We start from the raw sequence: 248181 nt of genomic DNA on the forward strand, positions 1-248181 counted from the left end.
TTTGTTTTACTTTGTTTATTGATGTTTCAGTCATTCCAAACCCGATATTCATCAAATAAACTTTGAATTCCTCTTAAAATGGTATGCTCTGTACTATTTCATAAGTGTTTTCTTGGTATCTCGCAAAAACTTAAAAGCCCAATTTTCATCTCCACCAATACTGTACCATCGCTTTAAAGGGACCATAATGTATATGCACAGGATAATGAGGGTCAATTTGTTACACTTGTTCACATAATATCTCTGCACTGGAAGTTACTGAAATATGGCCACATCAACATTCTTTTTTTCTTGGTTATAAAATAAGTTTATTGCGTCCATACTATTACATTTTGTATTCGTTATGTTGTGTCATTAGACAAACAAAACACAGCACAGAAACACGCTACTGGGCATTCATAAAAATAAGTTAGTCATGTTACGTAAATATGTCTAGTTCATATCTCAATTTTTGCAAAGTACCGTAATTTACACAATGCCAACACTAAACATGAAAGCAACAGGAATACACCCTCAGGAATGTTCCACCTTTCTCTGTTATTTGCAACATATGAGTATGCATAGTACTTAAAAATGTAAGCTATAATATTTGCAGAGAAAACATGAAAGGTATATCACATCAGAATGATAGCGATATATTATTTGTCTCTGCTCCTCGTAAAACTCTAAAATAATTTATACGTGTACACTCTATCCCTTTATCTCCATCTAACGAATCTAGAGAAGAGTTTATAACTAATATCAGTTGAAGACTATGCACACAAAATATATCATGATATTGTTAAAAAAAAAGAGAGTAGATTTAATGCAGCTGTCTTAGATATCAAAAGGGAACAGGATTGGGTTTTCACAATTTTGGCACAAAAATACATGTACAATGTTTTGGAATTATTTTTTTTCATATACGTATCTTGCAAGAGACCTCCAGAAACAAATAAAGTAAAATCAATAATCATCATCTTGTAACACAATAAGATATCCAGATAGAAACAAGCGACCAATTCCGGTGCATTTGTGAAAACTCCCCCACCCCCAATACCAACAGCAATTTTAAACCAGAAATGATGTAGGTAGCCCTCATTTCAACCCTTCCATCTTGTTGCAAAAGTTTGCCATAAACATAGAATTTGACGTGAAAATAGTGTTAATCGAACTTGGACCCAAACATGCTAGCAGGACCTGACGAGAGCAATGTTTAGAAACATCAGTTTTAGATATACGTGTATTTAAAATGCAATGCTATGCCATGACAAGTAGGGTAAAATCATTTTTTTTTAAACAGTGGTACCGGTTTCATGAAAATAAGATCTGAAATAACAAAATATGGGTTGCCGAAGTTTTTGCTTTCACAAAGCTGTGCTACAACTCATATCAGTAACTGTAACAATATATGCAAATTAGATGATGTGATTATGTAATGACCTCACACAAGACTCCAGTTAAAGGGATGGTATAGTTTTGGTTGAGATGGAAATTCTGGTTTCAACTTTTTTTGTGAGATGATTAGAAAGCTCTTAAATTGCATGAACACGATTCCAAAATGAATTAAAAGTTTATTTGATGAAATTCGGGTTTGAAATGGCTGAGATATCCAAACATTAGCAAAACAAAGTGGTCCTAATAAAAGGTGGGCCTCACCTATTAGTAGGACGGCTTTGTTGTAGATTTAGTCAAATAAACATTACATTTTTAGAATCGTATGTGCATTAATATTTCATATAAGTTGTTTCTAATTATCTCGCAAAAAGTGAAAACCTGAATTTTCATCTCAGCCAAAGCCATACTATCCCTCTAACATTTACACAAATCTTCAATGCCTTTCCTCTTTTTAAAATGAAATAAGAAAAATGACAATAAATGGCATTTATATAGTACTCAATATGGGTTATAATAAGCACATTGATGCAAAACAGAAAAGTTGAATTAAACATAAAAAAGAGGAAGTATTTTACATATTCTTTGCATAGCATTCTTGTGTTATAACTTTTCAACACCCAGCAATGTTGTCAAGGGAAAGGATTGTAGTTATTGAAAAATGAAACACATTTTGATGAATTTATATATCTAACTGTCTTTGTGCACAAACCAATGGGAGAGTTATTTGATGATGACATCATCAACTCCACTAATTTGCATATGGTGTGGTTCTGACCTTATGGGTAAAACTTTAACATTTTATGTCTATCACTTTTTGTGCGATTCCGAAGAAACTTTTACCTTCCTACTTGCATTGTTTTTCTCAACTTTGCACCTCCATGCATGCAATGCAAGATAGAATGGTCTACTGTTCATTTTACAAACTTCGATTATGTTTTGTTTATCACCTGCATTAGAATTCTTGGCTGCCCTGAGCAGAGCCTAATGTTGTTATACAAGCATGCGTTAATGCCTTACAAATGGTTGTGATACCTCCATAGACAACACACAGAATAATATGCAGCATATCAATACAACAGGAAATGTGAATATAGTTAGCATATAAATAGGATATCGTATATGCTCAATAACGCAACTCTCAAAGCAATACTTACAATTCCATCTTCTTTCATTTTTTATTCTATCTTCCTTGGAAAACTCAACGATTTCTTTTTTATATTTGTTGAAAACGTTCTGTTATTTTCCTCACACACACACACACACACACACACACACACACTTACACACATGCTCTTTCTATCACGATTGGTTGATCAAATCTACGTCCTCATGTTTTCAGTCACATTTTCCTCTGTTTCTTGTACTCGTTCGATTTTTCATGTTCCTGTTCTATTTCTTCTCGTATTAATTGTACTGCTTATTGATACATTAACACAACATACAGTAAGAAGCACACGATTCTCCACACTCTTCAGATGGTCTAAGGGGTAAGCATGTCTTTCCTCTTAGCCTCGTCACTCGGTATACCGCCATCAACGTCTCGTGGTGAGTACACGTCGAAGGAACTTTCGTCGTCAAGGCAACACGCGCCGAGGTTCACCGTGCCGAGATCGACTTTCGCCTCTCCCATGTCACCAGGCGTGCATCTGATTGTTGGGGGAAAGAAGGGAAAATGGTGATAAATAGAGAGAATAGCCGAATTCATCCATGCCCATATCAAATATGAATATCATCAAGCACAACGTGCAAGATTAAGTACTACCATTTCGAACGGTTATATACTTTCTACACTTTTGACGAGTACAAGTATCAAATAAAGGTCCTTGCTACAATATTAATCACATTTTGTGTCATGTCAACATTTCATGTTTTGATACTGGATGATTTCTTTTTTGTATTACATCGCATTAAAATGAAAGAAATTCAGATACAATTTCGGTCGAATTGCAATATCACTACAAAAGCATTCATAACATGGAAATTTCATTGACTGTAATAGAAGACGTTTTGGGTTCATAAATCCCCCGTGATCCGTAGTAAGTGCTTAATAAATTACCAAAAACTAAAAACTGTCCATTCAAAACGAACATGTTTAGGAACCTACTTGAAATTGTGTGTACATGAAGTATCGTCACATATTAACAACGGGAACTAAGCAGATGTCAGTTTGAAGAAAAAAAAAACACACACACACAAACAGATGAACAAACATACCTTTCAGTGGGCGGCTGAAGAGAGACAGCGCCGACCGAAGACTGGGCGGGTTGGTGGGGCGGCATCTCTGACCAGGTTACGATTGGTGCGGTGTGAACCACCGGATGCGACGGGGCTTGTATCACCATCAGCTTTCTATAGATACATTTCGGAAAGAATCCAGTTATCAAATAACTGTGAGATACGGACTGACATGTTATGTCTTTGAATCAACCATAATCATCTACCAATCCATCTACCACACAAGTAATGATGCAGACAATGTAAAGGATAAAGAGTGAAATATGTATACATTTATTTTATTTTTTACCCACGCTTCATGCAAATTCGCTTCAAATTCTTTTTGTGCTGTGGTCTTACCACACTAAAGAAAGACAACAAACAAACAAACAAACAAACAAACAAACAAACAAAAACACAAACACAAACACACAAAAAACGTAAATCGCGTTTGCACGCCAGTGTATGAAAAAAGTAAATAATGTCATCGCAATTTTAATTCGTGAGGAGCTAACATCGATACAACCGACTAAATTTGTAATCATGCTACTTTCAAGCTATTGGCAGTAGGAGTGGGTTTCAGAAGAAAGGGATAGTACTGCGATGGGACCACTATAGACTTACACTTTTTGCCGAACTTTGGTTAGAACCAGCACCAGAATGATGACTGACGTCACAGTCATGAAACAAACCACGATGACTATGATGATAATGGCCGTGTTCTGGGCGTGGCTGGCTCCGGAGTCTAGCGGATCTTGAAAGGATCAGGATAGATATGATTATGTTGTTTGATGATGATGATGATGATAAAAATAATGAAAATAATGGAGATTGTATTTATAAGTCGCTATTGCCATCACTATGATTATTGACTTTTTTTTCATTGTCACGGCCAGTTGTTTTGATTAATGACATTATCATTGTCACCGTAGTTCTCATTAATTATCATCATTCTTAACATTATCATCAATGTAGGCCTACTAGTACTGTAATGATACGAGCAATATTCTTATCGTCATCTCCAGCGTCCTCGTCATTTCTACTTCTACTGCTGCTACCATTGCTATCGAATCTGCATGCTTTGTGGAAGTATCATGGGAAACCGCGTATCTTTATAGATCTTGCATTTCTTCTCTTCTCTTTATGAAATATCTTCGTCATTTTCTGAAATCTGGACACCCATTCTTAAATCCCTTATGACATACTTATACAACGACAACAAAATCATTTAGGTATCGTTTCGTTTCGTTGGCACCGCAAAGAAATACAACTAACGTGTTCATTATAAGAAAAAAAGAAAAAACACCACAGGAATTCCCAGACATTTATATACAAATGCTCAAGAAATAAAGGGCTTTAACATACACAACCATATACCTACAATTTCAACATGTTTAAATCGATAGTTAGAATACTTTTCTTTTTCTTTTTTTCATGCGTCCAGCTGTAATCTTCAGCAAACTTACCGGCAGTAGGGGTGACGCCTAGCAACCCGTTGGCATCTTTACACTTGGTCGTCCCTGTATCCAGGCAACGATCTCCTTTACACTGGGACTCCTCGCAGGGCTGCTCCTCTGAAAGAAATTTGTTTGACACGTCATTAATGTTTTGTTGCTGTCTGTGACTAGGGACATATAACTATGTTCAAAAGATGTCCTGTAAAAAATACTTTATGTGTTTTGTTTTTCAGTTTCATTCTTTTGAAATGGTTGAACTTCTGTTTTCACTGAGCAAGCTTTGCTAATAATCATCTTCTTCGTTGCCATCGTTACGAGTTACAAAGAGGAGATCTGGGTGGAACGATAGAATGGCTAAATGGCTTGTGGACCGATTAAAGTCTCACCTTGACACGTGAAATCAGTCGTACAGCCAGTAAGCCCCTCTGAAGATTGGGATCCCCGGAACATGAAGTCAGTTGATGATGGCGATGACGATGTCGATGATGATGGCATTGAAATGTTACTAGGATGAACAGTCACACAAAAATATTCCATGTCTGCGCATGTCAAGTCGGTCAACTTCATGTCCTTGACATTGACATTTCTCAAGGTTATTTGATGGCTTGCTGACACGACCTCCGACCACGCATTCGTCACGTGAATAGTAGTTTCGGCCGCTCGCCGCCCGGCCCTGCCCTCATCCCCACTGAAGAACGTAGTCATTGTCCACGTGACCTGGCTGAATGGATGGGACCGGAGGACTTGACGGAGGTCGGTCGACGACGGAGCCGTAGTAAGCTTGAGGTCAAAGGTTACATTCTGTTGTCGTTGCGAACTTAGAGAGATGAGGTTCCTTTGGAGACGAGGCGTTGTGGTGGAGACTGAAATAATTCCTGTTGGATGATCAAGATGTGAATATGATGACGGCATTTTCCCTTTATTAATGGACGTCGATATTCAGATATCAAGTTAAACAGCAAAAACGAGGAAGGCTACTTCAAGCCAAGACGTACGAATGTGTACTAGGGTTTTTATAAGATCATATCATCTGGGCCCAAGCTGTTTCACTAACATGGAGCCAAACAATAAACCCGAAACACATTCAGATTTGATCTTGTTGGGGAGGATACATATAGATGTTCAAAAGTATTCTAGAACGCGGCAAGTGGGTGCAAAATATAGTTCTCAAATGGTTTAGTGAAATAGTCCCTCTCTTCTTAGGACTGACTGATCCCAAAATTGTCCCTAAGATCAGTTCCATTGAACTTGGGATTGATTCAAGAGACTATAGTGAACCAGCCCACTAGAAATGGTTATTCGTCAATATATGAGTGCAACAGTGAGAGTGGGAGATAGATATTGAGATATATATATTTGGTACAGCTAGATCACCAGCGAGAGAGGGAGGGAAGGGAAAGAGTGGCAGAGAGATCCAGAGAGATATAGAAAGAGACACCCACCTATTTCACATCTACTCCCCGTAGCAGACGTCGGACAGGTGCAAGAGAAGGAGCGCCATTCATCCTGACAGAAGCCTCCATTAAAACAGGGGGAAGACGAGCAGTCGTCGAAGTCTGGGCAGTGTGTGTGCGAACAAAATGAGAGTCAGCGTGCTTGACTCCTCCAAACAGTTTGACGAAGAACAGTGTATCATATCTACAAGTCTTTGTCAATGAATTCATAGAAATAGATACTTAGATCGCCTAGAAGCATTTTAAATTTAAACATCATAAACAGAAGGAAAACATGACACAAAAAGTACAACTGATGCAGAATCCATTAGCTGGAAAAATACTTTCTTATATTTGTTTTTATACAAATCAGAATGATTAATTTTAACCGAAAGCAGAGGAACGTCTAGAGTGCGCAAATTCAGTGTTATAACACTTCTTCAAGAGGCCGTGCAAAAGGACGTCGAGTGAAAAAAAGAATATAGGCTTCCGCGTTAAGGTTTTTTTAAATCTTGTTGAAACTACATGTCGATGATTAATATTACTACTTTTATCTCTCGGCTCATAAAAGCACCACGAGTTAATGAAGACTTTGATCGGAACAACGAGTTAATTCCATTTCCGTTTTAAAAGAGAATGAATTAAGTCCATCATCAGATAGAACAAAATAAACCCTTTCTAATGATACCTAACTTGCAACCTGAGCAGCTGCTGAAGAGAAATAATCTTGGAGGAATAATCTAAACTCGCATATATCTCTATCTCTGTTTATCTGAGATATATGCGAGTTTAAATTGAACCTTCAAGATCATTTCTCTTTGGGTTACAAGTTCTGTATCATTAGCAAGGGTTTATTTAGTTCTATCTGATGATGAACTTAATTTAGATTGTTTTTAGAAATGGCTATAAACCAGTTTTAAGATCAAAACCTGTCATGATAATGCAAATCTCCCCCTATAGGAATAAAGTATAGATCACGTGGAGAATTCTTTCCCGCTATTCCAATCGCAGCAAGTTTGAAGTCTTGTGGCACACTCATAACACTTGGTGTATAACTCACCCGCAGTGATGGTTGCATTGAAGCCATGCGACACGATGTTGCGATCGGTAAGGTAGATCATGAAGGCGGAGGAGCCGTTGAAGGTGATACTGGGAGGTACACCGGGGGAGACACGTGGACGAACCCCCAAACCGAGGACGTGAGTGCTCCGGGCGTAGCTGGCGTTGTCTCCCGGGCCGAGGTCGAGGGTGTCTACAAGTAGCAAGGATCCTTTGAGTTAGACTTACCAAGAAGCTCTTCGGGTTTACATTGGTTGGCATGTCATTAGAATATCGGCATTTATATACCTCATGGAGGTTTTATACTGGCGTCATCTGTTTGAATCAACATCATCATCTTCCTACACCCTCTTCTCTCTTCGATTTATCTGGCTCGCTTAAAGGTATGGTATACTTTGGTTGAGATGGGGCTTCAGGTTTCCAACTTTTTTTGTGAGATAATCAAAAACTTGTTATGAAATATAAAAAAGCATAAAATCCTAAGAGGAGCTCAAAGTTTGATAAAAGCTGCAGTTTTGAAATGGCCGAGATATCAAAAAACGAGGAGGTCTTAATGAACGGTATTACCCAAATATTATAGAACCACTTTGCTTACTTGTTTTTTGATATATCAGCCATTTCAACACCGATTTTCATCAAATGAAGTGTTCAGTCCTATTAAAATTGTATGCTCTTTACTATTTTATAAGTGCTTTGTAGTTATCTTAACATTTGAATCCCCCATCTCAACCAAAACTATATCATCCCTTTAAACAAAATCGATTTTGTTTCCTATGTCCCCTTGTCACTGACCAATTCCTTTCTCTACAATAAGCTGTGTTTACTTTGGACCATGTGAATGATATCAACATATTTTCTATGATTTTGACATCAAGGACTTGAAGAACAAAGTTCACGCTCCTGGAGATCTCGTTCTGTTTATTTCATAAAATCCACTATAATAGTATATCTGTTCATTAATAACTCAAGCATTGGTAATTCATTCACCTGGCCCCTACGCTTTATGATCAAGTATACCATAATGACACCAAAGCATGTATATACCATATTGATTTTTATGATTGTTCTGGATAGAATTGTTATTGATATATTCTTTACTCGAATTCTGATAGGCATATTGTTTCAATGTAAAGGTCCCGTTGTTATTTATGATATGTATTTTCTGGTCAGGATTCGAACGGAATGTGATATGGGCGTTGTCAAGGTTACCTTTCATCCATTCAGTGCTGAAGGCGTTAAACGACACACCAATTTGGCGCGCTCCGTGCACCCGTATGATGTAGTAGCAGACGATGTTGTGATCCGACTGGTTCGGATAGCCGGGACTGGTTACCACGGTAACGGGATCATATACTTGAACGCTGCAAATGTCTGCTACCGCTGTCGACGATATACAGGAGAAAAGATGAGAAAAAGTAGTGATGTGTAATGTAAACGCTGAAGAATAACGTCAGCAATTTGTGTGAAATAACCATGGTGTCGAAGATTCTAAATCTAAACAAAGTTTTTGAGGACATGTGATATGACATAATGTTGCCGTCACAACACATTCACTCCAACTTGCTGTACATTATAGACGTATCTTCAGAAAGAGCTGGAGCGGTGTCTTGCGCAACCATCTTTGCACCGACTAAGTGAATAGATTGGTCCTATAGTCCTGATTGTAAACAGAATGTAAAAAGGCACAGCTCAAGACGACATATTCTACTTCTTTGGGCTTGATGGGTTAAAGTTCTACAAGGAAGTTACAGCAACAAAGGCGGTGTATTTTGAATAGAATAAGAAAAACGTACTGGGGTACTGTAAATGACCTAGAAGGAGAAAACAATCGTTGTGATCGATTCATCTTGTCAAGCAAACCACCTCTCCCAATGCCGAGTGGAAATTCTTTTCCATTTAGTAGCGATGGGTCAAGGAAAGAGCACCCTTTATTGTAACCTTTTCGATATTGACGTCTGGGTGTTAACGTGACACATGCAGCCAACAAAATGTATCAACAAACACTAGTGTGTGGGGCCAAGAGAAGAAAGTCAAAGCTAAGGAAAAGGTGTACTCTTTGGCTTATTCTCCCTCTGAGCAAACTCTATCTTTAATTTAGAGAACACACGACCCTAAACCTGGAGGTGTGAGGAACAAACGCCCCGCCAAACGAGAGGTGAATTTGCTTAAAAACCGCAGAAACACGTTTCGCTCGTGTTCCGTCTTGTGACAACGCCACGTCAATAATGGAGAATTGAGTAGGGGTGTAAGTGCCTCAATACCCTCGCTGGTTCTCCTTTTGTTTCGTCATTGTTCCAACCTGCCCATTGTGTTCTCAGTCAGTTTGTTCCCCCTACCTCGATTCAAGGTAACTCAATTGACTGATCGGACTTCTACACCAGTACCCAAGACTACAGTAAGTAAGCAGAGCTCTAAGATAATGCACTTTCAGATCATGCCATCTGCTTAGCGGGCAGCACTGTGCATCAAACTGTATTGCCGAAAGAGAGCTAACTCTGATTGACTTAAGTCCTCATTAAGTTCATCATTAGCCCCAAGTGACACGTTCAAAGCGAATTACTGGACATTCTTTGATTAACATATCATAATATTCTGTGTATCTATACAAGATCGACCCCCTTCCAAAACGGGACGATAACAACGAGCGTTGTGCTTGCGTTATCTGGTAATCTTTTTTTTGCTACCACACTTGAGATGAGAAAAGGAAATCACGTTCTAGAAAGAGGAAATTTTGAAGAAAGAGGATCAAACTATTCTTGAACTTCATTTCCTTTTGACTGATGAGCTTGTATTAGTAGGATAGCAGGTGTGACTTTGATCAATGCATTGTTAAGAAAACCTCACGTAAATAAGCTGATATTTTCATCCATGTCTGATTCAAACAACAATTATGGTTACTATAAAGATAGAAATGCTTTGGTAAACATCAATCAACTTTCTTGTAGGAAATGCTTTTTATAACAGACCACTCACAAAAGTCCATCAATCAAAAACTATGTAACGCGAAAGGGGAAGAAATTATTAATATTGGGAAGAATGCAGACGACATACCGACATCTGTCACAAGAGAAGCTTCACAGTTGGTGCCATGGTAACCCGGTGAACACTCGCAGGTGTAGTAACCATAGCCATCATCCCTACACGGGGAGTCGTTCTGACAGGGGTTACTCGAACACTCTACACGGGGGAAGGAACAACAATGGCATAATTATGATTAGTCATCCTGTGAGCGAGTGTTTGATGTAGTGATTTTATTTGTGGTCGTGTTTGTGTTTGTGTTTACTTAATGACACGTTCACATAAACATTGACTGAGATAGCTCGAAAGGTCCATGATACACAGATAGCTGGAACGAAAGCTGAAAGCCTGGATGTGACATAGAATACAGAAGATACGTACACACACAATCGTATACATACAAAAATACATACACATTACATAAATGTGACGCACATACATATATACATTCATACATCATTACATACACGCAAAAACACACACACACGTAAATGCATGCATGCATACGCATAATACCTATATTCACATACACGCATACATACACACATTTACCCACATAAAGTGTAGTCACATACATATAATTATATCTATCCAAACTTAGGGCTCTACACGCAAACATTCATTATGCATACATAAATCCAACAAAAGACTATACAGTCATTGTTCGTTAGCCTGGAAAGTTGTGACTCATGCAAAGATGTGTTGCGATAGATCATTCAATATCAGGAACAACAAAAAGAGAAAATACATAAAATCGAGATAAAGTAGATCTACTAACAGAGCAGCTGTCTAGCGATAGGCTCCGTATAAGATGCATCTCACCAGTTTTCCACAAAACACAATCTGATCAGATTCTGACGCTGTTGGCTGTTTGAGGACCTACACAGGGATTAGCAGATACGAAATGATACCAACACGAACTATTGAACGTGAATGGGAGAGCCGGGTCTTTAGATTAGGAGCAATGCAAATGATTTGATCTGATGGATGTGATCTGACTTGATCTGATATCATCTTTTGATCTGAAGGTTAGATATTGTCCACTCTAAACTCCCTTCCAAGACGGATAGAAAAAGAGGAGAGGAGAGAAGAAAAGGGAGCAAATTAATATTCGGACCAAAATCACAAAATTCCTCCCCTTGGATTCCTGGACATGGGAAAACTGAGATACTTTCCTTCGACCGTTTTTATCAGTTCGCCAGCTACATATTGCTCTGTTACTCGCTGAATGTTCGCCCTACGTCGAACACCTGATGCAACCATACAACAACAACAGCAGCAGCACCAGCAGCAGCAACAACAACAACAACAACATCAACAACAACATCAACAACAGCAACATCAACATCAACATCAACATCAACAACAACAACATCATCATCATCAACAACAACAACAACAACATCATCATCAACAACAACAACAACATCATCATCAAAATCAACAACAAAAACAACATCAACATCAACATCAACAACAACATCATCAACAACAACAACAACATAATCATCATTAACATCAAAAACAACAACATCAACATCAACATCAACATCAACAACAACAACAACATCATCAACAACAACAACAACAACAACAGTATCGTTTACAATCAGACTTCCCCACTCGACAATAAACGTAATACCTACACGGCGCCGCGAAGACACTGATACCAAAGAGGTATCACGGTGATACCTCATTGTCTCTACATAGCTTGCTTGCTACCTTACATCTTTTTTCTTTTGATTGGGGACCCTTACAATTTTCAGCACAAAGACTTAAGGAGAATCACCGCTTGAAACCGAGGTCATGCCTTCCTTTGTTGATCTATTTCCAAGGATCTTTCTCAGGAAAGAGAAGACCCAGACTCAGCTTCGCAATCATGTTTCATTGGCTAGTTATCTACCTGTTACTCAGGTGACGGTAAGAGAGAAGGGGGGGGGGGGGCAGATATTGACACCAGAGCCGGGCGCCATATTCCAGTGTATAATAAAAGGTATGGTGAGAGACTATTAGTCTAATTTTTACGCACTGATTGTGACCGCAGTGAGATTGCGTGAGAAACAGACAGACAGGTACATGTAGATAGATGGATAGATAAATGATCGATAGATAGATAGATGAATAGATAGAAAGAAAGATAGATAGATAGATAGATAGATAGATAGATAGATATTAGTAGATGGAAGGTTACATACATAGTGATAGACATCATTAACAGCATATTTAGCGAAAAGGTAGAAACAGTAATTATACAGTGAAATAATAATCATTTTATATAACGATGATGATGATGATAATGATGATGATGATGATTATGGTGATGATGGTGATGATGATAATGATGATGATAATGATGATGATGGTGATGATGATGATGATGATGGTGGTGGTAATAATGATGGTGATAGTGATGATGATGATGATGATGATGATGATGATGATGATGTTGGTGGTGATGAAGATAATAGTGATAATGGTGATGATGGTGATAGTGGTGATGGTGATGATGATGATGATGATGGTGGTGGTGGTGGTGAAGATGATGATGATGATGATGATGATGGTGATGATGGTGATGATGATAGTGACGATGGTGATGATGATAATGATGATGAAGGTGATGATGATGATGATGATGGTGATGATGAAGATGGTAATGATGGTGATGATGTTGATGATGATGATGATGATGGTGGTGGTGGTGGTGGTGAAGATGATGATGATGGTGATGATGGTGATGATGATGGTGACGATGGTGATGATGATAATGATGATGATGTCCCTCGGATAGGACATAAAATGGAGGTCCCGTGTGAGAGAGTCACAGCTCATGCACGTAAAAGATCCCGCTTCATTCATTCATCGCAAAGAGCAGGGTGTCTAACCCGGTGAAGTGGTCCCACCCCACATCCAACTGGACCCCATGGAAGACCAGCTTAATGTAGCTGAATATGGGCTATCCAGCCATCTTCACGGAAAATGAACAACAACAACAACAACAACAACAACATGAAGGTGATGATGATGATGATGATGATGATGATGATGATGATGATGGTGATGGTGATGAAGATGGTGATGATGGTGATGATTGTGATGATGATGATAACAAACAGCATCTACATCGCGTCATTCATCTGTAGAACATTGAAAGGCGCCCGGCTCCCACAATGTGTCACACATCATTCACAAATTTGCTGGAAAAAAATATATCTTCAGTTCAGATTTGAAGTTATCAGGGTTGCTACAATCCCGAAGTGTGAATATAGATGCACAGACAGCATGGACCCACGAGAAAATGAAAGACGGAGAGAGAGTGTGTGTGTGTGCATGCGTGTATTTCAGATGTAAGAGAATACAGATATGTCATCTTAAGCTAAAATGAAGTGAATAAAAGATAAGAAGTTGCCCGTCACGCTTTCGTTGCTGAAATCCCTTTCTTTTCTCCGAATCTGGGACGAAGTAGGTAAGCACCTGCAAAAACGCCTACGCCGACACAACAAGTCTGGGGCCCTGCATGCTTAGTTATTATTCGCAGACGCATGAAGTCGGGCATTTAAATCTTTTGTACAACTCTTAATCCTTATCCGCAGTTGATTGACAGACCTCGTCTTTAAAGGCCAGCGAAACAGAAGATGGCATCGATATTTTCGGCGGAGAAATCTTCGAGGTCACTGTCTCTTTAAGTTGCATAATAACGCTCCGGGTAAGAGTTCCCAGTGCACGTGAAGGAAAGAAAAGGAGATCAATCAGCGGAGCAAAAATAAATCGCAACTATACTAGAGGCCATATATCGATGTAGATTTTAGATTTTATACTAGAGGCCCCCCTTCTCAAACTTGTATGTATGTTTGTGTTTGTAGGAGTGCAAGAAAGCTGTTGATAATGAAGCTTTAGAGGGTGCGTGCGAGTGACAGACAGACAGACACACAGAAAGACAGACATAAATAAGGAGAACTTCTTCGAGAAAGTACTTCTGCTTGAACTGACTCGAGATAAATCGGGCTTAAAATGTTTTCCAGTGAAATCGTTTCATTTCTCCCACAGACTGACCCAAAACATTTGCCAAAGAAAGCTAAGAATTTTATGCTGGTGTCATGTGAACGTCAGTATTTGTTTGCCCGTTGAGGAATTTTTTTCAAAATAGCTTCTACTTGAACGAAGCAAAGATGAGACACCGGTATCGAAAAGAATTCTCTATAACACAGCAGATGACGATCAACCTCAGTATTCCAAAAGACACACTTGTATAGGGCAAGCAATACTTCTATTCAAATCAAGTACTAGTAATTTTCCTTGGAGGAAGAATAGTTTCGCGAACATGGCGTGACCTACTCCCAAGCAGACCCATAATCCACATGACATCATAGTTACATTATGTTGGGTGCACTCTGCAAAGTGTTGTTTTCACACTGTGGCACACTGTTGACCACAGTGTGATCACCGAGGATCACAGTGTGATCACCGAGGGCCACAGTGTAATCACTAAGGACCACACTGTGATCACCGAAGAAATTCGAAGCATTATTTATGTATCTCGTTCTTCAAGATAAAATCGGCGCATTTACAAATGTTACAATATCCGTCAGTTCTATACAGGGGCTCGAGACATTGAGGTTAGCTGTGGCTTTTGACAGAGCAATTTAAACTCCATATAGCGCATGACAGAATAATGATAGTTTTGAAGGTATGCGCAGCTTAATCCATGATCACTGGCCTGTTTACACCGATTAAACATCGTATTGAAACTACACATCAATGTGTTATTTACAAATGGATTTTAAACGTACTCTCTTTTTTATGATTCTTCATTCTTAATTCGTTTTCATGCACTGTTTGCTGCGACATCCCGTGACTAGGTGAAACCAAAGACACTTACACTTGTTTCTCCTCGCTAGCACGAAATTATCTGTAACTAATGGATGCAAAGAAGATTAACATACTCTGACCAACACTATAGAGCGGAAATGACGTCCTTCGGTAAACTTTCCTCCAACGTTTGATGGACAGGCACTACGCTCTATGCACACAGCCGGAATCAAAGTTTTCCTCCTTCATTCGCTTCGCAATGTTTATATGATAACAAGTTATCAAACGGAACGAAAAATGTCGTTATCACTTATCCCGGTTATAGAGTTGTTCACTTCAGTTGTGTTTTATTTCAATCCAACAGAAAGGTGATACAAATACATAAATAATAATAAATAATAAATAATAAAAGTAAGTAATAAATCATATATGGGGTATATGAGTTTTCTTTAATCTATCTCCCTCTGTTCAACTGAAACTTCAAAGATCGCAACTACTGATTGTACAAAGAGAGATAAATTGAAGAAAACTCATACCCGATATCTTCACCCCTCATGCTTAACGACATTTTGCTATCAAATCATACTGTTAAAATGTGTAAGCAATGCAGATCTTGGCGACACTCAAAGACAATTTAGAAGCAACTAGGAGCTGAAGACGGGTATCAGATGAAAGCGGAATAAAGAAGAGAAGCGGAAGGATAAGAAAAAGAAGAGCAGACGAAGAAAAAAGGAGCTAGGAGGAGGAGGAGGAAGAAGAGGGAGGGAAGAGGATAAGAAGGATCAAAGGAGGGATGGAGTGGAGACAGAGATGGAAAGAGAGGATATGACGGAGGAGAAGAAGATGAAGAGAGGAAGAAGACAAAACAAAAGATAATGAGAAGAAGAGGAAGATAGAATGAAAGGGAGAAGGAGGATGTAAAGAGGAAAAGGAGAGGAATGAGGAGCGAAAATGATCGTTAATGTAGCGGAAAAAAATTAAGGGAGGAGGCTGAGAGGGGGATGTAGGGAGGAGATGGGGTAGGAGGAGAAGGTAAAGAAGGAGGAAGAGGAGGAGAAAAAGAAGATGAAGATGATGATGAAGAGAGAAGAAGAGGAAGAAGAAGATGATGAAAAGAAGAAAAAGAAGAACAAAAAAGAAGAAGGAGAAGAAAAGAAGATGAAGAAGGAGACATTTGGACAATTAAGAATGAGGTTGAGAAAGGAAAGAAGAAGAGGCAGAGAAGAATTGCTGGAAGGAAGAGGAGAAGAAAATGAATAAAAAAGAAGAGAAAGAAAAGCAACGAAAAGAGGAAGGGGCGATGAGTGAACAGGGAAAGGTGGATGAGACGATTATACTTGAAGAGAATTCGCATTAATAGAAGTCTCCATTGCTCTTAACTGGAGTAAATCAAAACATAAGAACGAGCTGGTGGCTGGGAACGAGGTATTTTACTTTGCAGTCGGCATATACGACGATTCAATCAGAAACGGCCTCAGTGGGATAGTGAAGAAATAATGATCAAAACGACAAATGAGCATTTACGAAGCAGAATAGGATAACGATACGAAAGTCGAAGCCGCGACAACAAAGAACTTCAGAATGTCCTAACAGCGATCATTGACCTGCTAACTGCTTACCACTGGCGCTATATTTCCAACTATCTTAGTGAGATTGTTACTTAGTCTGCGACAGCACACATGGATTGTTAAATAGCCCCAAGCATAATGTTAAGCTAGGCCCTAGTTTTGCCATGGTAAAACGATTTCTGTCTGCATTCGTACAACTGTACAACTTTAAAGTATGACGGACACTTCACTAAACAAATCAATGAATTAGTCACGTTGTCTTCAATGCGTCATATACGACAATATATATGCGATAAAAACAAGATATAATAACTCTGTGAATATACTCATACATGTACAAATCTAATAAGTGTGATCCAATTGCCGGTATAAACATATCAGAAAAGCTAAACATACCGTTTAGAGCAAAGATGCAAGTCATCTGGTAAAATCCGAGAACAACCAAAACAAACTGCTTCAGATTATGTGCATCCATGATGAAAAGCAACAAACCCTTTGTCCGCTCTCCGCTATACACAGAAGAAGATCGTGTCGTCTGCTTCCCTCGGCGCGACGAAGCGAAAATGAGCGCAAGATCTAAACATCGGCCTGCTGGCATCTTGCCCAGGTCCACCCCCCCCCCCTTCTCTCTCTCCCTCCCTTTTCTTTCCTCGCTTTTTCATGGTCGAGCAAATGCAGCTCGAGTGGCCAAGTTTTAAAAGCCCCAAATCATTCGGACAAACACGTTTATAACTCACGTCCTTAGCGCGCTATTGTCCTCTCGTGAAAAAGACAACATCGATCACACGGTGTACGTAATACCTTTGTTGTCCTTACGATGATAAGGTTGATGTGTGTTTGTGTTTGATGTCTTACTCTCTTAACATTTTGTACTAATTTTGCGCCTTAGATACGAAGACCTGGCGAATACGACATGATTTACACGGTGCGATGCTCATTAGCGGCCTCCACGTATTCTTGAATAGACGAATAATTAACTTATCAGTGCGTTTAAACATAGGCGAAGAACATTAAGAATCCAGTTTAACTAGAATGTCTATATCATCAGGTGAATAGATAATTTCTTACAGCGAACAAAAACAAAGGCTGCCGAGTTTATCCGTTACTTTATGCCATATAAAAGACGGTGGTTGATAAAGGAAGAACAGATCCTAGTACGCATTATCACGTTCTTTGACGGTTTAAAAACTGTTTATTTGGAATAATTGGATGAATTCAACATAGCTTCTGAATTGCCATACATTGCACGGTTCTGCTGTCTTGTTACATTATCAGGAGAATTTTTTAGTAATGTAGAGAACGTGCATTCGACATTAACTCTATGCATTTACTGAAGAATGAATTCTGGTTTGAAAAAGAAAGCTAACGGGTCAAGATATGAGAAGGGGGTCAAGTGTATACTGAGGATGAATGAGGGGAACTTAAAATGAAGATTCTGAGAAACACAATCTATGGGGGAAAATGCTGAAAATTGCTTACCCAACCTTGTCCAATAGTGGGGTAAAGTGGAGTCAAAGAGGGCCCGAGCTTTTGATCCAAGACTACAAAGTTCATCAGGGGCAAACAAACAAACAAACTAAATCTCGCTGAGTTTATTAGTTACTTTTTCTGAAGAACATTCTGCTGTGTATAGGACATAGAAAGCTCATGTCTGTTTGTTATATCCTCACGAATTTATGTGCCATGGATTTTAAAATCCAAAGAGCATAGATTTTTAAGACAACATCACTATCGGTTCAATTACTTTGATAAGTTTATCAGCGCCTAAATGTCAAAAAAAAATCGTCTTATGTTGGTTGCAGTGTAAATGCGTTGATTATAAATAAACGTTTCTACCTTTTTTTTTTTGTTGAAATAGGAAACAGCAAACAGAATGATTCGTGGATTTAGGTTGATCTAAAAAGGAAAGAATAACATGTCAAGATCATAAGCAAAGAAAGAAAGTATGGATTGCAGATTTCTCTTGATACAAGATCTCATGATTTCGAGTTGGCATTTCTCCATTTTCTTTAATAGGGTTCTAATGGAAGTAGAGGATGAAGAAGCGCATTTCTCATACAATATTGATTAATGCACTTTGCACGGTAAAATTGATTGTTTATCATAGAAGTGGTTCTAATACCTGCTCCAATATTTACAGATCTTGAAGCAATCATGACGTCATCAAACACCGCTATTTAATTCTTAATGATTTCACCAATGGATATTCATGACAAAATAACAATTTCATTGCGTTTAATTCAGTGAATGATGTCTTCAGTAAGTATAGCGCCGTGTATATTGGATTCCAGAGAAGCAAAGAGGACAATGTCGATTTACCATCATTTTAAAAGTCATGCATGAATAATTGTAAACACACAGTAGTTTTTACACCGTGTTGTTTTCGAAATATGTATATTTCTCCGGTAATGACATAGTTGAGAATCCCGGCGATTGTACACAAGAATAGCTGTTAGTGACTATGTGTGTTCGTGTTGAAGTTGAAGCGGAAGTTTATTGACTCAACGATCCTCATGGGGTATGGGAGTTCAATACCAATTGCAAATTATTATGTACAAAATATAATGATATCAAATAAAATTTAACATATATACATGTATAACACAAATATGTACAAGATATCAGCATATATCAAATAAAATTTGTATCAAAGCATGTTATGAATAATCCTAATATACCAAATGTAAATCTATACATACATGTATAGATTTACATGTGTGTGTGTGTGTGTGTGCGCGCGCGCTCGCTTTTGACGTTAGTGTAATTGAAGTTGGCTGCAGTCGTTACAAAAGATTCTTGACCACGAGAGTCGCTTAAAAAGACTAATAACCATAATTATCGTAAAATTCAGTCTTCCGTAAAACAAACCGTTTAGTACGCCAGAAAATAACAACTCGTGTCCCCAGCCAAAGGTCCCAAAAGTATGAGACAGTGTTCTGGGGAATTTAAACGATGCAGAAAGACACAATTCTAAAGATGTAATCGGTGACCATTTAGGATATAATATTGCCTGTATCATACAACACAATTAAGTTAAATTGCTCCCAGTTTACATTAAAGAATGGGTAATGGTACTGTACAAGTATTAAAAAAAGCAATAGGACACGAGAAATACAAATTGGATCTTTGCTTTCACCATGCTTTAACAGACTCTTGGGTTTCGGAAAATTACTTCAGAGACCTTTACCGCCTCCAATAATTTTGGAAACATTGCAACCTAGGGTTTCACAATGACAATTACGCCTTTCTGTGAGTATAATATGACGTCATACACGCGACCTATATGTAAGTATTTGGACTTAAAGTAATTGGAATGCACAGAAAAGGTGGAACAGGAAGACGACTTTTGCATGAGAATATTGAATATCTGTAAATCTGTAAACAAATATATAAATATGTATCACCACATATATATTTTCTAATTATTAATTCGTTTACTAATTCATTCATACATATATTTCTGTATTAATTCGTTGTAAGGGTGGTTAACAAATCCATACCTTGTGCTGAACCCATCGAGCAGACACGATTCCATTTCTGGTCAAGTCTGGACGCCGATAATTGTCATTCATATTTTTTCTTTCTTTTTATTATTGTTACTTTCTTTTGCCATGTTGTGTTTAAAGATACAAAAGATTGAAATTCTGACATTATTTCATTTGATTCTGACTGAATATTGCACGTGAAAGATTTCTGTTTATATAGATATTATCCCCGGTTACGCGTGACAGATTATACTAGGAATGCACGTTTGCTTTGCCTCTGGTCTCAACGTTTTGGTGCCATCTTGTCTATAGTCTCTTTTCACCCATTCTCATAGTTCGAATTCGTTACGAACGTGACGTTTTGCATATTAATTGTGTTAGCTTTTCTTCTTCACCTATAGTTCTCATTCTCTTTCTTCTTTTATCTCTTTTTGCCTTTTGTTCTTTGCTATTTTACCTTCTAGACAATTTACGTCCTTACAGTATTAATGTGTGTCCCGTCGCCATTGCAAGACTATTCGTAACATTATTTTTTAACCTTGAACCCGCAGTTACAAGCTGTGCTTTTTCTATTTTCTTCATATTTCACATCTTGTTGATATCAGTCTCTTAGATCTCAGATGCGGACACACTTTCTAATTATAATCCACTGTATATGTTTGTCAATTGTACAATGTAGATTGTTTTCTTCATTATCATCATCCCAACGTCAAGTGAAATATCAAAATCAAAATAATGTAGGGCTCTACTGGAACTGAGTCTCGAGTGTAAGATCGGTGCAGTTTCAGTAATCAAATCAAAAGTTTGCATTATCGGGTTAAGAAGTTCTGTGACAAACTTTGAACTTCCCTTGATTTTGCGGTTTGATAGGTGATAGGTAAAACTGGTTCAACCGTGAAAGCAACAATGGGTCCGTTCGCCCACGTGGTGTCCTCGTAAAGAACACAAGTTCATTTCTCCTAGCATGTAGGCACCTACTTCCTTCTTCTTACCACACCAGCATTCCCACACCCGTCCCACGCTCCGCCATTGTTGCTATATACCTTTCATATTAATCTGCTAGTATTAAATGCAGGATGCAGGCACTATTGCCCAACAGATTTTTCATTGCTTTCAAGAGCAGCCTTTGTCTCAACCGTTGAGTTTCCACAAAATTCATCTTGTTTTTATACCGCCATCCCGATCAGAGAATAAAACGGCGCAATAAAAATCTACAGACCGGAAGAAGTTTTTGCGTTTGACAACGCCAATGCTCATAAAAGTGTCCCCGTCGTTTAAAAAACAAGATAAATTCCACATGGAAGACCCCACGGCATTCACCAGAACAATAATGATCGCAATATCTCGTACCCACAGAATCTGACAACCAGAAAGTCTTTGCTAACACTCTAATATTAACTGATATCAACAGCATGATATAATCATGCTCACATCACAAATATTCAGTCATGCATCGGATGTGGCTTCTACTCTCCTATAGTCTGTCAAACAATGATCTTGGAAATATTGACCTATAACAGTTCCAACCTCTTTTTTTTTTCTGTGGTGTCCCGTTCGAGCCACTACAATCATTTCTGAAATGCCGGTTGCCCGAAAAACAAACAAACATAGTGGTACTAACACCTTAATAAAAAGAAACAGAACAATCTACATGACGTTCTATATTGAATCTTAGTTACCCGATTGGGTAATTAAAAGAAATTTTTTTTTTTGAAAGTTTGGTGGTCCGGCACCAATTTTTAGTGGCCTCGGGCCACCGCCAATGTTGAGCCCTGCATATAGGGAAGTTCTAGATTTCAGCAACAATGGCTAATATCTTCGTGTGTTGTCCACTGCATTACTGAGCTTCCGCACAACAACCAGTATTGGTTCTTATCTCGTGGGTACTGCGTATCTGTTCAGCTTGATGAATTCTTGCGTAGACTTGATTATCGGTGCTTAATTGTTCACGTCAATTAAGTGCGATTCGTCAATCAGTTGCAAAAATGACTTTGTTCCAATTTCACCATTTCAATGCCGACTTGAAGACAGCTTGGGATTGCACATTGACACTGTCGTTTAGTCCCATGACATTTGATGTGCTCCTGCGACAAAATTGCTCCTATGAAATATCTGCACGCTAAGCTAAACATAAATTCTACACATAGACATAACTCTAAACACTAATCCTACAGACTTCACAATAATGAAACTAAACCTAAAACCCTATCACAACCCTAACCCTAAGTCCTTGGAGAAAATAAGACGAGAGCAATTGTTGCAGTGTGAGCAGGAGTTTGCTTAAAGAATTTGAGGTATTCATAAATATCATATGAGCTCCCTCGTGGAGACCTAATTAGCTCCTTTGTGGAGACAATATGAGCTCCCCCGTGGAGACTTAATGAGCTCCTTTGTGGAGACAATATGAGCTCCCTCGTGGAGACGATATGTGCTCCATCGTGGAGACTTGGTACATACATATATATTTAATAATCTTGTTTATATTTTCCTAAGATTTATAATGTCTGTTTTATGTTGAGTGCTGTCTGGGGCAAATTATTTGTATAGGGCCCCATTTTTCTCTCTCTTTTTTCTTTCTATAAAACAACAAACAAACAAACAGTGTGAGCAAATGCCGTTTCATCGCCGGCCATACCTGTTGACCTGGAATAAACTGTATGATATGATTTCTGTTTGTAAATTCAGTAATTGTTGCAGTTTAATTCTATATATTTTTGCAAAGATGTTATTGTTCTTTTGTGATGATAAACTAAAAATAAACCCCCAAAATACATACACTGTATTCTTAAAAGTGACAATATTCTAAAAATTCCGTGTCTTGGACAATGGCGAAAATACGTTGTACAACACAAGAGGGCGGTATTTCACATTCTAGCCATTGATTTCCCGGCAGTTTCCATCTGAAGGTCTCGCACCCGTGACTATTTCTCCACAGATGTGTTCCACAAAATATCAATGGTACATGAAAGATTAAATATCATAATATGATATTATTGTAAACACATATTATGTGTTTCATGGCCAGATTATTTTTCAGTCTCTTTGTTTCTCTACAGTCCTGTAATCTGTAAGGTGTCTTTCTGTTCGCTTTTTTTTTTCTGCTTGTATTCTGCTGAAAAGTCCCTATGGGGAGGTTATGCTTTCACTATTCTACAATTGTACATGCTTTGTGAATCTACACCAGAACATAATTAATAATGTAGTATCTCGAGATTAAAAAGCAATCATGTTCAGCATTCTGTCAAAGAATTCATCTTTAAAGGGATCATTATAGTTTTGGTTGAGACCTAACTTCAGGTTTCTAACATTTTTGGGTGAGATAATGAGAAACTTCTTAGGACATATATTATGAAAGAACATATAATTCCAAAGGGAATTCAACATTTGTTTGACAGAAATTGGTTTTGAAATGGCTCAGATACCCAAAATAGAGCAACCCTATTTAAAAAGGTGGGACCTACCTTTTATTACTATCATTTTGTTTTACCTTGTTTTTTGATGACTTAGCCATTCTAAAACCGATTTTCATCAAGAAAACTTTGAATTCCTCTTAGAATGGTATGCTCTGTACTATTTCACAAGTGGTTTCTTGATATTTCGCAAAAAGTTAAAAGTCCAATCCTCATCTCTACCAATATCATACCATCCCTTTAACTAATTACAAACTTACTTATCAAGCTAGTATTGCTAATGTATACAAAACTTTTCTGGGCCTGAATCTCCTTATCAACATCAGTCAAATGGATCCATGTAAAATAAGGACAGTATGAAGGACAGGGCACACTATGTATGTTGTAATTGTTATGTTGTATATTTCATCATCATGCAGAGAAAATCCTGCACAAAACTTCAACATTGGCAAATTCATTGACATTGACATTAAAATAAAAAGGAAGTTTACAGAGGTCATAGTGATAATGGTAGTACACATAGTCTAAGGAACTGTTGACATCGAGAAGGAGAAATCACAGATTTAAAAGCATTGGAATAAAATGGTGAATCAGAAAATACCTTTAAAAAGAATAAATACCCAGCAATATTCAATTCTCATCTTCAATTTGACAGACCCTTTGAGTGGATTTCAATGTCATAACTTGGGTTAAATTAGCTTTTGTGTCTACACCTTTTGATCTTCTCAATTAATTATCAATCTTAATCATTACAAAATTAATGGCAAATACACTTGAGTTGTTAGGTGTTATAGAATTCATTAGAAATTCATAAAAAAATCATCTTTTCAAAAAGATAAAATCCCCCCTCAAGAAATATGACTATTTCTCAAGTATAATTTTGCCCTTTACAGTAACTTTACAAGAAGGAATCTTGAAAGATCTATAATTGTTCACATTAATTTGGGCCTTGATTTATTTCATTGCAAGAAAGTGTATGGAATTCTCCCCTTACGAAACATAAATGCATGATGTACAGATATCTACAGTACCATGCTCTGCTCACATTTCATTCATTTATTCTTTTAAATGATACAAATAATCTGATACTGGAGACTAATTACCTAAAGAGACTTTAAAAATTGTGAATACTGGTTTTAGAATCTTGACCCGTCTGAGAAAACGTAATACGACCAATAACATGCCTGCCCAACTAAGGGTCAATGCAGGACCACTGTGCAGCAATTAAGAGTAATTTCAAGTTATTAACGGGTGTACATCACAAGACGGACATGAGTCCATGAGTCACACAGCCCATGAGTTCAACACTAAGCAAACAAGGTCCAAGGGACCGATCCGTGTTGTAATGTCAAAGTAGTGGGCTGTTTTTACCTAATGTCGAACTCACGGGCTGTATGACTCTGAACATGTTTTTCAATGTCAAACTCGTGGGCTGTATGACTCCTGGCTGTCAGTCTCGTGGGATGACCCCATTCTCAACACCCCATTCAATCCATACATTTGACCAGTTAGTGTGAACAGTAAAAAATTTGCACTTTTACTTGTTTCATACCGGCTAGTATCATTACAATTTGATTATTCATTACTTTGGGGATGAGAGAATTTTATGTATGAATTCTAATATCTTCATAAATTATTAGCATGTTGTTACTTTTGCATCAGTTCAGAGGTGCATGAAATCTATGAAAATATCCACGCCATGAAATATTCCACATTCATAGCAGAACTAATCCCGTATACTCATTACAATCTTACTCCATATCTCTGCTGTAGTCTTGACACAATGATAAAATCCTGAAAAGATTGCTTACACATACATACATACATACATACAAAACAAAAATATAAGTTAAGAGTTTCACAATAAAAAGCATGAAAACAGATGAGAAAAAGCACACAAAATTGTTCTTGTATAGTACACACATGAAATAGGTAAACTCAATTTAAATTTTCCTATGATAGATTTCATACTTTATAATGTTCATAATCCATAAATGATAAGAAGAATTCAAAAGATATGTAATGAAAGAATTGGAAGAGGCTATATACAGTATACATCATTTGGCAATAAGTCTCATATAATCATACAATAAAAATCACTACAATTTGCAAAATAAAGTTGAAATAATGCAAGTAACTTTAAGTGTCATTTCAGATGAAACTGCAATGTACGAATACTTTAATTTCACATCTACAATACCTGACAAAAGTGAAAAAAAAAATCACATTACTTCAATGTAACATTAAAACACCTGCACACAGCATCAAACATTTCACACCTAAGTGAATATAAACCCAAGAAATATATTTTCAAAGGTACACATGATGGTCATATGTGAGAACGTAAGAGAGAGACAGATAGAGGATGGATAGATGGATCAATAGACAAATAGATATATAAATAGAAAGATGGATAGAAAGATAGATAGATAGATAGACAGATAGAGAGATAGATAGATAGACAGAAAGAGATATAGATAGGATAGATAGATAGATAGACAGATACATAGACAGATAAAGAGATAGATAGCCAGATAGAGAGATAGAAAGACATTGTATATATAGATAGATAGACAGATAGATATATAGATATATATATAGATAGAGAGATAGATAGATAGAGAGATAGATAGACAGACAGATTGATAGAGGAGAGAGAGTGTGTGTGCACCATAATATGAGGTACAGTCTGCTTCCACAGAAACAAATTTCTAAAAATACATTACTTGTACATAAACAAATGAAGGGAGTCTCTTAGGCAATACCAATTAAACCATACCAAAGTAAAAGAAAAAGAAAATGTCAGAGGTTGCTAGAAAAATCTTGCATTCTGTCAGGCTGACAGACTTGCCGATCCCTCCCCCTTCCCTTCCAGCATTTCTACCCCCCCCCCAACAAAAAGAGAAAATATATATATATGTATGTTTCAAGCTGCGTAGTGGACTTATGTTGCTCAATATTTTTACGCAAAAACATGACTAGATCTTTTCCTAGCCAAGATGCAAATGCCCTTAGAATATTGGTAATATAGTGTGATGATACAGTATCATAATTTGTATTCTAAAATGAATATTGTAAAAGCAGTGACAACCCTGCTTCCTCCGTTTCAACCTCAGTTACCATTCCTCCGCTGACAAAAACCAAGAAACAAAACCACCCCCTAAACCATGTAGGGAGTTAATTTCTATCCAAATTTGATTTGTAAGGTTTTGCAGTAAATTTCCAGCTCTGGGTTACTGGGTGTTTTATGGCAAGACTTCATAGCATGATGACAAATCTGATACCCCACCCCCACCTGGGGGTAGGGTGGGGTGTGGATGGGTGGGGCAGGGTGGGGAGCCTGAATGATGGGGAGAAAAAAAGAACCCCGGATAAACGTCACTGCAGACCAATCACGAGAAATACCCTTAATGCTGTGATAAACGTCTAAGATTCGAGATGTAATAATTGAATGTATTTTTATGTGTGTGTGCCTCAAAAATTATCCCCTCATCTCCGGAGATGAAAATCTCACTGGATTCAATTTGATGACTGCGTGGGTGAAGCAAATATTACAATTTTGACATTTTGACATATCTCTTTTACATTTTGTTCAAATCAATAATCACCATGTCTACAACCAAATGATGGGCTAATAGTGAAGATTCTAGATGTAAGAAATAAAATTCTCTGGGCTCATTTTTCATTACAAATATCTTGCATCTTCAACTTAATGAACGGAGAATGGCGTCAGCATGTTTTGAGCTTCAGAGGTTTTCTAGGATAGCTCTATTTCTGTGGAGCTCTGTCACCAAAAGAGTGAACCCACCAAAATGCAGCGTAATGTAACTGAAACTAGACTTGCAGTGTGCATTTTCAGTCCAATTGCATAAAACCATCAGGTGAAAGAATAAGACACAACGGTACAGCAGAAAGACGGCACACCAACGGAAGTCAAAAAATAAAACAGCAAACCAGCGACAGAATGTATGACAAGGTAAACCCGGAAAGAAAAAAAGACAGTTGGATAGAAGGACCAGCCACATAATCATTTGCTTGTCACAATGCAAACAAATAAGAGCACAAAAATAAGAAGTCATTCTGGATGAATGCTGAAATCAAACTGCACTTTGTCAAATTCATGCACCCACTCTTCAAATTTCTGTCAACTCTATAAATTAATGAAACATGAAATGCGATGAAATAGCCAGAAAATGAAATGAAGCTCCGCATATGTATATCTCTGTAATACTGAATAAAAGGGAACAAGTTTACAAAACAAGAGACCCGGGGGTCACGCGCTCACCTGAGTATCGCAATTTTACCCTCCATGCATTCTTGCACACTCTTGGAAACTTAGGTCTGCATATGGATCCCCCCCCCTCAACTCCAGGGTGGGGGGGGGGGGGGGGGGGGGCAGGCAGCCCTGGATCTGCAATGAACAAACTTGGAACTAAAGTCATCAATGTACAAACTCATGGAACATGGTGCCAATTTGAAGGAATTGAGATTCTATCCCCTATGGATGCTATGTGCTAAGTTTGGTGAAAATCGGACATGGGGTTCTCAAGAAGAAGATGAAAATGTAAAAAGTTTACGCACGACGGACGCCGGACGCCGGATGAAGAGCGATCGCAATAGCTCACTTGAGCCTTCGCCTCAGGTGAGCTAAAAAAAAAGAGAAAAAATACAAACTTTGAGAATGTCTGAATTTGCATATGTGGGAAATACAAGAGAGTAATAATGATAATAATAGTCAGTTCTTAGAGCGCATAATTAACTAGGATTTGCTAATGGAGGGCGTCAAACTGATACAGCTAATAAATATTGATCAAATACGACTGAGATAAAATCTATGAAATAGACCAATGTTATCAACAGATACTAGAATTTACATTTCTAATTTTGGTATGGATATCACTGTATTTCATAAATAATGCTTTAATCATCAGTTTGGATATATCAATTAAAAAAAAAAAAAGTGAGATTCGATGTGACTACGCAGATTGGGACCATGAATTTGACAAAGTGCATGATTCAACCATTCTTCAACACAAAAGTTTACTTATAAGCCTCTAAACAAAACAAAACAAACAAAAATATGACCCTGAGTTAAATAAATAAAGATCTGTTTGACATCGTAAACATGACTAAAGACAAGTCCTACACACACACACACACATCAACATCACACGCTATGTGTATATCAAAACCAGCAGACGTAACTAGTACGAGTACAAATACATTGTGGTATCATAATGCTAGGTTCTTATAATACTGTTTGTTCCATGCCGCTACTAGACAAACGTGTAATTACCAATCTACATGCTACTTGGACATACCAAAGATCCACACTTCACCCGGTATTTGGGTTAGTGCAAAAGGTTTGACAACTCACACATGAACAGTAATACTTGAGTCGTATGAGCGATATCATTCAAAAATATATCTACAAACGAGTGACAATCTCATCGGTTGCAATTGTGCTCAAGATCTGAATTCATAGACTAATACCTTCGTCTGAGTGGTCACATAGAAATAAAATAATTTTGTCATTCACCGGATGCAGTAATCCACAGGTATTGTCATGATTACAAGAGACCAGCAAGGCTGTATAACAGCATTAAACATGTATCTTTAACAGAAAGTGTGCCTCGTTCAACACACAGCTCTTTGATAATATATTCAAATAAATTCTTTGTACTCACAGTCACCGTTTGTATCGTGATTTGTGACTGATTTCTACGACAAAATAAAATGCAGCAAAGTTTAGCTTGGAGTCCGTTGATTGGTGATCTGGGTCCTGTTGTTTGAAATGATGGTCACTGTACAATTAATGGTAACTCTGAAAATCAATGGCAATTACCATAGCAACACTATCCACAGCCAATCAAAGCCAAGAAATCACTAATGGTTACCACTGATTGCAGAGTTACCAGTGATGGTAAAGTTACCATAGTTCTATGTAACGGGGCCGAGCTTCGATCTCAGTTTTGCTCTTCCAATCCATAAGCTGTATGACATCATCTGACATATATTTGTAATGCTTTTAACTATCACTGTTTACAAGGACAGTTTACAATATTTGTCCATTTCACCCATTATATCCTAACCCAGTTATTTTATGTGGGGGAAAAAAAAATTAATCACAGTCTGCTAACTGAAGTGAAAGTGGTCACAAATAAAGGTAGCAAAAGTTTAATAAACACCTCTTGCAGACTCGGGGGGTGGGGGCGTTGGTTATGACCTTAACACTAGTTTAGGCAAAGCATTGTTTTGGTTGTTATCAGCTATCTGCAGTTTCATACGCATTGGGACAAAAGAAAATATAGATAAATATATCGGAACGTAGTTCGGTTGTTTTTTTTTCTATGAAAATACAAGAAACAAATTTCTTTCATGTGGAAATCATTTCTCATGAGCTATTTATCAAAGGAGAAATGAGGACCAATATATTCTTTTCCACTGAAGGGGGTAAAGGTCTGAAAATCAGAGTAGCATACCAAACAAGACCTTAACCCGTTGAAGACTAGTCCCAAGTATAATTGGGCTGGTGTCTATGGGAAATGTGTGCTATAGCAAAATCAGCCCATCCTCAATGGGTTAAAGGGTCCAACAGATTTTGTTTGATGGCAAGTCCTCTGACTTTGCAGCTGCCAAAACAAGAGGAGAAAAAAAAAATCAATGTCACATTATCAACAATCTCGTTCTACTCTGACGACAAGACAACATCGCTCTGTAGTGGAAAATCTTAGTTTGAATTTTGACAAGAAGAACGAGTGGCAATCCCTTGACTCCCTAAACTCTAGATAGTTATGCTTGAAATTGAAGGAATATCCAACGTTTTATACTCGAGTGCCCATTTTGAATGCTTTCTAGTCAAAATCGTGTGTCAAGTTTTCATTTTTGCTGACAAAAACTAAGTCACAGCACCTCATTTGTTGTAGTTGCTATTGCTGAAAACAGCAAAAATAAAAACAAAAACAGGACACTCTAGATGCGATGAAAATGTGACTCATCAGCCTCTGAATTATATTTAGATTTGAAACAGGAGGGTTCTTGAATAAGAGTGTAATAACCAGAACACCACTAAATGTAGAGTTGAGTATATCTAGGTCTTACAAGAGCCCAGACATGTTCTAATGTTGGATACTGGTAGTAAACTGCATTCACTCGTCCCCTTTTCAACCATGATCACAACGAAGAAGTCCAAGGAACAAGTTTCACTGTGATGTCAGCCCATCTGATTGAGCACTTGAGCATTTGTGGCATCGTAAAAATTGGGTATTAATAAAATACAATGACCAAGCCTCATGTACTGACCACACTGGCCATGATAAACATATTGTATCATCGCCTGTCAGAAAGCAATTAAATCTTTGCATCCAAGCTGGAATCTTGTAGATGGATGTCTAAGTCTGATTTAGAAGGTATTTTATAAGAGAAATAAAAAAAAAAAAAACAGAGGAGGAAAAACATCAGCTGACGCAGCGGGCTTTTCGTAGAGACCCACTTTCACCGGGGACTTGATGCGACTGGAATGGTGGAAGTACTGAAGAAAGGTACCCTGTAAATATTCGTGTCGTTATCGCAGAGCCAGCTGTCCCAGCGTGGGGTGGTCCCATCGACACCTGAGTAGTGGACCGACGGCACGGCTCATGATGATAGCTGAGTGAGGCGGAGGAGAGGGGGCAACGGGCGGGGTCATACGATCTCCTCCATGGCCTTACGCGTCCCGCTGGTAGAGGTCCCCTGCATTGGTACCGTGATGACGGTCCCTGCAGAAGAAGAGGTGTCAGAAAGAGGAGAAGAAAATGGAAAGAGAAGATAAAAAAAAGATCGAAGACAGAACATGTGATGACAAGAGCACACATTCAACTTCATGAAATTCTTTCGTCGAGAGGTTTTTATGCAACTGATTGACAAATTGCCCTATTTACGTCGATGTACGGCAATTTGTCAATCAGTTGCATAAGAGCACACGTTTGTATGCATACTCCAACCCACCCACCCACATACACTCATGCACACACAGTCAAACCTGCTATACTGAGAATGTGGACATAGAGAGACAGGTTTTTAACTGGATATGGGCTGAGATTAAATTTCATCTACAAAGACTTATATCCAGTGAACCAACAATGAAATCTATAAAAGAAATCAGCAGTACAAAAGTTACTGTGCCACTATATACTCTGTAATTAGATTTTGAGTAGCATACCATGGACTCCCATTATAACGAAGTCCTCGGGACTGGCAGTTTTCTTTCATTACATCGAAATTTTGTTATAACCAAACAAATAAACACTAAATATACATAGAGTGGATAATGTTGGCACCTGGAATTTTACTTCGTTGTAACTGGAATTTCATTATAACTGTGTTTGTTACAATGGAAGTGCACTGTACTACACATAACATTAATTTTCAAATTGCCATAAATTTTGTTTCATCATTCATTCCATCTGCCTCAAACTTGTATTTATCTGAATCTTTTGTGTTCAATGATCAAGGTTTTCACCATGAGGTGTTTTTCACACTTCAAATTCTCATCATTCCTCCTCAGCTCCCCCCTCCCATCGCCTCACCTTGTGTGTTTTTGAGAGTTGCTACGGATTGCACTGGTAGGGTCAGGTGTCCCCTGGGTTTCCTGGTAGGTGTTCCTCTGCTGGATCGCCGGTGTGTCCTCCCCGCCGAGGAGCTCCTTTCTGGTCTGTCGCTGGGTGTGGGTCTGTTGCTAGGCGTCGGCCTGTCGCTAGACGTCGGTCTCTCGCTGGGTGTTGGTTTTTCTTTGGCTGTCGGCCTGTCAGTGGGCGTCGGCTTTTCCTCCTGGGGTGATGAGGGGCTCTTGTGGTCGGCGTTGTAGCTTTCCCACACAGGGTGGTCCCCACAGCAGGCACACGGGGTCTGCTGTCGGCTGGAGTCGGACTTGTGGTGCATGGATGGCTCCTCGGCCTGGGGGGTGATGGTGTTACTGCTTGGGGTCAAAGGTTTTGAATCACTGGGCGTGGTTTTCAGAGTGGGAGAGCACACATGGTTAGTTCTGACCTGGGATGCCACGGAATCTGGCGTGGTGACTGTTGAGATGCTGCTCTGGGGCTTGTACGGCTGGATGCTGTCCTTCCGCGATGTATTGACGCGAGTTGAGAAGTTGCTGCCGCTGCTGGCATTGGCGTCACTGCCGGATCGCTTGGCGTCGTCGCTGTCCGACGCATTGATGCGTTTGCGATGAACGCCCTGCAGCTTGATTTTGTGCAGACAGGTCGGAGTCAGCTGGGTGGGTGGAGACATACTCCAGTACTGCTGCACCACCCCCGGTCGGGCGTAGGCACAGGGATCGCAGCCTGTGACCTCGCTGTGACAGGTGGTGGAGCTCCCGTAGACACTCTGCGTGCTGTCAAAGTTCTCGGGGCTACTGGTGGAATCGCTGCACTCGTAGTCGGCATTGAAAGCAGACAGGCTGAGGCTGCTTCCAGACTCCGAGTCTCTGAGGCGGCCGGACGACTCCTGTTGGCAGGCAGACTGGATGGCTTCTAGGTGAACCTGGACTGGCACATGGCACTGGTCCTTGTACGAGTGTCTGCCTCCCTGAGAAACCATACGCCTGCTGCTACCAGCACCTCGGGAACATCCAGCCCCACTCCAGGGCGCATAGGATGAGTTCACTACATAGTGGCTCTCAAATGACGCCAGGCCCAGCTGGCGCGGCGTCACGCAGCCGGAGCTATACTGTCCTCCACAGTTGATGTGCCTGTGGCAGTGGGAACACACGTATTCGCAGTTTGATTGCCACGTGAGCGGCCCGCGGCCGAACCAGCGCTCCAGCTGGTTGTGGGAGGTGGATGGAAGACGGGGCACTGCCTCCCGCATGCTGGAGCCGCTCACCGCCACCGAGCGGTGCTCCCGCTTGGATGCACCCTGCGAGCAACGGCTCCTGGAATGTTTATGGTGGTGATGGTGGTGATGTGATGAGATGCGGTGGTGGTGATGGTGGTGGGACGAGGGCGCTGCTGCATACACTCCTTCCCATGGTGCATCTCTTGTGGGAGAGTTTGGCAAGCTGACTCTTAATTGTTGCTCTACGGGACTAGCGGGTCCAGTCGGGGAAGCTTCAGAACTTTTACCCTCTAGGCCGCAATCTAGATCACAGATTGGAAATCATCAGTTATAAAATTTGAAGTACATCATAAAGAAGTCCAGTCTAATGATAGATGATTACAAAAAAGACTAAAACAAAAGTTTCAAACACCTATGAATTTTCTTGCTGGCATATTTTCAAAATATGCATTTATACCATGGCAATTAAAACATGGAATCACATATCATCTTAATGTCTTCTCAGTACATGGGGCTTACACATTTCAATCTCACTGTGAATAACAAAGAGCTATTATTTCAAGCTTGATGACTCTATTTCTTGCTTAAAAGAACACTGAGATTGTTGACAACATCTCTTTTGTAATAACTCTCTTTCCTGTATCATCCACACTCATAGGTTGCTCAAAGAAGACATCACACTGTTAAAGATATAAGTGTCCTCTCTGTTACAGGAGAAGTACATCCTGGCAACATGTTGCTTTGTATGAAAACACAAGAATCAGAGAAGTAACAAAAATGACAATTTGGGGGGAAAAAATCAGAAACACAAACAAAAAAAGTTAAGAACTGTTAAAATATAGAGGGTAAGATGAATTGGCAACTCTTTCAATTCTTCACTCAAAATAAAATTGTCTTCAGATTTATTCTTGGTTTGTATATAATAAGAGTTTTTGCATATCCACCTCAGCCAATTAATTCTGGCTGTGCCCAAATACTAAAAGGAAAAAAATAGATTTAGTGATATTTTTGTGCACAAAATGAAAGGAGAACAGCTCAACTCCTGCATCACATGCAGTTGCCAATACATTACACTCTCCAAACTTTAATAGTGCTATTTTTCTTTTTTTTTTTTTTTGGGGGGGGGGGGCAGAGTCTGATTTTTTCCCTCAATATTCACTGAACTTCATCAGATTCTTCTGTTTTCATACAAAGCAACATATCAGGATGGAATTTCCCTTTAAAGAGGAGAGAAAACCAAAAATATGCAGAGATTGAGTGAATGCAGCAGTGTTAGTAGAGAACCTACGAGGAGTTTGAGAAAATTCTGACAATCTGTTAAAAAAATTATGACTTTTTATAAAGTTTTAGTGCTGCAAACGCTGGATGAGAAATCTGCAACAATTTGTAATGTCACACCTGGAAAACCGATGTAATGAAAAAAAAAAATAGAGAACTCCACAAAATTCAGGTCTTTTTTTATGAGAAGTAAACATTCCCTCCTACTGTTTCTAACATGTGTTAAGGGTAATATCAGTCTCCTTTTTTTTCTGAAAGAGGCAAGTCAGGCGCTTTTTCATTATGCTAGAAAAGGAAATACTGTTGAATTGTCTTTATATTTTACATTCCTGTCCATGCAAAGAAATGTTACAAAAATTTGTGGTCTTCCCATCCAGCAATGGCATCACCAAAACTTTAAACACTGAGAAATTTTGAACAGATTGTCCAATTTTCCTGAAACTATCACTGATGTGTTCTACTAAAATTGCTGCATTCACTCAATCTACATATATATTTGGGTTTCATCCTTCTTGAAACTTGTTGAAGGCAAACATACTTCAGCAACTCTCTTTTGTCTGGACTCACCTAAAATGTTAAACATACAAAGAGGACAGGTTCTGTTGGATAACAGCCAAGGATCGACGCAGTGCTTGTGAAATTCATGAGCACACGGAACAATTCTCAACTCCTGCAAGAAAAAGGGGGAAAAAAGAAAGGACTCTGAGTCATATGACTACAACAATATTTCGTCGATTGAGAATGAGAAGGGCGTTGTCTCCAAACTACGGGTTTAGTGGCAACTTACCGCCCTTCTCATTCTCACAAGACAATTTGAAGATACATGTATCAACCGCATGATTTCAAAACTTCTATGCGCTGTTTTTGTTTTATCATCCATATCATAATATACAGTGCAGTAAGCAAATTTCAACCATTTCTACACATGTGTATGTGTGTGCGTTTGTTGTTGTTGTTTTTGTTTTTGTTTTTGTTTTTGTTTTGTTTTGTTTTGTTTTTTGATGAGCTACCACAATGTCAAACAGTATCTTTGACTAGCAAACAACATTCATGTTGGCATCTAAAAAGCAAATCTCAGCAACTGCTGTCTCCATCAATTTGAAAGAGCGCATCTTAAGCTAAACTAATCTACCCTATTCACAAGAAATCGGCCAGTACATCTACATCACGTCATGGCCCGCATAACAAACAACTCCGGCTGTGAATTATGGCTTGCCATTAGCCTCCTATCAAATCTGACTATGATAATCTTCGACAGTCCTAAAACTGAGATGTATTATTTCGCAGTCTCTGCCCCACTACTCATCTCGCGAGCTCCGGCTAAGCTGCATTCGGGAGGATGCATCTCAATCACAGGGGAGGACGAAATGGTGGCAGGAAAATCTTTGCAGAGTAAAAGTGATCTCTGATGTCGCTATGAATTAAACAGTTCGTCCTTTTTTGTTAAGTAATCCTACAGCCTGCCATTACCTAAAGCCCATCTGATCTCCCCCCCTGTCCCTCTTACATATCACTAGATTTAGAAGCTGACTTACATATACGAGACAAATAAATGGTACCCCCTGGGCACAAGTTAATGCAGTTTTTCTACAGTTTCAAAACATCTTCCTTCCCCCCCCCCCCCCTGAACTCCATTAAAATTTCAGATGTGTCGATCATATTTACTGTCTTTTGCGGGCACTATGGATGCTGGTGAATGTATGTCATTATTGATTTATTTCAGCCACCACGCCACAACAGATCTTTGGCCCGAGTATAGTGAGATTGGGTACCCTCTTTTTATGTTATCAAGAAATCTACAGTTACATGGATCCCCACCTTAAGCATCCCTTTAAACTGGAAATTCTCCCACCTAGACCCAGCAAAAAGCTGGGGACCTTGATCATGCAAACATGCGCACAATATCATGAGAGCATAGCGCATATCACATGCACGAATACAATCCCCCTATTCAGACGCATGCCATTTTATATCTAAACTCGATAACGAAACGACATATAAAGAATCATCATATAGCCGACAGACTATTCAAACACTAATTTCGACCGTTCTGGGAAACGTCGTGAAGATGTGCAGTTTCCCACTGCGCATACTGTTACTGTCATGAGTGACAGCTGTAGGGTCACCTTTCGTGCGCGCTCCCATTAAGCCCCGCCCAGTTATACCGTTCTATGGTCGCCATACGTTCAGATGCACACGAAATGCTGATTCGTTATCGAGTTCTAGTTCGAAACGATGCTCTGACCGTTGTTTCGCTATACGTCGTTTCGTTATACGTCATTTCATTAGTCAGCGTTCAGACGTATAAATTCATCATATAGCTATACCGTTCTAGTATCAATTTTTTGCATCTGAATGCCCTGAATGTCCCTCTCGGTAAGGGCCCAGCTCTGGGGTTACCATGCTATTTTGTGCTTTCTTATCTTTATTTGTAAACATCTACGATAAAGCTAAAGTTGGGTGGGAGAAATGCTAAATTTTAGGAGGTAGAAAATACATCTTCATCGGGAGACACTCAGCTAGAGCGGGAGAAATTCAAACTCAAGGGGGAGAGTGGGAGATTTTGCTAAAACGGCCTCAAAGCGGGAGATTCTCCCATCAAAAGCCGGAGCGTTGGAGTCACTGCAGATAAACATCTGTTGCACTGCACACTGGCATTCATTGGAATGTCTAAATGGGGCTATCTCAAAGTGCATTAGTATTTGGCTGCTCATTAACCAGAAGCTTCTACAAAATGCATTCTCCTTAAAACAAAAGAATAAAACAAATGCAGCAAGCGAGATACATCCATGCTATGGGAGGACCAGTTTTCTCCTGAGGGAAAAAAAATAAGAGTTAATCTGTCTGGTAAATGTCACATCATCTTCACTACTCAAACACCAGAATTTGTTTACTGGGCGAGTCGTCACATTGATGCTGGCAGCTCAGTCAAGTGGATTTCAAAGTGAATTACGTTCCTTACGACAGCAAATTGATGACTCACTGTGCTCAGATTCACAGTCAGTGTGGCATTCTAATGAACAATCTTCAAAAAGCACAGCAAAGCTTTGTTTGATTTAAAGTAAAATTCCATTTGTGGTTAAGGTCAAACTTAACAAATAAAGTCATACCAAAATAACAGACTAGTATTCATTAATGTGGGATAAAATCGATTGAAAGGTATTGAACTTGAACATTTCACCTTTTCATGGAACAGAGTTGCTGATGATGATAATGTTTGTGAAATCACCTCACAGGGTATTATGGCATGTGGCATTATGAGTTGAGACGTTGAGGAGCATGACATAGAGGAATGTGGCAGTGAGGGGTGTGACACACAAAGGTGTGGCATTTAGGGGTGTGACATTGTGAAGCATGGTATTGAGGAGAGTGGTATCAAGGGCGTGGCATCGAGGGGTGTGGCATTGAGGGGGTGTGGCATTGACAGGTGTCATATTAACCCGTTGAGGACGGTTTGGCTTTGCTACAACACGCATTTCTCAAAGATGCTTGCCCGAGTACACTCGGGACTCGTCTTCAACGGGTTAATGAGTGTCACATTGAAAGATGATAGACAGCAATCAGTATGGAGGTGATGACATGGACTGGTATAGCACGGCAGTGTGTTGCACCTAAGGGCATGGCATAAAAGGGCGTGGCAGGGAGTGGTGGGTACTTACCTCCCCCTCCCGGAACTCCTCAAGACATATAGCACAGATAGTCCCGTCTGAGGCTATGCTCAGAGTCGTCGCCCACCTCTCATCGGAGAGAATCTTCTGAGAGTGGCGCTCGCTGCGACAGTACTTGCGGACTTCCATCTTGGACAAAGCGTTGAGGGCCTGCCTCGCCTGGGAAGTCTGCCAGACGAGATGAAAGCAACCAAAGTACACACAAGTTTAGAGACACAACGAGAATAAATTCTTCAAAAAGTAGAAAATCAACAGGTGCAAAAAACAAACTTCTACTAAAAACATTCATGAGCAACAGACAGCTAGACAGACAAAAAAGATGGACACCATTATGCAACAGGTATGTAGTGAACACAGATAGATATCAAATAATGAAGATATGTGAAACTGATACAAGGTGAACACAGCAGACGAGAGGATAGAAATTTGAATGAAGAGGACAGAAATATCATGAACCATCGTATAACAAACAAAACTTAACAAGAGAAAACATCAAAAAGTAACCGAGACATATCAGACAAATATAATACACTCCACATATGGAAGAACTACTGTATATACATTGTATATAAAAGACCTAGATGTATATATATTTATTCATATTCATATTCTTTAAAAAAAAATGATTGCCTAAACTTGGCAAATGCCTTCATAGGAATGCAAAGGTTACCGAACACAAGCAAACCATTATGATATACTGGTACAACAACCTGGGATTAAATCAGACATTTTGTGTGTTCAATAACTCGAGGTAAAATATTGAAGAGGGTTCTACTTGGATATCTGTTTGACTGAACGCCATTTCCCGTCAGTGCTTAAATGTATGGCAAACAATGACACTGTGGACAATGAAATACAAATATATCAGACTCACACTGGACATTTCTGAATCCTAAACAGAGCCTATATCAAAATAGGTAAAACTAGAAATGTCGCTACAGCGACTGGTTATACCCCCGCCAAACAACATTTCATAAGCTTTGGTCAAAACAACATTTCATAAGCTTTGGTCAAAAAACTGAGGAAGTAGTTAAATCCGCAAGATCTTTCCTTGATCTTCTGCCATTAATATGCCGTTACCATGGCAACGTACTTTCGGGTACTGTCGAAAAATGCGTCTTGCACATCTACAACCAAAGGCACACATCTGTACCAAGTTTCATGGAAATTGGGCAAAAACTGAGGAAGTAGTTTGCAACACAAAATTTTCCATCATTTTGGCTCATAATATGTGAGCTGTTACCATGGCAACATACTTTTTGTCACTGTCAAGAAATGTGTCATGCTGACCTATATCCTAAGACAAACATTCAATATGAATTCCATGAGAATTGGAAGAACACTGATGAAGCAGTTTTGCCATGAAGCATTTTGCCCTATATTTTACCAATAACATGCTGTTACCATGGCAACGCACTTTTTGCCACTGCGGAAATATGTGTCTTGCACATTAACATATTCAGATGAACATCTGTACCTAATTTCATAAAAATTGATCAAAAACTGTGGGAGGAGTTCGCGACGCAAGATTTGTACCCATTTTTGCCCATAATATGCCGTTACCATGGCAACGTACTTTTGGGTACTGTCAAAAAATACGTCTTGCACATCTACAACCCAAGGCACACATCTGTGCCAAGTTTTATGGGAATCGGTTGAAAACTGAGGAAGTAGTTCGCGACGCAAGATTTGCAACGGACCGACTGCCCGACCGCCCGACCGCCCGACCGCCGACCGACCGCCCGACCGTCCGCTGATTCCTATATACCTCCTTCAAACTTCGTTTCGCGGGGGTATAACAAAAGGGATTCAGCTTTGTAGACAGGTATGATCCTGTAAAACCATGAATATATGCCAGACATATGCAACTTTCATGAATCGCCACTGACATTCAATGCTTTGTGGAGACAAATCACTTTCGGGTACATTTTACTTTCATGAATCTTGGCTCCTTGTGAAATATGCAAAAGTTTCATGCATGCAAAAAATTTCTGGTGCAACAGTAATCACCCCTGCAGCTATTGTCTAGATATAGAGGTACAGTTTCCATCTGACAAGAAACGAAGCGATATGTGAGAAATAAAGAGTCCAGGCAATAAGAGGAGAACAAAAAAGGATCTGCTGATATTGAACTGGGGAGTGTTTGGATGCAGAATCAGGGTTAGGGTGGGCGCAAAAGTGGATGCCAAACAGCAGGGTCATTCATTTCCAGAGGTCAGAGGTTGCGGAAGTTCTGGTTTAGCCATTTTGGGAAGGGCACGGAGGGCCCCCAGTGCTGCTGATCAAGTATTCCAGTGGGTATTTGCCACTAGTTGCAGGGTGGCTCTTGGCGCGACTGACCCCTTAGGATGCCGAAAAAGCCATTACCAATTGCAAAGATCATCAGCGGCAAGCGTCATTCTCCTAAAGCCGCGACTAATTCAATTTAAACGAGTGTCCTGAATGGGGTCTAAGAGAATTGATGGAGTGTATCTGCATCAAGAAATAAAGAGAGAAAGTTTGGGGGGGGGGGGCTACATTTGTAAGTGGAATTTCAGAGCTTGAGACTTGACTCATAGCGAAGAGACGCCCTCTGTGCGAAGCGCATCTGCGATTTCCACGATTCGTCTGGCAGCTTTGATCTACAAAGCACGTACGAGATCACCGTCATTGGGGCTATTTTTGTTAGAACTCCTTCCCTTTTTCGGGTCCTTAAAACTTTGGCCTTTGTGCTGGGGTAAGGCTCATACGTCAATGATACAGACTCGTTTAGCAGATGTTTCGTTCCTTGATGTGGCTGGAAGATGATTACGTTGATGCGGAGGTGGGCAGGCAAGGATAGGGTGGTGCAAAGTATGGCAGTCTCACAAAGAATGGAATTGACAGGGGATTAAAGGGTTAGTATAGTATTGGTGGAGATGAGAATTGGGTTTTCAACTTTTTGTGAGATACCACGAAACCACTTATGTAATAGTAGAGGCCATACCATTCTAAGAGGAATTCAAAATTTATTTGATGAAAATCGGTTTTGGAAAAGCTGAGATATCAAAAAAAAAAAAAAGAAAGAGTAAAACAAAGCGATCATGATAAAAGGAGGGTCCCACCTTTTATTGGGATCGCTTTGTTTTGGACATCTCGGCCATTTCAAAACCAATTTTCCTCAAACAAATGTTGAATTCCTCTTGGAATCACATGTTCTTTCATATTTCATAAAAGGTTTCTCATTATCTCACCAAAAAAAAATGTTAGACACCTGAAGATAGATCTCAACCAAAACTATACGAGTGAGAGAAGAAAAATAGAGAGAAGGAGTGGAAAAACAGAGGAAGACTCAAGAGAGAATGGGAAAACATGTAGGAGAGGAAGAACAAAACGACGTAGGGTCAAAGAAAAGTTTACAAGATGAAAAGAAGAGACAGATCTATACAGGGGAGTGAGCTGTAAGCTGAGAGCAGAGAAGGAGAAAGAGGAGGAGAGAGAGGAGGAGATGGAGGAGGAGATGGAGGAGAGAGGGAGAGAAAAATACACACACACACACACACACACTTTTCTATGGAGAAAGTATGTAAAGCAGGTGTGTGAGAGAGAGACACACACACATGCACAAACACACATACACACACAAACACTCACTTATAGGGAAGGGAAAGATTAAAGACATTATGAGGTAGGGCAGGAAAGGGAGTCTATCAAAATAGTCAGTAAGACAGACAGACAGACAAAGATTTATAATAGGAGACTCTAAGGGTGCATTTATGCTTAACATTTTGGGGCCATGATCAGCATTGTGAAACATGATTAATGCAAAGCATGGTAGAGTCCAAACTTACTTTGTCGTATAGACTTTATTTCAAAACTCTGATTCACAACAAACACAAGAAAGTAAGTTTACAGTCGGCGATCTTTCACATTCTCACGACATTTACTGGAGAAGCATAAATGCAAATCACAACACAATCACGCTTACAATCGGCGATTCTCTCTTATAGTGTTAACTGGGGAAGCATAAATGCAAAATCACATATCGCTACAATTGGGGTTTATAGTTTCTCAACAATGTGCGGTGCATGTTCGTGATATGAACTCTTTCTCGAGCTCCCAAAATTGAGTATAATGGCGTTTTGGATCAGCGATTTGGATCAGTGTTTGGATGAGTGATCAGAGATAGCTAGGGACGTCAATGAAAAGCCTGCGTCTCATGAAGAGACGCTGAAGCAAATACAGCCAGCTGTATTCTTAAAGGGATCGTATAGTTTTGGTTGAGACCTAATTTCAGGTTTCTTACATTTTTTTTGTGAGATAATGAAAAACCTCTTATGAAATATGAAAGAGCATGTAATCTCATGAGGAATTCAACGTTTATATGATGAAAATTGGTTTTGAAATGGCTGAGATATCCAAAACAGAGCCTTTCTGATGAAGCGTGGGACCCACATTTTATTATGATCGCTTTGTTTTATTTTGTTTTTGGATGTTTCAGTCATTCCAAACCGATTTTCAACAAACAAACTTTGAATTCCTCTAAGATGGTATGCTCTGTACTATTTCATAAGTGTTTTCTTGGTATCTCGTAAAAAGTCAAAAGCCCAATTCTCATCTCCACCAACACTGTACCATCCCTTTAAGTTTCTTCTTTCTTGAAATAGCATGTTTGGAAGAATTGTTAAGCATGAAGGATAGCTCTATGACCCAAATTCTGACAACAGAATTACTGAAAAATATATTTTTAAAAGTAAACACATAAAAATGTGCTTTTCAGGCCAAGAACAGCATGTATAATGATAATATGTAGTATTTTTTTTTCCATAACCCTCAATTTACTGAAAAGATTCTGAATTCCTTTAGCTGACAATAAAATGGTGACAAAGAAGTTGATGTGCATGTACGTTTACGACAGAATTTGGCCTGTTTTTCCTGCTGGGCATTACTTATGTCCTCGTTTCTTTCTGACATTTAGATTAGCCTCAAAGATGAAGAAGCATGGACGCTCCACAAGTTGGCAGAGACAAAGAATTTGGCCTAAGGTTTCCTTCCGAAACTTTGGATGGAGAGTGGAATAAAACAGATGTAGGGGGAATGAGGTGGGATGGGGGGTGGGGAGTGGGGGTGGGGGTGGGGGTGGGGGAGGAAGGTCATAATGACTGGGGAAAAGTTGTTTCTCACCTGTTTTCGTTTCTGCCGCCATCTGAGTTTGAGGACGAGCAGTAAACAGATGATGGAGATGAGGATGAAGAAGGCGACGAAGATTCCCATGTCAAAGAACTCGTTAGTGCTCTGTGGGGACGGGAGAGGGCGAGACAGACAAGAGACAAACATGTTTGTTACTCTGGGAAGCACTGATCATTACCACCATCGTGCCTTGTAGTTTGGTCCATTTATGGTGTCAATGCCCAGGATAAAAACCCTCCCTACTCCCCATCCCCCCCATGACGGCAGCAATGACGTCCGATGCGGTCAAGTGATTAACAATACCATTTTTCTTATTTACAGATACCAAAAATAAATGAAAACCCAGAGTAGAATCCCAGGGATCCAATTCTCTGGAGAAATCTTAAAATCTCACAAATTCTAGGACTCATGGCATTATCTTTCCTCTACAAGCTTCATATAAAAATTGAAATAAAAGGAAAACATGCGCACATATGTAAAGTCATGACAATAGAAATGTGTCGATCACAAAAGCATGGACACAGGACTGAATAAAACCAATAAATGACATTTGGACTAATGACAATAATTTGAAAACAAACATGGACCGAAAATGAAGATTGTATCATCAGTTTTGCGGGGGATAACCGGAAAAACACTACTACAATGTCGGCTTGACAGAAAAAAAAAACAGCTGCAAAAAAAAAAAAAAATAGGGAACGAGACTGACGTATAGAAAAAGGTGTGTTTAGAAATGAAACATCCTAATCCTGGCAAAGAAAATTTATAAATCATCCATCACATATTTGGCAAGGCACTCAAAATATATTTCTACACCTGTGTGTTAAAATTCTGCAACCAAATCAAAAATTATGTAATGAACATGAAAGGATTCAAATAAGCTCTAATACCTTACTTTATATGATAAACCGATAACAATAATCATGGATATCAAAAAAGAAAAAAAAAATATGATGGATATTCAGCATCAAAACACTTAAATGTGGATTCTGGGCTGCGGTGGGAGGAATAGAACATGTTGTAAAGATATCAATAGACAAGCTATCAAATGAGCCTATGTGTGTGCGCACATACACACACATACACACACTTAAATATAAATGCACATGGTGGTTGAGCAATGAATGAATGAGTGACCGCTATAGTCGACAACAAGTACTGTGACCAGCAGCCACCCTCAAAGATTTGCCACAAATAGTCCTGTGAAAAATTTGCACATCCTCTGACGTCTGACTCCTTCCTCTACTGTACACGATGAATTATTCTGCAGCGGAGCTCTTGTAACCGGTTTTCATCAATCAATGAACATTTGACCCAACAACAGGAGAAGTCACCGCCTCTCCGCTTCAGCGAGTAATCCAACTGTCCAGAAGCCATCAATGAATAATTCAGAACTTCGTCGGTATCTTCTAGGACTGCCAGCTGGATAACATTCTCCATTTCTCTTCTCAGTGAACGATTCCTAGATCTAATTACACCTGATCTTTTACACCAGCGTGAAATAGTTTTCCACAATCTTGGATCTCAGTAGTCTCAAAAAAGATAGTAGCCACATCTTTGAGTACTAGAGAGGCACTCTGAGAGCGCGCAGACCTCCACCAAGCAGCTTGTTTCCACCACTTATCTTGTTCTTCCATAGAGATCTGTGATTTCCACCCATATGTTGCATGCTGAAAGTCGCCCGATTTCCCAATATAGAAGCCTTTTGTTACGTCATCAACTTCCAGCTGCGCGGCGCACCTCGCCTTAGCAGAAACTAGAGCACGCACTTCAGTGCGTGTATGAAAACCTAAAAAATGCGCAGCTGGAACTCCCAAGTTCATTGACCTTACCTGCCAAAATATCGAAAATCCTTCATAAAATCCACAAAAATTGCCGGATCACTACCAAAATTTAATCATCTGTTACTTGTGTCATTCTCAACCTTTCCTGTAAGTTTCATCCACATCTGTTCACAACTTTTTGAGTTATTTTGCACATGGACAAACCAACAAACAAACACCAAAGAAAACATAACCTCCTCCCTTGGTGGAGGTAATAAACTTTTTGTCTTCACTAGCATTTACAGGTGTATGCACTTCAAGAATGTGCCATTTCCTTCTTCACTACAAAAGAAGCTTCAAGCTCCTTAATAGTATGTATTCAGTCATTTAGACACGCTTTGTTCTTGTCGTGGCTAAATGGAATCTTGAGTAATTGCCTTACAAATCTTTTAAGTCCAGTTATGACTGTTATAAAAAAAAACACAAATCTTCAAACATTTTCTTGGCCTTCCTGTATGCCATAATACTTAAAGAAAATTGCATATTGATATATGTTTTGGGAGGCATCATGGGAGAAGCATGAAGGTACATGTCGATGCATTAAGTGAGAGAAGAAGATAGAAGAGGGAGAAAGGTAGAAGACGAAAAGGATCATCATTTTAATTCTTCCCTTGCTTGACTGGTTCACATGGCTGCAGGCTATCGGGTGATGTATCTCTCTGATGGTGTATTGATGGGCCCTCATCAATCAAGAGGAAAAGCTTTTTCCATCGATGAGCAGTCTCCCCTCCTCCCCCCCCCCCAAGCCCCAAGTAGAGGCTTCTTTCCACTCTCAGAGAGTATCTCCCTGGCTTGATGTTGGATCCTGTAATGATGCACGCTCCGACACGACTCGTAACATTTGATCTAATAGTCTCCCCGCCCAACTCCCTCTCTCTCCTGCTTTCAATGGCGGCAAACAAGAGTTACGGAGAGTAGGGGGGAGCTGTTTTCACTTAAACAGCGGCGGTGAACAGATGAGGGGCAGATAAAATCAATATCCCGGTCCCCACCTCCCCATCATACCAAAGGAATGAGACGGCTCAATTACGGGCCAATTATCGGCGGTGAAAAGAGCAGAGGCTTGTGTGGGCAATCTGAGGACCATCAGAGGGCGGCGGTATCGCATGAAGTCCGGCGATGCCTTTGCGTGGCGTTCACCTCCCGATGTCGGCTGGGTCTGCCTCGAATATTGATCGGCTTAAAACGACACATCCTCTCGCAAGGTTGCGAGGATGGGGGGGGGGGGGAGGGAGGTGGATGGGTAGTCTTTACATGCTACTCCCTCTAAGGGATGGAAGTGGCAGCAGTCAGCATGAGCAGACAGTCATGATGGAAAAAGAACACAGTCAAAGTATCGAGGGCATTCATGATGTCTGAAATTGTTATTCTCTTCTTTCATCACATGTACTAGGGTCAGGGGAATGAGATATATTCATGAGGTATCAATATATCTCTCAATTACGATAGTACTGCATAACAGAGCACTTTTAACTCTGTGAGTGGCAACTGGATTATCCCTTAAATTTGTCATTATTGTATAAGTATTTCTCAGACCATTATCCTCGTCAAGCATTTGCTTGTGTTAATGATTGTCCCCTACATTTTATTATAATACTGAAGAGTTGCTTAATTTGTCTTCTGAACGGCAAGTGCAGTGTACATGCGATTCTTAAGTTTGCATGCGCATAAAATAACACCTGCTAGTCTTCATTTCGTATTATCATGGAATTATGTCGTATAGTTTTAATCATTTATAGATTCAAACATCACTCAATAACTGTCTTCAATTGTCTTTGCATTACATTTGTGAAAAAAGAAAAAAAAAGGAATGAAAAAGAAAAACAAAATCAATCTATTATGACAGAACACTTCCAGACTGGTAACAGGAACTGAAACTGCCAACTTCTCTTGATCTCTTTTTGTTTTTTGGGGGGGATCTGTGTGAATTTCTTTACTAGTGTCTTTTCAACGACCAAATTTTGCCACCAGGATTTGGTAGCAAAAATCTACCAAGTGTCGTATGAAGGAGCTCATGTAGGCATGTTTCACACTGAAGGCTGTTGGGCAAATTGAACATTTTCATTGGTCAAAGCGACAAACGTTAATCATCTAGTAGGAGTGGTACGTTGACAACGCTTTCTCCCTTCCATGAATGATAATCACAATCGCTGATCTCAAAAAGATCCTCATGCTGCCATGCTCAGCTTTCGCCCTCGAGCTTGTCGTTCGTTCATGACAGTCTGTGCTGACAACAGCTTGTGGGACTTTGCAGAAAAGACAAATGGCGATGTTGCCACAAGTATTCTGTGTTTTCAGAGTTGGTGGGGGGGGGGGGGGGCGAGGGGGCGAGGGGGGGGAAATCGGGGGGACACTCTCCATACAATCTTGTGACTCCCGTTCTACAGAAAGCGCCCTCGCTCTTCAGGTACTGAACACTGACTTAAGTTTCACTCATTACGTTTCCCACCTGACCTCTGTGTGTGACTAAGTGTTGGTTTGAGCCAGAATAACATTATTGAAAGGGTGTTTGGTGCTCCTACTTGATTTAATGAATGCTCTTGGGGTTGAATGGATACCCCTCAATCCAAAAGAAAAAAAAAAGGGGGTGGGAGTGAAGTTTGATCTATTTTGGGAAGCAAAGTGGGACAGGAGGGAAGGGACACTGTAGAAGAGGGGCAAAGAGAGAGAATGAACCCTTTCCGTGTCAGGGAATTTGGACAGAATGTGCAATGTTAAAGGACAAGTTCACCTTCATAGACATGTGGGTTGAGTGAATGCAGCAATATTAGTAGAACACATCAATGAGAGTTTGAGGAAAATCGGACAATCCGTTAAAAAGTTATGAATTTTTGAAGTTAGTTGCTCAGTCACGGCTGGATGAAAAGACTACTATAGCTTGTGATGTCACATGAGTACAACGATATAAAGAAAGAATAAAGAAAATTCAACATATTTCCATTTTTCTCCCATAACAAAAGAACACTCAACTTCTCTCTTTCAGAAGGCAGGGGGAATAATTATTTCCCTTAACATACATCAGTAGCAAGTCGAAGAAATGTGCACTTTATTCAAAAAGTAAAGTTTTGTGAAATTCTCTTTTTATTTTCCTTATATAGTTGTACGCATGTGACATCATACACTGTAGCAGTCTTCTCTTCCAGCAGTGACTGCGCAGATACTTAAAATATTCTTAACTTTTGAACGGATTGTCCAATTTTCCTCAAACTTTCACTGATGTATGAAATAGAATATGGTACATGACTTAATTCACGGCAGAACTCTTTTTTCAATAAAATCTTTGCATTCATATTAGAGATTTATGTCAGAATGACAGGGGCTTGAAAGTAAATTAAATTGAGTTATCTGTGTGATATAGCACAACATTTATCCCTATGTCTGCTTTGAGTTCTAAGTAGTTGACACAGAAAATCCCATAGCATTGTACACACTGTCCAAAATCACGGGCACAGAAAGCCATGAAATAACATCGGTGAAACTTGTAGATATTCATTCCTCAGGAAAAAAAGTTGAGTATTTCTGAATTGTTACGAGATGGGAAAAAGCGAGAGTTAGGAATGTCCTGATGATAATCTCACTGAGTCGATCAAACATGTTATATACTCAGAGACTCCAACCCCACGCACCTTCTGATCTGGAGATTCTCCCGCCTGAAACCCCTAGCAAACGGGAGACTCCAACTTGATGTGCGCGAAGCGCGAGGTTCCTCGTGGCCGGGGTCCAGCTCTAGGGTTCTGCACCATAGATGTTATCTCATGCTATCTAAGGCTTATTTTTCAACATACGATGACACTAAGTAAGAAATCATTTCAAGCAGGAGAAATTAAATCTCAAGCGGGAGAACAGGAGATTTTGTCAAAATGGGCTTTTGGCGGGAGATCTCCCGTCGAAAGTAGGAGAGTTAGAGTCTCTGTATACTAATCATCTTTTCTATCGAAGAAGTTCTAACAAATATTTAGAGTTAATGCTGTTTGTGCAGTTATGGGGCTTTGGGGGGAACACAGTCAAATTGCTAGGAACATGTTATGGACCTGCAGAATATGTATGTGGAAAAATGTCACATGATTTCACATCAACTTGAAATGGAAGCTTTTTATAGTAAATTGTGTCTACTGGTACAGCTGCACGTGTGTGTCTGTGTGTACGTGGGGGTGTGTGTGTATGTATGTATGTATGTATGTATGGGTGTATGTGTGTGTATATTGTGTATATGTGTGCGCATGTGTGTGAGTAACTGTGTGTACAATATGCATACCAGGACAAAAAAACAAACACAAGCGACGCATCTGAGCATCTGGCAAATAAATAGGGATGATTGATGTACGTCATTACTCATTAGCCCAAAATGAAATGAGCTAACCAGTACCAAGGCACAGAGTGGAGTGAAAATTTAGCTGCGCGATTCTGAGGCATCTCATTCGAGACATGCTGCCTTCATACCGCATGATGACGTAAAAACTGCTTGGGGTAGAGCCATGCGTACCTCTCTCCTCTCTCCTCTCGCCTTCTCCCCGTTTCTCCTTCTCCCAAAATCCGCCTCCTCCGCCTCCCCCTAGAGGACTGCAATTGAACGGAGAGCCAAAAAAGTGGCCAATATCCACTGAGATTGATCTAATTTGGCCAAAAATCAGCAAACATAATGGGAGATGCAATACCAGCTGATAGGAAAATCAACACACAGGACTAGCGTCGCCTGAATTTGGAGATAAAAAGTCAGTAGGGGTGCCCCTCCGAGCTCAGAATTTGGGTTTCCATTGAGCATTAAAGGTTTAGTCACCTTTACAGATCTCCCACCCCCCCCCCCACCTCACTTTAAAAAGAGGTCTGAGAATATGGCATTATATTCCAATCATGTCTGGACCAGATGCATATTTTATTACATTTGATCTAAAAACCACATGCCTTGATGAATACTAAAGTGCTGTGACAATTCACCTATAACATCAGCAGTAAAGTCTATGACAGCGTCATTCATTACAGTGAAATGCAACATCATTTTTTCCTCATTACCACAAAGTGATCTTTGCCTATTTTTTTTTTTTTTTGCTTTTCCTTGCAATTCCTTGCCTCTCCAAGTTTCCAAACAGTAATTTTTTTCTCTCTGATCCACCCATCTGAAGTATTGCTACCATCATCAACTAGACAAGCTTTGCCTCACCAGTCCATCTCCACGGCCACCATCATCATCACTCTCATCGTCATTACTACCACCATCATTATCATCATCACTATCAATGTTACGACCACCATCATCACCACCATTATCACGGGAGCCATTCTGTAAAAGCGTTTAATGAGAATATTTTTATTATCATCATTATTATTATTATTACTATTATTATTATTATCATTAATAATATTACTATTGTTGTTGTTATTATTATTACTATTATTATCATATCATTATTATTATCATTATTATTATTATTATTATTATTATTATTATTATCATCATCATCATCATCATCATTATCCCACGAGACTGACACTAATGAGTCATACGGCCCATAAGTTCAACATTTAAAAAAAGGTACATGTACATGAGTCATACAGCCAGAGTCATACAGTCCATGAGCTCAACACTAGGCAAATATTACAAGGCCAATGAGTCTGACAGTAGGCAAACAAGGCCCATGTGTCAGACACTACGCAAAAAAAGGCCCATGAGTCTGACAGTATGCAAACAAGGCCCACAAGTTTGACATTAGGCACACAAAAAAAAGGCCCAAGTGACCAACATTACAAAAAATACATCACAGGGCTTACTATGTCAGTTTCAAGAGTCTTTTTAGCTTAGGGTTGAACTCATGGGCCTTGTTTGCCTACTGTTGGACTCATGGGCCTTTTTTGACTAGTGTCAAGCTCATGGGCAGTATGACTCGTGGGTTTCACACTCATGACATGCACTCATCATCTTTATTTTTTTATCAGCAATCTCCTCCTCCTCATTTAAATTCTGTCAGCATCCTACTGATGAGTGTTTAGTAAACAAACATCCTCTCTTTTTATATATCACATCATGTTTGATTGTGTTTCATTGTGTCTCATCGTGGTTTAAGGGTTAAGAGCATCAAAAATGTCATCTTCATGGCTGTTCATGCTTTTAACCCGTTGAGGACGAGTCCAGAGTATACTCGGGCAAGCGTCTATGGGAAATGTGTGTTGTAGCAAAATCAAACCATCCTCAACGGGTTAATAGAATTTCTGCTTACATACCCAGTAATCTTTTACCAGCTTTGCAAAGAGGCTATTCATCTCATTTAATTCATTGCATTACAAAATCATTACAGTTATCCATCTAATTTTCCCAATTATGTGTTATGAAATTTGTTCGAGCTTGCATTTTGTATACTGTATTCATAGTATCTTTCACAAATTTTTCTAGTCAATTCTCGCTAAATTGCATATAACTGCAAAAACTCAGACGACAGCAGAGGTATGTAATCTCCATAACAAAAAGTCCACAACACTATGCCAGCACACAGCATGAGCTCTGATTTGATCATACAAGACAGGCATAGGGCACTGTCTCTCGATCTTGAAACTATACAAGTTTTCTGGATTTTCTTAGCAGCTGTTAATGTGTTAAGAAAAGAAATATTAATTGTAAGCTCTAAAAGGGCATTAGTATAGTGAAGTGACAATGTTTTAGTCATGATAAAAAGGGAAAAATGAAATATCATTACCAACATATTTGCTCTGCCCATGCCTGCTGCACAGTAACTATATAAATATACAAATTTGTATACAAATTCAAGGTTGCATTGAATCAGGGACGAGTACTATTCAATTTTACTTCTGCCAGATGCTATATTGACGAACACGGAACTCAAATAATTTCTGCTTCTGTTTGTCCTTGTTCATTTATTGATTGCTAGCTTCACAAACAGTATCTATTATGTCTGTCCTTGAGAAATATAGAAAAAAAAAACATCTGGAGGAATCTGAGCTGTATATCGACTGTCAGTGTTGAATCTGCAACCTTGGTCATATTCTTCAAGCTAAGTCAAATACCCCAAAAAACGTATAACTGCAGCTGCATCGGAAAAACAAACAAACTGGATCTCACATGTACAACGTACGATACAAAAAAAATTTTCCTCATCCTCAACTATGTATATTCTGCACCTATAACTGGTTTCAGACATCACTAGCAATGTAAATAAAAGGTGTCATACCATAATACCTGGAAGTAGGCTCCAATAATAGCATGATATTCAGTAAAATTTGTATCTGATTAAGAAAATCCAGATTGGATAAAGGTTACAGAAAACAATTCCTTTCAGAGAAGATTGGAAAAGTTGGGATTTATGATATTCTAATAAAGACATCTATCTGGCATCGGGAAAAACTTCACAACTTCTTTTCAAGTTTACATTGAGGCCAATAACATTCTCGCTGTCGTACCCCTTTCAAGATTGGAGCACATCAATTCTTAACAAAACAAAGAGCAGTACCCATACACTGCATATATCTCAGTGGTTTAGTGACATTCCGAAAAAAAAAGCCCATCACTTTCTAAACATTTGCTAAATTTGTTATTGTTGTTGTTGCAATCTTGGTACTTGGACATGATTGGATAGCACACACGAGCCATCGCAAAATATGCATTGTGTTTCTATTCATTCGTTCATGTTTCGTAGGGTAAACTGGACCTTTAAACTTTATGATCTGTATTTCCTACAAATTGTTAATGATGTGATTATTGAAAATGTACTACCTATCTGTTGTGTGGAAAAAAAGCACAGTTGAACTGAAATTGAATTGAATTGTATTGAAAAAGCACCTTCCCTCAATCAGAAGCTGAAGTTACTGTATGCAGTGCCATAACTGCTTGCAACACTGGTGTTTGGCCATCTAAGCTCCTCCCTCAGGGTGCTTGACCCCTAGTGACCGGTCCAATCCACACACCTGTGAGGTCATAATCTCCCCTCCACGGGTGGCTATCTTGCTATTTGGGTTATCCCACGGTGAGTACATTAACAAAGTGGGCCGTTCCGTTCCGTTCGTCACAGTCACCTGATGTGAGAACTAAGCGCACACAAGATTGCAGGTGCAAAATCTTCTCTTTCCACTATCAGACATTGCTACAATGCCTCCCATTATAAAAAATAAAGATAGAAAGTTTGAGCTCTAGTAACCATGGCAACCATGCAAAATATGTGCTCCCTTGAAAACAATTTACCTCAATTATTGTTTACCAACCAAATAAATCACACACTTATGTTTTGGTTTTGTTTTACTTCCAGGCTGTAGCCTTATCTTTATAAAAGACTGCAAATCTAAAATATTCTGATTATAAGCTTTCCAGTGGTTTACAAATTGCCTTAATTAATTTTAGATATCCCAGGGAATAATTTTCCTGGTTTTGCATTGCAATTTGTTTATGTATTTTTCGTACCACTGCCACACAAACAATCTTTACTGTAGCAGTTTTCTTCGATAGAAGAGGACAGAATACCTTTTGAAATATTGTTCATCAGCTGAAATTGCTCATCAAATTTGAGTTGGTAAATTATTAGCTGTATCCTACACTGGCACAGCATGAAAGCAGGTCTCAAAATAAATACAGCTTTAAAAAATCAGTACAGCAGTTTAGAGCACAGTAATGGTTGCTGGAGAATTGGCATTTACATCAACACAATCTGCAAATAAAAAATAATAATAACAGACTTCCTAAAGACTCTAAAAAAGTAGAATTCAAGGACCAGAAGAAGTAAAATTGTAATGCTTCCCTAGTTTCTTACTTTACTTTGCAAATTTGTTATTTTCAGGCCAATGAGATGATTACGCAGTCTATCCGGCTTCAATGTATGCAACTTGGTCACAGTAACATGGTAAAAGGTCACATACAATCACATACATGCATAATTACATAAATTCATACACACATACAAACAAATTATACACACATATATCCAGGGGTCGCACTTAACTTTTTTTTTAACTAGCTAGGCGGACTACTTAGAATCAATTTTGACACTGAAGCAATATTTTGGCTAGCCAGACGGACTAGTTACTTCCGAATTTTATGATTTTTAGCTAGTCCGACATGATTTTGGGTGGCCAATGGCCATCGGACCATCGCCAATTTCGAACCCTGATATCGTGAATCCACATTTAGAGTGGTAATGTGTTCCCCATTTTTCTGGATCTGCATAATACAAGGTTGTATGCAGTCATCCCTTTGAGGTGTGTAACTCCAGCCCTGCACTTTCATTATCTTCTACCGTTTCACTATCTCTTCCTCCATATATTCATCTCTCTCTGTCTATCTTCCCCCCTCCCACACTCTTTCCCTCTCTCTCTCTCTCTCTCTCTCTCTCTATATATATATATATATATATATATATATCTTTCCCTCTCTATCTCTCACAGAAGCCAACGAGCAAGAGAAACATATAAAACAAGAGACTCTTGTACAGAATGCCCTGGGCCTCAGCTCAAGCCTCCAGATACAGTTTTCCTACGAGACATATCCCCCAAAGTCTGAAAATGAATGACTCACAATGTGCGATTTCCATCAACAATTTCTTCTCCTTCCGCGCCGTTCCTCACCCGGCAATCGAATTAATGCCCCTAGATGTGTATTGTTATTGTAGGATTTGCGAGCGGCAGGCATATCCTGGTAGAATTTTGAATTCATCAACTTTGTTCACATTCGCACTCTCGCAGAGAGACACACATACTCGTGTACAATTGCACAAAGACAAATACATATGTATCACACATCTTCTTTGCCAATGCATGCATTTTTCATCATTAATTTAAGCAAAAAGGCATCCAAGAAATATCTGTATTAATGATTTTATCTTGATCAATATCTTTCATGATTATTTGATAATGCAGCATACTACTTCCTTTTGCCAATGTTGGAAAAGAAACTCCTTGATTACCCACTAATGATGTCCCTGCATAAGAAGCCATAAAATATGACAGTAAAATTCATGCCAAGAGATTAAATTTCTACAAATTTCTTTATTTAAAGGAAACCAAAACCCAAAGAGCAATGTGGATTGAGTGAAAGCAGCAACTCTAGTAGAACACATCAGTGAAAGTTTGAAGAAAATCAGACAATCGATGCAAAAGTTATTAATTTTTAAGGTTTTGGCGTTGTAATGACTGGATAAGGAGACTACTAGAGTTTATGATGTCATGTGTGGACAACAATATAAAGAAAATATAAAGAGAATTCCACAAAAATTCATTATTCATGAAAATCACACATTCCATCAACTTGATACTGACATATGTTAAGGGTAGCAAATTATTCCGCCTGCTTTCTGAAAGCGGTTAGTCAAGCGCTCTTTCATTATGCTAGAAAAGTGAAAGCATGTTGAATTTTCTTTATATTTTCTTTATTATGTTGTCCACACCACAACGGTAGGCAGGCCTGCTAGAAGAAAATTGTTTGTCTGCGAAAATATGAACCAAAGCCTCCGCCCATCGATACGATTCTTCGGCTGCGTGTGTACTGCATTGTGGGTATTATGAGCCAAGCATGATACAGACGATTTGAGATGTACAGACAATGCTCAGGATCCAGCCAAGCAAACTTCACACCAGGTTCGGGCCATCGGAAACTGACGGCAAATCTTTCCTTGTTCACTGCAAGCTTTACACAGATACAAAATCCAATCATCCCACAAAAGTCACGTTCACAGAAATGGTACCAAGCACAAATCCTGTTCCACTCTGCATTTTCCCGCTCTCTTTCACACAAATTTACAAATACTTGTGTAACCACTCATGCACACACACACACTTTCACACATTATACCCCAGCTGGTTAAAATCCTCACACACAAACGGACCCCCAAGCTGATCCCACCTTCGCTGCGATCGATTCCCTACATCTTCGCCGTCTAATCTTACAATGTTAAATGAGCCGCGAACAGAGCGCAAGACAGAAAGAGACAAACAGATGGCTCGAGGATGTCTCTCTCTTTTTTTTTTCCCCGGGAGAAAAAAACCCAAAGCATTCGTTCCTTCAAAAAGGCGGCTTTAAAGCAAAATTCCACTCCATGCTCAAACGCAAACACAAAAGAGTAAAACATTCAGAAAAGCTTGAAAAATATAACCAAGGTCATGAAAGTCAGCATTTTCACCTTTTAAAAAAAAATGAAATAGTGAAATTAGTCATGTGCATGCACGCTAATCAAAAGTGATGATGTCACTGGTACCAGGTCCTCCATTGGCCTGCACATGTTGTAGTTACTACAAATAGTCTTAGTCAAAGAGCTCCAGAGTAGTCATATCTTCAGTAAATTTCCTCCTTTGACATATTGGAAACTGCTATGAAGATATTTTGTCAGTGGTATGACGGTATTCTACAGCTGTCATAATTCAACACTGATGCCCCTTTTTAAAGGGGAAAGTGGAGTTGCTGAAATATTGATGTAATCTGATTTTGAATATATTTTTGAAGTAAGATCCAATTAGAGAGTTATGAAATGATAGTATCATCTTTCCTCATCCGATCTGCATACTGACTTGCGACTAAAATATAAATTTCCTCAAAACCATTAGATTTAAAGGGGAAGTCCATCATAAAGATAAGTTTCTTTGCATATAACAAAAAAAAAATGAGATAAACAGAAGAGTGCAAGTTTGACCAAATTATGATCAAACTACAAAAAAAAAATGCATGCTGAAAATCACCCGATTCCCCAATATAGAAGCCTTTTGTTACGTCATCAACTTCCAGCTGCGCAGTGCACCTCGCCTTAGCAGAAACTAGAGCACGCACTGTAGTGCGCGTATGCAAACCTCAAAAAAATGCACAGCTTGAACTCCCAAGTTCATTGACCCTACCTGCCAAACTATTGAAAATTCTTCATAAAATCCACAAAAATTCCCAGATCACTAACAAAATTTAATCATCTGTTCCTTGTGTCATTCTTAAACTTTCCTGTAAGTTTCATCCAGACCCGTTCTCATCTTTTTGAGTTATTTTGCACACAGACAAACAAACAAACACCGTTGAAAACATAACCTCCTCCCTTGGCGGAAGTAATAAAGTATGTTAGCACTTGCCAAGTCTAAGACACAAAATTGGAAATTGGCATACCTCACACTTCACACAGGAAAAGTGCTATGTCGTGGGAGATTATAAATTCATACTTTCTCCAGATGGGAAAATAATCAGTAGCAATGAGAGACTGATAATTGAGGTCTTGAAATTTGAGAAGTCTGCGGTGCAAATTTTTGCATTAGGATCCTAATGAATCTCATTAGCCTTGGATTAATTGTAAGACATACTAATAAAAAAGGTTAGAAAACCGCACAGATGTATTTTAAAGGGTAGGCAATGAGACAGGGTGGGGAGTTACAAGAATGCATAAAAAAGCAATAAAAAGCAAAAAGATGCAAAGAAAGCTCTTAAAAATAGTTGAAGCTCAACATTATACCATGGGCACACACACACACACACACACACACACACGTATGTATATATATATATATATATATATATATATAGATAGATAGATATATATATATATATTTAAAATGCATCAAAATAAATTATTCTCATTAATTACCTCTATTTCTATAATGAATGAATACTGACGACAATTTTCCAACAACTAAAATATGTCTTTAAAAATGCACGGAAGATCAAAGAGGTGCATTTTGCATTATACTTTTAGGGTGATTATCTACAGAAATGCTATAAGCAGGTAAACACATGCCCAAATTTTTATTGTTTCTATCTTAACATTGTCCAGAAAAACCTGAATTAGGGGCTGCAGGCATTCTTCTTTATCACATTTTGACACTTGACCTTCTTCAGTGAATTTCATCGAAGAAATAATGTTCTGGGTTAGAGTCACATCTCAGTCTACATCCACACTAGAGTTCACTTTGGATCACAATCCTCTCAGATTGAGACTGAAAGTTTTATCTGAATATTGCAATGATGTATGTCAAAACATGTTCAGAATCAAACATGGATTTAATCACCTTTTGCACAAAGTAAGCCATGCTGCCAATACAGCCAATGGCAATGTAAGTTTTCTTAAACATTTACAAAAGTTTACTTGCTTTTCTGAAAGAACACATTTCTAGTAAGCTAATATGACAGCCTATAACATGTACTTTAGCATCAGTTCTGGCACTGCCAATTGAAATACCCTGAGTCTCTTGAGAAGGAAAGGGCTATTCAAACTGAGAGTAAATAAATAAATAAATAAATAAATAAATAAATAAATAAATATATATATATATATATATATATATACATATGGGCCGTGACGCGAGAAAAGGGCTCTTAGCGCTGTGCGCGCAAACGCCAGAAAACGGCGCGGAAGTTTAACAAAGCAATATGCGCAAAAAAGATCAACTAGCTACAAATGTAACTATGCGGAAATGCATAGACGCATCAAAAAGTGACAGGATTTGGACAAAACATGCTGTTTGGAATGTCGTAACTGGAGCATTTAGGAGTGGAATTTCAGACATAGGTTTGCATATCCAAATATGTCAGAGTTTCTTCTACAATTTGGAGGTGAAAACTCATTTTCGGTATATAATGCCCTAAGGGCCCTTTTCTCGCGTCACGGCCCATATATATGTATATATATATATATATATATATATATATATATATATATATATATATGTGTGTGTGTGTGTGTGTGTGTGTATGTGTGTGTGTGTGTGTGTGCAGAAAACTTGTAACTTCGTATACTGCATTGTTGCATCCTAACTTTCAATCACAACACACACACACACACACACACAACAAAAAAAAGAATGGTCAAATGTGGCAAAATTGCAAAGTTTTGCTTAAACGAGAAAGGGCAAACACTACAAATGTAAATGTTGCAATCTTTCTTAAGTTAGAAAAGGCTCTGCGCAGAACATTAACTGATGCCCTGTACAAGCCATTTAAACCTCTTTTGAGCCGAACCGGAAGTGGGATCATGAGGATATAAGAACTATCGATTTTCATGTTGCACGGAAACTGAGCGATTCATATGAAACAGATAGATAGATAGAGAGAGAGGGGGCGGGGAGAGAGAGAGAGCATGCATTATGATTCACAGACAAAAGATAGTTACACCACAACTCTTCACAAATCATATAACCTTTTCATTTTTTTTTAAAATTCATTTAATTGATGTACACAGTTTTGAAATGTCCCCCCCCCTCCCTTGGTGGTGCCATATACATATGAGGAGCTAATGCCCTACTTGGTCTCCACGGGGATGGCGAATGAAAACATCATGATATATCACTTGAGGGTGGCTTTGCTGCTATCCCTCCATCATACAAAATGCCAAACTTTACATATCGCATCATGCATGTGACCATAGCTCAGGCGAAACAGGGTAAAAACAATCCAGTGGATGGATAAAACAGGGTGGAAGGGGGAGGGGCAGAGAAGACGGAGAGAGAATGAAAAGAAAGAAAGACGGAGACAGAGACAGAAAAGAGAGAAGAGAGGGAAAGGTTGGTCAATCGATCTATCCTTGCTTTCACATGTACCAAGAATGCTTAGTTTGAATGCCTTATTACAAACACTATGGCAATTACAATTTGAATTATCGTTTGTTCACACGTTAAAGGAAAGCTTCGCAGACTTTTAAGCCACAAGTTGCATGCTCTTTGACTGCAGTGTGAGCATTTGAGGAGCGCAGTCTTTCTGCGGAAGTGGTTGAAAGGTCACTGTAAGCTCCGCCCCCAAAAACACAATTGGAGGTCAATCACATTCACATGACTTTTTCACTCCATTATTCTGGCGAAACGTGACTGGAAAACATCTATGGACCATCATTTGAAACACAATTAGAATTATGATTAAAATCACCCTCCGCGATTCCAGTTTGCATTCACATGGCAAGAATGCTAAAACTTTCAAACAAGATTCTCATGATGCATCATTACAATCATGTTTAAGTTAAGCATTATCTGTACATGTGAAAGCAAGACATGAGTGGCTGGTTTTGTGATAATTCATACTGCCCTCAAGAGCCAGTTGTATCCAATTCATGATTGCCATCCCAATTCCCAATGGCAGCCACATTTAGCAGGGAATTCATCTCTGTAAGAGGCTCTAATGGTAAGAGATTACAACAATGTTCCCGGACAATCACCCCAATTTCTAGGTCCACATCGGAAAAAAAAAATAACAATGTCCAGGAGAAAGAAAGAAGAGAAGAGAAGGAAATACAGAAAAAAGGGCAGAAAAAAAAAAACCCACAGCAGTGAAACGCTGTGGAGCTGAATTCCCTTTTGTGGTGAAGTCGCAACACATGGCCACAACACTGTGATGTGGTTAGGACACATGCTGGCTGGCTTCCCGAGAGAACGATGCCGCGGCTCCAGGCAAATTGGCAACAGTTACATTTCCTTCACTCCACTGCCTTCTGAAGTTTTTTTCCCTCAGTTATGATCACACGTCGAAGCAATTTTTTCTTATCCCCCCTTCAAAAAAAAAAGAATAAAAATCTGTCACGCTCAGGTTTTTTACACTGGCAGTTTCATGGAGATCACTTTCTCTTGATATATCCTTTTATTTGGTTTAGATATCACATCACATGCATGGCATCAATGCATGCATACAGGTGATGTGTGGCATCAGGTAGTGTATCTCTGAAGTGAACATTTCTGTCGCCTAGCATGATTTTTGTGCTACCTAATGGATCCCAGCATCCTATCAATTGTAGTGATAGCATTCACGTAACTATACACCACCCAGTCGCTGTAAAAATGTGACAGGGTCGTACCAGAATGGTGCACAACAACAAAGCAAAAATAAACCGAACATGCCAGTCATGTTGAGTTTTGATACTTGACATCATTTTTGTCACCTAAAACTCATGAAAGACAATCTTCATTAATCGGACTTCATGTCTATGTTATCGATATTGACATGCACAATTTACAACTTAGCGAAAACGAAGATTATATGCAGAGTGTGTGAACAGTACATTGTCTTTCACTGATGGCCATTTTGAATAATCGGGAGTTCACGTGATCGGAGCTGTACTAAAGTGCAGCTCCGATAGCGTGAACTCCTGATGTACCAATCGCACACGCTGCATACAATCTTCATTTTCGCTATTTAAAGTTGTAAATTGTGTATGTCAATATCGATAACATAGACATGAAGTCTAATTAATGAAGATTGTCTTTAATGAGTCTGAGGTGACAAAAATGATGTCAAGTATCAAAACTCAACGCGACCGGCATATTCGCTTTGTGTTCACTTTGTCGTTCTGCACCATCCTGGTACAGCCCTGTCGCGTTTTGACAGCGACTGGGCTGTGTATAGTTGGCATTCACAGAGCATCATCATACAGACTGTCTCCTCCCCTAAACATCGGGGGAATGGACTGAGAGACAGAATCATGCATAAATTTGCATAAATGAATGACAAACTACAAAACAGCAGAGTAAAGGCAATCACAGATGATTTCAAATGCATCGAGAAACCAACTGATTGATGCCGGGGCAGTGTCCCGACTCGTCGTCGTCGTCTTACCGGTGATGGACTGAGCGTGGGAGGAAGCTGGATGCTGGCCCAGGCCTCATCCACCTGGTTGACAATCTGCATCAGTTTGTGTGCATCCTGGCCCATCAGGGTCACAATGGGACGGTCCAGGGGAGGGGAGCTCTCTGCCTCCAGCTGTGAGGGGCAAAATGAGAGGAAAATTTGCATGTGAAAGAAAAGGGCTATGTCTGGAAACATTTAGCAAAAACTTCACTCGTCTCAACCAGTCATATACATATACAGTTTGGTTTTTACCATGCTGCTAAGCTCACTATGATATTAACCCAGTCACCGGAATGAGATTATAATATTACCCCAGTCACCAGAATCAGACCTGCACCTACAATGCACTGACTCCAAGACAAGAAAAAAACATACAGCATGAAAAACATGAAATCAAGTTTAGTTTTTGGGGAAAAAAAACTGCACGGATGCCAAAATCTTCATCTTGAGAGAACATATCCCGACAGCTTGCCAAGATGCCCCTCTAAAGATATTCCTTCGGTATGTTAACCTTTTGTGTCTATTTTCTGCTGCAAAACAATGCCTCTTTACGCCGATGTGATTTTTCTTGCTCAGCAGACGGTGGTCGGAGCGGTGTTTGGGCATTTCTTCAAAGGGCGAGGGGGGGACAATTGATTCACTGGGGTGGAAAGTCGGCACCCATCGGTCTGCAAAGTGGCTTTTGTGAGCTGGGGTTGAGATCAAAGTTTGGGACATTTGTGTCATGGGTGCTGATTACTAATACTGTCACAGAACATGCAACAGACTTCTCTGTCATATCTCCCTATAACACAATCCCCACTCGGCTAAATGTTCACTATTTGCATCATTAATTTTCTTTCCCATTTAATCCATCAAGCATTCATTCCAAAAACTGAAAGGAATAAGAAAAATAGCACATTCATTCTCCATTTTGATTTCTAAATGTCCCCCTATTTAATCAGTAAATTGCATATTAGCAAAGACATCAAATCATCAGGATGGGTACAAACAAACATGTCTAATTGTTAGAGATTAATCATCATTACACAGAATGAATAACCCTTCACTTGGCAGCCATGATGAACTCTTTTTCATCTAACCCTTTAAATGGTATCTTTGAATATATCCTTATTCATCTAAGCAAAAGTAATCACAACTGCATTACTGGTGAATTTTATGAAAAACATTCATTCGCCTGTGCTGACAAATTATGAGCTTGAAAGTTAACTAAGACTGCCAGGAAATCATTGAAGCTTCATCTCTGAGTTGGGTAACCATGGCAACAGGAGCATAAATGTTACAGAGGGGTAAAAGAATGGAGGTAGAATGTATGACATCATGGTGCACCTGTGATTCAGTCTGGTCTTTACTCCTGCACTCAATCCCCCCCCCCCCCCCCACCCCAGCACCAAATTATTAATTTCAGTACAACTCTCCACCTAAGTAGTAACCCATCTGGTTGGTGGGTGGGGCATAGCACTGGACAGACTTTTGGAATTAAAAAAAAAAAACAAACAAACAAACAAACAATTGTCGTGATGAAGAACAGTTCATGTGCAGCCCTCTTTGGGAGATGTGAGAAAAGTACTCTTGAAGAGACAACCACAGAAGCAGCCCTTTGTGGTGAACACTCACAGGTGATAGTCTCAAAGAAGTACTCATTCTCTCATAGCAGTCACATAAATGCATCTCAATGTTTGGCTATGATAGTGTCACATCTCTGCAGGGAAAATTATCTTGGATTCAACAGGATAAAGATTCCAAAATCACTCTGTCAGCTCACAATGAAATTTCCTACTCAAAACTACTTTACACTACTTCCCATCAACAAACTGGTAGATACCTTTATCTTGTATATGATCCAAAACTGTCTTAGGCAGGTGCAATTTTTACTACAGGTTACCACCTCTACAACATCACAATACAGCTTAGTGCACAGTGACATAAAACAGACACTAAACTGAATTTCACGCATCATAGTTTGGGATGATTCCTTTGTACCTGCTCATATTGTTTTTCCCCACAAAGAAGTAACACATGCTGACAATTATCATAATTTCCTTGACCATTCCTAGATCTTTTTTTTTTCATCAACTTCATCATGAATTTCTTTCTTGTAATCAGCACAGGAAGACCATCTCCAGAAAATCTGCAGATAGAACTCTAAAGAAACAGAACACTTGATAAACATCATCACCCCTTTATCAATCCTGGTTACAAGTTATCCAATGTTAAAGCTGATAAAAGAAAAAAAAAAGAAAAAAAATCCTTTGTAGGCTTGACAGCAGATACTGTCAATCGTTCGAAGCCCCTAATGTTTATCTCTCCATGTACTCGGAACCTCCAAAGAGGCGCACATCCTATTGTGTCGGTATCGGGAGGGGATCAAACGGGGGATTGCTCCACTGCACACTTGCTCCCGACGCCGTCACAAAAATGAGAAGAAAAATCGGAGGGGGGGGGGGACAAAAAATGTAGCCCAGAAACCTGCCTCTTCAACAGGTTTCCCCCATAATGGAACGACTCCGTGCTACCTGCGAATTAATCACGCCCGTCTTCGGGACGCCCTGCGAAACCCGAGTCACATGTTTTGCCTCGGAATCAGGTCAATCAATATTTGTCCCAGGTAGCAAGCATCGCACCCGAGCCCCCTAAATGGGATGCTATCAGCGCCACAGTCACAGATATTAGAGTCACACGTTAAAGGCAAAATTTCATTTTTGCTATTTGCGCACCTACTAGCAGCCAGGCCGATTTTTTTGTTCGGACTAATCGGTGTAAAATTTGTCTGGGACTATCAAATATCCCTGGAGCTACTTAATGCTCGCAATCTGATATTTTGACTCCAGAGTGCACATTAAAGGAACACTGCAACACTTTTAACATTTCTCCTGTGATTCACAGAATGGCATTTCAAGTGTAACATGTCAATCAAGGTTTATTGAGACCAATATAGGATGTTTAGCATGAAAAATATATCCAGATTTGGCATACTAGTTGCAGAAATATGCTTGGAGATTTTAAAAAAAAATAGAGCTGTAGGTTTTCATTTAAATGACTGCATAGGAAGGGAGGCAACACTGCAAATTAATTTCTGTGTGAAAAACAAGTGTACAAAGATGAAAGGATGAACTGCACTATCTCTTATCATTCCTCATTAAAGTTGTGACTGACACTTATTTCCCTAGATACATGTGACAAACAAATGTCTGGTTTGAGTCTCTTGGCTTCAGCAATTGTGCCCCTATAGGCAAGGCATTCGCCTAGTCCTTCCTAGTCCTGGGACTCATAGACGTGGATCCCATACTTGCTTACTTACAAACATTCAATGCTTCTTTTAAAAGGGTAACACAAAAACATTTTGAATCCAAAATTCAATTCAAGTGGACATCAGAACCCTAAAGCATACATGTCCGATCACAATGGGGAATAACAAATGCCAGCACAGAAATAGTGAACTGACGAAATATATGGGACCCGAAAAACATGTGAACCCTACTGGCATCATCAAAACACGCACAGAATTACGGCACACTATATTTCCTCAAGCTCTACATCCCAAATATAACCTGCAAATATGTCAACATCAACATCATCATTGGGATCACAGTGTTTTTAGATCATAGACCAATCTTGGGGCTACCAACATTCACACATCGTCGGCCTACAACCAAAAGGACATTATCAGTTTTGGGGGGTATTGAATTATTGGTACATGTATCATGTTGTAGAGCTCAATATCCTCTACATTATGGTGTCAATTTTGAATAATTTTCATTTTCAGTAAAATTATAAAAATCAAAACCACAAGGGTGCTCTTTTATCCAATATTTGGAATGAACAATATGATGCTTATAAATCTATCCACTTTTGATTAAAATAAGCTTTATATTTCATGAAAGTTGATTTAGTTTTTCTTTAGACTCATATCTTAGAACATGATAGCACTCTTCTGGTTTTTAGCTGACGATGTCAAACTTAAAGGGATAGTACAGTTTTGGTTGAGATGAGAAATAGGCTTTCGAATTTTTGCAAGATACCAAGAAAACACTTACGATATAGCACAGAGCATACCATTTTAAGAGGAATTCAAAGTTTATTTGATGAAAATCGGGTTTGGAATAACTGAAACATCCAAAAACAAAGTAAAACAAAGCGATCGTTACAAAGTGTGGGTCCCACACTTTATTAGAATGATTCTTTTTTGGATATCTCAGCCATTTCAAAACCAATTTTTATCAAATAAACATTGAATTCCTCATAAAATTGCATGCTCTTTCATATTTCATATGAGATTTCTCATTATCTCACCTAAAAATGTTAGAAACCTGAAATTAGGTCTCAACCAGAACTGTACGATCCCTTTAAGAAGAGTCAAAAAAATCAATCAGGAAGAGATATAGATGTAGATATCTGTGTTATGCATCTGAGTTGGCTTTGCTAATTCCAACTATCAAGGAGGCTTACACAGCCGTAGATTTTTTTTGTTTTGTTTTTGTCATTAACACTCTAGCAGTGATCACACTGGTGAAACTTCCTGAAGTTTAAAGGGGAAGTCCGGACGATTATCAGCCGTTTCGTGTGTAAAGAACAATATTTCATGAACCTATTACCCTTTTCCCGACGAGAAAAGACCATCAGATACATTTACTATGATTTTTTTTTTTAAATAAGGTAATTCTTCATGTTCGAATCCGTCGCGAGCTGCCCTTCGTACTATCTGTCCCAGGATGCATTGCGCGTGACGTATCGGGCGCAGTTTCCTCAGCTGAGAGCACCGCGAGCGAAGCCCAGCTACGCATCGATCTCCCATTGCACTGCTGACTGCGGGCGGTATCTGCATGCCTGCATAGGTGTGCCTTGTCGGTGCTACTGCAGGAGACCGTACACCGATTTAGGAGTGCTGTTGCCAAACGCTGTATTCCTTTATTCAAATAATCTTCGTTATATATCTATATAAAATCTTCAAAGATTAATGTAAAATAGTTGCAATGCTATAACATTTTCGTTTAAATTGAAATATGTATGTATTATAATACTGCCGTACTTATTAGTGTCCACCCCATCACTTACAATTCATTAGCTATTGTCGGGCTGTGCAGGCATACATTTACGTCTGCTGCTGCCAAGTGCTATCACAATCCGCGATCGTTTTTTCGACTTCTGAGTGTGAACAATCTGAAATCAGTCTGTCAATGTCAGAATTATTGCCTCTTTTGTTGTCCGAGACTGTTGAAAAGTGTGTCTGACGGTGATAAAATACGACAGTATACATGTAACTTGAACCGAGGAAGAAACGCCAGCGCCAGCTTGGTACCGCCGCCGCGCCACGCCGGTAACTACGACCAGCAGCCCAATACACACAGCGTAATCGGGCTGCGTGTTGTAGCATTCAGGATCATGTAAAGGTAGTATCGTGGATAGATATCAATTTAAAATCGAAATATTTCTTCAATTTGAAGACTTACTGGTAAAGTTGAAGTATTGACAACACCCTAACACTTGACACATCGGCATTTTTTTAATGAAGCAATAGATCATGCCGTGTGCATCCGCTGTGTGGTCAGAGACTGTTGAGCGGTACGCTACTACCGCTTGCTTGGCCCGTATCACCGTTGCTCAAGCAGGGCTCCCCCGAGCCAGCTGACGCTCCAAGCAAAAAGCAATGTGAGGATGAAACGTCACGCTGTCACGTGATCTTTCTCGCCGGCGTACAGAAATCGAACGGTTACGATTCAAAATTAGTGATGCTAAAAAATCGATTGTGGCGAGTTGGGAGGGTCTTTTTCAATGAAACTTAGTCATTATGGTCCTTTATTTATGTAGATTTTGGTTAATTTTTTTCAAAATCGTCCGGACTTCTCCTTTAAAGGGATGATACAGTATTGGTGGAGATGAGAATTGGGCTTTTAACTTTTTGTGAGGTACCAAGAAAACACTTATGATATAGTACAGAGCATACCATTTTAAGAGGAATCCAAAGTTTATTTGATGAAAATCAGGTTTGGAATGACTGAAACATCCAAAAACAAAGTAAAACAAAGCGATCGTTACAAAGTGTGGGTCCCACACTTTATTAGAATGATTCTTTTTTGGATATCTCAGCCATTTCAAAACCAATTTTTATCAAATAAACATTGAATTCCTCATAAAATTGCATGCTCTTTCATTTTTCATATGAGATTTCTCATTATCTCACCTAAAAATGTTAGAAACCTGAAATTAGGTCTCAACCACAACTGTACGATCCCTTTAAGAAGAGTAAAAAAAAAATCAATCAGGAAGAGATATAGATCTGTGTTATGCATCTGAGTTGGCTTTGCTAATTCCAACTATCAAGGAGGCTTACACAGCTGTAGATTTTTTTTGTTTTGTTTTTGTCATGAACACTCTAGCAGTGATCACACTGGTGAAACTTCCTGAAGTTTAAAGGGATAATACAGTATTGGTGGAGATGAGAATTGGGCTTTTAACTTTTTGTGAGGTACCAAGAAAACACTTATGATATAGTACAGAGCATACCATTTTAAGAGGAATCCAAAGTTTATTTGATGAAAATCAGGTTTGGAATGACTGAAACATCCAAAAACAAAGTAAAACAAAGCGATCGTAATAAAGTGTGGGTCCCACACTTTATTAGAATCGCTCTTTTTTGGATATCTCAGCCATTTCGAAACCAATTTTCATCAAATAAACATTGAATTCCTCGTGGAATCACATGCTCTTTCATATTTCATAAAAGGTCTCTCATTATCTCACCTAAAAATGTTAGAAACCTGAAATTAGGTCTCAACCAAAACTATACGATCCCTTTAACTTTGAGAACTCTTTGCAAACTTTGCTCATCCACTCACACTTCACTTCACACCATTAAACCTTCTTGCAGTTAAAGTTCTAGATAAGTTCTCAAAGTTTGGGTCACTGCTATGCATGCGAAACAAAGAAGAAAGCGCGAAACAAAGAAGAAAGCGCGCACCACAAACAGGAACTGGACTGGTCACGTGACAAACTTTGCAAAGTTTCAGCTGTATGCGTTCAGACTAGACAAACCTTGAGAATTTGAATTTAAACTTCTGAAAGTTTTGCCAGTGTGACAGCAGCTAGTGATAATTTTTCAACGAGTCTCCTGCATAATATGGGGACTTGGCAACTCTGCAAGTCTTTTGTGAAGGGAAGAAAGGTTCTATCATTTTTTAAAGACCACAGTATCCAGACCCAGAATAAAACATAATTCCTGATATCTTTGACAATCTTCACATCAGGGTCCTATTTTATCAAAAGATAAAATCAATTTTAAATTTCCCGAACACACAGCCTGCCACAGACTTACCATAGAAATCAACTTTATGGTCAATTTTAACTCTTCATAAAACAGGGCCCTGATATTATTATAAAATTTAATATTGGTAAGACAGAGCACAGAGTTTAAGGGCTGAAGAATTAGACAGAAAGAACATGTCCCACAAATGACCAGGAGCATGAGAGTTGATGAGATCATATGTCAAAGGAAGGGTCAATGACCTGCAATGACCCTTGTGGAATCACAGATGAAGTCTCCTCTGAGTGGATAGAGAGAGGCATGGTTACTTGGCAACCGTTTTGGTTTGTCAGATGTCCATTGGTGACCAGGATTTGAAATCAAGATGGTATCAAATATCATATTTATTCTTTAATTGGGAGAGAAAGAGACAGAGAGTAATAAAATGAAGAACAAAAATGTAAACTAATGAATATTTGATAAGTATACTGGACTTTTAATTCTAAAGACCCTTTGATTGCATTCTCTATGCTATATATGTACCTTGTGACAAAATCTACTCAATTTTTTTCATCTACAGTACAACCATTTCACCACTATTCTTTGCAAAAACAACAACAAAACAAAGAAAGATTAGTATGTGATATATATTCTCTATCTTGTTATTGCAAGTTTGAATGAATATACATTTTTAAGTGGTTTAAAAATAAACACTAGCACACAATCAGCCGGAAAATTTAGATGACAAACAAAATATCCAAATACTGGCTGGCCAAATGATAATTTCACAAAACATGCCAATTTTGGAGAGACATCAGAAAAGAAAAAGCAGACCTTAGAAACGAAAAACATTTGGGAAAAAAAAGGAAGGAGAAACGGCCCTCACAGGCATGACTAAACACTTCTCCACTTACACCTAATTTCTCTTCTCTTCACCTGAGAAACTAATTAGGGCATTGAATTTCCCTTTCCAATTTGTCTTATAATTGATTATCATGTTGACTGAGAGCGCCAGTTCGGCCCTGGGCAATTCTACCACGATGGTCAAGTTCTGTACCATCAAAACAGATATGATCTCCAACAGAAAAAGAAGAGAGAAAAAAAAAAAACATCTTGAAAGAATACAATCCCAAGCAAAAACTAAATGATGAAATGTTTCCAAGAAAACAGTTAAGTTGACTTAAGATAGAAAGAGAAACTATTCACTTTCACAAATTGATCATATTTTTAACTTCTCAATTACCCCTGGACATATTTGGGAGTTTCATTTTACATATAATTCCATGGTGTAAAAAACAACAATAACCATATCTAATTTCAATGAAAACAAACTGTTTGGGGATGCACATTTCATTCCCAGAATTAATTTCCCCTTTGAATCTAAATGGATACTGACAGACTCAACATCTCCTAAATCGACAGGACATCAAAAGTCGCTGCAATTAAAAACAAGAGACTTCAAGACATCATAGCTGTCACTGGAATTGGGGCAGAGTGACACAAATATTTTCCCCTCCAGGAAAGCAGGATTTCATCCAGGGTCAGACAAAAACTGGCTCACTCTCGATCAGAATGATTCTCTTCTTTTCTTTTCTTTTTTTTTAATCACAAAAGACTGGTGAAATGGTGAGATCACATATTTCAGTTGCACAGTAACCAAAAGATACATGCATTCAATGGATGATAGAAGGAAACTAAAGGGCTTTTTACACTTGTGTTTCTTAACCCCGGACTTTCTCTGACCCAGGACTATCGTTAGTCCCGTACCAATTTTTTCAGCTTTTTACACTCGCCAATTAGTCCCGTACTATCTCTTGTCCGGGGCTAAGGAGAAAACTGACCTTTTTACACTCGTATTTCTTAGCCCCGGACTTTCCAAACCACATGAATATTCATAATTACGCTGTGTATTGTACACGTACACGCACGCACCGGCAGCACTTGATTACCTCGTTTCTGATTGGTCAGTGAGGGTCGGACTTCGTCTCCGTCGCTTAGCCCAGGATTATTTTTTCGTTCTGTTTACACTCACTTGCTTGGCACCGCAATTGCGGTGCTAACCCCTGCTATTTTGCAGGGCCAGATAGTACCGTACTATCGGTGGGGCTAGCCCACTTTGGCAAAAACAAGTGTAAACAGAAAGTGGGCTAAGGATAGTCCCGTACCAACGGTGGGGCTAAGGCCCCCCCTTAGCCCCACCGTTGGTCCGAGGCTAAGCAAAAATTTACAAGTGTAAAAAGCCCTTAAGGATAGTCCCGTACCAACGGTGGGGCTAAGGCCCCCCCCCCCCCCCCCCCTTAGCCCCACCGTTGGTCCGGGACTAAGCAAAATTTTACAAGTGTAAAAAGCCCTTAAAGACACTCTGCAGTTGCTGTTTTGTTTGCTCGGGTTTTTTTTTTCTCAACTGCAAAACTGGGAAGTATTAGATTTTGTCATGATTCTTTCATGCACAGGTGAAGACATGGATTAACCCCTTCTGTGCCAGGGATGATGGACAGTGTGTGCATAACTATGGGGTGTTCTGTGCCAATCAGCATTCAAAGCACTCAAAGGGTTAAACCGTCTGCCAGATGGGCTGCTACGTAAACGTAAATAGTCATAGACGATCCTACGCATTGAGACGCGACAAACTACCCCCCATCTACAGTTTCAATTGAGGCGACTGCATGCGCTTGCTGCGGTTTGGCTCGGCCGATGTCGCCTGCCAATCATGGCGACAGCATCATCCCAGATCAATACTGCGATGATTCACCCTGTATGAGGTCACCTCCCGTCTCCAAACGATGCCCCCCTTCCATCCGTTACCATGGCAACTCCTCCTCTTCTCCTCCTCCTCCTCCTCCGGCACCTCTAGGTGCAGCACTGCTGGGAGTAGGGAGGATTGTGAGAAGCACTTGAAAGCCACTCAGTGTAACTAATTTTCAGCTGTCATTCACCATCTCAAACAAATTCTAGTATTTTACATCTCCCCCCCCCCCCTCCATCCCAATAAAAATTGAAATCTTTAAGTAGCAGTTGAAAGAGATGCACTGAAACATATTTCTCTGCACAAGGCGTGTGTATGATTGGTATAAAGCGCTCACACAGACATCTCTTCCCACTCACACAGTGCCAGCTGCGAGCAAGAAATTATTGATCAGTTTGGATTGCTATTATGTCTTCTATTAACTGACCTCTCCATGACATACAGAGAGTACTTCTACCCTTAATTAAAGGACAAGTTCACCTTCATAAACATAAGGATTGAGAAAATGCAACAATATTAGTAGAACACATCAGTGAAAGTTTGAGGAAAATTGGACAATCGATGCAAAAGTTATGAATTTTTTTAATTTTTGTGTTGGAACCGCTGGATGAGGAGACTACTACAGCTTGTGAGTCATATGCGTACAACAGTATAAAGAAAATATAAAAGAAAATTCAACATATTTTCACTTTTTTTGCATAATAAAAGAGCAATTGACTTGCCTCTTTCTAAGGGCAGGGGGAATAATATTACCCATAACATGTATCGGTAACGAGTCAGGGGAATGTGTACTTTTTTTCAAAAGATGGAATTTTGTGAAATTCTCTTTATATTTTCCTTATATTGTTGTACGCATGTGACATCTAAGTTATTCATACACTGCAGTAGTCTTCTCATCCAGCGGGTACTGCATGAAAACTTCAAAAAACCATAACTTTTGAACGGATTGTCTGATTTTCCTCAAACTTTCAATGATGTGTTCTACTAATATTGCTACATTCTCTCAATCCTTATGTTTATGAAGGTGAACTTGTCCTTTAAAGAGAAAGATTCCTCATCCACAGATTGCTATGACAAAGAACAGTAGAATAGGGCAAGACATGGGGAATATCTTAACACATATGGACATTCACCATCATTTACAAATTTTCAAAATTCTCCTACTCCAGTTAATATCAAAGGAAACCAAAAACCAAATATAAATGTGTAAATTGAGTGAAAGCAGCAATACGAGTAGAACACATGAGTACAAGTTTGAGGAAAATCAGAATATTGATGAAAAAATCAGACATCTTTAAAGTTTTGGTACCATTTTTCAGTGGACAAGGAGACAACTATACTTCGTGATGTTATTAGTGGAAAAAATGTGGAGGAAATTCAATACATTTTCACTTTTCTAGCATAATAAAAGAGCACTTGACTTGCCTCTTTCTGGAAGCAACAGGAATAATATTACCCTTAACATGTGTCAGTGTCAAGTAGAGGGATGGTTTATTTGTAATGAAAAATTAGATTTTGTGGAATTTTCCTTATATTTTCTTTGTTGTCCATAATGACATCATGAACAGTAGTGGTCTTCTTATCCAGCAGTGATGGCAATGAAACTTTAAAGAATTCATAACTTTTGAATCGATTGTCTGATTTCCCTAATACTCTCACTGATGTGTTCTACTAACATTGCTGCTTTCACTTGATCCACATTTATCTTTGGGCATTGGTTTCTTTTCACATTAAGTTATGGTCCAGTGTATTACCAGCAAAATGTATTTCTTAATTTATGAGACATGTTTTTTGTGTCTGGTATGTGTTTCACCATATTTTCAATCCGATACTTCATACATCTTCCCTTTATTACTATGTACACTGGGGCAATATGGGATAAGGGTAGCTACAGCTGGAAATTAAAAAAAAAAAACATTAGAGGCTATTATCTCCTTCCCCACTCCAATTCAACTATAGTGAACTCAAGGTCTTCACGACATCGATGTAATCAATGTCTGGTATAAGCATTCACAGTATGGGAGTCTGCAATTTAAGACATGTCCTTCATAAACACCAACCTGCAACCAAGCTATTATCATCCATACTACAATAATCAAATTGATAGGTACACACACACACACACACACACACACACACACACACACACACACACACACACACACACACACACACATACACTCATACCTACAAACATATGCACAAATACCCCATGTGATTAAAGGTCACACAAATTTGAATGAAAACCAGGAATACATTATTCACAGTATAGTGTTGGCTGAACAAATGACTGCGATTAATTCGAATTCCTCAACCACAAAAACACTCTACAACGTTGAATATTCGGAGGGAAAAATGGTTCGCGCGAGAAGAGGTCTGTCAATTCTCTCTTCGCTCACTGTGTAGCGTCTATTTGATAACGCATCAAGATCACTCTCCCGCTGCTTTGACATCAAGAGCTGGGGTAGATGAGCTTTTCTGACTCAACGACTGAAAGACTGGGGTTGATGCTCGATCCTCCTAATTCGTGAAAGGATGGAGGAGGTGGGTGATGAAACAAACGAGGAGGAGAGTACGGATATTGTAAAACGAGGAATGTTCGCGTGCATTTTGATTTTGCGAGTGCCAAGATTCATGAAATTAAAATGCATACGAAAGTTCTTGTCTATGCTATATATGCATTGAGTGCCAGTGACAATTTGCGAAAATTTCATGCCGCGAAAAAGGCCGTTGGCTCCAATTCGCGAAAATTTCATGCCGCAAATACATCATGTTTTACAGTAATTCTACAGTTTGTAGGTGTATTGATCAACGTGGCATAGGTGCATACCTGAATGAGTTAGGATGTTTCTTCTCCACTACAATCACTTACAGTCACTGTTTATATATAACATGCCTTTTGATGTTATCCTAAATCCTTTTTTAAGGCACACACATGGTATATATCACTTGTTGCCAGCTTGGGCAAGGCTTAGACAAGTTGTTACGACAAGTTGTTACAACAAGTTGTTACATAATCGTGTGGCAGAATTTGCCTCAGTCATACGCATGGAACCATTTTGAACCAGCTTACAGTGGACATGCCAGTACGAGTAATTGCTTCAGGCTCTGCTCATGGAAATACATGTATCCATTATCCATGCATTTCATTTTTAACTCTACTGGATGTGAAAGAAATAGTAGGAATTGATGTCAATAGCATCTGGGAGAGACATCGTCTTTGACAAGATTCCAATCAATTATTTAAAGAGGTACAGCACAGGCGATCTCAGTGACCCCATTCCTAATTCACATCATCCATGTTGGAAAACTAGTTCAAGGGTCTCCGAAGAAGGAGGATGCGGTACGACAGAAGCATTCTTCCATCATGAGCCCTCAATGACTTGATGCACATAGTACATTTCGGCAGGTCAGTGACATCAGCAAAAATCAATGGTGGATGGAAGATGACTTAGAACAGTCTACGCGGCGCCAATTTGTGATGGAGTGCCCCATATTAGCTGGATTACCAAATGACAGATGAGCTAATCTAGGTAATGAATTGTGAAAGCTCATTCCATGCTTACTGAATTCCTTTCATTTTCAAGGAAACCAGTGTCCTCTCTCATTTTCAACTTTCTCGTTGCATCTTGTTGAAATATTATGTTAAGCGAAACTAAGAGAACGTGCAGTAAAGAATGGTGGTAAATGGATCATCACAAACATCATGGTGTGAACAGACTGGTGCAAGCAGTGTGAATGGGGCATCCGCTCGAGTCATCTCACCGGGACTCCCGTATCTCCCTCATCATCATCAGAGAGTGATGATGACCTACGGAGGACCACTCTTACCTCTTCCAGTTTGACCCTTTCCCAAAGTGAAGATGAGATGGATTATACGATTATCCACCGATCGATTGTTGTGACAGCTCTATACCACGGAGTCATAATTTCATGCCACAATGAGCATGCCTCCATTTCTAAATCCCTCCTTTGTGTAGTAGGAATGAGAGTCGAAAGACTTTCAAAGACGACATGGGATACGTTCCTGCCAATCATCCCCATTAAACTCCAAGAGGAGAGAGAGAGAGAGAGAGCATACTCCCCTGGAGGACCCTCTATCATCCCTCGTCATGGCAACCATGAAGATGTGTAACGAGCAAAGGGAAAGGGCAGAGGGTGAGATTAGGCCAGACTGAACTCCCTAGGCCCAAATTTCTACACTACCTACTCTGCTTGTATCTTCCATCATATCACCTCCATCTACACCCAATTCACACTTTTTCAAAAAAGCATAGTCTTAGCACAGGCAAAGATACATTGAATTATCTGATGAGAATATTGTAACTGTTTCACTATCACACGACACAGGGTATCCTCTATTTCTACACATGCATGTCATCTTCAGAAGAAAACAGTGCCTGGGGGGCAACATTCTAAAAACAAAGATAATACAATTTCTTTTTTCCTGTCAGTTTTGTCTAGTACAGAACAACATATAGTAAATGCTTTTTGAGAATAACTTTTTATCATCAATGCTTAGTTGTTGCTGTTGTTGTTGTTTTTTAGGAGGGTTGTAACAAGACTGTGAAGATGAAATGACAGAAGATGCCTTCTACTGCTGAAAGATTGTTGAGTACTGAAACAGACAGATCTACAATCAATTTTAAAATTGATGATGATCAAAAGTTTATCTAACAGGTAAAATTCAGTTATAACTCTCTGTAATCCAGGGCTCGGGATGTACGTTTGTGTTTTTGCATCACTCCTATGCCAAATATGAAGGCACATGCTTTCTTTGACCACTTCTAGCCTGCGAAACCACAGCAACAAGGTCGAGCAGATTATCAAAGGCATTGAGCTTGGGGCACCAAAGGAGGAGTCCGGTGGAACAGTCCTGCTGATGGCTAATGAAAAGTGCATGTCAACTTTTAAATGTGAATAGGGCCATAAGCTAGTTTCTCCTCCTCCTCCTCCTCCTATCTTTGGCTGCCTATTTGATTTGAATCCTTGGAGGGGGTGGTCGTGATTCTGAATGCGTAAAGTGATGATTACCGCCAGACAGCTCTGCCATTCAATTGAAACAGGGAGGCCTTCTCCCCTGTTTGAGCGCATATTTGATGGGTTTCCTATCTTCGATTTGTTAAACCCGATGAGCTCCTGGATTTGGAATGCTCTCTCTCCCTCCCACCCCTCTTCCCAAAGTCAAAGACTTTATTTCCTCTTTTCCTACATCCTAAGCAGGGCTGCCAATGTTCATACATCAAAATCAGGAAGATTCTCAGTGGGTGTAAATAATTCCTAAATCTGGAAGGCTTTTCGCATTTGTGTGTCAGAACTCACAGAAACAGTCGGTTACAATTTCGGAAGCTTCCTGTATAATCAGGGAAACTTGGCAGAGCTCTGTATTCTGAACAATCTTCACTTACCCCCTATTCAGACGCATGCCATTTATAACAAAACTCGATAACGAAACGACGTATAAAGAATCAACGTATAGCCGACAGACCGTTCAGACACTTATTCCGACCATTCTGGGAAACGTCGTGTAGATGTGCAGTTTCCCACTGCGCATGCTGATAGAGTCATGAGTGACAGCTGTGGGGTCACCTTTCGTGTGCGTTCCCATTAAGCCCCCCCCCCCCCCCCCCCGTTATACCGTTCTATAGTCACCATACGTTTAGACGCATATGGAATGCTGATTCATTATCGAGTTCCAGTTCAAAACGATGCTCTGACCGTCGTTTCGCTATACATCATTTCGTTATACGTCATTTCGTTAGTCAGCGTTCAGACGTATGAATTCATCATATAGCTATCCGTTTTGGTATAGCTATACCGTTCTAGTATAGATTTTTTTGCGTCTGAATGCCCTGTTAACTTCCCCCACCCCATCACTTCACTCAACACTTCACACAGGTATTGCGTGCAATATCATAAATTTTCTTTGACTGCTCCTGACCTAAAGCATACATCTTTTGTTTCAACACCATGAGAATGAATTGGAATCCTTACATTTGCAAATATGAAACAGTGGAATATCATGATGTGTGCAGAATGAAGTGAATGAACTCAGTAACTTAATCATCCAAACACTACATAAGAAAGAATTAAAGTGATACCTTGATTTTGTCGAATCTGAGTCAAACCTGGTACACTGTTTTCCTTTTTGTGCAATTGAACTTTCTCACAGCCTCATTTACTGACCCTTTTGAAATTATTTTTTTCCCCTCCAAATGATATCAATACTATGTTACCAAAGTTGTGCAGATAGAGCTATATCTGATTTTTCTTCCATTTTTTTTTTTGGCATCATTACACATATTCAGAAAATGCTCACATTTCTGCTTCCTGTTTAAAAGAAAAAGAAAAATTCTTTGACTATCTATAGGCAGCAAATTCTCTATTGAGGACTCTTCAAATAATCTTGAATATTCAATGAAAAGACCAATGCTGGACTGAAGCATGTTTTCATGATAGAACACATCAGATATCAAACACAACATACTTCACATTTGACAATGACATATCAAATTACATATTCCCATCCCCCCCCAAAAAAAAACACAAACAATAACACTCATCATGAGAAAGGAGAAGCATCGTCCACTTGTCAAGAAAAAATCAATAAGGGGCCATATGCATAAAATGTAGCAATTATTGCTTGCAAGCAATTGCTTCAAGCACAACCTTGTCAAGCAAAAGACCTAGCTTAAATCCATATAAATGCATAACCTTTTGCTTGTGCTTACAGTTTGCATGCTCTGCACAAGCAATAGACCATTTTCATTTAATGTATTCAAATCTATGGACATTTCATTCCTTGGAACATAGAGACGAGCTATTTCATTAACCCCCTCTTCTTAAATGAAATTCAGTTGCTGGAATCCAGTTTGCATACATATTACTTGTTGCTATGTCGGAGTCTCTTATACATCATAGGAGAAATTTCTTGTAGAATTACACCACTCTTGCACAACTTTGGCCTTTCTTTTATGAATACGAAAATGATGCTTGAAAGCAAATGTCCCAGTTAAGCAAAAGCTCAAGCTTGTATTACAGAGCACGGAAAATCATAAGCAAATTGTCAATGTCAGCAAGAACAAGCAAAAGGTCCATTTTATGCACACATTTCTACACAAATGCTTGTTTTTTTTAATGCAAACAGATTCAAGCAAAAGGATACCACAAGCAATTTGCTAGACTTTTATGCATACAACCCATTGAGTCATAGCACGCTGCAATGCACCAATGCGTGTTTGCCATCAATCTGATGCTCCGCAAAAGAGACGTTCTACCTTTAAAGCAAAGCGAGCGAAGCATTCAGTTGCTGTAGAAGCCAGCGATCTGTTTCAATACGAGGAATGGTAATAAAGATGCAGAGGCGGATCAAATGGTAATCATGTACTGCTTTTTTTTTTTGGGGGGGGGGGGTGGGAATGAGGTAGCTTCCTCCACCATTACTTCCTACCCCCCCCCCAAAAAAAAAGAAAAAAAGTCAAGTCTCTGATGACACACTGAAAGACTGGCTAGTCCAGCATGAAATGACTCACTAATAATATAAACATCATTGCTCAACACGGCAACAGATTACGGCTCCCGAAGAATGCGCCTCTCAATTAAAGGAACAGATTGGACTTCAAGACGAATGAGTACTTGACGTGATACGATGTATGGCGCTCAAAAGGTGGAAACCGTGCAATGCTTATGATTTTGAGTCTGTCGGAACTCTGCCATTATTGATCACTGATCAATCAAACAATACTGAAACTGTGCAGATGAAAAATACGGTTTGAATTCATCATTTCTGGTGGGCAACAAGCTGGTGCATAGTCTGACAAACATGCACATATTCTGCATAATGGAGCGAGGAAGTCATGTCATAACCACTTTCTTTTCATGAGTTTACAAGGACTATGCATTTACGGTAATTCATGGCAACACCCATGGAATGTACAGGTATCCAATTGGGCCTTGGGAATATTCATCAAATTATTACCATCATTCAACACTCCCAGTATGTATGATTTTCTTCTAATCATACGTCATACACAATGCAATGAGCTGATTAAAAAAAAAAAGGATATGTAAGTGTATGCATGTATATTTATTCTAAAAAAGACACTACAAACTTGAACAAAATCATTCAGTAATGTTAACAAGCCGTCTATGTACAATATATACTAGCCTTTCCCTGATTGTTGGGGGTTTTTTTGGTACATTTTCAGCAGTACGACTTGATAACATATAAGTGAAATGATACACAAGGCAAATATGCCATAGTTTTAAAAGTCACCATGCACATTGCGCATGTATCAACTGTTGCCATGTTGGGCAAAATTTAGGATGTATCAGTGACTGTGTAGACTGATGATATCCTGTGGTATCTTTGAATGGGAAGCATGAATCAGATTTGAATAAATAGTAAATACCAGTTAAGTTTAGTTGACACTATTGAAACATAGCTAAATAAACATCAATGAACATAAGCAGGCATACAAGCTAATAGATTATTGTAAAGAAATGGTGCAAACACATATTCAATCCTTGATTTCTAAAAGGTGAATGCAGCTTTAAAGAGGCAGGAATCTCTACTCAGAGATGAATCAGAGGGATAAGACGCCATGGACGAGGAGGAGAAGGGAAACTGGCGATGGGGGGGGGGGGAGGGTTTAGAGGTGAGAGGGAGCTAACGTTCTGGAGGATAGAATCTAGCGTACGATGACGTTGCCTTCTCCTCCTCCTCTACCACGCTGGCTTGAGAAGGGATCAACTCATCACTTTGCAACTCCAAGGGAAACACGAGGGATCCCCTCGAGGCGAGTGGATAACCCAACCCCAAGGAGGAACTCGCATCCGAACTTCTCGGATATTGATTTCCATGGAGAAGCAAGGGAAAGCTTGACAGAATTATTCTCTGCATCAGTGGTCCAACATTGAACTGATGATCTCCAGTGCGCTTTTTGCTTTTCCATGGTCGATTATGGCTTTAAGGCCATTTTTTTTTTTCAATTCAACAATACCAAGGAGACCTGACATGCAATGCATTGTGGGAAATCTAATGCAAAGCATGATGGGAAATCACTGTTGCATATTACCACATGTGATGTTTGACACATCATCCTTTTCGTGATGATTGTGCTGCATAGACACATTCTGATGACTCAAGCCCAAGGCAACTAGTAGCCATCTCACACAATGACATGAATCACATGGAAATTTAGGAAGAAAATGGCCACAGTCCTTTCAAATTTCCACTCTTCACAGAACTCTTCATTTCTCTTATGCCTGAAGAATCAGACTTGAAATTCTTTGTATTTTTTTTTTCATACAGCATTTATTGTTCTCTAGGAAATGTCATGTTTGTTCAGTCATACACAAAATTGACCATGAAAACAACTTTTAAGTCACTCTGATTACACAAAAATATCTGCAACTGTTCTATCATTCTTTTTGTGATGTATCTCATTTATTTGGTATATTATCTCCATTCAGATATTTTCTGCATGACTCTGATTATCTCCCTTTATGAGAAAGGACATCCCTCTAGACAGACCTTGCTGCATAATTTGACAAGTTTAGACTCAAACTGCCTCCAATCCTGGAGAGAAAAGTACAACGAAATAGGAAGGCAACGACTGTGTCTTCCGCTGACCGGCCATTCGTCACTTTTCGTGAGATGAATGGCTGATCACGCCCCATTTATGAAGTGTCATGAAGGTTATGGTGGTGAAAACGCCCCCATTTAGGATCATTCTGTCCTCCCAAAGGGTGTTGCTAATCTTCTTACCCAAAGTGCTTTGCACCGATGATCGCCGTGTGTCATGCCCACTCGAAAACTATCCATGAATGTGAAGAGACGGAGCAAATCTACCATGCTACCATCAACACCATCTCCTCACTCTGATGTGGGAGTGAATATCTGCGCGCCGAGGACCGCATCCCCCCTTGGTACCCAGCTCACGTTAATCCCTCCTTGCACTCCGGCACTTGATTAAGCACCGCTCCAAGTGATGACAATCTAGCCATGACATTTTCTCACCATCCTCATCCCCCCCCCCCCCCCTTCTCTTGCCATCCTCCCCATCTCCGGACCCGGCAAACATCAAAGGAAGGGCCCGCCCGTGACCTGCACACTGGAATGCCGTGTAACTGGCCGGGCTAATATTCGTGACTGGACTCCAAACATTCCATGCCTGTTGCAAACGAGGAACGCAGATAACCTCACTCGCTCCTTCCTCCTTCCACAAGTGAGAGGGGCTTTTCTCCTGTTAGCATGTATTCCTCACAAGTTTTTCTATTTGACGTTTAAGGATACATCCTTTATTCATCCAAATTTCATGAATAGTGTAAAATTTAATTCAGACTTTGTGTTAAACAATTACACAAGAAATTGGGGCAAATAGTGTAAAGAAAAGTCTTTGTTGAATACAAACCATTCCTTCTAATTCATGATTCTTCCACTGAGTTGTTTTTATTATGACTGATAGACAAATTGCCCTTCATCTAGTAAACAAGTGCCAGCTTTTCAGAGTTTAGAGTGATAACCATGATAAAAATTACAGGGCATACATAATTTGCATGGAATTTGAACCCACAACCTCCTGATTGCTAGACTTGCATTATATCCACTAGACTACCGAGCTTCTGCCCAATAGCCAATGACAGTTTTGGTATCTTATAGCAGTGGGTACTTTATTCCAATTAATGATTCCTGTCTGGAGTCTTTTCTACTGCAACTGATTGACAACTTACTGTAAAAATCTCATTATGCAAATATTTCTGGTTTTACAATACATGCATCTCCATTGGAAAAAAAAAAGATTCCAAAATAAGAATGACTATCATATCTTGTCATGACATAAAGACTGACCTGAAGCTTTTAAGTGAGCTTCCTGCATATTCAGGAAGATTTGAAAGCTCCATTAAAGGTAAGATCACTGTTTCATCAATGACTAAAATCTCTCAAATATGTACCACCTTTTAAACAGAGAATCTCCACCGTGATATACAATATGTAGCAGCCCACAACAGTAAAATGATATGTGTCCTAATTATTTTTGTCCTATAGATCACAATGACAGACCAAGCATAGATGTGGTTACAATCACATTAAGATCACTTCATCACAGAGCTGCAAAACAGCATGTTAGTTAATTGTCATTGTGCACAATCCAAATGGCTCTGTCAAGATAGATGGATAGATGGAGGGGGATCGACTATTTCCCTTGATGTGCCTAGCATTTAGATATACTGTACAACATGATATATTCACGGCACAAAATTTTGCGAATTGGAGCCGACCGCCTTTTTCGTGGCAAGAAATTTTCGCAAATTGCCACTTGCATTCAATGCATGTAGTGTAGATAAGAAATTTCGCGTGCATTTTAATTTCGCGAATCTTGGCGCTCGCGAAATTCGCGAAATTAAAATGCACGCGAACATTCCTCGTTTTACAGTATGCTGAGGAGGACTAGGAATAATCAGCTCTTATAGCTGGTTTTCATGCTTGCTTGTATGTGTGTACTGACATTCAAAAGCAGCCAGCATTTCTAAGTTGAGACTAAGATGGCAAAGTGTATACAAGATTCATATCTTAGGTAGATTTCAGTACCTTGTTAATATTCAATGCTTCTGCCAAGAATTGTGTGACTGTCAAAACTGTCAACTGTCTGTCAAAATCTGTCAAAACTCCATAAACTGGCTTTCAGATTATGTTTTATATCTTAATGGTGAAAACATTTATTTTCTCCCTAAACTGGCTGAATAATTCACAAGTAATAAGATTTTGTTAATGTGAGATTTATCGTTGAGTAACGCTATCAAGAATTTGACCACAATGAGTCACACTAAATAAGGCAGACACTAGACTCATTATTAACTTCAAAACAAGGGATGCGGGATGTTCTGTCCTCATGAATACCCTCTTTTCACATACACTCATACATACACACACACACACACACTCACACACAAACACACACACACACACACACACACACACACACTCACACACAAACACACACACACTCACACAAAAACACACACACACACACACACACACACACACACACACACACACACAATGCGACCACTAAACACATTTCCCTCCAGGAGAAAAGCCATGTTAACGACCCTGTCTACAGTGGCCACTTTTTTCGTCTCCCTTGGGTGGCCACTATAGGCGAGTATGACTGTATGTCCACATTTAACTTGTACATTCCTTTACACATGAAAGGTGTACCAATTTCAAATACTTTGGGGGTTTGTCTTTTTAAAGGGACTGTACAGTACTGGCTGAGGTGGGGATTCATGTTTTGAACATTCCTAAGTGAGATAATGAAAAGCCTCTTATGAAATATGAAAGAGCATGTAATTTTAAGAAGGATTCAACGTTTATTTGATGAAAATTGGTTTTCAAATGGCTGAGATATCCAAAAAAGTGCTAATAATAAAAGGCGACATGCCACAACTTTATTAGGATCTCTTTGTTTCACCTTGATTTTGGATATCTCAGCCATTTCAAAACCGATTTTCATCGAATAAACTTTTTGATACCCCTTAGAACTGCAGGCTCTTTGACATCTCATAGAGTGGTTTCTGAATATCTCGCAAAACGTTAAAAGCTAAATCCTCACCTCGACCAGAACTGTACACACCCTTTAAGTCATCAGCAGTAGACTATCACATCTGGGGTACAGTCACTGCAGGGAAGTCTTAGGAGAGACTTTCTGCTCGTAAGACACACTCATGAGAGACTTCATGAAATGGATTTTACTTCCTTTTGAAAGTCTCTCATACAATGTAGCTGCATATATGAGCGACTTCAGCCATTCTCAGATCAAGTAAAGACTTTTATGTGATGACTTCATGACACAGACCTCAGTTCTAGCAAGGGAGGACAGCCATGATAAATTGGTGTATAGTCCTGGGTATAGTTCCACACTTACAGGCAGTTACAAACACACACACTTGCAAGCACATAAACCACAATCTTAAAGAAGAAATTCACTCCAGAATTTTATCAATTTAGTAAAAAAAGAGAAAAAAAAAATCCCTGCAGAACAGTTAAAAAATTATCATAATTGGATAAGAAATAAGGAAGTAATGACATTCAAAAATTTTAGTTTTTGTGGAAAATACTTCTAAACCAGTCGTTATGAATCAAATCAGCAAGTTGATGATATCATGCTCTCACAATTTCTTATTCATTTTATATACAAAAATGACAAAAATCTTATATTTCAGCTGTACAAATATAACACTTGCCTTAAAACCACCCAAAATAAAAAGGACAAAATGTTAACTCTGATACAGTTTGGTATGGGAGTATGCTTTTCATGTGTTAGCAAAAAATAATTTTTTTTTTTTTCTGAAATTCATATACTGTAAAACAAACATGAAAAATTGTGAGGGCATGACATCATAAAATTGCTCATTTGGATACTGTAAAACGAGGAATGTTCGCGTGCATTTTAATTTCGCGAATTTCGCGAGCGCCAAGATTTGCGAAATTAAAATACACGCGAAATTTCTTGTCTGCACTATATGCATTGAACGCCAGTGGCAATTCGTGAAAATTTCATGCCACAAAAAGGGCCTTCGGCTCCAATTCGCGAAAATTTCGTGCCGCGAATATATGATGTTTTACAGTATTCATTATGACTGGTCAAGAAATCTTTTCCGAAAAAATGTAAAATTTCAAAATGTCATATCTTCCTCATTTCTTATCTGATTTTTGTCATTTTTAGATCTTAAGGGATTTTTTTTTCTTTATTTCTTATTTATTTTTGGGGTGTACTTCCTCTTTAAACCTATTTGTAAGGAGTATAACAGCTCATGTAAGAGACCAGAATGTCTGCCTACTATCACAGCACATTACCGAGATACTTCTTACACTTGAAGTTTCTCATTACTCAATATTCCTGACACAAAAGTTTCAGTTCTCATTCATCAGTGTTCACATCACAAAAGTTCACATTCCAGTCAGAAGTGTCTCACCTTTGTGCAAGAAACGTTCCCTCTGGGTTCCAGAGAGGGGGACAAATACTAACGATGATAAATGTGGGGGGAAAAAAAGAAGATGATTTATCAAAATTAGTTGGTTGGACAAGCAGACGTCACAATTTCCTTCACATATTGTGCAGAGAGCGAGCACGAGAGCCGATCTAATTCACGCCACTCCGATTAATTGATAGTCTTTGAAGGCATCTTCACAGCTCCGGCGGAGATCCTTTGTTCGCGCCGAGGATACGGTGTCATCCCTGCAGGTGCGTGCATTGTTGCGTGGCGCGGACCCGTCTTCGCCGTCGCACGCCGCCCTGGGAAGTCACACTCGATTGGCGCTGCTCGTCGGATTCGCCGCTCAAGGCCAAAGCACTTGGCAGCTGGTCGACCCATCTTTGCCATACATCCTCCCATTGTTCAAATGTAACATTCCCACTGGATGTTATGAGGCAACATTACTGCTGATGATAATTACAAATCTAATAACTTTCCCATGCACACCAAATGATCATTAATATTATCCACTCTACAAGACTGGATTACACCAATATCAGAAAAAAATTATATAAGAACATTCAACATTGCATACTCAAGCACATATAACATCCCTGCACAAAAGTATAACATAGACAAACTACCATGTACCAACTATTATGTGCACGTGTATTAGTATCCATAGTGTATCTGTTTGGAATGTGTGTGTGCATGTGTGTGTGTGTGTGTGTGTATGTGTGCATCACATCAAGATGTGAGAGAAGGTCCATATTTCAAACTTTACCTTCCATGTTTGTCATTCTGAACTTCATCATTTTATTACACTGAGGTAATTGGCAAGTTAGCATCCTAGCTTCTTACATTTATGAACAAAGTACTTGTTGATATTACGCAATCCATATTTCATCATATTTTATTTGTGCATGGTATAAAACAGTGTAAAATTCACATTATTCATTCATAAATAATCTAATATACATTTTACATATTCCTTAATAATCACATTTTGGATGAACTTCCAGCCAGCTCTTTAGTGCCGTTTCAAGCAGCTCTCCAAATTTTCTCTTAAATTTTGTACAAAATTTTCAGTTGACTGATGGCTACTATGAAACATAAACATGCAGAATTGAACTGTGAACGAAAACACTGGTATGTTAACAAAGATGATTGGTCACTTTAAGCTGCAATAAGTACACCTGTACATGTGATATTCTAAGATATCCCATGATGCATTGCATATGGGACCTACAAATTTTCACAGAATCCTTCCTGGTTCCATCACATTAGTCCATATACTGTAAAAGGTATTTTTATCACAAGGCTTTAATTTTCATGAATCACTGCTGGGGTGCGAATTTTAATAACAAAATGCAAAAATATTTTTAATGGGTAGGCATTAGTGCGCCCTATGATTATAGCCTCGGTGTCAAATCATGAAAAGAACATCTTGCGAAAATGTTTCTGACCTCCTCATTCGCAATAATATCTATCTGTACACAAAAATAACACTTTTACAGTATAATCCATCCATCTCACCAACATTTCTGATAAAACAGACATAGATATTGTGAACAAGGAGGGATCAGGAATATGATTCTAGGTCTGTTTCATATCGAATCAACACTAAAAATGGGGTTCATCTGGTTTCGAATCGACCCTAAAAAGGATTCATCTGGCTTCTGGCAACGAATGACTTCCTCCTGCACTGCCGTCAGCTGCATCCCGCAGCCCCGCCATTGAATGGTCCATTTCGGCCTGTTTTATGTCAGGAAGTCATATAAAATAATTTATAACTCAACGTATAACTCACTTCCCTCTCTCATAGGGCATGCAGGGACATCCTTTTCCAAGCTTGAGAGCCCATTCACATCGAAAAAAAAATAGCACCAATCTTTCTAAAATTTAGCTCTTTTTTGTCTGGCAGTGATAGTAGGAATGGGGATCCATGGACACAGTGGTCGAATAAATCCTAAAATGGCAATTCCTAGGGTAAAAATCTCAGAACATTCCAGTCAAGACTCCACTTTCACTTTTCTAAACAATCACAGATTCATATCATTTCTCGTGTGCAGGGAAGATTTCTTCATAGCACGGCTAATGCCACAAATATTTAGCCCAAAGACTCTTCCTACCTTACCTAGAAAAAATCTGGATCCCTAAATCTGACATACTTACTTCTCGGAATGCTTGATTTTGTTGTGTTATATATACTTTTTTTGGCAAAAATACCGACAATTTGTCACTGAATGATATCAGAAAAGATCACACAAGGGAGCTTGGAAACCTCCTGGCTCAAAGTACAGTTGTACATATACAGCCAAAAATGAGGTTGCAAGTTGCACAAGGCCTCTTGTCCTGTCCTGACAGTGGCATACCACTGTATTCTCTTAACCTGTTGAGGACGGTTTGATTTTGATACAGCACGCATTTCCCATCAGACACCTGCCCGAGTATACATGTACTCTGGACTCATCCTCAACAGGTTAAGTTTTATAGACATCAAGAAAATGAATACTATCTTATAATTGGCTGTGAATGTGAAAGACAGCAAGTGCCACAGAATAATCATGCTTGTTAGATCTCACTAAAACACACACAGGGAGGGTAAAGACAACCAAGGCACACTGGTCAATCTTATCTCCTGGACCGCTCACTAAAAGAATAATCTCACTTTACCTGTAAAACCAGAGATGTTCACTTGCATTTTCATTTCACAAACTTTGCAAGAGCCAAGATTCACGAAATTAAAAAGCACACAAAAGTTCTTGTCTACATTATATGCAATGAATGCCAGTGGCAATTCACAAAATATCAATGCCATGAAAACGGCCATTGGTTCCAACTAGCAAAAATTTCATGTCACTAAAATATCTCGCTTTGCAGTATTCTTTCCACTGTACACTAAGAGAGCACAAACTTCCAAAGAGAGTCCATTACACCTTAGAACCCTTAAAAAAAGACCCGGGGGGTGTTTCATGAAGCTGTTCGTAAAGTTACGAACAACTTACGAGCGACTGGTGATCAGTTTTGATGTGCTATACTTATCAGAATTTCCATAATTCAGCACAAGAACTGATCACCAGTTGCTCATAAGTCGCTCGTAACTTTACGAACAGCTTTATGAAACACCCCCCTGGATCTAGACTTTGAATTGATCTGGATCAAAACCAAACAACATCACCAACACAAGACCTATGCATAAAATGCCTTTGAAATTCATCCATATTTTCTTTAGTACAAACAAAACAAACACTGGACAAAAAACAAAGAAGAAATAAATAGATGACGTCTTTGACTGAGCTTTCAAGTGTGAACTGGGTCTCACTGTCATAAAGCGACAGCAGAGACATTACATGTCCATGGAATGCAGTAAAGACGAGCCTGGATGTATATGTCATGTCTATTGGCTCTCTTCTTTTTCCCTCCTGACTCCTGCCCTAGTTTTATACTGAACACCGTAAAAATGGCAAAGGCTGTTGCATCCTCTCACGATGCTGCAAACACCTTTTGGAAATCTACACGCATTTCAGTTTTTCTTCCACATCGTTTTCTTTTTCACTTAAGGGACATAGTTCAAGAGATCCAGCTCTGACTAAGCACCATTTTTTCACCTGAATTGTGAAAACATTTCTGTGAAAATACATCTTTTCTCATATACACAAATGTCTTCCTATGTTTTGAGATGCAGATGAATGCATGACTCCATTGAGAGAGTCTAGAAAATTTACAGGACACATCAGAGCCAGAAGCCTTGCGACTACAAACTGCATGTATAAGGAAGTTTACATTGAAAATACATAACAGACGCGCCAAACAAAATCTTAGTTAGCAAGCAATTTTTGGGACACATCTTTAATACCATAACGTTTCATGGATACCATTTTTTTTTTTATCCCTTCAGGGTTATACACCAAGACAAGGATGTATGACAGGAAACATATCCCTCATTCTTCTCTCAAAGGACACAAGCAAAAAAAAAAAAAATGACTCCACGATTATTAATTGATTGAGGAATTAATTGCTGTTCATTATGTCTGAAAGGTAGAAGACAAAAGACCTGACAGAGAGAGGGGACGGGGGACAAAGTCGCACCATCAATTATTCTGTAGCCTCAACATTACGTGCTCTGTGACACACCAAGATGCAGAGGAGGACCAACTCAACTGCGGATGCGCATGACAGACCACGGGATGGCATCCCGTCTCCGTGGCGACAAAAGAATTTACGTCTTCGGCTGGCGGAGGCGGAGCGTAACATTGCGCGCACATCTCCTGGCTGCTTGCATCATTAAAAATGAATAATGACTCGCGACCACCGCGGACACCCAGAGAGCGGAAGTGGCCGGGTACGCCGATAGATGATGCGAGCATTGGTGGGTTTTGGTGCCCACGCGTACAATCACCTAATTTGTCTCGCCTAGGGCTTCAATTGATAACCCGGTCTAATTGCTTCTTAATTGCTCTGAAACCCTGGATGCATTTAAGAAAAGCTGTCCTCCTCTGACATATCATTGGGGGGTGTCCTGTGATGGTAACTGCTAACAATGGCAGTTGTCGCGGTAAACCAATTACATCAAAGCAAATTGCACACCTAATGTTCCCTTAAAATGCAGTCTCTTTACATCAAGCTACCTGAAATATATCCAAATGCAATGAATAAAAAAGGAACTTTTCATTTATATAAAAACATAAAATATTCAAGTCACTACTCACACTTATTTTCAGCTGACCCTTGACAAAGACTACTATATACAGCCTATATTTAGCAGGGTTTTATTTTTGTAAATTTTGTGAGTCAGGTGCTGCCAGGAATTCGCAAATTTGACAACACATAAAAATATTAACTCTGATTCCAACATAAATGAGACTTGTACATGTATGTACATCTCCCTGATCATTAGTGTATTGCACAATCACAAATTTCACCACTCACAATTTCATCCAAAAGTACTGATTTGAGAAAGAGTAGCCTCGCTAAATACCGTTTATGGTGTATACAATATTCCATTCATACTCATGTGACTGACATGCACAAACAACACACACACACACACACACACACACACGCACACGTAAACACATAATAAAGATGGGATATTTACAACAAAGGGAAATATGGCTCTTCTGTATGACCCACATATATTGGAGAGCTCACAAATCTGGCAGCTTTTGGGAGCGGAGAGAAAAGACAAGAAGAGACCGATCCACCGAGGGACCTGGTGGTATTCAGGAATTTAGGCCTTCCAGCGCATCACATGTTGCAAACTTCGTAGGCCAGGGACAAAGCACGGACAGTGGGAATGCCACAGGATTAAAAAAAGGTGGCACACAGTGGTCACCACTGGTCAGTGAATGGAATGCAGCCACTACATATGACCACTTCTCACGGGTTGTTCCTACTACAATGTATTCATCTGAAAGAGGGAATAGTTTATGTTGTCTTGAGTCGGTCCAAAGTTTCAAAACTCACAGGACACTTCAACTGATCTGGGTACCCCTGGAATAAAACTTTCTTTACAAAAGAATATGTGCTACATTGTAGAGTAAATGAATATTTACTGGTGTAAATATTCTTAGGGGACTGATAAATGCCAAATATATTCAAATAACAACAACAACACAAGTGCAGTCCTGATACCCATCACCGATGTAGCAGATGAATCTGACATTTTTTTGTTTGTTTCCATGACAACCCATCTCTCCTGGTAGGCAATGGCAATAAAAAAAGGGAGGGTGTCATATTTCAGTAAGAACTGTGTCATAGCCAGGGACAGAAATATGAAGATGTTCAATTTGTTTGCCTTACAACCTGTCATCTAAAAGTTAAAGTACATAATTGCTTTTTAATAATTAGGTGATCCGAGTATCCTCTCGGATCACCTTCTGTATCTGTACTGAATCTTTCTTCTTTCTTTGTTTCTTTCTTTATTTCTCCTCAAAAGTTGTGCAGAGGTTAGCTCAGAAAGTGCATTGCCTCTCAATGTCAAACTTATACCATATATGTATCATGTCGCAAAGACGACAGCGCAAGTAAAATCATAGTGATCAGTCGACCGTGACGTCACTATGACGTCATTATATGAAAACACATTTTCATGCATACCTCATTAATGGAATGGAATATTTCAATGAAATTTACGTCACATATATTTCAAGTCAAGCGAATTCTACTCATATTCTCAAAATTCATTTTTACCTCAAAACGCGCGCGTACGCGCGCGTTGAAATATTTGTATGCTCAAATCGAGCTCAAAATTTTTTTGCACACGTTTCAGACCATTTGGAGCATTTTTTGAAAAATTGAAAAAATTGGACGGACGCGTACGCGCGCGCACATATTCGCGCGCGCACATATTCGCACGCACAGCTAATATGAAATAGAAATTTTCAATTTTTTCACACGGATCGGATGTCCGAAATGTCAAGGAATATTTCTACCAAGTTTCAAGTCGATCCGATTCAATATGACGTCATACGGGCCCATCAAATTCAAAATTCTGCGCGTGCGTCAATGGGGATACACAGTGCAACTATGCCAAAAAACCGTCAATTTTAAATCGGATTTTACTCGTCAGGATGGAGGGTGACCCCCCATTTTCTTGACATATTCTGAAAGCTGATGAGTTGTACATGTCATTTCATGGGCTGGCTATGCTGACAAAAATGATCAAAAGATATCAAATTTCTTAATAAAGTAAAAAAAGTACATTTTCAAAATGACGTCATCAAATTTCAAGTTTACTTGAACGTATCTTACTTATCCTTTGCCAATTTTCATCTAAATTTCAATATGTTGTAGCTTATGAAATGCTCTTTCATAAATGTAATTACACAATTTTGATTAGATGACGACATCACTTCGAAAAAATGGATTGAAGGTAACCTTGTCAAATTTGACCAGTTTACGTGTAATCTCTATGGGAGTGCAATTTTTATGGAAATGAAAATTGACACGACTATCTTTATCGAGCACTAGCTCACTTATGCTTCGGTGAATTTCTCTAAGATTTTAATATGTTGTAGCTGAGACGTAGGGCTATCGTTATGTGCCCTTCGTTTTGTCATACATTGTCGGGATCACGTGAAAAAACTTGGTTGAAATTAAAGCTTATCTTCGATGTATTGTAATATTTCTTTCTTTTTACAACTTTATGTGCAATAACTCAAGAAAAACATACCCTATCACCACCATATTTTGCACATGTTTAGTTCATGTCACGAACATTATTTCATAAAATAACAACTACTTGATCAGACGCCATCTTGGGTATGTAAATTAGGGTCAAAGGTCATAGATGTTTCATCCTGTATCTTGGTGAATACTTGTCCTATCTTTCCCATATTTTGCACACGTAAAGACCATGTTACAGGGATCATTTCATAAAATAACCACTTTTTGCTCAGATGCCATCTTGTCTGTGCAAAGTGGGGTCAAAGGTCATATGTACTTCTTTTTCTATCTTCGCTATGACGTATTATCTCTATGGGAGGGAATTTTTTAGATGTGAAAATTGACATGACTCTCTTTATCGAGCACTATCTTACTTATGCTTCGGTGAATTTCTCTCAGATTTTAATATGTTGTAGCTGAGACTTTGCACTATCGGGACTCGAATCATTGATTAAAAAAAATTGGATCACCTTAATTTGTCAGTGATGACAAATTACAATCTCTAGTTCATGTATACTATTGTACTTCTGACTGCAAGGGAACAAAATGCCATAATATCTTATAGACAAACTGAGAAGGAATTAAGAGTGAAATTTCCTATTTGTATATCGGTGCTTGAGGTTGACCTTGAGTTTTTCAAACAGTATACTGAAATTTCTTGCAGGCAAACTAAGCAGACATTGAGAAAATGTGCCCAAGACAGCTTCAACCTCTCTCAAGCAGAATCTACTGGAAGCTTATAATAATATGTCATTGGCCTATTAAGTCAATCGTGTGCGCAGCAAAAGCAAGCTTACTATCACATTGAAGGAACCGAAGACCTTGGCCTTATTATCTCAATGACAATTTATGACTTTCACTACCAGGTGGGCCAAGGAATATTTGACATTTTCTGTCTGCTGTTTGCGCAGGGCAGGATTTGCCTCTTGCTACACTTACATCGTCATTTTTTTTCTTTTTCTTTCTTTCTTTTTTTAGCAGAGGGTTCAATAAATAAGGGTGGCACTGCAAATAAATCTGGATGCAGGAGCTGAATTTGTGTCCCGGAAGAGGCTGTCACTACTCACTGGGATACCAGAAAGAAATGGGATGCAGTCCCAGGCTTCATCTTCCTCCCATCATCTCTTCTTCCTCCTCCATCTCTTCCTCCTCCATCTCCTCCTCCTCCTCCTCGACGATCATCACTCTTTCTAATTTCCCTCTTCCCATCTTCATCCCAAGGAAGATTCTGCCTGTAAGTTATTTTGTTTATTCCTCTATTACTAGGAATGCTCTGTTTTGATTTGTTAAATTTTTTTAGGGGGATGATAACACCCTTGTTTGTTAACACTTCCGCAATTCTCCGAGAACCTTCAATGTCCCCAAATGAGATTCTTTCTGCCGCCCCCCCCCCCCCCCCCCCCCCCGACACAGCATGGACAGGTTGGTAATCCACCTGCGAGAAAGCATTCAAGAAGTACCATGTATTCCCCCTTCCAATGGTCAACGGCATGTGCCATCAAACAATGCAATGGATATCAATCGGACATGAGATATTAATATACTACGCAGGCACCTGACTGGGGTCGGCGAAAGTAAAATCTAGTGGTCTCAGCCTCGTTTTGTTTACCCCTTTCATACAAGTTTTGCCGCAAAACAAGCACAACAAATATGTTGGAAAATTTAAATTACGCAAGAATGCATGCAACTCTGTGACAGGAAAAGAACAGTTATTGATAGCAGAAACTCTAATCTTCCTCTAAAAGTTATTTTCTATGAATTAATATAAACTTAGGGCACGAATGCAAACACACTTATTTACATTTTGGGAATCTGGTACACCAGGATCCCATCTATGAGTTGATACTATGAGAACCTGGTATTCCTGGAAGGAATGAACTGAGACTCTTCTGCACGTATCTCTTTTCTTCTTTCTTTTTCTTTTTTTAACGATAATCTAATGCCTGAGCAAGTATGATACAGGTTGGGTTAATGTTCGGGGGAATGTTAATCATATATCTTTCACTGCTTGGATGTGATGTTTGTGCACTTCAACGCATTGCATAACTTGTATGAACTGAAGAACTGACAAACTAACTATGGAAACGTAATCCCAGAATTCTAAGCCATGATAAAAAAAGTATATTCGTCTCTCGAGTTTTCACCTTTGGAATATGCTCTTTACTTCACCCGGGCCCTTATGAGAAGTGCCACATGAACTTGAACGATGCACTACATGTGTGTCTTTGTCTTTCAGTGTAATCTTTAGATTGCCTTCTGCTTCTCCAAGAAAGCAAAAATTCATCTTCCTGTCACTTCCACTCTCTCATCCCGTCTCCGGAGGGCGGAGCATCTCATAATTTCGAGTGATGTTGTCGCTACGACGACGAAGACGTCTGTCTCTGGGGGCAAGAGGAATGTTCAATCATGTTGGTATCGGAGCCTCGAGAATCAGATCAAAATTTTCTGATATTACTTGGAGGTCGAGTGTCATCTCAGAAGTCTAAACATCGTGGCCTCCAAATTCATATTTGCTGCTGAATATCCCACTGCGCCAATTTTTGCAATAATTTGCATACAATTACAGTAGGAACTATATACTTGTTAAGGAGCTTCACGACATAGTGGGTAAGTATTTGGACTTACAAAGCAAAAGACCTCCCAGGTTCAAATCCCGTCTTATGCAAGTATCAGGGATCCATGCTAACCTTGTTAACAACATTGAAGTATTCTGAGGGTTGCAATGGCATAGTTTGGGTGCAAAACACAGCATTTGTACTTTTCCTACAGTAAACATGTGTACAGCCTGTAGTAATACAATTTGGGAGGAATGGTATTTTCCATGAAACCTGCAGTATTTTTGGCAAAGAATAGCACAAAATTCTGCAAAAAAGTAACATCTGGCAGATCTCTGAAATACTTTTCTGAGGGGACATAAAGTCATTAGTCACACAGTTTCTTGGGTACAAGTATTCATCGATTCCTTATCTAAATTTAACCCAATTTAATTCAACATCCTTGGATGGTACATGCTCACGTCCTACTCAACCTGTCCCCTTGATCAAGATGTATAAAACTAGAACCTGGCAATGCTGGGGTAATAATGATAATAATTATGGCTTCTCAAAGGAATGAACATTACATGTACCTCTATGAATTTGGAGAGATATTCTTAAAACTATAAATATTTGGTGCCCGTATCTCCTCAACAGTAAACAAACAAACAAACAAACAAACAAACAAACATGCTTGAAACAAACTTACAAGGCATTTCCATGGATGTTCACTGATTTGTTATGTAAAAACAGACTCATGAAACTTGATATTGTCAACTTCTCCCAAGTGCGTACACACCCCAAAAGGTCACAACTGTTTGATAATCACTTACAAAAAATTTGACAGTATAATTAAGCAAGTTTTGAAAATGCGTTGTTTTTTCTGTATCTACATGATGAGTAATCAACATGTAGCCACTGAGTACAAACTGCATATGTGTGTTGACCAGCCAAAAAAGAAAAGAAAAAAAGAAACAAAATGTACAATTTCAAATAAAACCCTGACATACATTGTAACAACAATATGTACAAGCTACACGTACAGTGTACATATGCAACAAAACAAAGTCTATTCCACTGAGGGAACAGGTACAAATGCAGTATTGGTGTCTTGCAAATTGTACCCCAATTATTTCCCACAAATCCCCCCTTTTTCATCTCCAGCTAATCTAACCATCTCCTACCCCACCCCTTCAAAAAGCAAAACAAAAAACAAAACAAAAACAGAGTACATGGCTATCAATTTGTTTTAACACTAACCTTTTTGATACAATCGTATAGCCTACTTTTTCTCACCTTTTAATACCAGTTTCTCAAACTGCAAGTGACCTTTAACAAACTTTCCCAAGCAGGCGTGAGAATGGCCGGCAGTTTTCACCATAAGAGCAATTAACTCTGTTATTACCATTGGCACATTACACCACATTAAATGTCAGTGGGATGTTTAAGATGCTGGTCCCAAAAGACTTAATTGGCCAGCCTCACTCCTGTTTTACAAATGCTGTGAGACCGAAGCTGCACTACCCAGGCACTCAGGTATGTGATGATTATTCCAGTCCGCAAAACAAATTGCGCATGTCAGTAGTGCTCACTCTCCTGGCTACGACTACTAATTATCGTCCCGGGCAGGTAGCCGTAACAACCTAATACTGTGAGAAAGTCTTTCTTTTTGCCGCCAGTCTCGACTATTAAAGGTACAACAGCCACCTTCAGTTGAACAGCTTTCTACAGTGAGACATTAAGGCATTGAATTAGAAACTTATGTGGTAGTAACATTACAAAATTACCCAAATAATTTTTTCAGTAGATATACATTGTACTCTTTATCTCGCAGGAGAATTCAAGGGTAAACTTCATTGGAAATGAAGTGAAAATCAAGATATGATTACATTTTAGCTGTTATATTGTACCTATATGTATACATATATCATATCTAGTTCAGTCAAACAATAGGGAAAAAAGTGTTGAATTAAATCCAACAAGGACAGACTCCTTTTTGAGCATAATGGAATCCCATTCTCTTTGCTCATTTTTCCACTAATGAGTACGATATTAATTTATAGAGAACAGCATAAATTAACAACATGGGCAAGTTTTCAACTCTTTCTGAGAAACAATCATCTTTCAAACGTACCTTGTGTACTAGTTCATTTGGCAAGTAGATTTAAAGGTTGGAACAAATGGAAACAATCAGATAGGGCACCCCGAATTACAGGTGACAGGACTATTGAAATGCTAGAACACATACCATTACCAGTTACTATATGTGCACCCTAACTTTAATATGGAAAACTGTTAGCCAGCAAGCACGCACAAATGTACTCCTCAAATTGGCAACAGTGGTCATTACCAGCGTATTAACCCCTGCCTTTGACCTTTCTCGCCTTGAGGAATTTTCAGCGGTTACCGGAAGAAATTCCTCTCCACAACAACTTGCACATTGTGTGCGGGCAGGCAGGGGGGAACCCTGTTATATATCGAATGTGTGCCACGGCGGGTTAAGGCAGCGCCAGCAAAACGAGAAAATGAGTGGAAATTGGAAGGAAATGTGAATTTCAAAGATGTCAGGAGTCTCCCTGACACAGAGTCTGCCTGCATTTGGAGACAGAACGGCTGTGGCTACATCACACAAGACTTCTACTGTACACAGTGTGATCATACTGCACCACTGCCAGAGTTTATTTGGGGCGAGAGGTTAAAAACTGATGTTAATGGTGAAAGAATGGTGGAAATAAGACCATAATCTTATACATATTTAATGTAAACTCTGCACTTACGGGAAAATGTCTGCAACTATAATCACGCTGTCTGCAGTACAAGTGGCATAAATGCATTCACCATGTGAATTTACATCTCCCTCCGATACAATGGCCTCCCTATGCAAGATGTTATAAGGCTCTAATATGACTACAAACGAAAAAAAAAAAAACCAATAGATGTATGTATTCATATAGACAAACATATCAAAGAAAGAGTCAAATAAAAAAACTGCAGGAGCCAAAAATTCGGACCAACATTTTGTGGAGTATTTTTGATAAAGGTCTTTGAGTGAAAATGTCAGTCCAAATGTTTGGCTTCTTAAATACAGTGTTTTTATTTGACTATTTCTTCAATATCTACTTATTACACACGGATGCAAAACTTTCACACCATGTGCACCAAGAAGTGTATGGACAAAATAATACCATTACGGACCTATGGCACCCAGCTGCAGCCACCTTCACAATAAAAAACACTGCCCTATGACATATCGCTACAAATTTCTTGCGTTCAACTTGCGCATTGCAGTCCACTGTGTGCCCCACTGCTGACTCGCGAGTGCACTGCGCAACAACAACTCCAGCTAGAGCACGTTTTACGGAAATCAGTGCATGGACATGTGACCTGAATACATGTCTTGTCATTGGCTGCCTTCTAAAGCTCGGCCATCTTTAGCGATTCTTACCTCTGTCACAGCCGCGGGGTTGTCAGACACGATGAAGATGACGGCGGTAGCACCCCGGTTCATCGCTCTCTTTGCCTGCCAAGAAACGCAAAGATCAAAGCAAGAGATTATTAAAGCAGAGGGGTCAAGATGTGCTATGAATGATTTCTGTCAGTTGTCTCCATCTGTACAAGTGTATTTGTAAGATTGCAACTGCTGATGGCAGAAAAAAATTTCCAGTGGGATTCAGTAGATGACAGGTTTGAATCACATTTCTTCCATCATGTGTGATAAAAGTTAGATCAGCAGTTGCCATCTTACAAATAAATTTGTAGGGTGACAACTGATAGAAATCTTAGACAGCATGAACACAAGGATAGTGTAAGAAGTCAGTAGTTGATGAAGATGACAGTAAAGACTTGAGTTCTTCTGTCTACTCTGTGTGATAACATGCTTTCTGAAAGTATGCTATATCTGTAGGTTATACTGCTTTACATGTTCAAACACACACATCATCTACTGTAAAACATGATATATTCGCGGCATGAATTTTTCGCGAATTGAAGCCGACGGCCTTTCTTGCGGCATGAAATTTTCGCGACCTGCCACTGGCATTCAATGCACATAGTGTAGACAAGAACTTTCGCGTGCATTTTAATTTCGCGAATCTTGGCGCTCGCGAAATTTGCGAAATTAAAATGCACGCGAACGTTCCTCATTTTACAGTATCTATTCACTAAAATTGATACAACATTCTACACGTGAAACACCAATACATGACTCTATCCTTCATTTCACTTTATCGATCAATATCAGACTTATTTTCACATAACCAAATGAGAGAAGTTAAATGTATACACAAATGATATGTTTTGCACCTATGGCCGACAGGCGAATATGACAATTCCTCTGGTTTAAAGTGACTGAGTAAATTTTTTAGTAGGAGTGATGCGCTAGTTAGAGCTTTCTCTCTGCTCATGAATAATGATCACATGTGCGGATCTCAAAAGGCTATCGCGCCAAGGTGCTCTGCTTTTACTCTCTTCGCTCAATAGGACTGAGAGTGCCAATAGCAGTGTGAAGGCCCTGGAAAGAGGTTTGGGCATAATGTAGCATGGAAACCCGCTAGACTGTGACAAGTGTCCGCCAAGGTGCCTTTTTTTTAACTCCCCTTCCCTTTAAATAACCCGGTAGCATAGGGATACCATGAAGTAAGAAGGCTGGTCCGGTTCAAGTGAATTTGAGAATCCCCTAAACGAATTCATGTACAACTTTTATCGTTGATCTTTGCATACAGCGTAAGTACACACATAACAGACGAACCTCGACTTGAGTCGACTGTTACATGCCACATGAGCATAATGCTTTGATGCACATATGTGACCCGCTACAACAAAATGATCCTAAAGTCGGGCGAGGTCGATTATATGAAAATTGCATGGCACAATTCCCTAATCTTTCTGCCTTAAATTGATATATAACACATCTTATAAAAATAATCGGCTGCAGAGATATCGATGTTTGAAAGAGAGCATGTCAAGACGTCTGGGAAATCACTGTTTCGAGAAAAGCGCCCTTTAAGTTCTCCTTGCGATGCAATCACAATCAAGGGACACACAAGTCAGTATTCACCTCCGGACAATAGAAGGTAAGCCCTAGCGACCCGCGAAATGCTCATTCAAACACAGCGTCGGCGGTCTCCTCACCGACCAATCAGTGACGAGGATGCCAGGAGAAGCAGCTGGGCATAGCGCACCCCGCCACCACGCACCAGCTGACTGGGCAGTGTGCGAGCTTCACGCTTTGGTTAGCAGCAAGCAGCAAACTGACCAATGAGATCACTCTGGTCATTGTTAGGGGCGGAGCCTATCTGTGGCGCTCAATCCAAATGTTCGAACCAGTTTCTGCTTCGTTGAAACGCCAAAAAAACATGGCCCAGAAACTATTTGTTGGTATTTCCTTTCATCATTTTGCTTCAAAATTTCGACAGATGACAGAAGACATGTCAGACTTTAATAATATATCAAATTCAGAAAATCGTAAGTTTTGACCAATTTTGATGCTCTGACTTCAAACTCGATTTTCACGGCTTCGACCGTGCGCGACTTTAGGACCATTTTGTTGTAGCGGGTCATATATTCACTGATGGGTGCTATCCTTGTTTTTTTTTTTTTTTTTTTTAATGTACTCCACTGGATAGCGAGTGAAGATCGAGTGAAGATGTGTTACATATTTGATCCATTAATGTAGAGAATGTTGTGAAAAGATGGTTGGTCTGTATACATATACACATTGTCACAATCTGTTCCATATTGTTCACTCAGATCAAATCAAATTGCTTTCATGCAAATTGATAAATTGGGGACAATCACTCACAAAGGAGTTATTATAATGGATGACACACAACTTTAGTGCAAATCCTAGCAACTCGCACTAATCAGGTACACTTCTGTATAAGCTGCATTCCCAGAATGTGTTTCTCATTTCAAGGTCATTGATCCCTCCAGGAAGAACTGACTGAAATATGAGTGGACTATAAAAGCTTGATCATTAGGAAGGCAAGCAGAAGGGTGTTAAAGACTGCAAAGAATTAGCAGTGACTTGAAGCCTTTTTGTTCTCCGGTGCTGCAGCAGTATACACACAAAAAAAGAGATCACTTGTACGTATCACTCCATTTAGCTGCAACTTCAAAGGTGCGGGGGTAAAACCACCAACTCACAGGTGAACAGAAAAGGATACAAGCATCGCTTCCAATTATCGTTTTGCGCAATTTGTCAGAGCATGTCACCGTCCATTGTCTCGTTCGACACGGTGACAAGTGCCGGTGTCTGCCAAAGGAGCTGATAAAATGGGGAACCGATTGACGACCTAATAGATTGCTCATAGACGCACCGCTTTAGCCGGAAAGTTCAGAAGTCACCTCCCAAAATTTCAATGCGAACGTCTCTTCAAGGCCACTGAAGATGATTAAAGAAAAAAAAAAAGAATGGCAAAAGAAAAAAAAAAAAGAATGGCAAAAAAAAAAGGCAGGCAAATTCTTCAAGGCTTTGAATTTACAATATCAGCCATGTTTACTCTTTTTTCTTTCCATTCACGTTCCTAGCTTCGTTGTTGCATCTTCATTCAACACAAGCGCTTAAACGCCGTTAAGTTACAAGGCAGAATTGATTTATCTTTTCCTTTTCTCCTGCCGCCAGAGCCAGAGTCGTACACTAAAAAGAGGGGGCTGCCTTTCACCAATGTTGCCTCATGAATAGACCAATTATGTTGGGATTATCCTTCTGGATGGGAGAGGATTATTGAGGCGAAGAATGCTCCCGTTTCAATGTGACGGGGGGGGGGGGGGGGGGATGGGGGAGGAGAGGAGGAATGGAGAGGCAGTTAAACAGAGACCTTCAGGGGCGCAGGCAGAATGTTGCATTATCTGAAAATTATCGCTCTTCGCAATCTCTGTGTTGACAGTACCAATCGCTTCCGATATTTGAATTCCCGCCTGGATCCGAAACACATCGGGCCTATCTATAAATACGCTACTTTCGAATTTCGAGTGCCCTGCACCGGCCTGATACGAGGGGGCGTCCCATCTGCCCCGGTATTGCCTCGGCTGCAAGAATACCAGCTAGTTACAACATGAATGTTTCATCCATTGGAGTGCACAAGCAAGAATGGAGTAAAAAGGGATAGAGTGGTAGGGTGGGGCAAATGTAAGCGGGGAAAGCGGCGGCAGATAAAAGCAGCTCTGTTTGCCCTGTTGCTACAAAAAGATTTTAACAGACACCCAATTCATCACCTCTTTTCCTATCTGGAATCATATCATCCCCTTTCTCCCCCCTCCCCCTCCCCCTCCCCCCCCCCCCCCCCACCCCCATGGCCGACACTTCACATCAAAAGCTTACCGACACCAGTCTCACTTCTGGGCAGCGGTCAACACGCTGCTGTATTCTAAAAGAAAAAAAAAATAACAGAAGCTTCACTTAAATGCTTTTACAGGGATCTTAATTCAATTTAGATAGACTCCTATCGAGATGTCTGTCTGTCCCATCTCTGTCTGTTTGTCTGTCTGTCTGTCTGTCTGTCCGTTATACCATCTAGCAGTCGTTTATATCCCACTGTATACTACCAGTAACCAAGTCCCTGGGAAAAACGAAGGGGTGGGGTTTGCTGGGAGGGAAAGCGTTCTTACCCGGCTGTAGCGAGGTCAACGGTTGCCATTGCTCCTGCCTGCCCGACCTCACGACTAGCCGTGTGGAATGGCGCGGCAGCCTGCTTACCAAACAATTCTGAGCGCGTCTCTCTGCTCTAAGAATCTCGCCAGATTCACCCACGTTGAACCCTTGTTTTATTTCACAGGCCCTTTTCACTGCAGGTTCTCTACAACTGCCACAATTTTTTTTCTCTCTCTCTCTTTTTGCATCCTATATTCAGTGTCTGATGATACATCCCTATTCGAAAAGGCACGCATGATGGCCTATTTGGCTGTGCTTCAAAAACCTACTTGATCTACCCCATGACGCTCTATTATTTTGCGGAACAAATGACTTTGCTGGGATAGTACTTGAGTAGTAGCAGTTACCCACACATGCATACCATGGCTAGGAAGTACAGACACCAAATCATCTTCAGTTATTATCCCAGGACCCACTTGTGATGAAATGATAACTCGTTGTCCATTACATGGCCTCCTGAACCATGTTAATGGTACTCAAGGCACTTGACGACAAATAATTACTCCAGTTTCTAGTATCACACCTGCATCCACTCCACTCAGTCTCACACTCTATGGACCCTGCCAATGGACAGTGCTATGATGTCATACAGTGCATTGATCAACTCACTTCTGGTATATTGTAACTAAGGTTTCCAACAATTTCCGAGGAGATTTTGGCAGATGACAAGTGAAAAGCTGTTTTGATTATGGGGCTTATAGAAATGCTTATTCTGAAATGCTGAAAAAGAGCCATCGCAAACCTGCTTGAGCAAGAAACGTGTTTCTGTGTAGATGAGAAACGCAGAGTTGTTTTGAAACACATTCACAGCTCAGACCTACCCACGCCAATCCATGCAAACTACACATCTCCATTCTGCGGGTCAAACTGCGCAATGGAGCTGTGCATTGACAAGGCCTCCCTCTCCACTCACGATAGAGATGATTAACACAACAACTTGAGAAACGCGATCTGAAAGGCCACTGCAAAATGTGTTTCAAACATGAGAAAAACAATAAACACAGCCACACAGAGATGTACTCAGCTTTTGACCCTTTCTGTGCCAGTTATGAGTGAAATGTGCACAAATTTTGCACACAAACCTATGGACAGGAAATTCTTGTGACACGCATAGGGTTAAACAAAAACAAAAAAAATCTACCACCTTAACCCATTGAGGACGAGTCCCGAGTATACTCGGGCAGGTGACTATGGGAAATGCGCGTTTTAGCAAAATCAGCCCATCCTCAACAGGTTAATTTCTCTGTGGAAGAACAAAACTAAAGGGGGTATCTCACCGGGCTTGAAACTATTTCGTGACTAGTTCGCGACTCCAGATTTTGCTAGTTGCAGAGACGACTCCGCCTCCTGAAAATTACAGAGTCTCCGAGGAATCGCAAGAAATTTAAACATGTTCGATTTTTCGCGAAGTCTCTGCGACGTCTCCGAGATGTCTCCATCAGTTGCGGAGACGTTGCGGAGACTAATAATATACGCGACTGCTGAGACGTCTCCGCGATGTCTCGGCGACGTCTCAGAGACGTCGCCGAGACCTGCTGGAGACCAGAAAAACTGGTGAGAGGTCGCGGAGACGTCTCCGCGACTCTATTTAACGCTGTTTGACCTACTTTAGAAACCACATGACCCATCTGCGTGCTGACATCCTGCCTAGATCAAGTCAGGTGATCCTGAACGGCTCCATCATATTTGAAATTTTTTGACACCTGCCATAACTCGTCTCACAGACGTCTCCTTGGAGAGAGCACAAGCCATTTTTATGTTGGAGAAGTCTCAGCGACTGCTGCGACTGATAAGTTGGAGACGTCACAGAGACGTCTCCGTTGGTGAGATGCAGCCTTAAGACTGAGCTCACAACAGAAGAAACAAAAATTAAAAAGTTTGTCTAATGTGTAAAATACACTTATTAAAGTTTGTATGTCCCTTTTGAAAAGCTGCAAATTGGATTCCTTTCATATGCTGGTATTGTAGAGGTAGGTATAATACAGACTATTCCTTAGAATGATAAAACTGGAAACTTCTTTATGATGGGGGGGGGGGGCAATAGGCCCTACTATATATGGGTAATTCCATAGAATAGGGACCCACTTTGTGACATGCCCATTTTGCCAATAAAATCAGAAAATCAGATTTTTGTTCAACATAACTTTAAAAAACATTCATATTGAGTAAGTCCCTTGAAAACTGACTGAAAACTAACATTTTAAACTGAAATTGAAGGAAGTCAGCATACCAAATTGCAGTGTATGGGGAAAAACTGGTTCACCATGGAAAGGGGACCATCCATTTTGGCATCTTACCACATATTTCAAACTAGTTCTATGTTTGTTTAAATAGAAGTGATTATTTTGAAGTAAGAAATTAACTATACTATTGAAAAATGACACAACCCCTATTTTTGGCCAGGAAAAAGATTCTTCAATGTTTCTCGTGTAAGGGGGACACCAAATATTATTTTTGCATTTTTTTTTTTCAAATTAATAGAGTGGTCAATTTTTGATACCTGTTACAAAGAAACCACAGCTACATTGTAAAATATGCCAATGAGGAGCAATTATTGTTGTGATAAGACACAAAAAATTAGCTATCACTGTGCCCCGACGTAATATTTAGGGGGACACCAAAACCATGTGTGTGAAAATTATAATTTGGTCTTTTTTTTCAAATTTATTTATTTTACCCCAATTTTCTCTTGAAATCTTTTAAACTATGTGATTGCTACCAAAATAACAACAAACAATTCAACACTGGTCCTTAATATGGATTCCACACTCATAACTTAAGGTTTCTCGTGTAAGCAATTATGGGGACACCAAAACTTACACGTGAAACGTCTTTCTTGGGATTTACGTGCGCAAATGTGTATCAATTGATGCATGAATTATATTTATACTGTTCAAAATTTGCTCGTCTTTTATCATTTTTCACCCCTTAAAATACAGTTTAATCCACAAACAAGCTGTTAATCTGTCTAACTGGTGTTACAGTAAAATGTCACACAATTTTGCCCAAAAACATTGTGATTTTGCACTTTTGGTCAAAATTCATGTGGAACTTTGAAGAAGCAATTTCTATACTTTACTTTGAAAAGGAAGATACTTACCTGAATAAGAGTATTCAGAAGTAAAATTGATTTAGGGTATGTAATTTTTAAGCAATGACAATATGAAGCAAATAGAAGGGGCATTTAACTAGTGGGACCCTTTTTAATGGAATTACCCATATAGATTTCCATTCAATTTCTTCAGAAATTCTAACAGTTATTCTCAGTACATAATGGGACCATATTCATGGTGAATAGTTTTTTTTATTTCCTTGTTAAAGATTCTTGTGTAATACCATCAGATTTCAGACACGATGTTAGGAGACATTGTTCACGCAGATCTAGAAAGTTGAACAATCAAGAACACGAAGACTAGAATGGTGACTAAGGGAAGTTTTGAAAACATAGAACCAACCTTGTCGTAGACAGATAGACATGGGGGTGGATCGATGAATGCTGATTCCAGATTGATGACAGCGACGCTGCCATAGTCTGTCCTGTCATCGTCGTAATCATTGCACAGACCCCTGGGATGGAACTGTGATTGGAGAAACAAAGTAACGATTAGGAATACATACAGGGTTATGGGTACAAAATATCTGCAGACTCTAACATTGTAAAACACACCAGTTATTTCACGTTTCACATTTGTTTTTGTTTTTTTAATCTTGCGTTGTCATGGTTTCCATTTCCAAGTTGCTTTTGTATACACGTGATGTGGTCTTTGGTACGCTGGGGTGCCAAATAGAGATCTGCTATTTCGTTGAATTATCATTATCATTTGTTTTAATAGTGCCATACTCTGGGTTACCAAAAATGGGAAGCTGTGATTTTTTTAATTTCATAGAAGAAAATTTTGTTGCAACAATGTGCTCAGCAATGTAGCAGCATCACAACAAGAGCACTCATCACACACTATACTAGTGATTTCAGTATCTCATACCCACAGACAGCAGCACTGCACGATATATTACTAGTCCAAAGAAGATGTTAAATAAGTCATCATGGGACAAGTTCTTGGATTGATATCATCTCATTCTGAATCACTATTCAAAATTGTAATAACATGTTTTTATAAAAATAAGAAAATATAATTATCATAATTATGGTTAGAAAAGAGTCATAACAGGGCTGAATTGGCATTGGGATCATAATCGCCAAGTGCGACAATTTGGCTGTCATAACAGAAATGTGTAACTGTACATTTTACAACATGATGTGGCGATACAAAACGCTGTATCCTGGGGTATGATGGTACGCCAGGGTACGGCGTGGTGCATCACACGACTTGTAACTGATGCGATCTCTCCGAGAAAGATGGTGAGAAAGCTTGAGATGCACATCAGAGGAGGAAGAGAGGTAGAAGACACGACATTGGTTGTCTCCTCTCTTCATCATGGTGAGTTTCATCTTGATGAGGCCAGCAGACACACCGAGATTTCTCTTCCCCCCAGCATATAATCCCGTCAAATGGGGGGTTTGATTCTGGGTAATCTTTGGACCTAGGTGCATATCGTGAGTGGGATTACAAGAGGCAAATTGCCCCGTGACGCAAAACGCCAAGATGCGTGCATCCGCTTTTAAGCAGGTCTGATGCTCTCCACGAAGAGATGTCAGATGCTGAGTGGAGAACATACAAGGAAACTCATTCAGTGTTCTCCCTCTCCCCCAAATAACTTTACATCCCACGTGCCTCGTGCGATGCATCGCCGCCATCGTCACTCTCGCTCGAGCTCAATTACGGGGGAATTCTGCTTTTATCATCCCTGGCGATGTCAGTCTTACGCCACGAGCCTCCCAGCTCAATGGCTACAGGGAAAGAGCAGAAGCTGCCCATTTACAAAATGATTAGTGAGTTTCACTCCGCCAGTATCCACCCTCCTCCTCCTCATCATTCTCCATTCTATCCTCTGATAATACCATCAGGGCGGGGGCAGAGCTTTTCCCCTCGTTAAATTTGCAAGTCGCAATCTTCTCATCTCCACGAACAAACATCGAGCATCATCCATTATTCCTCCTCCCACCCCATCATGCCTCTCTCTCCTCTCTCTCTCTCCTCATATTTGTCTTTTCGGATGTATCCATTTGATTTCTTCTACAAACCGAATCCCGTCCCTTGCCTGGGAGACAGCACGCGCAACCGAAGGATTCGGGAATGGCAAGCATCAACAAGCCACGCTGCTTTGACCGAAAGTGCACGTTTTTCTGTGCTTTTACAGCAAACAGGGCCAGATTAAATATGACTCTGTCACTCGAGGTTTGCGGTATTCTCCTTCAAGCTGGTTAAGAAATGGCTTATCCCCATCAAGGGCTCATATTGGATTCTCTCGCCTCCATTTGGTTAAAGGTGAACACCAAATACTGGATACACAACTGGCTTCCTGAAGTACACACACACCGAGCTGAGCATGTGTCCTCACTCACACAGTGTGGCATAGGGACACATTGAGCCATGCAATGTACATTAAAATGATAAAAATGTAACATATTTACAAGTTCTTTAAAAAAGCATCAATACTCTTACATAATCATTAAAATGTAAGTAAGTATAAGTAAGTAAGTGTTTCTATGACAGATATCTACAATATATATGAAATTTGAATGATACTTCTATATTGTTTTCCAATACTAACACTACAAGGACCAGAAATTATGAGCTGAGACTGAGAATTATATTTTCCACACATTTCTGCCAATATCAATTCACCAATCATAAATAGAGTGTCCATTATATTCAGTTCTTACTAATTCTGTGCGAACTTTACAGCTAGGAATTCCCATACATTATGCATTTAATAGACATAAGAACTGCTTTATTGCAGACCGCACAAAAGGTTTACAGTAAGGGCAAAGTGAAAAAACTAAATTACAACAATCTCTACATCTTTACAATATCATGGCACTTTTGATTGAGCTGCCCTGTAATATCATCAGGCCGAGATATCTTTCCACTTTCTTGTTCATTTTTTTTTTTTACTGTAATAATTAAAGGTCCACTTTACCTTTGGGAGCAGTGATTTTAAAAATGTTCAAGATATCACATTTGATGCACATGTGTAAGTCAGTTGTATCACAAAACATCCTACCATATAAAATTTTCGCAATAAAGCCTAAAATTTAAGGAGATATCACTATTTTTCTTAATAAACCATTACTGCGTATGGTTTAGTCTCGAAACGTCTTGAACTATTGTTCACATTTTGTACATTTAACAATACTTAACATCGATCACATTTGTATACTGGTTCAAATTTTTACCTTAATTGTTTTTATCTCTAACTCACATTTTAGAACTATTTTAAAGAAATAATGCTGAGGGGTTTTTTCATCTGCACATGGAAAATTATGCCTTTAAATGACTGCATCAAATTTGTCACAATTCAAGCGTATCTTTTCCATTTTCCTGTGGTCTCTGTCATATCCTAGAGCTATGTAGACAATGAAGATTACAGGTAGGTTACCATGGGAACTTACCCATACACCATGACTACAAAATGCTTTGCCATGTGGAATTTTCACACATTTATACGTCCTGCTACAGCTCACACAAGTATCGTGTGAATTTCTTCAGGAGACATTGAAAAAATTGTAGAAATAATCTACTCTGCAAAATTTTAAACAACTGTTAATCAGATTGGCCTAGAGCAAAAAAAAAAAAATGATGCTACAGTTTTCAGATTTATGGTAGTGATGCAATTTTCAGCAACTGCTCTTCTGAAAGAAAATGATAGGCCTACATACAGCTGTAGAAGGATTTTTAGGTAGATGGCTGATAACCAGTTAGTACCCCTTTTGTACAGCACAGGACTTTAGCTCGCTTCAGTGGCAAGATAACTCTAGCTTGGAATACTAAAGTTGTTTTATCCTGCCATTCTCGACCACCAGAATTGCATTTGAGATCAGAGTAGTTGTCATGGTAGCCTTACCACACCCCTCCCCTAAACTGTGTTTCCTGCTAGCATGAGAACTGTTCATCAATATCTTAGCTTTACCTACAATACATTCATGGCTCACTAAATTTAGCCTGTGCTAAAATCGAGATACCATTTATACTGACATTAGCTGGGGCCTGGCGCGGACTTGAACTCCTTCCAAGAGCAGGCTAATTTTAGCTCGGGCTAACGATTTTTCGACCTTTCATATTGGGAGATAGCTCACTTCAGGGTCCAGACCCGAGGCGAGCTGGCTCCCAGTATAAATGGGGTAAGAGATGCCAGGGATTGGATGTTGCTTTGATGGGAAGTTTCAGTTTAATTCTCCCGACTCCTCCATCCTTTCGGATCTTAGCCAAGACGATGGGGGCATGGTTGTTACCCTCCAGTATCGGTTCCAGTTTCCTGCCCTCTATCTAGGCCATTCCTTGCACTGCCCTCCCCTGGGTGTAACCCAACAGTCTTGAAGCTTGCTTCACCCGCTCTCCCCGAATTGGATACATCTGCTTGTTAGTTGCCATGGCAACAACTAAGAATCTCAGTTATGGCTGCCAGGCCTATCACTCCTTCTGCTTACCCCTAACCCCCCCCCCCCCCCCCCCTCCTTCTCCTCACACACAGGGTTTTGAATCCTTGACCAAAAAGGTGACATGCTATTTCTCCCTTTGCCTGTGATCTCCCCTTTCAGCGTCTCTACAAGGCTTATCAGGCTCTAGTTTGAGACAATTGCTTGATTCAATTTTGCGATTGAGCAGCTCCTTCATTATGCCAGCTTTGGCAATTTGGGAAGTCTTCTCTCGCCTCCTGCCTCTCCTTCCACGGCCCCACGAGGGCAGTTGCACTTTTCCTCATGGTCAACACGCAATTTCTGAACAAAGTTATACGAAGATTTAGCCAATTCCTGGTCGCTATACTCATCAAAGCTCTCATTCTCTCCTCCTAAATCCTGGTCTTGTTTTTCACACTTTATTTTGGAGATTTAGCTACAAAGAAGAGATTCTCCGCACATTATTTTATGTGCCCACTTTTTTTTAATAACAGCAAAATAATGCATGCTTGGAACACAAATTATAGCGTATAATCCATTTATGGATTCAAGGTGATTCCTGGTCAGATTTTTAACCCTCAAAATCTATTCTTTAGGGTCAAGTTTCCCTGAACGCAAGATGGTAAGATGAAATAAATAGGAGAATTGCTTTCATCTTGCTGTGCTCTTCACCTTACTGGCTCATACAACACTTTGGTCAGCATTTATAGTAAACAGAGATATGTTTACTGGATTATAAAAGGAAAATATCCCCTTACAAACACATTGATTGTCCCCTGATTCAAAATCCACACTTGCAGTTTTTGTATTTTTTTTTATTTGAATCAATTTCTGTCACATTAAAGTAATCTGGAAAACATGAAGAAATAGATTAAAAGGAAACAATTGCGATCAGACTGAAACAATTTCTTCTGAAATATGATTGCTTTGTATAAGCATTCTGGTGCTTTAATACGATACAGAGAAGATACAATCATGCTGAGGATGAGAAGGAAGTATGGAAAATAAACACACTTAAAATTCCATCTGCCTCCTCGCTAAAAGCCGATAAGTGGGTCGCAGGATGGGAGCAGACTGCAAGACAGGGACGTGCCGATGTGAGGGGGGAAAAAAAAAATCTGGCAGGCATTCCTATCTGCTCCAGCTTGCTGACGCCGCGCCGATAAGGAGCGATTTTTTTTTTGGGGTGGGGGAAGAGACGGGAGAGACTATCACTCGTATCATGCCCGTTTATCGGCTTTGGCTTCGGGTCCCATCATCGTGTGCATGAGGAGCATCGACGATTAGGCCATGATGACTTCTCACGGTGAAATTTGTCTGAGGTTACAGGTTTACTTTCTTGCCCGATATCTCTCTTTTCCTTTTAGTATGCGCAAAATCTACACAGCAGCTTAAAGGTCCTGTTTACCATTGGGAGCAAAGATTTTAAAAATGTTTGAGATATCACATTTGATGTATGTGCGTACTAGTGTAGGTCAGTTGCATCACAAAACATCCTACCATATAAAAATTTTGCAACAGAACCTTAAATATAAGGAGATATCACCATTTTTCTCACTAAACCATAACTGTAGACGGTTTAGTCTAGAAACACTTTTAGTATAACTATAAACATTGTTCACATTTTGTATATTTAACAATAAACATTGATTATCCTGATTAAATTTTTTACATTGGTTGTTTCTATTCCTTACTCACATTTTAGATTCATTTTGAAGCTCTAAAGCTGGGTTTTTGTTTCATGTGCGAATGGTACTCTTGCCAAACATGTACAGATAAAGCGAATGCAAAAAGATTGGTTAAAAAAATCTCACAGAGAGTTTGACAAATATCAGACAATTCGATCAAAAGTTTAAAAATTTTCAGGTTTTTTATTTTCTTGCTAATCCCATGTGCACTCCTTACATTGGAACTCTACAACAGTTTGAGCTGTCAAGAGTTGTAAAAGAATGACACAAATACATCAAAATAATGTCACAAATACTACAAATTCTGTCAACTTGTAGACAAATATTATTCTCAATGCACTCTGGAGAAGCAACATGAAATTCTCTTTCAAAGTCATTAAAAAAATTGTGAAATTCTTTTAATTACAAATTTTTACCAACATTGTTCTACTGCTGTCATTACAATTTTCACAAATTTTATGGCAGAAAGATGGGATAAACCTTTACACTATTCATTGTTTCTATTTTGTTCATAAATCTTTCCCTCCTTACAGAAGAAAAACATAAGAAGAGTTTCACAGTGTAATTCTTTTCAACAGTATGTTTGTAACATATATTTGTGTACAAATGTATGTGTGCTGGGGGGGGGGGGGGAGGTGCAAAAAGCCATACACCTGTAAGTACAGTTGTACTTAGCCTGAAGCTTCCTGGATAAGAAACACTCATGCTTTCCACAGTTGTCACACTGTGTAGTCATCTTCGATGGCACAAAGATAAATTTCAGATCACTGACAGTTCATTTTACAACTTGTTTTCAGATGATTTCGGTCCCCCTTCCTCCTACAACACAGGTGAGATTGGTCAAGTTGACTTGACCCCTAACCTTACCCCCTTCAGAGTTTACCTTCTCACAAATCACCAGTTCATGATTATTACTCTGCTCTTTCCCCATCTAGCTTTACACTCCGATAAAGATAGGATGATAAACAAATCCTGACACAGATACCAGCATCTCTCAAAAGAAGAAAAAAAAATCACCAAGTTTCATTCAAAACATTTCCCTCGAGCAGCACTGCAAACCTTTGCTGATCAAAACAGATACTGACGCACAACATGGAGAGAGAGGAAGAGAGAGAGAAGGAAAACATATACTACTGAAAAAAAAACCAACAACATATCTTTGTTTAAATACTTACTAACCATACTAGATGGTATTTTGGAAAAGACAACATCTTTATTTCATAACTGTATTTTCACCATTTTAGTTAAAAAAAAAAAAATCTAAACAAGGAAAAGTAGAAATTACGCGGTGCGTAATATATGTCCCCGCCGGAAGTAGCATTTTGTAGCAAAATGTACAATATAGGTAAAAAGATGAAGGTCAAAGGTCAAAGAAGTCAAAGGTCAAAATTCTATGTAGAAGTTTTGAAGCCCTCACCTAGTGCCATCACATAAAGCAAACGGAATCGAAATCGGGTTAGAAATGGCGAAGGAGTAGCATTTTGTAGCCAATGTACAATATAGGTAAAAAAATCAAGGTCAAAGGTCAAAGAAGTCAAAGGTCAAAATTCTGTGTAGAAGTTTTGAAGCCCTCACCTAGTGCCATCACTTAAAGCACACGGAATTGAAATCGGGTTACAAATGGCAAAGGAGTAGCATTTTGTAGCAAAATGTACAATATAGGTCAAAAATCAAGGTCAAAGGTCAAAGAAGTCAAAGGTCAAAATTCTGTGTAGAAGTTTTGAAGCCCTCACCTAGTGCCATCACATAAAGCAAACGGAATCAAAATCGGGTTAGAAATGGCGAAGGAGTAGCATTTTGTAGCCAATGTACAATATAGGTCAAAAATCAAGGTCAAAGGTCAAAGAAGTCAAAGGTCAAAATTCTGTGTAGAAGTTTTGAAGCCCTCACCTAGTGCCATCACTTAAAGCAAACGGAATTGAAATCGGGTTACAAATGGCGAAGGAGTAGCATTTTGTAGCAAAATGTACAATATAGGTCAAAAATCAAGGTCAAAGGTCAAAGAAGTCAAAGGTCAAAATTCTGTGTAGAAGTTTTGAAGCCCTCACCTAGTGCCATCATATAAAGCAAACGGAATCAAAATCGGGTTAGAAATGGCGAAGGAGTAGCATTTTGAAGCAAAATGTACAATATAGGTCAAAGGTCAAGGTCAAAGGTCACAATTGAAATTCTGTATAGAAGTTTCAAAGCTCCCATGTAGTGCTATCATATAAAGCAAACAGAATCAAAATCGGGTTAGAAATGGCGAAGGAGTAGCATTTTGAACATTTTGATCACACACGGACGCACACACGGACGGACACACGGACGGACACACGGACACACGGACGGACACACACACGTACGGAGCCCGTTTCATAGTCCCCTGCTCGAACTCGTTCGGCGGGGACAATAAAGCAAATTCATTCTAGTTGGCAGTTAAGCTATGGTAATCTCAGAACAAAGCTTTGGATTACCTTTTTTTTCTTTCAAGTGAAGAATATTGAATGTATCTCTTGGGGTGCATACGCAGTACATACACTTATCTTTGATGGTTGAACCTCCAAACTTTCCCAATATGGATGCAAATTTTATGCAACAAATAATGGACACAAGAATGACTTCAGTCATATGAAAAATTCCATTCATCTTTTTGCCAGGTATTATACCTAACAACTACAAAGCTTTCTTATCTTTGATGGGTAAACCTTGTAAATTCCTCAACATGGATACATGTACATTTTATACAACAAATAATCCACACTATATCGGCTTTGAAATTGTTTGATATTCTATGCATGCCTTTCTGACATATTCCTGACAACTATATGCCAATCCTACTCATGCTTGACTTTGCACTAATTTATGCACATTGAAAGCTAAAGTAGATTCTATAGAGATGGACCTAATGGTGATGGGTAAATTGAAATGCTCATTCCTAGGATCCTCAGATTTAAAAAAAAAATCATAAATTTTAATGCATTTTAATAGTAAACTGGCCTCTTCTTGAGTGCATTCTGTGCAACTAGAACAGCACTTGAAGTTTGCAATGAGCAGTGAAATTCTTTAAATATTGATTTTTCTGAAGGCATCTTTTTTTTTCCTCCCCCGGGGGGAAACTGATGCATGCTAGCAACCAATGGCTTGGATACACAGAAATGTCTCACATACATTCAACATTGCTTGAATTTTCTGCTACTACACACTTGTTAGATCCTTTTCCCCCACTCACAATTACATGACAACTAATAAAAAACAACTTTACAACAACTAAGACTACAATTCTCACCCTGAATGATCAATCCCCCAATATCCACTTTATTCCTACTCATCCTATCGAACCCCCCCCCCATCTAAAATAAACATGTTTACATCTTAAAACCACAGTTATTAGAAATATGTATTGCCCCTGTCTATTCCCTCTGTTTGTGCTTCTTTTACAACCACAGTTTTACAACTTGACAGCATTACGTTGATGAGTGGACTTATATGGTAAACCTGGATGCCCCCCTCTCCTCCCCACCCCCACCCCCACCCTTAATCTACCAGTGACTAAGGTAGTGTGGCTGGGCTAAATCAAATATCACATATTTGACCAGGGAATCGTTGTCTCGCGCAAACAAAAGGGAGTTTCCGACTACCGCACTTTTGAAGTGACACTGAGCCTTGGAAAAGAAAGGTCACACAGGTAGGGATTCCAGGAGACAACCATCTTTTTTTTTTTCGGGGGGGGGGGGGGGGTAGATAGAATAAGAAAAGGCTGGCTCATGTCAGCAGATGTGGCCAATAATTTATTAAATATGAATTTCCATCATAGCATTTACTTCCATGTGAGTACCAGTTTTTCACTGAGCAAACTTGGATGAAAAGTTATAAACTTTTTCTGACTTTTGGTCATGCAAGTCTTCTAACACAAAGTCCGGTATAAAGTACTGTGCAATGTTAGACTCCAGTGAAAGGACACAACATGGCACACATGGGTGTGTTATCCAATCTGACACTCATTACATACAAAGCTGTGTCTGTCTGAAACAGATCCTTGTAAAAATCACAAATAAACAGAACTCATGGTGGATCAGAACATGACATCCAAGAAAACCAAATTTGATATTAATTAAGATTTTTTTACTGTACAAAAGGCCAAAGGAGGCTATGTTCTATTCGCCATTCACAGCAAGTGGATGTACAGCATAGGGTTCCTTCTATTTGAGCACAGGCTATTGAGACCAAAATGGTACTCTACACAAAAGAGGTGTAAACACTGTGCATTTAAATACCTACTTACGCCAACAGTGGCCATTATCCTGCCTGCCTTTGTCCAATTATCTCTTCTTCCAATCTCTACTTGATTTTACCTCAATGGGCAGTTAGTACTCAGTACGCCAAGTGAATAGTGATTGCCTATAAGTGTGCGTGTTGTGTGCTGTGTGTGTGTGTGTTGAATGTCCATGCATTTGGCCATATGCATACCTGTATGCCTTCAAATATTAAAGAATATCGTAAAACCAGACATTTTTGTGTGCATGAAACTTTGGCAAATTTTGCGAGGAGCCAAAATTCACAGAAGTGAAACGTTTGCAAAAGGTTTTGTTTATACAATGCATGAATGCCAGTTGCAATTCCTATTCCACAAATGTTTCATGCCCCCCAAAAAGGTCGGACTATCCATTCAAAAGTTATGGATTCTTAAAGTTTCGGTGCCGTCATCGTTGGGTGAGAAGACTAAAACAGTTTGTGATGTGACTGCAGGACAAGGATAATAAAAACAATTTATACAGAAAAATTCTACAAAATTCCATTCTTTACTGAAAGTACACATTTCCTTGACTCGTTGCTGACATATTTTAAGAACAACAATATTCCCCTGCTTTCTGAAATAAGTACATCAAGAGCTCATTCATTATGCTAAAAATATGAGAATATGTTTGATTCCCTTTAGATCGCCTAGTTATATCATTGTCCTGCATTGACATAATGAACGAAATCCACCTGTTTCAATGCCAAATGCAAATTGCGGTAATTCTCACGACCCTATGAAAACAGACACTTTTTTTTATTCATACATAATTTCAGTTCTGCCGCAGTCCTAATGGAGCTTTTTGTATCTTATCCAGTTTAAATTTAGCACCAAACAGTCCGCATCTGGCACTGATATGCAAGCATCTGAAATATTACAATTGTTACATCTCAAGTCCCACCCACTTCAGAGGGACCAAGCTTGGACCCCCCCCCCCCCCAACCACCACCACCACCACTCTCGCAACCACAAATAACAGCGGTATCATTTTCTCCTCTCCTGTCCATCACCAAAACCATCCATTATCATTTCTTTGGTTCCACTGGAGAAATGATTTCATCCCTTCCTCTATGGAGCCAAACAGAATTGCCAGCCACGAAATCAAACTCAGGCCAACGAGGCTACTTTACATTGGATACATTTGTAATCCCAGGGTTGGTACAACAAAGGAAGAACTAAAACTTGGAAAGCAAGCCCAACGGACATAAGACTAGGTAGCATACAAAAATCTGCCAGCACCAAAACAGCTGTCAACATGGACAAATCCCTATTATAGCTGATCTGTTGCTATCAAAGCAAGTTACCATTAGAGTAGACTGTCATCCAATAAGAATCAGGTATTCTCTGGTCAATATCTGAAGTACACATCACCTTTGTCATCATCTTCCAATAAAGCTAACAGTCATGTCTCAAAATGGAGAAGTTCAATGTATTCAAGGTACAATTTACCTTTGGGAGCAGTGACTTAAAATTCAAAATTGTTCGAGATATCACATTTTATGCATACGTGTAGGCCAGTTGCATCACAAAACATCCTACCATGTAAAAATTTTGCAATAAAATCGAAGATATATTAAGGAGATATCACTATTTTTCTTAATATACCATAACTGTAGACGGTTTTAGTCGATAGAAACATTTCTATTATAACTATTGTTCACATTTTTTATATTTAACAATATTCAACATTAATTATATTGATTCAAATTATTTTACATTAGTTGTTTCTATCTCTAACTCACATTTAAGAACTATTTTGAAGCACTAATGCTGGGTTTCTGTTTCATCTGCAATTGTTAAATTATGCCTTTGATGCAGGTGTGCATCTGCATACAAAAAAAACAAGAAACAAATATTGAGGGCAAAAATAACACATTTTGTTTTCTGATTCAAGGAAAAAGTACACATACTATGCATGTTTTAGATAATGATCAACATTAAAAATCTATTTTCTGACTTATGAAGAAAGCAAATCAAATTCTAGCAGGCAGCTCTTTTTGGAGCAAATTTCATCAAAGGCCCGCTTTCATCAAAAGACAAAATCGATGTTAAATTTCCTAACCACACAGGCTGCCATAGACTTACGGTTGAAATCAACTACATGTATATACTCAACTTTAACTCTTCATAAAACAGGGCCCCAATCTCTTTGTAAAAAAGAAATCTCGACAGACAAAATAAAAGACATTGAAATCGGGTGAACAGGACCCTGTTCTATCAAGAGTTAGATTAAATTTGATCTTTCATTGCTAAATAGACTGCCATCAACTTATAAACAAAATCAAATGTATGATCAGTTTTAACTCTTGATACAACAGGCCCCAGAATACACATATAAGAGAACAAATGTTGCTTTAAACTATGGCAAGTCAACTGGATAAAAGATTTTGGGGTGTCAAGACTTTGTAGTTAAAGTTTTCAATATCTCTCCTTCTTAGCACTGATTTCTGACACATTTTTCCCCCAAGGGGATCAATCTGGATGAATGAAGACAAAGAGTCAAAATATTTAAAAAAAACAAAAACTAGGGAGCACTTTAAAACTACAAATTCTGAGTTACTCTTTGTAGAAGTCAAGGATACAATCATTCACTTTGCATGTGTTTTTCCATGTGGACAGTGATGTTAGCCCAGTGGCAAAGAGGCATTAAACCACACACTGTGTAGGGGCATTAACACCCTTCTGCTCCTTTCACGGGATGGTACCCAGGGTCAAATGTGACTTCATTAGTGATGACTTTGACATCGGCCACACTGAGAGGTCAGCCAGCGATCCCCTTCAATTGACCGCCCTATACCAGGACCAGATATTTCCATGCACGGGCATCCGGACTGAATTGATAACAGTTAATCCCAATGGTCATGGCCAGGACCGAAAAACGATGGATCCCGAGGGCCAATTTGATGTGATTTATCCAATAAACGCTCCCAGGATGTTATCCATGCCTTCTTCTTTTTTTTCAGTCTGATAATTCCCAGGGCCAGCTGACATGAGGCAATTTGAGAACCTCTAATAAACATTTATTGCCATTCATTATGTCGGTATCCGCATATCTAATATCCTAGTATTTGTTGCCCTGTTTATCTCTCACAATTTTCCCCCCTCGCACTCTTGCAAATGTTTATGACAATCCTGCAGTATGCGTCAGATGAAAGAAGTGACCACGGTGCCTGCTTTGGTGTATGCCCAATGAGGCGTGCTGTTCCTCAACTCCTGCTTTTATCCATCGTCGCTGCTCACACACAGCAGAGTGACGGCTTTAAAGGGGATGGCTAGTAACTGATCAGTGGGAATCGGTGGGAATGCTGAGGGATGATTGTTCCAATCCTTGTGGGATTCATTTAAGAGTACATTATATATCTTTTGTTGTGTGAAAATTATTTGCTTCAGATTGGTCTCATATTCAAGTAATGCGCAGTTCAATGTTTCCAAGTAAGCATGACTGGAGACAGTGTTGGGCTGTTAACGATCGCCCCGACACTGTACAGTCATGCTAAACCTGGAAGCATTTAACTGCACATTACTTGAATATGAGACCATTCTGAAGCAAATAATTTTCACACAACAATAGTATATAATGTACTCTTAAATGAATCCCACAAGAATTGGAACAATCATCCCCCAGCATTCCCACTGATTCCCACTGATCAGTTACTAGCCATCCCCTTTAATACAGCGATGGTTTGGAGTCTCCTTTGCGTAATGCTAGAATGCCATGGAAACCAGGCTCAACGGAGTCTGTAGCAGACTGATTCTGCTCACATCCTAGTGTGGTGAGTCGATTTGGTCGGAGAAAATCAACTAAATGGCACAAACAAGACTACCATACATTCATCAAAACACATTCAACTGTTTGTAATGTATGAGATTTAAAAAATGGCAGCAAATGGTACAAAATGAGACACTGTTCCAATAATAAAATCTAAAACATTACAAACCAATATACATACAATATGCTTAGAACTAATGACATTGAAACACTGAATGTGCAGATTCTATGTATTACAAACTGCAGCAAACATACATGTAAACAGCACTTTATTATATGCACCACTGCATTTAAAATCAGCAAAGACCCACACCAATACAAAAAAAATGTTGAAATCAGTCGCTATTCAGAGGTTGACCTCCAAATTATGATGTACCAATTTCTGGTAGTTGGTACTGGGACCAGTGTTAAATGTCGTCTGCTAAACTGAGCTCCACCGTTTGTGTCGGCGATTTACATGCTTTTTCCCCATTGGCTAATGCTAGCCCCTAGGGATTTGAATATCATCTTTGTCATTTCAAGTTCGCTGCTGGTGTTAGCATAGCAGTGCGCAACCTACATTTACGTCCATAAGTAGATGCACATTGTACGTGCAAACTCTATGCTTATCTGAACCTGAGAGCAAACTTACGATCATATTTTGGAGAAGGGATGAAATTTGTAGCATTTCAATCCATTTTCCTCATTATGAGTGTAAAGCTATAAAGCAGTTTTGACTACAACATCTTTTAATATTTGATTTTAACTATGCGCAATCACTTTTATCGTCATGCAATTCCTGCGGACTTCACAGTGGTGTGATTCCAACACCTAGTGCTGGGGATTAATAGTTGTGATCGGTATTGTTACGTCAATCCGACCGTCAAGGTTGGAGCTCGATTAAAGGCAGCTGTTTGGGAGAAAGCAAGGCACTAGCACCAAACTTGAAATCACCCATTGTATGAACAAGCTCAAAGTTAATGGAGCAGTGTCCTCTGTGATTGAAGGGATTTACCATAGAAGGTATTTACCATCAGTGATGAGGTGTCATGTGAACGCATCCATGGGGGTGGAAGATACACTTCACAACTTGTACTATTAAGTCATACAATGTAACACAGAAGACAAGAAGAAAAAAAAAATACTATTTTGAGTATAATACTGTACATCCAAAGTAATCAAGTAAAACTCAACATCTCAGCCACCACAAGTGGTCTACAAGATCCACAAAGTGAATTGCATCCGAGCGAGGTAGGCTCTTATGGTAATGGATGGCTGAGACTTTCAATACCCTATCTTAGAGCTAGCAAAGATCTGTCTTCGTGAGGTTATTGTACTCGAGGTAAATGACACCAGAGGTAAATGACATTATATTCCAACAGACTCTACCGCTATTGTGGCAGCGGAGAGTGAAATGTATCCACAAACAGTTGCAAATTCATCTTAATGGCTCCATTATGCTAATCCTGGCGGAGGGGTGTCATACGAGCCAGGAGGAGTAAATGCACCATTAGATGAGATTCCATCCACGGCTCATCTGATGGTCGTCGTACCGAGAGTGCAATGCCCCGACATGTTCAAACTCACTTTGATAAGACATAACCACACAGTAATACTCAAACAAACAGAATATTACAAGTTTTAGTCGGATCAGAATGAAAAATGCTGCAGGGATTTACAATTGCACGTTTTCCAAGAAGTGATGTTGGATACAACTTTATACTAAAAGTACATCTAAATTCAACAGGATGCTGTTATTACCACCCAAGAAAAGCACACTAAAATATACATGAAATGTTTGTGGTCAATAATTATCTTACTACAAGTACTGTAAAACGAGGAATTTTTGCGTGCACTTTAATTTCGTGTGCGCCAAGATTCGCAAAACTAAAATGCACGCAAAAGTCCTTGTTTACACTATATATGCATTGAACGCCAGTGGCACTTCGCGAAAATTTCATGCCATGAAAGAGGCTGTCGGTTCCAATTCGCGAAAAATTCATGCCGCGAATATATCATGTTTTACAGTACATGTACTACCTCTTCTCCCCTCCCCACCCCCCCCCCCCCCTAAAAAAAGGAGTAATCACTACTCGGTTATAAACTCCACTACAATGACATGACATCAGAGATACAAGTTTTTCTTACTAATCTCATGACAAAAATGAAATTTAGTGAAGATTTGCATACGGGACAATGAGAGGATTGTGAGGTCATGACATCATCCACTCATCTAATTTGCATATTTGAGTGGTTACAGATAATTTCACTTCCAGGATTTATTTTGATGAGCCTTATCTTATTCTATTACATGTTACTCTCCTGTATACGCTGTTATTTTCGCATGTACATGTATACAGATATTTCCGCGAAAGAGGAGATCATAGACATTTTCGCGAGATGTTGTTTTCGCGCACTGACGCCGACACTAACATTAATGTACTATTAGCAGAGCGTATGGAGACATTTTCGTGTGTTGTGGAATTTGGCGATCTAACTGTGACTCACGAAATTTGCGAAAATTAAACCCTCGTGAAAATAACAGCTTATACAGTATGTCATACTATAATACTGCTTAAACTAGACATACTACCATGCACCAAGGAATTGAGCAAATCTTAACTAGAGGCTCCTCTGGATCATGATTGGCGAAACGTAATTTGAGAACTGCGTCTGGGAGAAACGCGAGTCGAGTCTGCCCATAAGACCTATAAAAATCAATCCATTAGCATGAAACATCTTTAACAACATGTTTACAAACAAGTTTTTATGGCAGTGTGAAAGCCCTCTCTGCCACTGCCCACTGAAACCTGACCTCTTTCTTCCTATGAACCCTCCGACACCAAACTCAAACACAAAGTTGTTGCTGCTCATATTTGCTTGAATACTGTATCAGGTAATAGTACAAAATGCTTCAAAGCTGCAGTAGACCGTTAGATCTAAACACAACTCAAACCTTGATTCATGTAAGGTTCATCATCCTATTATAAATACCATAAAACATGATATTTTCGTGGCATGAAATTTTCACAAATTGGAGCCAACAGCCTTTTTCACAGCATGGAATTTTTGAGAGTTGCCTAGAGCTTGTTAAAACATTCAATGCATATAGTGTCTAGACAAGAACTTTCGCATGAATTGTAATTTCGCGAATCTTGGCTCTAGCGAAATTAAAATGCATGCGAATATTCCTCGTTTTACAGTATACTATTTGTACTTTACACACAATGCCATTCTTAAACCAGGTGTATGAATATGTCCCTGGCAATGCTGGGGTAGTGATAATGACAGGGCCCCTAGAGGGAATAATGATAATATTTGGTAGAGACTATTCCTGGCGAATATGACAGTTGTCATAATGATGATGGTGAAATGAAATAAGTATCATTATGTAAAATAATATGAATGTGATATCAAAAAAACAAAAAAAACAGATTACTCCATCCATAACAAGAATTATCATCATTATCATCATCAGCATCATCTTGACTGGTATCACTTGCTTTTCTGATTTGTGCTGCATACATTGTAGGAGCAAGGGGAGAAAAGGGGTTTACATCCTGTTACACTGCAGTATGTCAGTTTGCGACCACGCATCTACAATACTACAAATCTACATTTCAGTTGACTGTCCCTGAACAAGGCAATGGAAGCATATTGAAGGTTTGCAAATTATGACACAGTTCACCCTTAATGGAAGTCATGAAGTTGTGTTTTAAAAGGTTGAATTTTTGAGGGAGAATGTCCTGAAGGCTTTTTTTTTTTTTGGGTAGATTTCAGGGCAGATGACAATAAGCTCCGACTGGCATAGGAGATGACAATATCAACATGTTTGTGAAATATGATACTTATAGGTGGCTCCGCTGTCAGAAATTGTTGTTGGAATAAGAGGAAGTCTGTTCACACACACAGCAATCACAGTGTAGTTTGAGATATCACTGTTCACACATACAGCAATCACAGCGTAGTTTCAGATATCACTGTTCACACATACTGTATTATACGCTGTTATTTTTGCATACAGATATTTTCGCGAATGAGAAGGTCACAGACATTTTTGCGAGATGTTGTTATCGTGAATTGACACAGAGGCCTACATAAGCGCACTACTACCTTAGCGTATGGTGACATTTTCGTGTGTTGTTAAATTTGTGGTCCAACTGAGATTCGCGAAATTCACGAAAATTAAACCCTCGCGAAAATAACAGCTTATACAGTTTAGCAATCACAGCTGTAATATGTAGTTTCAGATATCACTGTTCACACACACACACACACACACACACAAATCAATCACAGTGTAGTATCAGATACCACTGTTTATAAAACGTGCATACACTTTACAACAATCATGATATGGTTTAATATAATAAATATCAAACCCTAATACATACAGCAAACACTTAATTTCAAGTGTCACGTTATGATGTCCAATCCAACAAACAAAAACAAACACTTTGATAGTTCAATTTCTTTTATAACTACCAATCGACAAACTTGCCATGGACTTGAAACAAAAGTACCGTGATGGCTTCTAGACACCAAAGCAATCAACCCTCTGCTAACAGTTTCTTCAACTTTCAAGGCACAGATGTAAGCCGATGGTAGGGTATCACCCAACCTCTCTCCCATCAACCTCGGATAACAAACTACATGTTATCGATCCCGGTTTGCATGCCGCAACTGCACATTCTTATCCATCATTCACACAGACACAAACAGATTTCTATTTCAGACTCGGGGAGTTCTCCGATATCTGGGAATCGCGGGGGCTGCGGATAGTGACAGACAAACACGGGGGATGAACCCAACCACCTGGGAAGTTCGGTGCATAAAAAGAAAATACAGAATCCAATGCACAGACGCTATTGGCAGTAAAAAGGCTGCATTGATTTGACTTGCAGCACAAGTGGCGAGGTGATAGAGATGAATAGGACGGATACTTTTGCCCGGCAAATTGTCATCCTTGTTTGCCAACATGAATTTGACGCCTTTCTTTTGACACCTTTTCTTCCATACCAGTGGCTGTGCTCGGAAAGAAAGTTGCCTGAATCTTGATGAGAGGCTGGCAGTCTCAGCAGAACACAATTTATAAAAATTAGCCAATTTAAACAGATCTACAAAGATAGGTACATTAGAGCATGGAAGCTCAGAGAGGTTTTTTTTTTTTTTTTTTTTTTTTGCAAGAAAATAGTTTTCAAGTTCAAGAAAAGTTTATAACCTGATTCATTTTCTTTCCGGCATCATGGCTGAGATTCCACTGAATATAAACATTGACAAAAGGAAAAAGGGAAATTCCTGACAAAACTGGACATCATGATACTCGTTTAACTTGTTCCAAACAAGTTGGCAAAAGTTACAGACCTCTTGTCTTAAAATAATGAGAAAGGTTAAAAAAAATATGAAAACAATAACGAATACTCAAAATGCATTGCATCCTAACCTGTAGTTTATTCCTGCGGGTGAAATAAAGACTCTTTTCAACAGGATAATTCTCTCAAATTCTGTTTTCTCACATCCCTGTGTGAATTGCTAGGCTAATACTAGTATTCCACTTCAAGGGATGGTGGGGAGGGATGGTGGGGGGGGGGGGGGGGGGAGTAGGGGAAGGAGAGAGGGTAGCATCCCCTAAGGCTGAATTAATGAGATAAATACTGCCCTTCTCGAAATGTCAGAACTCCCCCTTGAAGAAGGTTTAAGACGGAGAGGCGAGTCAATACCAGGCACTGAACCTAATGAGATTGCTGGAGCCGTGCGCGGTCGCCAACATGCAAGACTCTCTTTGGATCTCGGCGACTAAACCCTGAATTTGCATACCTTGGTTTACAGAATGAAACCTAATGTCTATGGCAACGGCCCAGAAACTCAGCAATGGTTCTGCCGTGTGCAGCGTACAGGCAAAACTTTTGGTACACGTATGCCAGGCACAGCCGAGAAGAAATTCCAACAAGGTGTGACATTTCGAGCTGCTACCATCCGTTCTACTAGATCACAGACCTCACACAATACAAACATGGTGAGAAATTAGAAAGTGATACACTGTGTGAATGCGTGCCACTTCCCCCCCCCCCCCCCCAAGTGATTAAAATCAGATGTTGGGCAAAGCAACAAATAGAAAAATGCCTCATGAGGCAATCAGTTATAATTTCCCAAAATGTGCTTTAAAACATTTAATTTAGACCAAGTTAAACACGACAAGCATAAAGTTGTATGTATCACATTTAACTCAGAAGAAAAGGCTAGGACCATCAACACTGATACAAGATCAGTTGTGTTGCTTGATACACAGAAATAAGTTTGGAACAATGCACTATGAAACATACGGTGTACAGTTGTAGTTCTACTTCTAGACCGCCACTCACAGTACAAAGTAATTCTTGTTGCCATAGTGTTGGGGGTGCAGTGGGTGAGACAGAATGTTTCAAGAGTTTGCAGGGTAAATGCTACATAGCCCACTATTACTAGACAAATGTGATCAAACACGAACCAAGTTGTACAATCAAGCCAATATTCTGAGAATCGAATGCAAGATAAAGTTTTCTGGCAGTTTGCACGGAATTTCATAATTTTTTTCATCATATGCCTCTCAAGTTGGTGCTTCAGTGATGATATTTTGCCTCTTACTTCGATCCTTTGACCTCTGTCTCTTGCTTTACCAGCCTAATCTCATAACCTTTGACCTGATGAACTTGACCCTATAGGGCTTTTTACACTGGTAAATTTTTGCTTAGTCACGTACCAACGGTGGGGCTAAGGGGGGGCCTTAGCCCCACCGTTGGTACGGGACTATCCTTAGCCCACTTTCTGTTTACACTCGTTTTTGCCAAAGTGGGCTAGCCCTACCGATAGTCCGGTACTATCTGGCTCGCTGCAAAATAGCAGGGTTGGCACCGCAATTGCGGTGCCAAGCAAGTGAGTGTAAACAGAACGAAAAAATAATCTGGAGCTAAGCGACAGAGACGAAGTCCGATCCCCACTGACCAATCAGAAACGAGGTAATCAAGTGCTGCCGGTGCGTGCGTGTACGTGTACAGTGCACAGCGTAATCATAAATATTCATGCGGTTTGGAAAGTCCGGGGCTAAGAAATACGAGTGTAAAAAGGTCAGTTTTCTCCTTAGCCCCGGACAAGAGATTGTACGGGACTAATTTGCCAGTGTAAAAAGCTGAAAAAATTGGTACGGGACTAACGATAGTCCTGGGTCAGAGAAAGTCCGGGGTTAAGAAACATAAGTGTAAAAAGGGCTTTAGAGCTTAAAAAAAGTTAGCATAGTACAATTTGTGTACTTGCATGTACCAGCGCAGTGCAGAAGTGTCTAGATAGGTTTTGCGCTTTATAAATTGATATATTATTATTATTATCATTGTTACCATAAATTTCACTAATATCATGACCCTTCCGACATACAGATACAAAGAAATCTTTGCATGTGGACTGACATGAATGATAAAAGCGGGGACAAGATAATGACATCTTTAAATCAAAAAGACTGCAACATGCATACTCATACAATGTATTATCTTACAATGTACATGAAATTAAAGATCACTGGAAGTAAAATTTACAGTTCTCAATTTCTACGTTTCCTAATATTGCCCCCATACTTTCTTGAGAAAAGAACACATGTCATTCAACAGGTTCCAATTTGCTAGAAAGCAATACATTTTTTTAAAGGGGGGATGGGGGTTACAACATGGATTCTTTACATTTTGATTTCTTGCAATAATATTAACATTAGGGCTATTGTATTGTTTAATGTTCACAACTGGTACACTTCTAAAATATAACTTGCAGAGCATTATCATGCAAAAGGTGAGCAAGCTATTCCACTCTCCCTTCCCACCTCAGTCTGACTACCCCTCTCCCATCCCAAACCACCCCTCCCCCATCCCAAACCACCCCCTCTATCACACTGATGGGAAAATTCGGGAGAGGGCCACAAACTGCAGTATAAGGAGGTAGATGCACTAACTCCAGATCAATCAACACTTCTGCGGGTCGCTATCTGCTGGCAGCAACCATCTGAAATATCATACACTACAGCCATATGTCATACTGCCCTCGTAGATAGATACTACATAGGGTCATATTGCTAGGTGGATGGGGGGGGGGGGGGGCGTTGGTGACTGTAAAAGCTATCTTCAAAAGTCACAGAACTGGAATTGAATTTTATGTCTCCCCAGGACTGACATGCAAGGGCTCCATGTGAGATTCTTCATCTCTTCTTCCCTTTTTTCTGTCCTCTTTCTCATTCTGTTTCTGTGGAAAATGAGCAATTTTCTGTGAACTCATGAGCCACAGAATGCATTACTGCATTCTGCTACAGCTGTAGTTATAGATCACTCGAGTTTGCTCAGTCTCAAATTTAAACGCCGGCTTCTTCTTTTTTCCTTTTCTTTCATTGTGTTTACACAGTCCACACTGTCATGATAAGACAGCGATAAAAGCATAATACCAAGTGCTGTGGTGATTCAAACGTTACATAGCAACTCCACAAGGGGCTCCATTCACTGGCATTTTTGTATTTTCACAATTAACTCGTTGAGGACGGTTTGATTTTGCTACGACACGCATTTCCCTCAGACGTGTGCCCGAGTATACTCGGGACTCGTCCTCATTGGGTTGATAAACTGCTATCTGCCAGTGATATCACCCGTTACTTGCCTTTTAATTTTCTTTACATACTCATACTCTGCATACTAGACTTTTACATGTACCTTTTGTCGGATACTGTACTCTGGTGTCATAATGTATGCTCAATGGTATTAGCTACACTGTACCATCAATACAGTTTTAAAAAAAATAATTTCTCACTTTTTGGGATGCCATTATATCATAATTTGTAATAATTTATTTCTTTATGATATGTATAATAGTAATAGAAATCATTTTACTTTATATATATATTATGTATAGGCCTATATTATGAATATGAAAATGTTTATGTCCATGAATATCTGTATGTATGGATAGATGTGAGGATGTATGAATGTCTGAATCATGATCATATGAATGTACAATGCTAATATGTGTGTGTTTTTTCAATCATCCATTGATTCATTTCTACCATGCAGTCATTGCAAGAAAGAGCTGAGTGGTGTATAATACATCAATACACTATATCTAATTTGAAGTCAACCTGCTACAGGGCTTGGAAATAAAGAATTCTATGGACTATCCCTTGATTGTCTATCTGATACTTATCCTATCCTCCAGCTCATGTAATAAGAGAATGAATATATATCTCTATCACACAATGCATTGGACTCTTCATTATCAACAACAACAACAAATGTCATCATAAAATGTCACTCAGCATTGAAATGGTACCAATGAAATTTCACCTCAACCTGCGGACAGATTTAGTAGTAAGAAACAAAACTCAAAATCAAAGAAATGTCACCTTGAATATTCATAGTACTATAGCTATTGCCAGGGGAATTATCTCTCAGTCCAGTCAGAGGCATATAGTCTAATCCATAGGACATATTACAAGGTGACCTTATAGTTAATGTCACGATTTAGTGTTCTAAACGAGATGTTCTTTCATGCTACACTCAGCGGGGAAGACATTTTGCAAACAAGGCCATCATCCTCTTCAAGGTTACTAGCTCTCTCATCCCAATGCAAAATGGTAAATCCGCTTGCCTTCACTTTAAAGGCCATTTCATGCATTAGACATGTCTCATGGAATATCATTTCTTTTTTTATTGAAAATAAGGCTGAAGACGAGATACTCAAACAGCTTACCAATGGTACAGTGTAATGGCACAGTTAAGCTACTTTATACTTCAAATATTAATGGAAAAGTTTTCACTGTATTGCTCTGGACATGATGCAGTTTGAATGTTGGGGTATGGATGCATGAGAAGTATCAAATCAAATGCTTGGCCATGACTGCCTCCCCCCCCCCCCCCCCCCCCCCCCCGAAGCTAATGATCTTGGCGTAACATTGATAAATCCTATCAGATCTCCACTTGATGAAATCTGCAAAACTTTGGGCTCTCAATCTCCTCGAGACGTGCGCACTATATTCCCTTCCAGAGCACTCGGTCCGTGGACGGCAAACAGCCAGCCGAGGGCGACGAAACTTGCTAATCAAATGTTTTCGAGAGCGCATAGCGCAGAGTAATAAACGAGCACAAGGGTGCAAGATGAAAATAATATCACATAATTGAGCGCCTTCTCTTTGAAGTCAAGTGGCGCACCTCTGACTACCGCCATCTTAATCCAAACATTGGTCGATGCTGCAGGCAAGATATGGCGGAGCACACAAAGCTTGCAATAATATCACCATCACCATGTTAGCCCCTTAGAGGTAGAATCCCCTCATTGGCAAGGTACCACAGCCAGCTTTATAGACGGGCGTAAATGAGTTCATCTCCACGACACAACAATGGGCCAAGAAGAGACTTAAAAACTTGAAATCCCTCATTTTACATCCCTTAAAACTTCTGTAAAACATTCACAAATAAAGAAAAATCATTATTGGAATGTTATTTAAGTCTTACAGTTTAGCATCGCATTCTCAATGATATCAAAAGAACCAAATACTGCTGCTTTCCTCCTTCACTTTTACACTCTTACAGCACCTGGTGATTACATCAGTACAAACTGATTATTTTTCCGTGCATATTGCGAGACACTTTCCAAATAATGCAATAAAGAGCTCAATCTTTCTGTTCTGTCTGCTAAGTGTATATATTGTAAATGTCACTGCATGTTTACTACCAGCTAGTCATGTGAAAGATGGATTTTGCAGAAATACGACAAAGGTAATCACTTCAATTCTGTTTGAGGCTGCGTGGGATAATTTCACAAATGATGGTTTGTAACTTTAAGCAATTTATTAAGAGGATGAGTGGGAGAAGATAATGGCAATTCAAGGAAATATCTCCAAATATTTGTATTCAAAAGCAATCATGTGACCACAACCTGCCTTAATACTCTTCCACCATGTTTTTTTTCTTCATGGTTTTGAATTGATTTCCAGATAGGTCTATTCAGTATCAGGGCTACATGTGATTGAGAAATGATGGTTCACAAAGAATTTGCAAAAATAAAATTTTAAAACATACCTGTATACTTATACATTGTAGATCACATAGCACATTGACATGCTAAAAACACAATATGTTGAAAACATCCGATGCAGAATCTTCTACTGCTGCTGTAAAACTGGCATACTGGATCTTACGCACAAACAGGTGTATGATGAATAAAACAGGCTTCATGCATAGACAAAAGTCAGATGGCTAGAATTTGCAAAGAGAGAGGATTATTCAACGAAATGCTACAAAATGTTGATGCGTCTGATTTTGACATTTGAGCAATGGTGGTGTTATCAAAGACACAGATAAAGATGCTCCTGCTGCTGCTGATGTTACTGTGATGATAATGACAACACCATGATAATGATGATTATAATGATGATGATGATGATGATGATGATGATGATGATGATGATGATGATGATGATGATGATGATGATGATGATGATGATGATGTTGATGTTGACGACACTGTGTGGCTGGTTTCACGAGACGGCCTGACCGGGCCTGGAGAAGTCATCAGTTACGGGCTAGCTGTGGCATTGGCCTTTGGGGATATTTCCGTGGCGACAACCGCGAGTAGGAGAGAGGGGTAGGGAAGATGTCTGCTTGCAAACACTGAAGGATGGAGAAAATATAGGGGCAGAGACAGACCAGTTTGGGTTTGGGGGGTGGGGAGGGACCCTACTGTATATTGGAAAAAGGGGGTGCTTCACATCAACTTGTGGATGAGGGGGGGGGGGTGGGTAGGGCAGTGCGGAGTGAGAAAAAGAGGGTGGGGAGCACAGTCAACCAGCACTACAGTATGCAGAACATTTTGTATGAAGACTTCCACTACTGGGGGGGGGGGGTGGGGGTTGCTAGGGGAGAGGGAAGGAGTGGGTAAGGCGCACAAAGTCAGCTAATGGGGAGGTGGAGCATTTGTACGAGGACATGACTTGATGAGAATATAATGGGGGAGGGGGGCACTCCTGGTCTTAACTACCCTGCCTAAGCACCAATGATCTCTCTCCCACTGTATGAATTTCTCTGTGCTCCCCAACTCACTTTTGCAGTCTCCTTATGAGAGACAGTATGGTACAAGACAGATCTACCACACAATGGTTTTATGGGAATATCGCACGCACTGCTGTATGAGATGGATAAAACGTGTGGCTATGGGCGGCTTCACACGGCCTGCTCTGTACTGAAATTTTTTTCACTTCATTTTTGTTTTTTGTTAATCGCTAGCTGGAAAATATTTCTCTCTTCTGGAAAGAACCATTTCCTTCTTTGTTCTAGATTAAAGCATCAAGTCTATCAAAAGTGTGAATGATATTAACATTAATTTGGCCCCTATGATTTTGTTGTCAGTAACACATCCATACAGTGTCACCCCCATCCTCAGCAAATAAGTGGCTGAGCAAGAATATGAGAACTTAAAGTTGTATGTGCCAGTGTAGCAAATACTATATTCATACCTGAATTTTAAATTATTGCCAGAGGTTTCCCAAATTATAGATTGCATAAAACAGCACATTGATATAAAAACCCAAGATCAGTTTTGATATGTGATTTTCTTTCTGAAGCTCCTGATATTCCATTCATCGATGTCCTCATGCACTGTAAATCTTGTAGCCTCCAAAGACAAGGCCCTGTTTTGTTTTGTTTTTGTGTGTGTGTGTGTTTGTTTGTTTGTTGGGGGGGGGGGTCTCCTTTTCTTTCAGGTTCTGTGTTGTCAAGTCAATCCAGGAAGTACTGTTCCCCTTCTATACACTTCCCCTCCATCGTAGATAGCCCCTCCACTCCAGTATCCTTTAGGAAGTCATTCACATCCTCCAACTCCTTCCTCTCTCTGGTCCCGATGCACTCCCAATGCAGCGCCCCCCCCCCCCTCCCCCCCCCAAAAAAAAAAAGAAGAAGAAGATATTCACCATACCCCTGGAGACTCCCGAGACTCCCATCTCAGCAGGCAGCTGTCAGTGGAACTTCCTGCCATTGAGAATTCTAACATTCTCAAACCTAGCATACAGTTGTACATCCACTGAAATTTCCCTTATTCTCAACATTCAAACGTACCAATACCCTTGATTACCACTGAACAGACAGTATATGTGCTGAAAGTTTCAAGCTACTTGTCATCATTTACAAACTTATCTCCAGATCCTTGAAGCAAAGTTGCTGCAGTACTATAAAAAGGCCCTATCCACTGCAGTAGGCCTATATCATTACAGGTACATGTACATGCATCTGGTGATCTTTTGGGGCTAAATCCAATAGTACGCATCACAATAAAGAGATACCTTTAACGAAGGAGATGACTGATAATCACAATGCCACAACACTTCCTCCCAATACAGAAAATGCAATGTATACATACATGTGTAGTGTGTGTATAGACACTGTCATCTCAAAGGTAGGGACATTGCCAACTCTAATTAGTAATACTGCAGATAAAAACATGCAAACATATTGCCTCCAAAAACATGCACATCTGAATGTAATGTACAACTTTACTTGATCGTCTCCCAAGTGGGAAGTAGCACACTTTGCTGTATTGAAATGGGACATGTTATTTCTCATTCTGTCAGTTGAGAGAAATTGCTTGTTACACTGACTTGACTGCAGTCTTAACCAACTGTCTGCAGGATTTTGTGGTTCCTGTATCTAAAGGCTATGGAGGTTTCTGAATCTGGTGGCAAATGACTTAAGCTCCATTGTCACCTTGCCATACAGGGTTGTAATCCCTCCCTCCCCCCCCCCCCCATTAACTTACAGGTGTACTCCTATTGTTTACACTATTCCTGTTTATGATTGCTGTGCATCTGTATCAAGTACATGTACGGCATGGTACAGGTTTCTGCAGCACAATCTTGCCAACTATAACTGCATGGCCTTAGAATTAGGTTGACATCATTCGTGCGTAGCTTGTTTGACAGGCAAACACAGGTGACGGGCGACATAAAGTCAATATTTCATTCAGGGTAGCCAGTAATGATATTAATGTGGCATGCGAACATATTTTGCCAGGATAAATGCACTTTGATAGTCAAACATTTCCAGTATTCACTTTGCAAATTTACCCTTTGCGACTATTGAACATCAGCAAACTAATGTCACTTTATAGAGAAGAAAAGTAGACAAAGAAGAAAAAACAGCAACTGAAACTTGAACACACCCAACGTCATCTTCTTCAACTCTCATTAAAGTACAGTTCACCGGGAGATGTATCAATAGTGGGTGTTGGATTTTTTTCTTTCTTTCTGCTTGTCTAGTTTTCCACTTTGGTGATACAGGTGATGCATAAGAAGTAACGTAAAGTTCCGTGTATAAGACGCACCCGTCTATAAGACGCACCCCTACTTTTGGACCTAAAATTTAAAAAACACACAAATTTCCACACAAATATTGTGTGTGCCATATATATTATTTCAGCTCAAAATTTCCTTAGAATGCAGCATGTAGGCCTATTTGCTCAATTTTTTGTTCGTTGGTAGCTTGGTAGACTGATATACATCGGTAGGTTTTAATGATACATCGCGTATTTACGGCTGTTGTCTATGGCCAGATTGATACATCATTACTACCACTAGTCCACAAGGCCGATGTAAGTTTATCCCGTATTTACAGCTGTTGTGTGTGTCCAGATTGATACATCGCTCGTTTATCCGTACGTTTTAATGATTGCTTACCCTCCGGATGTCGATGGACGTACATGGCCCCAAGTTGACCTTATAAAATTGGGTGTACGTGACAGATTTCTTTTCCGTGATTTGACTGTACACGTGTATAAGATGCACCCCCGATTTTTCATATTTTCCGACGAAAAAAAAGTGTGTCTTATACACGGAACTTTACGGTATATGAAATATCCTCAGCAGAATGCTGGACATTGTATACAACGGCAAGATACAAAGACAGTTCATGTGATAATCAGATGGAAAGAACATTTACCAGTATCTCTCTCTCTCTCTCTGTCTCTTTCTCTCTGTCATTCTCACCAGTTTCTGCTGTATAACCTTACAAACATCTCTCTAGCCTCTCAGTAGTTTACATTCACATGACTTTTGTTGTCTTCAAAGTTTTAAACTTCGATGATTCGCTTGTACATGAAGTTTTAAAATATGATGCGCATCCACATGACACCTAATCTTCAAGATGGAATTTTCAAGGAAGAGTCTCACTCTGTGATTACGCCACAGAACCAGAAGATATGCACACATGGGGTGCTAGCAATAAACCCGACAATGTGTGACGATACAGTAGTGTATGCATGTATTGGAGGTTGACAATGAAGCTGAAAAGGAGTGGGGTTCAAGGAGAGGTCATGCTAACTTTCAAGTTTGTGGATTATGTCTAAATGATGCTAAACTACATGAATGGGGACCCCCCCCCCCCCCCCCCGCGTAAACCCAATAAAATCTTTGTGATTCTATATCATTGATTAATCTTTACAATTGCGGTTAAATTTTGTTGCGTCGACACAGGGCTACAAAGTGTAGTTACCTCAATCATTGAATACTGAAACATTGAGCTAATTTTTAACTTTACAAACGTCATGTGAAGGTAACTTATACCTGCAACATATCTATGTAGTCAAATCAGTAATGCAGGTACAGTAGTTTTACCTCTTACACTGTTAACAGCCTTGCAATTGATATAAATCATTACAACCCCCCCCCCTTACATAAAAATGTGGCAAATCATAAAGTGCAAATTACAGATATTCTAAGTCACGTGCACTATCAGTATTTTTTTTATATTACAAGATTACAAAAATAAATACAGTTAGGATGCAAAGTATACCAAGGCAGACATGACAAATGATTACTTAGTACCTTTTAAAGTAGTTTATTACATTTCTGTGATTACAAAATTACAAAACCTTATGGTCTCAGTATTTTTCACACACACATACACACACACAAATCCTATGCATACATTTATTGATTTCCTTTCATATCAATGAGAAATCACAGAAAAAATTTATGATATATTTCTTGGGGTTTTTGTGATATTGCAAATAATTCATCTTTCTTCCAAGCCCTTATTCTTCGTGAATATGATTGCAAAATCTTACAAAAAAGTACCATACACACAGCATGACAAGCTATCAACTCAAGAAAATTTACCTATTTATTAGTTATAGCATTTGGTTTTAGGACAAAGAGGGGTTGAAAGAAAAGAGGGCAAAACAGCTGGTGTAGAGAGATACAGATAGATAGATAGAGAGAGAGAGAGAGAGAGATCAATAGGTAGATAGATAGATAGATAGATAGATAGATACAACTTGTAGATAGATAGATGAGTAGATAGAAAGAAAGAGAGAGGCGAGGGGGGGGGGGAGATTAGGATCACCAGTGAGCAAGATATATCACACTGAAATTACCTCAATGAACATACTAGATTATCCCCTATTAATCAGGTATTAAGCAATCACACAATAGAATTCCTCTTTAACTCCAGGTTATCAATAGGCCTACTCCAAGACAGAGCTATCCTTAACAGATGAACGAGACAAAGAAAACTACAAAGAGAGAGAGAGAGAGAGAAGGAGAGAGAGAGAGAGAGGGGGGAGGGGATAGAAATCAGAATAAACTATAGGTAGGGGAGGAGATGACATCAGATAAATAATCAGAATGGAAGGCGAAGGACAGAATGAAGAAGTAGAAGAAAGGAGTGAGAAAAAAACAGCATGAAAGTGTGTAAAGAGAAAAAAAAATAATTGGTAGCGACAGATCCATAAAATGCAGGTAAATTGTGATGTGTGTGTGTGTGTGTGTGTGTGTGTATGTGTGTGTGTGTGTGTGCTGTGTGTGTGTGTGTGTGTGCTGTGTGTGTGTGTGTGTGTGTGTGCTGTGTGTGTGTGTGTGAGAGAGAAAGAAGGGAGAAGGAGAGAGAGAGACAGGAAAGAGATCTTGTAAATGGGAGAGATATTATTAAAAAGCGAGTGAGAAAGAGAGAGAGATATTAAACACCAAAGAAGAAAGAGGGACTGTGAAACAATAAGATATTGAGAGATACAACAGAGAGAGAGAGAGAGAGAGAGAGATAGGGAGAGAGAGGGAGAGATAAGGGCAGTAGGGGGGATTATGAAAACAGAAAGAGAAGATATAATGGCCCATTATCAAGGGAGGATAAAGGGATGACCAGATAACATATGACCTCCATCTCCCTCTATCTACCATCTGCTTCCAGTCTGGTCGTTGACCCCACCGGTAGGAGGGGTTGCAGGGGTGAAGGACCACTACCATGCATATAAATGATAAAGAGGGGCCCCCTCTGCATCCTGTAGCATGGTGGAGGTTACCCCCCTGATGGAGTGAGAGATGCTTTTCAATTTCACAGGGCTCGCATCAGCCAGTCTGATGAATTATTCAGCTCCGTGCAGGCCATTTGTTACTCATTCAGCCGGGGCTCAGAGGATGACACCAAGTCAAGACAGGAACGTGAATCATTTTACTTTGAGAGGGATGCGCACGTCTGTTGACAGCATTTGCATTTTGCTTCCATAAGGGAAGCCGTGTACCACCACCTCCGATGTCCTCTCATCATTTTTCCAATTTTATCTGCTGCTGCTCTTTCTTGGAAACAAGTGTTTTTTGTATAGAAGATCACTTTGAGGCACAACAAGTTGTTTATCATTTCTTATTTTCACATTTAAAAAGGAGAAGTTGCAATCACTTTTCTCATGGTTTAATAAGCCTGTGGCATGATTTGTGGGGTAATCTGCAAGTGTTATATGATGTGTGATTTATGAGTTAGGCCTATAATTTGTTTGAGCATTAAACTAGCCTGCACACAGCTATGATAACACTGCAAAACATTAGAAATATATTCGTATGTAAGGGCATAGCAAACACATAGAGAGGAAAAAAAAGGAAAGTCACTTGACAAGAATAAAAATAAGGGACATATTTATAAAGAAAGGAATAAGAAGAAGGAACATTCTCAGGAGCTACAGAACAAAAGATAACTGAAGAGAAAGGAGAAGGGAGAAGCAGAAAAAAAAAAGGTGATTGAGAAAATAAATGAGAAGATATGTGAGGAATAAAAAATAATCTTTGTATTTTACACAGCGCACATTGGCTGCAGACACCTGACAAGGAGTGCTACTTTACAAAAGGCATGCACAGGATGTGTTGCAGAAACTCTTTCACATAATCATATCTATCTACCATACAATACACATAGTGTATACAGTGTACTGTAATAGCAACGAGCGAACTGGGTTATAATGCGTCCTAAGCAGAAAAGCTGGCCCTAATTTTTTTTTTCTTCTTTTTTGGTGGTGGGAGTATGTGTGTACAACGGCTGTAAGTTGGGCAAAAAGTCAAGTTCCTAAAGTGAGTTCTGGTTGTTGCGTGGAGTAACAAAATACGGTGCCAGGGCTGCCGAAAATTGGTCAGCTATCCTTGGCTTTTGAGAGGTCAGGGGGTTGGCCACAAACCAGCACCTGTGAGGGCTGTGCAAACAAAGCTACCAACTCTCCCCCTGTCATGCAGACAGCTAGGATACAAGTTCTCTTCACCTTTACAGGACAAATTCACCCAAATATAGGCATGGATTGAGTGAATGCAGTACTATTCACTAGAACACATCAGAAGAGTTTGAAGAAAATCAGAGAATCTGTTCAAAAGTTACGAATTTTTGAAGTTTTGGTACTGCCATCACTGGATGAGAAATCTAAAACAGCTTGTGACATCACTACTATACAATGATATACACATGTAAAGAAGATAGAGAATAAAGAGAATTCCACAAAAATTCATTTCTTAATATTGGTACACATTCCCTTGACTTGTTACTGACAAATGTTAAGGATAATACTATTTCCCCTGCTTTCTGCTTTCTGAAAAAAGGTTAGCGGTCAAGTGCTCTTTCATTTTGCTATTAAACATGATAATGTTACATTCTGTTTACTTTTCTTTAAAATAATATTATTGCCCAACAGCGATGTCACAAACTGTTATAGTCTTCTCATCCAGCAATCACACCACTGAATTTTTCAAAATTCATGACTTTCGAATAGATTGTCTGATTTTCCTAAAACTTTCACTGATGTGCTCTACTAGAGTACCTGTATTCACTCAATCCACACATACACAAGTACATCATGTATGTCACAATATTTTGGGGTGAACTTGTTCTTTAAAGGGAAGATAAACCCCAACAACAATGTGGATTGAGTGAAAGCAGCAGCATTAGTAGAACACATCAGTGAAAGTTTGAAGAAAATCGGGCAATCGATGCAAAAGTTATGAATTTTTAAAGTTTTGATGTTGGAACCGCTGGATGAGGAGACTACTAGAGGTTATGATGTATGAGTGGACAACAATACCAAGAAAATGTAAAGAAAATTCTGCAAAAATCCATTTTTCATAAAAATTACAAATTCCATCAACTTGATATTGATATATGTTAGGGGTGGCAATTATTCCCCCTGCTTTCTGAAAGCGGTTGGTCCATTGTTTTTTTCATAATTCTAGAAAAGTGAATTTTTGCTGAATTTCCTTTATATTTTCTTTGTATTGTTGTCCACTCATACGTCATATCCTCTAGTAGTCTCCTCATCCAGCGGTTCCAACACCAAAACTTTAAAAATTCGTAACTTTTGCATCGATTATCCGATTTTCCTCAAACTTTCACTGATGTGTTCTACTAATGTTGCTGCTTTCACTCAATCCACATTGTTCTTTGGGTTTACCTTCCCTTTAAAGGCATTAAAAGCCTACATGCCACTTCATGATTTCCATTTGAATTTTACAAGATGAGCAGAGAGTCAAACAAACAAAACTGTTAAAGCTCCATCAAAATTGGGCCAAAAGAATTTTTCCACAAACCTAGAAATTAAAATCTCAAGTTTCACAGACTTCTCAGATCACATTACCAACTCATATAATGTGGTATTAATGTCATAGCCTATACATGCACTGGCACACTAATCATCCATCATTCCTATTCTGATGTAAACGAAGTACACTTGTATAGCATATCCAGATTTTCTGGTTAGACAACAATGGGGGTAGTGTAAAACACAATATATTCGTGGCATGAAAATTGCACGAATTGGAGGTGACTACTTTCCTCGCGGCATGAAATTTTTGCGAATTGCCACTGGCGTCCAATGCATATTGTGTGGGCAAGAATTTTCGCGTGCATTTTGGTTTTGGGAATGTTGGCACTCACGAAATTCACGAAATTAAAATACATGTGAATATTCCTTGTTTTACAGTAATACAGATTACCCAGAAATCTACCTACACACTGCATCATTGGCTTCATGAGGAAATAGCGTACATGTAGGCCTATACTACACACATGTACAAAAAAATAGTTCTGTCAAACCTTCTACACCATATACTGTATTTCTTGTTTTCCTGCTATACACAACGTAGTGTAAGTCCTTTTGCAGAGTATAATATTTTTCCATGCTAGCAGTCTGTATCTGCATACAGGGTGGACAGTCTTGGCACAAATAAACTACAGTAGGCCTATAGTCTTCTTCAGAAAAAAAAAATACACAAGCCATTGAATCACAGTGGTTCATTGTGTAATGAATGACTTCAAAATTCTTCCGCCCATCATTAAGGGAGGACATACATACGGAGGCAAAATCTTGGTTCCTTTCCTATTCAATTCTACTAAATGGCGATGTCATGCAGTGAATGTAAGAATGTGACTTTTTTTCCCATGGTCTACTGGTTCTGTCCACTGAGTTCTGTACACAGTCATCTGTAGACAATGCTATTATTGCAGGGGGCCAAAGAAGGGGGGGGGGGGGGGTGTTATGGTACAATGTATTAAAAGACACTGTCTAACATTTCCAGTTTGGACAATCTGAGCTACTTGTCCCCTGTAAATACACCCATACAACCAGCGTTTGATATTGGGGAATATTCATGAAGTTATGAAGAGATTAGGGTTGAAAATAATTCCCAATGTTGTTGTTGTTTTGTTTTGTCTTTACTTGAATCAATCTGAGAGTGAATGGATCTACCACAGAAAGTAGTGAAAGAATTATAAAAACAAAATCATTAAATGGTTATTAGCCTATTTGCATTTATTTGCATATTTGCATATAATTTGTTCATAGATCTCTTGATAGTGACAGCATACCACGTACACCATATAGGCCTATTTAGCTTCTAGTCTAATTTTTCAGAAAATCTGGACTTCCCTACAATTTTGCAATTAAATGTAGTGGTTAAATTCGCGATCATGGAGTGCAGTACTGAATGGAGGAATGAATGTGTGCACATCACATTCATATCGGGATCAGAGTCAATATTTTTGCATGTCTTTAGATTCACAAATATTAATAGCACCTGCTGTAGCTCATAAAATTTGCAAAAATAAAAACCTAACAAAACATTTGGTGTCGACAGTAATTCTTAAAAGATTCATGCACTTGAGAGCAATTTCATACATTTGAACAATATCATAAAGCTCAGTCTGCAATGTTCAACAATTTGTGACATTGAGCCACCATAATGTTATAAAAAGTAAATCTCATTCACGAGAACCACTTTTCTGTTTGTAAGATCTGTACATGTATCATACTTTAATACTATGTACCTTTGATAGCAAATGGAGCATTCTATCGGCAAATACAATTGTAAGGTCAATGACCACAACAAAGTGTAATGATGCATCAATTTAAAGAATAGTAAACACTATTTACAAATGTAGCAAGAGGAATTCACACATGCGGGTGAAGCTGTGAACACCGACATTATGGTAACTGAAATGTATGCTGCAAAACACGATATTTTCGTGACATGAAATCTTCACGAATTGGAGCCGATGGCCTTTTTCCCGGCATGAAATTTTTGCGATGGTGCACACACGGGGGAAAGTATAGAGAGCTATACTGTACAGTAAAATCATGCCCTATACAAAAATGGAACATTCATTATAAATCATCTCTATCGATCATAAAGAGCATACTGGTACCTGGTTTTTGATCAGTACCGCACGTTCAAAATATGCCTTGTTTATTGACATCACGTAGCAATAAAAAATAAGCATTAAAGCACGCTATTAGAGTTCATGCTTATCCCTGGCCTAATTAGATGTCAATAATACTTCTCCAATTTACATGCCACGTACTTCTTAAATAAGTTGGAGCAAACAATAGTGGCATCTGTACTTCCTCTTGATTTATTTCCTTTTTCATAAGAACATATTTTGCAGTACTCTTTTCTACTTTCTGATGACAATCAAAGAAGATCTAGGATACTCCAGAAGAGCTGGAATATCAAAAATCAGTTCAATTTCCACCAAAGATAGTATTAAATGGGTCTCTGGAGGCAAGTCAATGCCCCAACCCTGTCCCCTTTTACACCACAGAGTTTATTAGCCGAGCAAGACCGGACAGCGTAAGGCAAAAGAAGGGCCTTATCTGGACCACACTCTGCTAATATTTGTACAACCGGTTATTATGGCGGATAATTGCATTTTTTTATTGCAGCCGTCTGACCCCATTAAAAGGAGGCAGGCCCTCTGCTGCCAGAGTGCGAATAAAAAAGGAAAACGGAGAATGATTGGTCGGCAGCACGGCCTGCACATGGAGAGAGGGCAGATCGATTGAAATTGGAAAAGATGCAGATCTAAATTTGGTGTGACAAGTCAATCTCTGCAGGCTAACTCTATTCTGAGGATCTATATGAGTTCATTTTTTTTTCTCCTTTTTTTTTCTTTTTTTTTTGGGGGGGGGGTGCTAGGCAGGATAATGTGAATCTCAAATTCCTCTGTGGTGGGTGATCTGGATCAAAATTCTCTGGGATGCCTGCTCACTCTGCCTGGCTCTATCCAAAACTGTGTATCATAATCCCATCTCATGTTTATTGGGGTCTCATGTTTATTGGTCCCTGACTCATAAAAAAAGTAGGAATTAATTCAGGCAAAAGAAAAAAAAAATTCAAGCATATACAGTACATCTATAAATACGTACATGTACATGTACATGCACCTGATTCTTAACAGGATCATCGCAGACTTGTGCTTGATCTCGTTGAGGTAATGACCAAAATGGTAAGAGTTCACACCACTGTGTGTACACTTTTGGTGACAGTGCATATTAATTGAATATGTGGCAAACTTACGGGTAGATACATTTGTATAATCACTGATTGTACAGTGCATGTTTGAACACAGACTACTGTGTTGTGACAATATTGATGACACCCGACATCTCCTCTTCGGTTCAGGGGCAGTGACAGGATTTCAAGTTTTATAGATAAACAGCGTACAATTACAGTGTACAAACATCAGTGAACTTAGTCTGTTACACCAGTTGATTATTATAACAAAGGCAACATTCATTGATTAATTCATTCGGAATTAAATTCGGTATCCAGGATAGGTACAATAACGACTAGACGGTGTTTACTGTGGTTTGTTTCCATAAATTTAAAAAAGAAGAAGCGGAAATGCAATTTGGCACACTACTTTTACCAAACAAACAAAACAAAGTCACAGATTCTGTGTACCTTGAAATGCTTACATAATCACTGATGTACAGTTATCAGAACACAAAGGGTTCAAATCAAGCAACACCACTGGATAAGAGAATAGAGCAAAAAGGTCTGAAGGCCTGCAAAATATAGCTACGTAATGTAATTTAAATTCCAATGCCTAATATCTGTGAGATATATTTTAAAATGTGGAATTTCCAATCCATATTACAATAGCATGGTGCAGACAAAAAAATATGAGAAAATTTCCGACCTTTTTTGGTCTGTACTGTCACTAGAGCATGCTGCATCTGCACTTTTTGCATCTTACTAAATTTCACATGGAAATTTTTTTCAACACTTTTTCCATTACACAAGGTAGATTCGTCTACTGATAGTCCAACCATACGTCGCCATCAAAAACATTTCCATCCCAGATTTGTGCCCCTCAAATTTATCACACATTAGAAATTGTAGCCCTCAAGCTCTGCAAATACAGGCTGGTGAAGACACTGATAAGATTGATGTCGAATTTGTGGCTGTACAAGATGCATTTTTTTTTCCTCCTGAAAAAAAAAATATCACTTTGAGGACAAGATGTTCATGTAATGGTTTACACCTACAGTACAGTATCTATAAATGTATTGTATACTAATGTTCTGAGATGAGCTAAATATCATAGTAAATATCATTTGCTATTCAAAATGTTATAGCTTGGAGGTATGGACAAAATTCTGCCAGCAACATGATATGAAGCAAACACACAGGAAGTCAATTACAAGAATAGTCTGTTGAGTACACAACATCAGCAGCCAGGATTCAAGGTACAGAAATGCCTATGCTCATATTTTCTCAATGGCAAACTTATCAAAACCAGGAAAATGGCAAATCAGTTCCCATCTAATTATGGCCCAAACTGATTAAATCATCCCTCATTGAAGCTCCTCTGTTATTGGCACCCAGCTCAAATTGATTCCGTTGCTCTGCCGTCATGCCTGAGCACACAGCATTTGAGACCGACATAATGCCGGTAATTATAATGGGCAAAACAAGCACAGTTGGCTTTCTGCCGCAGTAACGCTGGCCCCATTTAAAAGAAGATTTGACGAGCATCAGCGCTCGGAGCACAGCCGACACTGCGTCAGGCTCGGCTTCACAAAAGCGTGCCGCCCGGGCACCGGTGAGGTTGAGGGAACACGCTGCGTGGTTCCGCAATTTGTGCCAGCGTGGGGAGAAACGGATTGTGCTGCCACCGTTCAAGATTATCAAGGGGCGCTCACAGTTGTGCGTTTCTCCCATTCAGCGTAAAATGAATGATTTGTCAAATTATGTCATTTAGCATTGAGCCTTTGATTAAAAGCGGGATTATGCTGCATGTCGAGGGGTAATTTGTTTGGGAAGCCGAGTGTTGATAGTGATCAATCGGTGTTATCTGCAGTTGATCATCAAGCGGTGAATTATACACAGAGTATACATCACCAAAGTGCTTGGAAAAGGAGAAGAAATAACATAATACTGGCACATGAATTGCATTATATTTGTTCAATCGGCATATCGGGGGGGGGGGGGGGGGGGGGGTAGAATACCTATTCAAACCAGAGTTTTTGAGTACAAGGGCACACTGAGGTTGGTCTTTACATGTTATTGGGCTCACAGGAACTTGAAATGTAAGAATTCATTTTTTTTTTTGCTAAAAAAGAGAACAAGGTTCCCCTCTTCCATCCCAAATTATTAATCAACTTAAAAGGGACTGTAATCTACATCATCACTGCAATAAAGAATGTTTCCAAAATGTATGAAACCACAGGTCTGCTTGCAGAATGTTCACAATCATAATGAGCAGTCTTACTGGGGAAAAAAAAATACCAAGAAAGCTTAATTTATGATGTACATGTACACTTGTACATTGTATGTACTTTGTAAATGCCTCCGAAGTGACAAAATGAAAACTGTGCAAGGTACATTTGCAGTATATCATAATTTACTTTAATCTGGCAAACAAGCAAGTACTGTACAATGTATAGAAGTTATCGTAGACGGGCTGATTTCTTTTTATCTGCCTGCCAATGTTGACCACTGCAAGCATGCAATGGAGTGAAGACTCTGGACAAGGGGTGGTATGAAACGACCTCGTGTGTGTGTGTGTGTATGTGTGTGTGTGTGTGTGTGTGTGTGTGTGTGTGTGTATGTGTGTGTGTGTGTGAGTGTCCACTAGAATATTGTTATTTTATCACACTGATATGTAGCTTTCACTGACTTTTGATGAACTGTTTGTCTCTTTGTCTTTTCTCAGATTTGATAGAAGCTTGAATTATTGAAATTTATCAGTATTTCTGCAGTGAGAGTACTATGTGCATTAACAAATGGAGGATTTATTTCATACAATGTGTATCTCTCTGAGTACATGTGTGTAGATTGCCTCAATAAACTGATCTGTACAATACCAGACCAAGTGAATAAAAAAAAAGGAAACCAACCACAGTAGATTTGATCCTGTCACTAAACTTGGAACATGCCTCCACTTCATTCCATCTCCCTTCTCATTGTATCATAATGATTCCAGAAGTCTCTTGGAAGACTTGGGCATGAATGATACAAAAGCTACAATTTGTTGGAATTCTGAAAGTCAACGAAAGACTTAGGGTTTGTGTGTTTGTGTGTGTGTGAATGTTTATGTTTTTGTTTTGTTTTTTTTTTTTTGGTTTTTGTTATGTTGTTTTCTACAGTAAATTCAGTATCTGCTTCTACATGTTGAGAATACAATTTAGGAAAAACTTTCTTTGACCTCCACATTACTTACGTTAAAATTTACAATATCTGACATTTGAATTAAAGCATTTTACTAAAAGCTTTCATAATGTAAAACTATCAATTTAGGGTTATATTGTTATCTAAAATACAAAATATTTCTATCAGGATTGGTTCCAGAATATGTGTTCTTTTTCAAAAGATGAGAGCAAAGGATGGTTCAAACAGAATTTAGTAACGGAAGAGCTCGCTTCCATTCTTCTTTTCAAATTGCATCTGCATCAAATCAGACAAGAAAAAGTGGTTGAGGAAAAAAAGGGGGGCCTGAATGGTCTTGATTCACCAGTAGTTTTGTGGTTTACGTGAGACTGGTCACATTCTGACCTATCATGACCATGACGCTTTCAAATAAACTGCACATCTACATGCTTGTATGCATAGACCATTTTGTTAAACAAAATCAAATTAAGAGTTATTTATCATTGCTAGTTGACTTTCATTTGTTCCAGTTACAATGATTGTGCAATTTATTCAATATCACTGGCCAAGTATGGAGGCCTATAGCAGATTAGTCATGAGTTAACGCTTAGTTCACCGGTCACTTTACTAGGAGACTCATCTGTAGAGAAAGACAAATTATCGCCCTGGAGAAATTGAAAAGGAAATGGAACTGAAGACTTTCATGCATAAAAATGTGGTAGGCAGAAATTGTGCCCTGAAACTTGTAGCCTGTAAAAGCAATATGTGCACGGGGCGATTTCAAGTTTGGTGGTAGTCCTGGTGCTAGCAGGGAGGTGGGACTCCCACCTCCCTGGTGCTAGTGCTACCTCGGCACTAGCACCAGCAATAAAACCAAACTTGAAATCATTCAGTGTTGGGAGATATCAAAATTATGACGTAGTTCTGGTTGCTGGTGCTGGACTCGGCGCCGTCTGTGTTAGCAATTCACATGCGTTTTTTGCCACTGGCTATTAAAACACAACCCCCTACGGGCTTATCATCTTTGTCATTTCAAGTTTGGTGCTGGTGTTTGCTTTGCCCTACGAGAAACACATTCACTTCAACAATGGATGCATGCTTTACGTGCAAGGTGTATGCTAATGCAATGGTCACCCACATAACGTACATGAACACTCTAGACATAGCTACGTATATACATTTTGTAAATCTGAGCATGGTAGCAAAATTATGTCAGTTGTGTTTTGAAGAAGGGATGAAATTTGTGGCATTTTAATCTGTCTTTCTCATTTTGTGTCTATTAAACTAAGTAGTCATGGCTACATCATTTACTATTTGACTGCAATCACTTTTTGTGTCACGCGATTCCTGCTGACTTCGCGGAGCTGTGATTCAAACACCTCGTTCAGGGGATCAATAATTTGGTCGGTATCACTGGGTTAATCTGACTGGCGGTGTTGGAGCTTGATTTTAAAGGCAGTTGTTTGGGAGCTAGCACTAGCACTAAACTTGAAATCACCCACTGTATGCACAAATCTCAGACCCCAGAAAGCCACAAATCAAACAATAATCCACAATCAATGAAACTCTATCTACTACATTGTACATTTGACCAACATGTTAGTGTAAATACGCTGTTTACCTCTATTCAAATACAGTAGCTTTACACTGAGGTTTCTGGCAGCTTCCTCTTTTTAAGCTTTTGTTTACAAAAGCCTTTACCACAACGTGAACCTTTATCATTTCTGCATGAATATCTGAAAGAAAAATTTTATGCAATCTCTCTCTCTCAAAAAAAGGATTTTTGATGCATAGCCTATACGCTGCACAATAAAAAAAACTTCATTACTTCTTATTTCCTCTATTTGGCTTTATCATCGATAACAAACTAATTGTTTCTCAATAAGAAGTGTAAACAAATGGAATGCATTACCCAAGGAAGTCATCAAAGCTACCACTATTTTAAACCATTCAAGTCTTCCCTAGAAAGATACTGGAAAAAACAACCCAATCAAGTTTGAACCCTACCTGAGACGGGACAGAACAGCAACGAGGGACAAATAAGCTTTGCTTCCAGTCTCTACACCCAAGTATACCCATGGCCCAAATAAGTATTGTTTTAGTGACAACTGATGGTACATATTGCAAATTTACAAGCTCGTGATTGTGTCTTTATTCAACCAAAGCAAATTTTGCTTCACGGAAACAGAAACAGACGTGACAACCTGAATGAAACAACAATGTCCCATTCACAGAAATGCCCTTAGTTTCCCTGGTGGACGCACCTGTAAATTAATTTCAAAATATCTACAGCTTGTATCAAGCACTACAACAGATGCACAGGGTGCAGTATAGGCCTACATACACTGTAAATACACACTATGTTGATGGTCCTCTGTTCGACTGCATGTTTTGTTGTCCTGTTTAGGCACTTAATAGACTTTCCACATAATGCGCTAGTAATTTCCATATCGCATCATAAACCTTCAAGATTGATTTCCAAACTGGGGCACCGGTAATGGTCTGTGGCACTGACATTTTCTCTTTTCAGTAATTAAAGGGGGGGGGGGGGGGACTACCAACAGCTAATTTTGGTTGTCCTATGCAACCAATTAACTACGTATTCAAAGCCCATTAGTCAGGCCTACAGCTACAGTGCTATGATTGGTATGAAACTTTACTGATGCAGGTATATTTTTTCTTCAACAAACCTCTTCTTCAATTTCTTCTTCAAAGATTCAACAAAACTCTGGTAAATATCAAATGCGACATTATTATGTAAACAATGTTCTGCAGGGAATGTAAACAAAAATGACAGAAAACAACAGTGCCCCCATTGACATCACAAAGACACAATTCTTGGATGGAAGTGACAAGGACAAAATATCCTTTTGTTATTTTGTTTTTAACAGATTAAGAATAAGAGCCAGAGTATCTATTCTCAATTTTCTTGAATTTGTTTTATTTTTAGTGCAAAGCATTTTGAGGTATTATTATCAATATCATTACATTATCATTATTAGATCGGAATATTTTAGTATTGCTGGCTAGAAACCACAACATACGACCCAACACTACCAAGTACCATAATATACCAGTCTCAGACTCAGAGAGCTAGTAGTAGTACTGGAGCCGTGGAGGAACAGTTGTGGCATCCCAACTCCAAGTGCATAACCCTCAATAACTGAACTTGGATCCAGCGACTCGTCACTCGCGTTCATCCACAATGACAATATTTTGATCTTGATATCTCTATCTAGATCCAACAGGTTAACAACTTCCGACATTATCATCAGTTTGTATGAATAAACCAGGGCTTGTAAATATATTATTGATACCTGAGCGAAATTGCTTCACCATATGATTTCAAAACGTGTACATTTGATGGAGTAAATCCGCAAGCTCATTATGCAATGGCCACGTACCTGCAGAACTTTTCCTTCAGCACCAACCTTCGCCCCTGCAGGCGAGAAGTTCCCCGTAAGGATGTGGTAGGTTTTCTTCGTGTACTCGGCGTTGACCACGCTCTCGTACAATCTCCACACGTCAATACGAGCCTTGTTAGCATCATCCAAAGCCAAGGGTGTGGAATCCTTGGCAGATATCCCCAAGAAAAAGGCACACAACAGCCATAGTCTACAAACCATCATCGTGTTCACATGTCGAGGGGCCCTTCAGCCGAATTGTCGGTCTGAGTCGGGGATGAAATCGCAAGATTTTAACCATTGAATTACTCGCGACGTAGTAGACGCTCACATCGCTATCACTATAAATCGTACAGGGATCCAAGGCGGCGCGCGGCAGCAGCTAGCGCAAGGAATTGGTGCTGGGTAGTACCAGCAGCAGCAAGCACGCAATATGCCCGAGTTCAGCCGGCGAACGTGCTTGGAAACGCTGTTCACGGCACACCACTGCTGTGTAGTGAGGGGTGTTCGTGTGTTGGTAATCTCCCACTGGGGATCACTCACACGTATGGATTGTGTGTGCGCGTACGAAATTCACTGCCAGTCTACCGAGCATTCTTCCCCTGCGATCCCCCCGCCCCTCATACAGAGCAAGCTCGCAAACCAAGTCGATCGGCTTTCTTTGATGTTTACTATGTCACGTGACTTCTTGAGTCCCGCCTACTCTGGCAATGAATGGGCAACTCCGTAAACTTTTGAGTTGGGCATTTTCTAAAACTCTTCTTTTACATCAACCTGTCGCCGAAACATTTTAATCATTAACTTACGAATGACCATGTTGTGAGTAAGACTTCAAAACTCGAAACACTCCAAAGAATATAGGCCTACCAAAGCGGTTGGGCGGTGGGTTTTTCGATTTTTATCACAGCGTAATTTCGCCTTCCAACGGAAATTGTACAAGGATCGCTAGGAGTCATCGGCTGTTGTTAAGGATTTATAAGCTTGATCGATTATATCGCACTCAGGCCTGAAAAGAGCAGACAATCTATTCCAAGGATATAAAAGATATTAAGTCACCACCGTCGACCTGAAAGGACCTCGAAGAATCAAGAATGAGTTGAGTTCCTGGTCGTGCTCAACAGCGCAGAGGAGCAAGTTGCCCCCCCCCCCCCCGCCTAGCTCTAGTTGGAACTTGCCCTATTATTCAGAATGAGATAAGTGTTTATATAGCGCATCAATTCATGCAGCACTGTAGAAATGGTATCCTCTCCATGGTGTTACCATGGAGGAGCGCTATGATGTTACTATATGGCACCAACAAAACCGGGCAAAACCACGGAGTTACTTCGCCTTATACCCTCTTGACCTTAGCAAAACGCATGTAATAGTACGACTATACTATTTGTGGTATACTATCTATTTGAAAAAAAAAAAACCGAGTGAGAATGTTCACTCTTGAAGGAGTGAATAACAGTCAGAGTGAGTTTAGAGTGAAATTGGAGTGAATTTTAAGTGAAAATGTGCATATTCACGAATTTTGGAGTGACTCGGCCGCAGGGATCACTCAAAATTTTCAAGTGATCCCTGAGGTCACTAAGATTAGTGAAAATAAATTCCACTCAAAATTTACTCCAATTTCACTCTAAACTCACTCTTTTCTATTACGCACTCCTTCAAGAGTGAACATTTTCACTCGGGTTTTTTTTTTTTCAAGAGTAATTTCAAAAATTCTCATAAAGTACTGTACCATCTGCCTGAGAGCAGGGAGGTGGGAATATCCACCTCCCTGCTGAGAGGTAAGCACGCATGAATAGCCGGGTAGGTTATGTTATCATAACGCATAGAGACATGGCCTATACTCTCTACTGATCATATGCATTGTAATCCCTAATTTCTTGAGCAAAGAACACAGATAACGCACGAAACTTTTCTTGAAATAATTCATTCCTTTAAAAAAAAATCAAAATATAGCAACAGTTTATGGGAGAGGGTTAGGGTTATAGATTACTTCTTCAAACTTTCGTTGTTTCTACTAATATTGCTGCCACACTCAATCCACACGTACTATTAGTTTAAATGGATGTATAAAAAAGCCTATACATTACTCATTGCATAAATGCTAAACTATACGGCGTGAAGCGACAGATTAAAAAGCTGGTGTATTCGTAAGCCGTTCCCTGCTCTTTAGTCAAACCAGTAATTGGTATCCCGTTGCGCAAAAGAGATGAATAACACAGCATCAATAGCCATTACCATCCTAATGAGAACGTGCCTTTGTCCTGGAAAATGATTGGTTTTTAAGTCGGCACTGACTACTGGTACTCTGTCTATTATCTTTAATGCTTGTCTTTTATAAATAGAATAAAGTTTATAAATGAAAATGACATTTAATCCTCCTTTAACAAGCTTCTGTGTATCAACACTTTGTTACATCATTAATTTTTGCATACTTCCTTTAAAAGGTATCCATATTTAGCAAAGGGAAATTTGCCTGATATTAAACTGTTGAGGCATGATATAACTAAACGGGCTGCTTAAGTATTCTGTGTTCTTATTATAGCAAAATGTTCCGAAGAACGCGCGACGTGTAAAAGTTTCTTATAGCCAACACTAAAATAAATCAAAGTCCCTAAGTTAAATCCGCAATCTACATGATCGAGCCTGAAAGTGGCATCATTTAGAAGAAGAAAAAGCAAACATGTTGATAATTATGCTCTAAAACTTTGAAATAAAAACGCTAACCACCACGAATAAAAATAGAATTTTATCCGGCGAATAAAAATATTGATTGTAAACTTGATGTTTTTACATTTCACTTTCATCGATCTCAACTATGCCTTTGCGTCACATTATCTCTCTCTTCATATAACAGCTTATTAAGACATTTTCTTTTGACTCGGTGTCTATTTTCTATACATTCTGTCGTAAATTGAGCCACTTTTTTCTTACAAACGAATCAAGTTCCTGAGTGTCTCGTGAGAATTGCGTGTGACGATGTATTTACGCAAATAATGTTGCCATGTAAACCGCCATCTGGGGATTACTTAACATTACAGTTTTGGGTTGTCTCCGCAACATATAAACTAGAAAAAAAAACCAGTCTTCGCTATCTTGTTACGAAGGGTCTAAATCTGTATAGAATGTCTCGTATAGTTACATGAGACACACAAACTCGCAAACACACACCCATTATGATAAGGAGAAGAAAGGGGGGGGGGGGGGGGGGGTAGCAAGCAAGGAGCACTGATGACGTTCATTGGCGCCGGATAATTAGCTCGGCTACTTCAGCCCGTCAACGAACAATAATCGGCCCAGTAATATTCGACCCTAAATAACATTATTTTGAAAAACGTCATTAGAGTATCAGAATATAAAAGGCAACAAACGCGGTAGTCCTTATAACTAAAAAAAAAGAAAAAAAAGGAAAAAAAAGAAGAAGAAGATATCGTCTGCCGGAATTTTCTCTCGTCAAAAACCTTTTCTCCTTCTCCCTTCTCTGTCCCTCCTCCCTCCTTCTCTTTCTCTCTCTCTCTCTCTCTCTCTCTCTCTCCCTCCTCCATCTATCAATCTTCGATGGAGACGAGTCCAAAGTGTGGAGGCAAAAGCAGAGAATGAACAATCACCTAAAGATTTATGTGTTCGAGGGACATATCAAAAATCCATGTTTCTCTTGTTTGTTTGAGGGTTTTTGTTTTTATTGTCTTTTGGCGGGTGATCTGATCGGGTCATTATCCGATGAATCATACTCATCTGTATCACGGCGAATATCATGCCTCGAACGAGTATAAACACTGTACATGAGAGAACATGCGATGCAGGGTACGAGAACCATGTCTGATATTGTTAAATTGTTGGACAGTTGTTGCTAATATTACCTCTGCACTGACGCTCTTCGACTTTAACGCTATAACCAACAAGGTGAATGGTCAATCGTAGGAATCATACGGAGAAGGAATGGAATGTCGTTGGTCATTATGACTAGAGTAAAGGAAAAACGAGATACAATCTCTTCCCCCTTCTTCTCCTCCTCATTCTCCTCCTCCTCTTCTTCTTCTTCTTCTTCTTCTTCTTCTTCTTCTTCTCATCTTCCTCCTTCTCCTCCTCCTCCTCCTCTTCTTCTTCTTCTTCTTCTTCTTCTTCTTCTTCTTCTTCTTCTTCTTCTTCTTCCTCCTCCTCCTCCTCCTCCTCCTCTTCTTCTTCTTCTTCCTCCTCTCCTCCTCCTTCTTCCTCCTTCCTCCTCCTCTTCTTCCTCCTCTTCTTCTTCTTCTTCCTCCTCCTCTTCCTCCTCCTCTCCTCCTCCTCCTTTACAGTGTGATAAACGAGCAGATATTCATAAAACTGTAAGCTTCTCAACCCAGAAAAGAGAAAAAAAATACAAACCCTAAAAGCTGAAAACCACGCAGATCGAGTCAAAACAACATGCATCATTTTGCAGGCGATGCTTCAAAATAATCGAGATTTGTTTTTCTTTGTGTTGTTGGTTTTTAGTGAAGTGGAGACGTTGTATGGAATCCATCTGTTGAATGTCGTCTATATCTGGTATTTAATCAAGCATCTGAGGAAACAAATATTATGTTATGCTCAAAAAGGGCTTTCTTAGTCATATAATGATATGCAGGGGCGGATCCAGGGAGGACCGCAACCGGCGCACCCCCCCCCCCTTTATTTTTTGTTGAAACAAAAGAAATAAAAAGAAAAAAATGGGGGGGGGGAGGGGTGCGTGCGCCCCCCTTTAATTTCGTAAACACGCCCCCTCTTTGCGGAATTCCTGGATCCGCCCCTGATATATTATTTCACACTGAAAAATTTCTCTCTTTTTTGTAGCTATATTGTTTCTAATATGGAACAGGAAAAAATGACATTTTCTATTGAGTAATTGAATTTTCACTATCATTGAGAATGTGGCAGAAAGTATGCGTGTGTGCGACTCTTCAGAGGCATTGACAGGGAGCTTTGTTCAAGAAGAATGGCAAAACATTCATTTTCATTTATTCATCCATTTTTGTAGGGAAACGTTCTCTCTAAACATTTGAGGAGAACCCCAGTTATGGATCGAGGACTAACCGTTTGATAATATGTATGCTGCCCTCAAGTGGTCGGATGGTGTTACGTCTGTCTGTCATTGTAATGCAATTAAACGGAAAGCGTATACTCCTACTGATCACATTAGACGAAAGATATTTGGATTTTATTTTTCACTTGAGAAGGCAGTCTGACATAAAATCTGCCAAAATAAATGATTCCTCATGAAGGAATACCTTCGAGTTTTGCTTAATTCGGTATCTAAAACTTAGACGTGCTGAGGTTGATTGCGCGAGTTTAAATTGCTACCATGGTAGCTGCTTTGCTGATTATTTTGTGTGTTGACGGTAATGTTCAGTAACAGAACACCCAAGATTTAGCCAGTGTTCAATAATGTACGGCAAGTGAAAACACACAGAAACGCACACTCACACACATTCGCACCCTGACACTCTTTCGTGCGCACATATTTATAAAACGAGCGAAAGTCATAAAAACAGAGGATTTGGTAGTGCATGTTTATATTGCACTGATTACCGAGACGTTGTATCAAAGATCGGTAAAACGTGTTCTAAATTAACTGTAACAAGGGCAACACAGCAAAAAATAATGTGAGCGAAGTTGACATTGATGAGAAGCAAAGAATGAATGGGAAAATATATGAAAATGTGGATTTTTCAAAGCATAATTTCCGAGAAATATGTAGTGGAAGAGGGAAAGACGGGTATGTTATTTTCAAGTTTAAAAAAGACTTGCAAAAGTGTAGGAGTGGGGCTCTTCTAAGAATGTCGAGAGAGATCAGCAAAGCATTCGACCAGTCTTTTATTAAAAAGAATTTGGACTGTGACATCCTTAATGACATATACTGTTCTTCTCATTATTTTATTCTAAATATTGCTTATTCAATTTTCTTTTTTTTCACATCATCATCTACTAGTATTTGCTCCACTGCTCAAATATAACTGTATTATGTTGCTGCATTTTCTTCAAGACAATATTATTGATTTTGGCATCAGCTTTTAAGCACAACAGGTAGACTGGGATATCTTCTTTCTCAAATCCATGCTAAGGAGACCTGAGAAAAACAACTTGAAGGTCAACAGTGGAAGCCATATGAAAGATATATATATATATTACTTGTCCAATTTTTTCTGTTTGCAAATTTTTCAATTTACTTTCATTGATTTTACTCAAACCTTTTGATTTGGAGGGAGTTTTTGTAAAGCATTTTTTTTTTCATCATAGCACAACATTCAATGCTGTCAATCCATTGGATATGTTTGTTTAATGAATGTGATACAGATTTTGGAAATAGTTTGGTTTCCTGTCTTCTATACTAATGTACTTTCATGTGAAAGAAAAGACTTCACAATCACTTCCCCCATCAGAGATACACACACACCCAGACACATCTGATCTGGTCTATCAATGTGTCATCTCTCTCCAACCTAGCCATATTTTATTCTTCACTTGCATATCATTATGAATATACATGAGCAAGTATTTTCCTTATTTTTTTGTATCCTTTAGTTCAGTGGTCATGCTCATTGGTATAGAAATTATATAAAACAAACACACAAAGGGCACATACGTATTCCACTCGTGAACACTGCTTGATCACAATTCATATATGCAAAGAATTTATAGTTTACATATTTAAACAGAATACATAACACACACTTGCACATGCACTCCACCCCCCCCCCCCACACACACACACAAACACACACTCCCCATTTATTCAGAAGGAATCGAGGAAAGTACAAGTAGAATACTGGTGTATCCATGTTTACCTTGGTACATTGTGAGAATTTTGCTAAACAAGCACTGTAAAGAGAGGGCGCTATCACACATACAATGCCACAGCCCATACAGTGCTCACACCAGTAAATATTATACAAATATACTTTGCCTTGAGAGTTTCTCGTTAAAACTATCGGCAGAGGTGACTCCAAAAGAACTATTCACTGAGGGGCGAAGACACGAAGTGAATAATTCTTTTGGAGGCACCGAGGCCTATAGTTTTAACAAGAAGCTCGAAATTAGGCAAAGTATATTTGTTTTATATTTTGGATCAAAAATTTAAACAAAAGAAGGGGAAATGAGGGGGGGGGGATGCAAAGCGAGAAGTCGTACGATGGATGTGATGTTGTGTAGGGATCCTACATTGACCATAAGAAGCATGTAGCAGCGCACGATGTCAGAGCCGCGATGCACGCACGGTGCGAAGCAATGCGCAATGTCAGAATTGTTTTTATGACGTTACGATTGTTTTGTTAAAAATTGATACATTTCACAGAGTGACGGTACGAGCAGTGCGCAATGTCAAAATTGCTTTGTGGCGTAATAATTGTTTTGTTAGAAATAGTTACATTTTAAAGAGTGACAGTACGGCGCATGCAGTGCACGATGTCAGAATTGCTCTGTTATGTCACAATTGTTTGTTAAAAAATGTTACATTACACAGAGTGACGGGTACAAAGGTGCGCACAATTTCAGAATTGCTTTGTGACATCATTTTGCAAATAGTAATTTATAGAGTGTCAACTTTCTGACATAGCTGAAAATACCTATGATCATGTGACGCTCTTTCAACCAATCACTAGAGGATGCATTTTTTATCCAAAATATAAAATGGAATATCCCTGACTGCATGACAAAATCGTACCAAAGATACTAAAATAAATGAAGAAAAAAATTAATTAAAAATCAGAAAAGGCATTTTGGCAGAAACTGAAGAGCTGCAGATATTGAGTATGAATTCCTCTACAAACTGCATTTTGGTTGGAAGATGAAAGCTTTTCTCATGGAATTTGAAGAGACTATATTTCATTGGGTGCATGTACAGAAAATATGTGATTTTCGGAGTAAAATGAACTCATAGTCTGGCTTTGCGAACCCTTGGACAGTGTTTGAGCTGAAGAACCCCCCTTTGAAATTTGATGGATGAAAGGGTATACCTCACTTTTTCAGGTTACCGTGTGAGCGCTACACCGGCCACTCTGTACAAGTACAGTGTACACATACAATGCTCTCTCTCTTCAAAACATTGCTAGGTACAGTGTACACACAACAATGGAGCTCATGCGACTTTCTTACAGCAGCTTGCTGGCTGGTTGCTGCACAAATGCAGAGGGGTATCTGAACGGCACACAATAAATCAGAACTAGTTTGTTTTGCAAAATGTTCCTTTATTTAAAGGTCAAAGGAAGCTACATAGGTGACATGTTTACAATGCAATTTACATATCCCGCACAAGTTTCACCACATGTGAAAATTCATGTTTTGGTAACGACTTTCACTCAGTTTCAGGTTCAAAACAAACATTCATAAACGATACAATTGTATGACTGTTCTTTTTATCATTACACCTACTCTATTTGTTTATCAATTCATTTAAATAGGAATGCATGATCGTTTGAGAGTAATAAAGCAAGCTGTAAAACCAGTTAAAGAAACATGCAAACAAAAGTGAAGTAGAAAATCTTCTAAGTTAAAGGGAAACTACAGGCGAGCATCACATAAGCAAAATGAGAGCTGCATAAATTGCAATAACCTTCTATGCTGGTAGTAATATAAAATCATGATATGAACACATGAAAGGAAGCCGCCATCATATTCATGGCTGTCTTATGATGTCATTTAGAGTGAATTATTAAAAGAAACCATCGTCTTGACATAGAAGTATATTGCGTCAGTTTTTCTTTCTACACCCTGTCTGACATTTGGTTATAAGATGAAAACCCACAGGGTCATTTCATGTTGTAGACGAAGTTTCTATCCAGTTGGTTATGGTTATCCGACTCTAGTACTTTTCATAATGACAACAACAACAAAATATGTTCTTGAATTCATCACTGAGAAACAGATACCTCATTACATATACCAAAGTGGCTCCTCATTCACTATGAGAATATACTTTTTTTCTCTCTTTTTTTTTTGCGAGTACACTTAAGTTGGTTTTAAAGTGTCGAAAACCCTCTGGGATAACTGTTACGTATGATGTCACAACACACTAACATACTTTAATGACCCCTACAAGATTGTTATTTGACAAAAGTGAAAAAACAACAACAAAGTATTTCAAAGTCATAACAAATTTTCCTTCAACCTCAATGTTTTTGACACCTATTCAAAAGAGAGAAAAAAAAAGTGGTAGAGGGAGTGCTCACAATCTACTCAGAAACAATGAAAGCTGTACAACAGAAAGTCCTGCTGCTTCTGGGAGATTCTTTTTTTCCCCCCTATCTTGCCCTTTAACGTTACTGTACTTTCTCGTTTACAAATTACTTTGTGAGAATGCGAGAATGTGAGAATATCATTTCATTAATACTGCATATACTTCCTTCCAAAGTTTGATACAATTGTATCAAATTGGTTGTTTGTTTCATGATGTATGTCCCCTGATTGAGACTGATGTCCGACATCAATTGCCCGTTTTCACTATCTGATACAAGTATAACGTTTCCAGAAAGTAACAGTCCTTGGATGTTGTAACCTTGGTAAACTTCAGAGAAAAAAACTACCACATGGAAGAGAGGAGAACGCTCGTCAGAACCCAGACCCCGCACTCGAAGGCATAGGAGGGGGCGAGGGTCACTCTATGCCGTGGCCATGTGTCTGATGTCATCCAGTAGCTTCTTGGTGTAATCCTTCACGTTGAGGGGCGTGGCATTCATACAGGTACACTTCAGACGAGCCTCTTCCTGCAAAGGGGGGGGGGGGGTACAAAAGGAGATGGAGACCAAAAATAAATCCTGCTCTGTAAGATCCTGGTAATGTGGGAAGATCAACCATGCAGTCGTCTTCCTGCTCTGTAAGATCCTGGTAATGTGGGAAGACCAACCATGCAGTGGTCTTCCTTTCCTAGAGACTATAAAATGAAGATTGATTGCCCTGGCTAAGAGGCCACTGCAGGCCGGGGACCACAAGATGTTGATGTCTGACAGGCAGTGGCAACAGTTCAGCATCAAACTCTGCATACTGCAAATTTGTTTTTAAGTAGATTTTGTCTTCTGTGGCTTTGCCAAATCTTGATTTCAATTCCAGATCATAGTCATAATGATAATTAAATTTGCATAACTGGCTGCAACCGACATCGCTGTTCTACAATATCGTGTGAACTTTGACATCCAATTATGTTCTCATTTTCTGTCTTTTTTTCCACTTAAGGGGTACTAGTAATTTGCATATTTGGTTTCAACCAATATTCTTATTCTACGAAATAATCTGAACCTTGACATCCAAGGACTTTCTCATTTTATCTCTGATTTTTAGTTTTCTTAATGACACTTCTAACATTTTGTGACTTGGCTTTGATTGTCAAAGTAAAGTTGAAAATGGAGTGGAATTTCACTTTGCATAGGAGACAGTGGTCACTATTCTCATGGCTATCTGATGACCGATGGGGAGACTCACATTGTACGTCTCCATCTTGATGCGCATGCGAAACATGTAGCTGTTGAAGCAGGCATCGCGGAAAATCCTGTTGAAGTCCTTCTCCATTGGTTCGCCCTGTGCAGATAGAAACAGCGCAATGTGATTGGTTAGCGCAGTCTCATCATACACTACAAGGTTGGATTCAAGGCCTCTGACTGGATGAGGGTGAATGCTTCAATTATCATTGGGCCGGATGCATAAACGCCAGCAATTGCTTGTGCTAGCCTTTTACTCGAATCCGTATGCATAAAAACAAGAAACTGCTTGCAAGCAGAAGCTCTTGCTAGCAAGCACAAGCAATTGCTTGCTGCCCACGAGCAACTGCTTAGAGACCAGGCATTTGCTTAAAAACGTATGCATAAAAGATACCTTTTGCTTGTTCTTGCCAGCAATTGCCTACGATTTTCCAAGCTCTGTAAAATGAGCTTGAGCTTTTGCTTAACTGGGACGTTCCCTTTAAAGTGTCATTTTCATATTCATAAAAGAAAGATCGTACTTGTGCAGGAGTGGTAAAAATCTATAAGAAATTACTCCTAAGTAGTGTAAGAAACTTTTTTGTTTCAACAACGGGAATGTCCAGTGGTTAGCACGCAAAATGTGATGAAAAAAAGGTAGGATGTCTGACTTCGGTGGAGAGCAAGGAGACCTCTCTCCACATGCGATCTGGCAGATCCGGGCTACCAGAAGCAGTGATGGGAATCAGCAAGTACGTGTGTGTGTGTATAGATGTGTGTGTGTGTGTATAGATGTGTGTGTGCGTCTGCATGTGCATTTATGAGTGTCATTTTATAGGTCTTCTGCTATGTCAGGAAATGTTTGCGCACACACACGCCCTTTAAGGTACATGCTGTCACACCCGCCTTTGTTCTTGTTTTCGCACAGGTGTGACATCCCTTTTGTTGAAAACGCAAGCAATTGCTTGTGCGGCACAAGCAAAAGGTATAAGCACAAGCAAAAGGTTATGCATATGGATTTAAGAAATTGCTTGAGCTAGATGAGCTTTTGCTTTTGCTTGAAGCAATTGCTTACAAGCATTTGCTTGTTTTATGCATTCGGCCCACTGTCATGTAACACAATCATGTCTGTGTAAAGTACTTTGAAGAGTTGTTTATGGTTTATGGAAAGAAAAGAAGTGAAGATATGCAAAATAAAAGAAAATCGTTTTTAAAGTAGCTGAGGTACGTGTTACTTGAGGATTTGCACAGTGAAGTAAATGAGGGAGAAAGGATTGCGGTGACAAATGTGAGGTATCCAAAAACAAAGAGGTCTTAATAAAAGGTGGAACTAACTTTTTATTAGGACCACTTTGATTTGCTTTGTGTTTGGATATCTTTAGCCATTTCATAATCAATTTTCATTAAAAAAACTTTTACTTCCTCTTAGAATTGTATGCTCTTTAATATTTCATAAAAATGGTTTCTAATCTTCTCACAAAAAACCCCCAAAACAAAAAAGCCTGAATCCCCATCTCAACCAAAACTATACCATCCCTTTCATGTCTTGAAATGTCTGGAAAGTATTTGTCAATGAATAGAGACTATCTAATCCCCCCTAATCCCTACTGTGTCACCACAGCCATCCTGTTGCACTGAGGCACATTGCTACACCCTAGTGGGCTTGCTAATCCACCACCAGGTCAAGTTTGGATTGATAGCTGAATGCTGATGAAAAATCTTGGCAAGTTAAGCTAGGCACCTGGACACATTAATTGTTAAATAACATCACCTGCGTTTGTATGAGGGAAAGTTTCTTGGAAAGTTAAGCTAGGTGCTTGGACACATTATCGGTTAAATAACACCACCTACATCTGTACAAGGGAAAGTTTCTTGGAAAGTTAAGCTAGGTGCCTGGACACAATAACGATCAAATAACACCACCTACATCTGTACAAGGGAAAAATTCTTGGAAAGTTAAGCTAGGTGCTTCGACACATTAACGGTTAAATAACACCACCTACATCTGCATGACTTAATGAGGGAAAGTTTCTTGAAATGCAATGTCACCTGATCTCTAAGAGAGCCCAGTTCCTGTGCCGATATTCCCAGAAGTTGCTCAGCCGTCTCTTGAAAGCAAGTCACCCATTGGTTGTCTGTTGCATCAGCCAGGTTCACCTGAAAGCATAAACAGCCAATCATAATCCGTTTGACTTGATGCATTTCAACACACACACACAAGGGTTATTGAACTTCTGAATAATGTTGAATCTTTAATGACACTTAATCCTACTGGTTGCATCTCATTCTGCAAAAATATTGTGCCAGCAAAATGACTGAATCTTTGAAATGTTACAATTGTGTATGAAAGAAAAGAGGAAATCTTGCAATGATTTCAGTAAATAACATCTGTTGCTGATTCATACTACACACAGCTGGTTCTGCACACCAAACATCAGGAAGTCATGCTGCTAACAGATTTTGGTGGTGAGACATTATATATTAACCGTCAAGGACAGACTGATTTTGCTACAACACGCATTTCCCATAGACACCAGCTAGAGTATACTCGGGATTCGTCCTCAATGGGTTAAGAATAGCAAATATATGCAAATTATTTAATGGGTGGGGTTTCATTTCATTTATCTTGAAAATACTAGCGCAGGAGACAACTAACCTTATCTTCTAAATACATGTGGGATAGCTAAGAATGATAGAAGCTGAATGTACACTGACACAAAGAATACGGACATATTGGGGAGACATTGCAAACGGGTAAATGCACTTTTATTCAGATAGAGGGAAAGACAGATGAATGGAGCAATGAAACAGTGGATGGATGGATGAAAGTGAGAATGATGGAGAGAAGGTAAGAAAGTGAGTGGCACTCACTGACAGCAGCAGCCTGTATTTGAAGTTTGGATAGTCCCTTGCACACTTCTCACAGCGATAGGATCCGTCTCCATTCTCAGACACCTTCTTGTTACACTCGGCCGATGGACACGCCTATATTGACACAAAATGAATCCCTCAGTGGACTCTTGCGAACAATTTTATTCTTCTCCTTTTGAATTACACTAAGAACACCCTTACAGGGGCTGTACAGTACTGGTTGAGGTGGGGATTCATGTTTTGAACATTCCTAAGTGAGATAATGAGAAACCTCTTATGAAATATGAAAGAGCATGTAATTTCAAGAAGGATTCAACGTTTATTTGATGAAAATTGGTTTTCATATGGCTGAGATATCCAAAAAGGTGATAATAATAAAAGGCGACAGGCCACGCCTTTTATTAGGATCTTTGTTTCACCTTGTTTTTTGGATATCTCAGCCATTTCAAAACCGATTTTCATCAAATAAACTTTTGATGCCCCTTAGAATTGCATGCTCTTTGACATCTCACAGAGTGGTTTCTGAATATCTGGCAAACATTAAAAGCTAAATCCTCACCTCAACCAGAACTGTACACACCCTTTAAACCTCTAAAGAGCACTTACTGAAATAACATTGACATCTCAGGCTATTCAGGTGTCATAGGTAAGAAATAAATCAACATTCTTTAATGAGCTCACACAGTTGCCCTGGTTGAACCACTAATGGGCAGCATTGTTCACAGGATACAGACAGAAATTGGCCATTTTTACCTGTTGAATCCACAAAAACATGTACACCTTGGGCAACCAGCAATAGGTGCAAGTAATACGAAGTAGCAAGGGCAAAACCAGTCAACTCTGGACAAATTTTGTTGTTATGAGAGCTGCAACAACAGTTACCGGCAAAAATGTGCAAATGTTTTATGGCGACATTCATGAGAGGTGGCCAGAATGAGCGTTCGTACGGTCTGGCTGCACCCTTAGCAGGTTAATTTTTAAAAATCGCTTTAAAGACAATAAAAAGGTTTGGTACCTCAAAAGTTTCCCTGGATTTCCTTGTCTTAGTTTGTGTTTCAGGTTAAAGTACGTTGTCTGTGAGACTTACTCGCCCCAAAGTGCTCTCATGTCTTAGTAATCATGCAATAATGGTTTCGTACCAGAGCCGCCGCCATACGGCGGCGAGGTAGTATTGTACGAAACCACTGACTGCGACCAGCAGCGTGCAGCCCCATACGCATAGCTAACTGCGACCAGCAGCCCCATACGCATAGCGTAATGGGGCTTCGCACTGTAGCATTCAGGATCATGACAGATTTAGTATCGCGGGTATATGTCAACTTAAAATCCAAAAATTTCTTCAATTTGAAGACTTACGAATTAAGTTGAAGTATTGAAAACAGGCTTCGGACAACATTTGGTTCTGCCAATAGTCCCTTTCTCTTCGAATTGATGACTGAATGTGACTCGGTCGAGAGGACCTTGGGAGAGCTACATACACTGAATACTACGGCCAGCGCACGCGCACACAAACATCTTATCCGTTCATGGATTTGAAATTTGTGCGCATGTGATGTGTTCGCATGCACTGGCTGTAGTATTCAGTGTATGTAGCTCTCCCAAGGTCCTCTCGACCGAGTCACATTCAGTCATCAATTTGAACAGAAAGGGACTATTGGCAGAACCAAATGTTGCCCGAAGCCTGTTTTCAATACTTCAACTTAATTGGTAAGTCTTCAAATTGAAGAAATTTTTGAATTTTACGTTGATATTTACCCGCGATACTAAATCTGTCATGATCCTGAATGCTACAATGCGAAGCCCCATTACACTATGCGTATGGGGCAGCTGGTCGCTATGCGTATGGGGCTGCTGGTCGCAGTTAATTGCATGATTACTAAGACACGAGAGCACTTTGGGGCGAGTAAGTCTCACAGTGTTAGTTATATGAAAGGTACTTTAACCTGAAACACAAACTAAGACAAGGAAATTCAGGGAAACTTTTGAGGTACCAAAACTTTTTATTATCTTTAAAGTGTGGTATCTTTTGTGACATCACATGAGGACACAGGAGCTGTGCTGGCATTCTGTGCCACAAACTGTCATCTTATGAAAAAAACAAAGTTATCGACCACAAAGCATCATCATCATCACTCTTATGTTTTGTAAGCAATCAATTCTAAAACAGCTCCTTCCTCTTGTCGAAACTAGATTTATTTCACAAGGCTTGGAGGGCTGCCTCATACTCACTGTGTACATGCAGTTTTCTTTGCGCACGAAGAGAACGGTTCCCTTCACTGTGAAGTAGTCAGGCTGTAAGCAGAAGAGATGAACATATTGAAATAGAAAATAAAGTTGGGTGCAGTCAACTCTGTAATGTTCTCCAATTATAAACATTAATGACAAAAGCAAGGAGGAACACTAATCATATCATACACAAAAGCTCCAAATCTTGGCACAGATATCTGGAAACTTACTGTCACTGTTATAGAGATGACCTAATCTTCCTAATCTCTATTGCATCACAATGACCTTCCTGTTGGACTGAGGCTCATTGCCACTACTGAGCGGGCTGGCTAATATGCATCAAGGACAAGTTGGATGAATGTCTGGATGCTGATAAAAAAACTCAACAAGTTAAGATTAGTGCCTGGGCACATGATATAAATCTTGATTTTTATTTTTATTTTATTTTTTTACTTACACTGATCTGCAGGTTATATTGCACTGTTCTTAATAAAAAAAATTTCGATCAATGGAGCATATTCTTCATGAAAGGGAACTCAATTACATGCTCTAAATTGACTTCAAGAAAAAGAGTGCAGCCAACCTAACAGAGAACAGTAAAATTTGATCACTAAAATCTGACAAGACACATGAAATTAACAAAATCAAATTGATTTAAATTTGTATGTTTTCACAATAGAGTCTGTTCACTCACAATCACATGCAAAATTAACTGCAATGATGCCAATGTGTAAAACTTTTATCCATTGGGTCATTCTTAAAAAAAAAAAAAAGGTCAAGAATATATGAAAGTAGTAAAAATCCAATAATTTCCCTCATTTTTGTTTATTTGCTTTTAATGAAACCAACACTGTCCCGGCTGGCTGACTATACTTTAAGAATGAAAGTCAACATAAGGTGGTTTTTCAATACAATCCGCCGAGGATGGCAGTGGTGTCCCTTACCTTCTCTCCCTGACCCAAATTCTGAGCGTGGACGTCATGGAAGTTCATCCAGTTGGTGCCCGAGCCGCCTCCACCGCCGCCCTGCTTCGACGAGATTGACTGCGACTCTTGGGAGTAACCCTCACTGTCGTACCTGGAGGCAGACAACCAAATCGAGATGGCAAATGTTAGCTGCTCTACGGCATCGAGCTTGATTAATGCTGGTTAATTTGCAATTACCTAACCATCTTTGAACAAATCAGATGTGATTCTCTGAAAAACTTTCAGCCAATCAGATTTTTGGATTCCTCAAGTAGGCTGAATGTCAGTCAAATTTTACAGACCAAGGCCAAGAAAATGAAAACATGTATTGGTGTAACGGGCCATATGAAAATAGGGTAGGTAGGTCGATTTTTTTCCCCCCTTTCCTATTTTTAAGGCGAATGACATCGCACAATACTAGCACTTTACCGCCGCACTTTGCAATGAAGCGAACACTGTACAACTCTATATGGTGAAGTACAAAAAAAAACAAACAAACTTGTGAAAACAATCAAATGTTCTTTTAAAAAAAAGTAATGCAGATCAAATACATGTAAAAACAAGTGGATAACTTGCAAAAAAAAGATGAAAGTTGTGAAACTCCAATGAGAACCAGCGAAATACGGGAAGAGATGGCAAACGCACGATTGCACTATCGATATTGAAATATTGTGCTATCTTGATCGCGATAGCAAAGAATGTTTTTTCGAAAACTCTAGGGTCAGGGACATTTTTAGGGTTAGTCGTGTAATACCAATACAACTTTTTTTTTTTGGGGGGGGGGGTGGCCTTGCGTTACACCAATACATTTTTTTTTTTTGGGGGGGGGGGCCTCTAAGCACCACCTACCATCCCTTGAGATGATGTGCTCTGGGGATGTCTGGATTGACCTGGAAGATGCTGGACTGAAGGACGGAGAGAGAGCGCCCCCCGAAGCTGGAGAGGCGCGCCCCTTTGACAGCAATCACCGGGCTTCCTGTTCCATCGAACTCCTCAGCCTGACAAAGAGAAATGAGAAACAATCAAACAGATACACGAGCAGACAAAACATACAGCAAATTATTTTGAAGGAGAATGGCATCATATACATAGCTGCATTTTGACTGAAATGAAAGTGTGCTCAAAACACCTTCTACAATTTTTTTAGAGTAACATATATACTTTGATCTGCTTGGTAACTTGCATTTGTTGACTGACTCTCACTTTCATTTTGTTGCCTCTGCTTGGTACACCAGGTTATGGCTCGCTACTTGCTATTTCATTCTTTTCCTTTCTTTATCCCTCTGTTGTTCCTTATCTTCTTTGATGTTGCCTCCGTATTCATCCTTATCCTTCACAGGTTGCCCCCATGGTCCTCAGGATCATCACTGACCCTCCTCTGCCTTTTGTCTGTCCACCCTCCTGCTCTAATCCCCCTCCCTTTACCTGTTGGGCTCCTTGCCAATGACCTCCAACCCTTCCCTTTTGTTCTCTTTGTTCTATGTCCCTAGCCCTCCCCTGAATGTTCTTGTTGTGCATAGTCTTTATAATTATGTGACTGCTGTCCCTGCCTGCTTATCATTTTGCCTCTGACGAAGATTCTGCTAGGATCAAAAGCTTAGGCCCCTTTTGACTCCAAGCGGAAGAGGCAATATTTTTATGCAGATGGCCACAATCCTCAAACATTTGTTCTCATCGTTGACAACAATGAAAATTTTAGGTTATTCACAAGTTCATCTAAACAGTGCCTCTAATACATTGTAAAACATAGGTAAGTGTTAGTTACGTCGTTTTCAGGGATGCCAACCTTGCTTGTAAACTGCATTACAGAATTCTGAGGGCTGAAAAGGTGTATTTTTTAATGGAAAAAAAACACAGTATTTTTACCTTTCCTGCTACAGCCATGTATAGTCATTCAAATTAGGACCAAAAAAAAAAAAAAAAATCAATGAAATCTGCAGTTCTTTAGGCCAAAAAGATTCCAAAACAGTGAAAAAAGTAACAGCTAGCATCTCTGGGTGTTGCACAAAAACCATTTAAAAACATCCTTTACAGTCAAGATTCATAGTCCGAGGATTGACAAACAAAATATCAAATGCAAATTGGCAAACCTGTGTCGTAAATAACGCAAGATGACAATGTAAGTACTATGAGTGCTAGATTGATGTTTGGCAAAATAGAGGTGTAGGGCTCACACCTGTAAATAAAATGGAATGTCCCAGACCCCTTCACAAATTCATACCAAAGATACCAAAATAAACGATGAAAAACTAGAAATGTCGCTACGGCGACTGGTGTATGCCTCCGCAATAATGCATGGTTCTCCTAATATGTCTATAGTACAATGTCTTGACAATGTGTGATGACAGTTTCACACAATTGGCAAAATATTAAAATGACAGGTTTGCCACAAATGTGCTGAATGTTCACTTTCCTAGAACTAGGTTCAATTGGATGAATGATTAAAACGTCAGAGTGCAGGTATTTGGGGGAACTGATGATTTTTACTTGACTTTTGACCCTTTTATAAGTTTATGCATTGAGTAATTTTCAAGGTACAGTATTCATCGCATAATCGGGCATCTGATAATCGGGATCCTCGCTTAAAGATAATATGAAGTTTTGGTACCTTTACAAAGTTTCCCTGAGATTGCCTTGTCTTAGTTTGTGTTTCAGGTTAAAGTACCTTTCATATAACCAACACAGTGAGACTTACTCGCCCCAAAGTGCTCTCATATCTTAGTAATCATGCAATAATGGTTTCGGATATTATCGACGCTGTACAACGTCAATAAATACTAACGGCTCGTTCGAATCGTTCGAATCTTTATATAGCTCCCTCAACGATCATTCTGCGTGTAACTCGTGAGAACCGGATCGCCAGCACAGAACTTGTGTAGAGTTCTGTGACCGCCAGTTATCCGGGCAGTGCCGCAGCGCTAACACTCCTCTGAAGCTGTTTGTGCGATGCGGTAATGCGTGCATGCATGCGAGCGGTATGTACAGTGCCGACAATGCGTGATCACAGATTATGGTACATGAGGCGAGGATGTACGACTTGTGTGTACTAGGACTAGTAGTATGGTACACGAAGACGGGTTTGACATAGAGCAGCCATTGCAGGAGGGAAACAAAAACAAATACGAAGACCATAAACAGTGGTCAATCCTGCCGGAGGGGAAAAAAAGACGAGTATAGCTGCGGCAACTTTGAGGCGATCAGATATGCATCAGTATACTTTGTATACTACTAGGCGCTGCGTTTTACTCACCACCGGCCACCCTGGTTAGATCGAGGCTCGTTATGCAGCGAAGCACGGATTATACATACAGATTGTACGCGCACACAACTTGACAACACTGCGGTGGTGAGAAGTGACTTGCTGTGCTGCCAAATAAGACAGTAGTTCCTACATGATATTTTAATGTAGTTAGATATTTTTAATATTGTCTGAATTCATATGTTGGTAAACTCTCGTGATTTTAGAGGCTCCACCACAGTGCTAGACTATCACGCGGACTTGCTATGAGATAGATGACATCTACCTTGTAAGCAGCCTTAGCATGCCCTGTTCAGCAGTCGATCGTTTTACCAGGGAGGTGGTTTACCGGGGAGACGGGAACTCTCTATTCATTCAGTACTGTACATGAAGGAAGACATTACCTCAACCAGCTCCCAGCCCGACCAGATGCATGCATGAATGCAATACCCGCTCGCGCTGGTTTACGTTTGGAACAGCAACACACACACACACACACACACACACACTCACATACACACACAGTACACACACACACACACACACATACTCACAAGCACACTGACACCAGGGAGTGTTCCAGTCCACCTGTCTTGACACGGGTACAGAAATAGATCGAACGTTTATTGACCTTGAGTCGGGTCAGACTCACAAAAAAGGAGGAAGAAGAAACCACGCCAGAGATGGAGTGATCAGATTGCAGGGAGAGAGAGAGAGAGAGAGAGAGAGGAAGAGGGAAAGACACATTTTCACAAACCTGCCTCGTTATGACGCAATCGTGGAGAACAGTGCCAGTAGCTCCATGATACAGTCGAGGATGGAATCAGAGCTTGAAGCTCCTTGATGGAATAAAGCCCATCCCATACTCACGACTATAGGACTGACAGAGTTTGGATCCTGAACAAGTCACAGCAGCTTCAGCATAAACGAGTTGTTTTTTGTTTTGTTTTGTTTTTTCAAATCCAAAGTCGGTCAGTCATAGTCGTGAGTCGTATTCCAATAGTGTGCGGCGGGCTTAGGATATGTAGGTCACTCTTTGGCCTTTAGTTCGGCCTGCACTAATTTATTCATTTATTTATTTTATTTTATTTTTTTTTGTATTTCAAAGTTACGTTGGTGTTTTCATTATGCAGATGGTGCATTATAGTAGGCCTATGATAAGTGGCCTATTGGCCCCAAAACATGATTTTAGACTGTAAATAATCCGAGTTACGTGTTTTTTTTATTGTTTTTTTTTTACATACAGATTATATTCAGATTGACAGTGTAAATCATTAATCGATTGATTTTCAAGGAAAATGGACTTACCGGATTATTTTTTTCTTTCGAACACGCTCTTCTTCCTTCAGAGAAACACAAAACCTCCACATTCAACTCCAAAGGGAGGAAAATCAAGCTGCGCATACCGAGGTTGAGGTAACATAAGTAAATCCAAGTTCTGTGAGTTTCAGAGGAATATCGCAAGATCTTGTGGGTGGTATACTAGTACTTTAGTAAGCTTCAGTTTGATTGTAGTTATGAACTACCTATTTACGACGCCAGTGTAGCCACGGGTATGAGCATGTCGCTGTAATAATATTGTGCGACACAACAGAAGCCTGCAACATTGTGTGCGACATCCTCGAGAATTGGCGACATGCATGTTCTAACTATATAAGTGTTATCAAATTTGTGAAAAACACGTGTAAAACTTGTGGGACGACAAACTCATATGTTGGCTGAACTCTATTTTATTTTTTTTTTAAAGAATATTTTATTCTCCATCAATGGTATTTCGTTTATGCATCGATACAAGGTACTCCATCATCTCTTTATTGTTTTAGGGGGTTTCGTGTTGACAAAGTCGAGTATTTGGCTGCAAAAATTGCGGTGAGCTACCTGTGGTGTATGGCTGGTGCGTGTTCCACGTGTTTATAGGGCATAGTGAAAATTCAAGGAAAAAAACCCTACAACCCAAACGAATTGAAACAGAACGCGCAGTGGTACGGGGAAAAGACACTGCGTGCGAACATCTTCTTTAAAAAAAAAAAAAATGTCGCTACGGCGACAGGTGTATGCCTCCGCAATAATGCAGGTCTATAGTACAATGTCTTGACCATGTGTGATGACAGTTTCACACAATTGGCAAGATATTAAAATGACAGGTTTGCCACAAATGTGCTGAATGTTCACTTTCCTAGAACTATCAATTGGATGAATGATTAAAACGTCAGAGTGCAGGTATTTGGGGGAACTGATGATTTTTACTGGACTTTTGACCCTTTTATAAGTTTATGCATTGAGTAATTTTCAAGGTATTGAGAAAAAATATAAATTCAGTATCAAATGGTAAAATAGTATTATCTAAACCTGGCCTTTGACCTTTGACCTCACAGTTCCAAAGAGAATCACTGTTAGGTAGAACATGCATAAATATGTAAGTTTCATGATAATACCTTGAGTTACTTTTGAGATATGGAGGAAGAAGTGCAATTTAGCACTTTCACTTGACCTTTGACCTTTTGGCACGAAACTTCCCGCAGAATATATATTGGGTTATACATGCATACATCAAGTTAAAAAAATCCTTCAGGCATTGCATAAATATAAGAAAAGTAGTGATATTTTGAGGAGTTGACCTTGAACTTTGACCCCTGACCTTTGACCCATGACCCCCAACTTCCCTAGATAATCACTGCCCATCGGTTCATATATATACTAAGTTCCATGAAGATACCTTGAACCATTTGCGAGATATGGAGAAAAACATGAAATTTCAACCTTTTTTCACAAAATAACCGGTGACCTTTGACCTTTGACCCCGTGACCCTAAAATCCAAACAAAGTATCATCCCCCAGGATATACCCTCATACCAAGTTTGATGCAAAACCACCTCACGGTTCTTGAGATATTGACAAAAACAAAACGGGACGGACGTACGGACGGACGTACGGACGGACGGACGCCCCGAAAACAATGCCTCCGGCCACTTCGTTGGCGGAGAAAAGAGAAAAGAGCAAAATTCCACGATAGCAAGGTGCCACAGACTTGGCAAAGAGGGGGGGGGGAGGGGGAGGGGGAGGGGGAGGGGGGAGGGCGGGGGCTAAACCACAAATCCGCGCGGTGGCGCATTCCTGCTGAGGTCATAAACAGTCTGGGGCCTGCGGGAATGAAAAGGATGTTTCGAAGCGAGCTCAAGTCGAAGACTCCGGGGAAGACCACTGGCAGGATTGCAATCGTTACCTGATTCTACATTTCTTTCAATCAATTGACGTAAAATAATGTCATTTTTTCTATTTTCTTTATATCTTTCCTGAAATATATCCCACTGCCCTCCAAAGGGGGAAGATTCTCTATCATTATTCTTTCTTTTCTGACGGTGACTCAGAGGTGCTTGATTATAAAAAGGGAAAATCATGTTACTGTTCGTCACTCTGCAAGTTCGTTGTTCTGAGAGAGAAACACTTTCGTTATTTTTATGGTTCCTTGATTCGAACACGGGTGTTCGTTCATCCTGAAACGAAATAAATTTCGTACCACGTATAGGACCTAATTCGTTTTCAGAATAAAAATGTTTGGATTATAACTAACGCCTTCATATTCGGAGCAACAAATGGATCTGGAACAGGAATTTGGGGACCCGGATTGACGAACCTTATACATGACGTGTACTTATCCCCCAAAGTAATGGATACCGTGCAAAGAAATTAACGATGTCAAAAAGGGAGATTAGTTTCCCGCCAATTCCCCCTTCCGTCAATACTAAGGCTCCTACTTCGGAAGTATAGGTCTGTCTCTCGTTGCTCGATAAAGAAAAAGAAAAAGAAATGAACAACGTCAAAATAAACAAGAACAGAATAAACGCATGTTCGCCTATCGTGGGGCATCTATGCAATACTGTTACCTTGGATGATATCCTCACCCTCACCATCGTGTAATTCCTATATAAGAAAGCAATTAATAATTATGTTTTGCACTGGATGTTATGAAAATATATGTGATCTGGTATCCCGACGTAATGTAAATGATTATGTTACATGAAGAGGGCTGTTCGTGGGTGGTATTCGAATACTGTTTTGTATAATTATGATTTCGTTATGTGTAGATTATGTGCGTATAATAAGAGTTTCATTTTAAATGGAGTTTCAATCAATTTTATTATTCATGTCAAATTGGATTCCTCGGAAGACCATCACGACCATGAATGCCGAGTTGCGAGCAGGGCAATCCATACGTTTACCTTTGGTTATAATACCATGTTATTATAGTTGAAATGTATCATTGTTACCTTGGGACTTTACGGTGAATCATTTATTAACAGACAATCAAATATCTCCCACTGCCCAAGGGGAAACATATCAAACTAAGAATGACATTCATTTTTGCTTTTAAGATTTCCCCTCCCGCCTGACAATAATTTTCTGAAACATCCACCAGTGCCGGATGTAGAATGTTTATTCCGAAGGTGATATCCGACAATGAAGTACAAAGGCTTGATACTCCGATGAATTAGAATCACAAGCTTACGCAATGCTATTTTACGAAGAACACTCTTCGGATATATGTTGAAGATTAGTGCCTAAACATTACCTATAAACCAAAACAATCGTAGCATATGTATACTAGCTAGGCCTTCTAAATAACCAATAAAACATTTAAACGAATTAATAATTGCCTATAAATAATCGGCAGCACCCCTCAAGTATTTCAAGAAACAACTATATGTCTTGTGCAAAACAATTCCTGCATATTTTTTGAATGTGGCAAGATATAATGCGAATATGAGATTGTGAGTTATAAGAACAATTTCAATATTGAGCTGAGTTCAGCAGATGTCATAAAATATCTTCGGATCTCGTTCATGAGGACATGCCAGCAGAATTTGGGTAAATGAAATGCAGCCATTTCCACTGGAACTAATGGTAGATCAATGTTATTGCCGTATCCTTGGAGTAAAATGTCGCTGGGGCGCGGGACAATTCATTGTGGTGTCTTCGAAGGAAACATCACCGGAGCAAGTGTTGGTGGTTCAGTCGTCGGCGGAGCAATCATTGTCGACGGAGCAGATGTCGTTGGGGTGATGTTGTGGAGCACATTCTCGCGGAGCGAATTAATGTCAGTGGAGCATAAAGACTGACCTCTCTTTGATACATACGTATACTCATGGACACAAAAGAAACATTAGCCAATGGTATAAAGGGTATAGTGGTCGGACATTTCCATCGCCTTGATGTTACCATTTTGCAAAGAATCTACAAATTTTAGTAACATACATTCACCAAAATTAATGTCATACCGTACATTTCTGGATGCTGAAAATAATTAGAAGCTGACCTATTTCACTCAGCGTGACAAAGGTGAAAAGTTTACGTTTTCTCTGTTGTTCCGGATTAAAGAAAAACAAAATAACGTCACCATGATTAATTTCCTATTATGACAATGTGTGGGAAGGGATAATGTGTTATTCATATTTTTTGCGGTACATCAATGATCATTGATGCGACTTGACTTGACATCATCTTGAAGTTCATCAGGACGTGTTTCCAGTGACGTTCATTTACTGATGCTATATAGGGACAGCATGTCATGTTTTTACGGAGCGTTGTTCAATCTGTTAAAAACAATATAAAAAACATACATAACGATATGTGCACAGGAAATTACAATCCTCTGATAATTTATGACAATAATAATGAGATGTGATGTTTATGGCTTATTTGCAATACATTGCACTCCCGTTACAACGAACACGGTAATAACGAAGCAAAACTTCTGTTCCCAAAATGTTCGCCATTAAAGTCTGTGTTAAAAAAATTCGCTTATAACGAACACGTTTATAGCGAAATTTTCGTTATAACGAAGTCTTTTCCGAGCGCCACTGACAAAGAAAAACAAAAGAAATGTGCTCTGTTATAACGAAATGCGGATCGCTTCCGAAAATACGTAGCGGAACAAGCATTTATAGCGTCTCTGCGTGGGCGAATGCTTCACAATACTGCGTTTTCGATCCGTGTGTCACGCACAAGTTTTCGAGGAGAACTTGCATTATTGTTAAACAATCTGACAATAATCTGAAATTGAGTAAGGTTCCTTATTACAAAACACAAAGATTCTGATACACCTAAATGTCCGTTAGTTCGGAAATGAAACAGTGTTTGTTCACGAACATTTTGGCGTTATTCCAAAGATTCGTTATTCCGAAAAAAAAATAAAAATATGGTTCTTATTACGACGGTGCGTTTGTCCGAAAATGATAGGAATTCCAAACATTCATTGATTGGAACATTAAAAAAACAACAACCTAAAACAACAACAAAACAAAAAAACCCCAAAAACAAACAAACAAACAAAAAACGTTTCGTTAATCCAGAAAAGAAAAGGTAAGTCCACTAACAAATCTTAGGAATTGCAAACCTTATAATCGTCTTATAAGAAAACTGAACCTTCGAAATACGTAACCTGCGTCATTTCTTTTTTAATTAACAAACCTTCCACGGAATGACAAACTTTATTACATTTTCGGATTAAAAAACCTTCGCAACAACGAACCTTCGGAATAGTGATCCTTTCTCAGTTAGTAAATTACAAACCTTTGGAATGACGAACCTGATCATTTTAATTTCCGATCGACGAACCTTCGGACATTACAAACAACTTTATGCTCTCTTTTAATTGTAATATTCAAACGAAATTTAAAAGGTCCCATTCCATTTTACATAGCTTTCCAGTGTATTCAGCAAACAGAACATCATAATTTATATGCGTGGTTTCCTTGTTTTCGTTTAATATTGTATTTGTTCGGTTATAACGAAACTTCGTTATAACGAAAGAAAACTGCCCCCATGCCCCCTATAGGGTATAGTTAGTTCTCTTTTCTTTTAAAATGTATATCATCAAGGTTCTGCAGTGACCACGGGTATATTATTTTTTGAGATTTTGTTTTTAGGAAGGAAACAACCCCGTAACGAGGGGGCATTGGTGGCACGAGAAACTGAAGGGGAAAAAATGCATGGGGGAGCCTTTTTTTCCTATTCAGCCGATTAATCCCGAGTGGGGCACCAGAAAGAAATAAAAAAGAAAGGATGCAATATATATATCTGTATATATATATATATATATATATATATGGGTGAAAACGTTGAACGATGTACAATTGGGCAAATCAGGGGTCAAAATTAAAAAACGTCACTCACTGATATAAATATATCTCGGTCAAATGTCATTGATATCAGCTTTCTTGGAAACCCGATTATACTGGGATATCTCCAAGGGTGTTGTTTTTATTCAAGATTAGATAGAACTATGACATATTGGCGAACGTCTCTGACTAAAATAAACATTGTTTGAGTGAAAATTCAAATGAAGGGTAGAAAAACATTCAAATGAATATATTTTCATCTTGTTCATGCTTTCGAAGACTGTGTTAATTTGTTCCTAAAATATTGCTTACCTCCTGTGAAGTTTACAAAAGCTAAAACACACGGATGTTAAAGTAAAAGTGGAGTTTTTGTCATTTAAGCAGAGATTTTTATATTCTTATCTTCACTTTCATCTCATTTGAACAAAACATATAGCAGGGGTCTCATTTGTTTAAATGTTAATATTCAGTAGATACTAATAATGAATTTAGTGCATTTCGTTTGGCCAAATCCCCATAAAAGCCCTTTACAGATGCTGAAAGTAAGCCATGTTTTGATCAGAGACGTTCAGGTTTCACTCATAGACGTTCCTCAGACACAGACAATAAAAACGATGTCCTTTGATCCATAATTACGAGGTTTGTGAACAAACAACATTATTCTTTTATTAAACACATGTTTATCTTTTGTGAACAATTCAAAATGGTAATTTCAACTTGAATTATTTTTCATAATATCCGATTGTAACTACAAACCTCCAAATTGTAAGAGGAATTTCGATTTCTACACCAAAAATCAACAACAAACCTGTCCTTGTTATATTATTCATATTTTACAACACTTTTGAATGACAGACAAATAAAAGTTACATGAAATACTTGCAATTTTGACTACCTTACCAAAATTATTTGTTTATATCAGAGACATTTGCTTTTCCATCAGGGACGTTTCGCTGTATGTTATCACTGGAATTAAACACCAAACTCCCTATTTTAAAAGATCCTCGTAACTCAACATTCCACATTCATTGAGAAATCATTTACCGAGGCATATGTCAAGAATTGCTTTTGTTTATGATGACCACTACTTTGTATTTCACCTTCCGGTGTATGCAAAGGTGTGCCCACATGCTATCAATATTGTATATGTTTTCTTTCAAATGTAGTCCAAATCTATAACAAACGTAAACACGAATTTACTAATACTATTTGAATTTGACCACTATACCTCAAATATGATTGTATGTGTATGTCAGGCCAGTTCGCATTTTTATTAGGGACCGTACCTGGGCCACTGTTATGATGTCGTCTCAGAAAGCTGTAATTAACCTATACTTATCCTAGAAGCATCAAATTCCGCTGTGCTTTTTTGTATACTATGGCAGATATAAATTGCAAACGCCAAACTCAAAAGAATATCAACGGTGTGGTACAGCAAACGTTTGACCAAAATGAACTGAAAACCTCTTACAAAAGGTTGACAATGATAACATTACAATATCACATTTTACCTGTCACATCGGTAGGGGATTATCAATCCTTCTTTCTACTCGAAGGCGATACATAAGTATAGTGTTGTAGAGGAAACTAAGTAAAGGGACATTCTTAATAGACATTTTCTTGTTTCATCATAGATGTTAGTATTTTACCTTTTCTCATGTATTTGGCTTACAAACCTCAAAAATAATACCACTAGAAAATCTCACCTTACTTCTAAGAGAAAAGGAGTCATTACAGGGGAAATTCAGCCAAAATATGAGCTAGCCGCTGATAAGAAAGAATAAAATCTTACGGGCTCAAAAAAAAATATGAAAGTTATGACGTTTTGAAGTTTCGCTAATTTTTCAGGAAACAGTTTTTGAACGGTCATTATGAATATGCTAATGGCAAATTGAGCTTGTCATTCCCTCACAACTTGCCATAATGTTTGCACATAAACTTTTGAAATTTTCAGTTTTTCATTCAAACATAATTATGCCCGAGGATTTAATCCGGGTATGTCTAACTGATTACTATCCTGAAGGTAATCAACCAGGAATAGCATCATGTTTCAGATTTCAAAGAAAGAAAAATTGAATTTTCGTTATTTTTTGTACACGATCAATGGAAAATTGTGAGGTTATGACATGGTCAGCTCACTCATTTGCATATTCTTATCAACTGTACGAGAACTTGTTTGCAGAAATTAGCAAAACTTCAAAAAGGCGGTTAATTAAGGGTGCAATTAAGCACAATTAAGGGTGCAAGTATGCACCGCAGGTGTGCTGCTATTGTTACAAATTAGGTTCAAATTTGAACATTTATTTTTTAGCGTGTAAGCCTCAGATTTTACAGCCTCAAAAGCAAACGTAGTGATGTGCATTAAAAACAGAGTCCGCATTATAACATTGAATTGTATTCCCCCCCCCCAACTTGGTATTCCATGTCCTCAATCAGTGCATGGTACCGACTGCGTCGCTTGCTACCTGAAACAGGGGTTGGGATAGTCATTATTTTGTAAACAGATGGCACCTCCAAGATGTCCGTCCGGTCTTGCCAGTACCACGGCCGTTGTCTGGAACTTGTAGGCTCCCTGAACATGACTGAGCCTAAAGATCCTGAGCAGGACGAAATTCTAATATTCGGAGCATTTAAAATCCATCTGGTCTTCCCATCTTGCTGTAAGAAAAAAAAAGATAGAGTTAAAATGATATTAAAATAAATTTATCATGCACTGGAAGAACAATGTACGCACAAATGAACGTCTCTGATCAAAATTATAAAATCAACATTGTTTTTAGATTGCGTAAATTACCTAGAACGATGTATGTATACGAGGGCCATATACTGTGGAATAATGAAAGATCTACTCCTTATTGTAGTAGTTGAAAATGTGTAAAACGTTCAATGTAACGTCCCTGACGTAAACATCTTTGCTTATCAGTATTTAATGGGTTTGATTTTTACAAGATATTGGCATTATATTTGGATTGAGGAACCAATGTGCTACAAACATAGGCACCAATTCGCCATGGTGGGTTATTGATATTGGTTTGAGAGCAGATCCTATTTGTTCAGAGAACGTCTCTGACCTAAACCTGTTTTTCTTACATTTCTGCCTCTCTCACAAAAAATACGTAAACTAAAGTGACTACTACATAATAATCATAGACTATTGACCTATTACTAGTCATAAAACATATTTTCTGTCCTGGCAATGTGTTTGCACTTGCTCAATCAACAGAAAATCTTAAATTTGAAACTCTTTAACATATTTTCAACATCTTTCAGGAAGCTTCATTTTTCTTAATATTACAACACGCCCGTGTTAACTTGGTTCTACTTGTTCCTATTATACTAACTGAGCCCATCCAGACATAAATTTACTTTAATTTTCTCATAATTTGTATAGTGGATGTCTTTATTTCATGACAGAGTAATTTTCAGAGACGTTTTTCATTTTGCTCAGAGACGTGCGGTCTTTGATTTTCGTGCAGATTCTTACATATTTACTGTCTATCCTTTTTTAATTTACCTCTAATCCAAAGATTGAAATACATAATTTCACAAATGATACTGATTGGCAAATCTGCGGAATAATAATTCTAATAAATCGGCACAAACACCAGGAAAGTTTTTGTTATTACTCACATATTCAAGATTTGTGGGCATATTTGTCGTTGAACTGTGCTGACTCGATTCCAGGATGGCTCGTCAGTGCGTAAAATAAGCACGCAAATAAAGTATCATGCAGTGCGAAAGTGTCAGATGAGGGAATATCCCTTCAGAGACTTTCAATCAGGGACATTCGTTTTGATCAGATACATTCGCCAATTCGGGTTTTCAACCAGAACTCATTTTTGTGGACAGTATGCTACTAAAGTTGCCAATCATCATAGTCGCCTGGCTCACACTGACATACTGATAACCACTTTTTATCTCAAGCATAATCCACTTTCATTAATGACACCATTAAACAACTGAACATCTCTGATGGTTATTCAGTATAATTTTCTTTAATGAGCCACCACACGATTATTTCACACAGCTCACTCACAAATTTTGATGGAATGGTAGTATGGATAAGACGCTAGATAAATATGGCCTTACATGTTTTCATAGTCATCCTGAATTTTTGGCGTCAAGGAAAAGATAATTCATTCAGAGACGTTCTTTTTCAGACATAAGTGACTTCAACGTTTCCTAATAAGATAGATAATACACACGTTCATGGCAGAAGTACTTGATTAAATAGTTGAAGTGTGTGGGCTTACTCACAAGGAAAAACAAAGCTGTAGAAATGCATTAGAACAAAAATTAAGACGTGTGATTCTGGGATTTTTTCACAAAATATGCATTTTTGTCAATTTTTTCAGCTTCAAGGCATTATTTTGTAAAGAAAATGCAGTAAGAACACTACAAAGTATATATTTTCTGAAAGGTACAACCCTCCCCTACCAAATGATACCTAAAATAATGAAAAACACCCCCTGGTGACAATTTTACAAGGGTTTGAATATCGAAAAGCCCGAAAAAGGCCAATTGTACATCGTTCAACGTTTTCACCCATATATATACGTGTGATACATACCTAATGGCATACGTGTAGAGCTGTCCACCGTTGCTTGTTATACCGGTCGAACACGAAGCCACCTCGATCACTACTGATTATAGCTTACTATAACACGAAGCCCCCTCGATCTCCATTGGGATTGTGTTATGTGAAAGAGATTGCATAAGATTATGCTCTTGTCATGACATTTGTCATCATGAAAAAAAGGGAAAAGACGGTCGCACAATCACAGATGGAAGAGGTCTTTGATTTGCTTTGTTGTTGTTGTTGTTGACAAAATTGTCTCACAGAATCACCTGATAAGCAAACAAACCAGTCCTCTTCACATTAATTTTTTTCTGCCAATTCTCTCCACAAAATTGGCCGCTAAGCAAAAACAACAACAAAAAAATAATAGTAATACAAACAGAACCAGCACATGACTGTGGTAATCAATTCCATCAAATCACCTGCCCAAACAACAAGCAAACATGTTATACATAAAACGCATATTAGGCCCTACTAATTGTAAAAACAAACAGTCAGTAAAACAACTAGAAAACATAACATTTCGGAATACGTCTTTCTTGGTCAATCAGGCCTGCGCATACTACGCTACGAAAAAAAAAAAATAAGAAAAAAATGTCCGGCATAAAATGCTACATGCCAAGCGTCAATATCCATGATAGGCCTATGCCTACTCTGATGGCAACGTTGACCATGTAGATAATCGTCATTAACAATCGGATTTTCTATATTATGTTAGTTAGCGATTTTTTTTTCTTTTTGACTAGACAGCCCATTCATTGTCAGAATGAGCAAAAGAAAAAAAAAGGCTGTGAAGACTTTTTTTAAAAATGATTTCTTTCATTTTTTTGTTTAAATCTTGACCTGACAGCACATATGTCGAGAGAAGTGTTTTTCTTCGATAAGCATATAAACATGGCAATTGAACATTATTCTAGAAGAACGCTACATGTATACCATCTTGCAGCACAGTTCCATTACACACTCTTTGACTGCACACAGTACACAGGTACCACGTGAATGGAGCAATGAAGCAAAAACAAACAAAAACGAAAACAAAAACCCGAAAACAATAATAATCTAAACAGGATTAGCATTTCTGTACAATCTGTCGACAAATCATCTGCTCAAACAAAAAACATTGTCGCGTTCTGCACAAAACGCATATAGGCCCTACTAAATCTGTAAAACAACAACAACAAAATAAATAACCCGAACCTTTCGGAATCCATATAATTCTTTGACACTCAGACCTATGCTATTTACGCTAAGAAAAAATGGACAAATGGAAAAATGTCAAGCATAAATGCTACGTTGCAACTGATATACGTCGATGTAGGGCAATTTGTCAATCAGCTGCAATGAAAACATCTCGACGGAAGAATTTCATGAATTTGAATAAAATTAATGCTTCGTGCCAAGCGTCATGTATACTGCACCAACTCTGGCAACGTATAGTGTATAGACGATCATCAGTAACAACCGAGCTGGGTTTGTTTTTGTTGTTGTTGGTTTGTTGTTGATGTTTTAGTTAGGTTTAGTCGGCGATTGTTTTCTTTTTTTACTTGACAGCTGATTTATCGACATAATCGGCCAAAAAAGGGAAAAAAAGTGCAGACAATTTTTGATTTCAAACAACAAAACCCAAAATAATATTAATAGTAATCAAAACAGGATTAGTGGTCATCAATATTATTCTGTCAACAGATCGCCTGACAAAACAAAACAAAACAAAACGAAAACACAATTAAACACGTCTTCCATAAAACGCATATAGGCCCAACTAATTTGAAAAACAATCAGTAAAAGTACGCTGAGAAAAAAAGAAGAAGAAAAGGAATGAAATTAAGAAAGAAATGCTCAGCATATACAGGCTGAAGCGTCAACTAATGGCAACGTTGACCGTGTGTAGATCATCAAGCTGTTTTTACTTCTGTAGGTTTAGTTGACGATATTTAGTGCATTTTTTTTTTATTGGACTGCTCATTTAGGCTATGGACAGAGTTGGCAAAAACGATGCAAAGATTGTTATTGATTTTTTGATTTGGCTTGTCAGCACTTACGGCGAGAGAATTGCTTTTCTTTCATCACAAATGATATAGTGTAAAAACCATGGCAAATTGAACAAGACCCTGTCGCCATTACACGCCGGCCGCAGTAACTACGCACAGAACACAGGTAGGCCCTACCATGCTGGACAAACAAATAAAAAAACAACAAAAAAAACCCTAAAACGACAATAACACAAACAGGATTAGCAAATTTGGTTGTCAGTTCTCTCGACAAATCACCTGACCAACAACAAACATGTCCTACAATCGCAAAACGTATCTCAATAGGCCCCACTAATTTGAAAATTACAAACAATCAGTAAAAAAAACAAACAAACAGAAAAAAAAAGCAAAACAAAAATCCTTTCGATTTCGGATTATGTCTTTCTCTGACAATCAGGCCTATGCAACTAAAAAAATAAATAAAAAAATTAAAATTAGAAATGAACAGCATGTGGTACGTGCGGAAGCGTCAACATCTACCGACTGCATGGCAACTTTGGCTGTGTAGATGATCATCAGTAATAAATACATGAGAGCTGTTGTTCTTTCTTAGGTTCACTTGGCATTTTTTCTTTACTTGATTGTGTGATCATGTATCGTCACTAACAAAAGGATCGTTTCCCTCATTTCAGTCTTGTTTTGCAGATGTGCCTTTTTCAGACAGAAATGTCTTTGAATAGATACAGATGATGAGGAGCAGCAATACCTGAGATCATGAGAAATTTTGTGTCAATCATGCACGGCCACCTGTAGGCCTACATCTCAAAAGCGTCTCAAAGACAGTTTTAGCATGCTTTAGGGTACTGCTTTGATCCCATGATTGTCACCGCAAGCAAGCCGGGAGAAGAACAAGATGGAGATTCGATAAATCTAAAACTATATGCGCAGAAGAAAATAACGCAGAAAAATCAAATGAAGTGAATGTGCAGTCTTGAGGTGTATGTTGGGAAATCATACCTCAAAGCAAACACTTTCGCTAGGGAAAAGCAGGCAGTTTTTAAAAGAAATGATGGAAGAATGATTGTCACTTGTGATCTCAATATTTCACTTTTCCGTAGCATATTCCAGAGCACAAAAAAAAAAGAAGGAAAAAAAAAAGGATCGGTATTCGTAGAGGACAGGTATATCCTGTAGGGAAGGTATTATGCGTGTGCAAAAATGTGTACGATGAATGTCCTTGTACTAGTAGGCCTATATTAGGTCCATGGCCTGTCAACAAATCACCCGACGAACAACAAACATGTCCTTCACAAAACGTACAGGCCCACTATTGTTTACTCTTTTTTTTTTTTTTTACTTGGAAGCTCATTTATCGACAGAATAACAAAAACAAGAAAAATGGGAGGGCTACCTTTGATTGTTTGTTTCAGTTATTTTATCTGTTCTTGTCAACACATAATATGGCGAGAGAATCTTATTGTTTATTATAGCATGAAAACATGGCAATTGAACATGCATTTCGGACCGCCTCTATATAGATCTGCAGAACAGTCCACTAACACGCAGCTCGCAGCTGGTCGTATGAATACTAACAGTACCCAAGTACATAATACGTGTAATACGTTAGTAGCTTGCAACGGGGCGAACGAACGAAGCCAGCTCGCTTGCCATGGCCACGCATGTACCATCCACTAGTACAGTGATTGGCATTGTCATAGCGAACGGAAGCCAGTACGATATCGCCACGGACTACATTGTTCAGTGGACTGAATCCACTCTTTGGTGGAAGCATGACTAGCAAAGAGTATCGACTTTTTGGTGGAAGCAGGGAGGTCTCACCTCCCTGGTGGAAGGCAAAGAGTGGGGAAAGCGCGTGGGGCATGTGTACAATATGGGTACTAGATAGCATGCTCATGGCCACCGTACCCACATGCACAGTATACGGTTGGCCCATCCATGCCCCCATGATACGTACACACAACATACACCGCACAGGGGTATCGTTCGATCGTACACTACTGGACGTCGGACATAAAACGCACACAGTGGCTATACACACAATGTACGCAGTTGTCGACAGCTTGCTCTGCTATAAACGGGCTATAAACGGATCGCGGATCGTAGCCTCTGGGATGCGGTCGCGCTTGTGTACAGTACACTTCAGTAGTATATCACAGAGCTCTCTCAAGACTTCTGTAAGTAGTATAGTATCAGTAGTATCCGAAAACCGACTTTCTTCTCGGGACCGCAAGGGGGCGTTGTGAATCATGCGCTCGAGACCAAATCCTTCCGTTTTAAACGAGCCGTTATTTTGCGAGAGTCACTACTGCAGTTCTCATCTAAATTGACGTTCTAGTAATCAAACATGAGTTATAATGCTCCCTAAGCATCATACTGACTAGCAGTTATATCCTGATACTTTGAATCATGGTTTCACTCCGTGAAATGCACCTTAACAGGAACTCCATTTTATCTTTAAATGATATACGCTTCCCAGAAACATTTCCAACGCACATTATTTTCACTGGATAATCGGGCGGGGACCTCTGATAAACGGGACAATTTTTCTTCAAGCGATCTTTGATTTTGTTAATATTTTACACAAAAAATCTACCAAAATACCACAACAATATTTCAAAGATTCCATATCAGTTGTCGTTTACAACAAACTTACAAAGCAAGCTTCGGATTGGTGTGTTTTGACCTCCGTCCATCCAGTACATGTACATGCATAGCCACGAAAGCGCCGTGTATAAGTATCCATGCCATTGCAAAGCACATGCCTTCGCGAACATTCTTCTCCCCTACATAAGCAAAGCCATGTGCTCGCTTGCAATTCCTACTCGACTCACATCCAATAAAAAACATTCCTCGCTCATACAGCCCAGGCTGTGTGCGTTGTTTAATCTCAGTCATACACTTCTGAGGGCAAAGTCCATTGTTATCGCGCGCCTTTGTATCTTGTTATCTACTGTCTTTGGTTTCAACTTTCAATACAGCTGTACACTGTGATCTGTGTGTACGTCACAATCTTCCTCAGTTGTGACTGGGCAAAAGTTACGTGATTGAAATGAGGGCTATGAACAGTTACGTATTCAGTGAAATGGGGGAGAGAGTGGGAGGGAGAGCGTGAAAGATGAGAAGGGTTCAATGTATGTGCGAATACGTAACGTTTTATGAATCTAGACTATAAGCTGACATTGATTACGTGTACACGCGTGTTTGACAGAAGAATCGAACCCGGTCGCGATTACTCTACATCATTGCGAGAATGCAGGGAGAGCTGGAGGGTCGCGCCGAGGGGTAGCGTGTTGTGTATTCATGTACATGTACAGTACGTCAGTATGCATGTGTGTGTGTGTGTGTGTGTGTGTGTGCACTACATGTACATGTCGTATGCCGTTAGTGTATGGTGAGTACTAGTACTCATCGCGAAATCGGGCACCTCGCTTAAAGGGGCCGTGTTTGCTACTCCCAACCTGTCCCGATTATGCGATGAATACTGTATTGAGAAAAAGTATAATTTCAGTATCAAATGGTAAAATAGTATTATCTAAACCTGGCCTTTGACCTTTGACCTCACAGTTCCAAAGAGAATCACTGTTAGGTAGAACATGCATAAATATGTAAGTTTCATGATAATACCTTGAGTTACTTTTGAGATATGGAGGAAGAAGTGCAATTTAGCATTTTCACTTGACCTTTGACCTTTTGGCAAGAAACTTCCCAAAGAATATATATTGGGTTATACATGCATACATCAAGTTTAAAAAAAAATCCTTCAGGCATTGCATAAATATAAGGAAAGTAGTGATATTTTGAGGAGTTGACCTTGACCTTTGACCCCTGACTTTTGACCCATGACCCCCAACTTCTCTAGATAATCACTGCCCATCGGTACATGCATATATACTAAGTTCCATGAAGATACCTTGAACCATTTGCGAGATATGGAGAAAAACATGAAATTTCAACCTATTTTCACAAAATAACCTGTGACCTTAGACCTTTGACCCCGTGACCCTAAAATCTAAACAAAGTATTATCCCCCCAGGTTATACCTTCATACCAAGTTTGATGTAAAACCACCACACAGTTCTTGAGATATCGACAAAAACAAAACGGGACGGACGGACGTACGGACGGACGGACAGACGGACGGACGACCCGAAAACATAATGCCTCCGGCCACTTCGTTGGCGGAGGCATAAAAATTAATTAAAAATCAATAATGCAGTTTGGCAAACAACTGAATAGCTGCAGATATTGAGTATGAATTCCCCTCTACAAACTGCATTTTGGTTGGAAGATGAAAGCTTTTCTCATGGAATTTGAAGGGACTATATTTCATTGGGTGCATGTGCAGAAAATATGTGATGCTTTGAGTGAAAAGAACTCGTAGTCTGGCTTTACGGACCCTTGGACAGAGTTTGAGCTGAAGAACCCGTCTTGGAAATTTGATGGATGAAAGGGTATATCTCACTTATCCAGGTTAGCGAAGATGAAACACCTCATTTCTCCTAGCTATTTTACAGAATTTTTTTAATTTTGAATTTTAACACATATCTCTATGGGGAATTATTTACCTGTGTGAGCCCTGTATAAAATCACAAGTGGGAGGGAAAGGTGACAGACACTCACCTCCTTGCCCCACAGTGTGAGGGAGACCTCCTTCTGGGAATCGTCCACCAGCTGGAGTGCCCGCTTACTGACCTCCCGGTTGGACGACTTGATGGTAACGGATGAGACGTCACTGACACTCTTGCACACGCCGATCACATCTGAGTGGATAGGAGGAGTAACATTTACACTTTGTCACCGTAACATGCCAAAATAGAGATTACCGAGTCATTACCCTAAAAGCAATGCCATGCTTGGTTATCAGACACCGCAGAAATAGCACAGGAGTAAAATGACAATAATTGACAATATCTAAATGGCACTGAATTATAACATTATATCCTCCTACATTCTAAAACACCAATATAATCAGATAAGTGACTGAAGGGCCAAATTCTAATTTGAAAGAAAAATGAGAAAGGAAAATGGGATTCCAACAGGATCATATTCTTTGCTCATTTTTTCATTTATACTATATTCATTTCTGGTTGGCTTCCCTTTGTTTGTATTACTTTTTTTATTCTGATTTTGGTAATCTTTGAAAGAATTATTGGTTATTCAAAAAAAGAAAAGAAAGGAGTCTTTAGCATGAAGGTTCAGTGACAGACATTGTGAATGACTGAGATTAGAAATTGATAAACGAACCGATCATGGAATCTTCTGGGGTGTCCTCCAGGGTCCCGATGCTCTTGAAGTCAAACTGGACGGAGGGGATAGAGACATCCTCCTCCACGCATGGTTCGATCGCCGTGTCGTTGTTCAGGGTCAGCTCATACTCGTTGTTGATGGAGGTGTACTGGCGATTAGCTGGCTTGAGGGAGCCACGTGACAGGAAGTATACCTGGGGTGGGGGCAAAGGTCACACAATTCTTTTAACATACTTCATATTTTCTATAAAGTATTGAAAGGAATTGACGACCTGATTTCCAAATTACTGTAATCTCATTACAAACAAGCTACGTTCAACAAAATCACATTTTTGTTTTCAGTGTACAAATTCATCATTTCCCGATTCATTTATTTACACAAACAGCAATCTAGCATCATCAGAATGTATCGAATGATTTTCGAATTATTGTTTGAAATGAGATATTTTGGCCATTTGGAGATAATACACATTTTAGTTCAATCAAGATATCTTGACTTTCTTATATCGAAGACAGCAGCTACAACATGAAAACATTGTCAGGCGGGCGTACAAAATATTCCCCTTTCTCCCATCAAACTGGAACTATCAGAAATAAATATTTCCCCCACCTTTCCAATCTCCATCAAGTCATAGAACTTGTCCACGGTCTGGTTAAACGCTGTGCAGCGGATCTCGCCTGACTGGTCCAGGAGGTCCATGGAGAACAGTTTGCCCTCCCCTCGGGCGTTGCTCCACTGGCGGATTGCCGTCTTGTTTGTCACACGCACCTTGATGGTCCATCTTGAAAAAGATTTTAAACCCAAAGATGTTTAGGATACGCACAACGGCAGAAGCCAACAGATATCAAGCGATCATCCATGTTGGAAAGTCTGACAATCAACAAGAAAGGCTAGACTGTTTGAATGCACGAAAGCTGTTTTTGTATCATCAAATAGCAGATACAAAACGGCTGACTTAATTGAGGAATGATATCACTTGTGTAGTGCTCCTGTATGTTTCACACATGACAAAGACAACAAAATCATATTTTCTTGAATCTGCATAAAGATTCTCTCTTTCCATATCTGGAGCAATGAAAAGAAATCAAAGCAATTATATCCGTAAAAAAGGCATAAATGTAAACTCCCGGGTTCAAAATTTTTTATCAATGTGGATGACAGATCTACAAGCACTTTTTTTTTTCACAGCTCTCAGTTGGTAGGAATTTAATAATTGCTTAAATTTTATAACACAGAGTATTGGAATTACTTTGTATGTGCCACATAAGATTTGCATGATCTCATCAAATCAGGAGTGACATGCAAGGTGTGAATGTACACTTCAGATTTTAGGTGGAATTGACATTCTATTTAAGGAATATGCAGTACAAAATTATATATATGTTCAAGAAGAAGTTCATATTTAAAATCAGAATTTTGCCTCTCAACAGGCTCCGAACAATCATCAACAACAAGTGTCATTTGAGGCCTAAGACTTGTGTTTTTGCATGAGCTTCTCGAATTCAATTTCTAGATTCCCAATGGTCTTTTTCTTTCCCCATGTGAATGCTCAGCATTTTTTTCCCAATTCATTTAAAGCAGGCCAAGGAGAAATTGCATCCACATGTATTTCTTTTCTCCTCACTTTTCACTTATTCATTTTCATTTTATTTTCATTTTCATTTTCATTTTTTTTTTTTTTTTTTTTTGGGGGGGGGGGGGGGTTAATTCTAGAAGAGTTTTAACCCTTTCTGTATCAGGGACTTTGAACAGTGTGTACAGTGCTATGGGTTTTTCTGTGCAAATCAGCACTCAAAGCACAGAAAGAAATTAAAGAGCACCTGTTCTGGTAGGGGGTGAGGCTGGAGATGGGCTGGACCTTCTTGTTTGGTGAAGAGGTGGAGGAGGCCCCGTTGGCCTGGCTGTAGAAGGACCCGCCCTGGTTCCTGTTCGGCATCGACTGCACGTTTCCTGATACCAGATCACGGTAGAGATTGAAGGCTGTCAGTTTCGACACGCTAGTGCCGGTTGGCCTGCCTTTGGACTGTGCCGTGTCTTGATGTGCACTTTATATCTTTTACTGTTTCTGTTTTTTAAACCAAACATCTCACCTACCTAAGCCACTGTATAAGCTGTTATTTTCGCGTACAGATATTTTTGCGAATGAGGGCAATTCCGCGGTTAGTAACGTTACATTTGAACAAATTTAGATATTTGATTTTACTACTAAATTACCATTTATTCATTTCAAGCCAAAATTATGTCAAAAACATGTTCATCATTCCCAGGTTTATGATACAGAAAAGAATGAATACGATCCAAGAAATAATAGCATTGCTATGGCAACTTAAAGGGCTGGTTAGTAACGTTACGAAAAAAGGACATGACAAAAAAATCAGTGTCTTGTAACAAAAAGTGTGCAAAAATTCAAGTTACTTCAAACAAAGTGTTGCATTAATTTCAATTATTGCATCATGACAAATGTTCACACGTTTTTTAGCAGTTCGACCAATAATTTCTTAGCTAGACCCCCAAAAGCATGGTTAGTAACGTTACCTTTAGTAACGTTACATTTGTCCGGAGTAATTCCGCAGGTCATTTCACCCTTTTGTAATTGACAAAATGTCACATGACTTCTGGAGTATTTAAATGCATTTTTCTTTTACCCTTTAGCAAAACTTTGAGGACAAAATTTCAAAGGAACCCACTGTAATTTGCATTTAAGTGAATTTCAGCATCCCCAGTCCCACATGTACATTTTAAATGATGGTTTTAGATCTCGCGAAATCAATCAATACGAAAGATAAAATCTACTGAATTTGAAAGACCTTAAAGGGATCGTACAGTTTTGGTTGAGACCTAATTTCAGGTTTCTAACATTTTTTGGTGAGATAATGAGAAACCTCTTATGAAATATGAAAGAGCATGTAATTCTATGAGGAATTCAACGTTTATTTGATGAAAATTGGTTTTGAAATGGCTGAGATATCCAAAAAAGAGCGATTCTAATAAAGTGTGGGACCCACACTTTACTACGATCGCTTTGTTTTACTTTGTTTTTGGATGTTTCATTCATTCCACACCCGATTTTCATCCAATAAATTTTGAATTCCTCTTAAAATGGTATGCTCTGTACTATATCATAAGTGTTTTCTTGGTATCTCGCAAAAAGTTAAAAGCCCATTTTCTCATCTCCACCAATACTGTACTATCCCTTTAATGATTGGTGAACATCCATGGCATTAGTTGATACCTAGATTAAAGAGTAAGATAAAGAGGCACATTTCTTTTATCCATGTCATGTCCACCTAACTGCGGAATTGCCCATGAGGAGGTGACAGACATTTTTGTGAGATGTCGTTTTTGCGAATTGACATCGAGGCTATTGTAAATGCACTATTACCCTGGTGCATGGCGGCATTTTTGCGTGTTGTTAAATTTGCGGTCCAATTGTGATTCTCGAAATTCATGAAAATCAAACCCTCATGAAAATAACAGCTTATACAGCCTGTGCCTAAGCATTCTATTTCAAGCATGTCTTTGATAATCAGAATAATTGCTTTATAATAATTGCTTATGAGCATTAGCAACTGCCAATCTAAAACGACTCTGTTTCTGCCCTCACTAACCTCCTTCTTCTATGGCATGAAAGTCAGTTTTGATGTTGGAAGTCTTGCTAGACATATGTCTGGTTGGTCATCATGTATTGGACAGAGTCAAACTAACGTGTTGTTATCAGACATATCACATACATCTTCATAACACCATTTTGAATGCACATCTGTCTTTGTATTTTGTCAGAGGCAAGTCATGTATAAACCTTTGTCATTTTCTACATGTGTCAAACCCCAAAGCATTGTGACAAACAAGCCAGTTCAAAGTTGCAGATTTAGAAAAGGTCAGTTTTACTAAATATTTGCACTAACTCTACTCACTAACTCACCTGCATTTCCATAGTTGGTGGGCCGAGCTCCTAATGGCTGCTGGTTTGTTGGCTGGGGCTGGGCCTGGGGGGCTGCTGCAAAACATGGCAAAGATTTCTCTACATCATATAAACATTCATAAGATAGTGATTGGATCATATAACATTCATAGAATACTCCAATCTTATTCTATTCAAATGCATCATGTAAGGCAAAATTGACAACCGCCATAAAGAAAGAAACATATACACCCAATACACACACACACAAAACAAAACAGAGAAATGAATTAAACCGATGTTAACAAAAAAATCCTTTCATTGTGGCAGGAAGAGTTGGGAAAGAAACAAATGCATTTTATGGGTTACAAGTATCTGAAATATCAAAATTTTTTCTAAAGTTCCGAATAAATTGATGTTCATATAATATTTAGACAACTTAATAGAGTCTTAATTTGAATGAAAGTAAAAAATCTAGGCTAAACAGAAAGAGTACCATAATTTTTCCCACTGACCAATACTTTAGATATAATAAATTAATACTGACATAGAAGAGTAACATACCTGGACCTCCTGCGGGTCGGGATGTTTGACCAGTTGCTGATATTGGTGAGGGGTTTCCCAGAGTGACCCCTATTTCTCCACCCTTCTTGACCACCTCCAGATCAAGGACAACAATGACCCGTCTAAAAAAAATATTAAAGGCAGTAGGGTCATCCATTATCATACATCTACTCTCTTTCACATAATAAGATCACAATGTCAGTGCTCAGTTAGTATTACAGCCTGGAACTCCATTATGTCTACTCGTATGAGAAATAAGCCTCTTTTACGCCCACATGTAGTTGTTTACATCACATATTAATTCTAACAGTTGATAGGCAGATGCAAAGTCAGTATCCCAAGCCCCATGTAACATTACGCATCAGTCATGTCTGCACTGGTGCAAAGTGAGATAAAAGGATTACAGACTTTCACGTCACTAGAAATATATCGCCAATGAAATTATGCAGTATACATGTCCCCCCCCCCAAAAAAAAAAGAACAAGAAATCAAAGACAACGGGCTACTAGTCATTTCACATTGTCTTTACCGACAAGATAGCTCCCAGGTTGCCATTTAAGATGCACATTTCCTAACCAAGGTGTCTTTCTCCACAAAAATATTTAGTTATTAAAATATCTACATATTTGTACAAGGATTTCTCTGAACCTGTTTCATCTTTGGATATATTGCAAAAGTAGAAATATGCCTAAATTCTCTGTAGTGACGGCAGGAATAAATGTTGCCAATAGCACTGTATACGCCGAATATTCGCAAGGTTTTTGTTTTTGCGAATTTCGTGAGGTGGTCCCTATTTGTGAATTCAAAAATAAGTAAAAAGATTAACTCTGATGCCAACATAAATGCAATGTTCACACATACAGTTCTTCGTTCAGTACTGTACTACACAATCGCAAATTCGACCACTTGCAAAATTGGCAGGAAGTCCTGATAAGCGAAAAATTAAGACTCGCTAAATACATGGTGTATACACGAACTAACCTGTCGTTTGCAATGGGGTTGCAGGAGTAATTTTTTAGTCTCATAGCCGCCTTGACATCAAGATCCCCACTCTCCACCATCTGATTCAACTGGGTGGCCAACATGGCTGAATGGGAGAATGTGAAATGCAACAGCAAAAAAGTGTGCATCAGCCTGCCAGACTGGGTGCCCAGTTCACACACAAAAAATATCTTCCTCCAAGAAAAGTCAGAATGCATGACAGAGAATAGCATTGAACTGAAGCAAGCTATCAATTCAGGGCTTAATAAAGATATCTTCACTTTACACAAAATCTGATCATTATTTCATCTCTGAAGACAGTTGAATTTGTAACTGACAAAAAGAGATAGAAGACAGAAGTATCACACTTTATTTGTATTACACATACAAGAGCGCGTGATATTCATAGGTTCTATTAGTGAGTCTTGTTGGTCAAGTGAATTTGTTTTTGTGCTGAAATGTTAACACTAACATGGGTAAGTTACTGTACCTGTGCAGCTATTGACTCCATCTGAGAGAAGAAGTCTGTATCGGTCGATGGTCTTGCCACTGGGGGCAGCATTCATCTTCTTGCAGGCCTGGGAACAAAAAAGCGGAGATGTAGCTCGTCATTCCATGTTAGTCACGATGCAAAGGAAATTTCTCGGGTAGGAATCTGTGGACTATACACCCACCGTACTTAAGGAACACTGAAACACTATGGAATATGAGTGTGGGATGCATACAGGTAATCTGATTCTAAAAGGGGACATCTGAAAGTGATATTCTGAAGCCATGTTTTCAAAGGAGAGAAATAAAGATTTTTCTTGACAGCCTGTGGATGAAGGATGTGGGAAATGTTTAAAAGACGGCAGGAAATCCTTCAATGTTGATACCTAATGGCATGACACACACTTTACCTTTTAAATATAGGCACCCTACCTGCTGTGTGTGTATTTTCTTCCACATTGAGGTACCTGGTACTCAGTTTTCCATATGTTGCTCTTCAATACAAATAAAGAAACAATCAAACAACAAACAAACAAAAAATCCCCTCCTCACCCCCAAACAGAAAAAAAAAGAAAAAACAAAAAAGAAAAAGAAAGAGAAAGATCTCACTTACCAGCAACTGAAGGATTGGTGCTTGCACATGGTCACCTTTGAAGATGGCCTACAAAGTGAGAACAAATAAAACTTTGAAGTTATCACCAGTTAAATGTCACTGCTTTTTCTTATGTGTCGTTCTAATGAATCCTTTTCTTCATTTCCTTTTCAACCTGCATAATTCTTTCTTTCCTTCCCAATTAACTTTGCTTTTATCCAGTTTTGATTCATCTCTCATTCTACTTAGAATTTGTAAATTCTACCTAGCTCTAGTGCTTGTCTGTTTTCAATCTATATATTTTTCTCTTTGCTTTCCTCTTTTCTTTTCAAACATATCTACTTCTCCCTTGCTTTCCTTTATATTGTCTTTTAGTGAACTCTCTATTTCGTGAACCTTTTGTTTCATTTTTCTAGGTTTAAAAAAAAAATCTTTACTTTTATTTCGATCCTTTCCCCATTTTCTTACATTAATCCTAGCCTTTAAAAAAAAAAGGCTTTATATTTTGTCACCCTTGTATTACATATGACCACATTTTTCACAATCTTCTTTCATGCACACACACACACACACACACACCCTCACACATGATGCACATGCACACACACACACACACGAGCAACCTTAATCCTCAATCAATCGCTACCACGACTCTGTACACAGTAACTGGTACAAGCTGAGAAAGGCAGAAAAAAGTAGAAGAACTTGCTCTGCTCTGAACGCTGTGAGATAGCTAGACCCTACATTCAGATCAATTACGCGTTGCGGGGCTTGCTGCCGTAAACGTGTTTTGTACACTGTGCTTGCTGCCGTAAACGTGCTTTGTACACCGTGCTCTGCTGTCTGATCCTGTGCAATGCAGCTATCGCAGAGCGAACTATCGTTAGAATCTAATTAGCTTGCGCATGTTTGGAGATCATATTTTGACAAACAGGTGCGAAAGTATCTGTTACCAGTGTTAGTGTTACAGAGATCCGTCCCAGTGCCTTTTTATGTTTTTTTGTAAAAGTTACAAATTTCATATCTCCATATGATATATATACTTGGGTGACCCGCACCTCGTCATAGTTAATGTTTGCGCATATTTGAATCACATTTCGCCACTGAAATTCTTTGAAATCCAACTCACATACAGGAAAAATGCTGAAAATTGCAATGGAATCACATGTTCACTGATCGATATCGAAAATTTGCAGCTATCGTCGTCAAACGCGAACGATGCGAAAAAGTTGCACGCTGAGGAAGGGGCCAGCAACTCGTCACCCGCGCTCCCATAGACAAAGCACGTAAAAGACATCGTGCGGGTGACCGTGATGCTCCCATAGACATACACGTAAAAGATGCGTGCGGGGACAGTGGTGATACTTATATAACACGTATTCCGATTAAATTTCAGATTTTCGCGAAAAACTATTCGGTTTTCACCACAATTTGCTTGGTTGTGGTAGCCCTGCCAAGTTTAAAGCGTAGCGAACACAGTCCCGGGCATAAATTTTTGTTTAGTGCGCTTAAAACAATTTTAAGCGGGGTGACGCCACGGTATTCGGGCCCCTGACGAGGTGCGGGCACCTCGCTATACTAATACCAAACTTTAAAAAAATTTAAAAAATAGGCAACTAACCTACATTACATCTATCTATAGATCTAGTACATTCATCAGGCACATTTGTTTGACTTGCCAATGGGCAATGGCAATGCAATGCTGTCATCAGATCATACTCATTGAACATTCATACATACAACTGTAGCCAAACTGCAAAGTTGCAAGACCCAGCCCAGTCACCACCACCATTGCACCAACGGTATCAAAACAACATCAGGATCTGGGGCATTTTCACTAATTTTACGTGTGTGACATACCTCAAGACATGCAGAAGTTAATAAGTTGTTCATTTTGTGTTGCGCGTCTTTTCATTTACTTCTTCCACCAAGACGTTCTTGCTTTTCAAGCCCAGCTCTCCCCCAGCAATATAGCAGTCACAAGTTGAAAATACCTTTCTTCAGCATTCATTCGCGCTTTATACACGTTACGTACGTGCACACAGTACGTACACACGTAACACCAGCGCAGTGACACTTCAAATCGCTCCCGCCAAGTGGCGCGAATTCAACTGCGGCAAGTCCAGTCACGATCAACGCAATTTGATTGTGCGCGCGTCGCGAGTGCACGTTTATAGAATTGGCCACGCACTGTAACAGAAACAGAAAGGAGTAGTCTTGAATTCTGTCCCGAATAGGTAGAATTTCTAGCGACAACAGTTTCATCGAATTTTGGGTTCTTTTATGTTTCATTTGGGCCTAGGCCTATTTTACATAAACTACTCAGAGCATCTTATGATATATCAAGCCAAAATAGCAATCATCAATAGTGGAGAACTTCGATAGCCTTGTACTAAAAACAACTCCAAATTTCATCAGAGTACACAAGTATCATGTCCTGAGAATATGTGGAACATTTTCTTCAACGGGGAAGCTACTAGGCCTAAATCTTTAAATATATACTATTTATTTAACTCTATTTAGTTAACTCAGCTACTTTAAAGACCATGGTTTCAAAATATATTCTCCCAAATTGAGTCCAGCCTCAGTGCCGCCACCTCCAGTTTAAACTCCGCTTGGGGTCTTTTGGAGGATCACAGTTTGTACCAAGTATTGTAAGATCACAAACCTCTTTGTTCTATTTTTCGCCGTCGACACTGTCAATGTCCCTATATAGCTTCTTTTTTTGGGGGGGGGGGGGAGGGGGGGGAGGATGTTAGGACATTATGTGAAATTAAGTTCCTCAAATTTTTCTTAACAGGATCACGTGCATTAAAAATTCACTTCTTGATTAAAACATAATTATCATGCAAAAATATCGTTCCCATATGGCTGTTGAGACACCATATGGAGAGATTGTCAAATTTTCCTGAGTAATATATTTACCAATCTATTGGCATGTATCCCGTATAAAACACTACAGGCCTTCGAACACCTCAGTCTAGGATACAATTACCATTTAATTCAGTAATACGAGGCCTGAGAAAAAGTAGGACCTCATTATCACATCCACCCGGATGTAATCCACCCCAAACATAAATAAGATCCAAAAGAAAGAGAAAAATATTCCTTACAACCAGCACGATACAAAAATGACAAAAATCACACAACAAGAAATAATGAAAATATGACACCTTGAAATTTCACTTGTTTTTTTTTTGGAAAACATGTTTGACCAGTCCTTATGAATATTCAAATGAGCGAGTGATGTCATACCTCACATTTAAAAAAAAAAAATGTATGTTATAAATGAAATTCGGAAAAATTGTTATTTCGAAATACAAGTATTATAAAAGCCTATTCTCATACCACTGATTAACAGACAAGTATTTGTTCTCTTTTATTTTTAGTAGTTTTAAGACAAGATTTCAGGATTTGTAAATTTGAAATATGATTTTTTTTTGTCATTTCTGTCACGAAATGAATAAGAAATTGTGAGAGCATATGGCATGGTCAACTTGCTCATAATATTTATAAAGACTGGTCAAGAATGTTCAAAAAATGAAATTTCAAAATGTCGTATCTTCCTTTTTATATTTCTTATCCGATTTAGTGTCACTTTTGTAACTTTCTGTAGGGAATATTTGTCTCTTTCTTTTGAAGTTTATTTATTTCGGTTTTGGGGTGGATTTCCCCTTTAATGGCATTTTGATTGGATTTGGATCCGTTTTAGTGACTAACGTATAACTGCCTTCACAAAGCAAGAGTGCTACGATATGCAATGAGCCGCGCAAACAAAGTTTCTATATTTTCTCGGTCTCAAACCGTATCACTCCATCACCTTTGTTTTGACTCTTTTCCATCTATTATACAGTATAGAGTATTTGTTGTTTTGATGTTAAGAGACGTTATCGATACTTCTCGTTGATCGTGTTTTAACTTTTTGCGAGATTATCTAATGAGAAACCACTTATGAAATGCTAATAATGATGATGCATGGTGATGATGATTATCATGAAAACCATAAAAGAAGTGATGGTGAAAACAAGATGATGATGATGGTGATGATGATGACAATGACGATATAACTTCTTGTAATCACAAAAAATAATAGTGCCGTACAGAGTCAAAAATTTGTGGTCAAAGAAATATCGTTCGATTCGGGTGCTGTTCGTTATTCCGAAGGTTCGCTATTCCGAAGGTTCGTTATTCCGAAGGGTCGTTAGAAGAATAGGTATTGGTATATAGATAGAGTGGCGTATAGATAGAGTTGGGGGCTTAATCCCTTGCTCTGGGGGGAAGTCGTAAAAAGAGATGAGGGTATGAATGGGGTGCGATATGAAAATATGATGGTAGTGAAAGGGGAAAAATATAAGGGTAATGGAGTAACGTGTCAGGTGTATGAGAAAGAGTTGATGGTTGTGATTGTTGACAAACTGTGAAATTATATCAGTATTTTATTGGTCAAGTTGAAGTTTGACATAATTTGTTCACATCGTTTATAGCGTGTTGTGTGAAAGGTGGGAGAGCAAGGAAATACGTGAAGAATGATGGTAGTTACGTTCAAAGATAGAATTGATTATGATGGGAGGGGGAAGCTGTGGTTGTAAAGTGTATGAATAACTTGGGTAATGTGGAGGGAGGAAACATCAGAACTACAGGTGATATGTATTGCATTTGTAGAGACGACAATTTTGACAGTGATTATTTTTTATTAAGGAATTTTCAGTTGGTGATAGCAGACAATGATAAAAATATTTGCTGTCCATGGTGTGTGGGATCAGTGCTTTGGATGAGGAATAAGAGTATTTTCACAAATTTAAGACAAATTACTACGAACAAGGATGATAGCTTGGCAGCTTTGCCATATGAGAGCATGAGTGCAGACTCAAGGAAGCAGAAGAAAAGAAAACAAACATGCATACAATTTACAGAGGCGGTGTAATGGAATTTACATTGGTACATTTCTGAAATATGTGAGCTTCTATATGTCAGTATCCTTGTTGAGTGATGTATATACATATTTTTTCAGAGTAGCGGTATTTCGGCTCAAGCACGACAATAGATTTACAAATCTAGACATGTTGCTGTCGATTTATATACTACATGATTTGACATTATGAAAATTGTATGGACTTCCTCTTTAAACACAGTCTATAAGCTGGCCCAGAAGATCGTGAGCACGCGATATTTGAGAGAGTCATGAAGAGCAGTTTGATTTGACTTTGTTTAGTTTTTTTTTGTGCATTGTGAATGGTCTGGTACGACAAAAAATGTTGCTGAAGTGTAAATTTACATGCCGTTTATGCAAGACTGAAGAATGTACCTCGAACTGACGAAATGATTGCACAGCAATAACAGAAACGCACACAAATAACACGTCTGTGGCGACTTTTTATTGTTTTTGTTTGTTTGTTTGTTTGTTTTTTGTTTCGTTTTGATTTTTGTTTTGTTTTTTGTTGTTGTTTTTTGTAGACGTAACAAATTCGACTGGCACGATTATAAATGCTACATAAAAGTCTGATATAGTCGCAGTGTACGATAAATACGGTAAATTGCAAGACGCAGCTGGTCCGAGCAAGTTTATATTTTTGACTTCCAGTGTACTCAAAGCACTGGCCAACAGCAACCAAATTATTGCATCGCACAAAAGTCATACAGCGAACATTGCGACTGTGATTTGGAGAAAGAATGTCAAATATAACGCGATGATGAAAGAAAAAGAATATTTTCAGAAGATAACGCTAACAACGAGTTTTGCAATGGACTGTTTGGTGATGAATCGAAAGTCGATTTTAGCGCACAGTTTAAACGCTACGGCGGGTTATTTTGTTCAAAAGTATCTATAAAGAATCTGTATAGCGCCAAATCTTATTTCTACAGGTAAAAAGATCGTGCCAATGTTTGTATTTTTTTTTAAATTAAACGCGCTTCGTCGACTCTATCATATTTCTGCCTATGCCTCTGGCTGATATACCAAACACATTTGTGCTGTTAGAGCTGAAACAAAGATATTTTTTGCATTGTTTTTGTTGTTGTTGTTTTTTGACACGAAAGAAAAAAGGGAATACAAAGATCCAATGTCTACCATAACAGAACTATACAATCTAAAAGTTTTGAGTAACAGAACCCAGGCATATTTGTCTTTTTTTATCGGTATAAGCCCTAGCAGAGAGGTTGCTTTCGGCAAGCAAAGTTGTTATGGGAGATGGGATTTAGGTTATCAGTGACTTAGACATTTTGTGTCACTGCTGCTTGCGATTTAGATCGCTCGTTATTGACATTACTAAGAGATTCCGACGATATTGCCATACAGACCTTTACAAAATGCTTCACTATAGCTGCTGCGTGTTATTTGGTGTAAACACGCAATGTAATGCCAAAAAAGAATGTAGGTTTGCTCCTACCTGAGGGTAACGCCTTCGAGATATTCAGACGGGGAAGCCAGTCGTGGAGTGGTTTCAATACATCAAGAAAATGGAGAACATGTACATAGGGTATGCGCAAAACCAAGATGAGATGGGAAAAAAGTGAGGGTATGAGAAAACAGAGAGACAAAAGTGTGGTGGTAGTGAATGTGGGAAAGATATATTGTATATAGGTAAACGTCAGGCGTACGAGATATATAGATATGATGCTAGTGATTGTTGGTAAACGGTGAAAATGTGACGGTATTTCATAGGTAAAATTGAAATTTGACAATCTTGTTCACATCGTTTATATAATGGGTCGGGTGAAGGGGAGAGAGCATCGACTGGTGTGATTTGTTGCTGAGTTAGGAAATACGTGAAGAATGATGATAGTCACGTTGAAAGATATCGTTGATTACGATGTTAGGGTAAAACATGTGTGCGGAAGGGTATAAAATAACTTGATAGTGAGTAGGAGAATTGTTCAGAACTACATGCAATTGCTGTAGAGGCTCCTATATTCGACATTATTACTTCGTGACCGGTGAACATGGTCGTGTCTTCAACTTCGTCATACGCAGGTACTCATCGTGTAGCAGCTTTTCTAGAAAATCGTGCGTGTCAGATGGCAGAAAATGCTTTTAAGGTAAGATGCAAGAAGCAATTTTGCTGTTTGTATTGTGGATATCATGTCGTAATGATCGAGTGTTGGCAATATTTTTGATGATGTCCGTAACGTTAAAGTTGATATTGAAAGCATAATCATGATGTTGAGTTGAGTAATGATGATTGTGAGACATGATAATGCAGTTTAGGTAAAATACGTAGTATCTGAATATGTCCATACGGTGGCAATGTTAAAGTTCAGGAAAAAAAATGCCAATGCCTGAATTTATTTTTGTCGATTTTGTTTTTAATGTATTTTAGTGGTAGCAAGTCGAAATAAGTTTGATTTTACAAAATGAATAAAAAAGCAGACACACAAGGAACGAGAACATTGACTTTAGAACTAGAATATGAAGTCCAAAAATAGTGGATGAATTGTGGGAGAGGGGTAGATTTGAAGCGTTCTGAGAAAAAACCCAGAATAACTGAAGGTAGTGTGGAATTAGTGTACTTACGGTTGCTTTCTTCGCCATGCATTATTATAAACTGCTTTATAACAGGATGCTCACACAAAAGTGAAAGCGAAAAATCATCGCCAAGAAAGACCAACGTTGCCTTTCCCAACCTGGGCTATTGAGACGGGGAAGACGATGAAGGGAGTTGTTTGACAGATGAAGGCTGAGCGGAGGCAAACACGACAGCAAAATCGCAAGTCATGTTTTCGATGTGGAAAGGAGGAAGACTGGAAGAGGGAATGCCCAGATAGACTGAGAAACAAGAACACGCAGGTACGAAATTTGATAAACAGTGTCTCTGTCAGACCCCGTTAGGTTTCACAAAATCGTGTGCAACAAGAGAATCATAACGCGCGATTTCAAAACTGTACCGTATTGTCAAACCTGGATATCAATCGAGTTTCTTGCATTACATTTTTTGGATTACATAATAAGTATATACTTTCGGGAATTTCAATTTGCATATTGCGATGATGGAGACTTTAATGTTGATATCTTACAAGGGACAGAAGAGTATATCGTAGTGAAATGATTTTCTGTGAATATCGTTAGTTTTATTATAATAAACCTGTCACATTAAAGCAGGTAGTGGCGTATCTTTGACAAGATTTCGCGATGATTATTATTATTTTTTTTTTTTGGTCGGTTTTCGTAAATTTATTTTATGCAAACTAAGAGAAATATGCTAGTTACGTTACCTTCGTGTATTCTTTGCAACTGTACAGTTTAACTCTGCCTGTCTCCATTTCACTTTAAGAGTTACTGTAACGCTCTTTTGTGCTAACGCCCCCCCCCTTTTTTTACAAAATAATGTGATGTATTGGAAACGAATTTGATGAATTGCACATTAATAAATGGTGTAGTGAATGCTTTCGTGTTGATATCGAATCTGTGATAGTTTTGAACGCCAAATTTTTGTCCAATATGACAACAATCAGTTGTAACTAATGGATGAGATGTCGGTACATTTTGTTGAAGTATGGCAAAACTCTGTTTGATGTAGTCTTATTTTTTTGTTTGTTTGATTTTCAATCTGTCAGGATGGCTGGATATCCCACATTTAGCTGTACTATAGAACTAGCAATTCGCCTAATTTTTCTATGACAAGATTGATTAGGCCTATTATACGGGTATTTTGTAGTAAAACAAAACAAAACAAAACGTGTCCAAAGTTGACTTAAATCTCTCTAATGTTAGTATGATGAAACGTCGAAATACAGGAGAAATAGTAATGTCCTTCATTCTCGTCTATGGTGTGTGACGAATGTTTTTTTTTTTTTTAACACTGTATTGGTTTACAGTTGTACGGTTGTTTGTCACGAGCATCACGTTCACTAGCATTTCTTAACGATAAAAATATTTGATAAGTCATCAGAATGCGTTGGTACTTGGAGAATCAATTTGATAGTTGATATGTGTGTCACAGCATACCTCTGTGTTGTGAATGTTTGAATATGCATTCATTAAAGCGTGCAATGTGTATATGAAGTGACAACAGAAAATGAACCACTTTGAAAAAAAAAATAACATTCAAACGTGATTTATTCATCGTTCATTAAACATATTGTATACAAAAGAATTACGATCTGAAAAAAAAATGTCTTCTCCTTCTGACTGATATGATAAGCTTATGGTGCATGTCATGTATGTGTGTGTGTGTGTGTGATGCGTGACTTATCTTACACAAGGTGTTTGTGTGCGAGAGGTGTTTGCAGCATTCTATCATGTTATACTGACGTAAATTACGATATAAAGTAAACGTTTGCAGTAACGTTTAGATACGTTACAAATGTCTCGTCACAGATATTTTATGTACGTACATAAAAGATTTAGATGCAATCGATAACAAACATTAAATAATTTACAATCATAAACAAACACAGATGCGCATAAATACATGTTGCGGTAATTTTGCAGTTAGAAGTGTGCTGTGAATGTAGCCTGAAAGAAATCGGAGATAAGATAAATGAATGCGCTCTGTGTCTGACTCTGTGCGAATATTGTGTGAACGACTAGCATGGTTGAAAAAAAAAAGTTATTACTCATCCTTTAGACTTAACTTTGTACTCGTCAATACTTTTCAAAAATTGAGAGCGAAAGAGACATGTATGTGGAGTAGAAGTGCGTTGTGTTTCCGATTAAACCAATCGTTGACTTTTTGTTGTTGTTTTGTCGATTAAATCAATTGTTGATCTTTTTTTTGTCGTCACTCTTAAAACAAACCCGTTCCAATCAAAACCAATTCGTTCTTCGTGCTATTACCTAAAGAACGTTTGACAACATGAAACGACATATCAAATAAAACCTTCAAATATCAAACACACTGTAACAACTTACGAAATATTTCGATCGTTATAAAAATGTTAGTGAACGCGATGCTCGCGACAAACAACCATACAGACTGTTATTTAATCTATGAATATTCGTCCTTTGATGTTTTCTATGTACGTACAACAAAGATTTAGATGTAATCGATACAAGCACTAAATAATTTACAATTATAAACAAACACATGTGCGCATAAATACATGCTGCCGTAATTTTGCGGATAGAAGCGTGCTGTAAATTTTGCCTGAATGAAATCGGAGTAAGATAAATGAATGCGCTCTGTACCTGACTCTGTACAAATATTGTTTGAATAACTAGCGTATAGTTGCCAAAAAAAAAACAAAACAAAAAACAAAACAAAACAGTTATTACTGATCCCTTAGACTTACTTCGCACTCGTTAATACTTTTCGAAAATTGTCTGAGAGTGAAAGAGACATGTGTATGTGCATGGAGTAGAAATGCGTTGTGTTTCCATTTCAACCAATCGTTGACTTTTCGTTGTTGTTTTGTCGATTAAATCAATGGTTGACTTTTTTGTTGTCACTCTTGAAGCCCGTTCCGAACAAAACCAATTCACATTTCATGCTATTACCTAAAGAACGTTTGACAAGATTAAACGTAATATCAAATAAAAACTTCAAATATCAAACAAATTGTAATAACTGACGAATTTTTTTGATCGCTAAAAAAGTGTTAGTGAACGTGATGTTCGCGACAAACAACCATGCAAACTATTACAAGAATATTCGTCTTTTCATGTTTGACGATTATTCTTAATATTTTGCATGGTTGTCCTTCATATATAAGGACATATATTTCTCCTGTATTTCGACGTTTCATCATACTAACATTAGAGAGATTTAAGTCAACTTTGGACACGTTTTGTTTTGTTTTGTTTTACTACAAAATACCCGTATAATAGGCCTAATCAATCTTGTCATAGAAAAATTAGGCGAATTGCTAGTTCTAGTACAGCTAAATGTGGGATATCCAGCCATCCTGACAGATTGAAAATCAAACAAACAAAAAAATAAGACTACATCAAACAGAGTTTTGCCATACTTCAACAAAATGTACCGACATCTCATCCATTAGTTACAACTGATTGTTGTCATATTGGACAAAAATTTGGCGTTCAAAACTATCACAGATTCGATATCAACACGAAAGCATTCACTACACCATTTATTAATGTGCAATTCATCAAATTCGTTTCCAATACATCACATTATTTTGTAAAAAAAGGGGGGGCGTTGCACAAAAGAGCGTTACAGTAACTCTTAAAGTGAAATGGAGACAGGCAGAGTTAAACTGTACAGTTGCAAAGAATACACGAAGGTAACGTAACTAGCATATTTCTCTTAGTTTGCATAAAATAAATTTACGAAAACCGACAAAAAAAAAAAAAAAAAAAAAAATAATCATCGCGAAATCTTGTCAAAGATACGCCACTACCTGCTTTAATGTGACAGGTTTATTATAATAAAACTAACGATATTCACAGAAAATCATTTCACTACGATATACTCTTCTGTCCCTTGTAAGATATCAACATTAAAGTCTCCATCATCGCAATATGCAAATTGAAATTCCCGAATAAGAAGTATATACTTATTATGTAATCCAAAAAATGTAATGCAAGAAACTCGATTGATATCCAGGTTTGACAATACGGTACAGTTTTGAAATCGCGCGTTATGATTCTCTTGTTGCACACGATTTTGTGAAACCTAACGGGGTCTGACAGAGACACTGTTTATCAAATTTCGTACCTGCGTGTTCTTGTTTCTCAGTCTATCTGGGCATTCCCTCTTCCAGTCTTCCTCCTTTCCACATCGAAAACATGACTTGCGATTTTGCTGTCGTGTTTGCCTCCGCTCAGCCTTCATCTGTCAAACAACTCCCTTCATCGTCTTCCCCGTCTCAATAGCCCAGGTTGGGAAAGGCAACGTTGGTCTTTCTTGGCGATGATTTTTCGCTTTCACTTTTGTGTGAGCATCCTGTTATAAAGCAGTTTATAATAATGCATGGCGAAGAAAGCAACCGTAAGTACACTAATTCCACACTACCTTCAGTTATTCTGGGTTTTTTCTCAGAACGCTTCAAATCTACCCCTCTCCCACAATTCATCCACTATTTTTGGACTTCATATTCTAGTTCTAAAGTCAATGTTCTCGTTCCTTGTGTGTCTGCTTTTTTATTCATTTTGTAAAATCAAACTTATTTCGACTTGCTACCACTAAAATACATTAAAAACAAAATCGACAAAAATAAATTCAGGCATTGGCATTTTTTTTCCTGAACTTTAACATTGCCACCGTATGGACATATTCAGATACTACGTATTTTACCTAAACTGCATTATCATGTCTCACAATCATCATTACTCAACTCAACATCATGATTATGCTTTCAATATCAACTTTAACGTTACGGACATCATCAAAAATATTGCCAACACTCGATCATTACGACATGATATCCACAATACAAACAGCAAAATTGCTTCTTGCATCTTACCTTAAAAGCATTTTCTGCCATTCTGACACGCACGATTTTCTAGAAAAGCTGCTACACGATGAGTACCTGCGTATGACGAAGTTGAAGACACGACCATGTTCACCGGTCACGAAGTAATAATGTCGAATATAGGAGCCTCTACAGCAATTGCATGTAGTTCTGAACAATTCTCCTACTCACTATCAAGTTATTTTATACCCTTCCGCACACATGTTTTACCCTAACATCGTAATCAACGATATCTTTCAACGTGACTATCATCATTCTTCACGTATTTCCTAACTCAGCAACAAATCACACCAGTCGATGCTCTCTCCCCTTCACCCGACCCATTATATAAACGATGTGAACAAGATTGTCAAATTTCAATTTTACCTATGAAATACCGTCACATTTTCACCGTTTACCAACAATCACTAGCATCATATCTATATATCTCGTACGCCTGACGTTTACCTATATACAATATATCTTTCCCACATTCACTACCACCACACTTTTGTCTCTCTGTTTTCTCATACCCTCACTTTTTTCCCATCTCATCTTGGTTTTGCGCATACCCTATGTACATGTTCTCCATTTTCTTGATGTATTGAAACCACTCCACGACTGGCTTCCCCGTCTGAATATCTCGAAGGCGTTACCCTCAGGTAGGAGCAAACCTACATTCTTTTTTGGCATTACATTGCGTGTTTACACCAAATAACACGCAGCAGCTATAGTGAAGCATTTTGTAAAGGTCTGTATGGCAATATCGTCGGAATCTCTTAGTAATGTCAATAACGAGCGATCTAAATCGCAAGCAGCAGTGACACAAAATGTCTAAGTCACTGATAACCTAAATCCCATCTCCCATAACAACTTTGCTTGCCGAAAGCAACCTCTCTGCTAGGGCTTATACCGATAAAAAAAGACAAATATGCCTGGGTTCTGTTACTCAAAACTTTTAGATTGTATAGTTCTGTTATGGTAGACATTGGATCTTTGTATTCCCTTTTTTCTTTCGTGTCAAAAAACAACAACAACAAAAACAATGCAAAAAATATCTTTGTTTCAGCTCTAACAGCACAAATGTGTTTGGTATATCAGCCAGAGGCATAGGCAGAAATATGATAGAGTCGACGAAGCGCGTTTAATTTAAAAAAAAATACAAACATTGGCACGATCTTTTTACCTGTAGAAATAAGATTTGGCGCTATACAGATTCTTTATAGATACTTTTGAACAAAATAACCCGCCGTAGCGTTTAAACTGTGCGCTAAAATCGACTTTCGATTCATCACCAAACAGTCCATTGCAAAACTCGTTGTCAGCGTTATCTTCTGAAAATATTCTTTTTCTTTCATCATCGCGTTATATTTGACATTCTTTCTCCAAATCACAGTCGCAATGTTCGCTGTATGACTTTTGTGCGATGCAATAATTTGGTTGCTGTTGGCCAGTGCTTTGAGTACACTGGAAGTCAAAAATATAAACTTGCTCGGACCAGCTGCGTCTTGCAATTTACCGTATTTATCGTACACTGCGACTATATCAGACTTTTATGTAGCATTTATAATCGTGCCAGTCGAATTTGTTACGTCTACAAAAAACAACAACAAAAAACAAAACAAAAATCAAAACGAAACAAAAAACAAACAAACAAACAAACAAAAACAATAAAAAGTCGCCACAGACGTGTTATTTGTGTGCGTTTCTGTTATTGCTGTGCAATCATTTCGTCAGTTCGAGGTACATTCTTCAGTCTTGCATAAACGGCATGTAAATTTACACTTCAGCAACATTTTTTGTCGTACCAGACCATTCACAATGCACAAAAAAAAACTAAACAAAGTCAAATCAAACTGCTCTTCATGACTCTCTCAAATATCGCGTGCTCACGATCTTCTGGGCCAGCTTATAGACTGTGTTTAAAGAGGAAGTCCATACAATTTTCATAATGTCAAATCATGTAGTATATAAATCGACAGCAACATGTCTAGATTTGTAAATCTATTGTCGTGCTTGAGCCGAAATACCGCTACTCTGAAAAAATATGTATATACATCACTCAACAAGGATACTGACATATAGAAGCTCACATATTTCAGAAATGTACCAATGTAAATTCCATTACACCGCCTCTGTAAATTGTATGCATGTTTGTTTTCTTTTCTTCTGCTTCCTTGAGTCTGCACTCATGCTCTCATATGGCAAAGCTGCCAAGCTATCATCCTTGTTCGTAGTAATTTGTCTTAAATTTGTGAAAATACTCTTATTCCTCATCCAAAGCACTGATCCCACACACCATGGACAGCAAATATTTTTATCATTGTCTGCTATCACCAACTGAAAATTCCTTAATAAAAAATAATCACTGTCAAAATTGTCGTCTCTACAAATGCAATACATATCACCTGTAGTTCTGATGTTTCCTCCCTCCACATTACCCAAGTTATTCATACACTTTACAACCACAGCTTCCCCCTCCCATCATAATCAATTCTATCTTTGAACGTAACTACCATCATTCTTCACGTATTTCCTTGCTCTCCCACCTTTCACACAACACGCTATAAACGATGTGAACAAATTATGTCAAACTTCAACTTGACCAATAAAATACTGATATAATTTCACAGTTTGTCAACAATCACAACCATCAACTCTTTCTCATACACCTGACACGTTACTCCATTACCCTTATATTTTTCCCCTTTCACTACCATCATATTTTCATATCGCACCCCATTCATACCCTCATCTCTTTTTACGACTTCCCCCCAGAGCAAGGGATTAAGCCCCCAACTCTATCTATACGCCACTCTATCTATATACCAATACCTATTCTTCTGTCGTTAATCCGAAACACGCAAATTCCCTATACCTATATCAATTTAAGGTTCTTTAATCCGAAAATGAAAAAGGGTTCGTTAATCCGAAAATTTGTGACTTTATTCCGAAGGTTCGTTATTCCGAAGATTGGTTAATCCGAAAATGAAATTCGGAACAATGAACCTTCGAAATAACGAATCTTAGGAATAAAGAGCCTTTGGAATAACGAACCTTCGGAATAACGAGCTGTAACCGTTGGATTCACCCTCCAAATGCTATCCACGGCCCCTCGCGCGCGCGCGTACACTTTTTTTTTTTCCTACGATATTTTATTGTCAAGTCATTCATAAATCAACCCATTCTGGGTGTAACATGAACATAAAACGGTACAAATGCCATTCAAAACACAAGTCCATTATCAGCTTATACTGTGCCTATATACGTAAGTGTGTATAGTTATACTGCCAATCATCTCTCTTCAAACATAACAACTCGATTGTAAATCAAACCTACTGACCATTTCTTCACGAGAAAGTATTGACATGTATACAAAAAAAAATTCTTTGACTATACTTAATACTTATACTGCCAATCATCTCTTTTCAACATAACTCACACACACACACACACACTACACACACTACACACACACACACACACGCAACACACACACACACACACACACACACACACACACACACACACACACATGCACTACACGACTCCAGAGTAACACATCGGGGGGGGGGGGGGGCAGGAGAGAGGAGTTAATGCATGGGGAGTATTCTGGACCAATTTGAGCACATGCGCATAAAATATTGTGTATTTTTTCAGTTTTACTTCTTATTCAACACTTTCGGTAAAATCAGAACAGAACAAAAAAATATACAGAAAGAAAAATGACAACACCATACAATAACCTGGAAAATAATGATCACAATAAGCCTCAGTATACATTATAAATAGGGCCTAATTTTACCTCATTTGAAAGTGTTCGGAGACAGACAGAAAATCTATGTCCTATCGAATAAAAGTCTTGTCCCCATACGATTTCATTTAAGATATCAAAATATTGTTGATTTTGCTATGAATTAGTATACACACATACCCATAGCACACACACACACACTGACATCGTTGTATAAAAGAACAATTTATACAATTTCAGCATATGCCTGTGTTTTATGAAACACAATCTTATTTTCTTTTACACATTACTAAACAATAAACTCTGTCTTATTTCAACCGGAATGGTATTCCAAATTGTGGATCTATGAAAAAGTAGGGGCCTATATCGAATTAATATGATGGCGTGATTCTGACCGCACAGGGCAGTGTAAGCTTATCTTAGATTCTCATCATATCTTCTGTTATCACTCATAATGTCAAAAAGATTAATAAAACGATGTGGAAGCATTTTCCTAAAACATTAGATATATAAAGATTGCACTTTGGAAATCAAATATATCATTAGATTTTAAAATCTTCAGACTAAAAGATATAGGCGATGTGTGGGCAAGGAAATCACAGTGATAAATAATACGAACCATCTTTTTTTTTTTCTGCAATAAAACAATCTCCTGGCATTGGTCATACCTGAATTTATCCAAGCTATTGCACAGTAGTTTAAATGAAGTAATGCGAGAGTGTTATGAAGAAGAAGCAACATCTCTGACAGAAATCGTAATTCATATCAATGGACCTATAATGTAGGCCTACCCCCAATTTTTTTGACAATTTGTTGCAGACGACGCCAGTATGTTAGTTTCATTTTGTTTCAAACAATATTTTATTTTGATTTCATCATCCATCATTGATTACAATTCAATATTTAATTGTGTTGCTTGCAGCGTGACATTTCAAACGTATATCAAAATATTACAAAATAATTCTTATGACTGTCATTGTGTAAATTTCTGATTGTTCTACTACTAGTATACAATACACAGTAACTGCTTCACAAATATAATCATCCCCGCAATAATTACAAAATCAATTGTTAATGCCTAATGGGTCAGCAAAACCGTATGTACAATACACATTACAAAATATACCCATTGACTGCGTCCGTATACTCGTCACAGCAGTGATTATACATGAGATAATGAAATCAATATTGTTATAAGGGGTCAAACACAAGGTCTGCATACCTATGCATCAGGTGTCAACAAAAAGCCTACATACCTATGTACACACAATCCAATATACAAACATTTTACAAATCTTCATGATCAATGTCTGTACATAATTCATACCTATAAACATTACCCCTCTCCTTCATCGCTCACCCGTATAACCTCAACAACACTCCCCCCTCTAAATAGGCATACTCCAGGTATACCTCACTCCAGCACAGATACACACACATATTTGCGCGCGCACACACATACACACACACACACACACGCCCACAAACATCGAAACTGTTCACCAAACACTCAACAACAAAAAGCACAAAAAAGGTATCAAATAGTAGTGCAGTAAGTATCCCGTGTCATTAATTGATTCCATTTCCTGCTGTGCAGGGCCAGCGTACCTCGTTTCATTGCTAATTTCCTTTCTTCTTCTCTACTTTCTAACATTCTTTCTCTAATTTCTCTTATCAAAGGGGGCCTGCTCTTTTCCTTCGAAAATACAAATATCATCCATTTTATCAATAATATCAAATGGTTTATGAGTTGTCCTTTTCCAATATCCTGCGTTTTAATACCAACATGAACAGATTGCCAATCTAACTTTTGCATCTGGGGTAAAACAAAAACTTCACTACACAATTTCCAAATCTGATTGACTTTCCTACAATGAAAAAACAAATGTTCATAAGTCTCAACCTCAGAATAACAAAATGTACATTGATTATCTCCTACAAAACCAAAAGAAAATAACTTAGCTTTTGTATATATTAAACCATACAACATTTTATATTGAAATATACGCAGTTTACAATCAAGAGTAGACTTCCGAGGCCTCAGAAAAATCAATCTAATATCTATTTCCTCAAAATTATATAAACCAACTAAATTATTATATGCTGATGATGTTTCAATTCCATCCCTCATCAATGCTTTATATATACGTTTTGATGTTATATCCTGTATATGATATATTCTATTCTGCAAATATAATTCAATTTTCAGTTGAGTATCCTCCATATTCATTTCTCGCTTTAATGTACCCTTCCATGATGACGGTAAAGCTAAAAATATTTCAAACATTTTTCCAATCATTTCTTCACTAAATCCTAATCTTAAAAACTCCCTTCTCCCTTTAAAGTCCCCATTTACATCTACCAAATGATGAACTTTATATACGTTCCTAAGAAATAACTCTTTATCAAATATTGTATGTCCATCAATCAAAATAAATTTATTATTAAAAATTACCTCATTCCTTTTTGAATCCTCTTTCAGAATCAAACTTCTACTTCCCATCCAAACCTGCAACATATCATTATAAAATTCTGGTAAAGTTAGCCTCAACAACCCTAAAATTGCCTTACTATAAAAAATCAAAATACCTCCCACCGATTTAGTGAAAAACTTAAAACATAACTTCCACTTCATACTATGATCCCCAGAAATCAAACGCTTAATCCACATAATTCTTTGTGCTTTAACAAACACTCGAAAATTAATGAACTTTAATCCTCCCCTATCATAATCTAAATACAAAATATTCCTTTTTATTTTATCTCTACCCCTCCAAATAAAATCAAATACCACCTTATCTAACTCCTCAAATACCCAATCAGGTGTTACCATGAGTGAAGAAATATAAATCAGCTTTGGTAAAACAAAAACCTTTACCAATTGAACTTTCCCCATCAGCGTTAAATCTCTCTGTTTCCACCATAATAATAATCTCTTTATCTTACTCAAAATCTCCTTATAATTCATAACTTCTTTAACATCAGGGTTCAAAGAAAAATATATTCCTAATATTTTTACCACCTGTTCTACTCTACCAAAAGGCAACACACAATCCTCCCTCGGAATACCTAATAACAACACATACGTTTTATCATTATTAACTTTTAAACCCGAAATTTGATAAAATACATCAAATAATCTTTTAACCTCCTCAACAGAATATCGATCCTGAAGAAATAAAGTAACATCATCAGCATACAGAATTTGTTTAATTTCAACATTATCAACCATTAACCCATGAATATTAGAATTCTTCCTTATTGCCTGAGCCAAAATTTCAATACACATAATGAATAAATACGGGGATAAAGGATCTCCTTGCCTTACCCCCTTCTGTATTGGGAAATAACCAGTAGACTCCTTACCATTTATAACACAACTACAGCTATTCAAATACAATATTTCAACCCAATTACATAACATTGATCCAAAACCAAATATATTCAAAACTTTCTGCAAGAATGTATGACGGATCGAATCAAAAGCTTTCTCAAAATCAATAGCAAACATATAACCAGGTAAACCACAGCTCGATGTATAAAAGATCATATCATCAATCAATCGAATAGCCTCTCCAATATTTCTTCCTTCTATATATCCAACTTGATCAACATTGATTATTTCATGCAAAACATGCTTAATACGGTTTGACAAAACTTTCGCAAGTATCTTATAATCTACATTCAATAATGAAATAGGTCTGTAATTCTTTATATATAAAGGATCTTTTCCTTCCTTATGAATCAAAGTAATTACACCTTGTTTTTGAGAAGCAGACAATTCTCTTCTGTTATATGCCTCATTAAAACTGTCCAACACCACATCCCCTATCACTGACCAGAATGTAATATAAAATTCTACACTTAATCCATCATTTCCTGGAGATTTATTCAGCTTCATCTGATTCAAAATAATTTCACATTCTCTTTTTGAAATATACCCCTCACAGGATTGAATAGAATCCCTACTTAATGTTGGCAAATCTTGAAAAAAATATCTACTATCACCAGATATAAAATCAAAATTCTCAAAATAAAGATTACTATAAAACCTTTTTATTTCTCTAATTATTTCCTTAGAATCACAAACTACCTCATCATTAACCCGCACACTTTTAACAATCATTTTCCTCTTATCAAATTCCATTAACTGTTTAAAATAAGATGAGTCACCTTCTCCACCTTCATACCACGAAGCCCTTGAACGAATTTTTATCCCTTCATTCACGTAATCATAACATTTTTTCAACTCTTTCTTTTTATCTTCCAACAACGTGATTCTATCACTATCTGATCTCAAAAATACATCATTTTCTAAAAACTCAATTTCTTCCTCAATTCTCTGAATTTTTTCCTTACGTTGTTTGGCCAAATTTATAGAATATTTCCTAGTAAAATTACAAATTTTCATTTTCAAAAAATCCCACAAAACCCTTTTATCTTTTATTTCATTCCGAAATTCTCCCAATATTTTTATTATTTCATCTTTCATTTTATTGACATATTCACTATCTTTACACAAACTGTTATTAAATTTCCAATATGACGCCTTAAAACATCTATCATTTTCCTTATCATCATTAGGTTTATTCAAAAGTTGCAAAAAAATTGCTGAATGATCTGGCGCAATAGAAGTTAATATCTTGCATTCCTTTACAATATCATGCAACTCACTCGAAATAAACCAATAATCAAGTCTACTTTGCATAAACGGAAATACCTGTCGATAAGTATATTGTCTATCTAAATTATGGGTGACCCTCCATATATCTATCAAATTACATTCCTCGACAAAATTATCAAAACACTGATCAAAATTTGTATGCTTCTTTACCATTGCTCTCCCATTATAATCTAATTCAAAATTTCGTATCAAGTTAAAATCTCCACCAATAATAATCAAGTTTCCATTATCAACAAAAGGATGCAGAATCTTTTCAACTTCAGACAGAAAGTCTCTCCTCTCTGTTTCTTTACCCCTCACTGGAAAATATACATTTACAATAACAATTTCCATACCTTGTAAAACACATTTCATCAAAATATATCTACCTTCATGATCTATATCAACATATAAAACATTCAATTTTAAATTTGCATTAACCAACAAACAAACACCTTTACTATGTGGTGTACCATGACTAAAATAGGATACTCCGTCCCACTCCTCTCTCCACTTTTTTTCAACTTCAGGAGAGCTATACGTCTCTTGTAATAACACAACATCTGCTTTTTTATACGTACACCAGTTAATAATGTTCTTTCTTTTCCTTGCATACCTAATACCATTTACATTCAACGAAAGGAAATTACAGCGAATATCTAAATCATCCCAAGCCATAGTTACAGACGAGTACCGCCAGAACAAGCACAGTTAATTCGCCTGACTCTGAAATACATCTACAGCTACCATCTGCATACACACAAACACACCACTTATACACACACTCACTCACACCGATTACACTCACAATCATTGAAGTTTGTTTCATTGAAGTTTGTTATCGATTGTCACACCAGGAAATTTAGTCAAACGAACATGATCACAATGTAAATCGGCTGCCTGTAAATCTTCAACTGCAGGGCCTAATCTTAATTTCATTGATATCTATCTACCTTTTAGTAAATACAGATGTACCATGTAATTTGTTTTCTTGGCGTTTATATTAGGGTATGCCTTTCCAGACTAAGAAATTGGCGTACATGTTTTACTGGATAGCCAACACGAGGGTGCAATAGCATTCCTCGGGAGACTGGTAGAAAACACATCTTTCTATTTACGTGCGGTGTCAAACGCCACTGCTCACATTGAGATATTGATTTCAGTCAAAATTTGTCACCGTTGTATTATTTTGTACAGAAGATTGAGTGGACACTCGAGAGCGAGCAAGTGGCCGTGAAAAGTGAATATTTGTGAATTTCTTAAGGATTCCTGTGTGTAGCATTATTGGGTGATTTGGATGTATTCAGAAGGAACAACAAATTTGTGTCAGGCGAATGGGGCAGGATGTAAGAAGTGAGAATGCGAGTTTTGCCCAAAATACACCCGACAAATGTGACATGCCATTCGCATGATGCATGCAATGAACGGGAGTTACGGATGAATGGATGGGCGTGCTCTGGGGACGCGGCGGTGGACTGTTGTGTGTAGCCAGGAAGTGCCCGGTCTGTGCGCGGGATCTAACGCTGTGCCTCTGGCTAGCCATTGATAACTCGTCCCGAAGCGAGGGAACTCGAATTTAGCTAGACTGTTGTTGTGAGTGACAGCCGAACAGCCATCATGTCGCTAATGCGACGATCGGCGAAAACTTTCACGGTCCGAGTACAGACTATGGACGCTGAATTGGAGTTCAGTATCGATGTGAGTCTTTTGACTTTTGTAAAGAATTGTCTAAGGGGCAATGTCATGTGTTGCATCACGATTTGTGAGACTGGTACGTTGTAGTGGAACGGAATTCCGCAGAAGAATGTCAACAATGATGTATTGATGAGTTAGTGCTGGCTGTTGTAGTGTTAGTGTTGTGTTGTGTTGTGTTTGATTGTATTTGATGCAATGCAACCAGACAGTCATCTCATGTGGCTATTGACCGAAAGATCGGTCTGTATCTGTCCGTCGGGGAATGTTCCGCGGAGACTGCGTCTGGCTTCTTGTCTACGGAGGACGGCGTTAATGGCAAAATACAAAAGAGTCCTCCGGACAGACGGATCTTTCTGTCTAATGTGGCTAGAGCTTTCTGATCACCCCATTGTAAATTACAAGAACAATATCAAACGGTCAATATAAATGTAGACCAATAAATCTGCCTGTCTTTAATGCATTGCCATTGGTCCTCTTCCGGGGAGATAGGAGGGGATTCCGTGAAGCCAGCAGACGGTAGTTTCCACGGAACATATCATTTATTATAAAATGGAGACTGATCTTTCACTATTTCAGTCAAAGTATCACTAGATTCTATCTGTCTATCACCCCTCATTTGATTTTTTTTCCAGATTTTACATTTCTATCTGTAGACAATAATTAGACCATCTACAGTAGGAGAGTGGATTGTATCACTGAATCTTTTTTTTTTTTCGTGGCTCTCAATTCCACACTCGGAGGTGAAATTGCAGCCAAGAAAAAAACAGTTATTCACCTAGTCCTGAAAATTATGAATTTAGCAAAATTATGAAAATTATTCCCTCCAGTTTTTTGAAAATAGACATCAAGTGTAAATTTACCCCTCTACAAAAAGTTATATTTCAGCACGGTGTCAAATCACATTATAATTCTGGACACGATTTTCGAAATGGAATAATCAACATCTTTCACATCTTGTCCTTGCACCAGAATCACAATTCCTACCCTACAATACCCTACACAGTCGTACTGAGTGGACGACAAAGAAAAATCAGCAATGAGGCTGAAATTTCGCATTGTGCGGTACAAATAAGGTCTAACATGAACATTTGTAACAATTCACGAGATGATCTCGTGATAAATTGACATCTATCTAACTCTGAGATGAAATGTGAATTTCTTGGCATTTTTATATTTTTGTGTCACATTTATTATTTTTTTTTTTTGCGATTTCGGCCCATACAATGCTCTGTGAGGCTAGTCTACAAAGTCCCATGCATATATTTGAATGTCATTAGTACGCAGAGATGTGCACATGGGGAATTAGCATGCCGTCTGGTAATACCATACCTGTATACGTTGTATGTCTACTCCAATAGGGGAAAGAATTGTCGCTGCATCCAAGAAATGTAAAGTTTAGAAAGACGTCCAAAATTCAACCCCTGGCTTAAAGGGGATGGCTAGTAACTGATCAGTGGGAATCAGTGAGAATGATGGAGGATGATTGTTCCAATCCTTGTAGGATTCATATAAAAGTACATTAATATAGTATCTATTATTGTGTGAAAATCATTTGCTACAGAATGGTCTCATATTCAAGTAATGTGCAGTTTAATCGCCCTGTCACTGTACAGGCATGCTAACCTGGAAACATTAACCTGCACATTACTTGCATCATATACAATGTAAGACCATTCTGAAGCAAATGATTTTTACACAACAATAGATATATGATGTACTCTTATTGATCCAACAAGGATCAGAACAATCATCCCCCAGCATCCCCACTGATTCCCACTGATCAGTTACAAGCCATCCCCTTTAAAAGTATCCTTTTTGCGTGTGGTTGAAGTTACTGATTTGAATACCGATACACTAGCAGTATCTACCAAACTATGGCCTGCAACACAGAGTGTCTAATTCTATACTAGAAAAATCAAGCAAAGCAATGCTTTTGTGCATTTCGAAAGAGGAAATGTTTTCTTGATATCTTGGAAAATACTGAAAGCAGGCATATGATGCCTCAGTATTCAGCTCTCCAAATTCTGTTTCATTTGTTAAAAGGAAGCCAAAGTTCAAATATGATTCAAATGTGGATTGAGTGAATGCAGAGAACTCATCAGTGTGAGTTTGAGCAAAATTGGGCAATTGGTTCAAGAGTTATGAAAATAAAGAAAAATGAACATATTTTCACTTTTCTGGCATAGTGAAAGAGCACTTGACTTTATATCTTTTTAGAAAACAGAGCAAATAATGTTACCCTTGACATAATATACAAACTTGTACAAAACTGTGGAATGTACACTTTTCATGAAAAGTGAAATTTTGTTTATTATTCTCCCTATATTTTCTTTATACTGTCGTCCAATAGTCTACTGATGCAGTTTACATATAAAAAGTCATAACTTTTGAATCAATTTTGTTCAATTTTCTTAAAACTTTCACTGATTTGTTCTACTAATCATTGCTGCTTTCACTCAATCCACTTTAAATATTTAGGCTTTGCTGTAAATGGCTGGACAATGAATGCCCATATTTTACTACCGGGTACTACTAGTATGACAGGACCTTCACAAAACAAAAACAAAAAAAACCCTGTAGTACTACAAACATTAGCCCCCTTGTGTACACTCAAGGAATCAATGTCACTACAGTACAAGACTATTTCATGGTTACCGTACAGTTTATAGATTATCTAAAGAGAATTGTTGTACACTGTACCTCATTGTTGTGATTGCAGAAATGACCAAGGAATTGGTAATATCAGCTTAGTGATATCAAGGAGGTTCAAGAGAATGGAGTCAAAACTGTCTTATTTCCTTTACTATACATGTATGTTGGATGCCGCCGCTAAAAAATATTTGAAGCATGTGCCAAACAGGATCTGCCACGCAGACAGGAATACAATTGACTCGTGTCTCATTGCATAATCACCAGCCACTTTCTAAGGAAGATATGTCTTTGTGATGGTAATTACATTTGTACTTTTTGCTATCCCTCCATATGAAAGGTACAAACGTGTACAACATTGTAGGTGGTACAGACGGATGAGGATGTGCAAATAGAAATTGCGCAAAAAGATGATGAAATAAAGATGAAAATTTCTCGACTGGGCATACTCGGGCATTAATCTGATCTATCAATAAAGAGTTTCATTTGTTGGAATTAAGCGGAGAAGTGATAAAACCGGCTTTCCACGATGGTACAGTTTTAAACATTTTCACATGATACAGCTCTGATTTACACTTTTGCACAAATTTCTGCATGGGACTGACTTTTGATTTACATGCTTTACTATTAAGTGAAATTTCATTTCATTTAATAAATAGATTTAAGCAAAATATGGCCAATATTATGTTAACGTTCAAAATGAATCATCAGATTGCTCAGCAAGACGGCGGCTTCGAACATCGATCATCAAAGGCATAATGCACCTGTGAAATTCTTTTGTACATCAATAGAAATCTGACGACTGTTTGATTAATTACAGCCAGTTGGAACTCCAACTTACTCCTTGGTGATATTTTGAACACAATGAAGGATTACCATACAAGTGTAGCATTCAAACCCTCATGTTTTTAATTGTTGTTGTTTCTCTCAAACTGGCTGCTGTTTCTTCAGTTGCCTTCAGATTTTCATTGATGGATCATTCCTCTTGGAGATCTGAAAGTACCGCTGTAGATTGCTGTGAATACATGGTGATAGACTAATAATAATGTTACTTCAAATCTGCATTCTGTCTTTATCAGAAAAAAAACAACCATAAAAAAAAAACACGAAATGTAGTTTTGTTGCCTATACATGGTGTTTTATGTACATTTGTACACTAAATTAGTGTCCATGATCTTGAAGAGTATAAATGCCCAGGCCCAGGGTACCAAATTTTTGGAGCAAATTTATGGAAAATCAGTAACAGGTCATCATGAATGAGACAGAGGAGAAGATGAATATTGTGATGCAACGTCATGTCATTGATGCCTGTACAATACAGGGTACAGGGTACACTGTAGGTTTTGAAAGATTTCACAAACATAAAGTACACACTTACCTATAGATAATATGTATACACTAACTTGAATTGGATTTCAAGAATTGAAAATGCATTTTATTGAAAATCATCCATGGCAGCCCGCAGGCTGAATTGCAGACAACTTTACGTGAAGCCAGTTTGAATACATTGAAGTACAGTGTACAAGTACATGTATGTGCAAAGCAATAGAATACGTACTGTAGAATTAAAAAAAAAAAATCCTACGTACAACTTAGCATTAGACTTGACGGAGCAATTCATCATTTTGTCAATATGGCATACATTTTGTACTGTGACAGTATTGCAATACAGGTCATTAACTGGATCTTTGGCACAAAAGACAAATTACAAATACAATATCTGCACATGGATTTATCCTATGCAAGGAATATCAAAAGCGAATGAACTCCTAAAGTGTGTCAAGTCATTGTTTCATTTTGATTTAAGATACTCATCGTCAGCCTGTGTGGTGAGACATTGGAAATAACACACTTCTCACCAGGCATAGAATGACATGTTTGGGTTCATTGTACTTTCAGACCAATATGAGTGCATTTTTGAAATACCAGTGGTGGGTAATTTCGTGACAGACATAACATGCATGGTTGTGGTTAGTCAACTCCAGAGAACCGTTTGTGTTTTGGCAAGTGTGGAGTGTTCCACATGCCAGCCGGTAGTGCGTAAAAGCGTCCTTGAAAGAGTGAACATCTTGTTTGTGTTATACAAGTGACTGGTGCATGTCGTGCAGTCTAAATAAAATGCCAAACACTCTGGTCTGTCAAGTAAATGTAGAGACTATTATTAATTTTTATGTCAAAATGAGGCTGTTTCTGTATGAGGTTACATCAGCTTTGTGCAATTCGCCTTGTACAAACTCACAAAGCCATCGTTAGTGTCTATGTGCTCATACTCTAAAACTTAAAGGGATTGTATAGTTTTGGTGCTCATACTCTAAAACTTAAAGGGATTGTATAGTTTTGGTTGAGACCTAATTTCAGGTTTCTAACATTTTTTAGTGAGATATGAGAAACCTCCTATGAAATGTGAAAGATCATGTAATTCTATGAGGAATTCAACATTTATTTGTTAAAAATTGGTTTTGAAATGGCTGAGATATCCAAAAAAGAGCGATTCTAATAAAGTGTGGGACCCACACTTTATTACGATTGCTTTTATTATACCGGTACTTTGTTTTTGGATGTTTCAGTCATTCCAAACCCGATTTTCATCAAATAAACTTTGAATTCCTCTTAAAATGGTATGCTCTGTACTGTATCATAAGTGATTTCTTGGTATCTCGCAAAAAGTTAAAAGCCCAATTCTCATCTCCACCAATACTGTACCATCCCTTTAAAGTTATTCATCACATTTGAATCAGAGTGTAAGGGACCTGTCACATCATTACCCTGATAAAAACAGTAGAGGCATTGAAGCCAAGTAAACTACAAAACAGAGCATTACTCTGAAATGTATTCATACATGTGTACTGTAATATTTTTGTGTTGCTTGTTTTCTCTCTCCTCGCAGTATTCATTTCTAGGATCCACTTTGATACATTGTAATCCCCCTCCCCTTTACTTTGGCTTGTGCTTGTGACAACTTCTAACCCATGGAGTATTGTACCTATACTGTAGTGTACAAACTGTACTTATTTTCAGAAGCAACCCAGGAAAACCTTGTCACAATGCGAGAGAAAACATACATGAAAAATTGTGAGGGCATGACATCATCAACTCACTCATTGAATATTCATAAGGTTTGGTCAAGAAATCATGTTTTTCTCCAAAATGTGAAATTTCAAAATGTTATACAGTACAATCTTTCACATCATGTATCATATTTTTGTCATTTTTGGAATGTTCATTAGGGAATTTTTTTCTCTTTCTTTCTTTCAGAGTTTATTTATTTTTGGAGTTGATTTCTTCTTTAACCGGTTAAGGACAAGTTCTGAGTATACTCGGGCAGGGGTCTGTGAGAAATGCGTATTGTAGCAAAATTAGCCCGTCCTCAATGGGTTAAAGTAAGATATGACATTTATTCATGTGCTTACTTTTTTTGCAAAAGTGAAATTCTTTAGAAGAGTGGATTCAGAGCTCTCTGTAATGGCATACAATACATACAGCAACTCTCTTTAAATATCCACAGACTCCATTGTTAGCTACTTGTGATTGGCTGCATGAAATTGTCTGACATGAAATGTTACTTAATGACACACTCAGGTGATCTTTGAATCACTTGTTTGCCACAGTATTTACTTTTACTATGTGAGGTATTGTACAAAGTACATGTATATATCCTACTAGTTTCCACTGTGACTAATTGTCAACTCTGTAAAGCAAATATTACAAATCAACCAGTGAATGAATGGAATGTTACATCTTATCTGTCCAATAGTTCATCATTTTTAGCTCCAGCTCCAAGGAATTGGGGGGGGGGGGGTTCATAAAGCTGTTCTTAAAGTTATGAATGACGTAAGAACAACTGGAACATGTTCTGATGTGTTATACAAGTATCAGAATTTCTTTTTTTTTTTGTTATAATGCAGCACAAAAACTAATCACCAGTCAATCTTAAGTCGTTCGTATCTTTAAGAACAGCATTATGAAACACCTCCCAGTTTCCTTTTAACCTTCCCACAGTGCTTTGCCAAGAGAGCGTGACCTTTACACATCAATCTATTAATGCTGTGATGTACTATTATTGTATAAAAGTCCTGAATTACATGTATGTGTCTGTCTGCAGATAAAGACGACAGGTCGGCAACTGTTTGACCTCGTGTGCAGGACCATCGGCCTGAGGGAAACCTGGTACTTTGGTCTACAATACGAGGACCCCAAGCATTACATTGCCTGGCTGAAGATGGACAAAAAGGTGAGATTTCACCCCCAAGAATACCAACCTTTCACCATCTTTGTTTTTACACATAATTGTCGACAGTTCTGTTTTGTCTACTGAAAAGTAGTTTAAGTAATCACTGAAAAGTAATTTTAGGAGAACATTATTACTGTGATACAATGTTCTTCAAAATACGGCAACTACTTTGTAAATATCTCCTTCCCAGCTTTCATAACACCAGCCCCATACATCAGCAGGAACGGCCACAGCCTCAAGCTTACAGTACCTGTGGCCACCATAGACCTCTACAAGTTTTCTTTCTATCCTCGAGCCATCCGTATATGGAACTGTCTACCACATCAAGCAGTAACAGCACAATTAACCTTTGCTGCTTTCCAAGAGGCTGCCCTTCCAGATAGAAGGATGAAGCCTCCTGTTGGTGACAGGATGCTGTTAAATTCAAGAGCATCTTTTACTTGCACATTGTATGCATCACGTTTTAATTGTACTTATTTTGGTATAACATGTGCACCATCACATACGCCTCAAGACTCAAGAAAAAGAAAATCTGAGACTGCTATCTCTGAATGTAAAAAACAAAAAGATTACAATTTTCAAGTTGATACAGTCTTTGCTCGATCTTCGTATTTAACTACATGTATTACCAGCAGTCACTGAATATATATTTGGGGGTCTTGTGCATGTTAATGTGCTACTGGTACTCCTTTACTAGGTCTTTGTAGCATTTGCTTTAACACACCAAAGGGAAGGAAGTGATATTTTCTTTTACTCTTACTCAAAGTTCCATGTTGTAGGATAACATTGATGTGTGTCTTTGATTCCTGACCATTTCACTACACCTCATGCACTCTTTTTTCAGATTTCCACAAGACCTCCACTGTAATGTATAAATGCAAAGTTACAACTTGTACCTTACCAAAAGTCATCCAGAATCTTATAAATCACCAGGGGGGTGTTTCATAAAGCTGTTCTTAAAGTTACGAACTACTCGAGAACGACTGGTTATCAGTTCTTGTGCCGAATTATGGAAATTCTGATAAGTATAGCACATCCGAACTGATCACCAGTCGTTCTTAAGTCGTTCATAATTTTAAGAACAGCTTTATGAAACACCCCCTGGTTCTGAACTCAATGAGCAGATCTTCTTTCCGACTCCTTCTTTCTCAGGTGAAGGAGCAGAACATCCCCAAGGAGGAACCCATGCCTTTCATCTTTCTGGCCAAGTTCTACCCGGAGGAGGTGTCGGAGGAGCTGATCCAGGAGATCACCCAGCATCTCTTCTTCCTTCAGGTCAAGCAGCTCATCCTCAACGAAGAGATCTACTGCTCCCCAGAGGCCTCCGTCCTCCTGGCCTCCTATGCCGTGCAGGCAAAGGTACACCAGTAGAGGGCTCCCTCCGGACATTTCAGTCAGTGTTGTATATAAAGAGAGTCTGGACAACTGCTAAATTGGACACCATGTCGTTCCCCAGCGTATTACGCGTTGGCGTTGAGTTGGAGTGTACGTGTTGACGTGTACGCGTGTACGTGTGTACGTGTGTAGGCATGTACGCGTGTTCGTGTTGGCGTGTACGCGTTGGCGTTGACGAGAATTGGCGTGTACGCTCAGACGTGATAATGAAAGCAAGCCAAATAATGGGTAGTTAACAATGGGCACTGCATGTGAGTGCACTTTAATAAAGACATGGCTCCGTAAAGATCACATGACCAGTTTTGACCAATCATAGGCTTCAAAACTCATAAGCCGAAAACCGAGTTGGCCAGACTCTCTTTATATACGACACTGATTTCAGTCACCCTCCTTGGATTTCAGTCGCAGCATTTTTCAGAATAAGAAATCATATCTGGAGCTAAGCCTGTTTTGGCTCATGTGCTGAGAAGTAAGATGTGCTTTATCATGATGGGGTAACTTCAAGGTCCTCTGCCTGATTACTCAGAGATTACTGATCTTGGAGGGACATGGATCTAGGACTCAAGAAGGGGCTGTTAGATGGCATGATGAGTGCCACCATCTTGATTGCCAAGATCGACAATGTTTTAAAAGATTGTTCACTGTCAATCAGAGTAGATCATTTTGTATGTACACGCAAGTTTCCATGACTAGCTAACAAGCAAACTTTGTCTGTAAAGGATCTGTCTGTGGTAGGTGGAACCAGCCAGGAACAGTGGCAGATCAAGAGACCAACTGAAATTGACATTGTTTGACTATTTTTGACTTACCATATGAATTGGCTTCATTCGGACATTCAGAACATGACAGATGCATGATTAGTAAATGAGGGACCATGTAATAGCACCCACTTGAATCCTTAATCATTTCCCTTTAAGATGCAATATATTTTGCAGTCACTGGCAGAACTGAAAGCCTTCACTGATTCCGTAGGAGGCTTCCTGAAAACATAGATATCACTTCATGTCCTGAAAAGAGAAAAGGAGAGACTCTATGATTAAATGATGATATTTTGCCTGTTGAGATGGATGTTACACACAAGCAGCAATTCCCTGATTGCTCTTTAGAACCTCCCTGATTTTGATCTATAAATGTTGGCAACCCTGCGCCTGAACGCATCTCAGTTACAGTTCATAAATCTTTACCTCAAGTATTTAGATAAATACAGTCATATGAATTATTGTAGGTAGGAAATTTATGTAATGAAATTGGTAAGATGTCATTCTTTTCTTCACTTGTGTGGGTTTTTTTTTCTGTGTTTGTATGTGAATAGTATGGTGACTATGAAGCCAATGTACATCAACCTGGATTCCTGGCCAATGAGGGCCTCCTACCCACGAGAGTGATCAGCCAGTTTGACATGTCGGTCAGCCAATGGGAGGAGAGGATAACTGCGTGGTACAAAAAACACGAGGGCCTCCTCAGGTTCGTCTATAGAGCTTGCTTTTTGGTCATCTCAAAAGCTGTACCTTCCTTGTGTGGCTGTATCGATTGTACGATGACTGTGGTATGATGTCACTTTGTTTCTTTATGATAGTTGTAGAAGGTATGACAATGTACACTGCATAAATACATTGTACATGTCATGTAGATATCTGAATCAAGCTACCAGTAATATGGGGGGGGGGGGGGGGGAATCCCAAAGTAATATTCTGCAACAGCTTTTAACGTGTACCAGTGTAGTAATGTAGTAATGATTCCTGCATGTCTTTATAACAAATTGAAAAAAATGATCTTTACAACCAGAAAGTCCACCAAAGTTTGCCTGACATAGCAACGATGTAGGCATATAAATCGGATTCCAATAATTGAAATACTCTTAAAATGTGGATTTTGAAAGTTTTTTTTTTTTGTGTGTGTGTTAGGTTTACAGCAGAAGATATTCATCAGTTTGAAAACGGGCCCACAAAATGTTTCTACACTAGCTACTTTGAGAGGGAACATGTTTAGGTTACACTTTTACATTACCGTCCATTGATTTTAAGATTTTAAGACTTTACGTTGTCTCTCAGTTGCAGTTCTGTTTGTTATGCTTTTAACTTCAATATTGTCAAAGTTATTGTCAAATTTATTTGCCTTTGATTACAGGGATGAAGCTGAGATGGAGTACCTCAAGATAGCTCAGGATCTTGAGATGTACGGAGTCAGCTATTTTGAAATCAAGGTTAGTGAGTAAATTCAGTTGATACATCTCTCATTTTCAGTGAAGTGCTTTTTGACGTGTGACAAATTTGTCAGTGTGCGATTGTAGACTCCCAGTATTCAAGTTTATGATGTTGAAATGCCGTCAGTCTCCAAGAACAAGCAGCCAGCTGTGTCTGCCTAATCAAACATTTTGTGGTTTAAGACCAAGGGAGTTCAGCTGAAGTAGAGCTGTATGTTTTCATGCCTTCCCCTCTGTTAAGGGGAAAGATTTTTCTGTTCCAACACAGAACAGTAGATGGAGGTCCAATGTAAGAAGTATTTAAACCACATATTGCCAATCCAATCCAACTTTGCATGTCGCTATTAGTGCAAGGTGAAGATCCAGTAAAATGTTCCGTTTCACACATATTTTGGAAGACAGGTGCATAATATCCAACCACTTGTGATTCACCTCAAATAATTGATAAAGGTCAGCAAATAACAGTAGTGTCATACAAAGAGATTCTTTCAAGCAGAACTTAATCAAACTTAAATGTCTAGATTGTCGTCATTAAGTTTTTTTTTCTGGTGAAGTCAGTCATGTTTGTTTCTTCTCAACAGAATGAGAAGGGTACAAATCTTTACCTCGGAGTCGATGCAACGGGTCTCAGTATATATGAGCTGGATAACAAGTTGGTACCAAAGCTAGCCTTCCCATGGAGTGACATCAGGCATATATCATACAGAGACAAGAAGGTAATGGGGCATCAGTTCAAACTCATGCTTTAAATTGCTGTATTTGTTTTATCCTGTGAGATACAATGTACAATACCGGTACATTAATTTCTGAATGGTATATGGATTTTTGTAAGGCGTGATGCTGCCCAGATGTTATGGTAGTGGGTGTAAACAAAACAGAAGATTATTATCTCTCAAACAAGAAGTGAAATGCATGCTTCAGTGTGACAGGTGATATCGAGTACCACAAAAATAGTAATTACAGAATAATGTAAGTAGATTTCCTTCTGTAGAAAAATATAACTGTATGTCCTTATACAATTGAAACCATTGCTGTTGGGTGATCATTGTACTTCTTACCCTTGCTCATGGAGGCAGTTTCCCCCAGTTTCTTGTTAAATGCCACCAGAGATGAACTTAAACTTTCACTGGATGCTGTATTGAAATTGGAATTCAGGTTAGAGGACCTTAAGAATTCATTTGCTCTGTCCATAGTTTGCTAACATTGTTATGCTTATGTTGGAGTAATGATCTGTATAACTTTGCTCATGTCCTAAAGGTTAAAAGCATAAAAGCATCTTTAAAAAAAAATCTCTTTCCTGACTCCCCCTTTTCTCTCTATTTTTCTTCAGTTCACCATTAAGCCCATTACCAAGAAGTCACCAAATTTCTGCTTCATTTCACCAAAGTTTCATATGAACAAACTGGTAAGTACTGTATTGACAAGTTTGCACAGCCTTAACCTGAACAACACCCCCGTTGCCCCTTTCCACTTCCACACCCACATTATCCCCCATATACCCCATTGCCTCTTCCTGCCCTGGCTCGTCCTCCATTGCCCCTCCCCTTTACTCCTCCCATTGCCCTCCCCCATTGCCCCTTCCAACTTCCCTACCCCCCATTGTTCCCCTACTGCATCCATCCGCCTTTGCTTTTCCCCCTGTTACCCGTCCCCATTGCTCCTGCCCCATTGCCCCTTTTCACTTCCCTAACCCACTGTTCCCCCCATCATTCCCCCATTGCCTCCTTCCCCACCTTTCCTCTTCCCCATTACCCCTCCCCATTGCTTCTCCTCCCATTGCCCTTCCCAATTGCCCTACCACCATTGTACCCCCCATTATCCCTTATAGCCCCTCCCCTTTTGATGCTTACCAATTGCTCCTCTTCTATCACCTGTCTCCCACTACCCCTCTTCATTACCCCAACCCGTTTCCCCTCGCCACCCTAATGCTTTCCCCTATCGCCCATTCTTCCTTTGCCCCTCCCCATTACCTATCTCCCTTTACCTCTCTCCTATGCCCCTCCTTCATTACCAATTTCCCATTGCTACTCCCCATCCCAATTTCCATTCAAGTTTGTTTCTGAGGATGATGTGTGATACCACTTTTGTCAGATCTGAAACTCCCTAATGCTTGCTCCCCCAGATCCTAGACCTGTGTATGGGGAACCATGAACTCTTCATGCAGAGGAGGAGAGTGGACTCCATGGAGGTCCAGCAGATGAGAGCTCAGGCCAGGGAGGAGAAAGCCAAGAAACAGGTGAGTGTGACACACCCCTCGGCAGGTGGTAGTCATAAGAGTTGTGGTAGCGACAATAGTATTTAAGTAGTATTTAGAGAAAATAGTAGTATTAGCAGCAAGAGTAGAATAAGAAGTAATGGTGGAAGTTGAAGTAAGGTTGGTTCCAGTTTAATAAGTAGTAATGATGATAATGATGGTGATACTACTACTCCTGATACTACTACATACTACAAGTGGTACTGAAATTTATGGATAATGATAATGATGATGGCAATTATATTATTAATGATAACATAAGTATGATATTGTCTGACCATGATAACCTTACTATAAGACTGATTACCTGTGATGTCTACACCATGATTTCGTTTGGGATTAGTTTTCTTTCCTTGTCCTGAGCTTCTTGTAGGTGTACCCCCTTTCCTGAAGCGTAATGCTGTCTACTCAATTGTCTGCAATAGTTAATTTGGTTTTGCTTGAGACTCAACCATCACAAAAGGAATGCATATAAATAATGCAATAATAAAATGTAAGGAATGTAGTGACCAACAAGCTTGGTTTGATTCCAGTAACCAGTCCAATCTCTGGGATGCATTCTCTTCCTCCAGGTGGAGAAACAAAAGTTGATGAAGGAGCGACAGCTGAGACAGAAGGCGGAGCAGGAGAAGGAGGATATGGAGAAGCAGCTAAGACATATCCAGGAGGAGTCCAGGATAGCACACGAAGCTCTGGTGAGAACGTACCCTAGTAGGCATGTGATAAGGCTATGGATATAATTGACCTAGTTCATACTGTGCAACATCTCGTAGGCTGAAAGACAACAAGAAGCTGTGGTGAGAACAAGCCTCTGGTAGGCATGTGGTAAGGCTATGGATATAAGTGATCTTGTTCATACATGTATATCACATCCTGAGGTGAAGGATAGAACACCTAGCTCTGGTGAGAACAAGCCTGAGGAAGCATGCAATAAGGCTATGCAAATAATTGATCTTGTTCGTACTGTACATCATATCCCAATCTGAAAGATGGTACACATAGCTCTGATGAGAATTAATCCCTAGTAAACATGTTGTAAGGCAATGGATATCATTGAATCATTTCACATACATACCCTGATCACAAGGATAACAAATAGCATCTGGTGAGGATGACTCTCAATTAGGCATGTTTGAGGCTATTGATATTATAACCCAGTTCACATGTTTTGTGCTGAACTCAAAGATAGTACACAAGGAGCTGGTGAAAATGACCCTCCAGTAGGCATATTATAAAGATAATGAAAATGATTGATCCAGGACATACATTATACATCATCACAAAGATTGCACATAAGGGTCTGCTGAAAATGATGGCCGAGTAAGTGTACGTCATAGAACTGTTGATACCATTGACCAAGTTCATATATGATATACTGAGCTCAAGGATAGCACATAAGGAACATTGGTTAGAATGACCCTGAAGTAGGCATGTAGTAAGGCTGCAGACATCATTGACCCATTTCACACTCCATATTCTGAGCTCAAGGATAGTACAAGAGGCTTTGGTGTGAATGACCCTATGAAATGCATGTGACAAAGCTATGGACATCATTGACCTCATTCACATGTCAACTGAATTCAGTCACAAAATCAAATATGTGTGTACATTTACTCATCTAAACAATCCTTAGTTTAGTCCAGGCATCTGTAGATATACACTGGGGATAAACATCCAGTGTATGTCTTAAAAGTGCAGTTTACCATTGGGAGCAGTGATTTAAAAAATGTTTGAGATATCACATTTGATGCATATGTGTAGATCAGTTGTATCACAAAACATCCTATCATGTAAAAATTTTGAAATAAAGCCTGAAATATAAGGAGATATCACCATTTTTCTCAGTAAACTATAACTGGAGACAGTTTAGTCTAGAAACATTTTATTATAACTATTGTTCACATTTTGTATACTCAACAATACTTAACATTAATTATACTGATTAAACTTTTTGCACTGGTTGTTTCTATCCCTAACTCACAATTTAGAACTATTTTGAAGCACTAAAGCTGGGTTTTTGTTTCATCTGCAAATGGTAAATGACGTCTTTAATTAAAGACTAGGTAGTGTAGACAAAATTGGGTGGTGTTAATGGTGGTGTTGGTGATGATTCATGGGTGGTCCTATTCATGAGCTGTCCACCAGGGTATATTACAAAAACCACAAATTGCACTGGTCAGTGAATATGTATACATCGAAGCGTATGCTCAGTGGTAACGCTCAACTCCAGAGGAGATTCTGCAGCTGTATGAGTACTTAGAGATCAGTGATAAAGCTATCCATGATTTGTTACAGGGATTCTTGACTATATCCCAACCGGGACATCCTTCCCACTCCATGAATCCCCATGCTGCTGGGTCTTTTAAGACAATTTTTTTTTGGAACTGCAGTCCTAGTACCAAGTTCCTCTTGGCTTCGACCAGTGGGAATTTATCCCAACATCTTCTCTTGATTTTTCTCTAATATCAGATGAGGTCAGAGGAGACGGCTGAGCTGCTGAATGAGAAGGCCCAGGTGGCCGAGGAGGAGGCAATGCTCCTAGCTCAGAAGGCAGACCAGGCGGAGAGGGAGATCCAGGCCATACGGATGGAGGCAATAAAGGTTAGTGACTCCTCTTAACTCTGGTTGAATCCCTTGGGGATGCTGCTTTCCCCTCCAGGGACAGCAGAGAAGGTCTGGAATTGAGAATAGTTCTTGTTGGCCCAAATCACACTGATATACATGTAAAAGTAATTCACCATCTGTGGAAACCTTAGTTCTTAAAAACAGCCTATAGGATCTTGATGTGTAACTGAACCATTTTGGCCAGCTTTGTTCCTGATATACATGTATATGTATCTTAAATATATAACATAAGTGAAGCTTTGTACTCATTTTTTTCTGTTTGGATTAGACGTCATGTTTCTGTTATGTAATTAGGGTATGAATTCAGCTATCTTGGAATATTAAGTAGTTAGATATGTCCTTAACCCCCCACTTACACATTTTCATTTTTCTCTAAAATGGCATGCTTCAGAAACAGTTTTTTTTTTTTTCCACTGGAGGTTTACAATGAATATTGTTGTTTCCTTTTAACATAGTTGTTATGACATGGACCAGTATTTTCAAAAATGAAAATGACTATTTGGGTTTGGCAGATTAAGTGGAAAAATGATAAAAAATGACTAAAAATGACCCACTTTTATACGATATCTTGTCAACAGACAGCGGAAGAAAAGCGGCTGATGGAAATGAAGGCACAGGAAGCAGAATTCATGGCATTCAAGCTGGCAGAAGAGTCCAAACAAAGGTGAGATCCTTTTCAAAGAAAATTTGAAGACATGAAGAACTCTGTGAAAACATGATTTCTGTATTGTGCTAGCTGTGTTGAATAAAGAGAGGAAAATGAATCAATCTTTTCATTGACTTCTATTATTAGGATAGTATATATTCTGGTAAACAAAAAATAAGCGTGGGAAAGTACTGCCATAATTTTTGGCAAGAAAAGATTGCTTTAGAAATTTATTGCAGAAAAGATGTAACAGTAAATGCACTGGGTAAGTGTGTCCATTCAGTAATTGCAATTAATGGGACTAGCACATTAGGCAAAGTTTCTGAATGTACTGTACTTGTTTGTACCACTGTTGGGAATTTTCAAGTGACTCCTGAGTATTGTTATCAAATTTGTACTTTTCACATGGTTTGATTTTTTTTAATTTCTGCAGATATGATTTGATTATTGAAAAGGATTAATTCATTTTATCATTCAAAAATGCTTTGCCATGTTTTTCACTTTTCACAGTGTTGTCATTGTGTAGAGAAATTAAGCATCTCTTTGTAATGTCTTTATCAGTGGCTCTCTAGATCTGAAACGTTTGCAAGTTTAAGTGTAAGATGGATTATCCTCCAAAAAAACCCCCCAAAGTAGACCTTAGATGGATGAAATGAAGTGTAGACTCTTAATGAATCATGTGACCTGACATGTGACTTGACCTATGAATCATGTGACTTGACTTGTGAATCATGTGATGAACTTGTCACTGATGAAGGTGTAAAGAGGCAGAGGACCTGAAGCACATGCTCTTCAGTGCCAGGCTAGCTGAGAAGGAGGCAAAGGACAAACTCATCCAGATCTCAAGAAGACCCATGACAGCAGTAAGTTGGCTGAAATGATGGTCATAAGATAAACTCAGGGAAAGCCACTTTCCTGACACTATTAATGAAGTGTTGTAAAAGTACTTGGCATTGTCTATTTCTGTCTATGACAAATGTGTGTTACAGAAAAAAAAAATAGCTTGCCCCTTAACAGGCTAGTATTCTTTTCAAATGCAATGTTGACCTTGTGAAATGAATAGCAACAAACAAAAGAAAATGATGTAGCATACAGAAATATCTTGAAATAACAACTAAAACTTTACAGTTGACATGTGAAAAGAGAAACTACTTAATTATATGGTAAATTGGTCACAAAGTATGTGGATGATAAAAACAACTTTGTAGAGTTTGGCATGATACGTGTAGATTCATGAATATCTGGTGTACCTCTCTCAGCTAGTGTCTTTCATGTATTATAATGTTTCTCCCATCCCCACCACCACCATCACCACCACCATCATCACTGCCATCATCACCACCCTCATCACCATGACAACCACTACTACCACCACCACCACCATCACCATCATCATCACTACCATACCACCATCATCATCACCGCCATCATCACAACCACAACCACGCCCGCCATCATCACTGCTACCATTACCACCACCATTATCACCATCTCCACCATAATCATTGTCATCACCATCATCACAACCGTCACCACCGCCACCGCCCTCAGCTGGAGCGCAGCCAGAGTTCCCTCAGCAACGAGCTAGCGGCGCTGGCGGTGGACCAGGAGCTCAGCTCGGGCGAGATGGAACTAATGGAGGAGGTGGATGTCGAGAAGCTTTCAAAGGACATTGAGGAGAGCCGAGTGGATTACCTGGAGCGATCCAAACACCTCAAGCGGCAGCTGAACGAGCTCAAGTCAGAGATCGAGGAGCTGAAGGTGGAAGAGAAGCAGACCCAGTTAGACCGCATCTTCAACGAGGTCAACCGGACCGGGGAGACCAAATCCAGCACGCTGAACAAGATCAGCAAAGGCACCACGCGTGCCCGCGTTGCCTTCTTTGAGGAGCTCTGATCTCGCCCTGCGTGATTTGTATCCCGTGACTGCGTATAATCCACCGAACTTAGTGATGGTTTGACTTTCTGCGCGTGACTGTCACATCAAGTGTGCTCGGAGATGGTGTTTAATCCAGCCGGACCTTTTTAGGAGTGTTCGCTTCTTTTGACACAACTCGGTCCTTACGTCCTGTGTTCCAGTGGCTACTTATTTTTTTTAACGACTACGTTTGTGAGAGAGAAATCTTCGCATGATATGTGAACTCAATTTGTGAGCATTACAACTCAAAGCACCAATGCTCGAGAGATGGATCACTGTTACAGCTTGACTTGATGAGAGCAGTGTGTACACTGATGGATTTTCTGTGAATGGTGCATCCAAATTTGTGTTGTTACACACTTGTGGTGTGTAGTGCAGATACATCTTGATGCTTTCCTGAGGGGAAGCAGAAAAAAAAACTCTGCGCATCGTCTCCCTGTGTGTTTGAGTCTGACGTTTTGTCTGTGTGTATGATCATGTGACGAAAACTTGCACTGTGTAAATGTTGACCACCGCAAATTTGATGTCTTTAAATGCTTTCAGGCCATCTGGAGGGTAAGGAGAGTTCTTACTCTCAAGGAAACCTTGGTCAGCTATTTCTATGATATGCATGTAGATTCAACCAGCGAATATCTGACATGATTGTTCAGGCTGGGTTGCAATACATGGTGGGCTTTGTGTATCGTGCTGCATACATGTATGTCATATCTGCATAATGTCATCACACTTTCTTTTGATATGATTTGATAGATTATCAGCTTTGATTAGGATTATATAAGACATCTACTGACCTGTTTTCAATCCACTGGCCTTGTTTTGTATTATTCTATCCAGTTCACTATTTGGCGGAAAGTGACATATTTGGGGGTTTTAACATCGACTTGTAGATCAAAATCACATTGGTTGAGACTTTCGTCCAGAAGGGTTCTTTCAATTTCAATTTCAAGTCAGTTATATTTTATTTTCGTACACGGAAAGGTAATAGTTTTACATAATACATTTGAAATTGAAATTGAAAATTGGAATTATTGGTATGTCACAGCACCAAAGGTTAAAGGGAGCACAAGAATATTTGTGGATTTGACGAGGTCACAATTATTTATTGATGACTGTAGACTCATAATTTTTGCAAACACTGTCTATGGTGAATTTTGCTGAACAATCTAAATCTATGCATACACTTTTACTAGTTCTGATGCCCACAATGATAGCAACAAAAATTAATTACAAAATTATGTTTTAGAAGAAGGCAACTAGAGTGATTCAGAACTTGACTTTCAATCAAATCAAATCTTGTGTGTAAATTAAATCGATTTTTATGCCTCTGCACGTAAGGGTGCTAAATTTACATTGAATCAGAAATTGTTTTATGTATGATGTAACACATAGCATATAACATGTAGCACATATCCAACGTGTAATACAAAAAACTGTAGTTCACATGACACATATTATGTAACATGGCCCTATATTAATTCTTTACATATCTATGCTAGTCACTGCATGCATTAAAGGGGGTGGGGTGTCGTAGGCTGCAGGGAGGGGTGTGAGAAATGTAAGACCATCATTTTGTGAGAATGAATTTTTGCTATTTCTCTTTAAATATGTTGCAATCTCCTTTCCATATTTCAAACTCAACTTGATTTCTGTAGGACACTTAGTACTGTTTTGTCTACGTATCTCCAAGTTTTTAGATTTTCAGTGCCAGAGAAATATTTTTATTTCTTTATATTTTTTTTTTGCAAGAAATCTCTGTTGCATGTTGTATTCTATGATGATGATGAGTGTTACGATGCCAAAGAGGCATTACAAAAACAGTAAGAGAGAGAGAGAAAGAGACGAGATACAGGAATATATTTATTTTGATGAGAGAGTGTGTGGCGTACTGAATAATAAGAGTTAGAGATAGATGAAGGGAGAGATAAAATTTTGATTGATGGAAGAATGTGGAATTTAATTGTTAATGTTACTTTCAAAATGTAATGTGTTGAAAAAAGATGTGTAGGGTAATAGGATCAGCCCAGTCTGTAGCAGTAAAAACAAACAAAACAAAGAAAAACAAAACCCTCACAAATATTGCAATATACTTTGAACCGTACCACTAGATGATGTCTCACATATATAACCCATGACCAAGGATGCACTGATTGTATAATTTTTTCTTTTCTCTTGCTCTTCAAAAACATCTAATTGTGACTGTAACCATTGGACTTGCCAATGGTGTTATTGATGAATAGTGATGATAACAGTAATAAGTTTTTGCAAAATGCCCCATCCACCTTACCCAGGGTGCTTGAAGTGAGCAGTTGTTTTTTGTTATTGTTTGTAAGGTTATTGTTTTGGAAAGTTTTTGGATTCTTTGATGTACCTGACACAGATGTTGAATTGAAGCAAATTGCAGATATTTGAATTATGATTTTTTTGAGGAGCAATATAATGACACAAAAGTGAAAGTTAGGGTGGGTGATGTTCTATAGGATGTTCAAATGTCACAACCTTGTTTTAATTCATGTACTTTGTGATTGTATTCTCATCGTCTCACCTCAACATTTTGCTTGTACTAGAAATATTTTCAAATGATAATCAGAGTGGTATTCTCACTTTAGAATAAGGTATCAGTACTTCGACATCAAGACTTAATCTTTGTATGATGTATTCTCAAAGTTGGTAGCTCCTGTTTGCACAGAATTGTTTGGATCTGGAGTAAAGATGAATTGATTGTAACTCAAAATAATTACTATCTTTCCAAACATCTCATGGCTAGTCATACTGACATACATATTTCTGTTCTAGCCCTTGAAGATTGACTTGAGACCAGTTAAAGTACTATTTGCCCCCCCCCCCAAAAAAAAAAAAAAATGCTGAATGATTGTTGAAGACTAATAATCTGTAATAACCTGGTTAGAATGTTAGGCCCCTATGCAGATTTCTGTAACAATGAAAGCTGTAATATTAGATAATTTCACAGTATTCAGACATCTTTAAGCTCAAAGCTGCCAACATTCTAGTTTGTGACATGAAATCTATTCCTCTTCTCAACTTGTACACTGAACCAGAGTAACAAATAAGACATAGTTTACTGTCTGCATCTTACAAACCACCAAACCTCCAGTACTTTTTTTCAAGGAATCTTGAAATTTGCTTGCAGTACTACACAAGTTTCTTTGAAGTCATCTGGTATTCTGTATTGCTAGGTCAAGCTTTGAAGCATTGCCATCTTGATATAAGTTCAAAACATGTCAAAGGAGACCTCAGGATGATTTTCAGACTTTTGCATTTTAGCAACTGTATACTGGGTACAGAGTTTGAGAATTTATAGTGATTGGGATGAGGAATAAGAGTGTATTCAAAAAATGTATAACAAATCACAATGAACAAGGATGAGAACATGGCAGCTTCATCATAAGAAAGCATGAGTTGGGGCTCAAGGAAGCAGATCCAAAGAAGAAAGCATGCATAAGGTCTACCCAGGTGGCTTGTTAAGCAAGTGGTATTGTACTGGTATTACATTGCTACATTTCTGAAATATGTGAGCTACTATGTCATATCCTTGTTCAATGGACTTTATTTGGGTTTTGCAGAGTATTGGCTTATCTGCTTAGGACCACAAGAAATTTCACAAATCTATACATGGAGCTGTTGATTTATGTACTACATGATGTGAAATTATAAAAATCATTCAGACTTTCCCCTTTAAGTATTCAGCAGTAAAAAATGAGAGAAAAAAAAGCAACCAAACACACTTTCATTCAAGATCATTGAGCCGGGGGGGGGGGGGGGGGGGGGGGGGGGGGAGGGGGGAATATCTGCGCACAGACATGAAAGATATAATTTATTTGTGTTAGTGTTTGCTACTATACTACTATCTATACTTTGCTACAATCTGTAGATTAATTGTAAAGGAAGCCAGGAGAGCTACTCATAGAAAATCATCTGTCTACCTTGATTACGAGCAAGATGCTGTCATCTGTATGGAAAGACTGAACCACCCCACCAATGTCTTCATATTCACAAATCTTTTTGACCCATGTAATATTAGAAGAGCTTTGTGGTATTCCTGTTGTTTGTTTGTTTGTTTTTTCTGGTCCATAAATTTGTTCCCATTTCACGTGATTATTTATATGTGACCTGCCACAACAAAAGGATCCTAAAGTCGCTGACGGCTGAGCAGAGAAAATCGATTTTGAAGTCAAGTCATCAAAATTGGTCAAAACGATTGGATTTCTGTTTTTGGCATAATTTTGTAGTCTAATGTATCATCTATCATCTGTCAAAATTTTGAAGCTGAACGATCAGAGGAAAGGCAAGAAATTAGTGTTTTTCTGGGCCATGATTTTCTGACTAGCAACGGAACAGAAACATGTCTGAAGATTTGGATTTAGCGCCACAGATAGACTCCGCCCCTAGCAACGAGGGAGTGATCTTATTGGTCAGTGCTTGGCACCCTCGTTACTGATTGGTCGTGCGTAGACCGCTTGTGCTAAGCTTAAATGAACATTGTGGAGGTTGCTATGAGCAGAGCTTACTCTGTTGTCAAGAGGTGAAAAGTGTCTCACCTCCCTTGATCACGATTGCGTCGGAAAGAAAACTTTGAAGGCAGTTTTCTCGAAATGCTGATTTCCTAGACCACTTGACATGGTCTCATAAAATCACCAATAAATACGCAACCGAGTACTTTTATGAGTCATGTTATATACAAAATTAAAGTGGAAGAGTAAGGGAATAATGTCATATCATTTTCAGAAAATCGTCCTCCCCAACTTTCAGATCCTTTTGTTGTAGCGGGTCACATGTGTCAGGCAAGCATGAGTTGACATGGAAACCATCATGACAAGGTTCGTTTGAAATATTTGAATTTTTTAGTCAGCTTGTCGGCTTATTGTAGCTGTAGCATGCTAGTAGCAATCAGTGCAAAAATGGAAAGAAACCATTCAGTATCTATATGCACCATGTGCCTTCAGTAAGAGTATACTGAATTCGGTAGTTGAAATACAGATTTATTAAGCTATTTTGGCTTCAAGTGCCTGGATTTTAGAATGTTGCAGCTAGCTGTCTTTAACTAAATGTTGAAATTATGATTAATGTGATGAACGAATACTTTAAATTTATATCTGCTCCCACCTCTAAGCTCTGTAAGATGACTTGATTCAGAACACATCAGGCTTGTTTTTGTTATAGTGACGGTCATTATTGTTATGATTATGATTATGATGATGATGATGATTGTTATTATTATTGTTGTCATCATACACATTTTGTCAAATTCAGTTGTAGTCATTAATATTGATATCATTTCATATAATCCTCATAGCATTCATTACCATCACCATTACAACCCCTGCCATTTATCATTTTTATGAGATACTTGGTGTATGATAATTTTTCTGTTCTATTGATGGAAAAAATCGGTAAAATGAACTTCTGGGATGGGAACTCAAAGAGATGCATTATGCATATTATTTTTTTTTCGTGTGAATTTCTGACAGTTTTCGTTTGTGTTGACCTTTTGTCACTCGAAGCAATGCTGCATGTAAGGTATTGTACAGCCTGCTGTTAAGACATGCATGGTACCTTTGATTGTATGGTGCGTGATCATAGATGGCTGTTGAAAGTATATGTGCCACTTGTAAAAAAATATTATATGTCTAAAAAATTTAATGTTCTTTGACACAACACAGACTCAAGACTGAGATACTTGATATTGAATCATTGGAAATATTTGTAATACTCCATTTTGAAGGATGAATTGTGATATTTTCTTACCCCATAACCCTGCAGTTTGATGCTCAGTGATATCTAACATTGGTTGATTCAAAGGTTTTTGTAAAATTCTGTGGTTGAAAAAAAAAGTTCTGCTTAAAATCAGAATCCCACCAAATACATTGTATCAGTAAGTATATTGGTCACAATATCAGTACCAAAAAAAAAAAAAAAAACAACATGGAAGAGTACATATTTTAGCATATCTCTCAACATTGTGATAATGTAATACTGCTAAAGCAGTTATTTCTGCAAGGGTTTAATTTTCATGTATTTCACAAACCACTATTGGGCTACATATTTAACAACACACAAAAATATGACCACCTGATCTTGATCACATTAAATTTGTGGAGTGAATGGACAGGCAGTAGTGCACTTGCCATAGCTTCCTTGTCGAATCAGGGAAAACATCTCGTAAAGTTGTCTGTGACCTCCTCATTCGCAGAAAATATCTGAACAAGAAACTGACAGCTTTTACCATCTAGAGTAGGTTGTTACTGATCTCTTGTTTCATTGACTCATTCATTATGAACTGTTCCAAGGTCACATGGGTTTGTGCCAAATGTGTTTGTAGAAGTAGATTCTGTGATGGTCGATATGCATGAAGAAAAGAACAAAAATTCCATGTTTGTGTGGCTGTTGATGTATTGTTTGTTGAGGTTACATTATGTTGTCGGCGCAGGAAAAGAAGTGTGAACATTACTGTCAGTCAAATGCATTATACCAAAGGATTGTAGTTCTCAGTAAGTACCGACTCAAAGCATTCTTAGTGTCTGTACTAGCTGCTGTCTGTTAGAAGCTTTGTGCGCTTGTAATTCGTGAGGTGAGAAGCATTTATAGTGAGAATTCATTGAAAAGGTCAAAGTTCAGAGTTGGGTCATAAGGTGTGTGTGCACATACTGCTATGTCAGTGTCATTTGTTGAGCATGTTTGTCTGTTAGCAAACCCTGCTTATGTCTGCAAGATGAAAATGTGAACATGCAATATCCTGTCTTTCTTATTGGGGGAGAGAAAACTGAAAACTTGTGTGGTAAATCACTTTAGATCCAGCACCCCAATTAGTTAAAGTTGCTCTTAGGTTTGATAGTGTATTGTAATGTCATTGCACAAGGAAGGGGTGCACGTCACGAGACCGACACCCATGAGTTATGCAGCCCACAAATTATACGGCTCACGAGTCACACAGCCCATTAGTTCGACACTAAGCTAACAAGGCCCATGAGACCAACACATTAAGCCCCGTGTTGTATCTATCGAACTTGTGGGCTGTTTTTACCTAGTGTCAAACTCATGGGCTGTACGACTTGTGAGCTGTATGACTCATGGACCCATTTTCAATGTCGAACTTGTGGGCTGTATATGACTCGTTGGTGTTGGTCTAGTGGGATGACCCCCAGTGAAGTGGGATACACAAATTTCCTGCTCTCAAGTATATGTAGCTTTGTAAGCTTGCTAATGTGTTTGCAAATCAGATAAAATTAGACAAAGATCCCAGGCAGTCAATGGAGAATCCAGTTTTTCTTGTTTGCTTGATGTTCTTCGAATGATGGTTTAGCTGTCTCCATTGCTCAAGGAGCAGCATTTTTTTAGGGTGCTGCTTTTTAATGTTTTGATATCTTTTTTTTTTTTACACGTATATATGGAGAAACATGTAATGACTGTTTAACAAGTTCGTATTTCGTATTTTTCTCTCCCTTTTCATGTAGACTTTAACTCCTTTTCTCTTAAAAAGATTGTGAAATGTGAAGAAACATTGGAGATTGGATAGGATGTGTGTAAATTGTGATGTGAAATGTGCATCTTCTCTCCCTCCTTGTCATTTAATTATTGTGCTACTACTCATGATAAAATCTCCAGAGATGGGTCTGCAATGCCCAAATTCTTATCCTTGCATAACTCTCATGGTATATAATGAATGACAGTTATCTATGCTCTAAAACTTAGCCATTATGCTGTACTGCTTCTTCTATGATAAGAATTGTTTTAATTTCATATAATATGGCTTTCATTGTCATATCTCTTCATGTGTATATTAAATTGAAAAAAATTATATATTTATAGAAAATTAAAAAAAGTTACTAAAAAAAGAAAATGTATCAATGAAGCTTTTATAATCCGGAGTTACATCTTCATTTTACTAGTTGCACATGTGAGTGTGTTTGTGTTGTGTGTATGTGCTAGTTTGCGCATTAGTTAATTAAACTTTGCATTAATCATTCTTGCGTCGAGTTATTTTGATTGCAGCTGATTGACAAATTGCCCTTCATCCGCTCAAATAAACACTGATCCAAAAAATCTTACTGATATGCTAGAAACAAAGAGAATACATTTACAGGTGGATGACACCTTACTAGGCACATTTAATTGGCAGCTAATCAGAAAACATGACAGGCACTAAAATAAGGACTGGTGAGAAATGACAAATCTGGGATCAACATGCACCACAACATATTCCAAGCATTACAACTTGCAGAATACACCCTGGAAATATTACATACTTGTGCTCCATACAAATCTCATATTATTGGAATAAGTTGGGTCTGAAATTTGTGTAAAGGGAGATTAATCCAAACTACTGGATAGTTGTGGACAAACCTCACTAAGAAAAAGGAAAAATAAAAATGGGTTTTAAGGAAAGGTCTGGGCATACTTTTAAGCAGAGCTACAAATATCCCTTAGTTTTTAAGAGACCCCAAAGCACAGTAAGAGTTAATGATAAAAGACAAGGATAATCTTTAACGAGGAAATTTTGTGTTCCAACATACTGTAAAAGCAGATATTTACTCTTGAGTAATTTTTTGCGCTTGGTCGGATGAGATGGGTTTCAAATGTATTTAATTCCGCGTAATCAAGTCGTCGACTACTGGAACATACAGTATGGCAAGCAAAAATATTTGCGTTTTTTTATTTTTGCGCTAGTTTCTGGTTGCGCAAAATGCACTAAAATTTCAACACTGCAAAAATTTCCACATACTGCAATGAGATGATAATTTCCAAACAAACCCATTTACTCAAATTTTTTTTTTCACATGGAACACCTGGTAATGTATTTGAATTTGTAGCATACATGTATTTACAAACATCTGGCCCCCCTTTCACAACCATGTTTGCAAGTATTGTAAATTGCAATTGCTGTTATCTGTTTTACATCTTGCTGCGCACACACTTCTATCTGACAACATAATGTAATATATTACATAAATTACATATCGAAACTGTGTAATAGAAACAAGCGACAAGAATAACCACAGTAATCATACAATTTGTGGAAAATATTTGTACACTCACACACTGTTCATAGTAGTCAAGGTGAATGATAATCTATCTGAGCTTCCCTGTAAACAAAACAGCAACCGTAAGTACAGAGCTTATCAAAAGTTGGTTATTTTAGTGACCTAAAGGAAACGTGTAGTGATTGATATTAACTAGTTTCTACATACGGTTGTCGGCACCTAGAGCTAACTTCATGATAAAAACTTGCCGATTTCAGACAGGTTTAAATGTGTATAATGACTTTACTGATGCCTTTTAGATTTTCCTCAGTGGCGAGGGATACTTTTTGAAATCAAACCATTCAATCTATAAATTTTGAACACTTTGGCCCGTACTCATGAAAGTGGTTTAAATCAAAACCATGGTTTCAACAAGAGTGAAATAGGGGTACCTTTAACATGTGCATATCAACACGTGGTTACTATTGGATGTGTGTTGATGTATGCAATCTGTTGTGCATTTATCACGCAGAAATTTGCATAAACCATGGACTTAATTTAAATCACCTTCGTGCACAGGGACTTTTGGGTTTGTAACTTTGCTTGGTACACTTTGAACATGCTGTACACCACAGGCTTCACAGTTTATCATAATGGCTAGATTAGGTCACATCAGTTTAATAATGTATTATGAATAGGATTTTTTTTTTTCAAGAAGAAGGTATAAAAGGTTTATAATCAGAGTAGGTAAGTCACACAATGGATATTTAGTGTAATTTGTTTAGATATCAACAGTACAAGTGCCTGAAATTAATGATTGAAATAAATAACTGCTAAACAGGAGTTATAATACACTATTCATATATTCAGATCCATATAGTTACTGTTATCATTAAACATAATCTTTTTCTGAATGGAATGCATTCACATAACTTTGAAAGCATCTTTTGCTCTTCCTGGATTGTATCAATAGTCTTGACATATCATATCTAACCTCATATACACAAATAAATAGGATCGATATTTACATTACAATATAACGACAGACAAGAATTCCTGGTTTGAACACCGCGTCAAGGACACAAATTGTAGTTCATCTCACACACTGGGATTGTAGCAAGATACAAGACGCGTATGTCACAAATGTACAGTCAGTAGGATGTCAAATGACGTCATATAATTATTAATGTCTTGCTGCCATGTTGTGACAACCACAGCACACAGCACAAAAGCATTTCACGTTTTGTCAATCTCAGGACAAATGTGACAGTGCACCTCAAAACGAGCATAAAGTCGCACACACTGATTTTGCGCGAGGACTGAAAATACGTGAAATGGGTCAACCTAGCCGAACTTGACTTTTTCATATTTTCTGAAAGAGCGGATCTTCTTTTACATTATGCTAATATTTGGTATCATAAAACGGGCAGGAAAGTGTGCTTTTTTAGCAGTTTACCTTGAACATTTTGGGTAGAATAGTGTGACTAGGTGTGTCTTTAGAATCCCTTTTTCATTTCTGAAAAACCTTGTCCACACTCTTCACTTTCAACTCTACTAACTTTTGAAAGGATAGTGCTACTGCTTTGAAAAATGCATTAATTATGGACAGAATGTGTTAATGAGGCATGCTTAATTTCAGTTTAATCTGATAATCCCTTCACTGTTGTTACTCTGGTGGTTTACTTCCCGTTTTTTTTTTTTTTTTTTGTCCCATTCATCGCACAGCCAGCACGGTTTGGTAAAGATTAAGCGCTTGAATAGACACTGTACTTCAGAGCCTCTTTTCTCAGTTCACACTTTTCCTGAATTTGTGCTTTCTTTCCAATATCTAGATAGGTTAGGAGAGTACATTTGAATTGAGTTATACATGATTTCAAAGATTAAAGTCTGCTCTTTTAGAATATGGTCTTAACTAAAAATTCACGTCTGGCGACTTTTTGTTTGTTTTGAGGTGCAGGGTCACAAATGTTCTGACATTGTTTCCATTAAAACAACATCCAAGTGTCCATTTTTTAAAGCTCCTATAAACTTCTCAGAAACCATCCGCAAACACAGTTATTACCGCACTATCCCCTTCTCAAGCTGCCATTACGAGCAGAAGACTTTAATATCACACATACACAAGAAAGGTTCATCTATCAAAGTCAGTTAGAGAAGGAAAGTTTGACCGACCATCAAACTGCATTCTTCATGAAGAACAGACTCACCTTGTCCCACATACTCATACTGTACCATGTATGTATGTGTTCTTGAATATGCAATGCTGCCAGCTGCCTTTGTAATTCTTTTCTTCTTCGCTGCATGTAGTTAACACACTCACAAATGTATAGGACATTGTGTCATCAGTTACAGTGTACTCCTGTTATAACGGACACGGTTATAACGGAATTCCGCTTACAACGAATTAAAAATTCAGGCCGCAAAATTACCTGCTCTTTGCTTTTTATTGTTTATTTGTTTGGCTATAACGAAATTTCGATATAACGACAGAAAACTACCAGTCCCGAGGTCTTCGTTATAACAGGAGTCCACTGTATTCAAAACCATCATTGTCCAATTTTTCTCAAAGTAGACAATTCGATGCAAACATTGCACTTCGGCAACAGCATTCCCCAATGACCATTCAAAGTGACTTCCCTCTGGATGGTCAGCTATGGTAAAGGTGCATGGTCCTGGTGTTTTAGTCAAATGCATACGCGGGCGCATGGCGCAAGTTTCCAATAGAGACCTATGCTATCGACTCCTCTCTGGCGCTTACGCTGTGGCCCACTTCCCCGAGTCCGAAGAAGTCCGATCCACTGTAGTCAGTGGTCCGATCACAGTTCGGCTCATGATTCGGCTGAGGGGGATGACAGCTTTAGCAAACTTCTTTTGTGATGTCATAATAAGAAGCACATATGCACGCACCCTGGCATTACTACAGACTGCGTGATGCGCAGAGAAGACAACGAAGGCAATGTTACTTAGCAACACCTACGCGCTTTACTCTTGATGACAGTGCAACTTCGGCAATCTTCGTATCAATGCTAACGGTGATCGGCAGTATCATCAACAGCGCCCTCTACACTACCGGGACTATGCACCTTTAATTGTTAACCAATTTTTCTTTCATTCACAATGTTTTGATACACGTTATTCCTGCACTTTGGCATCAGAAAGGAACAAACAAATACTTTCTTTTCTCTCTTCATTCTTTTAACAATGAGGCTATTAAAGATAAACTCCCCTCCCCCCCCCCCCAAAAAAAAGCACAACATTCCAGCACACATCTTTAAACACTCTACTTGTTTTTATCTTTCACATGGAATGTAATTCATGCTAGAAATGTACACTTACAACTGAATATATAGACTGACTTACAAACACAGCTATGTGTCATATCACAATTTTCCACATTCTCCACACAATATGAGAGACAAGTACTGATTTCTG

The 248181-nt window shown here is 38.7% G+C and overlaps 3 protein-coding genes across 3 annotated transcripts; 1 reads left to right on the top strand and 2 right to left on the bottom strand.

Annotated features, from left to right (window-relative positions):
• Positions 1 to 31513: 31513 nt before the first annotated feature.
• LOC139732995 (uncharacterized) lies at positions 31514 to 150671 on the bottom strand. The gene is made up of 10 exons (XM_071643834.1): positions 150236 to 150671; positions 106841 to 106963; positions 99180 to 99254; positions 62053 to 62196; positions 43735 to 43845; positions 38584 to 38760; positions 35492 to 35594; positions 32631 to 33948; positions 32398 to 32540; positions 31514 to 31587 (listed from the first exon to the last, which is right to left on the bottom strand). Exons 1-10 carry the CDS (start codon positions 150458 to 150460, stop codon positions 31514 to 31516), a joined length of 2493 nt encoding a protein of 830 aa, XP_071499935.1. The 5' UTR covers positions 150461 to 150671.
• An 8085-nt stretch (positions 150672 to 158756) lies between these two features.
• Positions 158757 to 197342, bottom strand: LOC139732974 (replication protein A 70 kDa DNA-binding subunit-like). Its single transcript, XM_071643811.1, has 17 exons — positions 197255 to 197342; positions 195416 to 195463; positions 194804 to 194891; positions 194314 to 194419; positions 193333 to 193454; positions 192790 to 192864; positions 190688 to 190847; positions 189477 to 189648; positions 188865 to 189060; positions 188241 to 188380; positions 167541 to 167689; positions 166671 to 166803; positions 165730 to 165792; positions 163501 to 163614; positions 162679 to 162786; positions 160655 to 160750; positions 158757 to 159942 (listed from the first exon to the last, which is right to left on the bottom strand). Exons 1-17 carry the CDS (start codon positions 197285 to 197287, stop codon positions 159838 to 159840), a joined length of 1908 nt encoding a protein of 635 aa, XP_071499912.1. The 5' UTR covers positions 197288 to 197342; the 3' UTR covers positions 158757 to 159837.
• A 20030-nt stretch (positions 197343 to 217372) lies between these two features.
• Positions 217373 to 236033, top strand: LOC139732975 (merlin-like). Its single transcript, XM_071643812.1, has 13 exons — positions 217373 to 217857; positions 224606 to 224734; positions 225887 to 226093; positions 227442 to 227593; positions 228257 to 228332; positions 228914 to 229048; positions 229663 to 229737; positions 230455 to 230568; positions 231159 to 231281; positions 233056 to 233187; positions 233790 to 233875; positions 234615 to 234720; positions 235409 to 236033. Exons 1-13 carry the CDS (start codon positions 217777 to 217779, stop codon positions 235751 to 235753), a joined length of 1761 nt encoding a protein of 586 aa, XP_071499913.1. The 5' UTR covers positions 217373 to 217776; the 3' UTR covers positions 235754 to 236033.
• Positions 236034 to 248181: the final 12148 nt, after the last annotated feature.

Source organism: Diadema antillarum, unplaced genomic scaffold, assembly GCF_040938485.1.
Source record: "Diadema antillarum isolate AM-2024a unplaced genomic scaffold, OU_Dant_1.0 seq00000459_RagTag, whole genome shotgun sequence".
Taxonomy (NCBI): domain Eukaryota; kingdom Metazoa; phylum Echinodermata; class Echinoidea; order Diadematoida; family Diadematidae; genus Diadema; species Diadema antillarum.

Bases quoted from the DNA above. Each gene is read 5' to 3' on its own strand.
- LOC139732975 (XM_071643812.1), top strand. From the start codon at position 217,777: ATGTCGCTAATGCGACGATCGGCGAAAACTTTCACGGTCCGAGTACAG. The intron at 228,333-228,913 runs GTTAGTGAGTAA...TCTTCTCAACAG, and splicing joins TCAGCTATTTTGAAATCAAG to AATGAGAAGGGTACAAATCT. The intron at 231,282-233,055 runs GTGAGAACGTAC...CTCTAATATCAG, and splicing joins GGATAGCACACGAAGCTCTG to ATGAGGTCAGAGGAGACGGC.
- LOC139732995 (XM_071643834.1), bottom strand. From the start codon at position 150,460: ATGATGGTTTGTAGACTATGGCTGTTGTGTGCCTTTTTCTTGGGGATA. The intron at 62,197-99,179 runs GTAAGAATCGCT...TGCCCCTCACAG, and splicing joins ACCCCGCGGCTGTGACAGAG to CTGGAGGCAGAGAGCTCCCC. The intron at 43,846-62,052 runs GTAAGACGACGA...CCGTCCCCACAG, and splicing joins CCACGCTCAGTCCATCACCG to AGCACTAACGAGTTCTTTGA.
- LOC139732974 (XM_071643811.1), bottom strand. From the start codon at position 197,287: ATGAACAACTTATTAACTTCTGCATGTCTTGAG. The intron at 194,420-194,803 runs GTACAGTAACTT...TCTCCCATTCAG, and splicing joins TGGAGTCAATAGCTGCACAG to CCATGTTGGCCACCCAGTTG. The intron at 165,793-166,670 runs GTAAGGGACACC...TTCTGCTTACAG, and splicing joins ATTTGGGTCAGGGAGAGAAG to CCTGACTACTTCACAGTGAA.